Source organism: Anomaloglossus baeobatrachus, chromosome 5 (genome assembly GCF_048569485.1).
Source record: "Anomaloglossus baeobatrachus isolate aAnoBae1 chromosome 5, aAnoBae1.hap1, whole genome shotgun sequence".
NCBI lineage: Eukaryota > Metazoa > Chordata > Amphibia > Anura > Aromobatidae > Anomaloglossus > Anomaloglossus baeobatrachus.
This window is the reverse complement of record NC_134357.1, coordinates 501949118-502237475: the sequence shown is the minus strand read 5'-3', so window position 1 is coordinate 502237475 and position 288358 is coordinate 501949118. Positions and strand designations below refer to the sequence as shown.

Here is a 288358-nt window from a genome sequence, read left to right as displayed (position 1 = left end):
TTGCACCCTACTTCGTCTGAGCCAGGATCCAACTCACAAAGATTTTGGGCATCGGAGCAGATGTTTTCCTCCTCTTGAGTTTGGGAATCTTTGGAGCAGACCTCTGATGCCCATGGGATAGAATGTGTGAACAGTTCTTGAGACTCTCCCATGTGTGGTTCCCCACAGTAAGTTTGCCAGTTGGTGATTTGTGACACAGGCGCAAACAAGTGTAATTGGGGTGGCACCTCTGAGTAGTGAACTGTGTGTGATGTTGAGGTGCAGGGAGAGGAGAGGCCACTTGATGCAGCGCTTGCCATGAACTCCAGCACCTACTGTTTATCATCCTCATTTCAAAGTTGAAGTGATGTGCGGCTGCCAAAGAAATCTAGTGAAGTAGACTGACCAGTAATGGAAGTTGTTCTCATATCATGGGGATAGGATAAGCTGGTGTTTGCTCACTATTCCTTTGACTAAAAGAAATTCCCACACGTACCCCTCCAACACCTCACCTATTCCCCCTTCCACGACAACCTAGTCGTGATCTATCATTCAAGGTTAATGTACCCTTCCACTTTCAGAAAAATGTTTCCCAGCCCTAGGCCCACATCTGTCAGACACCTGACACAAAAGGTAAATTATTTCTTTCCTTCCTGATTTGCCAATATTGTGAAGGCACTAAAAAGTACCACTACTTACAAATGCGGTTCATTACGTAATTTGGAGCAGACGCAGTAAAGTACCAAGAAGAACTTTTAAGCTTGTTCAGTAGCAAATTTTCAGCAGGCACAACTAACAAATAATACCTACACATGTATTTCACTGCGTAGTTTTGTGCAGACAAACTCGCAATAAAACACTTTTTAGATACTTCCTTAGCACCTTTTTTAGGCCATGCACTAACAAGTACCAAAGCCTATAACTGTGTTTGAAGGTTTTTGGCCAAGCAAGTAAAATTGCTAAGAAACACTTATTTGATACTTCCCTAGCACTTTTTTAGGCTAGGCACTAACAAGTAAGAATACCTATAACTGTGTTTGCAGAATTTTGAGCAGGCAGTAATATGTAGCAATATTTATTTACATGCTTCACTGGCAACTCTTTAGCAGGCACTACAAGTACCAATCCCAATATATGGCACACACACACACACACACACACACACACACACACACCTTTCCCTATACTGCATGTCTGTATTGTAAACTATTGCTCTTCTATGTATCTCAACTGCCTAGCATTAAACCCCTAACTAAACTCACCTACACTGCACGTTCCTATTCTACACTATCGCTCTCCTACCGATCTCAAATACCTAAAGTTAAACCCCTAACTAAGCTCACTGTCTAGCAGGCCCGGCGGCAGCAGCTTCCCTAATATTTGACATTCACAAAATGTCTCCGATGCAACATAGCCGTGATTTATATGCACACGAACATGTGACCTAGGCAGCCAATCACAGACGTCCATCTGTCTAAACCTTGTGGATGTTTGCTGCACCGTGATTGGCTGCAGCAACATCCACAAATAAAATTAAGAAGAAAAAAAAGTGCCAAGCTCCAAAAGCCTTCTCGCATTCAAGACTCCCCGCCTCCTACACTGATTTTACACATGCCACATCAGACAACAGCGCAATACTACGTAAATGCTATTAAAAAAAAGCATTTTTGGAAACGTGGCCAGCATTCGGGGGCAGAAAACGTACAAAAACTAACATTACCGACTTTTAGGGAAAGTGCTCGGATTTGCGTAGCCTGAATGAACAAGCCCAAGCTCGTACCGAATTTGAAATTGGCGAACCTTTACCGAACAGGTTCGCTCATCTCTACATTTCATAGACTGAGTGGAGTTCTTTTGTTGAAAATCACATACTCTCCCATAATTATTGTTATTCCTGTTCTTTATTTGGCTCAGTGCTATTAGATTCTTAAGATTCTTATTATGTCTATATACCACCACAGGGGCTTCAGGCAAACATTTAGATAAAATGTGATCCCCTCCCAAAATGAACCAATATCTTTTTAGAATTTCTCTCACTTTTTATATGATTTGTTGAATGTAGTAATGAAAGTATACATTTGCTGTCAGTGGCCTTGGCTAGACATTCCTTCTGTTCTAGTGCTCTAGTTTTTTTAAAGGATCCTTGATCAATCTCTTAAGCGGGCTTTACACTCTGCGACATCGCTCAAGCGATCTTGTTGGGGTCACGGAATTTGTGACGTACATCCGGTCGCTTTAGCGATGCCGTTGCGTGTGACACCTATGAGCGATTTTGCATCGTCGCAAAAACGTGCAAAATCGCTCATCGGTGACATGGGGGTCCATTCTCAAATATTGTTACTGCAGCAGTAACGAATTTGTTCCTTGTTCCTGCGGCAGCACACATCGCTCCGTGTGACACCGCAGGAGCGGGGAAGCTCTCCTTACCTGCCTCCCGGCCGCAATGAGGAAGGAAGAAGGCGGGCGTGAAGTTCGCCCCGCTCATCTCCGCCCCTCCGCTTCGATTGGGCGGCGGTTCAGTGATGCTGCTGTAACGTCGCTGTGATGCTGAACGAACCCCCCCCTTAGAAAGGAGGCGGTTCGCCGGTCACAGCGACGTCGCAGGACAGGTAAGTAGTGTGACGGGTCTGGGCGATGTTGTGCGCCACGGGCAGCGATTTGCCCATGTCGCACAACTGATGGGGGCGGGTACCCACGCTAGCGATATCGGTCACGATATCGCAGTGTGTAAAGTGGCCTTTAGGTTACCCCTTTTCCAAAAACCTTTTCAAGATTTTGAATTCCTTGTAGAAGTCCGTTTCTTTTGTATAATTTTTCCAAATACGCCAAAATTATCCATATGGTATATATTTTTTTATCCACACAGGCAGATGTCCACTAGAATAATCAAGATAACTGTTGACATCTACCTGCTTAAAGTGCGTAGATGTTCTAATATTTCCTTCTTTCCCTACAGAACTAAGTAGATCAAGAAATTCAATGGAGGTGGTCGATATAGTCGATGTGAACCCCATATGTTCTTATTTAATTCTTAAACAAAATTATTTGCCTCCTCTACTGTACCACTCCATATAAAAAACAAGTCATGTATGTAGCGTTTGTAGAACAAGGTGCGACTCAATGACAGTAAGGACTGGGTGATGTGCACCGCCTGAAATGCATCCATAAAAATATTCACATAACTGCACACAAATCTCGTGCCCCATGCACAACCCCTCAACTGCCAATAGGTTGCACCTTTGAATATAAAAATATTATGATTCAATATGAATTCAATCCCATCTAAATTAAACTGCTTTTGATGTTCAGGAATGGACTTATCCCTAATCATATAATGGTTAACAGCCAATAGTCCCTTTTTATAATCTATATTAGAATAGAGTGAGTTTACGTCCAACGTAAATAGCAATGACCCTTTAGGAATATTTAGCTCCCCGAGTTCCACAATCAGTTGAGATAAATCCTTAACTCCCTTCACTATCTATGACATACTGGTACGTCATATTTTTTGGTTACTTAACAACCAATGATGTACCAGTATGTCATGCTGTACCCCATTGATTGCCACCAGATCGCCAGTTAATCTTATAGCCGGGACCTGGCTCTCACTGCCAAAAGCAATCCCCGCGACATTCCGGGCATATTAACCCTCTAAATACTGTGATCACTGCAATCACAGCATTCAGTAGGCAGGGAGAGGAATCACTTACCTTTCCCAGGCGATTGGGTCCCTGTAGTGCGATCACAGGGACCTGTTTACTGCCATGGCAACCGTGGGTCATCACCAAGACAACCCCAGGCTACCCAGCTACAGATCGCTTCACAGACCATGCTGTATGCATGGTGTGATAGGCAAAGTGTGAGATCAAGCACTGCAGTGGATTATATCAGTCATAAGATCATCCCATACATCCCATAAAGGAACTAAGTAAAAATAAAGTAAGAAAAAGTTAGTATTAAAAAAAAATTGTTGAATATAAAAAAAAAAAAAATTCCAATAAATGTGTATTTATGGAAATTAAAACCAAACTTAAAAAATAGACATATTTGGTATTGCCACATCCGTTGCAGCCCGAGCTATAAAACCGTCATGCTACTTAACCCCTTTAGTGAACACAGAAAAAAAATGTTGCAAAAACTGTCTATTCATCACAGCTGACAAAAAAACATGATCAAAAAGTCAGATATAGATAACAATAATACTGCTGAAAATGTCATCTTGTCCTGCAAAAAAGCCACCATAGAGCTCCATCAGCAGAAAAATAAAAAAAAGTTGTAGGTCTCAGAATACAGCAATGCAGAAACATTTTTTTTTTCTATAAAAACGTTTTTATGGTGTAAAAGTGGCAAAACATAAAAAAAAGCTATATAAATGTAGTATAGCTGTAATCGTACTGACCCAAAGAATAAAACTCTCTTATTACTTTTAAGGCGCAGTGAACAGCGTAAAAAAACAAACAACAAAAAACAACTATTCCTGAGTTGCTGTTTCTTTTTGATTCTGCCTAACAAAAAGTGGAATAGAAAGCGATCAAAAATTATTATTTGGCCAAAAATAGTACCAATAAAAATTCCAACTCATCCCGCCAAAAAACAAGCCCTCACATGACTGTCGGCAGAAAAATAAAAACACTATAGGCTTCAAAATTTGGTGATGTGTAAAAACCTTTATTTTGTAAAAAGTGTTTTTAGTGTGATAGTCACCAAACCTGAAAAAACTATATAAACCTGGTATCGCTGTAATCGTACTGACCAGAGGAATAAAGCGGCCAAATCACTAATTCCGCAAGATGAACGGCGTAAAAAATAAATAAAGCCAATTCTTCTCCGGCTGTTAATTTGTTCATTCTGCCTCCAAAAGATCGTGGTATGGTGTGTGTCATATTTATCCTGTGCTCTACGCTGAGCGCTTGCATCAGGATTATGTGTAAGGGTATGTGCCCTCAATGAGGAATAGCAGTTTTGGAAACCACTGCGTTGTGCAGTACAAGAACATTGGATGGATTTATGGAAATCCCATACCCACTGTGCTTATTTTCTCTGCAGCGTAAACTGACATGCGGAGCAGCTTCCCTAGATGCAGCATGTCAATTTATGCTGTGGAGACGTGAGTGTCCTCAGCTGGGAAAACAGAGAGAAAGTCCACAGCGCCCCAAACCATGATCGTGGGCACGGGCAGCTGCGGTATTCTGCGGAGAATATTTGCATCTCTGCAGGGGAAGACACACTGCGTCCAGGAAGCAGCGTGTGAGGATCGTGGGCACATATCCTAAGGCTATGTGCGCACATTGCGTTCTCTGCAGTGCGGAAAAGAACGCACCCTCTGGCAGACTGGACACTGCGTTTATAAAATAAAATGCATCCACAACGCATACATTTTGGATGCTTTTTCCATGCGTTTTGCATGCGTTTTGGATGCATTTTTGACAGTGCGTTCACCCCGGCAATTCTGCTCTGCTACATGCCGACTGACAGCAGACACAGACAGAGTCGCGCGATGAGAATGAACTCAGGTGAACTGCACCCGACTTCATTGTCATACCGCGGCTCTGTCTGTGTGTGGCGTCCTGATTATCATCTTCACCGCACACATCCCGACATTACCGCCTACATCCCCGCACACATCCCGACATTACCGCCGACATCACCGCACACACCCCGAAATTACCGCCTACATCCCGACATTACCGCCGGCATTACCGCCTACATCCCCGCACACATCCCGACATTATCGCCTACATCCCGACATCACCGCACACATCCCAACATTACCACCTACATCCCCGCACACATCCCGACATTACCGCCGACATCACCGCACACGTCCCGACATTACCGCCGACATCATCGCACACATCCCGACACTACAGCCTTCATCATCACCGCACACACACCGGCATTACCTCAGTGATGTCCCCGCTGACAGCGCGATTCACTTCAGTTGCTGCGTGGAGCTCACAGTAAGCGGTCGTGTTCTACTGCCGCTCCTGTCAGATTCATGTAGCAGAGCTGGATGTGTCGTGGGACCTCTGGATTATGCCAGACTTGGAGGGGTATTTGGGGATTTTAATAAAGTGGTGAAAGAGGGTGTTTTTTTGCCTTTTATTCCAAATAAAGGCTTTTTTCGGGTGTATGTGTTTATTTACTTTCACTTACAGGTTAATTATGGAAGGCATCTCCGGTAGACGCCTGTCATGATTAACCTAGGACTTAGTGGCAGCTATGGGCTGCTGCCATTAACCCCTTATTACCCCGATTGCCACCGCACCAGGGCAATTCGGGATGAGCCAGGTAAAGTCCCGGGACTGTCGCATCTAATGGATGCGGCAATTCCGGGCGGCTCCTGGCTGATATTGTTAGGCTGGGGGGCTCCCCATAACGTGGCACTCCCCATCCTGAGAATACCAGCCTTCAGCCGTGTGGCTTTATCTTGGCTGGTATCAAAATTGGGGGGGACCGAACGTCGTTTTTTTTTTAATTATTTATTTATTTTACTGCACGATATTGACCTGGCCACCTGCGGCTGTGATTGGTTGCAGTGAGACAGCTGTCAATCAGCGTGGGGGCGTGTCTGACTGCAAACAATCATTGGCGCCGGTGGGTGGGGAAAGCAGGGAATACGAGATTGAATAATGAGCGGCCAGCATTTTCAAAAGAGGAAAAGCCACCGGAGCAGTGTGAACACCGTGCAGCGCCGCGCCGATGATCGGGGATCAGTGAGTATGAGAGAGGGGGAGAGACTGACCGATGGACAGAGAGAGGGACAGACAGACAGAGAGACTGACCGACAGAGAGAGAGAGCGAGACAGACAGAGCGACCAACTGACAGAGAAAGAGACCGACCGACTGACAGAGGGAGATTCACCGACATCCACAGACAGAAATTGACCGACATTGACAGAGACTGAAAAGACCTGCGTTTTGCTTGTCAAAAAAGCATGCAGAACGCAATTTCTACTTAACTTCTACTTAATTTTCTACAATTTCCATTTTGGTTGCGTTCTGACCCACATCATTGATTTCAATGGGTGGAGAACGCAGCTACAACGCACAAAAGAAGTGACATGCTGCTTTTTTTTCCGCAGCAATTTTGGGCATCCAAAACGCTGCGTTTACAAACGCAGCGTGTGCATTGACTTTTTGGCTTTCTCATAGACTTTGCTGGTTAAGCTGAATGCATGCAGTTACGCTGCAGTTCAAAACGCAGCGTTTCCGCGGAAAAAAACGCAACGTGCGCACATAGCCTAAATCTCTGATAAACATGATTAAGACAAAATTCCCAACTGAATATGCACTGTAATGAGGCAGAGGGAGTAGTTTGGCCTGTGGTTTGGTGGTGTCCATCTTTTTACCCCTCTTTTTAGGCATGCACAAAAGTGCAGTCATCAACAGTTTTATTCACCTTTGAAAAGACGGACACTGCTGAACATAGGTCAGACGGATTCCGGAGTATCTCTGCTGCCTCATTAGTGAATTGATTTGTCGCAGATTTCACCTGAATCACGTATTTTGGAGATGTAGATGGAAACCTTGATGTAAATCCTCAGCATAGAGCCCAGGATAAATTTGAGGTGATCCAATGTGTTCTGTACGAAAATCGCCACCAAATAGCATTGAACTCAACCGACAAAAACACTCCCCACTCAGGTCAGTCATCAGTTAAAAGAAATATAGGGGGCTTCCCCATTACTGGCAGCACAAAGGCTTTTGAAACACGCTATGACTGCCCCTCTCAAAAAAGAAATCCAGCAAAATCTGCACTCCCAAATCCAAATGCCCCCCTCTTCTTCTGAGCACCACAATGTGCCTAAACCACTGTTAGGCCTTGTGCGCACTAGGCGTTTTTGCCGCGTTTTTAGCGGCGTTTTTTACCGCATTTTTGTGCTGAAAACGCAGTGACATTGCTTCCCCAGCAATGTCTATGGGTTTTCATAAGTGCTGTCCGCACACAGCGTTTTTTTGTAGCTGCGTTTTTGTGGTGACCACAAAAATGCAGCATGTCAATTATTTCTGCGTTTTTCACTGCGTTTTTCACCCATTGAGTTCAATGAGATGTTCAACAACGCAATGAAAAACGCATATAGCCGCGTTTCTATGACTAAAAACGCAGCTATAAACGCAAGGGGTGGGTACTACAGTGACGTGTACAGGAAGAGGATTCCTTTTGTTGGTAAACACAGAAGCATGAATCCTCCCGGTACCGTCACCGCTGCTTCCACCTCCCGTCCGATGCCATGTCAGCTCCGTGCGGCGCCATGTCTGGGCGGGAGGTGGAGGCAGCGGCGAAAACAAAAGTGAACAGTAGAAAAAAAAAAAAAATGTCATATATACTCACCTGTCTGCAGGGTCCCGGTGCCATGCCCGCTCCCAGCCCCTGTCTCGGTACCGCCGCTCTGGCTGTGTGCAGTCTCCCCGGGGCAGGACCTTGCTTGCAGGACCTGGCCATGGATCACCTGATGCAGTCACATGGGTGTTTCCCAGAGACTAATTTGTCACTACACCCATACAGTAGATGAATTCCCAGAGGTATGAAATTTCCAATATTTGGTCACTTGAGGGGGATTTCTTAAGTTCTAGCACCTAGAGGCTCTGCAAATTGAGTCTGCAAACTATTCTAGGAAAATCTGTGGTCCAAAACTTAAATGGCGCTCCTTCTCTCCAGAGCCCTGTGGTGCAGCTAAATAGTGCTGTACATTCACATGTGGGGTATTGTCACGTTCAAGAGAAATTGTGTAACATTATAAGGCCTTTTTTACCTGTTCCCCTTGGGAAAATTGGAAATCTTGGGTTAAAACAACAGTTTAGTGTTAAAATGAAATTATTTTTTGCTCACCGCCCAATAGTACAAAATTTTATGCCACAACTGTAGTGTCAATATGCTCACTGCACCCCTGGATGAATTCATTGAGGGGTGCAGTCTGAAAAATGGGGTCACTTGTGGAGGGTTTCTGCTGTTCTGGCACCTCAGGGGCTCTGCCAATGTGACATGGCACCCGCAAACCTTTCCAAGTAAATCTGCACTCCAATATTCCTTCCCTCCTTCACTTTGTACTGAGCCTCAAGAGTAGTTTTTGACCACATATAGGGTATTGACATACTTGGGAGAAATTGCACAACAAATTGTATGGTTCATTATCTCCTGTTACCCTAGTGATTTTGAAAGATTTAGCGTTAACGCAACATTTTTGGAGGTTAAAACTGTATTTTTTAATTTTCACAGCTCAATGTTATAAAATCTGTGAATCCCCCAGGGTTCCATGTGCTCACCAACCATCTCGATAAATTCCTTGAGGGGTCTAGTTTCCAAACTGGGGTCACTTGTGGCAGAGCTCCACTGTGTAGGCACCTCAGGGGGTCTCCAAATGCAATAGGATGTCCACTAATGATTCCACCTAATTTTGCTTTCAAAAATTCAAATGGCGCTCCTTCCCTTCCTGGTCCTGCCGTGCCCCCAAACAATTGATTTTCACAACATATTTGTTTTCAGCGTACTCAAAATAAATTGCACAATATTTTTTTTCCTGCTATTCTTGTGAAAATGCAAAATTTGAGGCTAAAGTAACATTTTTGTGGAAAAAAGTAAAATGTTCATTTTTTCCTTCTGCATTGCTTTGGTTCCTGTGAAGCACCTAAACGGTTAATAAACTTCGTGGATGTGGTTTTGAGCAGTGTGAGGGGTGCAGTTTTTAGAATGATGTCACTTTAGGGTATTTTCTGTCACTTAGGCCCCTCAAAGTCACTTTAAATGTGATATGGTCCCTAAAAAAAGTTTATTGGACAAATGAGAAATTGCTGATAAATTTTGAACTCTTCTAACTTCCTGACAAAAAAAAAATTATAAAAAAAGCCAGAATAGTGTTCCCCCGTGGTCCCCACATAGCTTTCTCATGAGCCAGATCAGACACCCCCATACTTTGCACTGACGAGGGGCAAGCACCCCGAAACACCGTGTCTGCAAATTGGGATTCTGATCTGGCTTATATATCCTGAGTCATATTGCAAAGGATTGTTGAAAATCCACTTGTGACTTTTAGGATCGCTACTTCCAATAGGTGGCGCTGTGCTAGAGTTTGTCTCCTTTACTGGAGAGACAATTTAAAAAAAGTCAAAGAGAAAAATTGTATGAAAAATACCCTGAGTAATAATGAATAAAATGCAGGTGCTTAATAACAGGGTACTTAGTATATACATTTTTACAAAAAGGTAAGAAGCCATCACACCTCGTCACGGTGTACCCATCTGGGACGGTCCCTAACAAACTAAAGTTAAAACCATTATACAGTTAGGTCCAGAAATATTTGGACAGTGACACAAGTTTTGTTATTTTAGCTGTTTAGAAAAACATGTTCAGAAATACAATTATATATATAATATGGGCTGAAAGTGCACACTCCCAGCTGCAATATGAGAGTTTTCACATCCAAATCGGAGAAAGGGTTTAGGAATCATAGCTCTGTAATGCATAGCCTCCTCTTTTTCAAGGGACCAAAAGTAATTGGACAAGGGACTCTAAGGGCTGCAATTAACTCTGAAGGCGTCTCCCTCGTTAACCTGTAATCAATGAAGTAGTTAAAAGGTCTGGGGTTGATTACAGGTGTGTGGTTTTGCATTTGGAAGCTGTTGTTGTGACCAGACAAAATGCGGTCTCAGGAACTCTCAATTGAGGTGAAGCAGAACATCCTGAGGCTGAAAAAAAAAAAAAATCCATCAGAGAGATAGCAGACATGCTTGGAGTAGCAAAATCAACAGTCGGGTACATTCTGAGAAAAAAGGAATTGACTGGTGAGCTTGGGAACTCAAAAAGGCCTGGGCGTCCACGGATGACAACAGTGGTGGATGATCGCCGCATACTTTCTTTTGTGAAGAAGAACCCGTTCACAACATCAACTGAAGTCCAGAACACTCTCAGTGAAGTAGGTGTATCTGTCTCTAAGTCAACAGTTAAGAGAAGACTCCATGAAAGTAAATACAAAGGGTTCACATCTAGATGCAAACCATTCATCATTCCAAAAATAGACAGGCCAGAGTTAAATTTGCTGAAAAACACCTCATGAAGCCAGCTCAGTTCTGGAAAAGTATTCTATGGACAGATGAGACCAAGATCAACCTGTACCAGAATGATGGGAAGAAAAAAGTTTGGAGAAGAAAGGGAACGGCACATGATCCAAGGCACACCGCATCCTCTGTGAAACATGGTGGAGGCAACGTGATGGCATGGGCATGCATGGCTTTCAATGGCACTGGGTCACTTGTGTTTATTGATGACATAACAGCAGACAAGAGTAGCCGGATGAATTCTGAAGTGTACCGGGATATACTTTCAGCCCAGATTCAGCCAAATACCGCAAAGTTGATCGGACGGCGCTTCATAGTACAGATGGACAATGACCCCAAGCATACAGCCAAAGCTACCCAGGAGTTCATGAGTGCAAAAAAGTGGAACATTCTGCAATGGCCAAGTCAATCACCAGATCTTAACCCAATTGAGCATGCATTTCACTTGCTCAAATCTAGACTTAAGACGGAAAGACCCACAAACAAGCAAGACCTGAAGGCTGCGGCTGTAAAGGCCTGGCAAAGCATTAAGAAGGAGGAAACCCAGCGTTTGGTGATGTCCATGGGTTCCAGACTTAAGGCAGTGATTGCCTCCAAAGGATTCGCAACAAAATATTGAAAATAAAAATTTTTTTTTGGGTTTGGTTTATTTGTCCAATTACTTTTGACCTCCTAAAATGTGGAGTGTTTGTAAAGAAATGTGTACAATTCCTACAATTTCTATCAGATATTTTTGTTCAAACCTTCAAATTAAACGTTACAATCTGCACTTGAATTCTGTTGTAGAGGTTTCATTTCAAATCCAATGTGGTGGCATGCAGAGCCCAACTCGCGAAAATTGTGTCACTGTCCAAATATTTCTGGACCTAACTGTATATACCTGACTTGTGTCTATCAAAACTCTAAAAAAGAAAAATTAGGTTTCAAAAATTTCGCTGATGTAGACATGTGGGAAATGTTATTTAGTAACTATTTTGTATGACATAACTCTTGGATTTCTGGGCTAAAATTTCGTTTGGAAATTGCAAAATTTTCAACATTTTTGCCAAGTTTCTAATATTTTCACAAATAAACACATAAAATATCGGCCTAAATTTACATCTGTCATATGTCACGAAAAAAACAGTCTCAGAATCATCAGGATCCGCTGAAGTGTTCCAGAGTTATAACCTCATAAAGTGACACTGGTCAGAATTGCAAAAAATGGCCTGGTCATTAAGGTGAAAACTGACTCGGGTGTAAAGGAGTTAATACAGCTAAAGTTGTAAAATGTTACTAAAGTGTGTCCTCGAAAATAAGCCCTAGCATGATTTTTCAGGATTTTTGGAGTATGTTTGAAATATAAGCTCTACTCCAAAAATAAGTCCTAGTTGCAGCCAGGGCCAGCATTAGGGGGAATCAAACTTTGCAGTTTCTCAGGTCTCCACTCTCTTATGGACCCCAGTAGTTTTATTCCGAGGTTCGGATTGTTTAAGAACCTTTGATGACTTCAGTCATGTGACCAAATGACTTTTAATTGCAGGAGTCTAAAAGAACTGGAGACAGGATTTGCATTAGTGGGATGGGAGAGCAAAATGGGATATTTCACAGGGCCCCCATTGTCCTAGGGGACCCATGGTTTATATCCTGATGGATAACATTGATTCAGTACCTTTGTAACTTCATGCCATGGGAACAAAGGTCAATGCAGGAATCTAAAGCTGAAGAGGAGACAGGCTGTTTTTTTATGTGCAGTGTGTGTGGATAGATGGATAGATAATACATACATGGTGTTATGCAGGGCCAGATTAAGGTTGGTGGGGGCCCCTGGGCAGAAAAACTGGTGGGGGCCCCATAACGTTAACATTTTTAGCCATAACACTAGAGCACGAACTGTAGCATTTAGCTATAAATCCAATGAGTATTTATCTTATCCTGTTCTGCCACATTCAGATTTACAGTACAAATACAGTCCAGGATAACTCACAGCTGTCACCTATACACACAGTACAATACAGATACAGTCCAGGATCACTCACAGCTGTCACTTATACACAGTACAATACAGATACAGTCCAGGATCACTCACAGCCGTCATTTATACACACAGTACAATACAGATACAGTCCAGGATCACTCACAGCCGTCACTTATACACACAGTACAATACAGACACACTCCAGGATAACTCACAGCCGTCACTTATACACACAGTACAATACAGACACAGTGCATGATAACTCACAGCCGTCACTTATACACAGTACAATACAGATACAGTCCAGGATAACTCACAGCCGTCACTTATACACACAGTACAATACAGACACAGTCCAGGATAACTCACAGCCATCACTTATAGACAGTACAATACAGATACAGTCCAGTATAACTCACAGCCGTCACTTATACACACAGTACAATACAGACACCAGACACAGTCCAGGATAACTCACAGTCGTCACTTATACACACAGTACAATACAGATACAATCCAGGATAACTCACAGCTGTCACCTATACACACAGTACAATACAGATACAGTCCAGGATAACTCACAGCCGTCACTTATACACACAGTACAATACAGACACCAGACACAGTCCAGGATAACTCACAGCCGTCACTTATACACACAGTACAATACAGATACAGTCCAGGATAACTCACAGCCGTCACTTATACACACAAAGTAGAGTTAGGGCTGCTTTACACGTTTCAATTACATATGCGATCTCGTATGCGATCGCACACGCTCCCATCGTATGTGCGGAACAGGTAATTTGTTGCCCGTGTCGCACAAACGATTAACCGCCGTCACACGTACTTACCTTCCAAACGACCTCGCTGTGGGCGGCGAACATCCACTTCCTGAAGTGGGAGGGACGTTCGGCGTCACAGCGATGTCACACAGCGGCCGGCCAATAGAAGCGGAGGGGCGGAGATGAGCGGGACGTAAACATCCCGCCCACCTCCTTCCTTCCACATTGCCGGCAGGACGCAGGTAAGCTGTGTTCATCGTTCCCGGGGTGTCACACGGTGCGACGTGTGCTGCTTCAAGAACGATGAACAACCAGACATTTAATTTTTAGAAATTGAACGACGTGTATGCGATCAACGTTTTACCACACAATTAGGGTCGCTCGTAGCGGTCACACACTACAATATCACTAACGATGCAGGATGTGCGCCACTCAAGACGTGACCCCGCCGACACATCGTTAGATATATTGTAGCGTGTAAAGCCCGCTTTAGTCACATATTTTTTATTGATCCCAATGTTAAGGCAGCCAAGGCCGGCTCCAGGTTTTTGTGGCCTCTGGGTGAAAGAGTCTCAGTGGACCCCATCCACACACAGACACGCACATACACATACAGGCATACGTACATATACATATTTGAAGACAAATTCAGAAAAATACATATAAAAAGACAAATATATACACGGTCATATACACTGACATACATGCAGACACAGACGCATTAGGGCTCGTGCGCACGTTGCGTAATTCCATGCATTTACGCTGCGTATAGCACTGCAGTGTAAATGCATGCGTCCTGCCTCCCCTGCACAATCTATGAAGATTGTTCATGAGACGTGCGCACATTGCTTTTATGAACGCAGCGATTTGGGTGCTAAAATGTTGAACCAAATCTGTGCGTTCATAAAAGGAGCATGTCAATTATTCCGTGCGCTATGGATGCAGCTCCCACTCTGTCTATGGTGGGGGCAGCAGCCATAGCGCATGAAATCGGCTTTTTTGTACAGAAAAACTGCATCCATTATGCAGTGTTTCTGCAGCGATTTGACGCGCACATGTGCTGTCAAATCGCTGCAGAATATTCAGCAGTTACGTGCGCATGAGCCCTTACAGGTATTAATATGGGGAAGTCGCCAGCAGCCTCACTCGCCTCTCCCGCTTGTTTCTGTCCAGTTCCTTCAGGACATGTGGCTGTGTTTCACGATGGCTGTCACTAACAGACATGACTGCACACTGACAGCACTGCTGTGTATACATCACAGGAGGGGCTGGGGGCTACAATATATACATTACAGGAGGGGCAGGGGGCATAGACGTTACTGGAGTGGCAAACAGCTCTGGTGGTGTACTCATTACTGGGATGGGTGAGATAGCGCTCTGGGGGACCCATATAGTTCTGGGGGTGGCCGAACAGACTGCTTTAATTCATATATACACACACACACACAGTACTGCTTCTTACACACACACAGCTCTGACACACACACACACACACACTACAATGCACCCCCTATCCCCCCACACGCACACACACACAATACAATGCACCCCCCATACACACACACACACACACACAATACAATGCACCCCCCATCACCCCCTACACACACACACACACACACACACACACACACACACAATGCACCCCACATCACCTCCTACACACACACACACACACAAAATGCACCCCACATCACCTCCTACACACACACACACACACACACACACACTATGCACCCCACATCACCTCCTATACACACACACACAATGCACCCCACATCACCTCCTACACACACACACACACACAATGCACCCCACATCACCTCCTACACACACATACACACACACACACAATGCACCCCACATCACCTCCTACACACACACACACACAATACAATGCACCCCCCATTACCCCTCCCCCACACACAATACAATGCACCCCCCATTACCCCTCCCCCCACACACAATAAATGCACCCCCCATTATCCCTCCCCACACACACAATACAATGCACCCTCCATTACCCCTCCCCCCACACACACAATACAATGCACCCCTCATTACCCCTCCCCACACACACAATACAATGCACCCCTCATTACCTCTCCCCCGACACACAATACACCCTCCATTACCCCTCCCCCCACACACAATACAGTGCACCCTCCATTACCCCTCCCCCCACACACAATACAATGCAACCTCCATTACCCCTCCCCCCACACACAATACAATGCACCCTCCATTACCCCTCCCCCCACACACAATACAACCCTCATCACCCCCTACACACACAAATTACACTGCCCCATCACTACACACTCCTGCCTCCCCCCCTCCCTCGGAATACAATACTCCCCCTCTGCCTGTCACAGAGCTGTGTTCCTTCACAAATGCTCCCCGTTATGTGTCCTCAGCCCCTCCCCACTCATCTCCATTAATTAAACCTGTCTCTTCAGCTCCTCCATGGAGCACTTACTGCTTCATGTCTCCTGTGTCCCGGCGCCCGCAGCACTGTGATGACGTCAGCAAGGTGCTGATCTCATCACGTTGCTGCACGTCGGGGGCGGGGCCCAGTCCCGGCGCACTGTTCAAATGTATTTACGTCTGAAAGACGCAAATACATTTGAATAGGAACGGAAAGAGGAAGCTGTGGTCATCGGCTCTGCTGCGCTCATCTGCACTGGGTGCATGCTGAGCACAGCACACAGCAGAGGCGGCACAGCGCGCTGCCTCCTGTTCCGGCTAGTGTGCCTGGCATGTACACAGTGTAGAGGAGCGCAGCGGGGACAGCAGATACAGCGGCCCACCACACCGTGCCCCTGCTTCTAGGGGGGGGGCAGCAGCTACCCCCCCCCGCACCTCGCTGGGTACGGCCGCAGCACATTGCAGGGAGCATTAGCACACCTCTGACCCCGGAAGTGCAAGCGGCCCCTGGTACTTCCGGGGTCAATCAGCGTCCTGTGCCCACAGTTTGTTTTTGCGTCTTAAAGATGCAGATGCAAATAAATAGCGGTGCTCCAACACCCCGCACCCCCCCCCCCCCCCGAAAACACAGCTGATTTATCAGACTGTCTTTACGAAGGGTGAGAGGGTATGAAGAAAAAAAAAATGCTGACAGGTGCCTAGTGCCAAGTATGGTGGGGGCCCCCTTAAAAGCTCTTTTGGTGGGGGCCACTGGGCTGGAGTCCCGCCTATAATCCGGCCCTGGTGTTATGTGATCACTGGTGATGTGCACGAGTGGACATATGTGTCGCTGAGACTACTGAAATCATTGATGTGAACCCGGATGTAGTACTCCAGCATATTAGGTGCTGAGAGGGTTAATTTGTATTACCTGGGCCGGGTTTGTTGTGGACAGCTAAAGAGATGGGTGGGACGGCTGTTTACCATATCTCTACCTCGGGGTGTGGTCCCAGAGGTAAAAGCCAGGCCTCTGGACACACTCGTTGTTCTGCTCTGTATTTTCCTGTGCTGAAGGAAGTAGTTCTGTCTTCCTGTGAATGGCTTGTGGTGTGCTGAAGGAAGTAGTTCTGTCTTCCTGTGAATGGCTTGTGGCTGAAGTTAATAAACCAGGTGAAAGTCGACTTGTGAGGTGTTCCTGCATCTATCTCCTACTGCATCTGAGAGAGTGACTCTACCACAAGTGGTGCAGACTGCGGGCAGGAATCCCAGGAAACGTTTATACCTGCTACAGAGGAGCTGGATGTCCTGGGTGAAGGCAGCAATGAGCCAGGGAACACGGTCAGACACCATGGAGGACCTGATCAAGCACCTGGTGCAGGACCAGCAGCAGCAGCGCAAGCCCAGCAGCAGCTAGCCCAGCAGGAGACGAACAAGTTGTTGATACAGCAGCTGCAGCAACAGCGGGAGCAACAGCAGCGGCAGATAGACGTCCTAGCACAGTGATGGCGAACCTATGGCACGCGTGCCACCAGGGGCACGCAGAGCCCAATCTGCTGGCAGGCGTGCTGTCGCCTAATCCTGACGCTTTGATCTGCTGGTGCAGTCGCGCCGGCAGATCTAAGCTGTGTTGGAGCGGAGGAGACATTTCTCCTCGCTCTGACACTCCTAGTCCCCCAGGCTGCAGTGCAGGTGTGTTGCCTAGGAGACGGAGGAGCGTCAGTGAGCAGCGCCGGCGTTATGAGGTCTTCTGGCCGCATGGGAACTGAGGACCCAGCGGCGCGCAGCGGGGGAGCGAGTGCAGGAAGGTAAGTTGTGTGTTGCTTTTTTTTTTATAACGTGTGCGGCTGTGCCAAGTGGAAATGGGGGGGCCAGTGCCAGTGCCAGCATGGGGTGGGGGAGAACACACATGCCAGCATGGGATGCGGGAGGGGGAACACACAGGCCAGCATGGGGTGGGGGAGAACACACATGCCAGCATGGGGTGGGGGTGGGGGAACGCACATGCCAGCATGGGGTGGGGGGGAGAACATATATGCCAGCATGGGGTGGGGGGAGAACACATATGCCAGCATGGGGTGGGGGTGGGGGTGGGGGAACGCACATGCCAGCATGGGGTGGGGGTGGGGGAACGCACATGCCAGCATGGGGTGGGGGGGAGAACATATATGCCAGCATGGGGTGGGGGGAGAACACATATGCCAGCATGGGGTGGGGGTGGGGGAACGCACATGCCAGCATGGGGTGGGGGAGGGGGAACGCACATGCCAGCATGGGGTGGGGGAGGGGGAACACACATGCCACATTGGGGTGGGGGAGGGGGAACACACATGCCACCATGGGGTGGGGGAACGCACATGCTAGCATGGGGTGGGGGAGGGGGAACACACATGCCACATTGGGGTGGGGGAGGGGGAACACACATGCCACCATGGGGTGGGGGAACGCACATGCCAGCATGGGGTGGGGGAGGGGGAACATATGCCAGCATAGGGTGGGGGAGGGGGAACACACATGCCAGCATGGGGGGGGACACATATGCCAGCATGGGGGGGGGAACACATATGCCAGCATGGAGGGGCGATGACATGCATGCCAGGATGGAGGAAACATGCTTGCCAGCATGGGGGGGGCATGCATGCCAGGATGGGGAACAATGCATGCCAGGATAGAGGAAAGATGCATGCCAGGATGGGGAAAACATACATGCCAGGATGTGGAAACATGCATGGCAGGATGGGGAAAACATGCATGGCAGGATGGGGAAAACATACATGCCAAGATGGAGGAGACATGCATGCCAGGATGGAGGAAACATGCATGCCAGGATGGAGGAAACATGCATGCCAGGATGGAGGAAACATGCATTTCAGGATGGGCAAACATGCATGCCAGGATGGGGAAACATGCATGCCAGGATGGAGGAAACATGCATTTCAGGATGGGGAAACATGCATTTCAGGATGGGGAAACATGCATGCCAGGATGGAGGAAACATGCATGCCAGGATGGAGGAAACATGCATGCCAGGATGGAGGAAACATGCATGCCAGGATGGGGAAACATGCATTTCAGGATGGGGAAACATGCATGCCAGGATGGAGGAAACATGCATGCCAGGATGGGGAAAACATGCATTTCAGGATGGGGAAAACATGCATTTCAGGATGGGGAAACATGCATTTCAGGATGGGGAAACATGCATGCCAGGATGGAGGAAACATGCATGCCAGGATGGAGGAAACATACATGCCAGGATGGAGGTAAACATACATGCCAGGATGGAGGAAACATGCATGCCAGGATGGAGGTAAACATACATGCCAGGATGGAGGAAACATGCATGCCAGGATGGAGGAAACATACATGCCAGGATGGAGGAAACATGCATGCCAGGATGGAGGAAACATGCATGCCAGGATGGAGGAAACATGCATGCCAGGATGGAGGAAACATGCATTTCAGGATGGGGAAACATGCATGCCAGGATGGAGGAAACATGCCACGATAGGGTACATTTACCAGGAAGGGGTACATGCTAGGAAGGGGGACATTTACCTGGATGGGGGGTACATTTACCTGGATGGGGGTAAATTACCCAGGATTGGGAACATTTACAAGGATGGAGGACATTTACCAGGAATGGGGTACATGCCGGCATGGGGGAACATTTACAAGGATGGGCAATATGTCAGGATGGGGTACATTTACCAGCATGGGGGCACATGCCAGAATAAGGTACATTTACCAGGATGGAGGACATTTACCAGGATGGAGGACATTTACCAGGATGAGGTATATTTACCAGGATGGGGCCATGATGGGGACAAATATACCAGAATGTAGAAAATATATATCAGGATGGGTGACATGTTTACCAAGAAGTGGCCCAGGAAGGGGGACATAACTACACAATGAAAGGGGAGGGGAGCAACTCGTACGTCTTTATGGGATTTCAAGATGTTCAGACTTTGAAATGTAGATGTGGATTACAGGGTGACATCTGATTGCATTCCATACTAAAATCGCTGTCTAATATGCTGCAATTTTTTCCAGAAAGATCAACTGCTGTGTCTGGAAAGGGCTCAGCTTCAATGTGTGGTAAGCACGAATGAGCGTGATACCCCCTGCTGAAGAGAAGAGAAGACAGCAAAGGTAAGGTTAAAATCAATTATTTACATAATAGGATTGGTTGGCACTTCGGAAAAAAAATTGGGTTTAGGGCTACAGTTTGGGCACTCGGCCTGTAAAAGGTTCGCCATGACTGTCCTAGCAGATGTAATCCGTGGCAGAGCGACCAGTCCAGGTGATGACATTAACGTCCGGAAGGCGGTAAGGTGAGCTATGCAAAAGATGACCCCGGGGGGTGATGTTGAGGCCTTCTTGACTGTGTTTGAGCGAGTTGCTGAACGAGAAAAACTCCCGCCGGAGCAGTGGGCGGAGGTATTGGCGCCATATTTAAGTGGAGAGCCACAAAAGGCCTATTATGATCTTTCTTTACAGGACGCTAAGGAGTATGACAAATTAAAGGCTGAAATTTTGGCACGCCTGGGTGTGACTTTGACTGTTAGGGCACAACAGGTCCACCAGTGGACATATCATGGCGACAAACCCCCTCGCTCGCAAATATTTGATTTACTGCATCTGGTACAAAAATGGTTGCAGCCAGAGTCCTCCACCCCAGGGCAGATGGTGGAGCGGGTCGTAATGGACAGGTTCATTCACTCCCTTCCGAAGCCAGTGCAGACTTGGGTTGCCCAGGGAAACCCCCCGAATACTGACGACCTGGTTGGATTGGTGGAGAGGTACCAGGTGGTAGAGAGTTTCCTGGGGAAGCCACGGGACTTACTATTTCCCTATTGGGGAGGTTTCTTCAGGGAGCGACACCCAAAAGAAGGGTACAAGAGCCACAGGAGGGGGGAATCCAAGGTCCCAAGTGGCAAGTGGAGGCATGCAAAAAACCCCAGTCAATAATATTATCTGTTGGAGGTGCCAGGGACCAGGTTACATTACTGCCCGTTGTCCCTTGACCACTGAGCCGATGGACTGTAGCATGGGTCGGCGCTCTTTGTATTATGCATACCCAGCCTGCAGTGTGGACAGTCAACCCAGTGAGGGGCCACAGGCACGTCCTGTAGAAATAAATGGTACCAGAATAGTGGGACTGTTAGACTCCGGGAGTTTGGTGACCTTCGTGAGGGACACACTTCCACACCAGCTAATTCCTGGGTAGAGGGTGGGCGTCCGCTGTATTCATGGGGGATGCCAAGGACTACCCTGTGGCCGCTGTGACTATAAAAACATCTTGTGGGTCGGAGTCTCATGAGGTTGGAGTGGTGAAAGATCTGTTGCACCCAGTAATAATAGGGCGAGACTTTACTTTGTTCTGGGAGTTGTGGAGTAAGGGGGGGAACCCTGTGTCTCAGATAAAGGACAGTTAGCCCTTAATGATAAGACTTAATTTCAGTCGGAGGCGGATGAATTCCCCCTATGTGTGTTGGTGGGTGATGAGGACGAGGCCGTGTCCCAGGAGGTTAACATTCCAGAGTTGGCCGTTTCAGAAGGGAACTTTGGGACTGTTCAAATGAGGGACCTGACACTAAAGGGGGCATTTGAAAATGTGACTGTCATAAATGGTGTTGCTCAAGAGCCGGGGGCTGACACCAGATTCCCTCACTTTGCAGTAAATGGGGAATTATTATATCGGGTAACCCAGTTGAGAGGTGAGATAATTGAGCAACTATTGGTACCAGGGCCTTATAGACGCCGGGTGTTAGATATGGCCCATTCTCATGTCCTGATTTGTCACCTGGGGGTAGATAAAACCCAGGAGCGGATTCTTCAGAGCTTCTACTGGCCGGGGTGTCATCGAGAGATTCTTAACTATTGTAGATCCTGTCCCACCTGCCAGCTAACTGCACCAGTTTCACATTTTCGAAGTCCCCTTGTGCCATTACCTATAATAGAGGTCCCGTTTGACCGTATTGCCATGGATCTTGTGGGCCCCCTGGTAAAATCCGCTAGAGGGCACCAGTATATCTTAGTGGTTCTGGACTATGCGACTCGATACCCTGAGGCGGTACCATTGAGAAATTCTTCTTCTAAGAATATAGCTAGGGAGATGGTTCATATCTTCTCTCGAACCGGACTGCCAAAGAAGATCCTGACAGACCAAGCGACCTGCTTTATGTCGAAAGTCATGAGGGAACCGTGTAAGGTGCTGCGGATTACACAACTGAAGACTTCAGTGTATCACCCGCAGGCCTTGTGGAGAGATTCAATAAGACCTTAAAGTCCATGCTTAAGAAGGTTGTGGAGAAGGATGGCCGAGATTGGGATTGCCTGCTTCCATACTGCTTCTTTTCTATCAGGGAAGTTCCACAAGCCTCTACCGGGTTCTCTCCCTTTTATATGGTTGACATCCTCAGGGTTTGCTTGACATAGCCAAAGAAACCTGGGAAGCAGAGGTTACCCCCCATAGGAGTGTCATTGAGTATGTGGCCCAGATCCAAGAGAGGATGGCTGAGGTGATACCCATCGTGAAATAGAGTCTTCTCCGGGCTCAAGAGGCACAGGCGAGAGTATATAATCGCTCTGCCAGGGTGAGACAGTTCAGCCCTGGCGATCGTGTGTTGGTGTTGATCCGTACTGTGGAAAGTAAATTTCTGGCCAAGTGGCAGGGACCCTATGAAGTGGTCGAGAAACTAGGAGAGGTGAATTATAAGATCCACCAACCGGGTAGAAGGAAGCCCTACCAGGTGTACCATATTAATCTAATTAAGCCATGGCAAGATAGGGAAGCAGTAGAAGCTCTGTGTCTAGCTGCCAAGGTGGAAGCTGATATCGAGGATGTCACAGTGGCAGAGACGCTGTCAAGGGCCCAAAAGCAGCTGTGTCGGGAGTTGCTTTATCAAAATCGAGATCTCTTTTCAGAATTGCCCAGGGTATACACAGGTTGTGGAACATGAAGTTCTGGCGGAACCGCACGTGAGAGTACATCTGAAGCCGTACCGGATACCCGAAGCCCACCGAGAAGTGATCTCAAAGGAGGTGAAGAGGATCCTGAGCCTCGGCATGATTGAGGAATCAAGAAGTGGCTGGTCTAGTCCTATCATCCTTGTGCAAAAGCCGGAATGGCGATTTTGCAATGACTACCGCAAGTTAAATGAAGTCTCAAAATTTGACTCTTATCCGATGCCTCGAGTCGATGAGCTCATTAAGAGGCTTGGGCCAGCCAGGTATATTACCACTCTTGACCTGAAAAAAGGGTACTGGCAAATACCCATGTCTCAAGCAGCCAAGGAAAAGACGGCTTTCTCTACACCTGACGGATGTTTCTAGTACACCAGGATGCCGGAAACAGCCCCAGCCACCTTCCACAGGGCCATGGACCGCATCCTAGCTTCTCATAAGAAGTACGCTGTAGCTTATCTGGACGATATTGTGATCTTCACCTCGGATTGGGGGAGTCATCTGCAGAGGGTCTAGGCGTTACTGGATGCATTAAGGAAGGCGGGGTTTACCATAAACCCAAGGAAGTGTGCCATAGGGAAGGAGGAGGCCAGGTACCTGGGCTATGTTGTCGGTAGGGGCCTAATCAAGCCACAAGTGAAGAAAGTGGAGGAGATTCAGAATTGGCCACGACCACTCTCTAAAAAGCAGGTTAGGGCATTTCTAGGAATCGTCAGATACTACCGCCGGTTCGTACCGAATTTTGCTGTGAGGGCCGCTCTGCTGACTGATCTCCTTAGGGCTTTGAAGCCATCGGTGACCCAGTGGACCTCTGAGGCGGAGGTGGCGTTCCAGGACTGGAAGTCTGCTCTGTGTAGGCAGCCAGTCCTGGTGGCACCTGTCTTTACAAAGGAGTTTGTGCTTCAGACTGATGCTTCGGAGGTCGGGTTGGGAGCCATGTTATCGCAGGACATAAATGGCGAGGAACAGCCAGTGCTTTACCTGAGTAGGAAACTCTCATCCTGTGAGAAAAATTATGCCATCGTAGAAAAGGAATGCCTGGTCATTAGATGGGCAGTGGACACTCTGAAATATCTGCTAGGCCGCAAATTCAGGCTAGTGTCTGATCATGCGCCACTGACATGGTTGAGAAATAGACAGGGAAAGAATGCCAGGGTGACCAGGTGGTTTCTAGCTCTCCAAGAATTTGTCTTCCATGTAGAGCACAGGCCTGGGAAGTTACATGGGAATGCAGATGCCCTGTCGCGGCTCCCCTGTTTAGTGGTTGATGATGCCAATGCCCCCGGCTTTGGGCAGAGGGGGGGATATGTGATGTGATCACTGGTGATGTGCACGAGGGGAGATATGTGTCGCTGAGACTACTGAAATCAGTGATGTGAACCCGGATGTAGTACTCCAGCATATTAGGTGCTGAGAGGGTTAATTTGTATTACCTGGGCCGGGTTTGTTGTGGACAGCTAAAGAGATGGGTGGGATGGCTGTTCACCATATCTCCACCTCGGGGTGTGGTCCCAGAGGTAAAAGCCAGGCCTCTGGACACACTCGTTGTTCTGCTCAGTATTTTCCTGTGCTGAAGGAAGTAGTTCTGTCTTCCTGTGAATGGCTTGTGGCTGAAGTTAATAAATCAGGTGAAAGTCGACTCGTGAGGTGTTCCTGCTTCTATCTCCTACTTGTATCTCCTACTGCAGCTGAGAGAGTGACTCTACCACAATGGATATTATGAATTCTCCCTGCGCTTTACCTTGTACTATTTTTATACTGGGTTTCCCTACTGGGACCCCATTATTTACATAATGTGTACAATTGTGGTCCACGGGACCTAGGTATTTATTCCCTAGATTTGTGCTTGTAATGTCCTATACTATTTCCTTACTATTTATTGACATACTTTAATAAATTTTCTATTTTTGCACTTTAAAAACTCCTTGTGCTCTTGTTTGTTTACACAATGGATATTAGATGGATAGATTGCTGGACAGATAGATAGATAGATAGATAGATAGAAGGATAGATAGATAGATAGCTAGATAAATAGATACACGTTACACATAGGGTTTGGAGAGTTAAATTGATGTTCCAGAATACAATATGACTATATCTGAATAAATATTGATTTTTTTTTTATCAAGAATAAATCTGGATTGTTGTAGATTTCTGACACATCGGCACACAATCTGCACCAACAAGCATTAAAAGCAATGAGAAAAACAAAAGCAAAAACGCAACATGTGAACATAGAAAAAAAATCCCCCCCTTTTACCCTTTTTTTTTTTTATTTTGTCTTATCTGCAAGTCATTATACTAGAAAGAATGTTTCTAGATATTTTTCCTGTAAAATGCAATTCAGATTGAGTTTTGGAGCTTGTAGTGTCACTCCGTAAAAGTGGCGTAATACTCTGACAATAATATTCCCAGAGACCAAATGTGAGTCAGAGATTCATCCAGGCATCTTCCACATGCTGTTTCCATTCAGTTTCAGCACTTCCCCATCCATTGCAGCATTTTTACAGCCCTCCCAGACAGACTTCCAAGATCCTCCTGAATAATATTCGAATTTGCCATTGACTTGCATTGGGTTCGTTATTCCGTCCGAATACACAAATATTAAAAATTATTCGGCTCAAATAATCCGAACCTGAATATTTGACTATTCGCTCATCTCTAGTAGTTTTCTGTTGTTTAGGCAAAAAATACCCATATAATTCAATGAATCGTAGATATATGATAGTATATTTGTCTTTTTGTATTTTGTGTCCTGGTCTGTAATAGGTTATAGTGAATTGAAGCATGATTTGACATTGTTGTTTTTAAATATTCCCATTATTTTGTGTGTTTAGACTTTGACTAAGGACACTTTGTTATAATATACATAAATATATATATTTAACACATCTCCAAAATCTTATCCCAATATGTAGTAGGTGTAGTAATAATGTTACCAAATACCTCCGATTAGAAATGTAGTACAGGTCTCCTGATTCGCTATATTTCCTACCTCACGTGAAGGACATTGCAGCTTGTTATCCATGGTAACGGCCAGCCATATAGTAAGTTAGTTTATCTTGGTCATAACCATGGATACCTAAGCTTGTTCCCTCTTCCGCAATGCCCTGCACATATCGCTTATATTATCTTAGATCTGGGAATACCCCTTTAAGAGATAGGCTAGGTGTTGGACAGCAAATGTCCTGATCATGTATAGCAGCATCTTCCCACTGCCAATGTTAAATTGAACGAAAGAGAGCGACATCAGACAACTTGTTTATGTAAATGTTAAAATATCTTACATGTACTGTATATATGGTTCATACATATTATATGGACACTATTTACTTTTTAAAAACAAATAAGCATTCAAAATTGAATACATTTGCTACCAATCATCTAATGCTCCAAATTATTTTCATTTTTTCTTGTAAATATATGACTTTATTATAACTTCCATTTTTTGTCTTACACGTTTTCAGAACATTATTTAAAAAAAACAAAAAACAAAAAAAACCCACTACTTCCTTGTGTGTGTCCTTTGATGTCTAACACAACTTTTTCTCTCTGTAAAACATTTCCCACATTCTAAACATGAAAATGGCTTCTCCCCTGTGTGAATTCTTTCATGTTTAGTAAGATCAGATTTCTGAGAAAAACATTTCCCACATTCTGAACATGAAAATGGCTTCTCCCCTGTGTGAGTTCTTTGATGTACAACAAGATGTGATTTTTTATTAAAATATTTCCCACATTCTGAACATGAAAATGGCTGCTCCCCTGTGTGAGTTCTTTGATGTACAACAAGATGCCATTTTTTATTAAAATATTTCCCACATTCTGAACATGAAAATTGTTTCTCCCCTAAGTGGATTCTCTGATGTCTCACAAAATCATATTTCTCATTAAAGCATTTCCCACACTCTGAACATAAAAATGGCTTCTCTCCTGGGTGAAGTCTCTGATGTTTAACAAGTCTATGTCTCTCATTAAAACATTTCCCACATTCTGAACATGAAAATGGCTTCTCTCCTGTGTGAGCTCTCTGATGTATCACAAGTCTGTATTTCTCATTAAAACATTTCCCACATTCTGAACATGCATATGGCTTCTCCCCTGTGTGAATTCTCTGATGTACAACAACCTGTTGTTTCTGTATGAAACATTTCCCACATTCTGAACATGAATATGGCATCTCTCCTGTGTGAATTCTCTGATGAATAACAAGATAGGAGTTCTGTTTAAAAGATTTCCCACATTCTGAACATACATATGGCTTCTCTCCTGTGTGAGTTCTTTGATGTCTAACAACATGTGATTTTTTATGAAAACATTTCCCACATTGTGAGCATGAAAATGGCTTCTCCTCTTTAAGAGTTTGCTCATATTCAACAGTTCTAGGATTTTTGGTTTGTATAACAGTCATTGACGATGCAGAAGAAAGGATCTGTTGAGCATGATCACATGAAAGTTTTTTTCTGAGCAGGTCTTTAGGTATATCTTGGATAATGGCATGTTCTCCATATGCATCTGGTGGAATACCATGATCATCTGCTACAAAATCTGAAAATATCAAAAGTCTCTCTGAGCTCCTGGTGCAGTCATCTGCCAAGAATAATTATTTTATTATTTTTCAATAACACTGTATGGAAATTATATCAATATTATATATTTTAAATATATTCATACAAGTTACAATACAAATAAATTTTCAATAGAAAAAGAAAATAGCGCACAAAGCAGTGACTACTAGATTATGATGTTAGGCTACCAGGTTGTACGGTTTCAATTATTCCCTTCTGTTGGGAGCTGTCTTTTCTATAGGCTCATGTTTTACTTTTTTGCTGTCACCAATCGTTACCAGTTCTATGATCAGTGGAGACTCAAAGTAGCCTCTAAGTCAGTGTTATTAGTTAGTGCCAGTCTCATACCTTCCCTGACAGATACATAAAGTCTAGCACAGAGCAGGGCAGGGGGGATTTATAAGAAGCCATGGATTTGGAGCAAGTGTAGGGTTTTTACTTTTTTTTTTAATGGAACTAAGCAGAGAATACAACAAAGGAGAACAAGTCCGTTCTATTATTTTATACATGGTGGCAGCAAATAGAAAGATTGACTTGCATCATCAATATATAAATATTGGACCACTGGTATCTGAAAAAGTCATGTTTGCCAGTCCCTGGTTTTTCGTTGCTCACCTAGCTTAAAGGCTATGAACACCATTGAGCAAAAAAAAAAAAACAACAAATCAGTAACCACGTGTGTGAATAAGTTTATGTAGACAATAAAGTTGCACTTGTGTTTTTGGCATTAAATTTTCCTTTCTCCTTCGTTTCATTGGGGGACACAGGACCGTGGTACCACTCCCGGGAGTGCATGTGGGGCAGATCCTACATGGGCACCCCTGATCCACCCTGCGGTATTACCCCAAAGGGTGCACAGGGACAAGCTACAGAGGTTGGACCCCCGCAGCGTTTCACCTTTCGGATGGGGCCCGCATCGCTGCCTACAATCACAGAGGAGCTCCCTCCCCCCACCCGGCGTCCACCTCTCTGCCTCTCCGGACGCCTCTCCCCGCGTCCCTGGAGCCCGCAGCCTTACCTTCAGGTGTGCGCTGCACACAGGCAGGTGCAGAGCCCTCTGCCTGCACACCAGACCATCCCTGACGCCACCTACGGTTCCAGTATGGTTACTGGGGCTGCAGGTCAGACCTCTGGGGTGATGGGTAGGCAGCCAGCTGTTTACGCTTCCCGTAGGTGAAGCAGGATCCCCAGGATAGTTTTAGCAGTCTCTACACAGTCTCAGACGCCGGTGTCCGGTAATCAGCGCTGTTCCTTGGGGATGAACCAATCTGGCTCCACCTCCCCGGTCTCTCCTCTTTTGCCTCACTCCTGATCCCTCAGGCGGTCACACAGTTACTCGTACGGGCTAAGCACAGCCCTCTCCATTTTGAAGTCTTCCCTGGCCTCCGGTCAAATTTCCTGGATATATACTCTATGACTGACAAGCAAAAAGTGTCTTTTGCTGGGGCAACTGACAGGTGCAGCAGAGCGAGAGGTTAAATCCTGGCTGAATACAGATAAAAGGACAATAACCCAGATATTTGCTAATCTAAAATCGGCTTTTGAAACTCGTACTGTAGCTGAGCTAAGAATGAGGTTTTACAACTGCAAACAAAGGCCGCAGGATAGCATACGGGATTATGCATTGAACCTATGCACTCCCGGGAGTGGTACCACGGTCCTGTGTCCCACGGTTCTGTGTCCCCCAATGAAGACTCAGAGAAAGAGAAAAAAAATCCTTCTTTTTATCCTTCATTGCTGTTTTTTCACCTCTTATGTTCATACATTTTCCCTCAGGGGAGCATTTCCCCAGCACTGGTCACAGGATATGCTTGGATTTATCAAGAACCAGCACAACATAAGCTGTGCTTCTCCCTCCTCTACTTTCTAAACCTTCCTTCATATGTCCATGTCTCCAGTACATGTGGTATCTGTTTGTTGTTTTTTTTTGTTTGTTTTTTTACACAGACACAACACATATGCATTATAAGCTATGGAGCTGCTCTCATATCCATGTTTTTACACTGACCCTGTGACATGTCCTCCTTTTTATGGCAGCACAGATGACTATGTCTATGGGTCAATTAAAAACACATACATCACACAAATGCAAATATGCAAAAAAAAATTTCGATCCATGGAATACATTGATGACTAGTGATGGGCGGACCTGAACTGTAAAAGTCCGGATCCGTGCGGTTTCAAAAGTATCCGGATGCTGGACCCGGGCCTGGAGTTCTCAGGAAACTCTGGCTAATGATCAGGGTCTGGCAACTCGGGAGATTAAAAGTAAAGTAAAGTAAAAATAAAGCAGTAAAGTAAAAATAAAGCAAGTGTGCTACACTTACCGAGTCTCCAGCGTGGGTGTAACTGCTCCCATGACAACTCACTCTTCTTCTAGGGCCACTTATTAGCCTCATACATATTCACTGCTTTCTCCGTCCTGGTGTCTGTGATTGGCTGCAGTCAGACGTGCCCCCAGCCTGTGTGACAGCGTCTGACTGCTGGCGACCATAGACCCTGACTGCGGGTCACTATTGCAGTATAAAAATAACTTGGCGTAGGGTCCCCGAATATTATGATCCCTACCCAGCACAGATAAAGTATACGGCTACAGGCTGCAGCCTCCAGCCATGCGCTTATCTTGGCTGTGTATCAAAATAAGAGGACTCGTATGTGGATTTTTTTTTAATTAAAAAAATTCATTTAAAAAAAACAGCATGCAGTCCTCCCCAAGTTTGATCCCCAGTCATGATAAAGCACGACAGCTGGGGGCTGGTATTCTCAGTAGAGGTGAACGAACCTGAGGTTCGAAGTTTGGGCTCGAACACAGACTACAAAAATAAAAAAAAACAAATCTTGGGTTCGAAGTTCGAGTGAGTTACGAGTGCAAACCACTCAAGCGAGCTGTGCATGGGTATGATTGATGCTCAGCCCTGTGCAAGCCATGTGCAGTGTTTGAACAGCTCGCACTGGGGACTAAGTCAGTAAGATCAGATGTAATGTGCATATAAAAGAAAAATCCCCCACCCCACAAGACACAAACTGCCCAATTACTGACTTCCATTGAGGTTCAGGTCAAGTCTGGGTCACAAACCGAACGTTATCTAAAGTTTGACTGTACCTTCTGAACCAAACTTCTAAAGGTTCACTCATCTCTAAGTCTCCGGCTGGGGAGATCCATGCTTATTGCCCCCCCCAGCCTAAAAATAGCAGCCTGCAGCTGCCCAGGTTTGCCGCATCCATGCCTGAGGCAGACAGGGTTATAGTATTAGAAATAACCCGGCTGATGAATCAACATTGCAGAGTTAAATAGCAGTATTGACTCTAACAGACTGCAAACTGTATAGGATTTTGGAGTGCTGCAAAATGAATGGTTAGTTATTGCATCTATGTTAAAATTTCATCTACATTTAAGGAAGGCTACACATAAGGAAATAGGCTACTGAGTACAAGCAGTTATAGTGTGTATATATGTGGCCTTCTCTGGTATAGGAATACAGTAATATCAGTCCATGTGGCTGCATGGGTATTATGGATGCAAATCTAACCAGAAAATAATGGCCATAGTGGTCAACCTCTAACTGTATAGGTGGGACTGTTTAAGCACTAGACACTTTGATGGGACTTTAAAGCAATAGTGACCCCAGTAACCTCTATGGAGAAAGAGGAATTGTTCTCTGCTAGTGCAATAACAACCAAATCTACCTTACCTTATTCTAAGTACCTATAGTTACCTCTAAAATAAAAAAAAATCGAGTTCTACCAGGGAATTCCAATTGATCAATATACTGATTCCCGCACCGTAGTTATCCCTAGACCTAATAGAGATTCACTACTGCCACAGTCATACCGCCCAATCTCACTCCTAAACCATGATTATAAACTCTTGGCGAAGATTTTAGCAAGCTGTTTACAACTGTTGCTGCAAAGGAATGGAGGGATGGGACTCAGCACCAATACTGTATAATAAAACTTGGAATCTTTATTTCATAGATTAAAAATGGTCACAGGTCATCCAGAAAAAACGCCATGTGGCTTGACCTGCCTGTCCAGGGGACTACGGGCATCCAATCCAGCCTGGAGGATATTATACGGGTGAGCTGAAATCTATACATATTTTTCTCTCTACAACTGTTGCTACCTGGCCTTATATGTGAGGTACAGATGGGCTTTACCCAAGGACGTAGCAGTGTGGCAAATATACGTCTAGCGGTCGCAGCTCCAATCTTCGCTCAAGAAGACACATCATGACCAAACGCAATGCTGATGAGTCTAGATGTTGAAAAGGCTTTTGATAAGGTGGCATGGCCCTCTTTGTACAAAGTTCTAGATAGACGTAGATTTGGCCCAAGATTCCAACAATATATTCAATACCTTCATGTGAACGCAACTACTTGCTACCTGTGTAGCGGTCAATGGATGTAACACACCACCAATAGATCTTTTTCGGGGGGCCAAACAGGGATGCCATCTGTCCCCCCTTTTCTTCAACCTCTCTATTGACTCCTTACTGCGTAATTTACTGCAGACTCCTACTTTTAAAAGGACTCAAGATGGGCTCTAGGGAGTTAAATGTTGCTACAGTTGTGGATGATATCTTGCTGACAGTGACTAACCCCAAACAATTCCTGCACTCTCTCATACAAAAACTGGAAGACGTAGTAGGCCTATTGGGTTATAATATTAATTGGGACAAAACAGAGGTCATGATGTTATGTGGCCCCTCCAAACCACTGTGGGTATTGGAGTTTCCCCGTCAATGGACGACTTGATCTTTGGAATATCTGGGAGTGTACGTGATGAGACATACGGCTAAATTGTATAAAACCAATATCAATCTATATATATGAAAAACTTAGAATCCACCTTAGTTAAATGGAAGGACTTTAGTCTATCATACCTAGGCAGCAGGGGCGGACTGGCCCTCCAGGAGGTCGGGAGAACCCCCGGTGGGCCCCTGCTATTGATGGCCATGCCCCCTAGGCCCCGCCCCCTACCCCCCTGGGCCCCCCTGGACGGTAATTTCACTGTGTGGGGCCCAGGGGAGCAAGCGGGGGCCAGGGGGTGGGGATTTGTGCGGGGGCCCAGGGGAGCGAGCAGGGGCCCTGGGGTGGGGTGGCGGGGGGGCTCTTTACCTTATCAGTCACCTGCCTGGGGCCAGGCCAGGGGTCCCCAGACAGTGCTCCAGGCGCCTCCACCATCCCATCTGTCCTGCTGCTGGGGGCCTGTAGTGCAGCTGCCCCCCAAGTATGGTGCCCTCAGGCAGCTCCCAGGCCACAGGGCATCACAGGCCTGAGTGGGCCCCGGCCCCCAGCCTTTCAATCGTAAACTTCAGTGATCGTACAAGTTCTGTACGATCACTGAAGTTTTCGCAGTTGCAGGACCTTTAGTGACATCACGTGTCATGTGACTCACCAAAGGTCCTAGCGGTGCACTGTGGGAGTCCCCAGGCCTGCACCGATGAGGTGTGCAGGACTTGGAGACCGTACCGGTATTCAGATGTATGCACGTCTTTCAGGCACGCATACATTTGTACAGTGCGGCCGGTGACAGGAGGCAGAGCAGCGCTGCTTAGCCCTGCACCGTCATCTCCGGGGCTGCAGAGGAGGGCGCCTCAGTCCTGCACCCATGGGCGTACCCAGTGAGGGGCAGGGGGGCAGCTGCCTCCCCCCTAGAAGCAGGGGCACGGTGTAGTGGGCCGGTGCCTGTAGTGGGCCGCTGTATCTGCAGCCACCGGCGCACTCCTCAGCAGTGTGTGCATGCCGGGCACACAAGCTGCAGCAGGAGGCAGCACGCTGTGCTGTGCCGACCCTGCTGTGTGACAGTGTGCCCGGCATGCACACACTGCTGAGGAACGCGCTGGGGGCGGTGCCGGTGACCGCAGCTTCCTCCTTCCTATTCAAATGTATTTGTGTCTTTCAGACGTAAATACATTTGAACAGCGCACCGGGATGGGGCCCCGCCCCCGACGTGCAGCAACGTGATGAGATCAGCACATTGCTGACGTCAGCACAGTGCTGCGGGCGCCGGGACACAGGAGACATCAGGAAGCAGTAAGGGCTCCATGGAGGAGCCAAAGAGACAGTTATAATTAATGGAGATGTGTGGGGAGGGGCTGAGGACACATAACAGAACATTTGTGAAGGAGACACAGCTTTGTGACAGACAGAGGAGGAGTACTGTATTCCGAGGGAGGGGGGTGAGGCAGGAGTGTGTAATGATGGGGTAGTGTAATTTGTGTGTGTAAGGGGTGATGGGGGGTGCATTGTATTATGTCTGGGAAGGGGGTAATGGAGGGTGCATCGTATTGTGTGTGAGGGGAGGGGTAATGGAGGGTGCATTGTATTGTGTGTGGGGGGAGGGGTAATGTAGGGTGCATTGTATTGTGTGTGGGGGTAGGGGTAATGGAGAGTGCATTGTATTGTGTGTGGGGGTAGGGGTAATGGAGAGTGCATTGTATTGTGTGTGGGGGTAGGGGTAATGGAGAGTGCATTGTATTGTGTGTGGGGGTAGGGGTAATGGAGGGTGCATTGTATTGTGTGTGGGGGTAGGGGTAATGGAGGGTGCATTGTATTGTGTGTGGGGGAGGGGTAATGGGGGGTGCATTGTAGTGTGTGTATAGGGTTGATTCGGGGTGCAATGTATTATGTCTGGGAAGGGGGTAATGGAGGGTGCATTGTATTGTGTGTGAGAGGAGGTGTAATGGAGGGTGCATTGTATTGTGTGTGGGGGAGGGGTAATGGGGGGGTGCATTGTAGTGTGTGTAGGGGGTGAGGGGGGTGCATTGTATTGTGTGTGTGGGGAGGGGGTAATGGGGGGTGTATTGTGTGTGTGTGGGGGGTGCATTGTATTTTGTGTGTGTGTGTAGGGGGTGATGGGGGGAGTGCATTGTATTGTGTGCGTGTGGGGAGCGGGTAATGGGGGTGTATTGTATTTGTGCGTGTGTGTGTGTGTGTGTGTGTAGTGGGTGATGGGGGGATGTATTGTATTGTGTGTGGGGGGAGGGGTAATGGAGCATGCATTGTATTGTGTGTGTGTGTGTGTGTGTGTGTAGGGGCGCGGAGTCATTAATCGAGCTATAATTACATTTAATTCTCAAATTTTCATTTCATTCACCTTTTCCATTCTAATATTTTACAACCTGAACGACCATGGCTTGCCCGCCCCCAGTTTTGATCCTGGGTACGCCCATGCCTGCACCAACATCATCATCACCGGGGCTGGAGCTGCAGGGATGAAGAGGAGGACGCGCAGGCACAGGTAAGCTCTCCAGAGGAGCCAAAGATGTACTTTTACATGAGGGACTGCGGGTAGGGGAGGAGCAGTGTTATTTTACAAGGGGCATTAAGAAGTGGTGGGGGACTTTATGGAGCATATTATGGGTCAGTGGAGGACATAATAGGGCAGTGGGGGACATAATAGGGCAGTGGGGACATTATAATGAAGTGGGGGACACTATAGGGCAGTGGGGACATTATAGGGCAGTGGGGACATTTTAGGGCAGTGGGAAACATAGGGCAGTGGGGACATATTAGGGCAGTGGGGGACATTATAGTGCAGAGGGGACATTATAATGCAGTGGGGACATTATAATGCAGTGGGGAACATAATAGGGCAGTGGGGACATTATAGGGCAGTGGGGGACATTATAAGGCAGTGGAAGGACATTATAATAATAATAATAATCTTTCTTTCTATAGCGCCAACATATTCCGCAGCGCTTTACAATTCAGGAGGATAATATACAAACAAGTAACAGTTACAGAAAATACAATATTTAGAGGGAAAAAAAGAAAAGATAAACAACCCTGCTCGTGAGAGCTTACATTCTACAATGAGATATGGGGGGGGGCAAGATACAAGTGCTTATTTACAATGACAATCCAGCCATCTCACGGAAATGTGGGATGGTTTCCTGGACCAGGTGGCCAGAGGCCTTATAGGGTAATGGGGGCCATTATGAAGCAAATTGGGACATTATAGGTCAGTGGGGGATGTTATGAAAGAAATTGGGACATTATAGGGCAATGGGGGACATTATGAGGCATCAAAGATTGTGGAAGGCAGCATAGTATAATGAGGATGGGGGGAATTTATACAGGGATGTAGTTGATGAGATATTATAGAAAGGGCAATTTTTTGGGGGATATTTTGGAAAGGGGCACTTTGTGGAGCTATTTTGGAGAGGAGCAGTATGTGGGGATATTTTGTGCAGGAAGCAATTAAGAACCCCTTCTCATTCCACTTGTTTCCCTGGACATTATTAAATAAAAGGGGCTAGGATGAGGGACATAATTACTATATGGGGCCAGAATGAGGGACATACATGATTGGTTTATGGTGGCACTTGGGGCATAATTACTGTAGGGGCAAATTAGGGGACATTATTACTGATGAAATATAAGTTAATTTTGAGGATACTGTCTCCAATGGGGGAACAAGAGTCTGACGTGGTGTAGAAATTGAGGAAATAGTGAGGAATGTGCTCTGGGAGTGATCGGCTATAGGTGACTGTTATTTTCTGCAGAGTCGCGTCATGGCAGGAAGAAGTGATGATGGTCAGCGCCGGATGAAGAGAAAAAGCGAAGATGAATAAAGTCAGCTAGAGACGTCACTGGTAAGTCAGTGTGTTACATGAACACACACACACTATACTGTACACTGTATACAGAGCTCCTGTGTATAATGTCACTGGTGAGCACTGTATTACCTATACACTATATACAGAGCTCATGTGCATTATGGCACTGATGATAATATTAGTGTTATTAGCATTGTAGTTTTTATTCATGATCATTATTATAGTATTATATGTCCTTGTGTGGTAGTAATATGTCGTCTGGTCATGTTGTACTGATATTTGTCTCGTGTGTGGTATTATTTGGTAATTATGTGGTGTGGTAATAGTGTCACGGTATTTCTCCCTTGTATGTGGTTGTATTCGGTCACTATGTGGTCTGATTATGGTGTGACGGTATTACTTTCTTGTATGTAGTTATAGTCGGTCATTATGTGGTGTGGTTATAGTGTTGCGGTATTTCTCCCTTGTTTGTGGTAATATTTGGTTACTGTGTGGTCTAATTATGATGTGGTGGTATTACTCTCTGGTATGTGGTTGCTTTTGATCACTATGTGTTGGTAGTATGTTATCTGGTCATAGTGTCGCGGTATTTCTCCCTTGTATGTGGTATTATTCGGTCACTTTGTGGTCTGGTCACGGTGTGGTGGTATTTCTCCCTTGTATGTGGCTGTATTTGGTCACTGATGGTAATATGTGGTCTGGTCATGGTGTGGTGGTATTTCTCCCTTGTATGTGGCTGTATTTGGTCACTGTTTGGTGGTAATATGTTGTCTGATCACTGTGTGGCGGTATTTATCCCTTGTATGGGTTGTATTCGGTCACTATGTGACTATGTTGTCTGGTCACGGTGTGGCAGTATTTCCCCCTTGTATATGGTATTATTGATTTTGGTATAGTGGATTGTGTTGTGTATGGAGGTCACTTTTTCTCTCTATAAGGGGGAGATTATTTCCAGTAGAAATTAAATACTTAAACATTTAACCCCTCCCTGTCCTGTGACTATTACACTGCAGTAAATATGCACTTACAGAGGTTCTCCAGTGAAAACAAGTAATCACCTTTACTAAGGCCACATTCACACACTGAGTATTCAGTGAGTTTTTTACCTCTGTATTTGAAGCCAAAACCAGGAGCGGTAAAATCAGAGAAAAAGTGTAATAGAAACACGGGCACCACTTCTGTATTTTTCACCCACTCCTGGATTTGGCTACAAATACTGATGTAAGATACTAACCAAATATTGAAAGTGTGAATGTGGCCTCTGGATAAGTGATAACATATTCATCAGTGGGGTCCGATTGCTCGGACCTGCACCGATCGTGCAACTTTTATCCCCCATTACACTGGAGCTCGTGTCCGACTCGACCCCTGGTCCATTCATTCCCTCAGTGGCTGCGAGCGCTGGGCTTGTTTTTATCTGGCTGCTCCACAGAGGATGGATGGAGCTGCGGTCACACGCCCCACCCCACAGAGGATGAATGGAGCTGCGGTCACACGCCCCACCTGCCTCTGCAAAAAGTTCCCCAATCTTCCGATCGGTGCGGTTTCCACTGGTCTGGTTCCACCGATCAATAAGTTATCGTCAACCTAACCTGTGGATCGGTGATAACTTGTTTTCACCAAAGACCCCATTACTGCAAACGACTATAATTGTACATCCCAGTTATGGTGCACAATATAGATGTGCAGGAGCCGCCTGTGTATACAGTCAAAGCAACACAATAACGGGGATAACACTAATGGGTGTTTATATTTATCTGTAGGGTGGGCCCCTGGAGTCAATTCCCCTGGTGGGCCCCAGACAGCCCAGTCTGCCCCTGCTAGACAGCAATAACCTAATGACAATAATGACAGAATTTCCACGTCTTGTCTACTAGGGGCTGCTGATAAGTCTTTGGCTTTGTGATCTTTTTTTCTGTTTCTATGGTAATGATTGTTACATCACATGAAAGCCTTGTGTGTCTAATATATGTTTTCAAAATTTTGTGTTTGTTGCCTATGGCAACAGTGTTCTACACACAGGGGAAAACAAAATGGTGGCGTTTAATGAAATATGCACAGCAACTGAGAGCAGAGGAGTGATAAAATTCTTGTTTCTGCAAGGAAAGTCCGCGATATGTTGCAGACATTGGGGGATCAATGTCCTTCATATTCCAAAGTTAAGAACTGGGTAGCCATATTTAAAACGGGCCACTTCAGCACCAATAATGAGGAATGTCCTGGACGACCGAGAATACTTGTTGTTCCGGAGATTGTCGATGCTGTGCACAACCTCATAATGGAGAATCAACGAATTTCAGCTAAAGCAATAGCAGACATCATGGGGATTTCCTGTGAACGTGTTTGTTGCCCGTGGCGCACAAAGTTGTTTACCCCGTCACATGTACTTACCTCCCGAACGACCTCGCTGTGGGCGGCGAACATCCTCTTCCTGAAGGGGGGATGGACGTTCGGCGTCACAGCGACGTCACACAGCGGCCGCCCAATAGAAGTGGAGGGGCGGAGATGAGCGGGACGCAACATCCCGCCCACCTCCTTTCTTCCGCATTGCCGGCGTGACGCAGGTAAGCTGTGTTCGTTGTTCCGGGGTGTCACACGGAGCGATCTGTGCTGCCTCGGGAACGACGAACAACTGGCGCGCAGAAGGAGGAACGACTTTATGGAAATGAACGACGTGTCAACGAGCAACGATAAGGTGAGTATTTTTGCTCGTTCACAGTCGTTCGTAGCTGTCACACGCTACGATATCTCTAACGATGCCGGATGTGCGGCACGGAATCCGTGACCCCGATGACATATCGCCCGATATATTGTAGCGCGTGACGCCGGCCTAAGAGCTATGTGACAAAGATACCAGCACATCTTCCGAAGCAGGAATGGAGTCCATATCTGCTTAGATGGCTCACTAAATCTAACTCCTTGTCTGGCCAAACAGCCAACTACAAATTTATCCATGTTTCTCTGAATTCTGAGCAATTTCAATTTCCACTAACAAAATGGTAATTCGATGATCCCGCCTTATCCTGCAGCGCTATTCTGAAAGCTGTGGATCAAGCCCACAAATTCCTTCCTTCAGCTCGTTTTCTAGAAATGAGATTAAAAATCTCTCATAGATCTTATCTAACCCCACAGAAGGATCACAGAATGGGGCTGTACACAACATCTGAGTGTTTTAAATGCTGCTTCCTGGAAGCCAATTTATTCCATTGCCTGTGGTCATGCCCAGCCATTCGGCCCTTCTGGACTAGAATGCGACAGTTCACTACGACACATCTGACAAACTTTGCTCCTGATGAACCTCTATGGGCCATCTTTGGATATTTAGAGCCAGATAAATACACATGCTCTACGGGAGCTTGTAAACTACTGTAATACAGCTGGTATTAAGGCCATTTTGCAGGTATGGATCCATGACGAAGCTCCTCCTTTTAAGATTTTTCTAGACAAATTGTCATTTTTGCTTCAAATGGATTGGGCTGAGGCCTCCCTACATAGAGAGGGAAAGGTGCAGGCCTTCTTTGCAACTTGGGAAAGTTTCATCTCGCTGCTTCAACAACGCATTTAGGATGACATTAGAACTTTTTTTCAACCTACAGTGTGGTTTCAAGAGCAACTACTACTGGGAGAAGTACCCATTTAGAACTACCCTTGGGAGAAACACTGTATAGAGTTACTTCTAGGTGTTGGAGGTCTATCCGGGTGTCAGTGGGTCCACACAACTCAAAAAGTGACTAGAGTTACGCATGCATGTTGGGTGATTTATATGCAAGAGAGGTACCTGTTTCAGACATGCTTTCTTCTTCCCTCCCCCTCCAAGTTTTTGGTTTATTCTTCTTTGAGTCAAAGTAACCCTATTTGGAATATATATTTTACTACTTATTATCTCATGGTAATACAGCCTGCATGTGATTGCAGGCTTTACCTAACCCTTGTCATATACCGTAATTTCCCAGTTTGTAAGACACACTTTTTTCCCCCCAAAACTGGGGGAAATAATGAGGGTGTGTCTTACAAACCGCATATGGCTTACCGGGGAGGCAGTGGTGGCACAGGGTCAGCGATACTGCGGGCTCCTGGGGTGTCGCAGCGGTGAACACCATGGATCTTCCGGCGGACTACTTTGAATATCCCGCAGTTGACGAGATCAACTTCAAGAAAATGGCCGCGGAGGCGGCGAGTGCGCAGATAGGACTACGTGTTCATTTTTTTTAAAGTAATAATAAATTGGAGATTTTTCATAAAGAGAAAAAGCTCACCAACCAGCGCTGAATAATAAGAATATTTGATATAAATAATTTTTTAATCGACAGTAAAACTGAAAAATATCACTACTACATAAGGCATAAACCAAAAACGAAAAAATACAGACAAGAGGAAATGACATAAACTACACTGTCGTGGGGCCCCGGCCGGTGGCACCACGTGTATTAATAAATGTGGATGAACTAGAGATCCGAACAAGGAAAAAGGATTTTTTCTAGAATATCCGAAAATAATGAATAGTTTTTCTGCCCAAGGGGGAGGCGGGGGGGGATAACACGTTCGTGCTAGCCCGTATGTGAGGGCAAAGATTCCTTCTGGCGAATGTTAGTGCACAGGTAGATCCTTCAAAATTACTTGAATAGTGCTGACATCCACGCTGCAAGTTTTCACGGTCCCTGAAATAGGATTAATTATGCCGCGCTCCGACCGCAGGCTCTGACAGGCAGAGGGATCAGTGCCCCAGAGACTCGTTACAAGTCTCGGTGTGGATTACCTGACACCCGCGCTGGCATGGGAACTCCGTGAAGTATGGTCCTTGCGTGGAATGACTCTTACACCGCTGAAGAGGAGGAAACAATGCCGGGTTTGGATTTTGAAAAACCCTTTGGTCCAAGCAGAATATTGGTTGAAAGTTGCTGAAAGTTTCACCGCCCTGTCCCCCCTCCATCACCACTCATCCACATCAGTCCCTCTCTCCTCCCTTCTCCTATGTACAGCTCCCAGGCTCTTTTCACCTATCTGAATACCCTCAATCCTTCATGCTCCAGGGTATCACACAAAAAGCCATGCCACAAGTCCAAAAACAATCTGATCTTTTTCCTTCTACTCCTACTTCTATCAGGTGATATCTCTCCTAATCCCGGTCCACCCCATGCTAACTTTACCCCCTCCCCCACCTCCCATAGAAACCCTGATAACCTTATTAACATTAGTTGTACACCCTCACTTCCCTCTTTTAATTGTGCTCTCTGGAATCCACGGTCCGTATGTAACAAGCTTCCTTATATCCACAACCTCTTTCTCAATAACTCTCTTAACCTACTAGCCCTCACTGAAACCTGGATTCAGGATTCTGACACTGCTTCCCCTGCTGCAATTTCTCATGCTGGTATACACTTTACCTATTCACCAAGACCTGGAAACATACATGGTGGTGGAGTCGGCTTACTCCTGTCTCCACAATGCACTTTCCAGGTCATCCCCCCAGCTCCAATAATCAAAAATTAGCTCGGGCACACAGTAAGAGTAAGAGTCTGAAAACAATGCTTTTTAGAATTTCAGTAGGCTTGTTTTATTGATGCAAAGGACCAAACAAATCTGACGTATCGGCCTTCACATATAGGCCTTCCTCAGAGATGGTCTATGTGATAATGGAAGAGATATGTATTCGAGTCACTACTCAAAGCGATACCGTCATGATATACACGAATGCCTTTGTGAAGATCTAAAGCTGCAGTAGGTTACACACCGGTAGTATATAGCTACTGACGGGGGTCAGTTTTTTTGGTACTAATAGAGGAGTATGAGGTAGCAGGACTGCCAGTCTAGCACGTGCTAGTACCCTTGTATGTGGTCTAGATATGTGAAAGTAGATAGAATCCACTAGTAATAACCTCATACGATAGGGAAATCATATAGCAAAAAAAGGTTACACATACCGCTCAATGAGACTACTCTGCAAAAAGATTTTCTCTGACTCTCACTAGAGATCGGGCCAATGCCCAAAGGTGCACAACGCTTAATGTTTATAATCTTAATCCTATTATGCAATGCAAGCAGTCAATCCTGAAGCAGGAAATGGGATTAAAGGAACGAGATAAGTTCCTGGTGGTGGAGAAACTCCTGTGTGAATGCCGGTATGAATCCTGCGGTATGTATAACCTTTTTTTGCTATATGATTTCCCTATCGTATGAGGTTATTACTAGTGGATTCTATCTACTTTCACATATCTAGACCACATACAAGGGTACTAGCACGTGCTAGACTGGCAGTCCTGCTACCTCATACTCCTCTATTAGTACCAAAAAAACTGACCCCCGTCAGTAGCTATATACTACCGGTGTGTAACCTACTGCAGCTTTAGATGTTCACAAAGGCATTTGTGTATATCATGACGGTATCGCTTTGAGTAGTGACTCGAATACATATCTCTTCCATTATCACATAGACCATCTCTGAGGAAGGCCTATATGTGAAGGCCGATACGTCAGATTTGTTTGGTCCTTTGCATCAATAAAACAAGCCTACTGAAATTCAAAAAAGCATTGTTTTCAGACTCTTACTCTTACTGTGTGCCCGAGCTAATTTTTGATTATAGTGTTTTTTTCTCGGAAGCACCAACTATATCTGAGTGAGCCAGACTCTATTTTGTATTGATCCCCCCAGCTCCATCACTCTCATTCCCCATCCTTTGAGGTCCACACCATCAGGCTCTTCCATCCCCTTCCCCTCAGAGTAGCTGTCATATACCATCCACCAGGCTCACCCACCCAGTTCCTTGACCACTTTTCAGCCTGGCTGCCACACTTCATGTCCTCTGAATTGCCAACCCTCATCCTAGGAAACTTCAACATCCCCATGAACAGCCCCTCCTCCCCATCTGCATCCCAGCTTCTATCGCTAACCATCTCCCTTGGCCTCTCACAGCTCTCATCCACTGAGACACATGAAGATGGTAACACCCTTGACCTGGTCTTTTTCCGCTTCTGCTCAATCTCTCACTTTGACAACTCACCTCTTCCCTTCTCTGACCACAACATCCTCTCCTTCAAGCTCACAAATCCTCGGCCGCCCAAGCACACTCCCACCTATCAAACATTCAGAAACCTACAGGCCATTGACTCTCAGACACTTACAGACTCTCTACACTTATCACTATCCCTAATCTCCTCACTTTCATGTCCTAATCTGGCTGTAAAGCACTACAATGACACACTCAGAAGCACCCTGGACCAAGTAGCACTCCTCACTCTCAGAACCTCCAAACACCGAGTAAAACAGCCTTGGCTCACATCACAAACTCGATTTCTCCAGGAGTGTCGAACGCCTATGGAGGAAATCCCGCACACCAGAAAACTTCATCCACTACAAGTTCATGTTAAGGACCTACAACTCTTCCCTTCACCTCGCCAAACAGACCTACTTCACCACCTTTATCTCCTCACTATCCAACAATCCAAAAAAGCTCTGTGACACCTTTCACTCCCTCCTCAGTCCCAAAGCACAGACCCCTATCACAGACCTTCATGCTGATGACCTGGCCTCGTATTTCACAGAGAAAATAGAAAACATCCGCCAAGAGATCAGCTCCCAGCCACCAAGCTTTGTGAATCCCATCCCTCCCCATATCCCATCCAGCTCACTTTCCACATTTGACCCAGTCACAGAGGAGGAAGTCTCCAGGCTCCTCTCTTCTTCTCGTCCTACCACTTGCCCTACTGATCCCTTCCCCTCACACCTACTCCAGACACTCTCTCCGGTTGTCACTACTCACCTAACTAAAATCTTCAATCTCTCTCTGTCTTCTGGTATCTTCCCTTCCTCCCTCAAACACTCTATCATTACTCCATTATTGAAAAAACCTTCCCTTGATCCGTCCTGCACAAGGAACTACAGACCAGTCTCCAATCTCTCCTTCATCTCTAAACTCTTGGAGCGCCTGGTCTATTCTCGTCTCACCCACTACCTTTCCACTCACTCTCTTCTAGATCCTTTACAGTCTGGCTTCCGCCCGTTACACTCAACAGAAACTGCCCTTGTCAAAGTGACCAATGACCTACTGACAGCAAAACGTAACGGTGACCACTCTTTGCTTATTCTTCTTGACCTTTCTGCCGCCTTCGACACTGTTGACCATCATCTCCTTGTCACTATGCTCCATTCTATCGGCCTAAAGGACACTGTGCTTTCCTGGTTGTCTTGCTATCTTTCTGGCCGCTCATTCAGCGTATCATTTGCTGGCTCCACATCTTCTCCTCTTCCTCTCACTGTTGGGGTCCCTCAACGTTCAGTCCTTGGCCCTCTTCTTTTCTCCCTTTACACTGCCCCAATTGGAATGACCATCAGCAGATTTGGCTTCCAGTACCATCTTTATACTGATGACACACAGCTATACACCTCATCCCCTGAGCTCACCCCAAGCTGTACTAATGAACACAAGTGACTGCCTGACTGCAGTTTGCATCGTCATGTCTGCTCTCTATCTGAAACTTAACCTTTCCAAAACTGAACTTCTGCTTTTCCCTCCATCTCCCAACCTTCCTAAACCTGATATCTCCCTCTCTGTGTGTGGCACAACGATAAGTCCTAGGCAGCAAGCCCGCTGCCTGGGGGTTATACTTGACACTGATCTCTCCTTCACCTCCCACATACAATCTCTTGCCTGCTCCTGCCGCTTGCACCTCAAGAACATCTCTAGAATCTGCCCCTTTCTCACAATGGAAATGACAAAAACCCTCACCGTGGCCCTGATCCACTCTCGCCTTGACTATTGTAACTCTCTATTAATTGGTCTACCCCTAACTAGACTCTCTCCTCTACAGTCCATCCTTAATGCAGCAGCCAGGGTCACCTATCTGGCTAACTGCTACTCGGATGCCTCTGCTCTGTGCCAGTTATTGCACTGGCTGCCCATATATCACAGGATCCAATTCAAACTGCTTGTTCTCACCCACAAAGCTCTCCACAGTGCGGCACCCCCCTACATCTCCACCATCCTTTCTGTCTATCATCCCACCCGTTCTCTACGCTCTGCAAATGACTTTTGACTAACATCCACACTAATTCGAACCTACCACTCCCGAATCCAAGACTTCTTCCGAGCTGCACCAAACCTCTGGAACGCTCTACCCCAAGAAGTTAGGACAAATCACAACTTACTCAGCTTCAGACGCTCCCTAAAAACGCATCTTTTTAGGGCGGCCTATCACACTCCCTAGACAAACTAATTTCACCTAATCCCTCTACAACTTCTCAGAACATAACCCCACGTCAAACTCCATGGCACCCAATTGCATCTCAAGGCTCTGGCCTATTGGTCCAGGAAGCCATTATCTATCCCCCATTTCCTTGAGATGGCTGGATTGTTATTGTAAATAAGCACTTGTACCTTGCCCCTCCCCCCATCTCATTGTAGATTGTAAGCTCTCACGAGCAGGGTTGCCTTTTTTCCCTTTAAATATTGTATCTTCTATAATTGTTACTTGTTTGTATATGTTTATGTATATGATATGTATATGAGCCTCCTGAATTGTAAAGCGCTGTGGAATATGTTGGCACTATAGAAATAAAGATTATTATTATTATTAACTTGAAGTTGACGTTACATCACCAGATCTCAGAGATCATGGAGCCCGGGGGAGGGGGGGGGTGTCACATCATGGGGATGAATGGACCGCAATGGCAGAATTGGATGAATGTACCACTCAGAGGCTGAACAAGGTACAGTCATATGAATAAGTTTGGGCACAACTATTAATGTTAACCTTTTTTCTTTATAACAATTTGGGGTTTTGCAACAGCTATTTCTGTTTCATATATCTAATAACTGATGGACTGAGTAATATTTCTGGATTGAAATGAGGTTTATTGTACTAACAGAAAATGTGCAATCCGCATTTAAACAAAATTTGACCGGTGCAAAAGTATGGGCACCTCAACATAAAAGTGACATTAATATTTTGTAGATCCTCCTTTTGCAAAAATAACAGCCTCTAGTCGCTTCCTGTAGCTTTTAATGAGTTCCTAGATCCCGGATGAAGGTATTTTTGACCATTCCTGTTTACAAAACAATTCTAGTTCAGTTAAGTTTGATGGTCGCCGAGCATGGACAGCACGCTTCAAATCATCCCACAGATTTTCAATGATATTCAGGTCTGGGGTCTGGGATGGCCATTCCAGAACATTGTAATTGTTCCTCTGCATCAATGCCTGAGTAGATTTGGAGCGGTGTTTTGGATCATTGTCTTGCTGAAATATCCATCCCCTGCGTAACTTCAACTTCGTCACTGATTCTTGCACATTATTGTCAAGAATCTGCTGATACTGAGTTGAATCCATGCGACCCTCAACTTTAACAAGATTCCCGGTGCCGGCATTGGCTACACAGCCCCAAAGCATGATGGAACCTCCACCAAAATTTACTGTGGGTAGCAAGTGCTTTTCTTGGAATGCCGTGTTTTTTTGCCTCCATGCATAACGCCTTTTTGCATGACCAAACAACTCAATCTTTGTTTCATCAGTCCACAGGACTTTCTTCCAAAATGTAACTGGCTTGTCCAAATGTGCTTTTGCATACCTCAGGCGACTCTGTTTGTGGCGTGCTTGCAGAAACGGCTTCTTTCGCATCACTCTCCCATACAGCTTCTCCTTGTGCAAAGTGCGCTGTATTGTTGACCGATGCACATTGACACCATCTGCAGCAAGATGAAGCTGCAGGTCTTTGGAGGTGGTCTGTGGATTGTCTCTGACTGTTCTCACCATTCTTCTTCTCTGCCTTTCTGATATTTTTTTTGGCCTGCCACTTCTGGGCTTAACAAGAACTGTACATGTGTTCTTCCATTTCCTTACTATGTTCCTCACAGTGGAAACTCACAGTTTAAATCTCTGAGACAACTTTTTGTATCCTTCCCCTGAACAACTATGTTGAATTATCTTTGTTTTCAGATAATTTGAGAGTTGTTTTGAGGAGCCCATGATGCCACTCTTCATAGGAGATTCAAATAGGAGAACAACTTTCAAGTGGCCACCTTAAATACCTTTTCTCATGATTGGATACACCTGCCTATGAAGTTCAAAGCTCAATGAGGTTACAAAACCAATTTAGTGCTTCAGTAAGTCAGTAAAAAGTAGTTAGGAGTGTTCAAATCAAGAAATTGATAAGGGTGGCCATACTTTTGCACCGGTCAAATTTTGTTTAAATGCGGATTGCACATTTTCTGTTAGTACAATAAACCTCATTTCAATCCAGAAATATTACTCAGTCCATCAGTTATTAGATATATGAAACTGAAATAGCTGTTGCAAAAACCCAAATTGTTATAAAGAAAAAAGGTTAACATTAATAGGGGTGCTTAAACTTTTTCATATGACTGTATTTAGAAAAATCCTCCCTTATCAATTTTACAGAGATGTGGCCACTGTTGTGGAGTAGTAAACCACCTCTTTAAGAATAGGAAACAAAGTTCTGCATAATGAGCTTTTTTTTACCATTTTAAAAATAATTGTGCCATTTATATACAGGAATATTATGCTAGTAAAGAAGAATGTTTCTGAGATTTTCAGGCTGAGAAGTATCTCTTCTGAAGTGGAGAGAAAACCAAGTGATTTTTTTTTCTTTGTTTAAACAGTAAATCTCTAGGTGTAAAAATCTACGTAAACACTAAAAAAACAAACCACCACATGACACCACATGACAGCCAATGAGTAAAATTTGTTACTATTCACCTGTACGGTTATCTGTAGGAATATCCTCTTTACACCGCTCTTCACCACTCACATATGTCCCTGTAATATCAATATGGGTCAGATCTTCACCCTGAAACAAAGATTGTAAAAACCACAAACAGATAGTAAATGAACATGGAGACCAAAAATGGCACCTTCGTATTTGGCATTCATCTTGCCCCAAGCATATAAAATGGTCAATCCCCCTACTGGTGAGTCAGACTAGAGGGTGCTTTACACGCTGCGATATCGCTACCGATATATCGTCGGGGTCACGTCGTTAGTGACACACATCTGGCGCCGGTAGCGACATCGCAGCGTGTGACAACAAGGAGCAACGATCGCAAAATCGTTAAAAAACGGTGATCGTTGACACGTCGCTCCTTTCCTTAATATCGCTGCTGCCACAGGTACGATGTTGTTCGTTGTTCCTGCGGCAGCACACATCGCTATGTGTGACACCGCAGGAACGACGAACATCTCCTTACCTGCGTCAACCGGCAATGCGGAAGGAAGGAGGTGGGCGGGATGTTACGTCCCGCTCATCTCCGCCCCTCCGCTTCTATTGGACGGCCGCTTAGTGACGCCGCAGTGATATCGCTATGACGCCGAACGCACCTCCCCCTTGAGGGAGGGATTGTTCGGCGGTCACAGCGACGTCGCTGAAAAGGTATGTACGTGTGACGCTGCCATAGCGATAATGTTCGCTACGGCAGCGAGCGCCAAATGTGGCACGAATGACGGGGGCAGGTGGTATCGCAGCGTGTAAAGCAAGTATTAGGCAAGTTGTATTTTAGAGGATTTTTTTTTTTATTGCTCAACAACTAAGTTCTGAATCAACCCAAAAGACTCATAAATATCAAAGCTTAATATTTTTGGAAGTTGGAGTGTTTTTTTTTTAGATTTGGCTATCTTAGGAGGATATCTGTTTTTGCAGGTAACTATTACTGTGCAGAATTATTAGGCGACTAAATAAAAACCAAATATATTCCCATCTAACGTGTTTATTTTCAACAGGTAAACCAATATAACTGCACAAAATTTAGAAATAACTATTTCTCACATGCAAAAACAAAACCCCCCAAAAATAGTGTATATATATATTAGTAAATATTAGTGACCAATATAGCCACCTTCCTTTATGATGACACTCAACAACCTACCATCCATAGATTCTGTCAGTTGCTTGATCTGTTTACGATCAACATTGCGTGCAGTAGCCACCACAGGCTCCCAGACATTGTTCCGAGAGGTGTACTGTTTTCCCTCCCTGTTGATCTCACATTTTATGAGGGACCACAGGTTCTCTATGGGGTTCAGATCACGTGAACAAGGGGCCATGTCATTATTTTTTCATCTTTTAGACCTTCACTGGCCAGCTATGCTGTGGAGTAGTTGGATGCATGTGATGGAGCATTATCCTGCATGAAAATCATGTTTTTCTTGAATGATACCAACTTCTTCCTGTACCACTGCTTGAAGAAGTTGTCTTCCAGAAACTGGCAGTAGGTCTGGGAGTTAAGGTTCACTCCATCCTCAACCCGAAAAGGTCCCACAAGTTCATCTTTGATGACACCAGTCCATACCAGTACCCCACCTCCACCTTGTTGGCGAAGAGTCGGAGCGGAGCTCTCTGCCCTTTACTGATCCAGCCTTTGGCCCATCCATCTGGCCCATCAAGAGTCACTCTCATTTCATCAGTCCATAAAACCTTTGAAAAATCAGTCTTAACATATTTCTTGGCCCAGTCTTGACATTTTATCTTATGATTCTTGTTCAAAGGTGGTCGCTTTTTTCAGCCTTCCTTACCTTGGCCATGTCCCCGAGTATGGCACACCTTGTACTTTGTGATACTCCAGTAACGTTGCAGCTCTGAAATATGGCCAAACTGGTGGCAAATGGCATCTTGGCAGCTTCACGCTTTATTTTCCTCAATTCATCGGCAGTTATTTTGCGCCTCTTTTGCCCAACACGCTTCTTGCGACCCTGTTGGCTATTTGCGATAAAACGCTTGATTGTTCGGTGATTACACTTCAAAAGTTCGGCAATTTCAAGACTGCTGCATCCCTCTACAAGACATCTCACAATTTTAGACTTTTCAGAGCCCGTCAAATCTCTCTTCTGACCAATTTCTCCAGGGTGTGCTAAAATTACATTCTTACATTATTATAGAGGTTGGCCTCTACTTTTACATTGATGGCCTATCCTGTCTAATTGCCTGGGATCCCACACCTGGCACCCCCACTGATCAGCTGTTCTCGGTCCCGGGGACAGCAGCTGGAAATGCTCAGATCTGGAGCTTCCCTGTCAACTGATAGTGGCCGCAACTGGGTACTGCACATCCACCTCCAATTCAAATCAATGAGATGGATGTGCAGTACCCGGCCGCTATCATAAGACGGCGCAGCTCCAGAACTGTGCATTTCCGGCCACAGGCTGCTGTCAACGGCAATGAGAATAGCTAATTGGTGAGAGTGCAGGGTGTTGGACCCCAGCCGATCAGACAGTGATGACCTATCCTAAAGATAGGAGATCAATGTAAAAGTAGTAGACAACCTCTTTAATCCACCTCCACCAGCCTGAAGGGCTGATGTTGGATGTTCTTATTTGATCACAACAGTCTCACTATAGCCTTGACACTATTGCAAGGAAAACCAACATCGAGGATGATGGTTTTCAAAAGAAAGATCCTGGCTAATACTGATTGCCTTGTTTAAAATCGATGAAATCATTAATTCTTCCAATTTTAGAGTGGATTTTTGATGAATTGATCACTTGATTTTATACTGCACTCCAGGGCCACAAGGTCTCACTTCATACATCCAAGCTCCAATCAGGAAAACACAGGTGTCTCTAATAAATTAACCCTTCAGTGTATAATCCTGGTGGATAAAGCAATACTGAATACAAGTTTTCTACACATTATTGGGAGATTTCATGACACGTTCTCTCCATCTACCTGATCATCCTGAGGAACACCTGGACTTTCTTGTTTATAGTCCTGTGGAATAAGAGGACGGGGACATCTCTCTGGTGTTGTCCTCTCACTGGATAGAACTGGAGGAGACACATACAGGGACTGTATTCATTCTTTACATACAGATAATTATAGGCCGTGTGTATATAGTCCTGTCTATTACCTGGTGATGTGAGGGGCTGGGGAACCTCCATCATGACGTCCTTGTACAGATCTCTGTGTCCTTCTAAATACTCCCACTCCTCCATGGAGAAATAGACGGCGACATCCTGACACCTTATAGGAACCTGACACACACAATGATACCGTCATCCCCCGATCCCTTCATAGCGTTACTGTATAATGTCCCAGCATTCCCAGCAGTGTCACCTCTCCAGTCAGCAGCTCAATCATCTTGTAGGTGAGTTCTAGGATCTTCTGGTCATTGATGTCCTCATGTATCAGGGGGTGAGGTGGAGGCCCCGTGATTGGGCTCAGGGGTCTTCCCCATTCCTCAGACACAGGGTCCTGACCGCGCTCACTAGAGGTCTTCTTCACTACTGTGTAATCCTGGTTATGGAGAGACACATTAATAAATCTCACTACAGACATTTTCAGAGTCCTCACCTCTCCAGTTCTGTCCATCTGTTATTCCCATAGATAAGAATGATGTAATGTGATGTCATCAGAATCTCTCACCTCTCCAGTAAGCCGGAAGAGGATCTCTAGGGTGAGGTGTAATATCCTCTCCGCCATCTTGTCCCTGTCTTTATCCATCCTTGATGGGTCAATCAGGAAATTTTTCTTATATAGAAGATCTGAGAGGATCCGATATTGTAGGGACCTGAATGGGGAGAAGAAGATGATGTAACATCAGAAAGATCCCATGTAAGAAATCTCCGGAGCTGTTACCGGCTTCACATGATCACTACATCCAGTCCTGGCCCCGTCCTGCCCCCGGTATAACACACAATCCAACTATAGTCACACACAGAGATTTGTCACAGAATATCTCCAATCCAGCACCAAAGACATAGAAGAAATCTCAAAGAGAAAATCTAAAATGTCATGAAAAGAAGACATAAAGTTATAAAGTTTCGGGAACCTCCACAGAGATGGGGAAGGGCAGAATCGGGGCCGTCAGTAACAGATAATGATAGAACATTAATATCTCCTGATAGTGACAACATGAAGCGGGCGACGGCCATAATGGAGACTTTATGATACGCCCGCATTGGGGCCTGGTGTGACTCATTACTGGGCCCCGTTTCTTTTTCTGGGACGCCACGGTGGTGAGGCTCGGTTCCGTGACCCCAGCAGTGTCGTTTAAATATGAAGGGGATGATGACAATTATTCGTGACGCCACTTGTGGTATGCGGCAAGTTAGGTGCCGCCGCTGCGGGATGGGGACCTCTGGGGCAGATGGTGGTGACGCAGCTGAGTTGGTATAGCTCTCCACAAGAAGAGCTGGGCCTCAGGGTGGAAGGGGGTAGTAGTAAGTGATGGCAGAGGCGCAGGCAAATAGCGGAGCGACACAGGAATGCAATCTCAAGGTTTTTACTCACTGTAGCTGGTTCCAAGGTCAACCGCCTTTGGAGTGCTGGGTTACACTGTGATTGGCTCCAGCTGATCCTGGGTAGTTCGGAGGTCAAGTCCGATGCACCTTTCTTATGTACTTTCCCTGGTCGTCTTCCTGCGCTGATTTCTCTAATGCCTGTCCCGTGCCTACGCACACAGTGCCCTGAGCCGGTGTCCATGGGCCCTCTTGGGTGGCATGAAGCTCTATCCCGTGGCCCTATGTGGTCACCTTCCAGCGGATTCGTGTGCGAGTTTGGCTTTGGTACTAGATGGTCCTCAGCCTCTGGTTTTACTAGCGGAGCACGTCGGTTCTTCCAGTCCCTGATCTGCGGCCAAGTCCTTCCACTCCAATGTTGTAAGTGGAACGAGGCCACGGGAGTATTGCGCACTTCCCGTGGGCTCTAGGAACCGGTCTTGTGCCCGGGCCGAGCTACAAGAGCTCCAGGCCACAGGTCTTCACTCCACTACTCCTTCTCGACTCTCTTGACACTACAGTGTCCCTTCACTAACTAGCTCCACCCCCAGGCCCTGTTGGATTAGGGTAAGGGAGATACCATCAACAGTGGTGGCTAATCATAGCATTAATGGAACCAAGCCCTAACCCTGACCCAGTGGAGTGCTTCTAATTTAGGTGTTGTGTGTTTTGTGTGCATACCGGTGGATGACCTCCTCCGTACCCTGGATGGGATACCACACCTCTGGCTGAGGTGCAGTACCTCTGTGGCGACTGAAGCCTCAAGGGCGCTACATGTACAGTAACAGAGCAGCGAGCAGCGTCAGGAGGGAAGTGACCCAATCTAATCCCATACAGACAGATCTCCTGATAGAGCCGCACAGACGGGAACACGTTCTGTCTCCTGGAGTGTGAGCGCAGCACTGAGGGGGTTAATGTAATGGGGAATCTCCACATACCTCCTCCTGCAGAGCCGCACACTGGATATATGGTAATGGATAAATCCCAGTGGCCAGAGGGACCTCTGCTGATGTCATGCCCATGTGATCAGAAAGGGCGAAGCCTCCGCCAACATAGCAGATGCCAGGAAGAAACTCCACATGGTCATGGAGGGTAGATTCTAAAAAGTATGGGCTCCTTCCAGGCCTCGCCCTCCTGCACCCCCCCAGCCTCCTGTGGTCTCACCCCTCTATTATAAACAACTCTATGCCCACATGGACTTAGAAAAAGAATGTTTATTCCATCTGGAAAACATTGGGCTGCATTTTGAACACGCTCCCCTATTATGTGACAAATTACATCATACCTGAAAGGAGCTCTGGATATATGGCTGCTCTGTGCTTACAGGACCTGTGATGATGTCACATGGAGGGGAGGAGTCAGGGGTCACATGATCAGCTCCTCAGTGTGTGCAGGACTCTGCTGTGCTGGATGAGGGGAAGTTTATGTGTGGGGTCAGGAGGGATTTAGGCTACGTGCGCACGCTTCTTGATTTGACAAAAAAAATGCACCCCCTGGCAGACTTTGACAACTGTAAACACTGCGTTTGACAAAAAACGTGGTGAAAATGCATGTTTTTAAAGAAGTAAAATAGGATAGGATAATTGATAAATAGCTAGAATAGATAGAAAGAACATATAGAATAGATAAGAAAGAACAGGTAGAATAGACAGAAAGAAATAACAGAATAGCTCGATAGAGGTAGCTAGCTTGGCCAGCTGGTTTTTACATTTTTTTGGGGTGAAAAAATTATGTGGGGTCCCCCCACTTTTTCATATGCAGCACATGAACAGCACTATAGTGTCCCAATTTGCTTCATAATGTCCCCCACTGCCCTATAATGTCCCCCACTGCCTTGTAATGTCCCCCACTGCCCCACAATGTTCCCCAACGTCCTATACTGACCCCCACTGCCCTATAGTGTCCCCCACTGCCCTGTAATGTCCCCGACTGCCCTATAATGTCCCCCACTGACCTATAATGTCCCCCACTGCCCTATAATGTCCCCCACTGCCCTATGATGTCCCCCCACTGCCCTATAATGTCCCCCCACTGCCCTATAATGTCCTCTACTGCCCTATAGTGTCCCCCACTGCCCTATAGTGTCCCCCACTGCCCTATAATGTCCCCCACTGCCCTATAATGTCCACCACTGACCTATAATGCCCACCACTGACCTATAATGTCCCCCACTGCCCTATAGTGTCCCCCACAGATCCCGCGTGTGTTTGTACTTACCATTCCTGCAGCCTTTTCCGGGTGTTCACTCGCCGGCTTCAGACGCGCTCTGTGCATGATAATAATAATAATAATTTTATTCATTTATATAGCGCTATTAATTCCACAGCGCTTTACATACATTGGCATCAGACTCTTCTAGCCATCTGCAGCCAGTGAGTGAACACCCGGAAAAGGCTGCGGGAATGGTAAGTGCAAACACACGTGGGATCAGAAAGAGCGACGGGGGACGTCGCCAGGGCCGTATTTGCCACTAGGCACCCGTGGTCCCGTGCCTGGGGCGGCACGTTGCGGGGGGCGGCACTTTCTGGCAGCAAAAAAAAAAATAAAATTATATATATATTTTTTTTACATCCCCGCCCCTCCCTTTGTTACACAGTTTAGTGAATCCGCTGTGTTCTCGGGAAGGGGGGTGAGAGGGAGGAGAGGCGCACTTCTGTCTACTCAAATACACGGCGGGCGCCAGGCATAGTGAGCTGATTGACCCCGGAAGTTCCAGCGCCTGAACTTCCGGGGTCAAAGGCGCGCGGGCGCGCCAATCAGCTCACTGCCCTTTGCTGCAGCGTCCAATGCTGCAGACGACACACGCCGCGGAGGAGGACGCGACTGAAGCTGGAGCCAGCCAGAAGATGATAATCACCAGAGCAGTGCAGCGGGCACCAGAGCAGGTATGCGCTAAGGCAGAGCCTAGAATGTATGGGCACCTTACAGGTTAGTTGGTGATCGTTGTGATGCCTCTTTTTGTCCACTATAATCATGCAAGGGGAGGCTGGAGGCTGGAGGCCAGAGGCTGAGGCTGGGAAAAGGGAGGCTGGGAAAAGAGAGGGTCTGGGGGGAGGCTGGGAAGAGAGAGAGGCTGGGGGGAGAGAGAGGCTGAGGCTGGGGAGAGGCTGGGAAGAGAGAGAGGCTGAGGCTGGGGGAGGCTGGGAAGAGAGAGAGAGGCTGAGGCTGGGGGAGGCTGGGAAGAGAGAGAGTGGTTGAGGCTGGGGGAGGCTGGGAAGAGAGAGAGGCTGAGGCTGGGGAAGGCTGGGAAGAGATAAAGGCTGAGGCTGGGGGGAGGCTGGGAAGAGAGAGAGGCTGAGGCTGGGGGGAGGCTGGGAAGAGAGAGAGGCTGAGGCTGGGGAGAGGCTGGGAAGAGAGAGAGGCTGAGGCTGGGGGGAGGCTGGGAAGAGAGAGAGGCTGAGGCTGGGGGGTGGCTGGGAAGAGAGAGAGGCTGAGGCTGGGGGAAGGCTGGGGGGAGAGAGAGGCTGAGGCTGGGAGGAGAGGCTGAAGCTGGGGGAAGACAGAGGCGGAGGCTTGGGGGAGGCTGGGGGGGAGAGAGGCTGAAGCTAGGGGGAGGCAATCCAGGTAATCCAATTGATGCGTGGGAGAGGTATCCCCTTTTGTTCAGTAGGTTTCCTGTTTTTGAAGGGCGGATCCCCTCTATCCGTGGTGCTATCATGGGTTCCGAAAAAACACATTACCGGTAAGTAATTACATATTTCCCATAAAGTTGCAGAATTAGTTTTCAATAAACTTTTATTTATAATATTGTGTACATTATTAGCTACCATAAAGATTTTTCTTCCATTTGCAAAGCCACAATTTTAAGAAGGAAAAAAAACTGGCACTATTCCCTGTTGTGAGTCCAATAGAATACAGCAGCACTGCTGCTATTATCAAGACCCGCTTTCTGGTAACGCAGTGTCACACTGAACAAACAGGCTGCCAAAGTGGATCCGCTCTGTGTGGTGCACTGCAAAGATCCAGAACATGTGAACTTCAAAAATGCAAGAAAAGCAGGCAACTCACCGGTCAGTGGAAAACATTCAGTGGACTTTTAATCTTGAGGCATGTCACATGCCTGAAGAGTAAAAGTCCACTGAATGTTTTCCACTGACCGGTGAGTTGCCTGCTTTTCTTGCATTTTTGAAATAAAGATTTTTCTTGTTCATCTCACTGATACGTAATTTCACATGCATTTTGTACAAATCGATATATGATGGTTAAAAATAAGTGTTTTTTTTTTTTTTTTAAATCAGAGCATAAAAAAATAAAATAATCAGCCATTGGATATGAAAAAAATATCATAAACCCAAATTTTGCATAACTGTGTGATTTTTAGGGCTCTTCTTTTAACCATAGCTATGGAAGTCTATTTTGCTTCGTCTTTGTCTTACTGGCTTCAGTAATAATAGTCTTTATTAGTGATCGGGGAATAGTAACTATTCGTGTTTGGATTATTCGTAACAAATCCCAAGTGCTATTCCAGTGTTAATCACAAATAACAAACCTAATGCAAGTCAATGGGGAACCTGAGCATTTTTCTTGTGGTGATGAATACTGGACTAGTACTCGTATACAATAAGCATGATTCGAACACGAATAGTTGCTATTCACCCATCACTAGTCTATCTATTTGTGTCTATAATTACTCAGGCTTTCTGGCATTCATGTCCAATTATGTAAATCAGTTGTGTAGACTGTTCCAAAAAAAACTTTAGGTATGTTTGTCAAATTAAAGTTGGAAATGGCCGAGGGGGGCGTGGCCAGCAGGCAGCATGAGCGGTCGCATCTGAGAGCAGCTCCGCAGTCCGACGCTGATATATACTATTAATCCTGCCGAAATTGGTGCCTAAATACACCTCTGGATTACCTGTGGTGCGGTGAGCATTCGGATCGGTACCATGAGTAGAGGTCGCAGCACAGCGGCGGCTGAGAAGCTGAAGAAGTTTGCTCGGGACTCCCAGCAAGATGGCGTCGGCAAGCAGGCAGAGCGGGAATCCAGTGAGGCGGAGGAGGAGGAGAGCATGGAGGCCGGATCCAAGGAATCGCAGGAGCTAACCTTACAGCAGGTTACGTCGCAGTTACTTGCAGCGATCCAGGATTCAAAAGTGTCGCTGACGGGTAAAATCGAGGAGGTTAAGATTGATGTGGGTCTCCTCCGGCTGGACTTGCAAAACCTGAGAGAGCGGGTAAAGGAGACCGAGCAGCGGATCTCCACGCTGGAAGACGACGCAAGAGCGACGCCGGACAGACTGTCCTCTCTGGAAAGCGCGGCAAACAACTGGGCGCAGAGGGCTGATGACCTGGAAAATCGCCTGCGTCGCAATAATTTAAGAATTCTTGGGATGCCGGAGAGGGCAGAAGGGAGCGACCCATGTAAGTTCATGGAAAAGTGGCTCTCCGAAACTTTCCCTGATGCGACGCTGTCAGCGGCATTCGCTATAGAAAGAGCTCACCGGGTACCGGCCAGACCTCCTCCTCCGGGAGCGCAGCCTAGACCTCTCCTGGCCCGACTGTTGAGCAGCAGCAGAGATAGAGATGCGATCCTTGGTGGGGCGCGGCGCAAGGGCCCGATTTTACACAACAAAGCCACCATATTGATCTTCCCTGATCTCTCTGCGTCGCTCCAGAAAACGAGGGCATCCTTCATTCAGGTGAAAAAACGCCTCAGAGAGCATCAAATTGCTTACTCCATGATCTTCCCAGCCCGTCTTAGAGTGGTTCATCAAGAGCGATCCCTGTTCTTTACTTCTCCTGCGGAAGCGGATGACTGGATCACGATCATGGGCGCTGCCTGGAGGGTCGCGGTTGTGATGGCGTCGCGGTTCTGATTCACTTATCTCATCCTCTTTGGAGCAAGGTCGGTGATGCGACTTCAATCCTTGGGACGTTGTGTTTGAAATTACTGTTGAGATCACTTCAGGATCATCCTATGCAGGTACTAGGCGTCCCTCGATTCTGAAGGCGCGAAAGATTCTTGTTTGTTTCATCCCTCCTGGCATGTGAGTGAAGCAGGACCGCAATTGCGTTCGCGTCCTGATCTTATGGTCCCTGTTAGTTGAGAAGTTGATGATCTCATCTGGAGACGCTGGTGCGCCTGTGGCCTTCTCGGAGGCATGAGAGTTTCCGGATGTGTCTCTTATTGGTTTTCCATTGATCCAGCCTCCGGGTTTGGCCCTCGTCGTAGGCGGGTGGCTTGGGGCCGCGCCTGCGTTTGGGATGGCTGCTGCGTTCTCCGGGATCATTGCTTAGCCCAGTCTGCGCTCCGGATTACTCGTCGCTGATGGGGCCGGACCGAGATGACACCAAACGGGACATGGGTCAGACCGCTGTTGCGATGCCCTGAACTCCTTCATGCGATCTTGTTTTATCCTATACTTTTTTGGATCCAAATTGGAACTCTACTTTGGGCTCGCAGTATTGGCAACACACTTCAGTTCATAATGTTGAATTTTGCTCTTTTAGTGCGATATTAAGTTTCTAAGGTTACCAGATGTCATAATATCCTACAGTCTAAGATTACCTGCCAATCCTTCTTCTATCTCCTTCACACTCCCACCTCTTCCCCCCCTCTAACCCCCTATCAGCTTAATTCCTCATCCCCCTTCACTTCTCCCCCCTACTTCCTCATTGTTCTTTCTCTTTCCCCTCAGTCTCCCCACTTTTTCTCCATCTCATATCTCTATATTCCTTCTCTTGCCCCCGCTTTATCTCCTATTCTAATTTCTCCCCTTTTCTCTTTCTCTCTTCTACCCTATTTCTCTTTCTTCCTCCTTACCTCCCTCTTCTCCCCCTTTTTTTTTTTTTTTTTTTCTTCTCTCCTCTTTTTCTCTCTCTTTATCCTCTTCTCTCTCTCTCTCTCTTACTTCTCTCCCATCTACTCTTGGTCCCTTCACTTGTGCACGATTAAAGGCTATGCTGCAGGGTAATACATTTATTGCACTGCAGGAGAAGCTCAAGTCCTTGTTTGAGGACACCCCCATACCAAGTACACCATCTAGCCACGTTGGTTCACCCTAGTCGTTGCTAGGGAAAATCTTTCCTGGTCGCACTAGTGGACCAGTTCTTGTCGGTTGTGTGTGCGCAACCGATAATTTGTATTTAAGGGTACGTTTACCCAAGTTCTACTGTAGGTTAAGTTTTTGACATTTTTCTAGCAATTCAGCAAGTGGCATCTTTCAATGGCTTTAAGCTTGATGACATGGAATGTTCGGGGACTGGGCACATCCAGGAAACGGGCGGCAGTATTTGCTCATATCAAAAGATCCAAAGCTCAGATTGTGTGTTTACTAGAGACCCATTTATTGTTGGACACCACTAGAGTGCTTCAAAAACCTTGGGTTCAATGGTCAGCTCACTCTGTTCATTCCACATATTCTAGGGGAGTATCGGTACTAGTCCACAAAGCACTGCGGTGGGACCCGGGTAAGATTTTAAAGGATACTGATGGGAGGTATGTGTTTAACCAGGCTCACATCAATGGGGTTATGATAGTGATCCTGGCCATATACATCCCCCCGGCGATGGGAATCTCGATTCTGTATGAGGCGGCCAAGTTTGCCTCACAATTCCCACAAGCCTTGGTGCTCTGCATGGGGGACTTCAATTTGATTAATAACACGGGACTGGCTAAATCTAAATGGGAGGAGGAAGTTGGGCCGATAACGGAGGAGGTGTGGGAGAGTATCCTGGAGTATGTCCCTAAACTTTCCATGAGCGAACCAGCCAGACTGTCTCACCTATACGTGATTCACCGGGTATATAGGTCTCCCTTACTGATGTTTAAAATGGGGTTGAAAAGGAATTCAGAGTGTCCAAGGTGTCAGGGATCTGACGCAGGTATTTTTCATATGATGTGGTCTTGTCCGAGACTGGTCTCCTTTTGGACTAAGGTTATCCACAAGATAGGAAGAACATATGGGTGTGTTCTCCCCAGGGAACCAGTGCTATGCCTATTGGGATATGTTGAGGAGCTTGGGGTGGAAAATACTATGAAAATTGTCATTGCTAGGCTGCTGTATGCGGCAAGAAAGCTAATCGCCAGGTCCTGGATTAAAAAAGACCCCCCGACCAGGGGAGAGTACATTAAAAGGGTGGAATGTATTCTTCAGCTGGAACGGGGAGTGTATGAAAGAAGGGGGAATGTTAAAATGTTTGAGAAGCTGTGGTCTCCTTGGCTGCAATGCGGATAGGACGAGTGATGGACCAGTAAACTGATATGGGACGGGGATAGCCGTCTGAGACCTCTGATGTGTATGTTTTGTTTCATTTGTGTTACTAGTTGTTCCTCCTGCACAACGGGATGGTTGCTATACTACAGTTGAAGGGTATTATAAGTGTGTACTATATGGGATGTAGTATCGGGGAGAAGTGTTGCTGCCGGGGTGGGGGAAGGGGCGGGAGGGGGAGTTAAAGGGGTAATAGATGTGATAAATTTAATTTGGATGCCGATATGTTATTCTGTTGTATGTACTCTGTTTTAATAAAAAAGTATCTGATTTAAAAAAAAAAAATAACACGGGACTGGACAGATTCAACACCCGACAGGTCCCGATCTCCCCCACGATACAAACTAGATTGAGTATATTCTTACAGGAAGTGGGATGGCACGATATGTGGCGGTTTTTTAACCCAGCACTGAGAGAATATACATGTTATACTCCAGGGAAAAACTCATTATCTTGAATTGATTACATCTGTGGAAATGAAAGAGTCTGTGCCCATATACAATCGGTCTGTCATTTGCCCAGATCAGTGTCAGATCACTCTCCGGTATTTGTAGGCATTAAATGGGAAGGATGTAAATCTCATAAATTGTCAAGGAAAATTAACCCTTGGTGGCTGTCAATCTTTGGTGCCAATGACAGGATTCCTGATCAGCTTAGGGCATACACGGAAATGAACTCCGTGGAAGAGAATCACTCGGCCTATTGGGACGCGTTTAAGGCGTATCTGAGGGGATGCTGTCACTCCTCTATCTCCTATCACAAGAAACAGGCGGCCAGAGAGGAGGAGGAACTGGCCACCCAAAATAGAGTGCTTGAACATAGATTCACCTCAGACCCCTCTGAGGAAAACAGATCTCAGTGGCTTCAGGCTGGGAGGAAATATCTGTTGTATTTGCAAGATAAGGCTAAGAGACATGTATTCTTCACGAGCCAGAGGTATTTTGAGCAAGGGAACCAATCCAGTAGCTTACTAGCGTTCTTGGTGCATCAATCCAATAGCCCACCTGCGGTTCTTAAGATCAGAGACCCTCGTGGCGAATCAATTACTTCCGTCAATGGTATATTGGAGGTATTTTTGGACTTCTATAGGAACCTGTATGAGTCCAGGCTGACCGTGTCAAGGGAGGAGATTGTTGAGTACTTACGAGATCTGGAGTTTCCCAGGTTGACTTTGGCTCAGAGATCGGACTTGGATGAGCCCATTAGTATGGAGGAGATGGTGGAGGCGATGAAGACCCTCAATAAGGGTAAGGCGTCTGGGCCAGACGGACTCCCGATTGAGATCTTTGACAAATATCGGGGGGAGCTGGCCCCAGCCCTCCTGGAAACGGTTGAGGCTTCGTTCCGCAAGGGACGGTTGCCTGATTCCTTTTATGAGGCAACCATTGTCCTGCTATTGAACCCAGATAAGGACCCATTGGATTGTGGCTCGTACAGACCGATCTCTTTGTTAAACTCTGATTATAAAATTGTTACCAAAATTCTAGCAACTAGACTCAATAAAGTGATCTCCTCTATAGTACATGAGGATCAGTCGGGATTCATCCCGGGTAGGAGTACCTCGGATAATCTGAGGAGAGCGCAGGTGGTCTTACAGATGGGCACCAAGTTAGAGGAGGATTGGGCTCTGGTCTCCCTGAATGCGACCAAAGCCTTCGATTCTATAGAATGGCCATACCTGCTGGAGGTGCTTATTAATAAAAAAGGTCCTTTTTCTGGCCCGGAAGGGCATTATACTAAATTGGATGAGCACTCATCCCCCAACTAGAGCCTCTTGGATCGCATTGGTAAATGCTATAATCCCGTCTGAACAATTTGTTTATAAGACAAGAGGCTCTTCAATTAAATTTGACAAAATTTGGGGTAGATGGATGAGGTCGCCCTTGACTGACGGATCTCATGGATCTCTTGCTGATAACCTACAATCGGTATTATCGCAATAATAGCCAGTAGTGCCCCGGTAGGCAGAGAGGAGACACATATGATTCATTATACACTATATCAGGGATACCACAAGTTCCCCGAAACTTGAGTTGCACTCTCCTTGATAATATGGGTTTCTTGCCTTGAGATGGATGTGTCCCGCGAGCTAACACCTTTGCTATGCTTGATGCTTTATGGATATGCTGACAGTAATGGACGCTGATTTGATTGTTGTTGCTTTATTCTCCTGATGACCAACCAGTTTACATGTACTCTGTTTTACTGTACAATTTGCTGATTTATTCTTCAATGTAATGTTTTACTTAACTTTCAATAAAACGAGTTTAAAAAAAAAAAAAAAGTTGGAAATGGCCTGTTGTCTAGTCTGTTTGAGCAGCTTGACTCTAATCTTTGATGTTAAAAGTTCATGATCCGCTCCACAGTCAGTTTATGGCCTTGTTTTCATGGTAATGATCGATGATCTCCATCTTTGGAGAAAACATATGTAGTCCTGATTCTTATACGCCCTATTCCGTGATGTCCAAATGTAGAGTCTCTGTTTGTGATTTTGGAAGCTGTTCATAATGGACAGTTGATTTGCCTTACAAAAGTCAATGAATCTTTCTCTAGCCTAGTTTCCTTCACCAAGGCCAAAGTTTCTAACAACGGTTCCATGTTTGCTATGGTCCAATTTGGCATTCAAGTATCCCATGATAACGAGCAAGTCTTGTTTTGGCCTCCTTTCAATTTACTCTTGAAACTGATCTTAGAATAGTTCACCTAGTAAAACAAGAGCTGGCAAAAGATACACTGAATGAGCAGTCAGAGAAGCAGAAGGAGAACCAGGACTGAGTGGTGACCTTGAGGCCAATAAAGCAGAGCATAGTGAGGAGGTGCTGGTGATCCACAGTGGGTAATGCTGTAGAGAAATCCAGGAGAATCAGCAGGGAGTACTGACCATATAACTCGATCCCTGGCTGCTTTTAAACTATACTCTTTTGTGAAAGACTGCAGCATTGTAGAGTTAAATATTTATGGCTAAATCATGCAGCCCGTTACTGGTACAAGCTATTCGTGGATAGGGTAGCATGTATTAGCCGTTAGGTTGCCTTTAAGAATGGGCCATAAAAGAAAAAAAAACCCACCAGAAACTAGATGAAAAAAAGGCAAATATACAATTATGAATTGCGCCTATATCTTTTATTATCACAATTAAGATATAAGTGAAGAAATGGAGAGAAATCAGGCCAAAAACTGAGGCCTTAATACGGGTGATGAAATAAGATTAACTTACACCTGTCGGAATGAGGCTTGAACCACAGTGAAACGTAAATGTGAGAAACATCAAAAAAATGTTCTTATACAAGAGAGACAATATACATGCACCGATCAGCCATTACATTTAACTACATACCTAGTGTTATATAGGTCCCCATGTTGAAAATTAATTAACTCATATCAAATTATTAATTTACTATATGAGTACAGTGCTTCACTTGTAGTAGGAGATATATCAGATATATTCATTTTATTTAATTATTATTTATTTTGTCACCTAGGAGCCAGCACCTACTTGCCGTCTGTTGATCCAGTGTATATTCCACTAAATTCGAACATGAAGCCTACATATGGCCAGGCAAGTGTGACAACGTATTTTATATTGGTCACTCTGTCTGAGGCTAATCAAACAGTAGCGTGGTAGTACTGATTTAGTTTTTATTTCTTTTTCTTGACAGATCTTGACACAGTTTCTGTCCGCTACCAGCGGCTACCCCCCTAATATTTTTATGAAATAAATATAATTTTGTTATAGCATAGTGCTAGTGGTTTTTATTTAACTTGTTTATGTAACTGTTACAAAGGTGGTCTGAATAGAAACTAACATTTCATCTAAATCGCTATCTATTTAGGGCCATAACCTAAGCTATTTTTTAATATACTTGTATTAAAAATTCCTTACTGTTCCCTAACTACACTATCTGCAGCTATTCTTTTTTTTCCTATTTCCCCACTGATGATGCTTTGTTTGAGAATCCCATGCTGGGATACTCAACGCATCAGCAGCGCAGGGGGCAGGGTTGCAATCATTGTCAGAGCCTCTGCCCCTCCCTGAAACGAAGCAGCATTGTTTCAGGGGTTGTGATCGTCCTGGCTGTGTCTCTGCGTCTCTCCTTGCTTGCTGTGCACTGTGTGATTTGTATAGTAAACGCAACCTTTCTGTTGTTAGCTCAGCTCAGTAATACTCTGCTGGCAACAAAGCAGTGTCAATACCCAGCATGCATGAGACCAGTGCCTCCCCCAATTTTTATGTCACTGGTCTCCTGCATGATAGGTATTGACACGGTGGCTCAGTGGTTAGCACTGCTGTCTTGCAGCGCTGGGGTCCTGGGTTCAAATCCCACCAAGGACACCATCTGCAAGGAGTTTGTATGTTCTCCCTATGTTTGCGTGGGTTTCCACTGGGTACTCCGGTTTCCTCCCACACTCCAAAGATAGGGACTTTAGATTGTGAGCCCCAATGGGGACAGTGTTCTTGATGTATGTATAGCGCTGCAGAATTTGTTAGCGCTATATAAAAATAAAGATTTTTTTGTTTTTGACACAATGGATTCTATGACTATACAGATCGCACAGTGCACAGCGAGCAAGGAGGGATGCAGGCACACAGCAGGGACAAGCACATCCCCTAAAACGAAGTGACAGTAGCCTCTGCCCACTGCTCTGATGATGCTTTGTTTAAGTATCCCAGCATGCACTGGGTTTCTCAAACATAGCGTCATCAGACAAGATATGGGAAAAAATATATAACAAAAGTTAGAAAGGGTAGTTAGGGAACAGAAGCAAATTTTAAATGTAAGTACATTAGAAAATAGATTACAGCAGTAAATAGATAGGGATTAAGGCTAGTTTCACACTTGCGTTGAACGGTATCCGTTGCATTGCGTTGTGTGACGGATGCAACGGATGTGTTGCATATAGTGGCACAACAGATGCAACGAATGCTGCAAAACAACAGAATCCGTTTTGATTTTTTTTTTTTTACAGTTTTACCGGCGGCAGACTATTGTGAACGATCAGCTGATCACTCCCAGTAGCCGGCCGCCGGGTGATCAGCTGATCGCTCCCAGTAACCGGCCGCTGGGTGATCAGCTGATCGCTCCCTTCAGCCGGCCGCCGGGTGATCAGCTGATCGCTCCCAGTAACCGGCCGCCAGGTGATCAGCTGATCGCTCCCAGTAACCGGCCGCCGGGTGATCAGCTGATCGCTCCCTGCAGCCGGCCGCCGGGTGATCAGCTGATCGCTCCCTGCAGCCGGCCGCCGGGTGATCAGCTGATCGCTCCCTTCAGCCGGCGGCCGGGTGATCAGCTGATCGCTCCCTGCAGCCGGCCGCCAGGTGATCAGCTGATCGCTCCCAGTAACCGGCCGCCGGGTGATCAGCTGATCGCTCCCTGCAGCCGGCCGCCGGGTGATCAGCTGATCGCTCCCAGTAACCGGCCGCCAGGTGATCAGCTGATCGCTCCCAGTAACCGGCCGCCGGGTGATCAGCTGATCGCTAGCTGCAGCCGGCCACCGGGTGATCAGCTGATCGCTCCCAGTAGCCGGCCGCCGGGTGATCAGCTGATTGCTCGGCCGCCGAGAATGTGTGCGGGGGCGGAGTGCGGGGTGGGTGGAGCGGAGCGGGGCCATGGCGCTGAGGACAGGTGAGTGTGTGTATACATGTGGAGTGGAGTGCGGGAGGGGGCGGAGCCAAGTGGGGAAGTGTCGGGCTCCCTGCACACGTACCTAGGGTAAATATTGGGTATAACTAGGCAAAGCACTTTGCTTGGTTACCCGATATTTACCCTGGTTACGGGTGCAGGGAGCCAGAGAGAGCATGCGCAGTGAAATCCTGAGGATTCCGCTGCTCAAAAAAACGTTACATGCTGCGTTCCTCCCGCTGGGCGGAAGCAACGGAGCGTCGCCCAGAGGAAGCAACGCAGGTCCTTTTGGCACAATCCGTCATCCTTAAAAGTCTATGGGAAACAGCGGAATCCGTTAACGGATTCAGCTGTTTTCCAAAAGGGCGGATTGTGACGGAAGGAAAACAACACAAGTGTGAAAGTACCCTTAGATGGAAATTTAGTTTGACTTTGGACCACCCCTTTTAATATTTTATATGTACTGTATTTATGGTTCATACATAGGTGTATTATAGATGCTAATTGTTTTTCAATAACAAATAATAATTTGTAATTATATACATTTTATAATAATCATCTAATGCCCCAAATTGATTTATTTTCTTGCAGATGTGACTTAAATAAAACTTGCAATTTTTTTTCCTACACTCTATCAATAAAAGGAAAAAAAAATAATCACTATTTCCCTGTGTGTATCCTTTGATGCCTAACAAGATTTGTTTTCTCTGTAAAACATTTCCCACATTCTGAACATGAAAATGGTTTCTCCCCTGTGTGAATTTTCTTATGTCTAACGAGATCTGATTTCCCATTAAAACATTTCCCACATTGTGTACATGAATATGGTTTCTCCTCCGTGTGAGTTCTCTGATGTACAACAAGATGTGATTTCTCTATAAAACATTTCCCACATTCTGAACATAAAAATGGCTTCTCCCCTGTGTGAATTCTCTGATGTATAACAAGTTTTGATTTCTCGCTATAACGTTTCCCACATTCTGAGCATGGATATCCCTTCTCCCCTGTGTGAATTCTCTGATGTGTAATAAGATGTGATTTCTGATTAAAACATTTTCCACATTCTGAACATGAATATGGCTTCTCCCCTGTGTGAGTTCTCTGATGTGTAACAAGATGTGATTTCTGATTAAAACATTTCCCACATTCCGAACATGAAAATGGCTTCTCCCCTGTGTGACTTCTCTGATGTGTAACAACATAATTTTTCTCTGTAAAACATTTCCCACATTCTGAACATGAAAATGGTTTCTCCTCATTAACAGTAATTTCATGTCCAACAGTCCTTGTATGACATATGTTTTGCATATTGGTGTTTGATGAACTAGATGAAAGGACCTGATGAAAATGATCACATGACAGATTTTTTCTGAGAAGGGCTTGAGGTATATCTGAAATATCGGCATGTTCTTCATATGTATCTGGTGGAATACCATGATTATCTGCTGAAAAATCTGAAAATATCCGATGTCCCTCTGAGTTCCTGATATATCCATCTGCCAAGAATAAAGTGATTTGATTATTTTTCATTAACACCGCATTGAAATCATATCAATATTTTATATTTTGTACATTTTCATACAAATTATAATACAACATTAAGTATCAATTGACTAAGAAAGTAGAGCACAAAGCAGGGACTTTTACATTATGATGTTAGGCCACCATATTGTGCTGTTTCAATTTTTCACTTCCCTGTTGAAGTCATCTTTTCTATAGATTCATGTTTCACTTTGCTCGTCACTAGTCCTTTCCAGTTAAATGTTGAATGGTGATGGAAAAAGGATCAGTGCTATTAGGTGGTGTCCATCTCATACCCTTCCTGACAGCTATATTCAATCTAGCACACAGAAGGACAGAGCGAAGGATTTATAAGAAATCATGATTTTGGAGCAAGTGTAGGGTTTGTTTGTGTATTTTTAATGGAAGTAATTAGTGGATATAAAGGCCTTCTTATTTTTTTTATATGGCAGCCAATGGAAACAACACCAGAATTACTAGATTTTACAGTCTCACAGAAACCGAAATAAAAAGTTACCAAAAAGTTGTTTGCGCCCAGTAATGGCAGCAGTGAAAACTACTTATACTTAAAACTGCTTAAGCTTATCCCTCTGAAATAAGAATTTTAGAATTGCTGTTTTTTGTAAATTTTACTTCCCAAAAAATTGTAATACAATGTGATTAAAATGTCATATGTACCAGAAAATGGCACCATGCCATCTAGTGTTTGAATGGCTCGCACTTGGAGTAACACCAGCATGATCAAATTGTAGATTGCACGAAAAAAAAAAAAAGGAAAAAAACCTCACATATCCACCCCCGGAAGTGATCTGTTTATAGCTAGCTGCCTGTTGGTGGAGACCTGAGCTACCAATCTGTGACTTCAAATGAAGTTCAGGTCAACTCCAGGTCCCAAACTGAATTTTATCAAAAGTCCGGCTGAGCCTTCTAAACTAAACTTCCACAGGTTTGCGCATCTCTAATGATGACACTAAAATTAAAGAACCATAACTCCTGGAATTGGACACTAAAAAACTAAATAAAATTACTTTGTTCTAAAGATCCCAAATGCACACATTTAGTAGAAGTTAATGGACATGTCACAAGAGCATTTGCATACTATTAGATGTAACCCTCAGACAGTGTGCCCAGAGCACAGCACTTTAGAATGTGAATGTGGCCTTACGGCTCAATCAGACATGTGTTTAGTTTTTTCATTTATATGTTTAAAAAGTATTTTTTTTTTCAATGTGCTGGACCCATGTTTGGCCCTTGAATTCCTTTTTACAATACGAGTGTCATACAGGACTTTTGTTAGTTAAAGACTCTCATATCAACTGCACAGTGAAGAATAGATAGCACTCAGATGATAAGATGGATCTCCCGGATTTGTGCATTCCTTAACCAAGAATTAGTAAAAACACTACTGCATGTCCTCATTATCTCCTCCCAGACTACTGCAACCTCCTACTCTGTGGCCTCCCTTCTAACACTTTTGCACCCATCCAATCTATCCTAAACTCTGCGGCCAGATTATTCCACCTCTCCCTTCGCTATTCCAAAGCCTCTCCTCTCTGCTAATCCCTTCACTGGCTTCCCATTGCCCAAAGACTCTGGTTCAAAACACGAACCATGACATACAAAGCCATCCATAACCTGTCTTCTCCATACATCTGTGATCTAGTCTCCCAGTACCTACCTGCATGCAACCTCAAATCCTCACAAGACCTCCTTCTCTACTACCCTCTTAGCGCCTCTTCCCACAATTGCTTACAAGATTTCTCCCGCGCCTGCTACATACTCAAGAACGCTCTACCCCAGCATCTCAGACTCTCACCTACTATAGAAACCTTCAAAAGGAACCTGAAGACCCACCTCTTCCAACAAGCCTACAACCTACAACAACCCTCAGACCAGTACACCACTACGCTCCCAGCTCTGTCCTCACCTATTGTACCCTCACCCATCCCGTGTAGACTTTGAGCCCTCGCAGGTAGGGTCCTCTCACCTCCTGGACCAGTCTGTTTTTGTATTGTTCATGATTGTTGTATTTGTTTTTATGTAGAAGAAAATGAATGAGTTCAGCTCACCTCTCTTCACCCTAGGGTCCACCACCGATGCACGGAACGCCCTGGCGGAAAGACACGTGCATAGAAAAAAAGAGGTTTCCAGCATTGGAGAAATGGAGAGATGTATTAAGACTTCAAACGTTTATTTAGTCCATTAAAAGCAGGATATCACACACGAGGGCATTGAGGCACACAGTGAGAGACGCGAGGATGGTCCTTGTCCTACGCGTTTCAACCTTACGGTCTTAATCATGATCTTAACCATGATTAAGACCGCAAGGTTGAAACGCGTAGGACAAGGACCATCCCCGCGTCTCTCACTGTGTGCCCCAATGCCCTCGTGTGTGATATCCTGCTTTTAATGGACTAAATAAACGTTTGAAGTCTTAATACATCTCTCCGTTTCTCCGATGCTGGAAACCTCTTTTTTCTATTTGTTTTTATGTATACCCTTTTCACTTGTAAAGCGCAATGGAATTAATGGGGCTATAATCTAATATATAAAGCTCAGTGTATGTATGTGTATATGTGTGTGTATGTCCTCTAAAGGAATCCGCACCGTCACATTTACAATCACGAAATTTTGCACAGACACTCCACGTGACTCAGGGAACGTCATAGACTATGTTTGTGCGGGAAAATTTAACCCCGCTCTTTCCAGTTACTCTACAGAATCCTGCAGCCATTAAACTGAATGGAGCTGGGAGCTGCAGGCTATAAATAGCAACTATCCGTGGTTGCTATAGGAACAAAATGAACTGTTAGTATAAGAAGCTTATGTGTGAGGTAAAAAGATGTCGGTGGTGAGACGGATAAAGAGAGACAGACGGAGACACAGACAGAGAGACAGACCTGGAAAGAGACAGCCGGGCAAAGAGACAGAGGGAAAGAGTGAGGGAAAGAGACAGAGCGGGAAAGAGACAGATGGGCAAAGAGACAGACAGGCAAAGAGACACCCGGGCAAAAAGACAGCCGACAAAGAGACAGACGGGCAAAGAGAGAGAGAGAATCAGACAGATACGGAGATTGAGACAGACTGATGCAAATACAGACAGAGAGATAGAAACAGACAGACAAGGAAAGAGACAGACAGAGACTGGGACAGAGACAGAGAGACAGTTACTATCCCGGGCAACGCCCGGGTACTACAGCTAGTAATAAATAATAATAATGGATCTGAGTGTTACTAGTTTTTTTAATACACCCATTCACTTGAACAGGAAGTTTGATTTGCAAAAAACTGACTTGTCTCCTTTTTTGGGCGAACAGCCTTAGGCCTCCTTTACTCATCCATGTCTCCGGTACTTGTGAAGTTTGATTTCACCCACACCAGAGACACGGACTCATGTACATCCATTAAAATCAATGGAGGCTTGGCCACACATCAGTGTTTTCACACGGACCTTGTGCACGCATGTCTGTGTGCTCCACATGGTGACATGTCCGTTTTCTGTCATCAATATGAATGTCACATGGACCGGACACTGATGTGATCTGTGTGACACGTCTCGGTGAAAACACAGGTGACAAAAAAAATATATATTTTATACTTTCCTGTCTCCGGCGCTGCTGTCTCTGCTTCTGTTGTGGCTTCCGGGTCCTACACATTGCATATTCACTGCACTGACTGCAGACCCGGAAGTAACAGCAGCGTTGAAGACAGCAGCGCTGGAGAGAGGTGAGTATACAAGTACATGCTGTCCGTGTGCTATCTGGATGTCACATGGATAGCAGTGACAGCACACGGAATACACACACATATGCACCTTCACCATGGACCCTGCAAAACGTTCGTTCATGTTTCGCACAGATGTGTGAAGGAGGCCTTAGGTTGTGTTAACACTTTTGTTTGTCTGTTTCACTTTAGGAACAGGCAAACAAAATTCATGTCCAAAACTAATCTATTGTACAACCAATGCAAACAGGAGCTGAGTAGTCCCATTTATTATAGGGTCATTGTGGATTCTGATGTGTGTCCTTTTTAAGAATGAAAAGCAAAGTTCTGCATGATGAGCCTTTTTGCAGTTCTAAAAGTGTAAATTTATATACTAGAGTATTATGTTTAGAAAAAGGACTGTTACTGAGGTTTCCAGGCTGAGAAATGTATTCTGTACATACCAGTGCAGCCTGTGGCTCACTAGTAATGTTTCTAACTTCCATCTCAAGGGTTCTGAGCATGAATCCCCGGCACTGACAAGTTTCAAAAGTCTATTTAGTGCCATCCACTGTGCACAGTAGCTGGTATTAGACGGGACGGTGAATAGAGAAGTATCTCTTTTGAAGTGGGAGAAAACAATGTGATTTTTTTTCTTTCATTGCTAAATTTTAGGTGTAAACAATCCAAATAAAAAAAAACTTAGTCTAATATACTGTACACTAAAAACAATTTCCACATAATTGTACTGGTGGGTGATGGAGTAAAATCTGTGACTTCTCTGCATTTAGTGATCACTACTCACCTGTGCGGTTATCTGTAGGAATCTCCTCTTTACACCACTCATCACCCAACACATATGTCCCTGTAGTATTGATATGAATCAGATCTTCACCCTGAAACAAAATTGTAAAAGTCAACATCGCATTAAATGATTTAATGAAATAGAAAGGATAATGAATGAACATGGCAACTAACAACAGCACCTCCGTATTTGGCATTCATCCTTCCCTAAGCACCTGAAGTGATCATGCCTCTTCTGGTAAATCAGACTGAGGGTTTGTGCACACGTCCTCAGGACCTGGTTCTCCATTGATCTGCCCAGAAATAAAGGGCCTAAAACATTTATAAAAAGCTCTCAAAATTGTAGCTTCTCTCTAATGTGTATTTACACTGGCCGATACTTGAAAATCGAATATCAGTCTTTTTAAACCAGTCACCAGATGCACAAAAAAAGTTTCCCTCATAAACTTGTTTAAATATCATTGTTCTGAAAAATGCTACTCTATGTGGACATATTGATCATATTAAAAAGTGTTCTGTGCACATACACGTGCGATCGGCCTGTCTACAGGTTATTATACAACTGCTGATCAGCTTAATATAGCTGGTCAATGGTTGTTTTACGGTCGTGATTCTCCTACACCTTTATACCCAGGTCACTTTTAGGTGACATCTACTCAGATTGGAGTTGTTCTCATTCATTACTTAGTCATCTGGTCCTGACAACATGATGAAATTTCACATCCATAGCTTGTCTCTGTAGACCTTCCTCTTACTTTGCTCCCATTATGTTCCTCTAATGGTAAATGGATTCCACATTAGACTCTGATATAAAAAAAAATCCCACCACACCTCCCCGTTTATATACAATGACTACAACACTGACTTCTTATAAACTACAACTGCGACTCTGTCCTCCCTTATGAATTACACCAACCACACCTTCCTCACTAATGAACTATGATCTCCACACTACCTATGCCTCACACGGCCGCCCCTTCAGACTATCCCCCCTCACACAGTCCCTACTCCATTTTGAGCCACCTCTTTACACTGTCTTTACACTGTCCTCTTTACATCATGCTGCACCCATGCTATTTAACTCTTGTAAAGCCTACCATAGGGTAAACAGCTGCCATGAAGGGATGAATTTGGTTGGCCACGATACTTATGTAAGTATGTAAGTATGCCCTTGTGTCCAAACATCCATCTAAAGATATCAGAGGACCCAGGATGTGCCAAGAAAAATTCCCACATTATTAATCCACCTCCACAGCCTGAAGTGTTAATGTTGGATGTTTTTCCTTGATCACAACATTCTCAGTATAGCCATGATACCATTGCAAGGACAATCCCCTCACACAATGTGGGACGATGCTGAAGTTAGTTTCTTATTCGGCAGTTTCTTATTCGGCTATTATTTATTTTCTGTTTTTTACAGGTTTCTCAACAAAAATAAAACATCCCAAGTATATAATACCACGCAGTCATCTGCCCTGTATACAACACCATGCAGTCATGTGCCCTGTATATAATACCATGCAGTCATGTGCCCTGTATATAATACCATGCAGTCATAAGCCCTGTATATAATACCATGCAGTCATGTGCCCTGTATACAATACCATGCAGTCATGTGCCCTGTATATAATACCATGCAGTCATGTGCCCTGTATATAATACCATGCAGTCATCTGCCCTGTATACAATACCATGCAGTCATGTGCCCTGTATATAATACCATGCAGTCATGTGCCCTGTATATAATACCATGCAGTCATGTGCCCTGTATATAATACCATGCAGTCATGTGTCCTGTATATAATACCATGCAGTCATGTGCCCTGTATATAATACCATGCAGTCATCTGCCCTGTATACAACACCATGCAGTCATGTGCCCTGTATATAATACCATGCAGTCATGTGCCCTGTATATAATACCAGGCAGTCATAAGCCCTGTTGTGAATACACTTAAAAACACCTAAAAAAATTATAAGACTGCACAAAAATGGGCATCAAAGTGGGCACTGAGGTATGTTATTGAAGGGGCCAAATGGCTTTGGGCCACTGATCTCACACTAGTAGTTACATACCTAGTGATGCCCCACATCCAATTCATGCTACTCCAACCAGGCCCAAATAGGTTCTGGGCATCAGAACTGGCATCAAAGTGGGCAGAATCCCAATTTTCATAGATTTGAATCAGTAACAGGTGTTTTTAAGGGGTTAAATGTCTTTGGGCCACTGATATCTTACCATAAATACATACCTAGTGATGCCCCTCATCAAAGTCAAGTCACTTCAGCCTGGCCCAAATAGGTATAATGTAATTTGAGATATCAGTGGCCCAAAGCCATTTAACCCCTTAAAAACAAGGGGTTACTGATTCAAATCTGTGAAAATTGGCGATTTTCCCACTTTGATGCGAGTTCTGATGCCACGAACTCATTTGGGCCAAGCTGAAGTGACATGAATTTGATGAGGGGCATCACTAGGTATGTATTTTTGGTGAGATATCAGTGGCCCAAAGCCATTTAACCCCTTAAATACACCTGATACTTATTCAAATCTGTGAAAATTGGGCTTCTGCCCACTTTGATGCCAGTTCTGATGCCCAGAACTCATTTGGACCAAACTGTAGTAGCATGAATTAGATGTGGGGCATCACTAGGTATATAAATGTAGTGTGAGATCAGTGGCCCAAAGCCATTTAACTTAGTCAATAACAATAAGGCCGGCGTCACATGTGCCGATATATCGTGCGATCGCATAAGCGATCACACCCGCCCCCATCGTTTGTGCGTCAGGGGCAATCAGTTGCCCGTGGCGCACAACGTCGTTTAAACCCCGTCACACGTACTTACCTCCCTCACGACATCTCTGTGGGCGGCGAACATCCTTTTCCTGTAGGGGGAGAGACGTCCAGCGTCACAGCGACATCACACAGCGGCCGCCCAATAGAAGCGGAGGGGCGGAGATGAGCGGGACGTAATATCCCGCCCACCTCCTTCCCTCCTCATTGCCGGCGGGACGCAGATAAGCTGTGTTCGTCGTTCCCGGGGTGTTACACCTAGCGATGTGGGCTGCCACGGGAACGACGAACAACCGACGCGCAGAAGGAGGAACGACATTATGAAAATGAACGACGTGTCAACGAGCAACGATTAGGTGAGTATTTTTGCTCGTTAACAGTCATTCGGAGGTGTCACACGGTACGACATCTCTAACGATGCCGGATGTGCGTCACGGAATCCGTGACCCCGACGACATATCGCACGATATATCGTACCGTGTGACGCCGCCTTAAGACACCAACTTCAGCATCGTCAATGTGGGTAGGTTTTGGAATAATGATCCTGGCTAATACAGCACTGATGAACCTGTTTGAAATCACTCTGATCACTCAATCGTCCTATGTTAATGTGGCTGATAACTGATCACTTTATTTCTACTACACTCTGGGGTCACAGGTCTCACTCCATACATTGAAGCTACAATCAGGAAAGGGCCGATGCCTCTAATGATTAAGCTGTTCAGTATAATACAAGACTGAACACAAGACCTTCACAGCCGTCTACACATCATAGGGAGATTTCATGACACCTTCTCTCCATTTACCTGATCATCCTGAGGAACATTGGGATTTTCTTCTTTACAGTCCTGTGGAAGAAGAGGACAGGGACATCTCTCTGGTGTTGTCCTCTCACTGGATAGAACTGTAGGAAACACACACAGGGTCTGAATTTATTCTTTACATACAGATAATTATAGGCCGTGTGTATTTAGTCCTGTCTATTACCTGGTGATGTGAAGGGCTGGGGAACCTCCATCATGACGTCCTTGTACAGATCTTTGTGTCCTTCTAAATACTCCCACTCCTCCATGGAGAAATAGACGGTGACGTCCTGACATCTTATAGGAACCTGACACATACAATGATACCGTCATCCCCCGATCCCTTCATAGCGTTACTGTATAATGTCCCAGCATTCCCAGCAGTGTCACCTCTCCAGTCAGCAGCTCAATCATCTTGTAGGTGAGTTCTAGGATCTTCTGGTCATTGATGTCCTCATGTATCAGGGGGTGAGGTGGAGGCCCCGTGATTGGGCTCAGGGGTCTTCCCCATCCCTCAGACACAGGGGCCTGACAGCGCTCACTAGAGGTCTTCTTCACTACTGTGTAATCCTGGTTAAGGAGAGACACATTAATAAATCTCACTACAGACATTTCCAGAGTCCTCACCTCTCCAGTTCTGTCCATCTGTTATTCCCATAGATAAGAATGATGTAATGTGACATCATCAGAATCTCTCACCTCTCCAGTAAGCCGGAAGAGGATCTCTAGGGTGAGGTGTAATATCCTCTCCGCCATCTTGTCCCTGTCCCTATCCATCCTTGACGGGTCAATCAGGAGAATTCTCTTATATAGCAGATCTGAGAGGATCCGATATTGTAGGGACCTGAATGGACAGAAGCCTATTGGACAGAAGCAGCACAAAAACACCTAGACAGGCTCAGTACTGAGGAGGTTAATGCTAATGTTAATTAATGTTAATGTTAATGTGGAATCTCCACATACCTCCACCTGCAGAGCCGCACACTGGATATATGGTCCTGTCTAGAATGTATTTGATCCTGTGAGGTGATGATGTCAGAGGAAGGGGCGGGGCTTCCTCCAGCAGAGCTGATACCAGTGAGCAGTGTTGTGCTTCTTCGGCTTCTGGAGATGATGATGCTGCAGACATTACACTGAGAGGACTGAGGTGCTGTATAATGGAGTGATGTTCTTTACACAAAGGGTTTAGTGAGAGTTATGTTAGGCGGTGTTTTAGGGGCACAGATAAATGTATGTTCGTACATGGGGGGCTGCATATGGAAGTAGATGATTTTAAGTGCATGGGGATGCATGGGAAAAGGAGTGATGTTACTTACGTGGGTCTGCATGCAGGAAGGGGTGCTGTGACATGCATGGAGCTGCGTGCTGGGGATCTGCATAGGGAAAGGGTGATTTTGATTGTGTGGGGGCTGTGCAGGAATTTGGGTGATGATACTCGCATGGGGCTTTCGAGCTGATGTTACAAGTGTGGAGAAGGGTGATAAGAAAAAAGTTTTGGTACCGTGTTAGCCAGTTGAAAAATGATTGATTGCTCTCAGTGAGATAAAATTAAAATCTTGTAGTTGTGATACATTTAATGGCTAACAAAAATAAAATAAGATGATGTTACAAAGCAAGCTTTCGAGACTTCCCAGGTCCCTTCATCAGGTATGGTATGACAAATTATCTGAAGAAACACAAATTTATACACAAACAGCAGAGGGATGCATAATAAAAGGACATTTAAATAAACAAACACTGAGCTTAGAGAGTGAATCCTTAAATTGATAATTGATGCTACTCCTCTTGCCAAAAATAAGCCAATAAGCCCCAGTTTAGGGTTCAAGTAATTATTAGGGTTGACCCCTGTCATCAGGAGGAATGTGAATTCTTGGTATTAGAGAACTTACATGATAGTCTGGTTTTAGGATTTCCATGGAGGTACATAATCCTGTATTAGATTGGAAATCTTTGTCCATCGTTACCTGGGGTTGTCAGTGTGTGTATATTGACCTCTCTTCTTTGTCTGCGCCTTATAAAGTGGATGAAGTACCTGAATTTGTCTGATTTCATTGATGTGTTTAACAATACTAAATTTGATTATTTACTTCCCCATAGGGAATAAGATGATTGTGCGATTGAATTATTGCCTGGATCCAAATTTTCTAAAGGAAGGATTTTCAATTTGTTGGTGCCTGAACATGAGGCAATGAGGAATTACAATAAGGAGTCATTGGAGAAAGATCATATTAGACCGTCATCTTTGCCCCAAGGTGTGGGCTTTTTCTTTGTGGCCAAGAAAGATGGATATTTAAGATCTTGCATTGATTATCAGTTTGGTTACTTAATAAAATCACTGTGAGATATCAGTATCCATTGCCTCTGATATCAGACTTATTTTCTAGAGTGAAGGGTGCCAAATGGTTTACCAAACTTTGTTGGGGGAGACCTCTGGGTCTCTCAGGGTCTCAGAGGAGGATTTCAAATCAGATCTGCACAGATGTATGTGAATCAGGAAAATGGCGACACAGAGATGTATCTCTATTTGGGAGAAGCACAGTTGTGTTCTTTTGACCCTTGTATTCAAAAGGATAACATTTTATACAGCTTTTTGGACAGTCTTTCCTGTACAGCAACATTTCATAGTAAGTCATTCAGGTGTGTCTGGGCGTGGACGAAAGTCTACTCAAGAATGTTACTTATTCATGAGTCTAACCGGTTTTCAAAGTATCTGTTCTATTTAGCCCTAAAACATAGTTTGTTTGCTTATACATTCCTTCAACATTTCAGTCAGGTATACGTGGAAACCAATACACAGATCATCTTATTATTATACTGGACAAATGATTCATAACCTAGGCCTTCACAGTCCCCCCTTAATAAGATTATCTGTCTTCTTTCTCCATGAGGTCTACCCAGACACTACAGTGTCCCACAGCTATGGTATATAGGTGCGTGCTAATCACGCCCTCGGGTCTTTCCTAACATCTTCACCTCAGTTCCTACAGAGGTGATCCGAGCCCCGTGGCCCCCTTCTATAGCAACCTCTTAAGTTTGACTTTTGGTCGTTGAGCTTTGATGGTAACCATTGTGTCAGATTTGGAGGGGCTACTGTTGTATATAATACTGAAGGGAAGGTTGCCATGGCTATAGCCTCGTTTGTCCCCTTATTACAAATCTTCTTACAGCAAGGCAAAATTCAGTAAACAATAATTATAACAAAACCAACACTAGAAAGGTTATAATCCCTATCTGAATTAGTATCCCTTTTAAAGAAGTCATCCAACTAAACCAGTCACCCCAAGAATTGGTTACCCCTGAATTTTCTTTAAAATCTTTAGATAGGGAATTTACTTGTTTCAGGGCCTGGGTGATCTTACCATTTGGGCCTGTTTCATCTGGCACATAAGTACAACAGGCCTCTCCTATCATTGCACAAACACCTCCTTTTTCTGCTAATAACATATCCAAAGCCATCCGATTCTGGTTGGACAGCAGAGTAGTCTGACCCAACTGAGTAGCTAACCCAGTTAAGGGATTTCCCGAGTAATTAACAAATCTCTGTTGATTATAATAGAGATAATTGATCCATACAACATTCTTATTCACAGTAATAATGGAAGTAAAGACTCAAATCCTGCTGCAACTTCATCTCTGGCCTTACACTTGTCTGAAACCCCCCTTGGGACTCCGATTACATCCATATATACATGGGGGTCTTCCAATAGGTCATTGTTTGACACAGCTCTACAGGCTCTGGCTCTACCTTTGGTTACCTATTTTATCTGTTCAAGGGTAACTACATGATTTACAGGGGCTATTAGGATCAGCATTAACACTTTCATTAGGGCACATTGTCCTGACCAAGGAAGATTAAGTCTAGATCTTATCTTGAGGTCAGCACATATTCCAAAAATCATCTGCTACAGATTGTCTGTGGTTCTTTTTCAGATGTTAAATGAGAAGGAGGATACTTGCACCGTCCATCCAGGGCCAACTCGTGAACCTTGGTGATCTGCTCTTGATAAAGAGCCAAAGCGTGATGAGGCTTCATGGGAACAGTTTGAGGCGCTGACTCAGAGAAGCCTTCTAAGATAATGGGTGGAATGGCAGCCGCTCTCTGCTCCAGTTGTTTCAGGTCCATTGGTTTCTGAAGCGAGACGTTAACTCGCGTGTCACTGCCAGTGCTCAGCAGACTAGGCTGGGGAGACATCAGCCTGGTGGGATGGGCTCTCCCAAAACGTTTCCCGGAATTAGAGGGTTTACAGCTGGCATTTTATATTAGGGAAAATCACTGAATATATTTATATACTGTATGTGTTAGTAGAAAACAAAAGCATTCATAAATATTTATGTTAGGCTACATCAACTAAACTACGTATCTGGGTCTGTGAAATGGCTGAATTAAGTATTTCAGGGTACTTAATTCATACCCTCAACAGTCCCCTCTATAGACTTATTTCTGCCATTTCCGAATACTAAGGGTACTGTGTTCCATTAGGAAGAGAGATCTGTTGGGAAAACCTGCCTGACTGAACGTTGAGGCATGGGCGGAGAGGGGGTAGGATTTTCTTCACCAGTTTGAGACCAAGGACTCCTAGACGAGTCCTCACCCTTTGTAGTTGGACTTTCCCATGTCTCAAGGATCTCTAAGTCCTCTCTTCTACCTGTTTTGGCAATGGTGGCTTGAGACTGTACAGGTCTTTTGAAAAGGATAAATACAAGCAAGAATCTCAGTGCAGCTCTGGTGGGTCGACACTTCTGCAATACGAGGCGTGAATCCATGTTGCCCTGCCATCGAGCTTCATCAAAATTACTGTGGTTGGGAGAAGCTGGATCAGCTCATCTAGTCTTGACTCATGGCTCTTTCTCACTTGTCCTTTTAGGATCAATCAGTCCCCTGATTGAAGACCATATGCAACTAGCTCTGATTTAAGATCTGGAATTGGCGAATACACCTGTTTATCACACTATTTAGTCAATCATATAAAATATTGTACATGCCTGTGCTAAACCAAAAAATGTCTTACGAATAGACCTGTTTATTACGAAAAGAAAACAAAACATTCATTTGGTTCACGACTTGCCAGTTTCCATAAAATATACAAGGTTTATACAGTTTTCTACCTTGTATTAACCACAGGTCTTATAAGACTTGGTGTGTCTGGCCACCTGGGTACTGAGCACTGGTGCCACCCATACCTTGTCCACCACCACACTTATAATAGTCTTTGTCACATGCGTTCATAGGTTACCTGGGCCATTATTGAGTAGAGCACTCATGGAAGAGAAAGCTTACCACCCTTTATCCACAGACCTTCCTCAGTCAGCTGGCTCCCTGCGTCTGACACTCCATTCCCTGCTGAATTGCTTGTTCCTGTAATGATTTAAGAACACGATGAGTGACAAATGTCACGGAAGTGACAGGTGCCACCGAGGTATGGTACTGGTCTGCATTGGTAAAGGACTAAACTCTAGGCCTGTTCACTGCTTCTTTGTTGTCTGCTCCTGTGCAAGCATCTCCTCTGGCTCCATCAGTCACCGGCTCCTTTGATAACAGGAGTGCCTCCATCTGGGCTTATACACACTCTACTGTATTTATAGGTTTATCACATAACACTAGAAAAGATCTGCTGCCTATATCCACATTTGACTACCTTACCCCTTTCCGCTCTACGAACAACAGCTATCGCAAATCTTTATCACGTTCTCCTATTCCAATGGGTAAGGAGAGAGTGGTTCGATTTTTATTACCTCATGTTGTGTAACCTCAGCATATCCAGTGTAGAATCAACCAACATCTTAGTATCTGAATCCATCTACGAAAAAACTTTAAATCTGCATTAGCAATGGGCTCATCTGAGACATGTTCAAAACCTGACAATTCATGTTACAGCAGAGCAATCATGAGATATATGTATGTCTGCTGAATCTTCCATTACAGATAAAAATATAAAGAAAACTTAATAGAAAAACTCAATTGATGAACGAATTAAAAACTTAAAAATAGGTGTGACTTTTCATATCTTCCCCCCCCCCCTTTTTGAATCCATTATCCAAAGCATAATTAGGTTCAAAAAGTGTGTGGCACCAGAATTCTAATAAAAGTCACATTGTATAGATTGTACCTAATTGGAAACACCATAAATATGTTATGTGTAGCCTTATAATGGAAAACCATTTCAATGGCTTTTTAACCTTGGCCTAAACCACAGAAACCTGCATTGCAATCTTTCTTTCTACAAAAGGAAACAGATGATTTAAGACATAAATGTCATAAAAAAAACCAGAATGCCATAAATCATCCACATGCCTTGAACTAAAAATTATCATAATTATTAATAAATTAGATTATTAATAAATATTATTATTATTATTATTATTATTATTATTATTACTACTAACGCAACACAACCTTTGGATATAGAGATGTTCATATTTCAAAATTGAGGACATTATCAGCGAATCGTCTTTCATTGCTTACTAATTAATAAGACATTTCCCCTATGACTGTCCTGACTCAATCTAACCAGAAGACTGTATTTCTCTTAAGTGTCTTCCACAGCCATATTCAATCTTTTAGTACTATAAACCTTTACTAACACTTTAGATGTTATTCAGTGAGAGCAATTTTGTCTACTTCACTGAGGGCTCCACACAGATTTATTAACAAAATGGCCACTGCCACAATAGCACATGGCTTCTTTGTCTAAGGGTGGTTGAAGCATGTGTGATTTTACTTCTGCTAAACTTACAAGTTTAAACAATTATTCTTCCTGCCTATATTCTATACTTTATACATACACACATATATATTATATATCCATGATCTTAGTATATATTATAGATAAAAACACTTCTTTTTCTGTCTAAGTATGTAGTAGTCCACCCAGTCTGTCGTTCAAACATTCCCACAGCACATAGTCTTCCGGTTATGATTAAGGGCGTTAAGCCAGAAACGCGTTAACCACGACCATGCCATGTCTGTATTGCACTAAATAAATCACCTGGTCACTCAGCTGGATCGCTTTCCTTCATTTCTCACACATCCCCCCCACTCATTCCTGTCTTTGTCGCTGGTCACCATCTTGGGTGTGAATACAAACACATGCACTGTCTTAAAATGGCTGCCACCAGGAATAGCACATGGTTTATCACAGTATTGCGGCCTAGAGTCCCCACATCCACAACAAAGTTTACCGTCATCCGGATTTTTCCGACCACAACTAGAACAGGCCCTTACCACACCATCGCCATTATATGGTGGTGATCGCTCACAAGGTACATTTTTGTAATATACATAACTCAAAACTCAGACTTTCTTTTTCCTTTCCCCTTCTACCCAATTCTCTCTATATAGCCCCTATATAAACTTTCAGAAACCCTTTCCCCATGCACAAGCAGCAGATAACAATCCATTGTCTTCCAAAATAAAACAATTTCTTCCACACTGTAACCTCCCCCCTCCTGCTATTCCACATTACTTCATGAGCTTACTTTTCTCTTAATGAGTCTCAACTGATGTACATGGGTCTAATTTGCCATCTGAATTTGGTCTACTGCCAATACGACACAACTGCATCAATTTCTCCATCTTCTCCCCAAATAAACACCAAAAAAAACAAAAAGACAGGGGAGATGACTAACAACTGAAATACTAAACAAAACTTTTAGTTTGCAGCACACACTTCCAAATCCTCACTCAGTATATCTGAGCTGGGCACTTAATAGGGCTCTGCACTCAGAACAGTATATCTGAGCTGGGCAGTTCATTTGGCTCTGCACTCAGATTTAGGCAACATATAATAAAACACAGCATCTCCTCCTGCACCTTCTTCTTCTATTTCAACATATCCTTCTAACTGCAACATCTGCACTACTTTACCAAACACCTGTGCATCTTCCCACAATTCTTTATCTTTCAACTTTTCTTTCTTTCCCTACAGCGCCGCATTCCATTGTGACGGCTGTAGCCGTCCGCTCCTGGGCAAACCTAACACCTTAAAAATCTCTGAGGCATTAATTCTATAACATTCTGCGAACCTTCTGGCTTCTCAACTTTCTTCTTTCTCCACTTAAACATCGTTGTTGTCTCAGCGGCAGTTGGATTACACTAATTCAAGACTATATGGTGCACGCTACAGTCCGGCTGGCACTGGAGCGTTCCACCCTTACTCTAGCTACCTCAGCTAAGTAAAAACAATTATGTCCTGTGAAAGGAGGAGGACGCACAAAAATGTCACATGCAAGAATGACCCAAATACAAAATGGATACAGCCGCACACTAAATGCCATCAATGTATAAGGGAACTCTGGTACTGCATTACTGCTATATGAAAAAATGAGATTTTTAGTTTATGAATTGGCCAATGCATGTAAGCCCGTAAACCAAACGGCAAGGTAAATCTCAATATTCCGGGTCCCTAACTAAAATGCCACTATCTAGGTTAAAAACATCCTTGTCTGGGCAGCTAGACTAAAATTCTAACTTGAAATGCCACTATCTGGACTAACCTCCATGTCTGGGCAGCTAGGACTCCTGGTATAAGGATTGTGAACACAGCCTGGTTTATAGGGCGGAGTGCCCAGTCAGAAAAAAAACTCACTGCAAATATTTCAAAAGACTGACCTGCTCATCCTACAAGTGTGTATAGGTGCCAGCTGAAAAAACCTAGCAAATACAAAATGGATACAGCCGCACACTAAATGCCATCAATGTATAAGGGAACTTTGGTACTGCATTACTGCTATATGAAAAAATGAGATTTTTAGTTTATGAATTGGCCAATGCATGTAAGCCCGGAAACCAAACGGCAAGGTAAATCTCAATATTCCGGGTCCCTAACTAAAATGCCACTATCTAGGTTAAAAACATCCTTGTCTGGGCAGCTAGACTAAAAATCTAACTTAAAATGCCACTATCTGGACTAACCTCCATGTCTGGGCAGCTAGGACTCCTGGTATAAGGATTGTGAATCAAGTTAGATTTTTAGTCTAGCTGCCCAGACAAGGATGTTTTGAACCTAGATAGTGGCATTTTAGTTAGGGACCCGGAATATTGAGATTTACCTTGCCGTTTGGTTACATGCCAATTCATAAACTAAAAATCTCATTTTTTCATATAGCAGTAATGCAGTACCAGAGTTCCCTTATACATTGATGGCATTTAGTGTGCGGCTGTATCCATTTTGTATTTGCTAGGTTTTTTCAGCTGGCACCTATACACACTTGTAGGATGTGCAGGTCAGTCTTTTGAAATATATACAAGAATGTCCCGTCCTCCGGACTTGGTCAGCTGTACCAATTTATTGTCCTAATCCCTATCTTTGATCACGGATATCCCCCCCGCATCCTCAAACTACGGATCGGGTCAGTCTAACCAGCTATATCCAACTGCTGCCGTCTTACCCCCTACTATCCATCCTCTGAATCCCTTGTGACAATTGAAATCCACACCACAGGGTAGGATTTGAGCTATTGGGCCCCCAACGGGCACCACCACCAAGTCACTATCGGGTACCTTTAACTCCGATGGGGACACAAGGCCTGTCACCCCCTCCTCTCGAAGAACAACCTTGTTGGCAGTGAATACACAGGATGTATCACTTACCAGGGTTGTAGGTTGATCAGGCCTGTTGGAGCGGAGGGAGGTCCAAGGTATCGGGGTGTCCGAGTTTTCGGTGTGCTCCTTATGGGAGCCCCACGTTGGGCGCCAGACTGTTGGGGGAGACCTCTGGGTCTCTCAGGGTCTCAGAGGAGGAATTTAAATCAGATCTGCACAGATGTATATGTGTCGCCCTGGGCAAGCCAGGGGACACAGGTCACAACACCACCACACCCCACACTCCAGGTAGGCACATCTGCTAACCAGAAATCCTTGTTGCCCTGCTCCAGGAGTCTGTTGATGCACACCAGGGGGTGGGCCAGGCGGTTGGCTCCGCCCACCAAGGAGCTCACAACTCTGGAGGCAGGAAGTAACCAGGCAGATAGCTCAGGGACGAGCTTGAGTGCAGTCTAGACAGGGAGGAGGAAGTGGAAGGAGTGAGGAGTAGCCCAGGCAGGGGCTAGAGTCAACAACCAAGAAGTGAAAGTGAAGGAAAGAAAAGGAGTAAAGGAGGAAAGCAAGAAGTGGAGACGGCACAGAGAGTGTGCAAAGCCTGAGAGCCCAGCTTTGTGTAGGGCTAGAACAGCAAGGTCAGCGACGGCGGTGACTGTCCGGAGTGGGACAGTTCGGAAGTTCCTGGAAAGACCCCGTTGGCTGTGTGCCCGGTGGTCTGGAGCAGTGTTCCGAAGGACAGTCAGCACCAGGGCAGGGGCCTCTCGGACCCCGGCAAGGCTAGGAGTCGCCCAATTTGCCGAATCCGTCAGTGACGGGGACGCAGATCCCCCAACAACCAAAGTCCCGATTGACGGCAACAGCCCGACCATTACCGGGGAGACACCGCCACCGCCAAGGCACCAGTTTCCCCAGGGCCAGCGCCTGCGGGCAAAGTGTAGAGCTCCTCCGGCCCAGATTGCAGCCGGGGAGCGGGTAACCGGAGGGAATCCACCGATACCATCAGATCACACAGGTGCAAGGAAGAGAGAAGTCACCGTCACCTACCGGGAGTGCAGGTGCAGCCGTCTGTGGGACCGTCCTACCAGCCGTTGGTTTACCGTACAAACTGTGTCCGTGTCAGGCTGAGTGAGTACCATAGTGCCGCAAGGCACAGCGCTGCCCCCGCGCCCCTGCGCCCTCCAGGCCCTACACTTCACATCCCATCACCGGGCCCCGGGATCACCAACCCCTACCCACGGAGGGGCAACACAACACCTGGCTGCTCCCATCACCAACCCCGGGACCTCCACACTGAGCAGCGGTGGTGCAATCACCACAACCGTGGGTGGCGTCACGAACTATAACCCCAACAAACACCCCCCTTTTCACTCACGGGCGAGGAGTGTCGCTCGAGACACCCTGGGATCCGGCCCACGGCTCGAGCCACCAGGAGCAACTGCCGGACCCGAGCAGAAGGGGTGAGCGCGGTGTGCTGACACCCTCCTCCCCGCCCGCGACATATATGAATCAGAAAAATGACCACACAGAGATGTATTTCTATTTGGGAGAAGCACAGTTGTGTTCTTCTGACCCTTGTATTCAAAAGGATAACATTTTATACAGCTTTTTGGACAGTCTTTCCTGTACAGCAACATTTCATAGTAAGTCATTCAGGTGTGTCTGGGCGTGGACAAAAGTCTACTCAAGAATGTTACTTATTCATGAGTCTAACTGGTTTTCAAAGTATTTGTTCTATTTAGCCCTAAAACATAGTTTGTTTCCTTATACATACTTTCAACATTTCAGTCAGGTATACGTGGAAACCAATACACAGATCATCTTATTATTATACTGGACAAACGATTTATAGCCTAGGCCTTCACAACTTGACCTTCGGAGGGCATATAATCTTACCCGAATTAAGGAAGGTGATGAATGGAAGAAAGCTATTAACGCCCCAAAGGGGCATTTTGAGTACCTAGTGATGCCTTTTGGGCCCACTAATGCCCCCTCCGTTTTCCAGTCATTCATGAATGATCTCTTGCTAGAGTTTATTGGTAAATTTCTAGTGGTATATTTGGATGATATATTGATCATCTCTAATGATTGGGTATCTCATGTTAGACAGGTTTGTACTGTCTTTCAGGTACTCATGGAAAATGCATTGTATGTTAAGGTGTCTAAATGTCTCTTTGACATACAAATCATTTCATTTTTGGGATATATTTCGTCACCATCCTCGATTGGGATAGATCCGGTCAAGGTTCAGACTTTCCATGACTGGGTTCAGTCCACATCTCTGAATTCCCTTCAAAATTTTTTGGGCATTTCTAATTTCTAGTGAAGATATATAGAGAATTTCTCCAGTATTGTCAAACCTCTGACTGACTTGACTAAGAAGGGAGTGAATGTTGAGTATTGGATTCCTGAGGCCATTAAGGCTTTTCAGGAGCTTAAGGAGTAGTTTACCTTTGCTCCAGTCCTGAGGCAACCCGATATCTCACTTCCATTTCAGGTGGAGGTGGAGGTGGATGCCTCAGAGATTTCAGCAGGAGCTGTGTTGTCTCAGAGAGTCCCTGTAACTACTAAAATGAAGCCTTGTGCTTTCGTTTCTCGGAAATTCTCTCCATCCGAATGAAATTATGATGTAGGTAATCGGAAATTGTTGGCTATGAAGTAGGCTTTTGAAGAATGAAGACACTGGTTGGAGGGGGCTAGACATCAAATTACTGTACTAACCAATCATACAAATTTGACCTATCTCGAATCTGCTAAAAGATTGAATCCCAGGCAGGATAGATGGGCTTTATTTTTTTACTCATTTTAATTTTGTGGTGTCCTTTCTTTCAGACACCAAGAATGTTAAAGCTGATGCCCTATCAAGAAGCTTGTTGGCTGATTCACCTGAGGCGGGTGAACCATCTGACATCTTGAATGATGGTGCGATATCACCAGATTTAAAGTTAGAACTTGAAAAGTTCCAGAATGAGAAACTGGAAAGATGTCCTGTAGGAAAATTGTATGTCCCTGATCAGTGGAGAAGTAGAGTAATGTCTGAGCTTCATTGCTCGGTCCTGGCTGGTCATCAGGGGATTTTTAGTACCAGACATTTGGTGGGCAGGTCTCTTTGGTGGCCTTCTTTATCTAAGGATGTCAGGGGTTTTGTGCAGTCTTGTAAGATTTACCCAAGGTTCAAGTCTTTTTGTCCCTGCTGTAGTGGTTGTTGTCACCATTACCGGTACCCAAGAGACCTTGGACTCATATATCTATGGATTTTATTTCTGATCTCCCGGTTTCTCAGAGGATGATGGTCATTTAGGTTATTTGTGATAGCTTCTCTAAGATGGTCCATTTGGTACCATTACTTAAATTGTCATCTTCTTTGGATCTTGTTCCCTTGTTCTTTAAGCATGTGGTTCGTCTTCACGGGATCCCTGAGAATATTGTATCGGATAGAGGGGTTCAGTTGGTGTCTAGGTTTTGAAGAGCGTTTTGCTCTAAATTGGGAATTAAGTTGTCCTTTTCTTCTACCTTTCATCCTGAGACCAATGGTCAGACTGAGAGAACAATCCAGATGTTGGAAACTTATCTGAGGTGTTTTTTTTTTTATCTGTGGATCAGGATGACTGGGTTTCTTTTTTGTCATTGGCAGAATTTGCTCTTAATAGTAGGGCTCATCCCAGGTTCTCTTCCGGGCAGGTTGAGGCTTCGGCCTGTCCAGGAGTAGACATGGTGGTTAACAGACTGAAGCAAATCTGGGATCAAGTAATGGACAAATTGTTTTTGTCCCAGGAGAATACCCAAAGGTTCGCCAACCATCGAAGGGCTATTGGTCCTTGGTTTAAAGTGGGGGACTTGGTTTGGCTTTCCTCTAAGAATATTCCTATCCTGAGAAGCCTTGTGTCCCTGGTGAGGGTTTGGTGACCCCTCCTTAGTGAGGGTAATGTTATGGATGGTGTTTATATTGGCTTGGCTGTTGCCGGTTGTAAAGAGGTTAAGAGTCTTCATGAGGATGTTTATGGGCTCCCTCTAGTAACCAGTGCTTGAAGTGTGTCAGGTTCTTTGCTTGTGACTAAGACAGGGCCTGGCTCTTTTCCCAGTGGGCCAATCATTAAAGGAAGGGATTCTGCCTCAAACTGACACTGGTGATATTGTTTCCTGTGTCAATCTAGCTCCAGTGAACATGTCTTGAACACCAGGTCCTCCTGTCATGTCGGCCATGTGCCTTTGACCCGCTGGACATTTCTCCAGTGTGCTTCAGCTTGGTTTTTTTTTCCCTTGGAGAGCTCCAGTGCTGTCTGCTGCAGTTTGTCTGCTTTTTGGATGTAATTGTAGTCTTTTTTTCCTAGTCATCTTGATTTCGCTTTTTGGAACCTGGGATAAGTACTTTGTTTTCTTTCCTGTGACTGAATAGTTTTCATGCATTTTTCTCTTGAATGCAATGTTTATTTTATTCTGTTTCAATTCGTTTTGAAGTGCTGTGGAAGCTGTTCATTCTCAGTGAAAAAATGCATAGTGGAGTTTTTTTCTCTCTGTCTGAACATTGTTCATCTTTGTTTCTCTCAAATATGCGTTTAAGTTCCATTGTGTTCACACTGATGATTTTCAACAAAAGGACATTGCTGAGAATCCAGTGAAGGCTTTTTTTCCACCATTTTTTGCATATTTACTTTTTGTTGTATTTAATATACCACTTCTATGTACTGCTCATTAATAGTCTTGTTGGATATTGAATATTTTTCTACCTATGGCAGTAGCTACTAAGCCATTCTAGTGACAACCTCTTTGGATGCTAATCCTGCCTGGTGCCCTGCACAAGAGTTCCCCGATGTAGTGGGTGGAAGATCGTGCGGTCCTAAGGGAATTTTGATGATCAGGAGTTGGCATATATTAGGGTTTTTGCTGGCTGCACCCAGTGATTTATCCTATCTTTTTGTGTCTAAGTTAGAAGGGCCTCTCTTTGCTCAGGTTTATTCCTAACCAACTACGTATTGTTTGTTTCTTATATCATCATCAATACTTGTTAGGGGCTTTAACTATCTCTTTGGGGCTGCTCTGAGGCAAGTTAGGGTTCCTTTCTTCATCTTTGAGGCTAGCTAGTTTCTTAGGCGGTAACGAGGAGTCTAGGTAGAGTAGGCACGCTCCACCGCTATTTCTAGTTGTGTATATATAGTCAGGGAATTGCTGCTAGTTAGTTTCCAACCACTCTTGTGCTCTATTTTTGGGGTTGACTTGTTTTTTTCCTCCTGGACTCTTGGGGTAGTAGTTCATAGTTCTTGGGTTGCCTCTATCCCTGGATAGGGAAGGAGTTTACCCATTTACCCTCAAATGGGATATTTATGGGAATATCAGCGGTCTTCTTACCATAACAGGTGAGGATGTTAATTTTATTAGCCATTCAAACCCATTTGTGTCAACTTCTGTGCATGTTATCAGGCCAAAATCACCAGGGTATGTGAACTTTTCATCAGGGTCATTTGGATGTTTTTGGTTCTCATTATGAATCAAAAAGAGAAAATACAGTAGTTTGACAATAAATGGCTTCACCCAACCATTAACCATAAGTGGGAAAAAAAAGATTTTGTGTTATCCTTCATATTCTCTGAAACCAGGCCAAGAAAGCAAAAAATCTGCCGGGGTATGTAAACTTTTGAGCACAACTGTGTATATATCTATATCTATATATTGTGAGATGGCAACCGGCTACATTGCTAATGGCCAGTATGTGCCACAGAAGTGGTGGAAGCCTGAAGGTCTGATGTGAAACTTGTAGGGCCACTTGTTTGTATTATAGTTAATTTGGTCTGGCCACCTACATACCCCGCCCATTGGTGTGTTTGACATGTGTCTGAGAGGCCGCATGGTTTTTTAATGGTGTCTGTTGGGCATATGGCAGACGATCTAAAGATATAGAGATCTAAAGATCTCTTAATCTATGCTAGTGTATACAGGGACGGTTAGGCAAGAAATAGCAATATGCACCTAGAACTGCACGTGGCTCTGGGTGCATATTGGACCTGACAGGTTCCCTTTCAAGAAAAAATAACAGGTCTGTGAGAGCCAGGATTCTTGCCGATTGGAAGTTGATAAAATACTTATTTGGTGCAATAAAATGCAAATTAATTTAAAAATCAAACAATAAGTTGTTTTTTTTGTTTTTTTAATCTGTCACAGTTGAAGTGTACCGACGATAAAAATTACAGACCTCTCCATTGTTTGTAGGTGGGAAAACCTGTAAAATCGGCAGAGGATCAAATACTTATTATCCCTACTGTATGGCTGCAATCGCACACCTGTCTCCACTCTGTACACAGAATCCCTCCTGACCCCCACACATAAACCAGTCCTGCATACACAGAGGAGCTGATCATGTGACTCCTGACTCCTCCCCTCCATGTGACATCATCACAGGTCCTGTAAGCACAGAGCAGCCATATATCCAGTGTGCGGCTCTGCAGGAGGAGGTATGTGGAGATTCCCCATTACTGGGCAGAGGAGCACTCTTTGAGTGCTGAGTCTATTTACTAGTTTTGTTTTGCTGCATTCAAAGGTGCAGTTTCTGGTTTGGTTTCTTATACTTAGTCATGTGGGAAGGCTTATTAAACTGTCAATATTGACTTTTAAGGGTGGCGCTAGAGTTTCAGTTCTCTACCCCTGTGAGGAGCCTATTTCTATATTTAAATTCCCAGAGGAGCATGGCCTATAAGTCTCCTTACACTGATAAGGCACTCTACGCAAGGAGAAACTTTCTCCCTAGACCAGAATAACAAGAGACGTATCTAAACTTTCCTTTTATATTTCTTCAATTATTTTGGTGCTGGATTGTAGATATTCTGTGATAAATCTCTGTGTGTGACTATACCGTGTGCAGAATTATTAGGCAAGTTGTGTTTTAGAGGATTTTTTTTTTATTATTGATCAACAACTATGTTCTCAATCAACCCAAAAGCTCATAAATATCAAAGCTTAATATTTTTTATTTTTTTTTTAAAATCAGGTTCATTTTTATTTAACAGCAAAATTATACAGTACATAAAATAAATTCCCCCCCCCCAAAAAAAATATATCACAGAAAGGAGAAAAACCTTTAGTCAGTAAGAAAAACCACACAAATAACATAATAAACAATGCACCCGTAGTCCACGTCTCATTTCAATATGGGTCACAAAGTGCATATTTCCCAATATATTCTCCATAGTATAGCTTACCCAGCATCTTTATGACATTATATATACACATATATATACATACATATACATATACACATACACACACATGCACACACATATACATACACATATATTCCAGCAGTACGCATATCACCCTATTTGAGTAAATTTGTTAACCAGTTAGAAGGAGAAGGACCTGGTCGCCCGCACTGTCCTGCAGTAACGCCGAGGAGGGAAGGCCTGGGGTATCCAACCATGCCCCCCAGATCTTATAGAACTTCTTCAATGCATTTCTTTTAAGGTATACTCCTCTCTCCAGTCGAAGTATAGCGTTTACTCTTTCCCTAAGATCCCCGATGACCAGAGGCGCCGGGTCCAACCAGTGGTAGGCCAACAGTTTCCTAGCCTGGTACAAGAGACGTGTAAGACCGACCATTACCGGCGAACTCAAATCCACCCCCCCTTCCAGTAGACCCAGGATACATATAATAGGTCTTGGCTGTAGACGGATATTGAAAACTTGTCTAACCAATTCTAGTACTGCCCTCCAGTAATCTTCAATATTCCCACTGGACCACATCATATGCATCAGATTAGCACCCTCCTGCCCGCATCTAGGACACAGATCCTCCACAATCCTCCCGCTGTCCCTCACCTCCTCTCCAGTGTCAAGTTTCAATTTGGTGATATAGGTCAATCCCTACTGTGCCCTAGCAACTGAAGCCAAGAGATGTCCCACACTCTCCCCCTCCGTAAAGTACCGCTGCTTAAGGAAAAAGCGTTTGTTAGTGGCCAAGAAAGTCATATGGTCTCTCAGAGCTCTCTGTGCCCTCTCTAAGTCTCTCTTGGCATCATCTGTAGGGTTAGATATAAGATGTAATTCTGTATCACCTAAAGTGTCCGTCAGATACTTAGTGTGCTCCCTTGTTTTCGCCTTTCGGGTGCAAATTTCACTAATATATGTCCCACGAACATACGCCTTCATTGCGTCCCACACTATATGTTTAGATGCCGTACCGTCATTTGTCACAAAATATTCCCGTATAGTGTCAGTCAGAGTGCCCCCTATCAGTTGTATCCAAAAAGGTTGAGCCGCCACGGTATCCCCGCCAGCCGGTCTGGGTCCCCAAGCCTTAGACGGACCTGTAGTGGGGAGTGGTCTGACACCCTCCTGGCCAGGTACGTGACTGAAGCTACACAAGGCAGCAGCTGAGCAAAGCTTAATATTTGTGGAAGTTGGAGTGTTTTTTTAGATTTGGCTATCTTAGGAGGATATCTGTTTGTGCAGGTAACTATTACTGTGCAGAATTATTAGGAAACTTAATAAAAAACAAATATATTCCCATCTCACTTGTTTATTTTCACAAGGTAAACCAATATAATTGCACAAAATTTAGAAATAAACATTTCTGGCATGCAAAAACAAAACCCCAAAAAATTAGTGACCAATATAGCCACCTTTCTTTATGATGACGCTCAACAGCCTACCATCCATAGATTCTGTCAGTTGCTTGATCTGTTTACAATCAACATTGCATGCAGCAGCCACCACAGCCTCCCAGACACTGTTCCGAGAGGTGTACTGTTTTCCCTCCCTGTAGATCTCACGTTTTATGAGGGACTACAGGTTCTCTATGGGGATCAGATCAGGTGAACAAGGGGGCCATGTCATTATTTTTTTCATCTTTTAGACCTTTACTGGCCAGTCACGCTGTGGAGTAGTTGGATGCATGTGATGGAGCATTGTCCTGCATGAAAATCATGTTTTTCTTGAACAATACCGACTTCTTCCTGTACCACTGCTTGAAGAAGTTGTCTTCCAGAAACTGGCAGTAGGTCTGGGAGTTGAGCTTCACTCCATCCTCAACCCAAAAAGTTCATCTTTGATGATACCAGCCCATACCAGTACCCCACCTCCACCTTGCTGGCGTCTGAGTCAGAGTGGAGCTCTCTGCCCTTTACTGATCCAGCCTCTGGCCCATCCATCTGGCCCATCAAGAGTCAGTCTCATTTCATCAGTCCATAAAACCTTTTAAAAATCAGTCAAGATATTTCTTGGCCCAGTCTTGATATTTTATATTATGTTTCTTGTTCAAAGGTGGTCGTTTTTCATCCTTCCTTACCTTGGCCATGTCCCCGAGTATGGCACACCTTGTGCTTTTTGATACTCCAGTAACATTGCAGCTCTGAAATATGGCCAAACTGGTGGCAAATGGCATCTTGGCAGCTTCACGCTTGATTTTCCTCAATTCATCGGCAGTTATTTTGCACCTTTTTTTCCCCAACACACTTCTTGCGACCCTGTTGGCTATTTGCCATGAAACGCTTGATTGTTCGGTGATCATGTTTCAATAGTTTGGCAATTTCAAGACTGCTGCATCCCTCTGCAAGACATCTCACAATTATGGACTTTTCAGAGCCCGTCAAATCTCTCTTCTGACCCATTTTGCCAAAGGAAAGGAAGTTGCCTAATAATTAGGCACACCTTATATAGGGTGTTGATGTCATTACACCACATCCCTCTTCATTACAGAGATGCACATCACCTGCTTTACGTAATTGGTAGTTGGCTCTCAAGTCTATACAGCTTGGAGTAGGATAACATGTATAAAAAGTATCATGTGATCAAAATACTAATTTGCCTAAGAATTCTGCACACAGTGTATAGTTGGATTGTGTGTTATACCGGGGGCAGGACGGGGCCAGGACTGGATGTAGTGATCATATGAAGCCGGTAACAGCTCCGGAGATTTCTCACATGGGATCTTTCTGATGTTACATCATCATCTTCTCCCTATTCAGGTCCCTACAATATTAGATCCTCTCAGATCTTCTATATAAGAGAATTTTCCTAATTGACCCATCAAGGATGGATAGGGACAGGGACAAGATGGCGCAGCGGATAATACACCTCACCCTAGAGATCCTCTTTCGGCTTACTGGAGAGGTGAGAGATTCTGATGATGTCACATTACATCATTCTTATCTATGGGAATAACAGATGGACAGAACTGGAGAGGTGAGGACTCTGGAAATGTCTGTAGTGAAATTTATTAATGTGTCTCTCCATATCCAGGATTACACAGTAGTGAAGACCTCTAGTGAGCGCTGTCAGGACCCTGTATCTGAGGAATGGGGAAGACCCCTGAGCCCAATCACGGGGCCTCCACCTCACCCCTTGATACATGAGGACATCAATGAGCAGAAGATCCTAGAACTCACCTACAAGATGATTAAGCTGCTGACTGGAGAGGTGACACTGCTGGGAATGCTGGGACATTATACAGTAACGCTATGAAGGGATCGGGGGATGACGGTATCATTGTATGTGTCAGGTTCCTATAAGGTGTCAGGATGTCACCGTCTATTTCTCCATGGAGGAGTGGGAGTATTTAGAAGGACACAAAGATCTGTACAAGGACATCATGATGGAAGTTCCCCAACCCCTCAAATCACCAGGTAATAGACAGGACTAAATACACATGGCCTATAATTATCTGTATGTAAAGAATGAATTCAGTCGCTGTATGTATTTCCTCCAGTTATATCCAGTGAGAGGACAACACCAGAGAGATGTCCCCATCCTCTTCTTCCACAGGACTGTAAACAAGAAAATCCCATTGTTCCTCAGGATGATCAGGTAGATGGAGAGATGTTATGAAATCTCAACTATGATGTGTTGACGGCTATGCAGGTCTTGTTGACATCTTATTGATCTGCTATTTTACTTCCCTGGCTCTCATCTGGTAGTCTGCACACCTAACTCTGGACTCATCTTTAAATGACCACTTCACACAATGTCATCTTTCTCCATCTTTAGCCCTCATTCGCATATCAGTATTTATGCATTAGTGTTGTATGCCAAACCAAGGAGTCCAACTAACAGAGAAAAACTATAATTGAAAGATTGACACCTGTTCTGACTTTTGGAGACACTCTTAGTTTTGGCATCCAAATACTGATGAAATAGTGATCAAAAATATTGATGTGAGAATGAGGCCTTACTCTGCTCTGGTGCTGGCAAAATCTTTATTCATTCAGTGCAAATCTATTTTTACTTATACTGCTCTAGACCCCAAGGTCGGGTGAAAATAATAAACCTGCTCTACTGTCTGAAGTTTTGAAGGCCAAAGGTCATCCAATACACTACTAGATGAGTGTCTCATAAGGTGGCCATTCAGTCTGTTTTATACTTCATGGAGATGACAGGATAAAGCTGATCATAGACATTAGATGTGGTTTGGATCTTCCCACAATTTTCCAGTTATGGAGACTGTTGATAAGATTTAGGAGACGACAGTTTGGCTGTATACAGGACACCTGCAGAAAGATATGTGATAACTATGTCTGTCATGTCATTTTTGGTCTTCATGTTGATTATTTTTTTCTAGTCTTTAAAAATATTTTACATGATTTCTCCAACTGTCACTATTACAACATTATGTTTCAGGGCAAAGATCTGACCCATATTAATGCTACAGGGACATATGTGAGGGGTGATGAGTGGTGTACAGAGGAGGCTCCTGCAGATAACTGCACAGGTGAGTAGTGACTACTAAATGCAGAGAAGTCACAGGTTCTATTCAGCCACTGGCTGGTATAATTATGTGCTGTATATTTTGGGGTTTGTAACAGTTTTTGTCAAGATTTTACTGGAACAAAAATCCAATTTAAAAACCATGTAAGGAAAACATAGCTCTTTTATTGCAGCAATACACTGGCCCTGTATATCCTGGCCTTATAGTGAACCCGACTAGTCAAATGTGCACACCAAACTGCATGGCTGACTAATTGAAAAGGCCGGGCCCTCTCCCCACTTTTTCCCATTGAGTGACAGGTCTCTCCTTGCATGATTGAGTGTTAAGAGAGAGACCTGTCAGTCATTGGTAGTGATTTTACAGCTAACACAATACCACAATATAATTTTTCATTTTACATCACTGAGATTCAGGAAAAGGCTTTTATAAGAGTTCATGTTCTGTGTACAAGTGGAGTATACCGCCACAAAGGTCCTAGCCTCTCAAGATACAAAAAATGTTAAGATATAAAAATTCAACATATTACTCACACCCAGATGTCAGCCAACATGAGGAAAGGTCCCCTGGATGTCCCCTTTCCTCAGTTCTGTTCCATGACATGACATCTTTCCAAGAGGAATATGACAGATGTGGCCTTGAGCCATTGATAGAATGACTGAAGGTGATGGTAAATTGAGGCTCAATAGTAGTCAGTAGGCTGGAAAGAAAAAGATAATATGTCATCCACTTTCACAAGGAAAAACTGAAAGGAGGATAAATAAAGGACCAGCAAACCTGTTAAAGTTTTCAAGCATTGAGTAGATGTGTCTAGATAAGACACCAGATGACAGGACCCCTGCGCTTCTCCCAAGCCAGTATTACACCAAGCAGATCAGTTAGCAATGCTGGAATTCTTCTCAGTGAAGTTAAAGATGATAGAGTAGCATCCACAGACTTTTCTTTATATTTCATTTAGACAAAATAGCCCACACAAACAGAAGTGTTCTCTTCCATGTAGAAAAACATCAAAAGATTAGGCAAATGGAAAACCAAGGCAGAGATTAAGGCCCTTGGTAACTCTAGAAAGGCTGCTTCAGCCTGAGGTGTCTAAGTTCTTTAAGTTGACACTTTGGTGGTCTCCATCTCTACAGTCATCAAACAGAGACAAAAAAATTGAAGATAAATTGAAAACAATATATTGCAAGATATTTACAATGAAACCTCTTTTTTTAAATGGTCAGCACTGAAAGAACTCAGGTTTTCTCTATCGTTTCATTGGGGGACACAGGACCATGGGTTATGCTGCTGTCACTAGGAGGCTGACACTAAGTAAACATAAAAAAGTTAGCTCCTCCCTAGCAGCATACACCCCGAGCCGGAGGCGGGCTCAGATCAGTTTTTAGCTTAGTGTCGTAGGAGGCTGATGTGGGCCGTCTCGGCCCCCCTCAGCCATGTATGTTTTTGCGCTTTTTTATTTTATTTCGGCGCCGCTCATCGCTCTCATACCTGTCGTCTTCTTCTCTGCAGGTATTCGCTTCACTCATTCTCCGCAGCCCCGTGGGTACCGCTCCCCAGGGTCGCAGGGGCTTGAGACTTCGGGGCCCTCTCCCCCGCCCGTCCCCGTGGTACCACTCCCGGGGGTGCGCGTGTGGGCAGGTTGTTTTGTGGGCACCCCTGATTCGCCCTGAGGTATCACCCCAAAGGGCGTACAGGGGAATACAGCAGGGATGGAACCTCAGCAGCGTTTGTGATAGATGGGGCCCTGTCACGCTGCCTTCTCCTGATAGGGGGCTGTCTACCCCCATCATGATGCCTACTACCCTGCCTTCAGCACGCTCTCCCCCGGAGCCTTCCTGGACGAGCAGCGCTGTTCACAGGCAGGGCCAGGGAGCTCTGCCTGCACCGCATCCATCGCTGAGCCGGCGCCGCCGATTGCAGGTAGGATCCGACTTCCCTGCTCTTTCCCCCGGCCCCCTCCATAAATTTAGTCCCCGGCTTCGGCCTAGTCGCTCCTGCGTCCTAGCCACGCCCCTGCTGCATCGCTATTGGCCGCCGGTCGTCTCCCTCTGTACCTCCCACTGCTCTGCCTCCTGGCAGATGGTGGGGGCTGTGAATCCTCCAGACTTTTCGCGCCGGAATCCTGCTCCTCCCCCAGCCTCCTCCAGCGTCCCCTCTCCATTTTAGCCTGCCTCTGGTCCCCTGAGGCTGCAGCACGCCGGCGTTCTGAGTTTTCTGGCCAGCTCATTCCTGGACTCCACTTCTGGACTGGTGGGCAGCACGCAGGACCTGGGTAAGCTCTGCTCCTAAGGAGTAGCCCTCACTAGGTAGCATTCTCTGAGTTTAGGGACGAGTTAACCCTCTCCTGTCTCCTTCCTAGCAGCCACCAGGGAGAGTACCTGTGTGCACCATGCCTAAGGCTAAGCCCACCCAATCCAAGCAGGCCCCCTTTGCACTATTTTTTGCATGCTCCTCCTGCAGCTCCAAATTTTCCCAGGGTCAGGACGCCCCACTATGCTCCGTCTGTTCTACAGACGCGCAGCCTCCGCAGGACTCCGCGGCCGACGCTTCTGATACCGCAGACGCCACAGCGCCATATGCTGCAGGGCCCTGCGTCCCGCCCCCCCCCGACTGGCTAGCGTCCCTGTCCCAGTCCGTAGATTCCCTCTCTGAGGCTTCTCGGACCATCGCGCAAGCTCTACGCCTGCTGCCGACGCTCGCCCAGATTCCCGCAGACCCGGCGCAATTGCCCCCGGAGCAGGTGAGCCCCGTTGCAGGGTCCTCCTCTGCTGCTCAGAAACGGACCCGCCGGGTCTCGTCCTCAGACTCTTCCCAGGTTTCACCTTCATCCCCAGGTCCAGACCGTCAGTCCTCCAGGGAGGCTTCTGACTGCTCCGAGGATGATTCCGATGCGGTACCCCTACAGGACTCAGAGCAGGCGGCCGATATTCGGCACATGGTAAATAGCCTGATAGAAGCAGTAAACCAGACCTTGAAGGTACAGGTGGACCCAGTCTCCTCCCAGAGCACCCAGGTGTCCTTTAAGCGGGTGAAGCGGGCCCAGAACACATTCAGCGGACATCCAGAATTCGCTGAGTTACTGCGCAGCCACAGGCAACAGCCGGACAGGGTATTTACCAGCGGTAAGTCCATCGATTTGCATTATCCCTTTCCTGAGGGTCTTCGAAAGGATTGGGCAGGTTCCCCTGTGGTTGACCCCCCAGTCTCCCGCCTGTCTTCTCACACAGTCCTTCCACTCACTAACGGTACGTCTCTCAAAGATCCTACGGACCGTACTATTGACAGGTTGGCCCGTTCCGCCTTCGAGGCAGCGGGCTCATCCCTCTCTCCGGCCTTCGCCTCGGTTTGGGTGGCGAAGGCCCTGATGTCCTGGGCGGACACGCTACGCGGCGGTCTCCGCGCCATTCCTACCAATCCGGACCTGGTTCCCATCGCCTCGCAGATTTCCCTCGCGGGTGAGTACTTGCTCAATGCAGCCCTGGCGTCTGCAAGTTGCGCGACCCAGGCCGCCAGCAACAATGTGGCCATCCGTCGAGCCCTTTGGCTCCGCTCCTGGAACGCGGATGCGGCCTCTAAGAAGTCACTAACTTCCCTGCCCTTCCTAGGGGAGCGTCTCTTCGGAGATAGGCTGGACCAGCTGATCTCCGATGCAACGGGAGGAAAGAGTACATCTCTCCCCCAATTGCGCCCCAAGCGCTTCCAGAATCGGCGCTCCACCGCTCGTTTCCGGTCCTTTCGCAGCTTCAGCTCCAATCCCCAGCCGCGGAAAAGCCGCTCTCCTCCGAGAGACAGGAAGACCCCGTCATTCAAGACCAATCCCGCCTGGCGTTCACGCCCCCGCCAGTCCACGAGATCCTCTTCTGGTTACCGCCGTCGTTCCTCCAAGTGACTCGCGGTCGGCGCGCAACAGCGCCAGACTTGTGGGAGGGCGCCTGTCTCGTTTTCAGCATGTGTGGATCCCCCTGACCGCCGATGCCTGGGTCAGAGAGATCATCACATCAGGCTACAAAATAGAATTCGAGGCAAAGCCACCGAGACGTTTTTTCCTATCTCGCCCTCCCGAGTCTACCGCGCGGGCTCGCGCGTTCTTTCACTCCATAGACTCCCTCCTCCGAACCGGAGTCGTGGTACCAGTCCCTCCCGCAGAGCGTTTCAAGGGGTTCTATTCCAACCTTTTCGTGGTCCCCAAAAAGGACGGCTCTGTCCGTCCCGTCCTCGACCTAAAGCTTCTGAACAGGTCGGTGAGACCTCGGCCGTTTCGAATGGAGTCACTCCGGTCCGTCATCGCGTCCATGGAGGTAGGCGAATTCCTGGCATCGCTGGATATTCAAGACGCCTATCTTCGCGTCCCGATAGCCACCTCTCACCAACAGTTCCTCCGTTTTGCGATAGCGGAAGATCACTTCCAGTTCACAGCTCTTCCCTTCGGCCTCGCATCCGCACCCAGGGTCTTTACGAAGATCATGGCTGCTGCCATGTCCGTCCTGCATGCCAGGGGTGTCATGGTCATCCCGTACTTGGACGATATGTTGATAAAGGGCTCTTCTTTCGAGGACTGTCGTCTCGGGGTTCAGGTCACGATCGACACCCTTTCACGGTTAGGGTGGCTGATAAATCGGAAGAAGTCCTCTCTGATCCCGGCCCGTCGGATCACCTTTTTAGGCATGGTATTCGATACCATCCAAGGGCGAGTTTTCCTCACACAGGAGAAGATCTCCTCCCTACAACGAGGACTCCGCGCTCTTCGGCGTCAGCGCCAAGTGTCCATCAGGTTCGGCATGCGAGTCCTCGGTCGTATGGTGGCGGCGATGGAAGCGGTACCCTTTGCACAGTTCCATCTCCGGCCACTCCAGCTGGCCTTGCTGAAGAAGTGGGACAGATCTCCCTTTTCTCTGGACCGCAGGTTTCATCTTTCGCCGGAGACCCGCAACTCCCTCCGTTGGTGGCTCAATCAGCGCAACCTCGCATCAGGGAGGTCTTTCCTCCCGCTCCACTGGAAGATAGTGACCACCGACGCCAGTCTCCAGGGCTGGGGAGCAGTGTTTCGACATCACACAGCGCAGGGCCGATGGTCACCGAGAGAGAGTTGTCTCCAGATCAACATTTTGGAGATAAGAGCCATCCGGCTAGCCTTGCAGCAGTTTCGGCACCTAGTACAGGGTTGCCCGGTCAGGATCCAGTCGGACAATGCGACGGCGGTGGCGTACATCAACCACCAAGGCGGCACAAGAAGTGTCGGGGCGATGCGAGAAGTCAAGAAGATATTGCACTGGGCCGAGTGTCATCACTCCCTGATCTCAGCGGTACACATCCCAGGCGTGGACAATTGGGCGGCGGACTTCCTCAGCAGGGAAGGCCTCGCCTCCGGAGAATGGTCCCTCAACCGGGAAGTCTTCAACCAGATCTGCGACAGATGGGGAGTTCCGGACGTGGACCTAATGGCCTCCCGGTTCAACCGTCAAGTTCCGCACTTTGTAGCGCGGTGCCGCGACCGCTTGGCTTTAGGAGTCGACGCCCTCACCCTGTCATGGAGCCAGTTCAGTCTCCCGTACATCTTCCCTCCGCTCCCTCTAATTCCGAGGGTCCTCAAGAAGATCAAGGCGGAAGGGATACCGGTCATCCTAGTGGCTCCGGACTGGCCCAGGCGAGCATGGTTCGCGGAACTAACTCAGCTCCTCGCAGACGCTCCGTGGCGCCTTCCAGACCGTCCAGATCTCCTGCAGCAGGGGCCTCTCTTCCATCAGAACTCACAGGTCCTAAATTTGACGGCCTGGCCATTGAATCCTGGGTTCTAGCTAAGGCTGGTTTTTCCTCAAGAGTGATTCAGACAATGATTAGGGCCAGGAAGCCATCTTCATCAAAGATTTACCACCGCACGTGGAAAGTTTTCTTCAGGTGGTGTGAAGAGCAGAATATTTCTTCTCCTCTCGCATTCTCCCTTCCTTCCCTGTTGGCATTCTTGCAGTCAGGCCTAGATGCGGGTCTCTCGCTCGCAACACTAAAGGGCCAGATATCGGCGTTATCAATCCTGTTTCAGAAGCCACTGGCCGCTCGTTCACAGGTTAAGACCTTCATCCAGGGAGTAGCCCACCTGGCACCGCCGTACCGTCGGCCTCTAGAACCGTGGGACCTTAATCTAGTCCTAGGGTCACTTCAGGGCTCCCCATTCGAGCCCTTGCGAGAATCTTCCCTGTCTCACCTGTCTTGGAAGGTGGTGTTTCTTGTTGCCATCACTTCTATTCGCAGGACGTCAGAGCTGGCAGCTCTCTCTTGTCGTTCCCCCTTTTTGATTTTTCACCAGGACAAAGCGGTTCTCCGGCCAGATCCCGCTTTTCTCCCAAAGGTGGTCTCCCCGTTCCATCTTAACGAGGAAATCATCCTTCCATCCTTCTGTCCTGGCCCCTCTCACAGCTTGGAGAGGTCCTTGCACACCCTGGACCTAGTGCGTGCACTTAGAATTTATGTCTCCAGGACCGCGCCGTTCCGTAAGTCAGATGGTCTGTTTGTTCTCCCTTCTGGTCCCAAGAAGGGTGAATCGGCATCCAAGGCCACAATTGCCAGATGGATCCGTTCCGCCATATCAGAGGCCTACCGGATTCGGGACAAGTCTCCGCCGCGGGGGGTAAAGGCGCACTCTACCCGCGCAGTGGGCGCCTCTTGGGCGATTAGGCATCAGGCGTCGGCCGACCAGGTCTGCAAGGCCGCCACCTGGTCTAGCCTGCACACCTTTACTAGGTTCTACCACGTTCACACCCAAGCATCGGCAGATGCTATTTTTGGGAGAAAGGTCTTGCAGGCAGCAGTTGCGCACCTGTAATAGGGTGGCAGCATTCAATTATAGTGCAAGCCCGCCGAGGGAGGTTGTTGTTGTCTGCCTCTGCGGGTTTTTCGGTATTCCCACCCAGGGACTGCTTTTGGACGTCCCATGGTCCTGTGTCCCCCAATGAAACGATAGAGAAAGTAGGATTTTTGTGTACTCACCGTAAAATCTCTTTCTCTGAGTCTTCATTGGGGGACACAGCACCCACCCTGCTTGGTTTTTTTTTTGGTTGATTCAATTGCATTTGCCTGCTATTTTTTCAGTGGTCTTATGTTCATAGACCTCTTGTTTGCACGGCTGCATTGTTTTAGTTACAACTTGTGTTTATGTATGGTGATTCTGGTACTCCTCCTACTGCTTGTGCACCAACTGATCTGAGCCCGCCTCCGGCTCGGGGTGTATGCTGCTAGGGAGGAGCTAACTTTTTTATGTTTACTTAGTGTCAGCCTCCTAGTGACAGCAGCATAACCCATGGTCCTGTGTCCCCCAATGAAGACTCAGAGAAAGAGATTTTACGGTGAGTACACAAAAATCCTACTTTTTCCTATGGTCCACAAGCTTTCCAGTTAATAAAATTCTGTAGGGAACCTCTGATCCTTCTAGAATCAGTAATCTGTTAAGTTTCAAATTTCATATTTATGGAAGAAGAGAAGCTTTAGCTGGATGTTGAAAATAAGTGAGGAAGAATTGAAAGCCAAAAAAAAACACCCTTCAGGAAGAGGTTAAGCAGTTGATCATTTAATATTATTACAGTTTGTAAATAAATGTTTATATAGAAATGTTCTAAAATATGTGTTGTATATTATCATTAATAATATGCTTGTAAGGCATTGTTATGGAAAAAAATAATAAAATCACTTTTATTCTTGGCAGATGACTTTACCAGGAGCTCAGAGGGACATCTGATATTTCCAGATTATAAAGCAGATGATCATAGTATTCCACCAGAAACATATGAAGATTATGCCATTATCTCAGATATAGTTCCAGCCCTCCAGAGTAAAAATCTATTGTATAATCCTTTTCAGCAAGTTTTATCTTCCGATTCATCAAATATTGCTGTGCAAAATATGAATTATAGACTATTTATTGAACATCAAAGCACTTATGCAAAGGAAAAGCCATATTCATGTTTGGAATGTGGGAAATCTTTTAATAAGAAATCTAATCTTGTCACACATGAAAAAATTCACACAGGGGAGAAGCCATATTCATGTTTAGAATGTGGGAAATGTTTTAATAAGAAATCAAATCTTATTGCACATCAGAGAAGTCACACGGGGGAAAAGACATTTCTGTGTTCAGAGTGTTGGAAATGCTTTAAAGAGAAATCATCTCTTGCTAGACATCAGAGAATTCACACAGGGGAAAAACCATATTCATGTTTAGAATGTGGGAAATGTTTTAACCAGAAAACACATCTTGTTAGACATCACAGAAGTCACACAGGGGAGAGGCCATATTCATGTTTAGAATGTGAGAAATGTTTTATAGAGAAAGCACACCTTGTTGCACATCAGAGAAATCACCCAGGGATGTAGCCTTATATATTTATTTTATCCTTTGTGTGGTAGGGCTTAATAGTACGACCTATGTGTTAAACAGCTGGCATCTGGCTTTACAAACAGTGACCGGAGCTAGGTCCGATTGCTATTTAACCAATTACACTGAACAAAACTATAAATGTAACATTTATCATATATGCTGATCCAGAGCATCTCAAACATGCTCAATGGATGACGTATCTTGTGAGTGAGTATGCTGCCATGCAAGAACTGGGATGTTTTCGGCCTTCAGGAATTGTTTACAGATCTTTTCAACATGGGTCCATGCATTATGATGCTGCAACATGAGGTGATGGTCATGAACGAATGGAATAATGGGTCTCAGGATCTTGTCACAGTATCTGTGCATTCAAAATGGCATCAATAAAATGCACCTGTGTTCGTTAACCATAACATATACCTACCCATACAATAACCCTACTGCCACTATGACCCACTCAATTCATAATGGTGACATCAGTAAAGCACTCACTCACAAAATGCCATACATGCAGTCTAACATCTGCCTTAGGCCGGTTTCAGACGTCCGTGTTTAATCAGGTACCAGTCACACGCATGGTTATGGTCACACGTGTGTCAAATGTGTGTCATACGTGTGTCTGACGTGTGGCACACGTGTGACATCCGTGTTTGCATGCGTGTGACAGGTACCAGAGAAAACACGGGTCTGTGAAATAAAAAGATTTTTCATATTTACCTGCTGTCTCCGACTCTGCTGCCTCCCGCTCATGACCGCCGCTCATTATATTCATCGATTATTCACCGCACTCAGCAAGCCGGAGCATCACGGGTACAGCACCACCGAGGACAGCACTGCGGGGACAGCACTGCGGGGACAGGTGAGTATTCACAAAGCACAGTGACATCCAGGAGGTCATCGGAGTTCCCAATGAACTGTGATGACATCCTGATGACCCCCACGACACCCGCGCTACAGCTTCACGGGTTCATCAGAGTTCATTGGCAACTGTGATGAGTCCCCGATCCTGTCCCCGCAGTGTTCCGGCTTCCAGGTTCTCAACACACACACACTCACCCAGCGATGCGGCCCCTGGCACTGAAGTCCCCAGCGCTATCCCCGCTTCCAGCTCCACAGGGCACTGAATATTCAGTGAGTATAATGAGCGGCGATAAGGAACAAGAGGCAGCAGAGCCGGAGACAGCATCGCTGGCGATAGGTAAATATAGAAAATCTTTTTTTTTAAAAAAAAAAGACCCATATTTTCTCCGGTATGTTTTCCACTGATGTCACACAGATCACATCAGTGTGCGATCCGTTTGACATCCGTGCTGCCGGAGATGCCTGCGTGTGTGCGTGCGGGATCATGAAAGGTCACACGGTCCGTGTGCAAACACAGACGTGTGAGGCACATCATAGAATAACGGGTACATGTGACATCCGTGTTAAAAACAGATGTAACACATACCTAAAACACGGACGTCTGAAACCAGCCTTATACAGGGAAAACTGGTATTAATTGGTTACGATAACAATCTGTAGTCAGGTGGAGACCCTGATGAGATCAACGAGCAACAGATGACCTTCCCTGAGACAATTTGACAGTTTGTTCAGAAATTCTTTGGTTATGCACAGATTGTTGCAGCAGCTGTCCGGGTGGCCAGTCTCAGATAATCTTGCAGGTGAAGATGCTGGATGTTGAGGTACCGGGCTGTTGTGGTTACACATGCTCTGCAGCTGTGAGGCCGGTTGAATGTACTGCCAAATTCTCTGAGTCGCCTTTGGAGACGGTTTATGGTAGAGAAATGAACATTCAATTCACGGGCAACAACTCTGATGGACATTCCTGCAGTCAGCATGCTAATTGCACGCTCCTTTAAAACTTTATCTGTGGCATTGTGCTGAGTGATAAAACTGCACATTTTAGAGTGACCTTTCATTGTGGCCAGTCAAAGGAACACCTGTGCATTAATCATGCTGTCAGATATGCTAGGTGGATGGGTTATCTCGGCAAAGAAGTGTTCACTAATACAGATTTAGACAAATTTGTGAACAACACTTCAAAGAAAAAGGCTTTCTGTGTACATAAAAAAAGTCATAGATCTTTGAGTTCAGCTCATGAAAAATGGGAGCAAAAACAAAAGTATTGCATTTCTAGTTTTGTTCAGTGTAATTGATTGAATGATTGAATAGCATCATAGATTTTTGAGTTCAGCTCAAGAAATATGGGAGCAAAAACAATAGCATTTTTCAATCGCGAGGTGCTGGTGAGTTGTCTTGGCAGCCAAGGACTTGCTGAAGCCCCCCATCAATGCCATCTTGTTGTTGATATGAAGCCTAGCTTATTGCTGAGCTACATAGTAGAGCATCAATTATACTGCAAGTTTTTAGAACAAGAGAAAAAAAATGATCACAGGTTCAAGTCACCTAAAAGGACAAAAAAAAGTTATTAGATTAAAAAACAAAATCAAGTTCCTTTTGTATTTTTCTTGATTTAAGAATAAAAAAATGAGGCATAGTTAATATCAATGCATTATAAATGTCTTTGAAAAAATATAGAATTAAATCACCCATACAGTTAATACCATAAAAAGTGTTTCAAATGCTAGAATTGCATTTTTTTTGCACTTTCGTAAAACAATGCAATTAAAAGGAATGAAAACATTGTATGTACTCTTAAATCAGTATCAATAAATTATTGTTCTCAGCAAATGGTAACACAAACCAATTTTTTTTCAACAAATGCCCAATTTATATTTTCACCACTTAAAAAAACAAAAAAAAACCCCAACAAATATATATACAAGTTTGATACAACTGAAATCATGTTGTCAGGTCATTTTTCTGTTCTTTAACAAGGAGCTTAATGGCAAAATTCACAACAGGTGTTTGATCCATGAATCACCCAATAAATTTAAGTGGGTTCAGTTAGAATTGATATTAAACAGTCCTCTTCATCACGCTGTTCACATTTTGACATCACAAGACTATGACGACACCTAACAATTGATCAACAGTACCTCACCATTGCGAGGCTTCAAGCAAGATGTTCACAGACAGAAGTGGCCACTAAACTTAGAGTATCATAGAGTGTCATCATCATGATTGCAACAGAAATAGAAAGAGACTGGAAGTCACAGAACGGCATAGAATTGGATGTCTTCTGGCCACATCCCACACTGATGACAGCTTCATTGTGAATAATGCCCTTTCGAACCGGATGATAAATGCCACACAACTCCAAACACATTTAAGGAAGGTAAGAGGCACAAAGCGTCATGTCATACCATTCAAAACTGTTTACTTTAGCATAGCCAGGGAACATCTACGCTGGACGGTTGACCAGTGTGCCTTTGTGCTGTTCACTGATAAATGTCGATTCACGCTAATCAGAAATTGTTTAGCTTTAACCAGTTTAACCAATGCTGTTGAAGACATCAAGGAGAGAGCTATGCATCTGCCATTGTTTCACCAGATAGCCTTTCGTGGTGGTGTTTTAATGTGGGCAAGTGTGTTTAGTCAGTACAGTGCCCTACACTTTGTGAATGGTACAGTGACAAGCCCCTACTACACAGGCCTAATTTCACTACTTTCATCTTCATGGATTACAATACTCCAGCTCATGGAGGTCACATCATTAATTTTGCTATTGCTATTGATGGTCTGATCAATGGTGGTTTAATTGGAGGACTTATCATAAGACATCTCCACCGTCAGTATTACTGACACTGATTGTGGCTCCTTTAAGTTAATTCTATGGAGCATTGATGGTGTATTAGTTAGTGTGTATTTACTACTGAAGTCCTGGTGAACAGGATATGAATTCTCATTCCGTTTTTGTTTTCTGCACGGAATGATGAGCACCTATGTTAACTAAGACACTATTGTGTAGGAATTTTTTTAAAGTTTGAATATTAAAAGTTATGTTTTATATTCTAAATGCCTTGTTTTCTGCTAGTCTGAGTATAGCCAATGGTAGGAGAGACTCAAATGGACAAGGATGGGGACACAAAATCAACCACATCTTGATGCAACCTTGGCTATCAAAATTTGACAAGAAAGAAGGTCTAAGGTTGCTTTACTACCTGAATGACCCGCAAAAACTGAGTTATGATGCTCCCCTAAAATATTGAAGGGTAAATGTAAAGGTGCAAATAGTTTCCGTGAAGGAGAAGCAGCAGGGGTATCCCCTGAGCCTTCAACACATCACCGTCAAGATCAGAGCACATTGTGGAGACGGCAGATAGAAGAGTGTTCATACAGTTATTCTTACTGAAATCACTCCACCTAATAATCTCACTCGACTGCCAATCAAACAGCGTATTGTGCCTAACCAGCCAGTGGAGCACAGTACTATAGGGACAGGGTGGCCTTCAAGAACAGGACACAAAATAAGTTTTGTATAGGACCCCTATGTGAAGGTTCACATTATGCACAACTTGTGTCAAACTCCCTTGTCCTAGAGACACAGAGTTGATAGCAAATATGGGGATAGGTTTCGCCATAATAATACAAGAGAGACCACGTGTGTGGGCAAACCAAACAGCCATCATCTTAGAGCCCACCTCATTATCCAAAAGAACAGAAATATTTTCAGTTTTCCTACCAATAACAACCTTGCAGGTAGAACAAACTGAGATGCACATGTGGAGGAAATATACTCCCATGCTGTAATTCTCAACACAGCTTGGGGTTGGAAGTTGTACAGATGAATTTTCTCTAGTTTAAGTACCGAAGGACAGGCACCAACAAAATAACCCTACTGACCACAAAAGAAACAAATCCCCAACTTGCGGTGTACTGCATGAGGCGCAGACCTAAGAGAGGCCCCCCTAACTGCTTGGGTTCATCCGGAATCATGGGAGAGCTTTCACCCCAAGGAAAATCTATAAACAAAGGGGTCAACACAAGTGTATCCTTTGGGCAGCTATCAATCCGGAAGGCCATAGCGGTCTCTAAAGACTCAGGCACTTCGCAAATAGCTAAATTAGCCTTTCCGACAGACCCTGACAAAAATGGCTTCTAAGGGCAGGGTCATTCCTTCTGCAGAATTCTGAACAAAATTTCTCTGCTGACCGCCTAACTGCCGAAGCCTATGTAACTTAGACTTAGCAAAGGATACTCAGTCCCAGTCATCATAAATGAGGTGCAGGGTCACAAAAAACTCATCCACCAACTGAAAGTACTGAGAATTGGTCAAAAGGTAGAAGGCCCTGGCCCTTGCAGGAATGAGACAACAATCCAAACCCGCTATTCCTCACTCCCTGAGGAGCGAAGGCGAAGCTTGAAATATACTCTACAACATTTTCTGAAAATCATAAATGTATTCCTCTCCCCAGAAAACCTGTCTGTGAGGGCTATCTTGGGTTTTGATTGAGTCTGGCTGTGAGTCATAACCAGCATAGAAATATTTGGTTTTGCACTCTGTGATAGACGAAGTGCACGTGAAATGGGTATGTCCCAGAATCACAGTCTCAAAAATAATTCACGGCACTCTCGCATGTACGGAATGCAGACAAGAGTTTATTTTTGTGACAAAAAATTAAAGTAGGTGATTTGACACAATAGATGTTTTGACCCTCCCAGGTCTTTTTTCAAATAGTCTCTGGAGGTGAGGTACAGCATGGTGTAGGCATAGAAACGCACATGTGGCCCATGTGTTACATACAGTTAGGTCCAGAAATATTTGGACAGTGACACAAGTGTTGTTATTTTAGCTGTTTACAAAAACATGTTCAGAAATACAATTATATATATAATATGGGCTGAAAGTGCACACTCCCAGCTGCAATATGAGAGTTTTCACATCTAAATCGGAGAAAGGGTTTAGGAATCATAGCTCTGTAATGCATAGCCTCCTCTTTTTCAAGGGACCAAAAGTAATTGGACAAGGGACTCTAAAGGCTGCAATTAAGTCTGAAGGCATCTTCCTCGTTAACCTGTAATCAATGAAGTAGTTAAAAGGTCTGGGGTTGATTACAGGTGTGTGGTTTTGCATTTGGAAGCTGTTGCTGTGACCAGACAACATGCGGTCTAAGGAACTCTCAATTGAGGTGAAGCAGAACATCTTGAGGCTGAAAAAAAAGGAAAAAATCCATCAGAGAGATAGCAGACATGCTTGGAGTAGCAAAATCAACAGTCAGGTATATTCTGAGAAAAAAGGAATTGACTGGTGAGCTTGGGAACTCAAAAAGGCCTGGGCGTCCACGGATGACAACAGTGGTGGATGATCGCCGCATACTTTCTTTGGTGAAGAAGAACCCGTTCACAACATCACCTGAAGTCCAGAACACTCTCAGTGAAGTAGGTGTATCTGTCTCTAAGTCAACAGTAAAGAGAAGACTCCATGAAAGTAAATACAAAGGGTTCACATCTAGATGCCAACCATTCATCAATTCCAAAAATAGACAGGCCAGAGTTAAATTTGCTGAAAAACACCTCATGAAGCCAGCTCAGTTCTGAAAAAGTATTCTATGGACAGATGAGACAAAGATCAACCTGTACCAGAATGATGGGAAGAAAAAAGTTTGGAGAAGAAAGGGAACGGCACATGATCCAAGGCACACCACATCCTCTGTAAAACATGGAGGAGGCAACGTGATGGCATGGGCATGCATGGCTTTCAATGGCACTGGGTCACTTGTGTTTATTGATGACATAACAGCAGACAAGAGTAGCCGGATGAATTCTGAAGTGTACCGGGATATACTTTCAGCCCAGATTCAGCCAAATGCCGCAAAGTTGATCGGACGGCGCTTCATAGTACAGATGGACAATGACCCCAAGCATACAGCCAAAGCTACCCAGGAGTTCATGAGTGCTAAAAAGTGGAACATTCTGCAATGGCCAAGTCAATCACCAGATCTTAACCCAATTGAGCATGCATTTCACTTGCTCAAATCCAGACTTAAGACGGAAAGACCCACAAACAAGCAAGACCTGACGGCTGCGGCTGTAAAGGCCTGGCAAAGCATTAAGAAGGAGGAAACCCAGCGTTTGGTGATGTCCATGGGTTCCAGACTTAAGGCAGTGATTGCCTCCAAAGGATTCGCAACAAAATATTGAAAATAAAAATATTTTGTTTGGGTTTGGTTTATTTGTCCAATTACTTTTGACCTCCTAAAATGTGGAGTGTTTGTAAAGAAATGTGTACAATTCCTACAATTTCTATCAGATATTTTTGTTCAAACCTTCAAATTAAACGTTACAATCTGCACTTGAATTCTGTTGTAGAGGTTTCATTTCAAATCCAATGTGGTGGCATGCAGAGCCCAACTCGCGAAAATTGTGTCACTGTCCAAATATTTCTGGACCTAACTGTAACTCCAAAAAGTGAAGTATGCATGTCCATGGTGCTAGATTCCCTTGCTTTCATTATAATGAAAATTTCACTAATTCTACCGTATTTTTCGGATTATAAGATTTTGGGAGAAAATTTGGGAGAAACATGAGGGGTGCGTCTTAAAATTTGAATGTAATTACCAGGGGTGGTGGAGAGGGGTTCACAGGAGACAGGACAATGCTGTGCTGCTCTGTACTGCCCTGCTCTGTACAGCTGTGTGCGGCGGGGCCATTCTGAAGATGTCGGTGGTAAGGGCTTTCAAACATTGGCGCCCAGAGTCGGCGCGTGTGCAGATGGAGCTCTTGGCTCAAACTCTCAAATGCGCACGCGCCGACTTTGGCCGCTTTTTCTTTGAAGCCCTCACCGCCGTCATCTTCAGAATGGCCAGTGCCTCACCGCCCGCAGTGAGCACCCGTACATAGCAGCGCCGCAGCCCACAGTGAGTATCTGGGCCCTCCTCTGCACCACCCACAGCATCGCCGTACTCTTGCCCCACCACTGCCTTCTGTGACCCCAGCTCCACGACTGATGCCTCCCCGGTAAGACACCACCGAATTACAAAACGGACCCCATTTTTTTTTTACCTTTTTTTATCTCTAACTTTGGGGTGCGTCTTAAAATCTGGTGCATCTTTTATAAAACGAAAAATACAGTACTTCTTACTAGGGTATCTTTAACAGTGGAAATGTCACCATTGGTAAAAGATCAAATTATAAATTTTGATGAATAATTATAGAAAAAATCTGTAGATTAAGAGATAATGTGCTGCATAGTTGCCAATATCAGATAACAAATGTGAGGAATTCGCCTTTAATCAATGAAGAAGCTTATGGGCTCCAATGCTGAAGCTCCAACATGGCCCCCAGTTATTGCAAATCTTTTAACAGCATTAGTCTTTCTATAGGCTAAAGGGGCTTTTGGGGCCCCTGGCCTCCAGGGCCCAGGTGTGATTGCAACTCCTTCACTTATTGTATTACGTCAATGGTGACAAGAATGTTTAGTGTGGCGCCCTGGACAAGCCAGGATGTCACAGGTACTGCAGCAACACACCCCACACACCGGTTATGCACATCAGCCGCACACACAAAATCCTTGTTGCCTCCCTCCAGGGAGTGATGTGCACACCAGGTGGGGTGGAGCCAGGCGGTTGGCTCCTCCCACCAAGGAGTTCACAGTCCTGGAGGCGGGAAAAGGGTTCAGTTCAGTTTGGAGTGGAGTTGAGGAAGTAGTAGTGGAGGAGCTGACTGACTGTGTCCGGGTACATGGCCCGGGCACAGAAACAGCAAGGTTGGCAGACAGTGGTGACCGTCTGCAGACAAGGCCGATTGACGCACAACTGTAAGGATCGGGGACGGGCGGTGGCCCGCCGGTACTGGACCGGGGAGCGAAGAGAGGCCAGCACCATTCGGCAGGGCCTGCGGACCCCGACCAGGCTTGGAGTCGCCGTTAAACCGGTCAAATCCGTCAGCGACGGGAACCTCCGGGGTTTCCCAGCAGTAAAGACCCGACTAAAGGCAACCGCTCAACCGTGAAGGGAAATACAGCTACCGCCATAGCTAGAGTTCCCAGGGCCAGCGCCTGCGGGCAAAAGGGGCTCCTCCGGCAAATATACCGCTGGGGAGCGGGTTACCGGTGGGAAGCCATCGGGGCCGAGAACACAACACCGGTGCAGGGAGAGACAGTTATCGCCAACCTACCGGGAGTGACCGCCGCAGCCGTCTGTGGGACTCGTCCATCCAGCCGTTTGTTTTACCAGAGACTCCGTGTACGTTACTGGCTGAGTAAGTACCACCGTGCCGTCTGGCACTGCGCTGCCCCCGCGACCCTGCACCCGGCCAAGCCCCGCAATCCACCTTACAGTCAACAACTCTGGGCTCCGGGACTACCAAAATCCCCCTACCCACAGAGGGGAGAGAAACATCCCAGCTGCTCCCTGTCATCGCTCCCGGGATCCCCGTACAGAGCAGCGGTGGTGCCCCAACCTCACCACACACCGTGGGTGGTGTCACAAACCGACATCCCAAACCCCAACAGACCACCCCTTTCACTCACGGGCGAGGAGTGCCGCTCGAGTCCCTGGATCCGGCCCACCGCTCGAGCCACCGAGCAGCAGCCGGACCCGAGCCGCAAGCGCGGTCGAGCAGCGCACCCCCCGCCCGCGACATTAGTACTTACTAAAGCATCTTTGACTGTTACGACCTGCTACAAATGCATGATGCTCCATGATCCATATGCCCCTAAAATAAACTTCCCCCATGTCTGGGATTTCAGACATGTTGATACTTAATGGTGCCTCATTTATCAGAAATGTCTAAGAGGAAAACGACAGAAAAAAAAAAAAATCACAATTCAGTTTTAATTTTACCAAGCAACCAAACAAAGCTCAACTTTCATTTTACCTCAGCAGTGTAAACAATGAACGAGGCCTATCGTCTCCTTCTTGTCGGTTGTGGTTGTATGAGGAGAACAAGACCATAGTGTTGTGTGCGAGTGAAACATGGCGCGTTGTGATGGTGGAGGCCGATGTACACACAGAATCATTCACAGAAACACCCGACTGTCTTGCTTGATAATTTAAATATTGTCCCTTTTCGGTAATACGGTATATAGTACAGTGATACCTCGGTTTTCGCTGACATCGGTTATCGTTGGTTTCCGTTTTCGCTGATTCTTTCCACTACAAATGTGCCTCGGTTTTCGTTGTTTTTGTCTTTCATTTTCATATGACTACACTGCTAATTTTGTGACAACAAAGGATGATCCGTACATTCTCCGGCTCTGTGTGACATTTTGTGAGTGTCACCACACTCATCAGTTTCAAAATGTATGTAAGAAATGTAAGATAAAATGTATTTATTCTTTACTTTAGTATTTTATATTCATTTCTTATTGTTTTTAGCATTAAACACTGTCTTTATTCTCTATAAAATGTGTTTTTAGTATGTATTTAAGGGTATGTGCGCACGTTGCTTTTACCTGCTTTTTTGCTGCTTTTTCTTCTGCGCTGTTTAATGCCAAAATGGATGTGTTCTTCTATTCAAGCAAAGTCTATGGGAATTTGGGTTTCTTGTTCACACTATGTTGTTCAAAATGCTGCCTTTTTGTGGAATAACTTTGGTCAAAAACTCAGCTTTTCAAAGAAGCAACATGTCAATTGTTTTTGCCATTTAGGTTTTGCACTGCAAAGCTGAGTTTTTGACCAAAGTTCTGCCACAAAAAGGCAGCATTTTGAACAACATAGTGTGAACAAGAAACCCAAATTCCCATAGACTTTGCTTGAATAGAAGAACACATCCATTTTGGCATTAAACAGCGCAGAAGAAAAAGCAGCAAAAAAGCAACGTGCGCACATACCCTTAGAGTGTCTAAAAGAAATTAATTGGATTTACATTGATTCCTATAGAAAAATTGCCTCGTGTTTCATTGGTTTCGGTTTTCAGTGATTGTATTCAGACGGATTATCGACGAAAACCGAGGTATCACTGTATATGTGGTTTGGCGTGACCAATGAATATAAACCTCGTCAAGAGAGGATTATAAGAAGATGGAGGTAACCGATGTGTAAAAACCTCAGAACAACTGGTGGCCGTATACTGAAATCTTCTCACCTCAAGCTACCAAGTGTCAGCAGTGAAAGGGTTAAAGACAAGGTAGAAACAGAAGTGTACGTTGTATGGTATGGCTACAGAGTATCATGGTAGACGGGGATGTGGACCCATTGACATAAGACGGCACAACCACATATATACCATGTGTAATCAATACAGTTACATACAGAGCTCCGAACACCTCGTACACACATGGCTCCGCTCTGTACACATACGGCTCTGCTGCGCACACATTGTACACACACAGCTCCGCTCCGTACACCTCGTATACACATGGCTCCACTCCGTACACCTCGTACACACACGGCTACGCTCACCTTGCACACACATGGCTCCGCTCCGTACACCTCGTACACACACGGCTCCGCTCCATACACCTTGCACACACATGGCTCCGCTCTGAACACCTCGTACACACACGGCTCCTCTCCGTACACATACGGCTCTGCTGTGTACACATTGTACACACACAGCTCCATTCCGTACACCTCGTGTACACACGCAGGGCCGTATTTACCATTAGGCACCCGTGGTCCAGTGCCTAGGGCGGCAGATTGTGAGGGGCGGCACCTTCTGGCAGCAAAAAAAAAAAAAAAATTTTTTTTTTTTTTTTTTTTTACATTTTTTTTTTTTTGTGGCCGCCGAGCACAGGGAGCTGATTGACCCCGGAACTGCCGGCGCCTGCACTTCCGGGGTCACAGGCGCGCGCCAATCAGCTCCTTCCTCTGTGCTGCGTCCACTGCTGTGTGGACGTCACATGCAGAGCTCACAGCAGGACGCCGCGGAGGACGCCGTGATGGAAGCCGGTGTCAGAAGAGGATACTCACGTGAGCCAGGAAGATGGCGGCGGGCACTGAGGCAGGTAAGTGGATTCATAAGGAGCGTGGGAGTGTCTCTAATGCAGACCGGAGATCTGCGCATGCGGGGGGGGGAGGCGGCAAAGGCAGATACTGGAGGGAGGCAGAGGCTGAGGACTGGGGGGGAGGCTGGAGGGAGGCAGAGGCTGAGACTGGGGGGAGGCTGGAGGGAGGCAGAGGCTGAGACTGTGGGAGGCTGGAGGGAGGCAGTGGCTGAGACTGGAGGGAGGCAGTGGCTGAGACTGGGGGGAGGCTGGAGGGAGGCAGAGGCTGAGACTGGAGAGAGGCAGAGGCTGAGACTGGGGGGAGGCTGGAGGGGAGGCAGAGGCTGAGACTGGAGGGAGGCAGAGGCTGAGACTGTGGGGAGGCTGGAGGGAGGCAGAGGCTGAGACTGGGGGAGGCTGGAGGGAGGCAGAGGCAGAGACTGGGGGGAAGCTGGAGGGAGGCAGAGGCTGAGACTGGGGGGAGGCTGGAGGGAGGCAGAGGCTGAGACGGGGGGGAGACTGGAGGGAGGCAGAGGCAGAGACTGTGGGGAGGCTGGAGGGAGGCAGAGGCAGAGACTGGGGGGAGGCTGGAGGGAGGCAGAGGCTGAGACTGGGGGGAGGCTGGAGGGAGGCAGAGGCTGAGACTGGGGGGAGGCTGGAGGGAGGCAGAGGCTGAGACTGGGGGGAGGCTGGAGGGAGGCAGAGGCAGAGACTGGAGGGAGGCAGAGGCAGAGACTGGAGGGAGGCAGAGGCTGAGACTGGAGGGAGGCAGAGGCTGAGACTGGAGTGAGGCAGAGGCTGAGACTGGAGGGAGGCAGAGGCTGAGACTGGAGGGAGGCAGAGGCTGAGACTGGGGGGAGGCTGGAGGGAGGCAGAGGCTGAGACTGGAGAGAGGCAGAGGCTGAGACTGGGGGAGGTTGGAGGGGAGGCAGAGGCTGAGACTGGAAGGAGGCAGAGGCTGAGACTGTGGGGAGGCTGGAGGAGGCAGAGGCAGAGACTGGGGGGGAGGCTGGAGGGAGGCAGAGGCAGAGACTGGGGGGAGGCTGGAGGAGGCAGAGGCTGAGACTGGAAGGAGGCAGAGGCTGAGACTGTGGGGAGGCTGGAGGGAGGCAGAGGCAGAGACTGGGGGGAGGCTGGAGGGAGGCAGAGGCAGAGACTGGGGGGAGGCTGGAGGGAGGCAGAGGCTGAGACTGGGGGGGAGGCTGGAGGGAGGCAGAGACTAGGGGGGAGGCTGGAGAGAGGCAGAGACTGGGGGGAGGCTGGGGGGAGGCAGAGGCTGAGACTGGGGGGGAGGCTGGAGAGAGGCAGAGGCTGAGACTGGGGGGAGGCTGGAGGGAGGCAGAGGCAGAGACTGGGGGGGGAGGCTGGAGGGAGGCAGAGGCAGAGACTGGGGGGAGGCTGGAGGGAGGCAGAGGCTGAGACTGGGGGAGGCTGGAGGGAGGCAGAGGCAGAGACTGGGGGAGGCTGGAGGGAGGCAGAGGCAGAGACTGGGGGGAGGCTGGAGGGAGGCAGAGGCAGAGACTGGGGGGAGGCTGGAGGGAGGCAGAGGCAGAGACTGGGGGGAGGCTGGAGGGAGGCAGAGGCTGAGACTGGGGGGAGGCTGGAGGGAGGCAGAGGCTGAGACTGGGGGGAGGCTGGAGAGGCAGAGGCTGAGACTGGGGGGAGGCTGGAGGGAGGCAGAGGCAGAGACTGGGGGGAGGCTGGAGGGAGGCAGAGGCTGAGACTGGGGGGGAGGCTGGAGGGAGGCAGAGGCTGAGACTGGGGGGAGGCTGGAGGGAGGCTGAGGCTGAGACTGGGGGGGAGGCTGGAGGGAGGCTGAGGCGGAGACTGGGGGGAGGCTGGAGGGAGGCAGAGGCAGAGACTGGGGCAGGCTGAGGCTGGGGGGAGGCAAAGGCTGAGACTGGGGAAGAGAGGCTGATGCTGAGGGAAGATAGAGGCTGATGCTGGGGGAGAGAGGCTGATGCTGGGGGAGTGGGAGAGAGGGGCTAATGCTAGAGACAGAGGACAAGGGATGAGGGATAGTGCAATGACAAAATCGATTGGGTGGGGGGAGTGTAAGGACTCAGAATAAGAGGGGGCAGCATTGGGAGCTCATTGTGAAGAAGGGGCAGCATGTGTGGGATCAGTATGGAGTGGAGCAATGTAAGGGAGTCAATATCAAGAGTGGGGTAGTGTGTGTGGGGGGGGGTCTCAGCATAAGCGTTAGTGTGGTGGTCTTAGCATGAGTGGGGCAACATGAAGGTCTCATTATGGAAAAGAGGAAGGCAGCATTAGGAGCTCATGCAGAGGGACAGCATGCATGGGACATTGTGAGAAGCGGGCAGCATGCATGGGACACTGAGGAGGGGGCAGCATGCATGAGACATTGTGAGGAGGGGGCAGCATGCATGGGACATTGTGAGAAGCGGGCAGCATGCATGGGACACTGAGGAGGGGGCAGCATGCATGAGACATTGTGAGGAGGGGGCAGCATGCATGGGACATTGTGAGAAGGGGACAGCATGCATGGGACACTGAGGAGGGAGCAGCATGCATGGGACATTGTGAGGAAGGAGCAGCATGCATGGGACATTGTGAGGAGGGAGCATCAAGCATGAGACATTGTGCGGAGGGAGCAGCATGCATGGGACATTGTGAGGAGGGAGCAGCATGCATGGGACATTGTGAGGCGGGAGCAGCATACATGAGACATTGTGAGGAGGGGGCAGCATGCATGGGACATTGTGAGGAGGGGCAGCATGCATGGGACATTGTGAGGAGGGAGCAGCATGCATGGGACATTGTGAGGAGGGAGCAGCATGCATGAGACATTGTGAGGAGGGAGCAGCATTCATGGGACATTGTGAGGAGGGGGCAGCATGCATGGGACATTGTGAGGAGGGGCAGCATGCATGGGACATTGTGAGGAGGGAGCAGCATGCATGGGACATTGTGAGGAGGGAGCAGCATGCATGGCACATTGTGAAGAGGGGGCAGCATGCATGGGACATTGTGAGGAGGGGGCAGCAAGCATGGGACATTGTGAGGAGGGGGCAGCAAGCATGGGACATTGTGAGGAGGGGGCAGCAAGCATGGGACATTGTGAGGAGGGGGCAGCATGCATGGGACATTGTGAGGAGGGGGCAGCATGCATGGGACATTGTGAGGAGGGGGCAGCATGCATGGGACATTGTGAGGAGGGGGCAGCATGCATGGGACATTGTCCTCACATCATGCTGCTCCCTCCTCACAATGTACAGATTATATTTCATAATTGAGGAAGGTGTGGTGCATATACAGTAGTTTATAAGGGAGGGCAGTGTGGTGTGTATTAGGGGCAGTGTCACAGTCACAGTATATAAGTGGGGACGGTGTGGTGGGAATATTTTATACTCATGCTATGTTTTGATGTGCCTGTGGTGATTCCCATTGGGGGGGGGGGGGTTCGTTTCTTATTGATACTTTTTAAAGTGTGCTACAGAGTAGATCTGCCTTAAACAGATGTCGTGTGCGAAAACTCAGTTTTACGTTGTCACTAAGGGGCGCAACCACTTAAAGTGCCTAGGGCAGCACGAAGGCAAAATACAGCCCTGTACACACGGCTCTGCTCTGTAAACATCGTACACACACGGCTCCGCTCCGTACACTTCGTACACACACGGCTCCGCTTTGCACACTTTAGGCTGGTTTCACACTACGTCTTTTTAACATCCGTCAAAAACGTTTTTTTAACGGAAGTACGGATCCTGTGCAAATCCGTTTTCATGTCAATGCATTTTCTCTCTCTCTCTCTCTCTCTCTCTCTCTCTCTCTCTCTCTCTCTCTCTCTCTCCACACATCAAATACAAATATAATAGTAATAATAATATTAATAAATACTGAAATTGCACAGTAGACAGACACAGCTCATATGTGTGTATGAGAGAGTTTTTCTGTGTGTGGTTCATGCCCCTCACCTGTCTGTGTGATAGGATCAGCCTCCTGTAGCCTAGATCAGTCTTGCTAAAATCTTTACCATTGGCTCCTGTTCTGTTCTCAAAATGGTGGCTGCTGAACTGCTTCTCAGCTCCCTCATACACATTCATTATGGGTCAGTACTCTACACTACCACAGGGGGCGCTGCTGGGCTCAGTGAGATGCATCAGACTGAACTAGACTGTCCTGATTCATTCTCAGTAGAACATTCAGTTCAGCAGCTCATATAGTTCATTTAGTTCACAGGTCACATGATGCATTTCCTATCAGCTCCTCAGGATAGAGTGGAGAGAAATACTGAACTAGATGAACTAAATGAGCTAATCTTTTGAACTAATCTTTTCAGTGAACTAGTTCATTGCACACACTGAGGAGCTGATCATGTGACCCCTGACTCCTCCCCTCCATGTGACATCATCACAGGTCCTGTAAGCACAGAGCAGCCATATATCCAGTGTGCGGCTCTGCAGGAGGAGGTATGTGGAGATGGTTAAAGGGAACCTGTCACCTGCGATGTAGTCCAATACAGTATGGTCCAATGGGTGTTGCTGATCTCAGGTCCAGCACTTTCTGTATCTTTGCGATCGCTGTCCTCCTTCTTGCGCCTGACGGTTGCGTCTAATTCAGAGTTGATTTTTTGTGGTCCTCTGATCTAGCTGCTTCAGTAGTGAGCCGGCTATATCGGAGTTGATTTTTTGAGGCCTCATTTTTTCCACTCTGATCTAGCCGGTCACTACTGAAGTGTCTAGATCAGAGTGGGTTTTTTGTGGTCCTCATTTTTTCCACTCTGATCTAGCCGGCTCACTGCTGAAGTGACTAGATCAGAGTTGATTTCTTGAGGCCTCGCTGCAGTCACATGTTTTTGGTCACCTCATTTTCTCCACTCCGTTCTAGCTGCTTCACTAGTGAGGTGGCTAGATCAGAGTTGATTTTTTGATGATCTCTGTGATCTTTTCTCCATACAACACAGTTCAGTTTCTACAGCAGGGGCTGGAATCAGATTTATAATTGGAATGATTTCATGTTTTTATTTATTAGATGCTCACATTGTTATATTTATTATTTTTTTCCAAAGGGTAAATTTTTATTTTCATTATTATTATAACACATTTTATTATTATTTTTTACAATATAAATAATTCCACACAGCGCTGATTATTCAGTTTTGCTGGAATTTTAATTTTATCGTATTTCCACAAGTCGTGGCCGCAGGACTGACATTGAAAGAGTGGGCGGAGCCTCACAAGGAAAAACGGAACCGCGCAGCTGACAGTCTTCATAACGTACAATATTGGATCAGAGTGGATTTTTTGAGGATCTCTCTGTAGCCTTCATTATGTACATTTGGTACTGAGGTGACTGAAATTCAGTTTTTTGAAGAGTGGGAGGAGCCTCACGGCGAAAACCGTAACAGAGCGCAGCTGAAAGTCCTCATAATATCCACATTGTGTCGTAGTGGATTTTTTGAGGACCTCATTTTAGCCACTCCGTTCTAGCTGCTTCAGTAGTGAGCCGTCTATATCAGAGTGGATTTTTTGAGGACCTCATTTTAGCCACTACATTATGTATATTTGGTACTGAGGTGACTGGAATGGATTTTTTCGAAGAGTGGGAGGAGCCTCAAAGCAAAAACCGTAACAGAGCGCAGCTGAAAGTCCTCATAATATCCACATTGTGTCGTAGTGGATTTTTTGAGGACCTCATTTTAGCCACTACATTATGTACATTTGGTACTGAGGTGACTGGAATGGATTTTTTCGAAGAGTGGGAGGAGCCTCAGACCAAAAAACGTAACAGAGCGCAGCCGAAAATGCTCATAATATACACATTGTATCTGAGTGGATTTTTTGAGGATCTCATCATAGCCTCCACTATAGACAGGTCGGAGCTGAAGTGACTAGAATGGATGTTTTTCTGAAGATTGGGCAGAGCCTTACAGGGAGAAGCGTAACAAAGCGCAGCAGAGCCGTCACAATCTACAATATTGGATTGTAGTTGCTTTTTGAGAACCTCATTTTAGCAACTCCATTCTAGATGATTCACTAGTGAGCTGTCTAGATTGGAGTGGATTTTTTGATGATCTCCCTGTAGCCTCCACCAGGGTCATACCACCAATAGAGGAAGGCCACTTCACCGCTATAAGGCTCGATGCCAGCGCTGGCATCGACTTCCCCCCCCCCCTCCCGCGGGCCCCCTGACGAGGATCACACTTTCATTTATATCGGCATCACAGATGCCAATACAGTTGAAAGGAATGATGAGAGGAGTAGAACAGTCCCTTTCTCATCATTCTCCCGCTGTGCATCTGTGATACTCTGATGTGTCAGCACTAGAGATGAGCGATGTTCGAGGTTCGCCAATTTCATGTTCGAGTGATTTTGGGGGATGTTCGAGTCGTTCGACGAACTCGAACGATTTGCTAAAAGTTTGGCATTTCGAGTTATGTTCGATAACGGTTCGATCACCACAAACGTGGCTTTTCACAGTAAGGCAATGTGCGCACGTTGCTATCTGCATGCGTCCTACGTCCCCAGTACAATCCCTCTCTCTTTCCTACTCACCGATCACGGGCACCTCGCTGCACGGCTGTCACAATTCTCCAGCGGCATTTCCTCATTTGAATATGGCTACCGCTTCATTATTCAATTAGTTATTCCGTAATTTCCCCGCCCACCGGCGCCCATGATTGGTTGCAGTTAGACACGACCCCACGATGAGTGACAGCTGTCTCACTGCAACCAATCACAGGCGCCGGCGTGCGGGTCTATATCCTGCAGTAAAATAAATAAGTAAATAATGAAGAAAAAAAAAATGCGGTTCCCCCCATATTTGATACCAGCCTGGATAAAGCCACAAGGCTGGAGGCTGGTATTGTCAGGATGGAGAGTACCACATTATGGGGAGCCCACCACCCTAACAATATCACACAGCAGCCACCCAGAATTGCTGCATCCATTAGATGCGGCAGTCCCGGGACTCTACCCAGCTCATCCCGAAATGCCCTGGTGCGGTGGCAATCGGGGTAATAATTAGTTAATTATGGCAGGCGTCTCCCCGAGACACCTTCCATGATTAACCTGTAAGTGAAAGTAAAGAAACACACACAACGAAAAATCCTTTATTTGGAATAAAAGACAAAAAAAAACTAATTTACCTCTTTATTAATCCCCAACCAACAATCCAGGTCCGAAGTAATCCACATGACACTGTCAGCTCTGCTACATGAAGATCACAGGGAGCACCGTAGAACACGATCGCTGTGTCCTCTCCACGTAGCACCTGAAGTGAATCGCGCTGTCACTGGAGACTTCAGTCTGCAATGCAGACATCAAGATTACCAAATCTGCCTGTGTTTCTCATGAGAGCCAGTGGCTCAATGGTTAGAGCGCTCGCCTAAGAAGCATTTGTTTATGAGTTAAAGTCCAAGCTGTCCCGGTAAAAATTTTTATTTATTTTAAATTACAATTATTATTTATTTATAATTATAATTTAATTTAATTATGCCTTGAGGGGAGGTTGATGTAGGTTGTAGTGTCTGCGGTGATGATGGTGGTTGTAGTGCCTGCGGTGATGAGTGCGGTACTGCCGGTGTTTGCCCGCCCATCTGTCCATCCATCCGCCCATCCATCCGTCCATCCATCCGCCCATCCATCCATCAATCCATCCGCCCGTCCATCCATCAATCCATCCGCCCGTCCATCCATCAATCCATCCGCCCGCCCATCCATCAATCCATCCGCCCGCCCATCCATCAATCCATCCGCCCGCCCATCCATCAATCCATCCGCCCGTCCATCCATCAATCCATCCGCCCGCCCATCCATCAATCCATCCGCCCGCCCATCCATCAATCCATCCGCCCGCCCATCCATCAATCCATCCGCCCGCCCATCCATCAATCCATCCGCCCGCCCATCCATCAATCCGCCCGCCCGCCCGCCCATCCATCAATCCATCCGCCCGCCCATCCATCAATCCATCCGCCCGCCCATCCATCAATCCATCCGCCCGCCCATCAATCCATCCGCCCGCCCATCCATCAATCCATCCGCCCATCCATCCGCCCGCCCGCCCATCCGCCCATCCATCCATCCATCCATCCATCCATCCTTGCAGCTGAACAATCTGCTTCTAGATTCTCCACTGCAGTATAGAGCTAAAGATTACCAAATCATCCCATGTTTCTCATTAGAGCCAGTGGCTCAATGGTTAGAGCTCTCGCCTGAGAAGCATTGGTTCACAAATTCAAATCCCGGCCGTCCCGGTAAAGAATTTTATTTAAATTATAATTAATATTTATTTATAATTATAATTTAATTTAATTATGCACTGAGGGGAGGAGCCGGACATCAGCTGTGAGCCGCGGGACACACCTCTAAAATAGGAGCAGTTCACGGAATGAGGCTGCATTGCTCTCTCCTCTCTCTCTCGCTCTCTCTCCCTCTCTTTCTTTCTCTCTCTCTTTCTCACCCTCTCTCCTCGCTCTTTTTCTCTATTTCTCTCTCTTTTTTTCAGTCTCTCTTTTTCCCTCTCTCTCTCTCCTCTCTTTTTCTCTCTTTCTCTCTCTATTTTTCTCTCTCTTTCTTTTTCTCAGTCTCTCTTTTTCTCTTTTTCCCTCTCTCTCTTCTCAAATTCAAATTCAAATATGCTTTATTGGCAGGACCAAAATACAATTAGTGTTGCCAAAGCAAGAGAAATACAGTAAGTGGGGTGGGAGGGGATCAGGGTTATGGGGAGTTGGGGGCACAATTTGGGCTCTGAAAGTCCATTTAGGGGCCTTATGTTCCCCTCAGCTTATGACATGTGGTGACATATTGGGCGGCGATCTCCACCATTGATTCCTTTTCCCCCAGTAGGATGCAGAGTTTCATCTCCTCGTCCATGGATGGAAAGTCCGGGGTATGGGTGGTAAGTTTCTGGAAGTGGGAGGCCCTTGCTGCTGAGTATTTGTCGCAGTGCAGCAGGAAGTGTGTCTCGTCCTCCAGAGCCCCCTGCTGGCAGTGCTGGCACAGTCTGTTCTCCCGCGGCTTGTATGTCTGTCGGTGCCGCCCTGTTTCCACCTCTAGGTTGTGGGCACTCAGTCTGTACAAGCTCAGGGTCTGCCTGTCTTTGGGGTGGCGTAACCTTTCCAAATATGGGGCCAGAGTGTAGTCCCTCTGTAGTGACCGGTAGATGGTAAGTTTCTGGGAGTTCTCTAATTCACTCTTCAAGTCCTCTATGTATTGCATCTTGCGACTCTCTGAGATCTCTTTTATTTTGGCTTTTGTCTGGGTGTGTTGCTGACTTTGGTTGTACTGGTGTCACGCTCCCCAGCTCCCGTGCCACGCTCCCCGGCTCCCGTGCCACGCTCCCCGGCTACGCTTCCCCGCTCCCGTGCCACTCTCCCCGGTCCCCCGCTCCACAGCCTTCATGATCCCTCACCTGCGTCCTCCAGGCGACCCGGTCCCCGCTCCCGGCGCCCGTCGGCGACGCTGAGCCAGCCCGGCACTCCTGCCTCCTGTGCACCGCTTCCTGCTCTGGTTTCTGGCACCCAGGCCTCGCGCATGCGCATTAGGGCGCGCGCGCGGTCATTGACCCTCTCTTAAAGGGCCAGCATCCTCCAACAGGATATTGAAGACTCAGGTACAGGGTATATAGGGGGTTCCTTTCCAAGTGGGCGGGGCCTGTTCTTCGTGTTTGCTAAGCTAGGAGTCAGGTCCCCCTGTGCCTAGTCCCGTACTCACCTATCTCTCTTGTAGAGCCGCTCCTGTCTCGCCAACCGGTCCTGACGGTTCCAGAACTCCGAACGGTGACTGTCCGCCATCTCGTCAGTCCCTACCGTCTCTGATCCCTGGATCCGTGTGGTGACCGACCTCCTCGCTCAGCTGGTTCCGGACTCTGCCTGACATCATCCCGGCCTCCGAACCTGAGCTCCGTCACCCGGACTACCTTCAGAGACTCTGTGGTCCCAGGGACTTCTTCACTCCACTCCTCTGAATGGACTGTCCTGCTACCCGTAGTGCTCCGGCTACCGGGCACCTTGCCCTCGGTGGGGTGCTCAGTCCAGTGGATCCACCTCCTGGGCCTACCCGTCATCCTGGTTCTAACAACTGGCTGCCGGGGTTCCTGGCTTGCTCTGGGCTCTGGCTCAGCAGGGTTTTATGATGGTAGGAGCTGGGGTTGCTGTTCTGTATGTGCGCCTGGTGTGATAGCGCCCTCTTGTATATACTGAGCCATAAGCGGAATCGGCCCAGCTCTGCCTTACAGGCTATGTTTGAGGTGCTGCGATTGACTTGGAGGAGATATATACAGAACTCCATGTGGAAGACTTCGGTTGGGCTGGAATCCCACTTTGTGTGGTCTGGGTAGGTCACTGGGCCCCATACCTCGCTGCCATACAGCAGTATAGGGGTGATGACGCTGTCAAATATCTTGAGCCAGACTCTCACAGGTGGTTTGAGGTGGTACAGTTGTCTGCTGATGGCGTAGAAGGTTCTGCACGCTTTTCCTTTCAGGGCTTCTGCTGCTTGCTTGAGGTTCCTGTTATTGCTTAGCTCCAGACCGAGGTAGGTATAGCTGCTGGTTTTCTCCAGAATGGAGCCATTTAATGTGAAGGAGGGAGTGTTTATTTTATTCTGGTTCCTCTTCTGAAACACCATGACTTTGGTCTTCTTTTGGTTGATGGGAAGCGCCCATGTGGTGCTGAATGTTTCCAGTACTGCCAGGCTATCTTGGAGGCCTCTTTCAGTTGGGGAGAGTAGCAGGAGGTCATCTGCGTACAGCAGGATCTTCACCTCTCGGTCATGCAGACTGAGACCTGGAGTGGGGGAGGGCTCTAGAGCTGCTGCTAGTCTATTTATATAGATGTTGAATATGGTTGTGCTCAGGCCTCAGCCCTGTGTGCTCAGGCCTCAGCCCTGTCTGACCCCATGGCCCTGTCGGAAGAAGGCCGTCCTCTTCCTATTCACCTTCACGCTGCACCGGTTCTCAGTGTATGAGCTCTTGATCTTGTCGTAGGTTCTGCCACCAGACGTTTCAGGAACAGGCCTGGATGCCACACTGAGTCAAATGCCTTTTTGAAGTCCACGAAACATGCAAATATTTTCCCCTGTTTTTTGCCGTGGACGTGGGGCTTGATGAGGCATTGCAGGGTGTAGATGTGATCGGTGGTGCGGTGGTTTGCCATGAACCCAGCTTGTCTTCTGCTGATGATGTCACCCTGGGTGAGGAAGGCGATAATCCTTTTATTAATGATGCTGTTAAACAGTTTTCCCAGAATGCTGTTGACACAGATCCCTCTGTAGTTTGCTGGGTCATATCGGTCTCCATTCTTGTAGATGGGCGTTATCAGAGCTTGATTCCAGCTTTGAGGGAAGTAGCCAGCACTCAGGACGTGGGTGAATAGTTTTGCCACTGCTGCATGAATGTCTGGGGAACTGTATTTGATCATCTCAGGCAGGATGCCGTCACTGCCTGCGGCCTTTTTACATTTTAGCAGTTTGATTCTGTCTTTTATTTCCAGCACACTGATTGGTATGTCCAGAGAATTTTGAAAGTCCTTGATTGTCTCCTCCATGTCCCTCAATTTAGTCATTAGATGCTCTTGTTCTGGGGTTAGGTCTTCTTCTGGGATATTCTTGTAGAGGCCCTTGAAGTAGCTGTGCCAGATGTTGCCATTTTGAATGTGGAGGTTGCTTTGCTTGGGATTTGTACCGATATGGCTCCATGTCTCCCAGAATGAGTCGTCCTGGAGGGAGTCTTCAAGCTGCTGCAGTTTGTGGGAGATGTGCTTTTGTTTTTTCTCCTTGAGGGTTCGCTTGTATTGCCTCTGTAGGGTGTCATGGACCGCTCTTAGCTCCTTGTTGTCGGGGTCTCTGTGTTTTTGATTTGAGGCTACCCTTAGGGAGTTGCGCAGTGCCTTGCATTCTTTGTCAAACCATTTTTGGCCTTGTTTATTTGTAGGTCTCTTGGAGTTGGTCCTTCTGAGGTCTGCTAGCTCTGCCATGGTATATAGGCCTCTTCTCTCTCTCCTCTCTCTCGTCTCTCTCTCTCCCTCCCTCTCTTCTCTTTTTTTCTCTCTTTTTTCTCTTCTTTCTCTCTCTCAGACCTGGCGATGATCAACTGATGCGGTCACCTGACAGCATCAGCTGACACTATAAGTCGAGCAGTGAGGCCGGCTTTTTACCGCCCGGCCGGCTAAACTATCAGATGATGCTGTTGGACAGGAGTCTGCACTGAAGTGTGTAGTTTTTAGGGTTTTTTTGCACTGATGCATCAGCTGATTGTATAAAAGCCGTTTATACAATCAGCTGCTGTGTCATGTGATTCAGGCACTTGAACCTGACACATCATCTGATTGCTTTGCTTTCCAGCAAACTGATAAGATGATATTGGATCCAGATTGGACGGCGCGGGACCCTTGACCCAGGATTACTGCGGAGGGAGGTTCTTTTTTTCAATAAAGATGGAGTCACTAATTGTATTGTGTTTTATTTCTAATAAAAATATTTGTCTGTGTGTTGTTTTTTTTATCTGTACTAGAAATGCATGGTGGCCATATCTAATATTGTCGTGATACCATGAATTTCGGGCTTAGGGCCAGTTGATAATATAAAGCTAGCACTAACCCCATTATTACCCAGCGAGCCACCCATCACCAGGGCAGCTGGAAGAGTTGGATACAGCGCTAGAAGATGGCGCTTCTATGAAAGCGCCATTTTCTGGGATGGCTGCGGACTACAATTCGCAGCAGGGATGCCCAGAAAGCTTTGGCACCCTGAGCTGCGGATTTCAATCACCAGCTGCCTAGCTGTATCTAGCTTGACACAAAAATTGGGCGAAGCCCACGTCTTTTTTTTTTTTATTTGTTTCATGAAATTCAAAAAAAAAAGGGCTTCCCTATATTTTTGATTCCCAGCCGGGTACAAATAGGCAGCTGGGGGTTGGGGGCAGCCCATAGCTGCCTGCTGTACCTGGCTAGCATACAAAAACATAGCGAAGCCCACGTAATTTTTTTGGAGGGCAAAAAACTCATGCATACAGTCCTGGATGGAGTATGCTGAGCCTTGTAATTCTGCAGCTGCTGTCTGCTGCCTGTATGGAGGGGAGCAAACAGCAGCTGCAGAACTACAAGGCTCAGCATGCTCCATTCTCTAATGTATGCAGGAGAGCAGACAGCAGCTGCAGAACTACAAGGCTCAGCATACTCCATCCAGGACTGTATGCAGGAGTTTTTTGCCCACCAAAAAAATGACATTGGCTTCGCCATATTTTTTGTATGGTAGCCAGGCTGCCCCCAACCCCCAGCTGTTTTTTGTACCCGGCTGGGAACACGAATTTCATGAAATAATTAAAAAAAATTGACATAAGCTTCGCCCCATTTTTGTATCCAGCCAGGTACAACTAGGCAGCTGGGGATTGGAATCCGCAGCACAGGTTGGCCCGAGCTTTCTGGGCCCCTCTGCTGTGAATTGCAGTCGGCAGCCGCCCCAGAAAATGGCGCTTTCATAGAAGCGCCATCATCTGGCGCTGTATCCAACTCTTCCAGCAGCCCTGAAGCCGGGTGGCTTGCTGGGTAATAATGGGTTAATACTACCTTTGTTTTACTAGCTAGTATTAAGCCATTCTTAATGTCAGGCAAGTTTGACCCGGCCATTAAAAATCTCCAATAAAGGGTTAAAAAAAAAAGACACCACACAGAGAAAAAATACTTTAATAGAAATAAATACACAGACACACTTAGAGACTCCATGTTTATTACTCCCTCTCACCCCTCCACGATCCTGCTCTTCTGTCTTCTTTCTCCTTCAATCCATGCAGCTCTGCTACATCAGACAGCACAGCATGGGAGGAAGACGCTGCTGCTCTCCCGTGCAGTCTATTCACTCAGTGAGTGAGCAGAAGCTGTGTGCTGTAAGCGGTGATGTCACCGCTGACAGGCAGGTTGATATAGCAACGGTGATCTCCGTTATTCACCGGCTGTGGCAGCCAGTCCTTGAATGTGGGCTGACCCTGTAAAGAGCGCCCACATGCAGGAACGGGGAAGCCAACCATGTGGCAGAGCATTTCGCCGGTACACGGAGATGCTGGAACGATCACCGCGTACCGTAGAGATGCACTGACAGGACCTAGCATGACGTCTAGCCATGTGACCAGTCTGTAGCCAATGAGATAATGGACACGCGACTGGTCACATGCTTTTTTTTACGTCACGGAAGGTCCTATCATCAGTGCTGGTTACCGGGAGGACGCAGTGATTATCGGAAGCAAAAGCGGCGGGAGACAGAGTGCAGGACGCATCGCGGGGACCTTTAAGAGTTATGGCAATGTTTATTAACTGTATGTATACATGAATAATGTGTTTTTATGTGTTTGTGGTTGCCTGCCATTGTTTTCAATCGGGTTTGAGAGGTTCGTCGAACGTTCGTCGAACGGAGCCTCCATTCGACAAACCGAACCGAACTCGAGCCTTAAGAGATTCGCTCATCTCTAGTCAGCACAGAGCAGTGCGGTGACGTCACTACTGCGTGCCACTTTGCTAAAATGTCGGAGTGGCAGAACAGTGGACACACGCTGAGGAGACTGGGGCAGTGAGGGAATGAAGAGAAGTGAGTATATTTGTGTATTTAAAAAGGACGGCCTGAGGACTATGGGAAAGCATACTACTATATGGGGGTTGCAAAATAGTATATGGGGGCTGCATATAACTATATGTTGGCGCACAATATTATATTGGGGCACCCAATATGGTGGTGCACTTTATGGGGGCTGCATACTAGTATATGGCGGAATATAAAGGGTGCATACTGTTATATGGAGGAATATAAGGGGTGTATACTACTATATGGAGGAATATAAGGGGTGTATTATACTATATGGAGGAATATTAGGGGTGCATAATACTATATGAAGGATCCCTTTTACATGGACTATAGGGGTGCATTATAAATGGAGGACTATGGGGCTGCATAATCCAATATGAAGGACTATGGAGTGCATTATAATACATATATGACTATGGGGGTTGCATTATATGGAGGACTAATGGAGTTACCTTATACATGGACTATAGGGGTGCATTATACAGTATATGGAGGATTATAGGGCTGCAAAATACAATATGAAGGACACCTTATACATGGAATGCGAGGGTGCATTATACATGGAGAACTATGGGGCTGCATAATACAATATGAAGAACTATGGGGCTGCGTTATAATACATATTGGACTATGGGGGCTGCAGTATATGAGGACTAATGGCGTTACCTTATACATGGACCATAGGGCTGCATTAGAATACATGAAAGACTATGGGGTGAATAATACAATATGAAGGACTATGGGGACTGCATTATAATACATATGGGACTATGGAGGTGCAGTATATTATACAGAGGACTATGGGATGCAGTCTAATATACGGAGGACTATGGGGTGCAGTATAATATACGGAGGACTATGGGGTGCAGTCTAATACATGGAGGACTATGGGGTGCAGTATAATATACGGAGGACTATGGGGTGCAGTATAATACATGGAGGACTATTGAGTGCAGTATAATATATAGAGTACTATGGGGTGAATTATACATAGATGACTATGGGGTTCAGTATAATATATGGAGGACTTTGGAGGCTGCATTATAATACATGGAGTACTATGGGAGTTCATTATATAGTAATACATGGACTACTATGGGGGCTGAATTATAATATATGCAGGATTATGGGGGCTGCATTGTTATACATGGAGGCCTATGGGGTCTGCATTATAATACATGGTGAGCTGTGGGGTGCATTATAATACATGCATGACTATGGGGGCTGCATTACAATATACTGTATGAAGGCCTATTAGGGCTACCTTATCCATGGACTACGGGGGTGCATTATAAAACATGACGGACTATGGCGGTGCATTATAATACATGCAGGACTATGGTGGCTGCATTTTAATATATGGAGGACTATGGGGTGCAGTATAATATATGGACGACTATGGGAGTTTTATTATAATAATTGGAGGGCTATGAGAGCTACCTTATACATAGAGGACTATGATTGGAGGGCTATGAGAGCTACCTTATACATGGAGGAACTATGGGAAATGCATTATAATACAATGGGGCACATTCTAATAAAATGAAGGGTTACGTGGGACCCAATATACTATATGGAAGGCTATGTGGGAGTCATTATAGTATTTGGAGAACTATATATACGAGGGGCACAAAGACACAAGCTTGGGATGGGAAAGTTTTGTGCTGATGGAAAGAGGCTCTTTCCCGCAGCACCCAGCTTTCCGATACTCTGATATGGGAAAGCTGGGTGCTGAGGGAAAGATGAATATCAGAGCATAGGGATGCTGGGTCCTGAGGACAAGATGGATATTAGAACATAGTAAAGCTGGGTGATGATAGAAAGAAGGATTTCAGATCATGGGAAACCTGGGTGCTGAGGGAAAGAGCCAAGCGTTAACATCATTATCCTGTACCCAAAAGACTATATTACTTACCGGTAATGGGATTTTCCTGAGTCCACGACAGCACCCACGAGAGAGGGATCCTCCCCCTTCAGGACAGGAAACCTACAGATAAAAAAGGGGCGGTCCCCCTCCCTCATCAGTTGGTTGCAGAGAAACGGGAGAGGAACCGCCAATGAATTAATATACAAAACAGACAAATCCCAGGACACCGAATGGTGAAAAAACAAACAAGAAAGGGCAGGGGTGTAAAGGGTGCTGTCGTGGACTCAGGAAAATCCCATTACCGGTAAGTAATATAGTCTTTTCCTTTCGCCACGACAGCACCCACGAGAGACTTAGAGAGAATACGCTCAGAGGGTGGGATAACCGCGTGAAGGGCCAAGCCTCCAACGGAAGACAGTGGAAGAACAAAGGCCAGCCGGCAGAGCCCGGAAAAGGCGGACGGAGAGGACCAGGGCGCAGCCGTACAAATACCGTCGATGGAGACACCGGCCACAGCCACCCAAAGGGGAGGCCACCGCCCAGGAGAAGGATCCGTCACCGAGGAGGCCAGAGGAACCTGCATCACCACAGAGGAGACGGAAACAGCATCCCACAGCCATCGGGACAAGGGACGCCACGCCACGCGAGGACCACAGCCGGAATCCTGAAAGACAAGAACAAAGACCAACCCCGCCGCCAAGGGGCCGACCGAGCGACATAGGCTAGGATAGAGCCCCCCCCCACGATCAGGCAGCGAAACGAAGGAATGGAGAAAGCACCCAGCGCGGGAAAAAACCCGGACGCCACCCCGGGCAAGACACCCTGCTCGGCAGAAGAACAACCGGAACCGGAACACCCCAAGGAAGGGAGGACCAACGGACAGGGCCGGACGGGCGCGAACACGCCCGGCAGAAGCAAGGGCAACCAAGAGACAGAGGAACAGGGACAGCACCGCACCGGACGAGGAGGAGAAGAGAGGGCATCGTGACCACAGCAGGGGAGGAATCAGGAAGGGAGGCAAGGAAAAGCATCCACAGCCGACCAAAGGGCAAGTGTGGAGGGGCCGTCAACTATGCAGCAAGGACGGGATGGCAGGAAAGCCCGTCAAAAAGGCACGCCGGCAAACGGGACCCGTGACGCGGCGAGGAAGGAAAGACACAGGGACAGGAGGGCCGGCCGGGACAGAAGACCCCAGGGGCCCAGGACAGGCACGCGATGCAGGAGGGAGAACCAGGGATGCCCGGGCTCGAAGGGAGCAGGAAGGAACACCGGAGCCAGGCCCTCCCGCTGCCCCGAGAGAGGGATCCGCCCCGGGAGGACAGGAACCCAGTCTGAAGAAAAAGGCGGCACAACACCCCCCCCCCCCCATGCCTGGACGCAAGACCAGACACTCAGAGGTGAAGCAGGAAGCCCGAGGCGCCAGGCCAGGAGGAAGGCCAGGGAGGCGCAAGGCGTCAGAGACGCAAGGCAGGAGAGCCGCAAGGAGCAAGCATAAAAGCGCAAGGCCTAGAGACGCAGGACTAGAAACACAGGCCCACACGTCCAGGAGGCCCCGAGGCACAGAGGCCAAGAGGCACAGAGGCCAAGAGGCACAGAGGCCAAGAGGCACAGAGGCCAAGAGGCACAGAGGCCAAGAGGCACAGAGGCACAAGGGCCAAGAGGCACAGAGGTCAAGAGGCACAGAGGTCAAGAGGCACAGAGGCCAAGAGTCATAGAGGCCAAGAGGCACAGAGGCCAAGAGGCACAAGGGCCAAGAGGCACAGAGGCACAAGGGCCAAGAGGCACAAAGGCCAAGAGGCACAGAGGCACAGAGGCCGGAGCCAGAAGGCACAGAGACACGGGGCCAGGAGGTCCAAGCCAGGAGGCATAGAGGCCAGGAGGGCACAGAGGCCAGGAAGCCCCAGAGGCCAGGAGGCCCGGAAGCCAGGAGGCCCGGAAGCCAGGAGGCCAGGAGGCCACAAAGGCCAGGAGGCCAGAAGCCACAGAGGCCAGGAAGCCACAGAGGCCACAGCGGCCAGGAGGCCCAGAGACCAGGAAGCCCTGAGGCCAGGAAGGTACAGAGGCCAGGAAGCACAGAGACCAAGAAGCATAGAGGCCAGGAAGCATAGAGGCCAGGAAGCACAGAGGCAGGAGGCACGAGGCCAGGAGGCAACCGAGGCACGCGGCCAGGAAGCACAAGGCACAGAGGCAGGACACACAGAGGCCCGAAGGCAGGAGGTACCGAGGCCAGGAGGCGCAGAGGCTCGAGGCCAGGAGGGACAGAGGCTCGAGGCCAGGAGGCAAAAAACGCACGAGGCCAGGAGGCACAAAGGCCCGAGGCCAAGAGGCACAAAGGCCCGAGGCCAGAAGGCACAGAGGCCCGAGGCCAGAAGGCACAGAGGCCCGAGGCCAGGAGGCACCGAGGACCAAGGCCAGGAGGCACAGAGGACCGAGGCCAGGCAGCACAGAGGAACAGAGGCACAAAGCCAGGAAGCACGAGGCCCGGAAGCACGAGGCGAGGAAGCACGAGGCCAAGAGACACAGAGGCCCGAGGCCAGGAGGCCCGGGGGCCAGGAGGCACAGGGACCAGGAGGTCAGGAGACTCAGAGACCCAAAACCAGGAGGCGCAAAGGCCAGGAGGCCCAGAAGCCAGGAGGGCCAGAGGTCACAGAGGCCACAGAGGCCAGGAGGCCCAGAGGCCACAGAGGCCAGGAGGCCCAGAGGCCACAGAGGCCCAGAGGCTACAGAGGCCAGGAGGTCCAGAGTCCACAGAAGCCAAGAGGCCCAGAGGCCGCAGAGGCCGCAGAGGCCGCAGAGGCCAAGAGGCCAAGAGGCGCAGAGGCGCAGAGGCGCAGAGGCGCAGAGGCGCAGAGGCGCAGAGGCCGCAGAGGCCCAGAGGCCGCAGAGGCCCAGAGGCCTCAGAGGCCGCAGAGGCCGCAGAGGCCGCAGAGGCCGCAGAGGCCAAGAGGCTCAGAGGCCGCAGAGGCCAGGAGGCTCAGAGGCCGCAGAGGCCAGGAGGCTCAGAGGCCGCAGAGGCCAGGAGGCTCAGAGGCCGCAGAGGCCCAGAGGCCCAGAGGCCGCAGAGGCCCAGAGGCCCAGAGGCCGCAGAGGCCCAGAGGCCGCAGAGGCCAAGAGGCTCAGAGGCCGCAGAGGCCAGGAGGCTCAGAGGCCGCAGAGGCCAGGAGGCTCAGAGGCCGCAGAGGCCAGGAGGCTCAGAGGCCGCAGAGGCCAGAAGGCTCAGAGGCCGCAGAGGCCAGAAGGCTCAGAGGCCGCAGAGGCCAGAAGGCTCAGAGGCCGCAGAGGCCAGAAGGCTCAGAGGCCGCAGAGGCCAGAAGGCTCAGAGGCCGCAGAGGCCAGAAGGCTCAGAGGCCGCAGAGGCCAGAAGGCTCAGAGGCCGCAGAGGCCAGAAGGCTCAGAGGCCGCAGAGGCCAGAAGGCTCAGAGGCCGCAGAGGCCAGAAGGCTCAGAGGCCGCAGAGGCCAGAAGGCTCAGAGGCCGCAGAGGCCAGAAGGCTCAGAGGCCGCAGAGGCCAGAAGGCTCAGAGGCCGCAGAGGCCAGAAGGCTCAGAGGCCGCAGAGGCCAGAAGGCTCAGAGGCCGCAGAGGCCAGAAGGCTCAGAGGCCGCAGAGGCCAGAAGGCTCAGAGGCCGCAGAGGCCAGAAGGCTCAGAGGCCGCAGAGGCCAGAAGGCTCAGAGGCCGCAGAGGCCAGAAGGCTCAGAGGCCGCAGAGGCCAGAAGGCTCAGAGGCCGCAGAGGCCAGAAGGCTCAGAGGCCGCAGAGGCCAGAAGGCTCAGAGGCCGCAGAGGCCAGAAGGCTCAGAGGCCGCAGAGGCCAGAAGGCTCAGAGGCCGCAGAGGCCAGAAGGCTCAGAGGCCGCAGAGGCCAGAAGGCTCAGAGGCCGCAGAGGCCAGAAGGCTCAGAGGCCGCAGAGGCCAGAAGGCTCAGAGGCCGCAGAGGCCAGAAGGCTCAGAGGCCGCAGAGGCCAGAAGGCTCAGAGGCCGCAGAGGCCAGAAGGCTCAGAGGCCGCAGAGGCCAGAAGGCTCAGAGGCCGCAGAGGCCAGAAGGCTCAGAGGCCCGGAGGACACACACAGGCCACAGAGGCCAGGAGGACACACACAGGCCACAGGGGCCAGGATACACAGAGGCCCGGAGGCCACAGGGACCCGGAGCCCACAGAGGCCACAGGGGCCCGGAGCCCACAGAGGCCACAGGGGCCCGGAGCCCACAGAGGCCACAGGGGCCCGGAGCCCACAGAGGCCACAGGGGCCCGGAGCCCACAGAGGCCACAGGGGCCAGGAGCCCACAGAGGCCACAGGGGCCAGGAGTCCACAGAGGCCAGGAGTCCACAGAGGCCACAGGGGCCAGGAGTCCACAGAGGCCACAGGGGCCAGGAGTCCACAGCGGCCACAGGGGCCAGGAGTCCACTGAGGCCACAGGGGCCCGGAGTCCACAGAGGCCACAGGGGCCAGGAGTCCACAGGGGCCAGGAGTCCACAGAGGCCACAGGGGCCAGGAGTCCACAGCGGCCACAGGGGCTAGGAGTCCACTGAGGCCACAGGGGCCCGGAGTCCACAGGGGCCCGGAGTCCACAGAGGCAGGGCCACAGAGGCCAGAAAGGCCCAGAGGCCAGGAGACCACAGGGGCCACAGGGGCCAGGAGGCCCAGCCGCTGTCCATGCGGCAGAATCCAGCTCCAAAGGCCCGCACCCGGGCCTGAAGCAACGCACCGACCCCGGACGGGCGGCAGGGGGAAGGGCAGGCAGAGACCCTGTGATGATCCTCCGTGCACTGCCGGGCACCGCCGAGGAGACAGAGCGCGGACGCGGCCCCGGACACATCGCACACGCCGTGCAGCCGGAAGGCGCAGCCCGCGACACAGGGAGAGGTGCCGGCCTCCGTGCACTGCCGGCGACAGACAGCAACTTACCGACCATGCTGCGTCCGGCTCAGGAAGGAGAGGTCCACGGGCTTCACCAGGAACCTTCCCGGTCCACTCCCCCGGAAGCGCTCCTGTGCACTTCCGGGTCACGGCAGCAGAGAGCGTGCGCTGACGCGGCAGGGCCCCCCCTGCCGCGTACGAGCAGAGCAACCCGGAAGAAGCAGGCACGCGCATGTGCAGGCGTCATTTTCCTGGAGGCAAAGCCGGACCAAAGGAAAGAGGACGAGGTGCACCGGAGGACGGAGTCCACGAGGGGAGCTCCACCGACCGTGCTTCTGGACCCTGAGCTCCGCCGTTCCCTCGGAGACCGCACGGACTCAACCGGACCCAGGTACTGTAGGTTCCTCTCCATGCAGGACAGGAAACCAACTGATGAGGGAGGGGGACCGCCCCTTTTTTATCTGTAGGTTTCCTGTCCTGAAGGGGGCGGATCCCTCTCTCGTGGGTGCTGTCGTGACGAAAGGAAAATGTTGGTGTCATTATCCCATACCCCGAGTGTCGGTGCATTATTCCGTACCCCGTGTGTCTGTGTTGGGGGGGGCGGGGGCGGGGGCAGGTCCAAACTTTGCAGTGTGGCCCATCAAACTCTAGTTACAGCACTGCTCAGTACAGAGATGACTAGATCGCAGTTGTTGCACTGAGGTTCATGATTTCTGGGCACTGTATTGTCTATAAGGCCAGAGTCACACTGGCGTACGACTTGACAAAATCTCGCATTGCACTCGGCTTCATGTTAGACAATGATGCAGCTCAGATTTGCGATCTTTTCTTTAGGCCTAAAACACACTTCCGCAAAAAAAAACGTCCATGTGACACGGTCCGTTTTTCGGGTCCGTGTTCCGTTTTTTGGGGGCGTTTCTCCGGTACGTATGGCATCCATGTGATGGCGTATGCAAGCCGTGTGTGCGTGTGGAATGTCCGTATTGACATAAAATACATACGTGTGCTGTCCGTTTTTAAAGGCCCGCATTCTTACCCAATTAACGTTGTTAATCATTCATCATGAGATCCTGGTGTTTTTGTTTGCCATCAATTGACCTGATAGATTGGTAACAAGTGTTTCAGATTTTGTGATTAAAAACGGACACGGACGATACGTGCTGAACACGGACATACTCCGTGTGCAGTACGTGCAGGCACAGACCCATAGACTACAGCGAGTCCGTGCCTGCGGCTGCCGGCCAAAAACGGACATGTTGTCCGTGTAGAAAAGCGCACACACGTACTTACCACACGGACACACATTCCGTGTGATTTTACGTGTGTGCGCCATCTACCATTGAATAACATTGGTCTCCGTGTCTCCGGTACGTGCAAATACGTACCGCACACGTACAAAAAAAACGGATGTGTGTTGCGGGTCTTAGTCACAATCGGACTGAGGAAAAATGGCAGCATATTGCGATTGCAGGGAGTCTGGACTCACTTGCACTCATGCAAGTCTATGGGTGCGTGTGAAACATCGCACTGCCCTCGGATGACATCTGGATACACGCAGAGACAACTAATGGAGAAGATGGAGATTAATCCCTCCCTCTCCCCTACACCTGTGATCCAATCACTGTATAATGACACTCGACTCACACTCACAGCAGAACCTGATCCAAGTGCCATTAGCATACCTCATCCGATGCCTTATGCTAGTGTGACTCTGGCCTAAGGAAAACCCTCTGAACAGTAACTCCATTCTATCTCACTACAGAGGTGAGTAGATCGCAGTTGTTGCACTAAGGTCCATGATTTCTGAGCTCACAGTACTGTCTATAAGGACGGCCTCACCCAGTCCATGCATTGTGTTCCTAGATTGTACTGACATTCATAGATGTTTGAACAAGCCCTTATACAGATTACATGAAGGCTCCCATACACAGGGCTATCTGACTTACCTTGAGAATGGATGTAAAGGGAGGGAAGGAATCAGCGTGTTTGAATTCCACTTGTTGATGCTTTTGATCTCTTGAAAGATAATCCACCCCCAGAGGAGGCGACATCAGCTCTCAGAGAGAGAACACAAGAACATTTGGCCGAGCACTCCTGTATGTGATAGGAGAGAGCTGTCGGCCAAATGATTGTAGGGATTGTTTACAGGCCTTAAAGGGATTGTTTAGTGAAAACAAGTTATCACCTCTCCATGGGCAAGGTGATCACCTGCTGATCAGTGTCCGATCACTGGAACCCGCACTGATTAGAAAACAGGGAATTTTTATCCATACGGTTCAGGTATGTGTGACATCCATTTTTAACACGGATGCCACACGTACTCATGTTATTCTATGGTGTTCCTCACACATGCATGTTTTTACATGGACCGTGTGGCCCCACATTTCCCTGCACGCAGACATGTCAGTTTTTTCTCCAGCAGCATGGGTGTCACACACTGATGTGATCCGTATGACCCGTACAGGAGAAAATACGTGTCTATGAAATAAAATTATTTTTTTATGCTCCCTTGTCTCCAGCCCTGCTGTCACTTGCTTCTGATCCCCGCTCATTATACTCAATGAATATGCACTGCACAGAGGACCTGGAAGCAGCACCACCAGAGACACTAGTGCCAGGGACAGCATCGCTGGGGACATGTGAGTATCCAAGGAACTCTGATGATATCCTCACGACACCCACGCTAATGTGGGTGTAGTGACAGTGACTTCACGGGTTCATCAAAGTTCATTGGGTACTCAGATGAACCCATGACGTTACTGCCGTGACACCCACAACACCGCGGATGTCACAGGGGTATCATCAGGATGTCATTCGAGTTCATTGTGAACTCCGATTAACCCGTGACATCACTGCCACACCCGCACACATACTGCTGAAGTCGTCCCTGCAGTGACCTGAGCTCACCTTATGAGATGCAGGTCACCGAACGGAAGCATACACAGCAGTGTGTGTGCGCTCCCACAATCAATGAGGAACGATCGGTTCTCCATTGAATGTGACAGCAGTATAGGATCGACATGGCCGCCCCAATTGGATTTCGGCAGACCAGGATTAGGGCTTTGCTAGAGAAATAAATTGGAAAAGAGGGTGTCTCGTCTTTATTTATTGAATGATTCTTTTTATGTCTTTTGAGGTTTGTTTTTGGGGAATGTCATGGGACCTCACCATGGATTACGGCGGAATTTTCTTTTATAAAAATCAAATAAATTGGTGAATGAGGGCCGAGTCAGAGTTTGTTTGTTCAAATAAAAACTTTGTTATTCTTATTTCAACTACTGGATTACTAATGGCAGTGTCTGCTAGATGCCACCCATTACTAATACCAAGGCTTGATACCAGCTGGAGCTGGCATCAACCCTACATATATTACCCCATTTGCTATCACACCAGCGCAACGGGAAGAGCAGAGTCCAGCACCAGAATTAGCGCCTCTAATGGATGTTCCACTTTTCAGGCGTCTGTGGGCTGCTATTGTAAGGGCTCATGCGCACGTAACTGCTGAATATTCTGCAGTGATTTGACAGCACATGTGCGCTTCAAATCGCTGCAGAAACACTGCATAATGTACGCCATTTTTTTGTTAAAAAAAGCCGATTTCATGCGCTCGGGATGCTGCCCCCACCATAGACAGAGCGGGAGCTGCATCCATAGCACACGGAATAATTGACATGCTGCTTTTATGAACGCACGGATTTGGGTCAAAATTTTAGCATCCAAATCGCTGTGTTCAAAAAAAAGCAATGTGCGCACGTCTCATGCCCAATCTACATAGATTGGGCAGTGAACACAGGACGCATGCAATTACGATGCAGTGCTAAACACAGCGTAAATGCATGTAAGTACGCAACGTGCGCATGAGCCCTAAGGCTGGAAAGGGCCAAATAACCATGGCCCTTTCCACCCTAATAATATCCCCCAGTTGTCTGCTGTACCATGGCTGTTTTTTAGTAAAATGGAGGGGACCCCACATTTTTTTTTTAAATCTAAAAATTTGAAAAATAAGCATGGGATCCACACTATTTTTCATAACCAGCCAAGGTACAGCAGACAACTGCGGGATGCCTGTAGCTGCTGCTGTTCCTGTGCTCTAGACATGAAAATTGGGGGGACCCCGCGTCATTTATTTTTTTAAATTACAAAATAAAAATAGTGTAAAACAGCTGGTCAAGCTAACTATCTCTATATCACTATTCTATCTGTTCTATTTAATCTTTATAAATGTATTTATAATTTTTCAGGCTTTACAAAAAAAACAAACAAAACCCCATTAATTTCAGTGTCTTACTTTTTTTACCGATACAACACGGACGACCATACCGGCACGTGTGACTTGCAACTGTTTAAACATGGACATCTGAAAGGGGCCTTATGGATACCCATCTACTGTATGTACTATTGTTTTGTGTTGTTTCAAATTATGATTTTCTCCTCAGAGGCTAAAAATACTTCTCAAACTTTCTAAGGCATATTGTTACTCCTCTGTAAAATATGTAGTGTGACCTCTGCCAGAGCCTGTCCTATGGAACAGCGGTGGCACCAGCTTCAGACCCTCAGCGACTTACATCCCTTTAAATAAAAAAAAAAGAAGGTTTCGCCCCAAACGACCTGAATCAGGCGGTGTGAGCCTCATGGAGTTATGCTGCCACAAAAAGAGGGAAACACCGAGAAACAGGACTGGGGCCTAATATATGTGGGGCATAAGAGGATCAGGGGCTGCTAAAGACAGAAAATACATTGTCAGCGAGATCTGAACAATTTACTGTGGGTCAATATGCGAGGACTGGAAATTACCTACAGCAATGTGTGACCACAGCCCGATACAGATCCAACTGGCAGTGACTGATCACTAATGTCACACCGAGCTTTATCATTATAGAAATGAACATTCAGCCCATACGTCTAGAACAGTTTTATTAAAACAAGTATCAATAATTCTAACAAAAAGGAGAAATATTTATACAGTTTTATTTTTATAGAGAACATTCATTCCATGCTGTACATGGGAACGGGTAACACACAAAATAGATATAAATTACAGTGAATAAACCAATCCTGACAGACGGGTACAGAGGGGAGCGGACCCTGCCCTCAGGGGCTTACAGTCTACAGGGTAATGGGGAGGAGACAGAAGGTCGGGGATACAAATATATAACACTTACAGACTGGTACAGAGGGGCGCAGACCCTGCTCTCAGGGGCTTACAGTCTACAGGGTAATTAGGGAGGGGGAGACAGTAGGTCGGGGATACAAATATACACTGTAACAATCAACTTTACAAATCAATACGTAGAATAAAGCCATGTTGGACATCGGCAACAATGAAAGAAAAAAAATCTTTTGTATCCGAGTCCCGTGCGTTTTAGATGTAAAAATTATATTTCTCCATTTACCATAAAAATCCTCTTGTTGAATACATTGGAGGACACAGGAGGAGGATGTGCATTAGACCACACTGTTCTCTCAGTCTCTAAGGTGGGACGACGGGGGGCAATTACACCCAGATGCCAGTAGTCACAAACTGTATTTGAAAAACAAAGGGAAAAGATTAATAACACAGTTCCCTGTGCGAGCCCTCCTCCCCAACATGCAACACGGCCCCCTGCTCAGCACGCCCTGCAAGCCCCCCCCCCCGACGTGCAGCCTCTCCCCCGGCGACACGCCCCCCCGACGTGCAGCCTCTCCCCCGGCGACCCCGACCCCCCCCCCCCCGACGTGCAGCCTCTCCCCCTGCGACCCCCCCCGACGTGCAGCCTCTCCCCCTGCGACCCCCCCCGACGTGCAGCCTCTCCCCCTGCGACCCCCCCCCCGACGTGCAGCCTCTCTCCCTGTGACCCTCCCCCCGACGTGCAGCCTCTCTCCCTGTGACCCTCCCCCCGACGTGCAGTCTCTCTCCCTGTGACCCTCCCCCCGACGTGCAGTCTCTCTCCCTGTGACCCTCCCCCCGACGTGCAGTCTCTCTCCCTGTGAGACCCCCCCCGACGTGCAGTCTCTCTCCCTGCGAGCCCCCCCGACGTGCAGTCTCTCTCCCTGCGAGCCCCCCCCCCGCAACGTGCAACACTGCCCCATGCCCAGCTCGAGCACCCCCAACGTGCAACACAGCCCCCTGCCCAGCACCCCCAACGTGCAACACAGCCCCCTGCCCAGCACGAGCCCCCCCCAACGTGCAACGTTGCCCCCTACCTAGTGCACCCTGCAAGCCACCAAAAGTTCGGCGTCACACGCTACCTAGTGCGAGCCCCACTAAAATGTGCATCCTCTCCCTGCGAGCCCCACCAAACATGGAGCGTTGCCCCCTGCGAGCCTCCCAAACGTGCATCGCCCCCTGCAAGCCCCCCCAAATGTGCAGTATAGCCCCCTGTCCAGTGCGAACCTCCCAAACGCGCTTCCCCACGAGCCCCCCCCAACGCGCCGCCCCCCGCTGCCCAGCGAGCCTCCCCCGCCACGCAAGAGCCCCCGCATCGCGCCCCCCCCCCTGCCCAGCGAGAGCCCCCGGGGGCACTCGCTGGGCAGCAGGGGGTGGAGCGTTGGGGGGGGGGGGGGGGGCTCGCACTGGACAGGGGGCTGCACATTTGGGGGGGCTTGCAGGGGGTGATGCACGTTTGGGAAGCTCGAACTGGGCAGGGGGCGACGCTGCACGTCTGGGGGGGCTCGCTCTGGGCAGGGGGCAGTGTTGCACTTTGGGGGGGCTTGCAGGGTGCACTAAGCAGGGGGCAACGTTGCATGTTGGGGGGGCTCGCAGGGAGAGGCTGCACGTCGGGGAGGGGCTGTTCAGATCTTGCTGACAGTTTATTTTCTGTTTTTAGCAGCCCCTGATCCTCTTATGCAAGGGCTCTCGCTGGGCAGCGGGGGGCTCTCGCTGGGCAGCGGGGGGCTCTCGCTGGGCAGCGGGGGGCTCTCGCTGGGCAGCGGGGGGCGCTGCGGGGGGCGCTGCGGGGGCTCTCGCTGGGCAGCGAGAGCCCCCGCAACACGCCCCGCTGCCCCGCGAGAGCCCCCGCAACACGCACCGCTGCCCCGCGAGAGCCCCCGCAACACGCACCGCTGCCCCGCGAGAGCCCCCGCAACACGCACCGCTGCCCCGCGAGAGCCCCCGCAACACGCACCGCTGCCCCGCGAGAGCCCCCGCAACACGCACCGCTGCCCCGCGAGAGCCCCCGCAACACGCACCGCTGCCCCGCGAGAGCCCCCGCAACACGCACCGCTGCCCCGCGAGAGCCCCCGCAACACGCACCGCTGCCCCGCGAGAGCCCCCGCAACACGCACCGCTGCCCCGCGAGAGCCCCCGCAACACGCACCGCTGCCCCGCGAGAGCCCCCGCAACACGCACCGCTGCCCCGCGAGAGCCCCCGCAACACGCACCGCTGCCCCGCGAGAGCCCCCGCAACACGCACCGCTGCCCCGCGAGAGCCCCCGCAACACGCACCGCTGCCCCGCGAGAGCCCCCGCAACACGCACCGCTGCCCCGCGAGAGCCCCCGCAACACGCACCGCTGCCCCGCGAGAGCCCCCGCAACACGCACCGCTGCCCCGCGAGAGCCCCCGCAACACGCACCGCTGCCCCGCGAGAGCCCCCGCAACACGCACCGCTGCCCCGCGAGAGCCCCCGCAACACGCACCGCTGCCCCGCGAGAGCCCCCGCAACACGCACCGCTGCCCCGCGAGAGCCCCCGCAACACGCACCGCTGCCCCGCGAGAGCCCCCGCAACACGCACCGCTGCCCCGCGAGAGCCCCCGCAACACGCACCGCTGCACCGCGAGAGCCCCCGCAACACGCACCGCTGCCCCGCGAGAGCCCCCGCAACACGCACCGCTGCCCCGCGAGAGCCCCCCACAACACGCACCGCTGCCCCGCGAGAGCCCCCCCACAACACACACCGCTGCCCCGCGAGAGCCCCCCCAAACGTGCAGCGTCGCCCTCCGCGAGCCCCCCCCGACGTGCAGCCTCTCCCCCTGCAAAACCCCCCCCCCGACGTGCTGCCTCTCCCCCTGCAACCCCCCCCGACGTGCTGCCTCTCCCCCTGCAACCCCCCCCACGTGCTGCCTCTCCCCCTGCGACCCCCCCCCCGACGTGCAGCCTCCCCCCCTGCGACCCCCCCCCGACGTGCAGCCTCTCCCCCTGCGACCCCCCCCCCGACGTGCAGCCTCCCCCCCTGCGACCCCCCCCGACGTGCAGCCTCTCCCCCTGTGACCCTCCCCCCGACGTGCAGCCTCTCCCCCTGTGACCCTCCCCCCGACGTGCAGCCTCTCCCCCTGTGACCCTCCCCCCGACGTGCAGCCTCTCCCCCTGTGACCCTCCCCCCGACGTGCAGCCTCTCCCCCTGTGACCCTCCCCCCGACGTGCAGACTCTCTCCCTGTGAGCCCCCCCCCCGACGTGCAGACTCTCTCCCTGTGAGCCCCCCCCCCCGACGTGCAGACTCTCTCCCTGTGAGCCCCCCCCCCCGACGTGCAGACTCTCTCCCTGTGAGCCCCCCCCCGACGTGCAGTCTCTCTCCCTGTGAGTCCCCCCCCGACGTGCAGTCTCTCTCCCTGTGAGTCCCCCCCCGACGTGCAGTCTCTCTCCCTGCGAGCCCCCCCCCCCCCGCAACGTGCAACACTGCCCCATGCCCAGCTCGAGCACCACCAACGTGCAACACAGCCCCCTGCCCAGCACCCCCAACGTGCAACACAGCCCCCTGCCCAGCACGAGCCCCCCCCCCAACGTGCAACGTTGCCCCCTACCTAGCGCACCCTGCAAGCCACCAAAAGTTCGGCGTCACACCCTACCTAGTGCGAGCCCCACTAAAATGTGCATCCTCTCCCTGCGAGCCCCACCAAACATGGAGCGTCGCCCCCTGCGAGCCTCCCAAACGTGCATCGCCCCCTGCAAGCCCCCCCAAATGTGCAGTATAGCCCCCTGTCCAGTGCGAACCTCCCAAACGCGCTTCCCCACGAGCCCCCCCCCAACACGCCGCCCCCCGCTGCCCAGCGAGCCTCCCCCGCCACGCAAGAGCCCCCGCATCGCGCCCCCCGGGGGCACTCGCTGGGCAGCAGGGGGTGGAGCGTTGGGGGGGGCTCGCACTGGACAGGGGGCTGCACATTTGGGGGGGCTTGCAGGGGGCGATGCACTGGGCAGGGGGCGACGCTGCACGTCTGGGGGGGCTCGCTCTGGGCAGGGGGCAGAGTTGCACTTTGGGGGGGCTTGCAGGGTGCACTAAGCAGGGGGCAACGTTGCATGTTGGGGGGGCTCGCAGGGAGAGGCTGCACGTCGGGGAGGGGCTGTTCAGATCTTGCTGACAGTTTATTTTCTGTTTTTAGCAGCCCCTGATCCTCTTATGCAAGGGCTCTCGCTGGCCAGCGGGGGGCTCTCGCTGGGCAGTGAGAGCCCCCGCAACGCGCCCCGCTGCCCAGCGAGAGCCCCCCGCACCGCTGCCCCGCGAGAGCCCCCGCACCGCTGCCCCGCGAGAGCCCCCGCAACACGCACCGCTGCCCAGCGAGAGACCCCGCAACACGCACCGCTGCCCAGCGAGAGACCCCGCAACACGCACCGCTGCCCAGCGAGAGACCCCGCAACACGCACCGCTGCCCCGCGAGAGCCCCCGCAACACGCACCGCTGCCCCGCGAGAGCCCCCGCAACACGCACCGCTGCCCCGCAACACGCACCGCTGCCCCGCAACACGCACCGCTGCCCCGCAACACTGCCCCGCAACACGCACCGCTGCCCCGAGAGAAGCGTCGCCCTCCACAGACGTGCAGCGTCGCCCTTCGCGAGCCCCCCCCGCACAGACGTGCAGCGTCGCCCTTCGCGAGCCCCCCCCGCACAGACGTGCAGCGTCGCCCTTCGCGAGCCCCCCCCCCGCACAGACGTGCAGCGTCGCCCTCCGCGAGCCCCCCCACAGACGTGCAGCGTCGCCCTCCGCGAGCCCCCCCCCACAGACGTGCAGCGTCGCCCTCCGCGAGCCCCCCCACAGACGTGCAGCGTCGCCCTCCGCGAGCCCCCCCACAGACGTGCAGCGTCGCCCTCCGCGAGCCCCCCCCCACAGACGTGCAGCGTCGCCCTCCGCGAGCCCCCCCCACAGACGTGCAGCGTCGCCCTCCGCGAGCCCCCCCCACAGACGTGCAGCGTCGCCCTCCGCGAGCCCCCCCCACAGACGTGCAGCGTCGCCCTCCGCGAGCCCCCCCACAGACGTGCACCGCCGCCCCCTGCTCAGTGCGAGCCCCCCAAACATGCAGCGTCGCCCCCTGGCCAGTGCGAGCCCCCCAAACATGCAGCGTCGCCCCCTGGCCAGTGCGAGCCCCCCAAACATGCAGCGTCGCCCCCTGGCCAGTGCGAGCCCCCCAAACATGCAGCGTCGCCCCCTGGCCAGTGCGAGCCCCCCAAACATGCAGCGTCGCCCCCTGGCCAGTGCGAGCCCCCCAAACATGCAGCGTCGCCCCCTGGCCAGTGCGAGCCCCCCAAACATGCAGCGTCACCCCCTGGCCAGTGCGAGCCCCCCAAACATGCAGCGTCACCCCCTGGCCAGTGCGAGCCCCCCAAACATGCAGCGTCACCCCCTGGCCAGTGCGAGCCCCCCAAGCATGCAGCGTCACCCCCCTGGCCAGTGCGAGCCCCCCAAGCATGCAGCGTCACCCCCTGGCCAGTGCGAGCCCCCCAAGCATGCAGCGTCACCCCCTGGCCAGTGCGAGCCCCCCAAGCATGCAGCGTCACCCCCTGGCCAGTGCGAGCCCCCCAAGCATGCAGCGTCACCCCCTGGCCAGTGCGAGCCCCCCAAGCATGCAGCGTCACCCCCTGGCCAGTGCGAGCCCCCCAAGCATGCAGCGTCACCCCCTGGCCAGTGCGAGCCCCCCAAGCATGCAGCGTCACCCCCTGGCCAGTGCGAGCCCCCCAAGCATGCAGCGTCACCCCCTGGCCAGTGCGAGCCCCCCAAGCATGCAGCGTCACCCCCCTGGCCAGTGCGAGCCCCCCAAGCATGCAGCGTCACCCCCTGGCCAGTGCGAGCCCCCCCAAGCATGCAGCGTCACCCCCCTGGCCAGTGCGAGCCCCCCAAGCATGCAGCGTCACCCCCCTGGCCAGTGCGAGCCCCCCAAGCATGCAGCGTCACCCCCCTGGCCAGTGCGAGCCCCCCAAGCATGCAGCGTCACCCCCCTGGCCAGTGCGAGCCCCCCAAGCATGCAGCGTCACCCCCCTGGCCAGTGCGAGCCCCCCAAGCATGCAGCGTCACCCCCCTGGCCAGTGCGAGCCCCCCAAGCATGCAGCGTCACCCCCTGGCCAGTGCGAGCCCCCCAAGCATGCAGCGTCACCCCCTGGCCAGTGCGAGCCCCCCAAGCATGCAGCGTCACCCCCCTGGCCAGTGCGAGCCCCCCAAGCATGCAGCGTCACCCCCTGGCCAGTGCGAGCCCCCCAAGCATGCAGCGTCACCCCCTGGCCAGTGCGAGCCCCCCAAGCATGCAGCGTCACCCCCCTGGCCAGTGCGAGCCCCCCAAGCATGCAGCGTCACCCCCTGGCCAGTGCGAGCCCCCCAAGCATGCAGCGTCACCCCCTGGCCAGTGCGAGCCCCCCAAGCATGCAGCGTCACCCCCCTGGCCAGTGCGAGCCCCCCCAAGCATGCAGCGTCACCCCCTGGCCAGTGCGAGCCCCCCAAGCATGCAGCGTCACCCCCTGGCCAGTGCGAGCCCCCCAAGCATGCAGCGTCACCCCCTGGCCAGTGCGAGCCCCCCAAGCATGCAGCGTCACCCCCTGGCCAGTGCGAGCCCCCCAAGCATGCAGCGTCACCCCCTGGCCAGTGCGAGCCCCCCAAGCATGCAGCGTCACCCCCTGGCCAGTGCGAGCCCCCCAAGCATGCAGCGTCACCCCCTGGCCAGTGCGAGCCCCCCAAGCATGCAGCGTCACCCCCCTGGCCAGTGCGAGCCCCCCAAGCATGCAGCGTCACCCCCCTGGCCAGTGCGAGCCCCCCAAGCATGCAGCGTCACCCCCCTGGCCAGTGCGAGCCCCCCAAGCATGCAGCGTCACCCCCTGGCCAGTGCGAGCCCCCCAAGCATGCAGCGTCACCCCCTGGCCAGTGCGAGCCCCCCAAGCATGCAGCGTCACCCCCTGGCCAGTGCGAGCCCCCCAAGCATGCAGCGTCACCCCCTGGCCAGTGCGAGCCCCCCAAGCATGCAGCGTCACCCCCTGGCCAGTGCGAGCCCCCCAAGCATGCAGCGTCACCCCCTGGCCAGTGCGAGCCCCCCAAGCATGCAGCGTCACCCCCTGGCCAGTGCGAGCCCCCCAAGCATGCAGCGTCACCCCCTGGCCAGTGCGAGCCCCCCAAGCATGCAGCGTCACCCCCTGGCCAGTGCGAGCCCCCCAAGCATGCAGCGTCACCCCCTGGCCAGTGCGAGCCCCCCCAAGCATGCAGCGTCACCCCCCTGGCCAGTGCGAGCCCCCCAAGCATGCAGCGTCACCCCCTGGCCAGTGCGAGCCCCCCAAGCATGCAGCGTCACCCCCCTGGCCAGTGCGAGCCCCCCAAGCATGCAGCGTCACCCCCTGGCCAGTGCGAGCCCCCCAAGCATGCAGCGTCACCCCCTGGCCAGTGCGAGCCCCCCAAGCATGCAGCGTCACCCCCTGGCCAGTGCGAGCCCCCCAAGCATGCAGCGTCACCCCCCTGGCCAGTGCGAGCCCCCCAAGCATGCAGCGTCACCCCCTGGCCAGTGCGAGCCCCCCAAGCATGCAGCGTCACCCCCTGGCCAGTGCGAGCCCCCCAAGCATGCAGCGTCACCCCCTGGCCAGTGCGAGCCCCCCAAGCATGCAGCGTCACCCCCTGGCCAGTGCGAGCCCCCCAAACATGCAGCGTCACCCCCCTGGCCAGTGCGAGCCCCCCAAACATGCAGCGTCACCCCCTGGCCAGTGCGAGCCCCCCAAACATGCAGCGTCACCCCCTGGCCAGTGCGAGCCCCCCAAACATGCAGCGTCACCCCCTGGCCAGTGCGAGCCCCCCAAACATGCAGCGTCACCCCCTGGCCAGTGCGAGCCCCCCAAACATGCAGCGTCACCCCCTGGCCAGTGCGAGCCCCCCAAACATGCAGCGTCACCCCCTGGCCAGTGCGAGCCCCCCAAACATGCAGCGTCACCCCCTGGCCAGTGCGAGCCCCCCAAACATGCAGCGTCACCCCCTGGCCAGTGCGAGCCCCCCAAACATGCAGCGTCACCCCCTGGCCAGTGCGAGCCCCCCAAACATGCAGCGTCACCCCCTGGCCAGTGCGAGCCCCCCAAACATGCAGCGTCACCCCCTGGCCAGTGCGAGCCCCCCAAACATGCAGCGTCACCCCCTGGCCAGTGCGAGCCCCCCAAACATGCAGCGTCACCCCCTGGCCAGTGCGAGCCCCCCAAACATGCAGCGTCACCCCCTGGCCAGTGCGAGCCCCCCAAACATGCAGCGTCACCCCCTGGCCAGTGCGAGCCCCGCAAACATGCAGCGTCACCCCCTGGCCAGTGCGAGCCCCGCAAACATGCTTCACCCCCTGCAAGCCCTCCAAACATGCAGCGTCACCCCCTGGCCACTGCGAGCCCCCCAAACATGCAGCGTCACCCCCTGGCCACTGCGAGCCCCCCAAACATGCAGCGTCACCCCCTGGCCACTGCGAGCCCCCCAAACATGCAGCGTCACCCCCTGGCCACTGCGAGCCCCCCCAAACATGCAGCGTCACCCCCTGGCCACTGCGAGCCCCCCCAAACATGCAGCGTCACCCCCTGGCCACTGCGAGCCCCCCCAAACATGCAGCGTCACCCCCTGGCCACTGCGAGCCCCCCAAACATGCGTCACCCCCTGCAAGCCCCCCAAACATGCAGCGTCACCTCCTGGCCAGTGCGAGCCCCCCCAAACATGCAGCGTCACCCCCTTGCCAGTGCGAGCCCCGCAAACATGCAGCGTCACCCCCTTGCCAGTGCGAGCTCCGCAAACATGCAGCGTCACCCCCTGGCCACTGCGAGCCCCCCAAACGTGCAGCGTCACCCCCTGGAGAGTGCGAGCCCCGCAAACGTGCAACGTCGCCCCCCGGCCAGTGCGAGCCCCCCCAAACGTTTAGCGTCGCTCACTGCCCAGTGTCAGCCCCCCCCCCCAAACGTGCAGCGTCACTCACTGCCCAGTGCCAGCCCCCCCCCCCCCCCCCCAAACGTGCAGCGTCGCTCACTGCCCAGTGCCAGCCCCCAAACGTGCAGCGTCGCTCACTGCCCAGTGCCAGCCCCCAAACGTGCAGCGTCGCTCACTGCCCAGTGCCAGCCCCCCCAAACGTGCAGCGTCGCTCACTGCCCAGTGCCAGCCCCCCCAAACGTGCAGCTTCACCCCCTGTCCAGTGCGAGTCCACCCCAAACATGCAGTCGCTCCGTGGCAAGTGCGAGCTGCCCTAAATGTTCCACATTGCCTCCTGCAAGCCCCCCCAAACATGCAGCGTCGCCTCCTGCCTAGAGTAACCCCCACATTCCTTATGAAACCTCCACAGCATCACCCCCTGCTCCGTGTAACCCCCCATAAGACACTTACCTTATTGAAGCCTCCACAGCCCCGTGCTGCAGCCTCAGTACATTCCCTGAGATATACACGAGCTGCAGCCCCCAGTAGTGACAGGAGACACTGCTCTGTGCCCCCAACATCCAGGCTGAGACCCCAGAGCTATAACTAATGAGGGAAAGCTGAATCTTCTCCACCTCAGGGTCAGGATCCTCCGCTCTGCACAGAGGAGCCCAAGCACTGCTGCTTCCCGCCCACAGATCTGCACGGCACTGATGAGGCCCCGCCCCTTCCGGTGACATCATGATTTCATGAAATCACTCCCCCCCCTCAAAAAATCAACTCCGATCTAGCCTCTACCGCGCCTGACACATCCTATGTCATCCACACAGTGCCCTCCATTGCCCTGCTGAGGACCAGATTCAAGTTAGTCTGCAGTCAGACTTTAGCTATTAGATTTTCATTCATCTATGGTGACCAACTGTTCCAAAACCAACTGATCATACATAATTTTTATTTGGATCAAGGTGCCCTGGTCCACAAGTGCTCAAAATGAATGTCTCAAGGTTCTGTATGAATTTGAAATTTTGTGCTATATAATGCTATATGCGCATAATCAAATGTACTTAATCGTACATAAATTTAATTTGAAAAGAGGTACCCTGGACCACAAGTACTCAAAATGAACATCGCAGTATCCTGAATATTTGCCAAAAAAAATCAACTATTTGTAGTTCAGAAGTTATTCACATAAATCTGTGTTATATTATGCTATACGCGCATAATCAAATGTACTCAACTAGCGCAACAAGGGAGATAGGGCTTTCCAATCCATGCAGCCTGCAAAAATCCCAAGCGTGAGCCCCTGAGAGCACAGCTCCACTACCAACAAGTAAGGAGCGGGACCCGGACAGCTTTAAGCCAACGGGCTGCACGGAGGCAGGCTCCGGATCATTCGGCAGTACCAGAAGAGACAGACACCTGAACGAGCTCCCCCAAGAGGGCAGCGGCACCCAGAGACTTGGTTTACCTTTGAGTCAGAGTCTGCTTTGCGGTCGCATCACCACCAGCACCGCTTGAATATGCGGTCCTCTCCTGCTTCCAATCTGCACCACGCTCCTCTACACCACCACCATCATCCAGAGTCCCGGGGCCTCCCCTACCCATGCAGGGAACGTCAGCTGGCTGCCCCACTCCATCCCCTTACCGCGCGAACAACAGGTGGCGTCACAAACTCTTATCCCCTGTAAATACCCCCTTTACATTTGAAGTGGCCGTGAGACCCCAGCAGCAACCCCCAGATCCGAGCGGTTCGACCGCTGCAGGGGCGACACATTAGCGTTTCGGTGTACCTTTGGCACTACACCGATCACGTGTGCAGGGAACACGTCAGGTCGGGTGGTGCCCAGGTAGCATTGACCGGAAGACCGCCGCTAAGCGCCCTGTCGGCCACGTGTGTAGGACACGTGAGACTGAGCGGTCCCCCCGATTAGCGTTTCTGGACACTGGGGCTCTTAACTGGCCACGTATGTACAGGACACGTCAGGCCATGTGTTCACACTTTGCCAAAAATCTCAAATTTTTATAAGTACAGTTTGGAATGTTTAGTGCTGTAGTGCACATTTAGTGCTGGCTTTTTTGTTTTTTCTTCATTGAATTAGTCGGTGACTGACCCCCACCTTGCTATGTACCCTAATTTGGGATATATTTCACCTGTCTAGATTTTGGCGGTTGGTGACTGTTCACATTCAGTCATCAGGCCCTGTCCACAGGCTGTTTACTTTACATGCAGCATTTTCTTGGGCCTGTCCCGCCCACAGCCATGATTCAGTCATGGGTACGGGATTGAAAAAGACCAAGTAAGTGCTGCTAAGAGCAGTTCTACTATTTCATATGTGAGGCTGTCTGGCACATTTTATAAAAATATTTTAGTGTAGGACTGCCCCAAAGAGATTTGCCGTAACGTGGCAGGGTATCTCAAGAAACTGCAATTTTTTTGCCAAAAATCTCAAATTTTTATAATAAGTACAGTTTGGAATTTTAGTGCAAATGGAGGGTCTGCACTCCTAGAAAATGGGGGATACGTTCCCTGAACGTGCCCCCATATTCTAGAAGGTCCAGAGCCGACGTGGGACGTCCAAATGGATTTCTGCGGACCCATTTTTTTTCAAATTTTTTGATTAAATTGGTGAACGAGGGAATGATTTGGGGAGTGTTTTTTCTAATAAAAAATGTTTTGTCTTTTTTTTTGCTTTTGTTTACTGTCAATTAGTTATGTCTGGTATCTGATAGACGCCGTGACATCACTAATTGCTGGGCTTGATGCCAGGTGACATTACACATCTGGTATCAACCCCATTTATTACCCCGTTTGCCAACGCACCAGGGCGCGGGATGAGTTGGGGCGAAGCGCCAGGATTGGCGCATCTAATGGTTGCACCACTTCTGGGTCGGCTGTGGCCTGCTATTTTTAGGCTGGGAAGAGTCCAATAACCATGGCTCTTCCCACCCTGAGAATACCAGACCCCAGCTGTCAGCTTCACCTTGGCTGGTGATCTAATTTGGGGGGACCCCACGTTATTTTTTTTTTTTAATTCTTTATTTATAAATTAAAAAAAAAGCCTGGGGAGCCCTCCAAATTGATCACCAGACAAGATGAAGCTGCCAGCTGTGGTTTGCAGGCTACAGCTGTCTGCTTTACCCTGACTGGTTATCAAAAATAGGGGGACCCCACGCCATTTTTTTCATTTTTTTTTTGGATAAATACTAAGCTAGGCACCCTTTAGTGCCACATGAAAGGTACTAAAGGTGCCAGCTTAGAATATGCAGGCGGGGGTGGGACGTTATATATATTTGACATCCATTCATCCATTGACGCTTTTTTGGCTGTGTGCCCACAATCAGGTTTTGCAGTGGTTTGGGCGCTGAGTGTTTTCCCTGCGTCCATAACGCTGCGTTGTGCAGTAGAAGCACAGTGGAAGGATTTTTGGAGATCCCATGCCCACTGTGCTTCTTTTCTCCGCAGCATAAACTGACCGGTGGCGTAGCTTCCCGAGCCTCAGCATGTCAATTTATGCTGTGGAGACGAGAGTGCTCTCTGCAGGTAGAATAGAGCTAAAGTCCACAGCAGCCTGAACCCAAATCGTGGGCATGGGCAGCTGCATTCTCCCGTGGACAACACTCACATCTCTGCAGGAAGGCTGACACTGTGTACTAGACGCCGTGTTGCTGGATCACGGCCACATAGCCTAAAAGTGAGAATATTGTTGCTACAGCAACATTTTGGGTGAAGTAGCTGTGGATTCAAAATGCTTAATATACTCCTGAATAAAATCCTTGAGGGGTGCAGATTCCAAAATGGGGTCACTTGTGGGGGTTTTCTGACGTATAGGTACCCAAGGGGCCCTGCTAATGTGACATGGTGCGCGAAGTTTATTTCAACTTTTCCAAAATTCAAATGGTGCTCCTTCCATTCCAAGCCCTCCCATTTATCCAAACAGAATGTGGAGAAGAAGGAAATTACATCACAGGTTTTTTTTTCCAAAGGTCTGTGTTCAACCAACTTTATTAACACTGACAAGTCTTAAAAAACGCACCTAAAAAAACGCATGGAAAACGCATGCGTTTTCGATGCGTTTTTCTCAAAAAGCATTGTTTACAATTCTCCCCTCTGCCAGAGGGTGCGTTTTTTTTCCCGCGCTGAAAAAAAAGCAACGTGTGCACATAGCCTTAATGCTTTGTCGCATTTACACAGCCCTGGCATGCTTAAACAGCAGAAACCTCTGAAAGAATTCAACTTGCCTTTTAGAATGCAGATTCGTTTGACTAGACTGTGGGCTCCATTAGCCGAGCCCTTGAGGTACCAGATCAGCAGAAACCTCACAAGTGCCCTATATTGGAAACTTCACTGCGTAAGGAATTCATCTAGGGGTGTAATGAGTATTTTCAACCCACAGGTGCCTCACAGAATTCTATAAAGTGGGACATGGAAGTATAGCAATTTAGTGGTAAAATTTATTTATATTTTTTTTTTTAATTACTGTATTTTTCAGATTATAAGATGCACTTTTCCTTCCAAAGATTTGGGAAAGTGAGGGGTGCGTCTTATAATCTGAATGTAGCTTACGGCATTAACCCCTTCAGTGCTGCGCTCACATTCAAGGAGACAGAACGTGTTCCCGTCTGTGCGGCTCTATCAGGAGATCTGTCTGTATGGGATTAGATTGGGTCACTTCCCTCCTGACGCCGCTCGCTGCTCTGTTACTGTACAGTTTCCATTATGGCCGTCACCCGCTCCATGTTGTCACTATCAGGAGATATTAATGTTCTATCATTATCTGTTACTGACAGCCCCGGTTCTGGCGTACCCATCTCTGTGGATGTTCCCGAAACTTTATGACTTTGTCTTTTTTATTTTATGAAATATTTCATTAATATTCAGATATTTTAAATTTTTCCTTTTTAGATTTGTTCTGTGATTTTGGTGCTGGATTGTAGATATTCTGTGATAAATCTCTGTGAAGCCGGTAACAGCTCCGGAGATTTCTTACATGGGATCTTTCTGATGTTACATCGTCATCTTCTCCCCATTCAGGTCCCTACAATATCGGATCCTCTCAGATCTTCTATAGAAGAGAATTTTCCTGATTGACCCACCAAGGATGGATAGAGACAGGGGCAAGATGGCGGAGAGGATATTACACCTCACCCTAGAGATCCTCTTCCGGCTTACTGGAGAGGTGAGAGATTCTGATGACGTTACATTACATCATTCTTATCTATGGGAATTACAGATGGACAGAACTGGAGAGGTGAGGACTCTGGAAATGTCTGTAGTGAGATTTATTAATGTGTCTCTCCATATCCAGGATTACACAGTAGTGAAGAAGACCTGTAGTGATCGCTGTCAGGACCCTGTGTCTGAGGGATGGGGAAGACCCCTGAGCCCAATCACGGGGTCTCCACCTCACCCCCTGATACATGAGGACATCAATGACCAGAAGATCCTAGAACTCACCTACAAGATGATTGAGCTGCTGACTGGAGAGGTGACACTGCTGGGAATGCTGGGACATTATACAGTAACGCTATGAAGGGATCGGGGGATGACGGTATCATTGTATGTGTCAGGTTCCTATAAGGTGTCAGGATGTCACCGTCTATTTCTCCATGGAGGAATGGGAGTATTTAGAAGGACACAAAGATCTGTACAAGGACGTCATGATGGAGGTTCCCCAGCCCCTCACATCACCAGGTAATAGACAGGACTAAATACACACGGCCTATAATTATATGTATGTAAAGAATGAATTCAGTACCTGTATGTGTTTCCTCCAGTTCTATCCAGTGAGAGGACAACACCAGAGAGATGTCCCCGTCCTCTGCTTTCACAGGACTATAAAGGAGAAAATCCCATTGCTCCTCAGGATCATCAGGTAGATGGAGAGAAGGTGCCATGAAATCATCCCTATGATGTGTAGATGGCTGTGATAGTCTTGTTTCGTCTTGTCTTATCCACCAGTATTATGCACTGAATGGCCAATTTGTTAGCGACACCAAACCTTTCTTGATCAGAGTGTGCCTGTATGGAAATTAGACCGCAGAGATCGCTAAGTGCAGCATAAAAAAGTGATCCCATTTTTGTGTGATTCCATATTAGGATAGGACTATTGAACGACTCTGAACATGGTACAGTTATCAGTGCTAGGTCCAGGTCCAGTATTTGAAAAACTGCCATCCTCATGTTCTTATGGACAATCATTTGAGGAGCGGGTGGTGTATAGTCATGTAACCTGCAGTTGAATACAGCACTTGTGTCCAACTAATGTGTTCAAATGCACAGTTGGGCTAAAGCAGCATATGACCATTTCTAATGCCCTTATTGTCTAATTGAAAAAGTAAAAGTTTCAGTGACCACAGCCCGGGTCCTCTAATATTTGTGGATGAATATCTGGACAGTAGAGCTTACCTAAGCATTGAGTTGGAACAAGTTAATTTATTTATATCAGACATTTATCGTATGGTAGAAGGTCAATGTACCAAGTCACAATGGTTGTATAGTCATGGATTGCTTACAGTATCATGACAGCACGTTTTTTTTTTTATATCTTCTGGCCTTCAGAAACCCCAAATCTTAATCATATAGAGCATTTCTGACACAAGATAGAACAGATTGTTAAGAGGATGTGAGTACCTCCATTTAATTAGCAAAAATTGTAAGAAGCTAATCTGTTCTCATGGACCAATATTTATGCAGAACTATTTTATCACTAAGTGGAATCTATTCTGTGATGAATTACTGAAGTTCTGAAGGCCAAAAGAGGTCCATCCCAATATTTTCTACATGAGTGTCATGTGGCCATTCAGTCTATGGTTTATACTTTATGGAGATGACAGGATGAAGCTGATCACAGACATTAGATGTCTGGATCTTCTCACATTTTTCTGGTTATCGAGGCTGCTACTTTGAAAATGGAACCAATAGATTGGATTTGAACAGGAGACCTTCAGCTATGTGATACCTACTGCTGTCAATTTTGGTCACCATGTTAATTTATGAACTTTTCTGTTCTTCTAAATCATCTTCATCTGTCTGTGACTTTTACAATCTTTTTCAGGGTGAAGATCTGACCTACATTAATACTACAGAGACATATGTGAGCGGTGATGAGTGGTGTACCAAGGAGATTCCTTCAGATAACTGCACAGGTGAGTAGTGACCACTAAATGCAAAGAAGTCATCGATTCTACTCAGTCACTGGCTCACCGCTCGTGAGACATTCCACATGAAAGGCACTAAATGGTGCAATTGGATAATATGTAGGTGTGTGGGATATTACTTTGCTTTGGTAAATTTCCTATTTGTTCTGATTCCTGTCTTTACACCAACTTTATTAAGTCAAAAAATGCATGCAGTAAAAACGCAAGTGAGCTGAAGTTCAAAATGTATGCGACACTTCAGCTGTGTTAAAACCTGAACAAACACTGATCGTTGTAGTGTACCCTTAGGGCTTTGAATTCAAAGACTCTTGATGTGTACAGTGGTGACATTGCTGGTGATCCACAGGCTGCACATTTCGGTACAAGAAAATTTTCTCCGCTAAATCTCAGTAGCTTTCTACTTTACAAGCAGGTTTGAATTAACATAAAATTTCCAAAAATTGCCAAACATCTGCCCTCCTACGAAAGGCATTGAGTTTGACGTTAATGGCTGTGTCAAAAATCGGAGCAGTTTTCTAATTACAAACTTTTTAGCTCCTTTTCATGTTGCAGGTGATGGCCTCTATACATTATCATGTTCCATTATGTGGACCAGAATAGTGTATGTTGCCATTATTTTTTCCTTGTGAACCATCAGATAACATTTTCTTTATGGTGCAGAACTTCACAATGTTAATATGTGAACAGCTGATCACCGTTTGTGCGGGGAGGGAGAGGATAATGGACAGATTCTTTACCGGCCAAGCAATATGTGGGTGAGGTTATAATGAACAATTTTAGAAAATGGAAAAGGGAAGAGGGGGCTAAGCTTGTGCTGTGCTTATTCGTGGCAAATCGTAAAGTATCATGTGACCAGTGCTAGAGACATTGGGATACCGCTGTCCGTTCTTTTGAGATTCCCCCCCCCCCCCCATTCCTAAATTCTGATAGAAGCCAATGTTTCTGTTGGCTTCAATCATGCATAAAATAAAAAGGACTTTTTTTCCTTACTTGTATTGTCTGCTTAGTTTAATTAAAAATATATAAAAAGCCTTATGCTTATTTCAAAGCCATGACTTATTAGTACATAATCATACCCCTTTTCACATGTGTTCTCTTCTGAGCATATATAGCGTGCAGGGAGGTTAGGAAATGTATTGTATATTACCTAAAAGCACTGACTTATTGGCAGTCTTTGCGTCCCCACTGAACATATACCTGGTAACGATTTTTGGCAGGCGATGTGAAACATGAACCTATGGAGAAGATTGCTTCAAGAGAGAAGTAAAAAATTGAAAGTGCACAATCTAGGTCCTAACATCCTAATATGTTAGTCCCTGCTTTGTGGTCTAATGTCTTAGGCTATGTGCCCATGTTGCGTTGTGTCCCTGCCGAAATTTCTGCAGGGATTTGAACAGCACATGTGCGCTTCAAATCGCTGCAGAAACACTGCGTAATGAATGCAGTGGAAAGCCGATTTCATGCGCTCTGGATGCAGCCCCCACCATAGACAGAGCGGGACCTACATCCAAAGCGCACGGAATAAGTGACATGTTGCTTCTTAGAACGCAGCGATTTGGCAGCATGCAAATCTCTGCGTTCTAAAACGCAACGTGCGCATGGATTATGCACAATCTTCATAGATTGTGCTGGGGACGCAGGACGCATGCAGTTACGCTGCGGTGCAGAACGCAGCGTAACTGCATGTAATACGCACACGTGGGCACAGAACCTTAGTTCATAACTGCATTACAAATTCTAGGGTGATGTTCTGAATTATTTAATATGTTATTGAAAAATAATAAAATCAGTTTTGTTTTTCTCAGATGACTGTAGCAGGAGTTCAGAGGGACTTCTCATATTACCTGATTTTGAAGTAGAACGTCATGAAATCAGACGAGATTTATGTGAAGAACGTGCTGTTGTCTCAGAAATGCCTCCAACTCCAACACCTCTCAGAATAAATCTATCATCTGACTTTTTTCAACCAATCTTATCTTCAACCACATCAAGAACCAATATTCAAAACAAAGGTCAAGCAAGACCTGTTCAACATAAGATCAATCCAATGGGGGACAAACCTTTGTTAGCGTCAGAATTTGGGAGATCTAACCGTATGAAATCAAGACTTGATACACATCAGAAAAGTCACATATGGGACAAGGAATTTTTATGTTCAGATTGTGGTAAATTGTTTACAGAGAAATCAAATCTAGTTACACATCAAAGAATTCACACAGGGGAGAAGCCATTTTCATGCTCACAGTGTGGAAAATGTTTTTATCAGAAATCAGATCTCGCTAAACATCAGAAAACTCACACGGGGGAGAAGCCATATTCATGTTCAGTTTGTGGGAAATGTTTCAATGAGACATCAAATCTTGGTAGACATCAGAGAACTCACACAGGGGAGAAGCCGTTTTCATGCTCAGAATGTGGGAAATGTTTTACAGAGAAAACAAATCTTGTTAGACATCAGAGAATTCATACAGGAGAAAAGCCATTTTCATGTTCAGAGTGTGGAAAATGTTTTAATGAGAAAGCACGTCTTATTATACATCATAGAACTCATACAGGGAAGTAGTTGGTTTTTTTTTTAGTATATACAAGAAAAGAATTTTGAATAAAGTCACAAGTTGAAAAAAGAAAAGGAAAACAATTTAAAAATCTCTATTGAGAATCTGATGTAGGGAGGGGGCGTGGCCTGCATGCTGATGGCGACGGCTGCTTGAAGGAGAGCTCTGTGCTGAAGCAGGATAAACCGGCTCTTATCAGCTCACAGATAACAGGATTACCAGCTACAGGAGGTGTGAGTAACCCCAGCCCCCAGCTATGCCTAAGGGGAGACCTAAAAAGACTGGCACTCCAGCCAAACTGACAGACTTCTACCCCCTGGATAGGGATCTCTGCTCACCAAGCAAGATGGCTTCACACTCAGCTTCTTCCCACTCCTCACAGGGAGGAACAGGCTGTTTAAGAGGCTGCACAGCCATTCCTTTGACAGAGGAAACAATGCAAGCTCTGCTGAAAACGCTGAGGGCTTCCTTGCAGGCTGATCTCAGAGAAATAGTAAGAGAGCTGAAGGAAGAGATCAGGTCTCTAGGGGTTCGCACAGAGCATGTAGAAACTAAGATGGCTGAGTTTGCAACATCACATAACAATCTGATAGATGCTAACACAGCTTTGGAAAAGGAGGTGGAGGCACTAAAGCTTAAAATCAGTGATATAGAGGACAGATCCCGAAGAAATAACCTAAAAATCAGAGGGATTCCCTCATCAGTAGCAGATAAAGACCTCCAGGAATACTTCCACAAGTTTCTGCAGCTTATACTCCCTGGATGGGACACCAGAGACCTGATAGTGGACAGGATTCATAGAGTCCCGAAAGCCAAAGGCATAGATCCAGCTCTGCCTAAAGATGTCCTGGCTAGACTTCATTTCTATAAAACAAAAGAAGCTGTGCTTCACACACTGAGGGGAAATCCAGCCCTGCCAGACACTTTCATGGGACTAAAAATCTTCCCAGATCTTTCTGCTGCAACTCTTAATAAAAGAAGAGAATTTGCCCACCTTTCTAAACTCCTTAGAGATCAAGACATCAAGTACAAGTGGGGTTTTCCGGTGAAGATGATAATTTTCAAAGATGGAGGCACTCACATATGTCATACTCCTTCTCAGCTGGGCAAATTGCTGGATGACTGGGGAATAGCCCACCCACCAAACCCTGGTGGGCAGGAGAATCATAGAGGCCCTCCAGACAGGATTAACCCTGAATGGTCAGTAGCTTAGCTTGGACTCCTTCCTGCTTATGGCACCTGCTGTCCCTGCTCCTGTGACACGGGATGTCACGTAGCCCCCCTGATGTTCTCGCCTATGGCGAGCGGTTATACACCGGGCACCCTATTCGGGGCAAACCGGTGTTGTTGGAATTTTTTTGTTTTTGTTCCTCTTCTCACAAATGTTCCTTAATTTTTTCTGGAAATTTCTCTCAATTCCTTGCTGGTCTAGCCCCTCTCATCCCTGATGGCGTTCCTGGGAATTCAACCCCCCCTGCGGCTCCAATATGAGAATTAAGCGGCTCCAATATGAGAATTAAGATATTGTCTATTAATGTGAACGGGCTCAACTCCCCAGCAAAAAGGTCAATGATGTGGAGAGAGGTAAAGGCATCTAACTGTGATATAGCGTGCATTCAGGAGACCCACCTTCTTTCCACAGATAATAAACGGCTACTTCATCCAAGCTTCCAACACACCTTTTTTGCTAATGACTCAAAAAAAAGAGGAGGAGTGGCCATTTTAATAAAGAACTCAGTGGCCTTTAAATTGATAAATGTCAGTTATGGAGCGGATGGAAGATATATTATTTTGTCTTGTTATATCAACAGCGTCCCTTATACCTTGGCAACGGTCTACTCCCCAAATTCATCACAATTGAACTTTGCTAGGAAATTTTTCCAAGCATTCAAAGATACTGCCACAGGGTCGGAAATCATCTGTGGAGACTTTAATATACCTGTAATACGCTCCATGGATTGCTCCAACACCAGCATCCCACATGCTAAGGAACTTAAGCATCTCATCAATGAATTCCATTTTCATGACATCTGGAGATATTTGCACGCATCAGAAAGAGACTATACGTTCTTCTCTTCCAGGCACCGCTCATACAGTAGAATTGATTTTTTTTTGGTCGACAGCAAATCTATAAGTAATTGTGTGGCAGCTGATATTGGTTTAATTACTTGGACAGATCATGCGCCGATCTCTTTGTCTGTTCAGGGTAGCTTTAATGTTCAAAATTCCCCTAGGTGGAGACTGAATACCAGCTTGCTTGGTAGGCAGAAGGTACATGATGAAGTAGAGTCAGTGTTAACAGAATATTTTAAACTTAATAATAATGGGGAAATTTCTGACGAGACCCTGTGGGCTGCTCATAAAGCCGTAGTCAGAGGGCAGCTCATAAAAATAGCCTCCATCCAAAAACGGAAAAAAGACGCAGATATTAAATATATATTAACCCGTATTCATCACCTTGAATCCCTGAATAAAGCCAAAGCATCCCCTAACTTGACTAAAGAAATTGTAACCCATAGATTCCAACTAAGATCCCTACTCCTGCAAAAATACGAACATAATCTTAAAAAAAATAGATCGACATTTTATGCTATGGGGGATAGAGCGGGGTCCTTATTGGCAAGAAGGACGAAAAAACGTGAGATCCAATCTAAAATAGAATTCCTGAGGGACCCGAACGGAACAATCACTAGACATCCCATTGAAATAGCAGAAGCATTTGCGAAATACTATGAGGCCCTGTATAATCTAAAATATGATTCCAATACGTCACAGCCGACTCAAGTGGATATACAGGGTTTCCTAGACACCCTGGATCTTCCCCGGGTCTCAGATGAGCAATTAGAGGAACTTAATCTTCCCTTTACTACACATGAAATCCTAGGTGCCATCAAAATGACTAAGTCTAACTCTGCCCCGGGCCCCGATGGGCTGCCATACGAATATTACAAACAATTTACATCCACTCTGTCCCCCTTTATGTCAAAAACCTTCAATTTTTGGCAAAATAAAGGGTCAATTTCTCCAGACAACTTAGAAGCGATAATTATCACGCTACCAAAGCCAGGGAAACCTGCAGACACCCCGGGTAATTTTAGGCCCATCTCACTCCTAAATTGTGATGTTAAAATTTATGCCAAACTAGTGGCAGATAGACTTCACAAAGTGATCCCGACCTTAGTGGCTCCAGATCAAGTTGGGTTTGTGACAGGGAGGCAATCTAAGGATGGCACCAGACGGATGCTTGACTTGATTGGACTGGTGGAGATATCGGGTGAACCCAGTGCATTCCTGTCTCTTGATGCTGAAAAAGCCTTTGACAGGGTGCACTGGGGATACCTGGAGAGAGTTCTAACAAAATTCGGGTTCTTGGGGAACATCAAGTCATCCATTCTAGCCCTCTACTCTTACCCAAATGCGTCAGTGTTGGCATCGGGGTTTCTGTCATCTAAATTTCAAATAAGTAATGGCACCCGCCAGGGGTGTCCATTGTCTCCCGCTATTTTTGCTTTAGTGGTAGAACCTCTGGCGGAAGCTATACGAAAAAACATAGCCATTTCTGGTATAAGAGTTGGGGAATTTGAACATAAACTTGGTTTATACGCAGACGATGTGATAATTTCCTGTTCTAACCTTGCAGTGTCGATTCCAGCAGTGGTGAACACATTATCAAACTTTTCTAAAGTGTCGTATTATAAGCTTAATGCGGCAAAGTCTTTGATACTGCCATTTAATGTACCGGCGGAGGCCAGGAGTGCGCTGGAGGGGGCCTTTCAATTCAAATGGTGCGACAGGGGGATACCTTATTTGGGTATTAAGCTGACACCATCGCAGATGTTAATTAAAGAAAATTTGGAACCTCTGATCCAAAATTTAGAAAAGGAATTGGGAAGATATGAAAAAATATCATTGTCCTGGATGGCCAGGATACAGTCCTTTAAAATGGTTTTCTTACCCAAAATATTGTATGTGCTCAGATGCCTTCCCATCAAAATTTCTCACAAAACCCTGATGAAACTTCAATCGTTGACTAACAAATTTGTCTGGGGTAATAAAAGGGCTAGGGTCGCAGGTAAAGTGTTATACCCCCCATATGACTTAGGGGGATTGGGCACCCCAAACATAACGGCATATTATAAAGCCTTACTAATTGAATCACTAAAGGAATGGTGGCGTCCAGGTAATTCACATAGATGGGCTCAGATTGAAAATTTCCTGTCCCGCCAGGGCTCGGTCAGAAGAATGATGGAAGCAGAATATTTGAGCCGTTCACGGTTCTCCCCGTGTGTTCCCACCATGTCAGCCTCCCTGGAGGTCTGGCGAAATGACTTGATTCATAAGATTCAGATTCCTCTTTCAGAGATTTCCCTCAAGTCGTTGGAATCTCAAATCCCCTTTTTGAATCTGGCCAGGTGGGAGGGATCGGGCATTACAGTGCTGGCGGATCTATACTCTGATTTGGGTGTTAACCCCTTTAATGAAATAGTACGGGAACACCCCTCTTTAAAGGGCTGTTTCTATCAACACATCCAAATTAGTCATTTTCTGGCCTCTAAATTTCCTCCAAAGTCAAAGCCTCTGTTACCTACAACAAAAGCTTTGGTATTTAAAAAGATAATTAAATCCAAAGGTATCTCCTCGACATACAAATGGCTCAATAACCCCCCTGAAGAGCAAAAATCTCCTTATATGAATAAATGGGACGTGGAGTTGAGTGTCTCTACCTCACCTTCAAACTGGCACTCGGCATCAGCAAATATCCAAAAATATTCCAAGTGTATAAATCATCTGGAGCAACTGAAAAAAGTACACCTGGGATGGTATCGGTCCCCAGCCAACTTAGCACAGTTCCTCCCAAATTATTCGCCACATTGCTGGAAGGGCTGCCTCCAAAGGGGTACTCTTGGTCACTGCTGGTGGGCTTGTCCCAAGGTTTTCTCGTTCTGGTTGGAGGTGTTTGGCCTGATGGGTGAGCTGACAGGCAATCGTATTAATCCGAATCCGGCTCTGGCAGTGCTAAACGTGGGTATAGAGGAGTTCTCTTGGGAATCCAGGGGTTTATTAGTTCACATTCTAGTAGCTGCCAGATATTGCATAAGTTTGCACTGGAAATCCCCAAAGACGCCTACATTAGTTGAACTATATAACCGAATTAATCTCCAATGCCAATACGAGTTCTGTCTGGCTCACTCCATCCGCGCCAAAAACAAAATACTTCAGATTTGGGACACGTGGTTAAACTCTGTATATGCATCCCCTGTCAGGCATCTGTTTCCAGGGCAAACTGTTGATAATTAAAAACGGGTCAAATAGGCTCAAAGTGTGTGTTACGCAGGGTGTTCACCCATACCACATGTCAATAGTCAAGGTGTTTAAATCTCTGTTGTTGTTACTGCTCGGGCTACCCCGAAACGCCATCCAATTCCCTCCCTCCCCCCTCCCCCTCCCTGGTTGCCTCCTTGCAACCATCCATGGTTCTCCCCCTCTCCCCCACCTCTCTCTCTCCCCTCCCTTTTCTTATCTTCCTTTCTTACTCTCTGGTTCTGGTTGTTTGGATCCCTCAATTTGAGGATTAAAGAGTAAATTGGTAGGTTGATTCTATACGTATTGGGTATTGATTAACCTAAAAAAGTTGCAACTTGCATCAGACATGATTGGTGGTGGTGTGACAGGAAATGTGAATCATAATCAAAGGTGACACTACCACATGTTACAGCGTTGTTTTCTTTGTGTATTATTGCCAATGATACCTGAATTTCTCCTTTTTTTTGTAATGTAACTTCCTACAATAAAAATTGATTGGATTAAAAAAAAAAAAAAGAGAATCTGATGTAGGTGGGACATCTCTCTCAGCTCTGCTGAATGGCTAAATCTAACAATTCTGATTGTGTCAGAACGGCTGCACCACGTAATCTAAGTGTTACATCGTTGGATTCAGGATCTCTTTGCCTACATTATGTTATGTTACTCAGATGAGTTATCAACAACCTTTTGACAAATTCCCTTTAAAAGGGATGTTTGGTGACACTTTCTTCCATCCTATTCAACATCCGTCAAGGAGAGACTCAACGATACATGATCAGGGCAGTTCACCAGGCAACCATTCAAATCCCAGCTTGTTTCATCTAATTAAAAGTATTATCTGATAAATAGTTGAGACTAGTAATGTAGTTATGAGGTCCCAAAACAAAAGTCTGAATTAGCAACACTCTGAATCACTTCCCAAAGCACAGAAATAAACAATTATTTGACACTATCATGGAAGAGCATAGTTCCCAAATTCCTGCTTTGAGCAGTGGGTTGGAGCAGATGGCCTTTCCAACTTTACCATTTTATGATTCTGTGAAGCTAACTTTTAAAGACATGGAAGAAGGAAATGTATTGTGGTACGGCTCTTAGTGTCCTATCTGCTACAATACCCCTTCCATAATATCCACAATGTTACTCCAGATAGTATGACAACCCCAGAGATACCCCCTTAACAATATGATGTCCTGTCATTTGCCCACACACATTTTGCCTCTACTGTACCCCACAAGCACAGTGTGAATTCTCTCACACTAGAATTAAGCACACTCGGTTCCCCCTACACAGTATGTTTCCTGTACAGTGCCCTTATTACAGTATAAAGCCACCAAAGTGCCCCAATTCAGTATTGTTACATCTGTTTGAACCCTCTACTATGACCTCTGTTAGTAGGCAGCACGTCACTTGCACTGCAGAGAGTACTGGGAAATGCAGGCACAGTCTTGTTTAAAATCACCGTGGGTTGGTACTTGTGTTGCCGCCCATCCAGGAAATCCATTTCATACTGCAGAGTGTTGATTATCAGTTCTATTCAGTTCTCTGTTCTGAGCTCTCTGTCTCAGGACTCTGTCCCTAATTTTGACTTTCTGGTTTTTCCCTAGCATCATCACAATTCTCTACCCGCTCGCTCCACCGGCCAGCAGCCACTCAGTGGACATAAACTAGAGGGTCCTTTTTAAGTCCAGATCCATGCATTAGTGGTTAAACAGCAAAGGGTAGGATTCCCCTGGAGTCTGCTAAGCAGAGTGGATTGTGCAACACTATAATTGGCCATAAGATTTTTAAATACAGTGTGCTATTTCAAGTATGAATCGGTCATTATTCCCATTATACTGTATAATGCCCCCACAGTGCACACTACTTCAGTATGAGGCCACCATAAGGCTCCCTAGTGCAGTGTAATATGCCCACATTGTGTGAGGCTGCTACTCCTTCCCAATGCAGTTTTGTATACCAATGCACTGACACAAAAGTTAATACTCAACCCCATTTCCATAATGTTCTGCTTTGGTTTGTGCTGTATATACGAAGGCTCCAAGCAGCAGACACAATCTAGTGGCATCATCCTGCCTACCACACTAGAACTGAGACACAATGGCTGAATGGTGAACCAACAAGTTGACCGCTCTCTATTTCACCATTGTATCCAATTTTGTCTGCGTAAAGTTAGGGAATTAGAACATATTCTGACATTTTAAATTCAAGAAGTTACATTTGATATAAAGCAATAATTTGTAACTCGTGTCCTCCAGAATATGTACTTAATGTAAACCATTTCTCCCACAGTGGTGTGCACCTGACTATATTAACAACATATTATATTTATTGATGGGATCATTTCTCTTATATGTTATCAGATATACAATATTTTATATTCAGCTGTTCACCATACTATGTTTCATCATTATCGTGGTTAAATATTTATTCATTGCAAATATGTGTTTTTGTATTAGTACATTTTTTGCAGTTCCCCTGCTCCTCTGCCCTGCTATTCAGCATTTTCATCATGTCCAGTGTGTTTATATATGTGGATTTAATATCGGAATAATCAACTGATCTGATATTGATATTTATTATAAGTCAGGATTTGGGATGAGTGGACCTGTGATTGTTCTGGTTCGGCCGTATTTCATTTAAAAGTTTGGTTCAGTACCCGGACTTGACCCTTGATCCCGAACGCTGCAAGGGGCTGCAAAAGTAAGCAAAATTGGAGTAAGAACAGATAGGGAGCATAGATTGTGAGCTCCAATGGGGACAGTGATTATCTCGTCTGTAAAGTTCTGTGCAATTAATAGCATGGCATACTTTCATTATTAGGTACTGGAAGTGAGAGGGCGAAAACGGAAATAGTGGGCTTGACCGCCCAGACTTAGCAGCCGGAGGTAGTGGGCTGGAGCAACCAGAGTTAGTGGGCGTAACTAGCGTGTGGGCGGGCTATTGTGTTTTCATCTGCTGTACATTTCTGTCATTGTTTTTTTCATGCTAAATGATATACAGTACAGACCAAAAATTTTTACACACCTTTTCATTCAAGGAGTTTTCTTTCTTTTCATGACTGAAAATTGTAGATTCACATTGAAGGCATCAAAACTATGAATTAACACATGTGGAATGAAATACTTAACAAAAAGGTGTGAAACAACTGAAAATATGTCTTATATTCTAGATTCTTCAAAGTTGCCACATTTTGCTTTGATTACTGCATTGCACACTCTTGGCATTCTCCTAATGAGCTTAGAGAGGTAGTCACCGGAAATGGTTTTCACTTCACAGGTGTGCCCTGTCAGGTTTAATAAGTGGGATTTCTTGCCTTTTAAATGGAGTTTGGACCATCAGTTGTGTTGTGCAGAAGTCTGGTGGATACACAGCTGATAATCCTACTGAATAGACTGTTAGCTGCTTTTTTCTTGCCATAATACAAATTCTAAGTAAAGAAAAATGAGTGGCCATCATTACTTTAAGAAATGAAGGTCAGTCAGTCCGAAAATTTGGGAAAACTTTGAAAGTGTCCCCAAGTGCACTGGCAAAAACCATCAAACGCTACAAAGAAACTGGCTCACATGAGGACCGCCCCAAGAAAGGAAGACCAAGAGTCACCTCTGCTGCGGAGCATAAGTTTATCCGAGTCACCAGCCTCAGAAATCGCAGGTTAACAGCAGCTCAGATTAGAGACCAGGTCAATGCCACACAGAGTTCTAGCAGCAGACACATCTGTAGAACAACTGTTAAGAAGAGACTTTGTGCAGCAGGCCTTCATGGTAAAATAGCTGCTATGAAACCACTGCTAAGGACAGGCAACAAACAGAAGAGACTTGTTTGGGCTAAAGAACACAAGGAATGGACATTAGACCAGTGGAAATCTGTGCTTTAGTCTCATTAGTCCAAATTGGAGATCTTTGGATCCAACCACCATATCTTTGTGCGACACAGAAAAGGTGAACGGATGGACTCTACATGCCTGGTTCCCACCGTGAAGCATGGAGGAGGAGGTGTGATGGTGTGGGGGTGCTTTGCTGGTGACACTGTTGGGGATTTATTCAAAATTGAAGGCATACTGAACCAGCATGGCTACCACAGCATCTTGCAGCGGCATGCTATTCCATCCGGTTTGCGTTTAGTTGAACCATCATTTATTTTTCAACAGGACAATCATAGTATCATAGTATCATAGTTTTTAAGGTTGAAGGGAGACTCTAAGTCCATCTAGTTCAACCCGTAGCCTAACATGTTGATCCAGAGGAAGGCAAAAAAAAAAAAAAAAACCCAATGTGACAAACAAGTTCCAATGGGGAAAAAATTTCCTTCCTGACTCCACATCCGGCAATCAGACTAGTTCCCTGGATCAACACCCTGTCATAAAATCTGATATACATAACTGGTAATATTAAATTTTTCAAGAAAGGCATCCAGGCTCTGCTTAAATGTTAGTAGTGAATCACTCATTACAACATCATGCGGCAGAGAGTTCCATAGTCTCACTGCTCGTACAGTAAAGAATCCTCGTCTGTGATTATGATTAAACCTTCTTTCCTCAAGACGTAGCGGATGCCCCCGTGTTCCAGTCGCGGGCCTAGGTGTAAAAAGATCTTTGGAAAGGTCTCTGTACTGTCCCCTCATATATTTATGCATTGTGATTAGATCCCCCCTAAGCCTTCGTTTTTCCAGACTAAATAACCCCAAGTTTAATAACCTGTCTTGGTATTGCAGCCCACCCATTCCTCTAATAATAATCTTGGTCGCTCTTCTCTGCACCCTCTCCAGTTCAGCTATGTCCTTCTTATATACAATGAACCCAAACACACCTCCATACTGTGTAAGGGCTATTTGACTAAGGAGGAGAGTGATGGGGTGCTACACCAGATGACCTGGTCTCCACATTCACCAGACCTGAACCCAATCGAGATGGTTTGGGGTGAGCTGGACCGTGAAAGCAAAAGGGCCAACAAGTGCTAAGCATCTCTGGGAACTCCTTCAAGACTGTTGGAAAACCATGTCTGGTGACTTCCTCTTGAAGCTCATCAAGAAAATGCCAAGAGTGTGCAAAGCAGTAATCAAAGCAAAAGGTGGCTACTTTGAAGAACCTAGAATGTAAGACATATTTTCAGTTGTTTCACACTTTTTTGTTAAGTATTTCATTCCACATGTGTTAATTCATAGTTTTGATGTTCTCAATGTGAATCTATAATTTTCAGTCATGAAAATAAAGAAAACTCTGTGCATGAGAAGGTGTGTCCAAACTTTTGGTCTGTACTGTACCTGTAAGGATAATTTAAGTATCATTACATACCTGCAACAAAAAAAATATTTACTCAAAAGTTCATTGTTCTCCATGTCAGCGACCATTTTCTTTGGATAAAGAAAGCAGCAAATTGAGTGGTTATACAGTATGTAGAGATGTGCTGGATACAGTTGCAGCAGTTAGTTCTAAAACATAGTTTTATTGAAGGTGCTAAAATTTCACCAAGTAAGTTTTTGCAATTGAGCGCTTAATGAGCAACTGAGACACCTTTGCAAAACAACTATTCAGCGTCTTAATATAGCAACTCATACTGGAGTCAATTACTATTAGTTTTTCTGTGACTCGTGCTCCTGGAAATTACTCCAAAATCCGATTCAACTAGGTGGTGCTTTGAAAACCGTGCAGATAGACGAGTCACTCTTGGTCAAGCCAAAATATTTCCGTGGTAGAAATTTACTAAAGCAGAATCCGCAGATTTTTGGCATGTATGACAATATAGAAATGCAAGGTTATTACATTTGTGAAAAAGTGTAACACTGCTACCTTGCTCCCTATCATTGAGCAAGTGGTTGTCCCAGGATCCCTGATCATTTCGGACCTATGGCCTGCTTACACCAACATGGTAAACTCACCCGATGGTTACTCGTACCAAACTGTCAACTGCAGTCAAAATTTTGTTGATCCCAACACTGAAGCCTACATAAATAATGTTGAAAATTATTGAAAATTGGCGAAGTCAATGGTTAAATGCATGAATGGGACTGTAAAAGATATGACAGTTCATGGCGAGAACACTAGGGAAACGCCTAGCTGCATCATAAGGGGTGCACGCGTATGTGGGGTGCATGTGTAGTAACCCAGAAGGTGCCATTACAAAGGTTTCTGCATTCAGAGGAGTCTGTAGAATAATTTATAATTTGACGTATTGCCTGGTGTCATTGTCAAATTAAATGTAAGTTGTTGCCCTGTAATACCACTGAAGACCAGCAGGTGGTGGTATTTGTTGGCAAGGGACTGTATTGGAGGATGTTTAATCAATATTCTCTATAGCCTGGTCACTATGGTAACAAGGGAGAGTTGGCAGTTGGGACAAGCCGGGTTTAAGGTGATGAGCAGGATGACAAGGGTTACTAATGTCCTGTACCTTGCCAGACAGTCTTTTTGGAGCCCATCGCAGTACGGCCCAACCACATTTATGGATTTTCTATATCAGAGCATCAATCCAGTTGCCAACCAATCAAAGCCTGTATGGAGATCCAGTTTCGCAGCTACATGCTCCAGAAGATGTGAATCATTAGTGTTATCCAATAAAGTGTTTGAACAGTTCATACTGAGGTGCGTTCTGCCTTATTCCTATCTATCTATGTTATACACATGTACCATGGGAACTGGTTTAAAGTGCCAGGAAGTAAGTAGGAGCACCGTGACACCCCAAATTGCACAACTCCGCAGAAAAGCCACACCACCGCTTACCACCTACGTCTGGGCCTAATAGTGCCTCCTGCACCTACCACCCAGGTGTGATGTATGTTACACATACACGTGTCCTCTTACGCAAAATGGCCTCTTCGCGAAGTGTTTGGCAGTTAATTCAATGGCAGTTAGTCAGGAATCCATACTTATGAACTTTATTTCTATGTCCATCTTCCTATGTACTTTGTCATCCCCTTTCACCGCCCCATTCCCCTTTCATCCCCACTCGTTCACATCAGCCCCTCTTCCACGTACAGCTCCTATGCTCTCTTCACCTTCCTGAATAATCTGTCCATCATGTCCCAGGGTATTACATTGTAAGCTATGTCACAAGTCCAAAAACTATCTACTCTCTCTTTAATGTTGCTGCTTTTAGGCAATATGTCTCCTAATGCCGGTCCACCCTCTGCCACCTTCAACCCTTCCCTAACCTCACATAGAAACCCTGCTAACCTCATTAGCATTAGTTGTACACCCTCACTTTCCTCTTTTAATTGTGCTCTCTGGATTCCACGGTGTGTATGTAACAAACTTCCTTACATCCACAACTTTTTTCTCAATAACTCTCTTAATCTGCTAGCCCTCACTGAAACCTGGATTCAGGATTCTGACACTACTTCCTATGCTGCCATTTTTTGTGACAGCTTAAAATCTTCCCATTCCCTGAGACATGCAAACAGACATGGTGGTGGAGTCGGTTTACTCCTGCCCCCACAATGCACTTTCCAGGTCATCCCCCCAGCTTCATCACTCTCCCTTCTTTTGAGGTCCACACCATTAGGCTCTTCCATCCCCTCTCCCTCAGAGTAGCGGTTGTATAATGTCCCCCAAGCTCACTCAGTTCCTTGACCAAAATTCTGCCTGGCTAGCACACTTTGTGTCCTCAGAATTACCAACCCTTATCCTGGGAGACTTCAAAATCCCCATAATCATCCCTTCCTCCCCATCTGCATCCAAGCTACTATATTTAACCACCTCTCTTGACCTCTCATAGCTCTTATCTTCTGAGACACACAAATAGTAACACCCTTGACCTGGTCTTTGTCGCCTCTGCTAAATCTCTCACTTTGATAATTAACCTCTTCCCCTCTGTGACCACAACATCCTGTCCTTCACGCTCATAAATCCTCTCCCATCCCAGTACACTCCTATTGCACAGAGAAAATAGAAAATATCCACAGGAAGTCAACTACCGTCCACCAAGCATTGGGATTCCCATCCCTCCCGACATGCCGTCCCACTCACTCTCCACATTTGATCCACTCACAGAAGTCTCCAGGCTCCTCTTCTTGTCCTACCACTTGCAGTACTGACCCCATTACCTCACACCTACTCCAGTCTCTTGCTCCAGTCATCCCTACTCATCTAATTAAATTCTTCAATCTTCCTTCTGGTATCTTCTCCTCCTCCTTCAAACACTCTATCATTACTCCATTCTTAAAAAAAATATTCTATTGTCCTATCCTGCACAAATACTGTATTTTTCGGATTATAAGACACACTTTTCCTCTCCCAAATATTTGGGAGGAAAATGAGGGGTGCGTCTTAAAATCTGAATGTAGCATACCGGGGGGTGATTGAGAGGGGTCACAGGAGGCAGGGGCTCTGTGCAGGGGCTGTGTGCGGCGGCGGCCAGCGGAACTGCTTTGTACTGCAGCGGCCGGAGCAGATGCTGTGGTCAGCAGCGGCCAGCGGAGCTGCTTTGTGTGGTGGCGGCAGGAGCAGATGCTGTGGTCAGTGGCGGCCAGCGGAGCTGCTTTGTGCGGCGGTGACAGGAGCAGATGCTGTGGTCAGCGGCGGCCAGTGGAGCTGGAGCAGATGCTGTGGTCAGCGGCGGCTGGCAGAGCTACTTTGTGCGCCGGCGGATCTGCTGTGATCGGCGGCGGCCGGCGGAGCTGATGTGTGCGGCGGTGGCCAGTGGAGCTACTGTGGTGGGCGGCAGCCGGCGGAGCTGCTGTGGTGGGCGGCGGCAGCGGCCGACGAAGTACAAGCAATTCTGATGATGTCAGTGGTAAAGACTTCAAATAATAACACCCAGAATACGTGTGTGCGCAGATGGAGCTCTTGGCTCAAAAGCTCCATCTGCGTACGCGCTGCCTCCGGGCGCCATTAGTTTGAAGCACATCTTCAGAATAACCCTTGCCTCGCCGCCCCCCTCACAGAACAGAGCCAGCAAGGGGCAGAGCCTGCAGAAAGCAAAACCAGCACTGGGCAAAGCAGAGCCAGCACGGGGCAAAGCAGAGCCAGTATGGGGCACATCAGAACCAGCATGGAGCAGAGCCAGGACAGAACAGAGCAGGACAGAACAGAGCAGCACAGAGCAGAGCAGCGCGGAGCAGAGCCTGCAGCCCCAGCACAGCGGTAAGTCATCACCGGATTATAAAACAGACCCCATATATTTATTTTTTTTTACCTATTTTTTCCTCTGAATTTGGGGTGCGTCTTATAATCCGGTGCGTCTTATAAAACGAAAAATACGGTAACTACCGAACAGTCTCCCCTTCATCTCTAAATTCTTGGAGCGCCTAGTCTACTCCCGCCTCACCAATTACCTCTACGCTCTCTCTCTTTTAGATCTATTACAGTCAGGCTTCTGCCCCCTACATTCTACAGAAACTGCCCTCATCAAAGTGACCAATGACCTTTTGACAGCAAAATTTAACCCCTTCACCCCCGGCCACTAAAACACCCTAATGACCGGGCCATTTTTTGCAATTCTGACCAGTGTCACTTTGACAGGTTATAACTCTGGAACGCTTCAACGGATCCTGGCGATTCTGAGATTGTTTTGTCATGACATATTGTACTTCACGACAGTGGTAAATTTAGGCCGATATTTTTTGCGTTTTTTTGTGAAAATTTAGAAAATTTTGCAAAAATTTTGAAAATTTCGCAATTTTCAAACTTTGAAAATTTATGCCTATAAATCTGAGAAATATGTCACACAAAATAGTTACTAAATAACATTTCCCACATGTCTACTTTACATCAGCGCAATTTTCGAAACAAATTTTTTTTTCGTTAGAAAGTTAGAAGGGGTCAAAGTTAATCAGCAATTTCTCATTTTTCCAACAACATTTACAAAATAATTTTTTTAGGGACCACATCACATTTGAGGTGACTTTGAGAGGCCGAGGTGACAGAAAATACCCAAAAGTGACCCCATTCTAAAATCTGCACCCCTCACTCTGCTCAAAACCACATCCAAGAAGTTTATTAACCCTTTAGGTGCTTCACAGCAACCAAAGCAATGTGGAAGGAAAAAATGAAAATTTTACTTTTTAACACAAAAATGTTACTTTAGCCATAAAATTTTAATTTTCACAAGGGAGAAAAGGGAAAGTGCACTCTACAATTTATTGTGCATTTTCTCCTGAGTCCGCTGATACCCCATATGTGGTAAAAATCAATTGTTTGGGCGCACGGCAGAGTTCGAAAGGGAAGGAGCGCCATTTGAATTTTTGAACACAAAATTAGCTGCACTCATTAGCAGACGCCATGTCGGGTTTGAAGACCCCCTGAGGTGCCTAAACAATTGAGCTACCCCACAAGTGACCCCATTTTGGAAACTAGAGCCCTCAGATAATTTTTCTAGATGTTTGGTGAGCACTTTGAACCTCTGGGGGCTTCACAGAAGTTTATAACGTTGAGCCGTGAAAAGAAAAAATTTTTTTTTACCACAAAACTGTTGCTTCAACTAGGTAGCTTTTTTTTTCACAAGGGTAATAGGAAAAAATGCACCATAAAATGTATTGTGCATTTTCTCCTGAGTACGCAGATACCCCATATTTGGTGGAAATCAAATGTTTGAGCACACGGCAGGGCTCGGAAGGCAAGGAGCGCCATTTGAATTTTTGACTGCAAAATTAGCTGCACTCATTTGCGGACGCCATGTCGGGTTTGAAGACCCCCTGAGGTGCCTAAACAATTGAGCTACCCCACAAGTGACCCCATTTTGGAAACTAGAGCCCTCAAATAATTTTTCTAGATGTTTGGTGAGCACTTTGAACCTCTGGGGGCTTCACAGAAGTTTATAACGTTGAGCCGTGAAAAGAAAAAATTTTTTTTTACCACAAAACTGTTGCTTCAACTAGGTAGCTTTTTTTTTCACAAGGGTAATAGGAAAAAATGCACCATAAAATGTATTGTGCATTTTCTCCTGAGTACGCAGATACCCCATATTTGGTGGAAATCAAATGTTTGAGCACACGGCAGGGCTCGGAAGGCAAGGAGCGCCATTTGAATTTTTGACTGCAAAATTAGCTGCACTCATTTGCGGACGCCATGTCGGGTTTGAAGACCCCCTGAGGTGCCTAAACAATGGAGCTATCCCACAATGACCCCATTTTGGAAACTAGAGCCCTCAAATAATTTTTCTAGATGTTTGGTGAGCACGTTTTCTAGTCTTGAGGCTGCAATTCACATGCTTGTAATGTTGCATGTTTATTGAACCTTTGTTACAGCTCAGTTTTTTTTGTGTTTTTTGTCTGTTATCTTGCTCTAATGCAAGTTGGGGGTGCAGCCCTCCTGATACTGAGGCTGAACAATTACCTGCGTCTCACTTTTTGCTGTGTATTTAATCTGGGACCCAGCTGACCACTTTACCATTCATATTGAAGTTTTGGACATGACACAAGTCAGGTACAGAATATGTTTTTAACTTTAGTAGGTTAGGGACTGTCTCAGATGGGTACACCGTGACGAGGTGAGACAGCTTCTTACCTTTTTGCAAAAATGTATATACTAAGTACCCTGTTATTAAGCACTTGCAATTTATTTATTTATAGTCAGGGTATTTTTCCTACAATTTTTCTCCTTGGTTTTTTTCTAGTCTTGAGGCTGCAATTCACATGCTTGTAATGTTGCATGTTTATTGAACCTTTGTTACAGCTCAGTTTTTTTTGTGTTTTTTGTCTGTTATCTTGCTCTAATGCAAGTTGGGGGTGCAGCCCTCCTGATACTGAGGCTGAACAATTACCTGCGTCTCACTTTTTGCTGTGTATTTAATCTGGGACCCAGCTGACCACTTTACCATTCATATTGAAGTTTTGGACATGACACAAGTCAGGTACAGAATATGTTTTTAACTTTAGTAGGTTAGGGACTGTCTCAGATGGGTACACCGTGACGAGGTGAGACAGCTTCTTACCTTTTTGCAAAAATGTATATACTAAGTACCCTGTTATTAAGCACTTGCAATTTATTTATTTATAGTCAGGGTATTTTTCCTACAATTTTTCTCCTTGGTTTTTTTCTAGTCTTGAGGCTGCAATTCACATGCTTGTAATGTTGCATGTTTATTGAACCTTTGTTACAGCTCAGTTTTTTTTTGTGTTTTTTTGTCTGTTATCTTGCTCTAATGCAAGTTGGGGGTGCAGCCCTCCTGATACTGAGGCTGAACAATTACCTGCGTCTCACTTTTTGCTGTGTATTTAATCTGGGACCCAGCTGACCACTTTACCATTCATATTGAAGTTTTGGACATGACACAAGTCAGGTACAGAATATGTTTTTAACTTTAGTAGGTTAGGGACTGTCTCAGATGGGTACACCGTGACGAGGTGAGACAGCTTCTTACCTTTTTGCAAAAATGTATATACTAAGTACCCTGTTATTAAGCACTTGCAATTTATTTATTTATAGTCAGGGTATTTTTCCTACAATTTTTCTCCTTGGTTTTTTTTTTGTTGCTTCAACTAGGTAGCTTTTTTTTCACAAGGGTATCAGGAAAAAATGCACCATAAAATGTATTGTGCATTTTCTCCTGAGTACGCAGATACGCCATATTTGGTGGAAATCAAATGTTTGAGCACACGGCAGGGCTCGGAAGGCAAGGAGCGCCATTTGAATTTTTGACTGCAAAATTAGCTGCACTCATTTGCGGACGCCATGTCGGGTTTGAAGACCCCCTGAGGTGCCTAAACAATGGAGCTATCCCACAATGACCCCATTTTGGAAACTAGAGCCCTCAAATAATTTTTCTAGATGTTTGGTGAGCACTTTGAACCCCTGGGGGCTTCACAGAAGTTTATAACGTTGAGCCGTGAAAATAAAAAAAATTTTTTTTACCACAAAACTGTTGCTTCAACTAGTTAGCTTTTTTTTTCACAAGGGTATCAGTAAAAAATGCACCATAAAATGTATTGTGCATTTTCTCCTAAGTACGCAGATACCTCATATGTGGTGGAAAGTAATTGTTTGTGCGTATGGCGGGGCTCAGAAGAGAAAGAGCACCATTTGACAGCAAAATTGGTTGGAATCATTAGCTGACGTAATGTTGCATTTGGAGACCCCCTGAGGTGCCTAAACAATGGAGCTCCCCCACAAGTGACCCCATTTTGGAAACTAGACGCCTCAAGGAATTTATCTAGATGTTTAGCGAGCCCCAAGGGGCTCCACACAAGTTGATAATGTTGAGCCATGAATACAATTTTTTTTTTCACCACAAAACTGTTACTTGAACCACGTAGCTTTTTTTTCACAAGGGTATCGGGAAAAAGTGTACCATAAAACGTATTGTGCAATTTCTCCTGAGTACGACGATACCTCATATGTGGTGGAAAGTAATTGTTTGGGCGCATGGCAGGGCTCAGAAGAGAAAGCGCACCATTTGACAGCAAAATTGGTTGGAATTATTAGCGGACGCCATGTCATGTTTGGAGACCCCTTATGATGCCTAAACAGTGGAGCTCCCTCACAAGTGACCCCATCCCCTCAAGGAAATTATCTAGATGTTTGGTGAGCCCCTTGCACCCCCAGGGGCTCCACAGAAGTTGATAACATTGAACCGTGAAATTTTTTTTTTTATTTTTTTTTACCACAAAATTTTTGCATCAACCAGGTAGCTTTTTTTTTTTTTACAACAGTATCAGGAAAAACTACATCATAAAACGTATTGTGCAATTTTTCCTGAGTACGCATATACCTCATATGTGGTGGAAATAAATTGTTTGGGCGCATGGTGGGGCTCAGAAGAGAACGAACGCCATTTGACTTTTCAAACGCACAGACGCGGTGCACTGATCGACCGCTGCAGGACGCACATTCGGATGAGATACAAAAAGCGTCGGTGATACGGAAAAAAAGAAAAAGTCACGCCAAAAATTGAGCAGGGATGCCGATCTGTTATGTGCATCCCTGATCAGCGCTCGGCGGGACGCACGGACAGATGCGATACAAAAAGCGTCGCGGATACGGAAAAAAATCATGCCAAAAATTGAGCAGGGATGCCGATCCGTTATCTGCATCCCTGATCAGCGCTTGGCGGGACGCACGAATGGATGCGATACAAAAAGCGTCGGGGATACGGAAAAAAGTCACGCCAAAAATTGAGCATGGATGCAGATCCGTTATCTGCATCCCTGATCAGCGATTGGCGGGACGCACGGACAGATGCGATACAAAACGCGTTGGGGATACGGAAAAAAAAGTCACGCCTAAAATTGACCACGGATGCAGATCCGTTATCTGCATCCGTGATCAGTGCTCGGCGGGACGCACGGACAGATGAGGTGTAAAAATGGACAGGATACAGGGAAAAAAAAAAAAAGTTGTACTCACAGTATCCAGAGGAGTAGCAGGAGAAACAGAAGGCAAGCGAGATAGACAGCTGTACAGGAGCCGCAGGCAGGACGTTGGACAGATCAGCAGAAGACCCAGGAAGAAGGACCCAGAGATGGAGGCAGATGTGATCGGGCCAGTGAAGAAATCGGACGACCCGGTGAAGGCAGGTAAGAGGACGTCAAGGGGAGAGGGGAGGGGGAGAGCAGAGGGGGGCGCGGGAGAGCAGAGGGGGATACCGGAGAAGCAAAGAAGGAAGGAAGGAAGGAAGCAGAATAGAGATGACAGAGGAGGCAGGCAGATCGCAGGGGGAGCAGATCGGGATGTTGGGGGGCAGATCGGGGCGTGGGGGGGCAGACCGCGGGGGGCACGGGCAGGGGCCATCACGGGAGCGCGCAGGGGCCATAACGCGTCATAGCACGATCGCTCCAATCAGTGCTGCAGGGGCTGGGGGCGGCATGTTTGAGATCCACCTATGATCTGCTGTAGCTGCTACGGCATCTCATAGCAGGTTCTCATAGTATTGCACTAATTCGGGCATTATTTTTGCCGAAATCAGTGCGAATGATGTGGTTGGCGGTTCAGATTTGAACAGCCAATCACATCGATCGTCAATGGGGTTGGCGATGCCACCCCCCCTGGGGTCAAGCAGAGGTCCCCTGCTGTAAGAAAGAGCAGGGGACATAATTTGAAAGCCGTTGCTATGGCCACAGCAATCAAATGAAGTTTAGGCCGTAAAATTACGTCCCTGGTCGTTAAGTCACGTTAAAATAGGACGTAATTTTACTGCCCGTGGTCGTGAAGGGGTTAATGGATACTACTCTCTGTGAGCTTCAGATGAGAAGGAATGGCGGCAACTCACTGGTGGATATTAACAGCAAATTTATTGCACAATCTGCGGCATTGTTACAGCATAACCGGGGAGGGGGGGGTGCAGGGGCGAGAGATACTACTCTCTGCTTATTCACCGTCATCTTGACTTCTCTGCAGGTTTTGACACTGTTGACCACGATCTCCTACTCACTATGCTCTACTGAATCGGCATATATAGAAAAACAACAAAAAGAAGACTAAATATCCTCCACAATTTAAGATACTCACAGCAGGATAAAGCAGTGGTGAACTGCTCAGGCCAAAAAACTAATGCACTACCAGGATGCAACCAGACCCCCAATAGATGGAGACATCACAGGTGCAAGAAGAGCAAATCACTCACACAACTCCCAAGCATGGAGAGGTGATCACTAGATGATAAAATTGCACACTAGTGGCTTGCATAGGGCGCCATTCACACTTAGGGCGGCTTTGTACGTTGCGACATCGCAAGCCGATGCTGCGATGTCGCACGCGATAGTCCCCGCCCCCGTTGCAGGTACGATATCGTGTGATAGCTGGCGTAGCGAAAATTATCGCTACGCCAGCTTCACATGCACTCACCTGCCCTGCGACCGTCGCTCTGGCCGGCGACCCGCCTCCTTTCTAAGGGGGCGGGTCGTGCGGCGTCATAGCGACGTCACACGGCAGGCGGCCAATAGAAGCGGAGGGGCGGAGATGAGCAGGATGTAAACATCCCGCCCACCTCCTTCCTTCCGCATATCCTACGGTGACGCCGGTAGGAGATGTTCCTCGCTCCTGCGACTTCACACACAGCGATGTGTGCTGCCGCAGGAGCGAGGAACAACATCGGACCGTCGCGTCAGCGTAATTATGGATTACGCCGACGCTGCACCGATGATACGATTACGACGATTTTGCGCTCGTTAATCGTATCATCTAGGCTTTACACACTACGATGTCGCATGCGATGCCGGATGTGCGGCACTTTCAATTTGACCCCACCGACATCGCACCTGCGATGTCGTAGTGTGCAAAGCCCGCCTTACACGTGCATAGTATCCTAGTCAGCAGCCTATTACACGCCCAAAGTATTCGACCAGGCGGGCTGCCTGGTACTTGTGTGCACCATATAGGGATGGGGACTTGCACCTGTGATGTCGCCATCTATTGGGGGTCTGGTTGCATTCTGGTAGTGCATTAGTTTTTTGGCCTGAGCAGTTCACCACTGTTTTATCCTGCTGTGAGTTTTTTAAATTGTGGAGGATATTTAGTCCTTTTTGTTGTTTTTCTATATAGAATGATTAGTGTAGGGACCTACAAGTATGAGGAACCGTGACGTGGTTTGTAGGCTACCATTATTTTGGCTATAATATCGACTAATACCGCAGATATTTTGTATATATTTTTCTGTTCGTAACATTTTATACAGGGTGCAGCCAGGCCCCTTTATGTTTGGTACTTGCATATTGGAGTCCCCGTCCCTATAAGGTGCACATAGGTACCGGGCAGCCCGCCTGGTCGAATAGTATGGCCGTGTAATAGACTGCTGACTAGGATACTATGCACCTTTAAGTGTGAACAGCGCCCTATGCAAGCCACTAGTGTGCAATTTTATCATCTAGCGATCACCCCCACCATGTTTGGGAGTTGTGTGAGTGATTTGCTCCTCTTGCACCTGTGATGTCTCCATCTATTGGGGGTCTGGTTGCATCCTGGTAGTGCATTAGTTTTTTGGCCTGAGCAGTTCACCACTGCTTTATCCTGCTGTGAGTATCTACTCAATCGGCCTAAGGCGGGCTTTGCACGTTGCAACATCGGTAACAATGTGTTACCAATGCTGCAGCGATAGTCCTGCCCCCGTCGCACGTTCGATATATAGTGAAAGCTGCCGTAGCGATAATTATCGCTACGGCAGCTTTACACGCACATACCTGCCGTGCGACGTCCCTCTGGCCGGCGACCCGCCTCCTTCCTTAGGGGGCGGGTCGTGCGGCGTCACAGTGACGTCACACGGCAGGCGGCCAATTGAAGTGGAGGGGCGGAGATGAGCAGGATGTAAACATCCCGCCCACCTCCGTCCTTCTCATTGCAGCCGGGAGGCAGGTAAGGTGATGATCCTTGCTCCTGCGGCTTCATACACAGCGATGTGCGCTGCCGCAGGAGCGAGGAACAACATCGCACCTGTCGCTCCCCCGGCATTATGGAAATGTCGGAGGCTGCAGCGATGATACGATAACGACGCTTTTGCGCTCGTTCATCGTATCATCTAGGATTTACACACTACGACATCGCAAGTGACGCCGGATGTGCGTCACTTTCGATTTGACCCCACCGACATCGCACCTGCGATGTCGTAGTGTGCAAAGCCGCCCTAAGGCTAATTTCACACATCAGTTTTTTTCCATCAGGCACAATCCGGAAAAAAACGGGTAAAACGGATCCGGATCCGTTTTATCCCCATTGATTTGTATTAGGGCCGGATTGTGCCTGATGGCCTTGCGTTGCATCCGGTTTTTACCAGATCCGTCATAATTGCCTAAAGCGGCGGCCGGAGGGAACGTATCTTGTAACGTTTTTTTGTCCGGCGCGATACGGCGTGTTTTACAATGGAAGCCAATGGACGCCGGATCCGGCATAATGCGGTAAAATACGGATATCGTCGCCGGATCCATTTTTGTAAACTGAGTATGCTCTAATGTATTGAAAAAAACGGATCCAGCAAAAAAAAAAACGGACGAAAAGGATGCAAAAACTGATGCGCCGGATCCGTTTTTTGACGGATCAGGTATATTGGAACTGTCAAAAAAAAGGATCAGGTACATCAGTTTTTGCATATTCTGCTCCGGATCCGTTGCATAAGGCACACGCCGGATTGTGCCTGATGCAAAAAAATGATGTGTGAAATTAGCCTAAAGGACACCACTCTCCTGGTTTTCTTTCTGTCTTTCTGACCGCTCTTTCAGTGTATCATTTGCTGACTCCACTTCTCTTCTCACTGTTGGGTTCCCTCAGGGTTCAGCTTCTGGTGCTCTTCTCTTCTCTCTCTACAGTGCCCATATTGGACAGACCATCAGCAAATTTGGCTTCCAGTACCATCTTTATGCTGATGATACACAACTATACTTAAGCCCCTGACCTTATTCCCGCTTTACTACAGAACACCAGTGGCTGTCCGCAGTTTCCAGCATCATGTCTGCTCACTATCTGAAACTTAACCTTTCCAACACTGAACTTCTTCTACTCCCTCCGTCTACTAGCCTACCTAAATCTGACATCTCCCTCTCCGTGTGCGGCACCAAAATAACGCCTAGGCCGCAGGCTCACTGCCTGGATGTTACGTTTGATGCCGATCTTTCCTTCACCTTATATACACTATCTTGCCGCTTGCACCTGAAGAACATCTCTAGAGTCTGCACCTTTCTCACCATGGAATCAACAAAAAACATCTCTGTGGCCCTGATCCACTCCCGCCTTGATTACTGTAATTCTCTATTAATTGGCCTCCCCCCTCACTAGACTTTCCCCGCTTCAGTCCATCCTAAATGTTGCAGCCAGGGTCATCTATGTGGCTAATCGTCACTCAGATGCTTCCGCTTTGTGTTAGTCATTACATTGGCTGCTCATATATCATAGGATCCAATTTAAATTATTTGATCTCCCCCACAAAGCTCTTCACAGCGCAGCACTCTCCTACATCTCCACCTTCATCTCTGTCTATAAGCCTACCCATTCTCTACTCTTTGCAAGCAAATTTGGACTAACACACTAATCCGAACCTCCCACTCCCGCCTCCAAGACTTCTCCCGAGCTGCACCAATCCACTAACTCCAGGCTGTCACCCCCACTATCTTTGCTCCCACCCACTAACTTCAGGTGGTCATGCCCACTAGCTCCACTCCCGCACACCAACTACGGGTCATTACGCCCACTAACTTTAAGCAGTCACACTCACTATCTACAGGTTTTCACGCCCACTATAACTGCTCCAACCCACTAACTCTGGGCAGTCACCCCCACTACCTTTGCTCCCACCCACTAACTCCAGGTGCTCCCGCCCACTAACAACAGGTGGTCACTCTCACTATCTGTTGCCACCCACTAACTCCAGCCAGTTACCCCCACTACCTCTTCTCTCACCCACTACCTCTTCTACCGCCCACTAACTCCAGGTAGTCACCCCCACTATCTTCATTTCCACCCACTAACTCCAGGCAGTCACGTCCACCATCTCCGCTCCCACCCATTAACTCCGAGCGGTGACGCCCACTCCCTTTCGGTTCCCGATACTGCCAGTATGCAAATAGCGCTAATAAAGTAAATCATAAAAGATTTTAGATTTATTCCACAAATGGAACATAACCTCAATGTAACATTATCTAAAAATACAACTAATTTATAGGGGGTTACAGGTACAGGTTTTCCTATTCTTGATAAAGAATCTCTATGCAATAAATTTGAAGAAGCTAGTCACAATTGTTCTAAAATCTTTCTGTAGCTTTAAATACAGGACATATTTACATAGACTGAAAAATAGTCATAGGTCCATCAAAGCTCAACCTTTCTCCACCTGTTATACACTCTATTCCTATATCAGATATAACCTACAACAGGGTCGGACTGTGGTGTCTGGGGCCCACCAGGGGAAATAACTCTAGGGGCCCTCCCTACAGCTACATGCAAATATCTATTAGCCACTATCCCCATTATTGTGGAGCGCTGACTGTAAAGCACAGGCGGCTCCTTCACATCTCCTGTGCACACACAATAACTAATGTACAATTACAGTAGTTTGCATTAAGGGGGATCTTTGGTGAGAAGTTATCACCGATCCACAGGTTTGGTAGGTGATAACTTATTGATCAGTGGAACCAGACCAGTGGAAACCGCACTGATCGGAAGAATCAGAAACTTTTATCCCTGACAGGGCACTTATATGCCCATTCTACAATGCAGCGGCGGCAGGTAGGATGTGTGACCGCAGCTCCATTCATCCAAATGGGGCGGTCAGATAAAAACAAGCACAGCACTCACAGACACTGAGGGAATGAATGGATCAGGGGTCGAGTCGGACACGAGTTCCAGTGTAATGGGGGATAGAAGTTGCACATTTTGCCGATCAGTTCGGGTCCCAGCAATCAGACCCCACTGATCAATAAGTTATCATATGCTTAGGCCACGTTCACACTGTCAGTACTTGGTCAGTATCTTACATCAGTATTTGTAGCCAAAATCAGTAGTGGGTGAAAAATGCAGAAGTGGTGCCCGTCTTTCTATTATACTTTTCCTCTCATTTTACTGATTTTACAATTCCTGGTTTTGGCTTCAAATACTGAGGTAAAAAGCCTCACCAAATACTATGTGCACGTGGCCTTAGTAAAGGAGATTACTTGTTTTCACTGGAGAACCTCTGTAAGTGCATATTTGCTGCATTGCAATAGTCACAGGACAGCTAGGGGTTAAACATTCAAATATTTAAACTATTGGAAATAAAGAATTTTCCCCATATTGATAGAGAAAAAGTGACCTCCAGACACAACACAATCCACTATACCAAGACCAATAATACCACATACAAGGGGGAAATACCACCACACTGTGACCAGACAACATATTACCATCACATAGTGACCAAATACAACCACATACAAGGGATAAATACCTCCACATCATGACCAGACAACATATTACCACCACATAGTGACCGAATACAATCACATACAAGAGAGAAATACCGCCACACCATGACCAGATAACATATTACCAATACATAGTGATCAAACACAACCACATACAAGAGAGTAATACCGCCACACCATAATTAGACCACATAGTAAACAAATATTACCACATACAAGGGAGAAATACCACAACACTATGACCAGACTACCAAATAATACTACATACAAGAGACAAATACCACCAAACCATGACAAGACCACATATTACTACTACACAGTGACGACTACTACAAGAAATGATCATGAATAAAAACCACAATACTAATAACATTAATATTACAATCAGTGCCATTATACACTGGAGCTCTGTATATAGTGTCAGTGTACAGGTAATACAGTGATCACTAGTGACATTATACACAGGAGCTCTGTATATAGTATACAGTGTGTGTATACATGTAACACACTGACTTACCAGTGATGTCTCTAGCTGAGGTTATTCATCTTCACTTTTCCTCTTTATCCAGCACTGACCGTCATCACTTCTTCCAGCCAGAACATGCTTCTGCAGAAAATAACACACGGTCACCTATAGCCGATCACTCCCAGGGCACATTTCACACTGTTTCCCCAATTTCTACACTACATCAGAATTTTGTTCCCCCATTGGAGACAGTATCCTCAAAATTAACCTGTATTTCATCAGTAATAATGCCCCCTAATTTGCCCCTACAGTAATTATGCCCCACGTGCCACCATAAACCAATAATGTATGTCCCTCATCCTGGCCCCTTTTATTTAATAATATCTGGGGGAACAAGTTCAGAAGGGTTGTTAATTGCTTTCTGCACAAAATATCCCCCCACACACTGCTCCTCTCCAAAATAGGGCCACAATATGCCCCTTTCCATAGTGTACCCCCAAAACTTGCCCTTTCTATAATATCTCTCTGCATAAATTTCCCCCGCTCCTCAGTATATGAGGATGCCATCATGGCTTTACTGCAGTTAAATGCTTTGCGGCGCCGTAAAGCATTTAACTGCAGTAAAGCCATGAAGTCACAGCGACGGCTCCGTGCAGAGGACGGGATCACCGAGGGGTCTGTGTCCTGTGGTCTTGATGAAGTAGCTGGAGGTACCGCGGGAACGAGCAGGAGAGGTGAGAATATATAGATTTTTTTTCTTCGGCTCCTCCTGAGCGCTTACCTGCAGCCCTGCGCGTCCTCTTCTCTGCTGCTCCGGCGGCAGTGTGATGACGGCTGCTGTGTCGGTGTGGGGGCTGAGCAGCTCCTCCGCCTCCTGTCACCGGCCGCACTGTTCAGATGTACACGCGTCTGAAAGATGCGCATACATTTGAATAGCGGTGCGGTCTCCAGGACAGGTCTGGGACTTCCACAGTACAGGACCTACGGTGATATCACATGACTGTGATGTCACCACAGGTCCTTCTGCAGCCGCGCAAACTGCAGCGATAGTACGGAACTTGTGCTATCGCTGCATTTTGTGATTGAAAGGCTGGGGGGCCCCCACGGCACTATACACTGCCCCGCACTATATAAGGCACAGGGGCCCACTGAGGCCCGGGGCCTACCGGGGGATTCCCCGCTACCCTGCCGGGCCAGACCGACTCTGACCTACAATGCCATTGATTGTGAGAAAAGCATCCAGCCCCTTTTTTATAAGCTTACAGTATTTGACATTACGTCTTCTTACTGTAGGGCATTCTTTTGTCTGACTGCTGTAACTGTACAGAACCAGTTCCTATATAGCTGTCTTTCTTCCTCTATTTAGAAGGAATAAATTATGTACCAATCCTTTGTATTGACCAAACATGTATTTATACATGTAAATTAGGTCTATAAGGTATCTGTATTCTCACCTAAACAAGCATATTTTTACCCCTTCATTGTAAAGGTCCAGTCACACTAAGCAACTTACCAGCGATCCCAACAACGATAGGGATCGCTGGTAAGTTGCTAGGAGGTTGCTGGTGAGCTGTCACACTGCGACGCTCCAGCGATCCCACCAGCAACCTGACCTGGCAGGGATCGCTGGAGCGTGGCTACACGAGTTGCTGGTGAGCTCACCAGCAACCAGTGACCAGCCCCCAGTCTCCTAGTTACAGCACACATCAGGTTAATTAACCCGATGTGTGCTGCAGCTAAATGTGCACAGAGCAGGGAGCAGCGCACACTGAGCGCTGGCTCCTTGCTCTCCTAGTTACAGCACACATCGGGTTAATTGCCTGATGTGTGCTGCAGCTATCTGTGCACAGAGCAGGAGCCGGCAGCACAGGCAGTGAGAGCGGAGGAGGCTGGTATCAAAGGTAAATATCGGGTAACCAAGGACAGGGCTTCTTGGTTACCCGATGTTTACATTAGTTACCAGCCTCAGCAGAAGCCAGCTCCCTGCTCACTGCACATTAGTTGTTGCTGTCTCGCTGTCACACACAGCGATCTGTGCTTCACAGCAGGACAGCAACAACTAAAAAATGGCCCAGGACATTCAGCAACAACCAACGACCTCACAGCAGGGGCCAGGTTGTTGCTGGATGTCACACACAGCAACATCGCTAGCAACGTCACAAAAGTTGTTCGTTACCAGCGATGTTGCTAGCGATGTTGCTTAGTGTGACGGGGCCTTAAGAGAGGCCCTATTTTCTCATTTAACATCTAGTTACCCTCCTTTGAGCAGTCCCTAATTTTCCAATATCCTTTGTGACAAGGCGACTGGCCTGATTGTGAATGGTCGGTATGTACCACGGAAGTGGTGTGATTCTGGAACTCCATGCTGGTACCTGTAGTGCCACAGGTTCTTATCATGGTGTTCACAGGGCCCAGGATCATGGACGGCCGGAGAGATGGGTGGGTCTGGCCATTGTTAAAAATATATACCTTAAATATATTTTTCTTTAAATACGTGATAAGACGCATGAGAAATAGACTTCAAAAATGTAAAAATAAATAATGTATTTTATATTGAGTAAAAAATGATTGAAAAAATAGAACAGTTCATTAGTTCGATTACAGAAATGAAAAATAGTATTCTTCAGTAGCTTACGTGAGGAGTTCAATAATAGTCCATTTCTTTACTAGGTCAGTAGAAGTCTTATCTTCATTCATCTTTCCCTGGATCCTGAATGGGTGACATGCTGGAGACCAGCATGTGTTGCTTCAGCAGTGAAGCTCTTCGGAAGGAGTGATCCCCATTTCCAAACTCTCTCCGTACGCATCTGACATGTTGCAGCTTGGCTGTCCAGAGAAATTGACCCCCTCCCCACCATGTTTCATGGTATATATGCCCAATGCAGCTGCTCAGAAGGCAATTTAAGGTGTTCTTCTATACCCATGAGGTAACCACTAGAAGTTTCAAGATTGAATATATATATATATATATATATATATATATATATATATATATATATATATATATATATACACAAGGCTATGTCAGCATCTATCTATATTCAATACAGACTCAATATTAATTTCTATGAGTACTGATATCATCAGTAATTCAGTATAGAGACGAAGCGGCATCTCACTCGGATAGTCGGCAATGATTTTTTATTTGTCTGGACTCGTCAAAGCGCTACCCACAGCGCGAAACGGCTATTGTCCGTCTGCCGTCCCGTGCCGCACTCCCCCCCCCTCTGCCCGTTATTTTTGTAACTATGTCTGCAACATAGCAGAATAAAAAATCATTGCCGACTACCCGAGTGAGCTGCCGCTTCTTCTCTATATTGGAATTCTGGAATCTTGACCACGTTGTCAGCAGAGCACCACCTGGCATGGCTGATTGCTGTCAACTGTGAGTACGGCTCCACTATACAGCTTCACGCTGCAGTGCCCGACTGCCTGTTTTATGTTACTGATATCAGTAAATTCTGCCCTCTATAGATCTATTATATGGAGGTATTATATTATAAATTATTTGATAAATGTGAACTTTTTACAGCCATCCACATACCCCGCCCATGGGTGTGTTGGAGGTGTCACTGCTGACTTCTAAAATGGAGTCTAATGTTTGGCACATGGCAGAGAGTGTGTATGTCTAAAATGGAGTCTAATGTTTGGCACATGGCAGAGAGTGTGTATGTCTAAAATGGAGTCTAATGTTTAGCACATGGCAGAGAGTGTGTATGTCTGAGAAACAGCCAGTGTGGAGAGGCTGCTCATCTGCCGACAGAGGTATTGAAGCCTCTCTGAAGGAAACGCCCCGAGAGAGAGGGTTTGCTACAGCTGACTGGGGGTCAGTGGGAACCTCTTGTGAGAAGCCTTGATACTAGTCTGACCCTGTAGTGCCGTATTGGGAAATGTGAATGTTGCTTTCCTGCACTGAACTGGTGTTTGTTTCCTGTACCTGTGGCATGCTTTATGAGGTGTGAATAAAGCAACCTGGACGTTTTTTTTTATACAACCGTGCTCTTGTGTGCTACCGTGGAGACCAACAAAGCGAGTGAGTAACCCCCTGATGATGCCATGTGTGAACTGTGTGCAACGTCACACCTTTTTAAACCATGGAGCCCAAAACTGGATCCCATATTCAACGTATGATTTACAAGTAATTTATAGAGGGGTAACAATAAATTGGGTTAAATTAGTTTCTCTTCTTTTATACACCATAAAGTCGTATTTGCTTTTGCAGCTGCTGCTTGACATTGAGTACTAATATAATTCCTAGTATATTTCCATGTAATGTACAGTACAGACCAAAAGTTTGGACACACCTTCTCATTCAAAGAGTTTTCTTTATTGTCATGACTCTGAAAATTGTAGATTCACATTGAAGGCATCAAAACTATGAATTAACACATGTGGAATGAAATACTTAACAAAAACGTGTGAAACAACTTGAAAATATGTCTTATATTCTAGGTTCTTCAAAGTAGCCACCTTTTGCTTTGATTACTGCTTTGCACACTCTTGGAATTCTCTTGATGAGCTTCAAGAGGTAGTCACCGAAAATGGTTTTCACTTCACAGGTGTACCCTCTCAGGTTTAATAAGTGGGATTTCTTGCCTTATAAATGGGGTTGGGACCATCAGTTGTTTTGTGCAGAAGTCTGGTGGATACACAGCTGAATAGACTGTTAGAATGTGTATTATGGCAAGAAAAAAGCAGCTAAGTAAAGAAAAACGAGTAGCCATCATTATTTTAAGAAATGAAGGTCAGTCAGTGCGAAAAATTGGGAAAACTTTGAAAGTGTCCCCAAGTGCAGTGGCAAAAGCCATCAAACGCTACAAAGAAACTGGCTCACATGAGGACCGCCCCAGGAAAGGAAGAACAAGAGTCACCTCTGCTGCGGAGGATGTTTATCCGAGTCACGAGCCTCAGAAATCGCAGATTAACAGCAGCTCTGATTAGAGACCAGGTCAATGCCACACAGAGTTCTAGCAGCAGACATATCTCTAGAACAACTGTTAAGAGGAGACTTTGTGCAGCAGGCCTTCATGGTAAAATAGCTGCTAGGAAACCACTGCTAAGGACAGGCAACAAGCAGAAGAGACTTGTTTGGGCTAAAGAACACAAGGAATGGACATTAGACCAGTGGAAATCTGTGCTTTGGTCTAATGAGTCAAAATTTGAGATCTCTGGATCCAACCACGGTGCCTTTGTGCAACGCAGAAAAGGTGAACAGATGGACTCTACGTGCCTGTTTCCCACCGTGAAGCATGGAGGCGGAGGTGTGATGGTGTGGGGGTGCTTTGCTGGTGGCACTGTTGGGTATTTATTCAAAGTTGAAGGCATACTGAACCAGCATGGCTACCACAGCATCTTGCAGTGGCATGCTATTCCATCCGGTTTGCGTTTAGATGGACCATCATTTATTTTTCAACAGGACAATGACCCCAAACACACCTCCAGGCTATGTAAGGGCTATTTGACTAAGAAGGAGAGTGATGGGGTGCTACGCCAGATGTCCTGGCCTCCACAGTCACCAGACCTGAACTCAATCGAGATGGTTTGGGGTGAGCTGGACCGCAGAGTGAAGGCAAAAGGGCCAACAAGTGCTAAGCATCTCTGGGAACTCCTTCAAGACTGTTGGAAGGCCATTTCCGGTGACTACCTCTTGAAGCTCATCAAGAGAATGCCAAGAGTGTGCAAAGCAGTAATCAAAGCTAAAGGTGGCTACTTTGAAGAACCTAGAATATAAGACATATTTTCAGTTGTTTCACACTTTTTTGTTAAGTATTTCATTCCCCATGTGTTAATTCATAGTTTTGATGCCTACAATGTGAATCTACAATTTTCATGAAAATAATGAAAACTCTTGAATGAGAAGGTGTGTCCTAACTTTTTGTCTGTACTGTATAAGCAGTATTACTACCACCACGGTGCATTACTTACAAGTTGTAAGGAGCTGTGCCACGTGGATGCTAAATATGTATGAATCAAAGTTGTCTGACAGCTATGACTTTGTAATGTGTATGTAGCAGAGCTATTATTATTATTATTTATTATTATAGCGCCATTTATTCCATGGCGCTTTACAAGTGAGAGAGGGTATATGTACAACAATCATTAACAGTACAAGACAGACTGGTATAGGAGGAGAGAGGACCCTGCCCGCGAGGGCTCACAGTCTACAGGGAATGGGTGATGGTACAATAGGTGAGGACAGAGCTGGTTGCACAGTGGTCTACTGGACTGAGGGCTATTGTAGGTTGTAGGCTTGTTGGAAGATGTGGGTCTTGAGGTTCCTCTTGAAGCTTTCCACGGTAGTGGAGAGTCTGATGTTCTGAGGTAGAGCGTTCCAGAGTATGGGGGATGCACGGGAGAAATCTTGTACGCGATTGTGGGAAGAGGAGATAAGAGAGGAGCAGAGAAGGAGATCTTGTGAGGATCTGAGGTTGCGTGCAGGTAGGTACCGGGAGACTAGGTCACAGATGTAGGGAGGAGACAGGTTGTGCATGGCTTTGTATGTCATGGTTAATGTTTTGAACTGGAGTCGTTGGGCGATGGGAAGCCAGTGAAGGGATTGGCAGAGTGGCGAGGCTGGGGAGTAGTGAGGGGAGAGGTGGATTAAGCAGGCCGCAGAGTTTAGGATAGATTGGAGGGGTGCAAGAGTGTTGGAAGGGAGGCCAGAGAGCAGGAGGTTGCAGTAGTCGAGGCGGGAGATGATGAGGGCATGCACTAATGTTTTTGCTGATTCTTGGTTAAGGAAAGCACGGATCCGGGAGATGTTTTTGAGTTGTAATCGGCATGAGGTGAAGAGGGCTTGGATGTGTGGCTTGAAGGATAGAGTAGAGTCGAGGGTTACTCCAAGGCAACGAGCTTGTGAGACTGGGGCGAGTGAGCAACCATCAAGTTTGATGTAAAGGCTTGTTGGAGGAGATGAGTGAGGAGGAGGAAAGACAATGAACTCTGTTTTGTCCATGTTAAGCTTTAGGAATCGCGCAGAGAAGAAGGATGAAATAGCAGACAGACATTGTGCAATTTTGGTTAGTAGAGAGGTAATGCCAGGTCCAGAGAGGTAGATCTGTGTGTCATCGTCATAGAGATGATACTGGAAGCTGTGGGACTCTATGAGCTGTCCCAGGCCGAAGGTGTAGATGGAGAACAGCAGGGGTCCAAGAACTGAGCCTTGGGGGACACCGACAGATAGGGGGCGAGATGAGGAAGTGCTGTGAGAATGGGAGATGCTGAAAGTTCGGTCGGTTAGGTATGAGGAGATCCAAGATAGGGCCAAGTCTGTGATGCCCAGAGATTAGAGAATCTGTAGTAGGAGGGAATGGTCTACTGTGTCGAAGGCAGAGGACAGGTCCAGGAGGAGGAGGATAGAGTAGTGTCGCTTGGCTTTGGCGGTTAGTAGATCATTAGTGACTTTAGTTAGGGCAGTTTCAGTGGAATGATGCGGTCGGAAGCCAGATTGTAGCTGGTCAAAGAGGGAGCAATGTGTAACTTATAAAAGGTTGGTCACAATAAACAGCCCTTGTTTAGTTTGTACAGAATAACGTAATATGTTCTGAGGAATACCCACAAGTTATATTAAACACAATTGCATCAATAATCGAGTAGTGAGACCTTGAGAGTCAATAAACATATAGAACATATCACTATATCCTTTGTGTTTTACAAGATAGAGATGAGTGAATGAATTTGAGTGGAACTGAATTCTTCAGCTTCTTATCCCATGTCATATGTCAAGGCTCATTAAAGAGTCAATATTGACGTTTAGGATTGCTACCACCAATAGGCGCACTCTGAAACTACTAACGCATGCAAACATTGAATATAGAAATTTGGACATGCATTACTGCTAGGGAAATAAATTTAAAATGAGACACTTAGCACATCATAAAGGCCAGTTTTATGTGATTCAAGCAGCCATCGACAAGGCATTTTTCTTTTTGCTTGGTCCCTACCTAAATGCGGGCTGAAAAAGCCTAGAATTTTATGGGTGTGAAGGAATCTGCAGATAGGAAATTAAAAAAAGGAAGGTGGGAAAGAACATTCAGAAGACATGACCATATAATCTAAAATGAAAAGTGAGGCATGCAAACATTCAATACAGGACTTTTAACATGCATTACTGCTAAGGAAATAAATTTAAAAATGTAAACAGTGCATAAAAAAGGCCAGTTTTATGTGAGTCCAGCAGCCAGCGTCAAGGTGTACCCTGTTTCCCCGAAAATAACACACTGTCTTACATTTTTTTTTTGCCCTGAAAAAAGCACTAGGTCTTATTTTCGGGGGGTGTCTTATTCTCGAGGAGACATGGTTGGGGGTAAGTTTACCCCCCACAAAAAGCAGGCCCCCCCATCCCAGGATCGTCATACTTACCAGCCCCGGGCGTCTGTATGGCTCCCAGATCCTCCTGTGATCTCCCAGTAGGTACGCTGCATGCCTTCCCTGCGTCTGGCTGATATCAGATCACACACACACACACACACACACACACACAAACACACACAACCCCACATCAGTTCTCCCTATGATCTCCCTGCAGCTGTGCTCCCCTGCGTCTGGATGACATTAGATCACACACACACCACATCAGTTCTCCTGTGATCTCCCTGCAGCTGTGCTCCCCTGCGTCTGGCTGACATCAGATCTCTCTCACACACACACACAGATACACACATCAGTTCTCCCTATAATCTCCCTGCAGCTGTACTCCCCTGCGTCTGGCCGACACTCGCACATAAGAACACAGTCACACATCAGACAGCATACACACACACACACACATCACTTCTCCCTGTGCTCTCCGGTGGGCGATCCCAGCAGCTGTGCTGCACGCTGTCCTCCTCTGCCAACACTCACAGATCCGATCGCATACATTCACACACACACACACACACTCACACATCAGACAGCATACACGCACACATCCGATTGCATACATTCACACACACACTACATCAGTTCTCCCTATAATCTCCCTGCAGCTGTGCTCCCCTGCGTCTGGCCGACACTCGCACATAAGAACACAGTCACACATCAAACAGCATACACACACACACACACACACACACACATCACTTCTCCCTGTGCTGTCCGGTGGGCGGTCCCAGCAGCTGTGCTGCATGCTGTCCTCCTCTGCCGACACTCACAGATCCGATCGCATACATTCACTCACACACACACACACTCACACATCAGACAGCATACACGCACACATCCGATCGCATACATTCACACACACACTCACAATATCGCACATATGCGCGCACACACTCACAACAGCCTGAGATACCACATGCTTCCGGCCATGTGATCCTTGGCAGGTCCTGGAAGATCACTGCACGCACAGTGCACAGTATCGCCGCCGAGAAGCAAGCGATATTGCTGGATGTGCTGAGTGTCTGGATGCGATCTGTAGTGTGTGTGATCTGATGTGTGTGTGCTTGTGTGTTCCGCTGCAGGACCTTGCTGCGCTCACCTGCTCCGGCCTCTGGTGAGTATGATCAGGGGTCTTCTGTTTTCTCTCTTCTGGGGGTGCCCACTGCCTATAATGAAGTGTCCTGCAGTGTCTTTAACTTTTTCACCGCTGCATGACACTTCATTATTGACCGCGGCTAGGTCTTATTTTCAGGGGATGTCTTATATTAAAGCCTCCCTGAAAACTCCTGGGAGGTCTTATTTTCGGGGAAACATGGCATCAGAGTGCAGCTGTCTTTTGACTGAGCAGTCCTTTCCCACAAGCTTCACACAATTTTTAATGTCCTATTAACAGGCTCCTGCCCTTCTATAAAATTGTAGGCTTCTTCAGCCCATTTAGATAGGGACCCAGCAAAAAGAGATACTCCTTGATGCTGGCTGCTGGGCTCACATAAAACTGGCCTTTTTTATGCCCTACGTGTCTCAATTTTTTAATTTATTTCCTTAGCAGTGATGCATGTCCAAATTCCTTTATTCAATGTCTGCATGCCTAAGGGCCGTTTCACACATCCGGCATTTCGCCGGATTACTGGATCCGGCACACTCCAGTACAGCGTAATACAATACAATGGTATCATGGCAACTTGCGGTCACATGCTGTCCTGTGACCGGAGCTTGCCGCGATGCCATTGTACAGTTTTAACACTGTACTGGAGTGTGCTGGATCCGGTAAAACGGTGAAATGCCGGATGTGTGAAACGACCCTTAGCGTATCAGAGTGCAGCTGTTTATTTGTTAGAGTATGTTCTATGTTCAGTATGCACCTGTTCACATATGTTTGTTATGGTAGAAAAGATTTTCGGTCTTAATGAGCGCTAATGATAGATTGACAGGCTCCGTCAGTAGATAAAAGAAGGGAATTTTGTTTACTTACCGTAAATTCCTTTTCTTCTAGCTCCAATTGGGAGACCCAGACAATTGGGTGTATAGCTACTGCCTCCGGAGGCCACACAAAGTATTACACTTAAAAGTGTAAGGCCCCTCCCCTTCTGGCTATACACCCTCCCGTGGGATCACGGGCTCCTCAGTTTTAGTGCAAAAGCAAGAAGGAGGAAAGCCAATAACAGGTTTAAAGACAAATTCAATCCGAAGAAACATCGGAGAACTGAAACCATTCAACATGACAACATGTGTACTCGAAAAAACCAAAAATCCCTAAGAAAACAGGGCGGGTGCTGGGTCTCCCAATTGGAGCTAGAAGAAAAGGAATTTACGGTAAGTAAACAAAATTCCCTTCTTCTTTATCGCTCCTAATTGGGAGACCCAGACAATTGGGACGTCCAAAAGCAGTCCCTGGGTGGGTAAAAGAATACCTCGTGATAGGGCCGTCAAACAGCCCTGTCCTACAGGTGGGCAACCGCCGCCTGAAGGACTTGTCTACCTAGGCTGGCGTCCGCCGAAGCGTAGGTATGCACCTGATAATGCTTGGTAAAGGTGTGCAGACTCGACCAGGTAGCCGCCTGGCACACCTGCTGAGCCGTAGCCTGGTGCCGTAATGCCCAGGACGCACCCACGGCTCTGGTAGAATGGGCCTTCAGCCCTGAAGGAACCGGAAGCCCCGCAGAACGGTAGGTTTCAAGAATTGGTTCCTTGATCCACCGAGCCAGGGTGGATTTGGAAGCTTGCGACCCTTTACGCTGACCAGCGACAAGGACAAAGAGTGCATCCGAGCGACGTAAGGGCGCCGTGCGGGAAATGTAGATCCTGAGTGCTCTGACCAGATCCAACAAATGCAAACCTTTCTCAAATTGATGAACTGGATGAGGACACAAGGAAGGTAATGTGACATCCTGATTGAGATGAAAGGGGGATACCACCTTAGGGAGAAACTCAGGAACCGGACGTAGAACCACCTTGTCCTGGTGAAACACCAGGAAGGGAGATTTGCATGAGAGCGCCGCTAGCTCGGACACTCTCCGAAGAGACGTGACCGCCACTAGAAAAGCCACTTTCTGTGAAAGACGAGAAAGGGAAACATCCTTCATAGGCTCGAAAGGCGGCTTCTGGAGAGCAATTAGAACCTTGTTTAGATCCCAGGGCTCTAACGGCCGCTTGTAAGGAGGGACGATATGACCAACTCCTTGCAGAAACGTGCGCACCTGAGTAAGTCGTGCTAGGCGTTTCTGAAAAAATACAGATAGCGCTGAGACCTGTCCTTTAAGGGAGCTGAGCGACAAACCTTTTTCCAACCCGGATTGCAGGAAGGAAAGAAAAGTAGGCAATGCAAAAGGCCAGGGAGGAACTCCCTGAGCCGCGCACCAAGATAAGAATATCTTCCACGTCCTGTGGTAGATCTTGGCGGAGGATGGTTTTCTAGCCTGTCTCATGGTGGTAATAACATTTCCAGATAATCCTGAAGACGCTAGGATCCAGGACTCAATGGCCACACAGTCAGGTTCAGGGCCGCAGAATTCAGGTGGAAAAACGGCCCTTGAGATAGCAAGTCTGGTCGTTCTGGTAGTGCCCATGGTTGGCCTACCGTGAGGTGCCACAGATCTGGGTACCACGATCTCCTCGGCCAGTCTGGAGCGACGAGAATGGCGCGACGGCAGTCGGCCCTGATCTTGCGCAGCACTCTGGGTAACAATGCCAGAGGTGGGAACACATAAGGTAGTCGGAATTGCGACCAATCTTGAACTAAGGCGTCTGCCGCCAGAGCTCGGTGATCGTGAGACCGTGCCATGAAAGCCGGGACCTTGTTGTTGTACCGTGACGCCATCAGGTCGACGTCCGGCATCCCCCAGCGGCGACAGATCTCCTGAAACACGTCCGGGTGAAGGGACCATTCCCCTGCGTCCATACCCTGGCGACTGAGGAAGTCTGCTTCCCAGTTTTCTACGCCTGGGATGTGAACTGCGGAAATGGTGGAAGCCGTGTCTTCCACCCACGTTAGAATCCGTCGGACTTCCTGAAAGGCTTGCCGACTGCGTGTGCCACCTTGGTGGTTGATGTATGCTACCGCTGTGGAGTTGTCCGACTGAATTCGGATCTGCTTGCCTTCCAGCCACTGCTGGAAGGCTTGTAGGGCAAGATACACTGCTCTGATTTCTAGAACATTGATCTGAAGGGTGGACTCTTGCTGAGTCCACGTACCCTGAGCCCTGTGGTGGAGAAAAACCGCTCCCCACCCTGACAGGCTCGCGTCCGTCGTAACCACCGCCCAGGATGGGGGTAGGAAGGACTTTCCCTTTGACAATGAGGTGGGAAGAAGCCACCACAGAAGAGATTCCTTGGCCGCCTGAGAAAGGGAGACGTTCCTGTCGAGGGACGTCGACTTCCCGTCCCATTGACGGAGAATGTCCCATTGTAGTGGACGCAGATGAAACTGCGCGAAAGGGACTGCCTCTATTGCTGCAACCATCTTCCCTAGGAAGTGCATGAGGCGTCTCAAGGGGTGTGACTGGCCTTGAAGGAGAGATTGCACCCCTGTCTGTAGTGAACGCTGTTTGTCCAGCGGAAGCATCACTATCGCTGAGAGAGTATGAAACTCCATGCCAAGGTATGTTATCGATTGGGTCGGGGTGAGATTTGACTTTGAAAAGTTGATGATCCACCCGAAACTCTGGAGAGTCTCCAGCGCAACGTTCAGGCTGTTTTGGCATGCCTCTTGAGAGGGTGCCTTGACAAGTAGATCGTCCAAATAAGGGATCACCGAGTGACCCTGAGAGTGCAGGACTGCTACTACTGCTGCCATGACCTTGGTGAAGACCCTTGGAGCTGTCGCCAAACCGAAAGGCAGGGCTACGAACTGAAGGTGTTCGTCTCCTATAACGAAGCGTAGAAAACGCTGGTGCTCTGGAGCAATCGGCACGTGGAGATAAGCATCTTTGATGTCTATTGATGCTAGGAAATCTCCTTGAGACATTGAGGCGATGACGGAACGGAGGGATTCCATCCGGAACCGCCTGGTTTTCACATGCTTGTTGAGCAGTTTTAGGTCCAGAACAGGACGGAAAGACCCGTCCTTTTTTGGCACCACAAACAAATTGGAGTAAAAACCGTGACCTTGTTCCAGAAGAGGAACGGGGGTCACCACTCCTTCCGCTTTTAGAGTGGACACCGCTAGCCGCAGAGCATCGGCTCGGTCGGGAGGTGGAGAAGTCCTGAAGAAGCGAGTTGGAGGACGAGAGCTGAACTCTATCCTGTACCCGTGAGACAGAATGTCTCTCACCCAACGGTCTGTGACCTGTGGCAGCCAAATGTCGCCAAAGCGGGAGAGCCTGCCACCGACCGAGGATGCGGAGAGAGGAGGCCGAAAGTCATGAGGAAGCCGCCTTGGTAGCGGGTCTTCCGGCTGTCTTCTTTGGCCGTGACTGAGTTCGCCAAGAATCTGAGCTCCTCTGATCCTTTTGAGTCCTTTTGGACGAGGAGAATTGGGACCTGCCTGAGCCTCGAAAGGACCGAAACCCCGACTGTCCTCTCCTCTGTTGGGGTTTATTTTGTCTGGGCTGAGGTAAAGATGAATCTTTACCCTTGTAATGATTTCATCTAAGCGCTCCCCAAACAGTCGGTCACGAGAAAATGGCAAACTGGTTAAACACTTTTTGGAAGCAGAATCTGCCTTCCATTCTCTTAACCACAAGGCTCTGCGTAAAACTACGGAGTTGGCGGACGCCACTGCCGTACGGCTCGTAGAGTCTAGGACAGCATTGATCGCGTAAGACGCAAATGCAGACATTTGAGATGTTAAGGGTGCCACCTGCGGAGCAGATGTACGTGTGACCGTGTCCATCTGTGTAAGACCAGCTGAAATAGCTTGGAGTGCCCATACGGCTGCGAATGCTGGAGCAAACGACGCGCCGATAGCTTCATAGATGGATTTCAACCAGAGCTCCATCTGCCTGTCAGTGGCATCTTTAAGTGCCGCCCCATCTTCCACTGCAACTAAGGATCTAGCTGCAAGCCTGGAGATTGGAGGATCCACCTTGGGACACTGGGTCCAGCCCTTGACCACGTCTGGGGGAAAAGGATAACGTGTATCCTTAAGCCGCTTGGAAAAACGCTTATCCGGATAAGCGTGGTGTTTCTGGATTGCTTCTCTAAAGTCAGAGTGGGCCAGAAAAACACTTAATTTACGCTTGGGATACCTGAAATGGAATTTCTCCTGCTGTGAAGCTGTCTCCTCCACAGGAGGAGCAGGGGGAGAAATGTCCAACATTTTATTGATGGACGCTATAAGATCATTCACTATGGCGTCACCATCTGGTGTATCCAAATTGAGAGCGGTCTCAGGATCAGAATCCTGATCAGCCATCTCCACCTCATCATACAGAGAGTCCTCCTGCTGGGACCCTGACCAGTGTGATGAAGTCGAGGGCCGCTCATAGCGAGCTCGTTTAGGCTGTCTGGGACTGTCGTCCGTGTCAGAGCCATCACCCTGGGATGCAAGAGACACCCCCGGATCCCGGAGCTGTTCCGACTGAGGGGGACCAGGGAGCAATGAGTTAACAGTGTCCATGGCCTGAGGTACTGGTCTAGACTGCAATGTTTCAAGAATTTTAGTCATAGTCACAGACAATCTGTCAGCAAAGACTGCAAACTCCGTCCCTGTCACCTGGACAGTATTTACAGGAGGTTCTGCCTGGGTCACCTCTAGCAGAGGCCCCGGCCGAGCAAGTGCCACAGGGGCCGAGCACTGCACACAGTGGGGGTCAGTGGAACCTGCCGGTAGAACAGCCCCACAAGCGGTACAAGCAGCATAGAAAGCCTGTGCCTTGGCACCTTTGCTTTTTGCGGTCGACATGCTGTTGTGTCCTCTGAGAAATCTAGGAGGGTATATAGCAGAGGATCCCCAGCGACCGTACAGTGCAATGTAAAGCTGCAAGCATAAAATACAATATACACTTCGGCACCAGTGGGGTCAGCCCTTGAGGGCAGCTTACCGCCCGCTGAAAAGCGGGTGTGTGGGCACCAGAATCCCGTGTCTGGGTCTCCCAGTCTCCTCTCTCCAGCTCAGACTGCACACAGGAATGGCTGCCGGCGTCCTGTGAAGAGAGGGATCGTGGGCGTGCCTCAAACAAAGTGCGGGAAACTGGCGTCCCACTGTGCCCAGTGTGAGGGCTGGAGTATGCAAAGCAGACTCCAGCCCTCTGCGCTGACATTCTATACAGCGTCCCGCCCCTCCCCTGACTGGCAGGCCTGGGGGCGGGAACGAAACGAAACTAGGCCGCAGAAAGCCGGGGACTCGAGTAATAAGCGCGGCCGTGATATATGCACGGCCAGCGCGGAAGTCCCCGGCGCACCACAAGTCCCAGCCGCGCCGCAGCGCTGACAACAGTGGCCGCGCGGCAGTTTCAAATACATGTCCCCTCTCAGCAAGCTGTAGATAGGAATGGCACCAGCGCGCAGCGCTGTTGTCCCCGGCGCACTAACACACCCAGCAATGCTGCAGTGTGCGCGCGGACTGTACGGGGACACAGAGTACCTTGTCGTAGCAGGGCCCTGTCCCTGACGATACTCCGCTCCATATCCAGCAGATTCCCCAGGGGCTGTGGACGGAGCACGGTCTCTGTGCCTGGAGACCGGTAAATCCCACTTCACCCAGAGCCCTAAGGGGGATGGGGAAGGATGCAGCATGTGGGCTCCAGCCTCTGTACCCGCAATGGGTACCTCAACCTTAACAAACACCGCCGACAAAAGTGGGGTGAGAAGGGAGCATGCTGGGGGCCCCATATGGGCCCTCTTTTCTTCCATCCGACATAGTCAGCAGCTGCTGCTGACTAAACAGTGGAGCTATGCGTGTATGTGTGCCTCCTTCGCACAAAGCATGAAAACTGAGGAGCCCGTGATCCCACGGAAGGGTGTATAGCCAGAAGGGGAGGGGCCTTACACTTTTAAGTGTAATACTTTGTGTGGCCTCCGGAGGCAGTAGCTATACACCCAATTGTCTGGGTCTCCCAATTAGGAGCGATAAAGAAAAATATATATATAGTTATTAATAAAAAATAGCAATATATAAAAAATAGCCATGTGGCACTCAATATGTGGGTCGGACGATACAAGAAATGCACTCTAGGCTTAATAAACATCGACACAATATTAAAATTGGCTATACATTACATAGTATTTCAAAACACTATAGTACCCAGCACAATAGGGATCACGAAAAAATGACACTTACGATCATAGATTCCATCAACAGCAAAGATCCACAAGCACTAACTAAATTAATCAGGAAAGAAAGTTACTGGATCTTTAAGCTGGGCACTTTGGCTCCAGGACACAACCTAACACTGGACAATGTAGCCAAATAATGTAAAGATCTCTATTCGTTTGATATTCCATTTGTACTATTTTTTAATCTTTTAGTGGTTTTATGACAAACTTTTCTCTCTGTTTTTTTAAAAAAATTTTTTTTTTTTGAACAAATTAATTTTAAAGCACAAAGATTTTATAGTATGCACACAAAAGAGTATAAATACATTGATTATATTTCTAAATTTGACAGCAATTGATATGGCTAATATGAACTTCCCTCTATTACTGTTTTTATATACTGCTATTTTTTATATATGGCTATTTTTTATATATTGCTATTTTTTATTAATAACTATATATATATTTTTTTATTATAAACTATATATATTATTTTATAGTCAATATTGTCCCCCATGGGCTCCAAAATAAGTGTTTTATTATGTATACCTTGATTCATTATAAGTAAAAAAATACCATTAGGGCCAAATGAACCAATGATTTAATTGTACGGCACACCCACAGATTCCACCTGTGGGGCCCTTATAAATTTATCGTATGCCAACTACTCCTGTTATACCTGAGGAAAGCAACAGACTATTTGCTGAAACGCGTTGTATGTAACCAACAGGAGCTCTCTAATATTTTATTAATAAAATGTATCTACTGACGGAGCCTGTCAATCTATCATTAGCGCTCATTAAGACCGAAAATCTTTTCTACCATATGCCCACTCCCTCTAAGGGAATTCGGTCAGAGCTGCTGAAAGACACAGGAATCCTCAATCAACGTGGAATCTCCAGCTGGAGGACGGCGGATCGCATTCAGCCCTCCAGGATCCACAGTGCCGGTGAATCCTAGGAGCAACGAGCGGTACCTAACCCGGGCGCCTCCAATAAAGCAACGATCCATCAGCGGTGACACCAGGAACCCCCCAACCCGGAGGATTCTTCTAAACTAACACCGGGGTTGTGCAAGGGCGCACAACCTCATCAGGTGAGCAAAACAAATCTTTAAACCTACTCCTATACCCACGGGTACTTCTCATATGCGCTGCTCTATTTTTTCAGTACACATATGTATGTTAGGAAGTCCAGTCAGTTTTTTCATTTTACATCCAATAGGTGGCGCAAGAGATCAAGTCCTCTTCCTTCTATAGAGGTTATTTGCATATTTAAATTTCCAGAGCAGCATTGCATGATGTATAAGTTTTTTTTTACACCGGCTTGGCACGGTGCACCCTTATACCTTGAATGAGGTTATTAATGGTTGTCTGGAATCCATAGTGTAATGCTTCCTTCACTATTTATATACACAATGCAGACCAGCTTTCCCTTAACTCCATAGTAACAACTTAACATCGAAAGAATAAAGAAAAATATGACAAACCCAATTATAAAAATTTTAAAAGTAAATGTTTATTAATGATTGGTAACAAGTTTAAAAGGGGTTGTCCAAATTCTTCTCTTTACTACCTGATCTGACATTGGTCATGGGTAGACACTGCTATATCCAATCTGGACAGTTATTGGGGTAAACATCTGATGCCTAGCTGGTCTCATCTAATTAATAGGTCATTGTTACAGTTTGATAGTTAACGTGATTGTATAGCAGTGTTTCTCCTTGACTGATGTCAGAACAGATGAAGGAGAGGGACAGTGGACAACCTGTAAGATGCAACTATACTATAAAATATTCAGTGTATAAAATTTGCTCCAGGACTTGTTTGTGAGCCATTTAGGGCACACAAACAATGATTCTAGTAAGCAATCTTCCAGTTTTTCCAGAAATTGTGAGAAGCTACCCTGTTCGCATGGACCAATATTCCTACAGAACGACTTTAACATCTAGTGAAATCTGTTACGACAAATTGCTGTAGTTCTGAAGGCCATAGGTGGTCCAATATTCTCTTCTGTAGAGTGGCTGTAATAGGTGTGGTTTGGTGTTCCATAAAAGTGTTTACTGATAATTGCATACATTTCTTAATCATCATTTAGTTTGGCTTTCCTTTTCTATCATTTGAGATGTTACTTAGCGTTGACAGTAATTGCTCAACTGCTTTTTATGATGTCACAAAAAATAAAATCTACTTCCCTGTGTGATTTTTCTGATGATTAATAAGATGTGATTTGTAGGTAAAACGTTTACCACACTCTGAACATGAAAATTTTTTTTCTGCATGAGCTCTTTGATGTCCAATTAGAGATGAGTTTTCAACAAAACACTTTCCACATATTGTACATGAAAATGGCATCTCTTCAATGTGAAGTCTCTGATGTCTAACTAAAGCCGATTTCTGATTAAAACATCTCCCACAATCTGAACATGAAAATGGCTTCTCCCCTGTGTGAATTCTCTGATGTCTAATAAAATCAGATTTCTTAGGATAACATTTCCCACAATCTGAGCATGAAAATGGCTTCTTCTCTGTATTAATTACCCGACGTCTGACATGACCTGAATTCTTGCTATAATCTTTCCCAGATTCTGAATATGACAATGACTTTTGCCTTGTGTGAATTCTCTTATGTCTAGCAAAATCTGATGCCCGGAAAAATCGTTTCCTACATACTAAACATGAATATGGTTTCTCCCCTGTATGGGTTCTCAGATGAGCAACAAGCTCTGATGTCTCTTTAAAAGATTTTCCACATTCTGAACATAAATATGGCTTCTCCCCTGTGTGAATTCTCTCATGTTTAGCAAGATCAGATTTCTGAGAAAAACTTTTCCCACATTCAGCACATGCAAATGGCTTCTCTCCTGTATGAATTCTTTGATGTGTAACAAGTTTTGATTTCACAATAAAACATTTCCCACATTCTGAACATAGAAATGGCTTCTCCCCTGTGTGAATTTTATGATGCCTAAATAAACCTGATTTATAGCCAAAACATTTCCCACATTCTGAACATGAAAATGGCTTCTTTCCTTTGTGAACTCTTTTATGTGCATCAAGATAACATTTCGCTGTAAAACATTTGCCACATTCTGAACATAAAAATCGCTCCTCTGTTGTGTGAGTTTTTGGATGTTCAGTGTCCCTTCTGGTATCTTTATTTTGCATAACAGTCTGAGAGCAGTCAGAAGATAGGACCTGTTCCAAAGAATCCGATGGTGAAGTTTTGATGTGAAGGGTTGGAGGCATATCTGGGATAATGGTAAGCTCTTCATATATGTCTGATTCGACAACATGATCTTCTTCTTTGAAATTTGCAAGTATGAACTGTTCTTCTGAGCTGGTCCAGTCGTCTGCCCACAAGAAAACAGATTTTAATTAATTTCAATCCCTAACCTTCTAATAATAATAATAATAATAATAATAATAATAATAATAATAATAATAATAATAATAATAATAATAATAGTATATTACATTTTATAACAGTTCTATACTTATTGCAGTACTGTTCAGTTGTCAACTGCAACTAAAACTATAATTTTAGGCCACAAGGTTTTGCTTTTTCAATTTTCCATTTCTTTATATTTTGGTTACTAATGTTTTCTAATAAGTCTATTAGATGCTGTCTGTTTCATTCCCTCCCTGACAGCTGTCAATCATAGAGGCATAGCTTCAGTCTCCGCTCAGTACATAGTGAGTGGCAGCTGTAAACACGCTCTCTCACTAACTGACAGCTGGCTCAGCACTGATATACTATATAGCCGGTTGTCACTCAGTGCCGGAGCGTCTTTACAGCTGCCGCTATATATTGAGGGGTGACTGTAGCCAATATATCCAAATCTCTATGAAAGCTGGAGGCTGCTGGGATGATTAAAGTTAATTTCCTCATGGGGCAGTTGTCACGGACATCTCGGGGATCCTAAAAGTACTAGAAACATTCTACTCTGATCTATACTCAGTCAAGGTGCACCCGGAGGCGGGGGAGGTGGATGAATTTCTAGGCAGAGCTCAGGTGCCAGTCCTCTCAAGGGAATCTAGAGAGTTACTAGATGAGCCATTTGACTTAGAGGACTTAGAGCTAGCTCTGAGTGATATGGCGAATGATAAGGCGCCGGGGATAGATGGGTTTCCGGCTGAAGTATATAAGCAACATAGGGAGGTTTTACTGCCGGTGCTGCTTAAGGTATATACCGTATTTTTCGCTTAATAAGACGCACCTGATTATAAGACGCACCCCCAAATTTGGTGAAGGAATAGAGAATTTTTTAATAAATGGGGTCCATCTTATAATGCCAGTGTACGTCTAACAAATAATATAAGGTATATGTCCCTCATAGCCCCCTCATCCTAAAATTAGCCCCCTTAATCTGGATATGGCCACCTTATATTGAACACGTCCCCCAGTGATGCCACATTTCCCCTATGGCTGGCACACATCCTCTATGGCTGGTACACGGCCCCTGTGGCTGGCACACAGGCCCACTCTGGCTGGCACACAGGCCCACTCTGGCTGGCACACGACCCACTAATGCTGCACACGGCCCCCTGTGGCTGGCACACAGGCCCCCTATTGCTGCACATGGCCCCCTGTGGCTGGCACACGGCCCACTGTGGCTGGCAGACAGGCCCACTGTGGCAGGCAGACAGGCCCACTGTGGCTGGCAGACAGGCCCACTGTGGCAGGCAGACAGGCCCACTGTGGCAGGCAGACAGGCCCACTGTGGCAGGCAGACAGGCCCACTGTGGCAGGCACACAGGCCCACTGTGGCAGGCACACAGGCCCACTGTGGCAGGCACACATCACCCTCTGTTAGATATCGCCCCCATGTTGCTGCTTTTAGTAAAATAAACTCTTTCCTTACCTTCTGCAGCACTGTCCTGTCTCGTGTCTCCCTCCTCGGGGTTGAGCTCCTCCTGTCTTCTGCACTTCCTACTTCCTGGTTCTAGTGCCGGTCATGTGATCGGGACAGCAGAGAGATATCCCTGCGTGCACAGCAGCAGGAGGGAGACCGGGCAGACACGCAGGAGGAGGCGAGTAAAGAGTTTATTATTTTACTATGGGCAGCAGCATGGGGGCCATAGCTAACACAGGGGTGCATGTGCGATCAAAGGTAAGCACAGGCATATAATATGCCCCGCTGCCCCAGCCCATCAGCGCGATGCAGTTTCAGCACCACGCTGGTGGACAGCGGCTGTGCATATTATATGAGCGGGAGAAAGTGATCTAACGCTGCCGCTCGCAGCTTCACCTGCCCCCACCAGCCCCCAGCACCGCTCAGAGCTGCCCGCACCTCCACTGGACTCTGTATATATATATACACCCCCCTCCCGTATATTCGGATTATAAGACGCAACCCCTACTTTCCCCCAAAATTTGGGGGAACAAAAGTGCGTCTTATAAAGCGAAAAATACGGTAATTCATGTCTGGAAAGAGGAGAGCTTATGCCGTCTATGCAGGAGGCAATAATTGTGGTACTCCCTAAAGAAGGCAAAGACCCGGGTTTGCCAGCCTCTTACAGACCGATTTCACTATTGACGGTAGATGTAAAGCTCCTGGCCAAGATGCTTGCAAATAGGCTCACCAAAGTCATTACATCCCTAATACACCCAGATCAAGCAGGGTTTATGCCCAACAAATCCACGGCAACTAACCTTAGGAGACTGTACCTGAATATGCAGATACCGGCGGAAAATAAGGGGAGGCAGGTTATTCTCTCCCTAGACGCGGCCAAAGCTTTTGACAGCGTAGAGTGGGGGTACCTATGGGCTACGATGCGATCAATGGGGTTTGGGGAAGTGTATATTAGGTGGGTGCAGCTGTTGTACTCTGCTCCTACGGCAAGAATTAGGTCAAATGGCAGCATGTCAGATAGATTCTCTCTCTATAGGGGCACAAGGCAGGGGTGCCCACTGTCCCCCCTGTTGTTTACTATCGCTATCGAACCACTGGCGGCGGTGATGCGGCAGGATCCTGGTGTAGTGGGTTACCGATATGGGAGTGTGGAGGAGAAAGTGGCCTTATATGCGGACGATTTATTATTGTTTCTGGCAGATGCAGGGAGTTCCTTGGAGGCGGTAATGAGGGTCATATCTAACTTTGGAAGGATATCAGGGCTCACGATAAATTGGGACAAATCGGTTTTGATGCCACTAGATGAAACGCCTTCCAATGTAGTGGTGACTTGTGCTCCGGTTCAGGTGGTGTCAGAGTTTAAATATCTGGGAATTATGATATCCAATAAACTGACTGACTATGAACCTCTTAATCTCACCCCCTTTTTACTTAAGTTCAAACAAAAGATTCTGGCCTGGTCCAAACTGTACCTTTCGGTGGTGGGGAGAGTCAACTTAGCTAAAATGATACTAATGCCCCAACTGCTCTATGTGCTCCATAACGCCCCGGTATGGCTACCACAAAATAGGTTTTATAAAATAAATTCTATTTTCCGAGGCTTAATCTGGGGAAGGAAGCGCCCACGGATGAGGTTAGAATATTTACAGAGACCAAAAGACGAAGGGGGACTGGCCCCACCTAATCCTTGGTGCTAGTACTTAGCTGCCCAGAGTCAACACATGGAGGGGTGGGGTGTGACAGGTTTGGAGACCTCGGCGGGGAAAATATTACAGTATGTGATCGGAAAAGGTCCTCTGCTGGCAAGTCTGGAGGCGGGAAAGTTTCGTCCACACTCTGCATTATATCCGACTATTCCTACTATACAGTTGATAGATAAAGTATGGGGTAAGATCAAACAGATGAGACAGGTAACCGGGTTCACTAGATATACCCCCATGTGGGACAACCCCAACATTCCGGAATTTTTATCCCTTAAAGAATTTGGGCAATAGAGGAGAATTGGTATCTGGTACCTCTCCCAAGTGATGGATGGAAACATATTTAAGACTTTTGAAGTACTGCTAAAAGACTTCCCACTGGGACATAGTATGTTTTATAAATACCTGCAGCTACGTCACGCATTTGAATCGCAGAACAGAATAACACCAATTGTTATACAATCAGATAATGTAATTAATATATTAGGGACACAGAGAGTGACGGCAGGATGTATATCGATGGTCTACGGGGGACTTCTCTCCATGTCGGTTGGGAGGCAACAAATTGGGGCATATGCAAGGTGGGTGGAAGATTTGGGAGAAATTGGGGAGGAGAAATGGGAGTCTATTTTGCAATATGTCATCAAAATATCTTTGAGCGAGGCAAAACGGCTATCGCAATTATATGTTATATACAGAGTATATAGAACCCCCGTGTGGATGAAGAAAGTGGGAGTGAGAACAGATTCCAAGTGTCCAAAATGTACTGTGGAGGAAGCAGGGATCATGCACATGTTGTGGGAATGCCCGTGTTTACAAGGGTTCTGGATCACAGTGTTAAATTTAATTCAATTAGTGATGCAAGTGGACCTACCCAGAAACCCGCTGGTGTGTGTGCTGGGCTATGTGGATGAAGTGGGGGCGGATGAACAAGAGAAACTGGCAGTGGCACGATTGTTGTATGCAGCAAGGAAACTAATTGCCTTGTAAGGCTATCTGAAAAAGCACCGACACGTAAGGAATTTGTTGAAAAAGTGAATTATATTATTTATGAATAATCTGTTTTTATTGATTTTTCACACATTAAACAACAAGCAACAATATTTTAGAAAGAAAGAAAGCAAGATTAGATAGTTCGTGAGAGTGATCTCTCTTCAGGTCCAACAATCTTGTACATAACACTACATAGGATAATTAAGATGTAACACTTGCTCTTCACATTTACTCTATATTAACATTTCTTCTTAATAAGCTAATTGCAAACTACTTCAGCTCCCGTTTCCTTTCTTTTTCGGATGTACTTCAAATACATTGTCTTGCTTCAGTTTATCTCCATTTTCGGTTTATCGAACAACCATAACTATGCTATTTTCCTGTCTGAGGGGGAATCCTGAGCGTAGCCCCCTAAATGACATAATATCTTACTTCCGGCCCGGGCCGGAGTGGGCCCCTACCAGCGTTATGTGTCTAAGTAGAGCGCAAGCTGTACCCCCAATTACATCTCGCTGAATTTCCAAATGTTTATGTCTGCATAGAAAGTGAATGTAGATCGCAATGAGGGAGGACCATTTTTTAGTATACTTGGAGAGAGCGCTTGAACAGAGAAGGTATTGGAGAGAGAGACCAGAGATGATAGTTTAGAAGAAAGAGCGAAGGATGATGAGAAAATACATGGGGACAAGAAAAAAGAGAAGAGGAGGAGAAAAAAAACAAAACAAAAGGAAGGGTGGAGGGGATTTGTAATTTTGAGAAGGATGTATTATGGGGGAAGGATTAAAGGGAGGGGAGGTAAGGAGTTGGGGGTGGAGGGAAGGGGAATGGGGTATTTATGACACACAGGCCCTCTGGACCACCTCTTTACTCAGCCAGTATCCTCGAGAAATCCTGGGTTTCTTTAAACATAATCCATGGTTGCCAAATCCGGGTGTGGGTGTCATTAGTGTCATTTGCTATAGCTGATAATTCTTCCATCAGGGCTATATGTGAGAACTCCTTAAACCACTCCCCAACAGGTGGCGTCTCCGTCCTCCGCAAGTATCTGGGGATTACTGATCTAGCTGCAATCAGGCAAAACCTGAGCAGATCTCTTTTTTGTGTCCCAATGGATCCTGGCAACATAGAAAGGATCGCCACCTGAGGGGTAGGACTGACCTTGTTACCTGTGATCCTTGTGTAAGCCCCGAAAACCGCGTCCCAGAAGGGTTTCATTTTTTCACATTCCCACCATATGTGGGTCATTGTCCCCTTTTCAGTGCCGCATCGCCAGCACCTATCTGGGGCCGAAGGGAAAAGTTTATGAATTTTGGTTGGGCATAGGTACCACCGAGCCAGAATCTTGTAATTCTTTTCCTGAGCAAACCCCGGCACCGACATTTTGTGTGTAAAGAGGAAGGCTTTTTGCCTATCCGCCTTCAAGAACAAGGTGTCCAGTTCCTTTTCCCATGCCCGAACATAGTCCGGACCTGATTGATAAGACCGTCCGTTAAGGTGTTTATATATCACCGAGACCAGGTGGGGTGGGGGGGCGAGTCCCCTAGGAACAAGCCCTCAAACGGTGTGGGTGACACCGGGAGAGGGCACTGTCCCTCCACACCCCATTTCCCCAAAAAGGACCACAGCTGACCGTACTGCAACCATGAAAGTTTCATGGGAGGGTCTCTTTCCTCCAGCTGTTCCCGTGTGGGGAAACGTGTGTCCTGTAATAGGTGAGCCACTCGGATGTCCGCACTTTGATGCCATCGTAAGAACCTCTCCCCCCATCGCTGGAGGGAACTCCGGGTTGTTGAATATAGGAGTTAATGGGCTAGGAGTCTTAGTCAGTCCGCTGTTTTCTCTCAGCCTATCCCATAACTTCAGTGTAGCCTTCACCAATATCCCCTCAGGTTTAATGTGTATCTTGTCTCTCTGTCCCACCCATGGCAGGTTCTTGACAGGTGTCAGGGTGCATCCTTACTCCAGCTCTACCCACTGCTTTACATTTGCTTGGAACTGCCAATCAAATAATCTGACCAACATCGATGCTTGGTGATAAAGTTGTAGATTTGGTAATCCCCCCCCTCCCCCCCCCTCTTGCTTGTGTCTAGTGAGGGTTAAGAACTTTATTCTGGGTTTTGCTTGTTTCCATATGAATTTTATAAGGGCGGTTTTCATGGACTTGAAGAAACTCATTGGGGGGTTTATGGGGACGGCCTGGAATACATACAAGAATCTGGGGAGAATGTCCATTTTAAAGGAATTAATCCTTCCAAACCAACTCAGAGGTTTTTTATTGTATATGTTAAAGTTCCCAATGGTCTTATCTAGTAAGGTTTGATAATTTAATGTGTATAGTTTGTTTAGATCGGCCGGTATCTGAATTCCCAGGTACTTTATTGAGTGTGCCTGCCACCGGAATGGAAAATTGTTTTGGGATCTCTGAACTTCTGATGCCGGCAATGAAATGTTTAGGGCTTCCGTCTTTTTGTAATTAACTTTGAAATTGCTAAGATTTCCATAACGTTCAAATTCCTTCAGGAGAGAGGGGAATGATATGTGGGGTTCTGAAACATAAAGCAATAAGTCGTCTGCATAGAGGGCAGTTTTGTACTGTCTCCCGTCCAAGCTCAGACCTCGCACACTGGGGTTCTTCCTGATAGCCACTGCCAAATGCTCCATAACAATGGCGTAGATTAATGGGGATAGCGGGCATCCCTGTCTAGTACCATTGTAGATCCGAAAAGGGGTTGAGAGGGAGCCGTTAGCTTTAATCCGTGCTGTAGGGCCGGAATAAAGGGCCAGTATTTTAGCTAAAAAACCTCCCCTCAGTCTAATCTGTTTGAGGGCCGCCTCCATAAAACCCCAATGTACGCGGTCAAAAGCCTTTTCGGCGTCGATTGACAGCAGGCCCATTCCCCCCGGGCTCACCCCTGCCCTAGCAATTAGCGATATGGTCTTGCATACGTTGTCCCTCGCCTCCCGTCCCTGTACGAAACCCACCTGGTCCGAGTGTATTATTTCTGGGAGTAGTGGTGTCAATCGAAAAAGTGAATTATATTATTTATATGGAGAAAAATGTTTATATTAAAAGGGGAAGGAGAACTCAATATGAGAAGATCTGGAGCAAGTGGCTGGACTTTCCAGGATTAGCGTCATTTGATCTACTGAAAGATAGGATATTTAGACTATAGGTAGGAAAGGAAAGATCGCAGTGGCTGAGAAATAAGGAGGGCAGGTCATTATAGTGGAGGGGTGAGACTGTCGACCGGAAGAGGGTGGGGGGAGGGGGAGGGGAGGGAGGGTTGCGGGTATGTGTGAGGACTACCCTCACAATTTGTTGTTATGTTTATGAAAGTTTTAAAATGCAATAAAAATTTATCTGATTTAAAAAAAAAAAGTTAATTTCCTCCCGATAGCCATGCTCTTAGTGTGCTGGCTGCTCATCAGATTGACAGTATTTAGGCGCATGGCAGGCTCCCTTTAATTCCTCTTATTTCACAGCACAGCACTTCATATTAAAGCCCCCTTCTCACCCCACATATCAAAAGATACCTTTTCTTGGTCTCCTGCACCATATGCTAATTTGCGCAGTGTGGTCCGATGGGTGTTGCTGGTCTTTGCCCTGTGCCTCCTCTATCCCAGAAATTGTACTGAATGTGGATGATGCATTCTATGTTATCTCAGACCTATGCAGTTAAGCAGAGACCTAGGCAAGTGCACTTTGATCTACTCCTACTGGCGCATGCGCATTACAGGACTCAGTATCACAGAGCACCTTGTGCTTGCACAGTCCTGTGCTTCCACTAGACCAAACAGCATCAATTAGCATATGGCAGACGAAATATAAAAGGTATTATATGGATATGGGAATATAGGGGCATATAAAGTATACAGATAGCTGGGCTGTTGTTACACGAAGAGTTAATTGTCGTAGATTTACTTTATATTGGGAAAACCTGTGGACAGCTTCCCTTTAAAGAGGATACATTTTTTATAACAGTGCTTCTTTACATCTTCATTCTTCTATCTAAGTTTTAATCTTTTGTTCAAAAAAAGATTCAAATTCTTTTTTATATCCTTAATTATAGAGTTGGGGCTTGCTAACTATAAAGTTAAATAAACTAATCCAAAATCCAAAAATAGCATATTTAGTGCACACAGAGGGGAAAAAAAAAATCAGACGCTAGAATGATTGTGGACCAATTTCAATTTTATTATGAATCAATATTTAACCTGCTTTGTGACCCCCAGATGTATCAACTTACTCATCAATATATCAATCACAACTAGCCTCTAAAACTACCCCAACATCAGATCAGAACATCTTGTAAGGCCTCTTTCACACGTCCTTGTCTCCGGTACGTGTTTGGTCCTTTTCCTCAAGTACTGGCGACACGGGTACACGTAGACCCATTAAAATCAATGGGTCTGCGCTCACGTGCGTGTTCTGCCATGGACAGTGTGTAAGTGTGGAGCATACGTGTGTCCGTGTGCTCCACACGTCAACATGTCCGTTTTCTCCGGCATCACAGGTGTCACACGGAACGCAAACGGACCACACGGAGGTGTTCCGTGTGACACGTGCCGGAGAAAACACACGTGTTTGAGAAAATAAAAAAAAAAAACTTTACTCACCTTCTTCTGCTCTCCTGTCTCTGCCGCTGCTGTCACTTGCTTCCGACCGCCGCTGATTATGCTCATTGCATGTTCACTTCACTGAGGCCGAAAGCTGCAGCAGTGGAGAGTCGGCAGGACCGGAGACCGAAAATCAGCACCACGGACAGCGACGCCAGGGACTGGTAAGCAGAAAGTTCCTGTTCTCCGTGCGTTTTCACGGATAACATACAGAGAACACATATAGGCCATAAACACGGCTCACGGAGGGCAAAACGCACCTTTGACACGTCTGTGAAAAACGTGCGTGGTTTTTCACAGACGTGTGAAAGAGGTCTAAGAACGTCCTTCAGCATAGTTGTTCCTAAAATCACCGAAGCTATCAAATCATTTAAAACGTGCAAATCTCCCCGACCGGACGGGTTTATAAACATCTACTATGTGAAATATGCAAATGTTAATGAAGTGGCCCCCCCCCCCAAACCTGGGAAGGATCCCGTTTTTTCATTTGTACGCTTGGCCAGAAAAGATATAGATATGTGTACTGCATTTGTACTGCATTACTGCTGCGAGTGCAGCACTGACATGTTATTCACTGCAGTGATCAAGCATTGCAGTGGATTATATAAGTAATCAGGGGAATAAAAGGTAATGTCCCATAAAGGTACTAAGTAAAAAAGTTAAATAAAAAAATTGGTAGAAATATATATATGAGAAAAAAAAACCAATACTGAAAAAAATTGATTCAATAAATATGTAAATTTATGTAAAAAAAAAGTACACTTATCTATAAAAATGTCACACTAGTTAACCCCTTCAATAAAAAAAAAATATATAGCAAAACCTCAAAAATAAATTAAAATCATACAGCTGAAAACATCATCTTGTCCCGCAAAAAAAACAACCTGCTGTACAACTCCGTCAGGAAAAAATTTAAAAAAGCTACAACTCAGAATACAGCAATGCATAAAATTTTTATTTTTTCTATAAAATTGTTTTTATGGTGTAAAAGCAATAAAACATACAAAAGTATATAAATGTGGTATCACTGTAACTGTACAAACACAAAGAATAAACCTGTCTGATCACTTTTATGACAAAGTGAACGGTGTAAAAACTAAAACTAATAAAAAAAAATTCTTCTTGATTGTGCCTCATAAAAAGCAGAATAGAAAGTGAATAAAAATATTATGTGGCCCAAAATGGTACTAATAAAATCTCACAAAAAACAAGCCCTCACGTGACTCTGTTGGCAGAACAAAAAAAAACAAAAAAAACTATAACCCTCAAAATGCAGTGATGCAAAAAAACATTATTTTGTAAAAAAAAAAGCGTTTTTTTAGTGTGATAATAGCCAAACCTAAAAAAACTATATAAATCTGGTATCAACAATAAACAACAGGAGGACAAGAGTAAAGTGCAAAACATACGTAATTTTTTATTAAATACACAACAAGGAAAAAGTTGTAATTAAAATGGTACACTACCAATAATTCCTAGGGATACCAACATATTGGACCTAAACAAGTTTAAATAGCCTATCCAGTTGATCACAAGATTAACTAGTAGATATCTATATTGATGGCGGCTAAAAACCTGGAAAGGTCCGAATGGTTGGTGTAATACCTCACAAGAGGGAGGGGGGCTGCTTTGAAAGATATAAAGCATGAGTCAGATCAAACCATGATTTCCCACCATGTATTGGTAGGAAATCATGGCGATCCCGCTGGCAACACTGTTACTAAGTACTGATGCACAGATTAGAAGATAAAATGAAGTAACCATATAACACAAGTGTGCAGGATGAGAAAATTCTCTTACCTAAAGTGCTAAAGTGCAATACAAGCAGGTACAAGGCAGCCAGCCACAAAGCAGTCCCAATGAGAGTAAGAAAGTGTCCCTAAGAACAGCCAAAGGGATGGAGACCTTTGGCTGTTCTTAGGGACACTTTCTTACTCTCATTGGGACTGCTTTGTGGCTGGCTGCCTTGTACCTGCTTGTATTGCACTTTAGCACTTTAGGTAAGAGAATTTTCTCATCCTGCACACTTGTGTTATATGGTTACTTCATTTTATCTTCTAATCTGCTGTGCATCAGTACTTAGTAACAGTGTTGCCAGCGGGATCGCCATGATTTCCTACCAATACATGGTGGGAAATCATGGTTTGATCTGACTCATGCTTTATATCTTTCAAAGCAGCCCCCCTCCCTCTTGTGAGGTATTACACCAACCATTCGGACCTTTCCAGGTTTTTAGCCGCCATCAATATAGATATCTACTAGTTAATCTTGTGATCAACTGGATAGGCTATTTAAACTTTTAGGTCCAATATGTTGGTATCCCTAGGAATTATTGGTAGTGTACCATTTTAATTACAACTTTTTCCTTGTTGTGTATTTAATAAAAAATTACGTATGTTTTGCACTTTACTCTTGTCCTCCTGTTGTTTATTCTCATGATGAGTAGTGCTGGCACCTTCTCTGCCTCATTCCGGTAGGCCTGGTGCCCACAAATTAATGGCTCTTTTTGTGAGTTATGTGTTGATAAATCTGGTATCGCTGTAATTGCACTGACCTGAGAAATAAAGCCGCCTAATCCCTTATACCACATGGTGTACGGCGCACATAAATAAATAAATAAATAAAGCTAATTCTTCAACTGCTGTTGATTTGGTTTATTCTGCCTCCCAAAGATTGTAGCACAGCTCATATTTATCAAGCACTCTACACTGAGTGCTTACACCGGAGATTACGTGTAAATCTCAGAAAAACGTGATTCAGAAAGAAATCCGAATGGAAAATTCACTGTAATGAATCATAGGGAGTTACTTTGATGGTATCCATCTTTTAAAACATGCAAAAGAGTGCGGTCATCAACAGTTTTGTTCACCTTTGAAAAGATGGAAACCACAGAACAGAGGACAAACGCAGTCTGGATTAACTTTGGTGCCTCATTAGTGAATGAATCGCGTATTTCGAAGATGTAGATGGCAACCCTGATGGAAGTGCTCAGCATAGAGCACATGATAAACGTGAACTGATCCAAAATGTTCTGTACTGAAATCGCCACCAAATAGCATTCAACTGTACCCACAAAAACATAAGTCCCCAATCAGGTTCTTCATCTGTTAATGGAAATATAGAGGGCTTCCATGTGCAAAATCTGCACTTCCAAATCCTAGTGCACCACCTCCATTCTGAGCCCGACAATGTTCCTAAACCACAGTTAGTGATCACATGTTCGGCACTATTGTAGTGAGGAGAGCCCGCTTGATTTATGGGATGCAGGTTTCCAGAAACACGAGCTAGGCACAATGTACGAGCACTAAAATGTACTGGGCACAACAAGGACTTATTTGCAATTTTTAATTCTGCAACATTCACTGCATTTGACACCATGTTTTTTTTCCCCAAGACTAAATCATCACTACAACTATAGATGAATTCTAAGAGGGACGTAATTTACATAATTTGGTCACATGAGGGGGTTTCTGTTGTTCTGGCCCTTTGGGGTTCTGCAAATGGAGTTCACAAACTATTTTTGGAAAATCTGTGCTCCAAAAATCAAATGTGCTCCTTCCTTCCCAAGCCCTGTGGTGCGGCCAAACAGTACTGTACAGTTACATGTGGGGTATTGCCACGTTCAGGAGAAATTGTGTAACACAATATGGGGCCTTTTTACATAGTCCCCTTGTGAAAATTGGAAATCTGGGGTTAAAACAACATTTTAGTGGTAAAAAAATGCAACTATTTTTTCTTCATCGCCTAATAGTATCAACGTTTGTGACACACATGTGGTGTCAATATACTCACTGCACCCCTAGATGAATTCATTGAGGTTTGCAGTTTTGTAAAATGGGGTCAATTGTGGGGAAAGTCCCAACAAAATTTTTTAGTAAATTTTGTTGGAAAAAATGACATTTTTGTGTACTCACCATAAAATTTCTTCCTTGGAGCCTTTCATTGGGGGAAAAAGTGTTAGCTCCTCCCCCCACAGCATATACCCTAGCTAGGCAGGAAACTAGCTCAGTTTGGTGTAAAAGCAGTAGGAGAAGGACAACCAAAACCACAAGGGTGGGAGCTGTGTCCCCCAATGAAAGGCTCCAAGGAAGACATTTTACGGTGAGTACACAAAAATGTCATCTCCTTTCTCGCCTTTTCATTGGGGGACACAGACAGTGGGACGTCCAAAAGCAGTCCCTGGGTGGGAACTGAACTATTAACAGTGTATAACATCAGACTAAGAGCTGACTAATGACTGCAACTGCAGTGAACATATATCAAAACACTGTAAAAAAACCGAGCAGTGGCCACTTATAAATGGGCCACTGCCGCCTGAAGGACTTGTCTTCCAAGAGCAGCATCCGCGGAAGCATGCGTATGCACTCTGTAGAATTTTGTAAACGTGTGCACACTGGACCAGGTAGTGGCCTTGCAAAGTTGGGCCGCGAAGCCTGATGGCGGATAGCCCAGGAAGCACCCACTGCTCGCGTAGAGTGGGCCCGCACAGATTGAGGAGGAACAAAACCTCGTGCTTTGTAAGGCTCACAGATGGGAGTCCTGATCCATCGAGAAATCGTGGATTTAGAAGCCTGGTTGCCCTTTTTGTGTCCTTCTGAGAGGACGAAGAGGGCATCGGACTTGCGCAATGGCGCTGTTCTGGAGATGTAGATCCGCAGAGCCCTGACGAGATCTAGAGTGTGAAGGGCTTTTTCAAAGGAGTGAACCGGGGCCGGGCAGAATGACGGCAACACAATGTCCTTGTTTAAGTGGAAAGAAGATACGACCTTCGGAAGAAAGGCGGGGGAAGGTCAAAGGACCACCTTATCATGATGGAATATCAGGTAAGGTGAACGACAGGAAAGGGCCGCAAGTTCGGACACTCGCCTGATAGAGGTAATGGCAACTAAAAAGGCAACCTTCCAAGACAGTCGTTGAAGAGAGATTTCTCTTAGAGGTTCGAAAGGAGGAAGCTGAAGAGCTCCGAGAACCAGATTCAGATCCCAGGGATCTAAGGGGTGGCGATAAGGAGGGACCAAATGCGCTACCCCTTGAAGAAAGGTACGGACCTGAGGACGAGAAGCCAGCTGCTTCTGGAAAAATATTGACAAGGCAGAAACTTGTCCCTTAAGGGTACTGAGAGCCAGTCCCGATTCCAGACCGTCTTGCAGAAAGGCGAGAACGTTAGGGATTGAAAAGGCAAGGGGCGACCGATTATGACGGTCACACCAGGAAAGATAGGTCTTCCAGGTCCTGTGATAGATACTGGCGGAGGAGGGCTTCCGAGCATTAAGCATGGTATGAACCACCTTAGACGAAAGACCTGACTTGGCTAGAATCAAGGATTCAAGTGCCACGCCGTTAAATGCAGCTGTGCTGTATTCTGTATTCTGGTGGAACATTGGACCTTGCGACAGAAGATCCGGGCTGTCGGGGAGACGCCAGGGAGTGTCGCCGAGAAGTTGGAGAAGCTCTGGGTACCAGGCTCTCCTGGGCCAATCCGGGGCCACGAGGATCACCGGGATTCCCTCCGCTTTGATTTTCTTGATTACTCTCGGAATGAGAGGAAACAGAGGGAAGATGTAGAGTAGGTGAAACTGCGCCCACGGAAAGACTAGAGCGTCAGAGCCGATCGCTAGCGGGTCTCTCGACCGGGATATGAAGGGATGTATTTTGGCGTTCATCCGAGACGCCATGAGGTCCACATCTGGGAGTCCCCAACGAAGAGTGATCTGATGGAACACTTCGTCGTGGAGGGACCATTCCCCTGCCGCTAGACCTTGCCTGCTGAGAAAGTCTGCGGCCCAGTTGTCTACCCCCGGAATATGGACAGCTGAAATAACGGGGATGTGCATCTCTGCCCAAAGAAGAATCCTGGATACTTTTTTCATCGCTGCCTTGCTGCGAGTTCCTCCCTGACGGTTGATGTAAGCCACAGCCGTGGCATTGTCTGACTGGATCCGAACAGGGAGGCCCAATAGTAAGGGCTGAAAGTTCTGAAGGGCCAAAAATATGGCTCTGATCTCTAGAACGTTGATGTGCAGGGAGCGCTCAGAAGGAGACCAGCGTCCGTGAACAGTGTAGTGGAGAAACACTGCCCCCCAGCCTATCAGGCTGGCATCCGTCGTGACTACTTGCCAGTGGACAGGGCAGAAGGACTTCCCTTGAGATAGGGATGAGACTTGAGTCCACCAGACGAGGGAGCTGTGCACAGTCCAAGAAAGGCGGACTGACCGGTCTAGAGAAGCTGGATTCTTGTCCCAGGAGGATAGACGATCCAGTTGTAGAGGGCGCAGATGGAATTGGGCGAAGGACACGGCTTCCATGACTGCCACCATCTTGCCTAACACTCTCATGCCATTCCGAAGGCATGTGTAATGGCGAGAACGGAGGGATTGGGCGGCCCGGATCAGAGAAGACCTCTTGTCTTCTGGAAGAAAAACCCGGGACTGAGCCGTGTCTATCAGCATACCTAAAAAGGTGATGCGCTGATGAGGAATGAGGGATGACTTGTTGAAGTTGATAAGCCACCCTAGCCTTGACAGCATGTCTAGACAAATCTGCACGTTTTCTGAGCAAACTGGAAGAGAGCTCCCTTTGACAAGAAGGTCGTCCAAATAGGGAACGACCAGGACGCCTCTTGGGTGTAAAATGGACATGACGGCCGCCATGACCTTTGTGAAGACCCGAGGCACGGTGGCCAGCCCAAAGGGGAGGGCCCTGAATTGGAAATGACGGTGTCCTACGGCAAAACGAAGGAACCGTTGATGAGATACACATATGGGAATGTGTAAATAAGCATCTTGAACGTCTATGGAAGCTAGGAATTCTCCCGGTTCCATGGCGGCTAGCACTGCTCTCAATGATTCCATTCAGAAGGTCCGAATCCGTACGAATCTGTTCAGCCTTTTGAGGTCCAAGATAGGGCGGACAGAGACATCTTTTTTGGGAAGGACAAAAAGGTTTGAATAGAAACCTTTGCCGCGCTTTTCCAGGGGCACTGGAATGATAACGTTTGCCTTCTGTAAAGAGGCTATGGCCTGAAATAAGGCCTGACTTTGCGTTTTGGACTTTGGAAGACGAGAACGCAGAAACCTGTTGGCCGGCAGGGAATGGAAATCGATCTTGTAACCTGAGGTGACGATTTCTCGAACCCAAGCATCGTGAGTGTGGTCTAGCCAGATATCCCGAAAAAGCAGAATCCGCCCTCCAACAGGAGTCGGATCTGAGGGATACCTGGCGTCATGCTGAAGGGGCCTGTGCAGGGTGAGGTCCTTTGGGTTTAGGTTGCTTGGAGTGGAAACGCCAGAAAGAGCCCCTTGAGGGACCGGATCCTCGATCTGAGCGTTGGGACGATCCTTGGGCTGATGGTTTTTGGGGAGCAGGCCAAAAGGACTGCCTGCGCCAAGAAGATTTTTTAAAATTCCTGGATATAGGCCGCTTTTGTGGTAGAATGGTACTTTTACCACCTGTCGTCTCAGATATGAGTTTATCTAAGGATTCTCCAAACAGACGAAGGCCATGGAAGGGGAGTGTGGACAGGGATTTCTTGGAGGCACTGTCCGCATTCCATATCTTTAGCCAAAGGACTCTGCGGGCAAAGACAGCATTGGCTGCCGTTAGGGCTGACAAACTAGCTGCATCTAGGGAGCCATGAAGAAAATAATTAGAGGCTAGAGAGAACAAATCAAGGATCTCAAAAGCCTCCGGAGGAATATTACAAGAGCGAAGCATCCTGCGCAGGTTCTTACTCTACACACCCATAGCTCTCGCGACCCATGTCAAGGCAAACATGGGGCGAAGAGAGGAGCCTGAAGCCTGGAAAATAGATTTGACCGCAGCATCAACTGCGCGGTCGGACGAGTCCTTGAAAGACGCGTTGTCTGAAACAGACATGACCGTGTGTTTAGCCAGTCTGGATACTGACGGATCCACAACGGAGTGTACTGACCAGGTCTTAACCATTTCAGATGGAAAGGAATAAGCGAATGAAGTGAAGGGTTTTTTATTAAACCTTCTATCAGGATGATCCCACCGTTTAGATATAATTTGACGAAAAACCGGATCCTGGGCAAAGAACTTAGGAGGCTTCTTGGCCCGCTTGATTGCCGACTGAGAAGTCGGGTCCGGAGGCTGATCAGAAATCGACAGGGAGTGAGTGACAGCCGAAATTAATGTGTCTTCTATATGCCTAGACTCAGAAAGGACATCTGAATCAGAGTCAGAGTCTTGAGAATCGTGACTACTAAGAGTCACGGAATCTCGGTCAGACTGACCATCGTCCGAGTCGGATGAGGCGTAGAGGTCGGAATGGCGCCTTTTGGAAACAGCCTTTTTACGTTCTGGGGAAGAAGGACCAGACGAAGCAGGCGGGCTCCTCTGAGGGAGCTGAGCCGGGTAAAGGCTGTGGAAGGCTGGGATATCTGAGCGGCAAGGTCCTCTATCCTTTTAGACATTAGAAGAGCCCATGCAGGCATTACGATATCAGACGGGGGTGCTGCCTGACCGTTGGCCGGAGCAGAATCCAAAGGCTGCACGGCATCCTGGTCCGGCAGCGGGGTCTGTTGTGACACGGTAGTAGGGGCATCGCAGCCCCAGCATAGTGGATAGCTTCGGCCATTAGAAAATGAACGTCCACAGGTGGTACAGGCATAGTACAGGTCCGTAGAGGACGCCTGGGAAGGTTTATCACCCTTGCGGTTACGCATGTCAGCAACAGAGTCCTACAGCCCTATAGGGATAGGGTTATGCCGCTGTTATATGAGTGAGGAGCCACTAGCAGTATTATAAAGTGACTGCTATGCACAGCCGGTATATACCGATAGCAAAATGGCATATACTGTCAAACAGTCGGCATATACCTGCAGGCAGAGCCAGTATACACCGCTAACATCTGATATACACCGCTAGCCAGCAGGCACACACCGCTAGAGAGACAGCGATATACCGCTGAGCAGAGCGGTATATAGCGCTGCAGACGTGCAGAGCCAAGGAGGCGATCTCACCTGTGTCTGCTCCCCACGTGGAAAATGGTGTCCAGCGTTCCTGGCAGCATGGAGGAGAGAGATGGCCCCCGAAGGCTGATTGGTCCCAGGGCTGGGACTAAACGTGACAGCCAATCAGAGGAGAGCCGCTGCGACTGAGGGAGCGGCTTCCAGAGCAGTGAGAGGGGGCGTTGCTAGAATGCAGGCCGACGCCGGGGCTAAATTAATGAGGCTCCCCGGGATCACAGCCTGCATCGCCCCACCGGCGCCTTTTCAGGCAGCGGTTTGGATCCAGGGGACAGAGAACTCGTCGTCTCCCTACCTGCTCCTGGCTCCGTCTGAAGACGCGTCGGTGCGGGGATCTCAGGGACGCATCTTCAGGTCAAGGCTGAAGCAGGTCCTCGGCTCTGCTTAGCCCCCTGGAGCTACCTTGGTGTGAGGTGCTTCCAGGGAGCCTGGAGGGGTATGCAGACCCGACCACTTGGGCGCGAGGGAAGACTGACGGCTTGTGCACGCCAGGTTTCCTCTGCCCGTAAGCGGGGGGAACGAGGGTGGCAGGCACCCTGGTATTGCCCCATAATCAAAAATAGAATGAATAAGAAAAAAACAAAATAAAAAATAAAAACAAATAAGCTGGCCTAAGGCACCTGGTAGGGCTCAGGCCAGACATGTCAGCCTCCCTGCTGACACTAGAAAAAAACTGAGCTAGTTTCCTGCCTAGCTAGGGAATATGCTGTGGGGGGAGGAGCTAACACTTTTTCAAATCTAGTGTCACGCCTCCCTGGAGACATCATAATACCCACTGTCTGTGTCCCCCAATGAAAAGGCGAGAAAGGAATTAGAAATTGCTGATGAACTTTGAACTCTTCTACTTTCCTACCAAAAAAAAATTTATGTTTCAAAAATTGCACTGATGTAAAGTAGACATGTAGGAAATTTTATTTAGTAAATATTGTGTAACATAACTTTCAGGTTTAAAGAAATAAAAATTAAAAGTTTGAAAATTGCGAAATTTTCACTAAATTTCCGATATTTTCACGACTAAAAGCAAAATATATCATTTTAAATTTCCCTCTAATATGAAGTACAATATGTCATGAAAAATCAATGTCAGAATCAACGGGATCCGTTGAAGTGTTCCAGAGTTAAGTGACACTGGTCAGAATTGGAAATAAATGGCCCGGTCATGAAGGTGAAAAACAAGCGTAGGGGTAAAGAGGTTACAAAGTAAAATCCTGCTGGTAGGATGTTTTTATGTGGATACCTTTTCCGATTTTTTTGACAATAAAATCAAAGTAAAAAACTAAGTAATATAGCCTAAAAGATTCAACACCTAGTTATACTAAGAAGTGATTTTGTGGTTACTACTCACCTGGATAACCATCTGTAGGAATCTCCACTTTACACCAGTCATCATCACTCTCATCCGTTTCTGTAGTATTAATATAGATCACATCCTGAAATAAAAATTGTAAAAGTCACAGACAGATGTAGAAGTCATATGAAATTATTTCAAAGAAGGGAAAAAGGTCATAAATTGATATGACGATCACAAATGACAGCAGTAAGTATCATGTATCTGCTGATCTCCTGTATAATCCAACCTGTTGGCTCCCAATTTTAACCAGCAGTCTCCATAACCAGAAAATTGTGAGAAGATCCAGACAAGATCTAATGTCTATAATCAGCTTTATCCTGTCATCTCCACCAAGTATAAAATATAAATTAAATGACCACAGTATTTGAGACGCCCATGTAGTAGCTTGTAAGCCCTCCTTTGTCCTTCTTGAACAAGGTTTACAGTCTTTGAAATACTTGCCTGGCTGCTCTAGCATCGATGACCTTGTTTGTGGATTCATACTTTGTTAACTCACACTGAAAATGACTCTCGAAAAATGTAGTCAAATAATTTTATGCTGCACACTGGAGTCACTGGGCTAATTCCAGACACTAAAGCTCCAATTGTGAAAGGGCCTGTGTTTCTAATAAATTGTCCATTCAGTATATAATATTGGTGGATAAAACAAGACTGAACTTGTCGTCTACACATCATATGGGAAATTTCACGACTCCTTCTCTCCATCTACCTGATCATCCTCAGGAACATCGGGATCTTCTTGTTTACAGTCCTGTGGAAGAAGAGGACTGGGACTCTCTGGTGTTGCCCTCTCACTGGATAGATCTGGAGGAAACACATACAAGGACTGAATTCATTCTTTACATACAGATAATTATAGTCCGTGTGTATTTAGTCCTGTCTATTACCTGGTGATGTGAGGGGCTGGGGATCCTCCATCATGACGTCCTTGTACAGATCTTTGTGTCCTTCTAAATACTCCCACTCCTCCATGGAGAAATAGACGGTGACATCCTGACACCTTATAGGAACCTGACACATACAATGATACCGTCATCCCCCGATCCCTTCATAGCGTTACTGTATAATGTCCCAGCATTCCCAGCAGTGTCACCTCTCCAGTCAGCAGCTCAATCATCTTGTAGGTGAGTTCTAGGATCTTCTGGTCAGTGATGTCCTCATGTATCAGGGGGTGAGGTGGAGGCCCCGGGATTGGGCTCAGGGGTCTTCCCCATCCCTCAGACACAGGGGCCTGACAGCGATCACTAGAGGTCTTCTTCACTACTGTGTAATCCTGGTTATGAAGAGACACATTAATAAATCTCACTACAGACATTTCCAGAGTCCTCAACTCTCCAGTTCTGTCCATCTGTTATTCCCATAGATAAGAATGATGTGTTGAGAAGTTGTCATGAGTGTATCTCATGATGTTATTAAATACCAGCAGATCCACTGCTGTTATTTAATAACATCTCCTTCCTTCTGGTACTGTAAAGGGGGCTTTACACGCAGCGATATCGCTGGTGAAAGCAGCCGCCCCCGTCGTTTGTGCGTCACGGGCAAATCCTTGCCCATGGCGCACAATATCGTTAGGAGCCGTCACACGAACTTACCTGCCTAGCGACGTCGCTGTCTCCGGCGAACCACCTCCTTTCTAAGGGGGCGGTTCGTGCAGCGTCACTAAGCCGCCGCCCAATAGAAGCGGAGGGGCAGAGATGAGCGTCCGTAACATCACACATAGCGATGTGTGCTGCCTCAGGAACGACGAACAACCTGCATCCTCAACAATCAACGATTTTTTGAAAATGAACGATGTGTCAACGATGGACGATTTGGTGAGTATTTTCCATCGTTAACGGCCGCTCATTGGTGTCATACGCAACTACGTTGCTAACGATGTCGGATGTGCGTCACGGAATCCGTGACCCCGGCGATATATCGTTAGATGCGTCGTTGCGTATAACGGAGCCTTAAGAATTGCGGCTGCGGGCTGTAGCTGTCAATCTCAGATGTGGCTCTTTGAGATCATTCCCCTTCTTTATTTAAGTCATGTGATCTTTTTCACATGATGCCCGAGATAGAAACTGAATCCTCATTTCTATGTGGTCCACTTTGGAAGGAGCCTGCTCTTGAAGAAGACTGTCTTGTGTGCAGCGGTAGTGTTTTGTGCACTGAAGACACCTGAAGTGTTTTTCATTGTATGTCTATGCCCCGTTTATATTCCTTCCCTGGTGTTTCTGTAATGTAGTGGCGAGTCCAGTGAACTCGTCGGCCTACTCACTAGGCAGGGTGAGTTTAGGGCCAGCTGAGAGTTCGAGGTATCCTGCTCGCTGACATGTTGAAAGAACCTGTATAGAGACGCTAGAGAGCTCAAACGTCAGCGTGAGGTGAGTTCAGGAGGTGCCCCCTCACCCTTTTCCCTAGCGGCAGGGACTTTAATTGTATTGTGCCCCCTGAGTCCCCTGTGTGTTGTAACATCTTCTGGGGGTTTACCAGGTACTAGATAAACCCAGCTAGTCACGTGCATGACAGACGTCATCAGAATCTCTCACCTCTCCAGTAATCTGGAAGAGGATCTCTAGGGTGAGGTGTAATATCCTCTCCGCCATCTTGTCCTTGTCCCTATCCATCCTTGACGGGTCAGTCAGGAAAATTCTCTTAGAAGATCTGCGCTGAGAGGATTTGATAATGTAGGGACCTGAAAGAAGATGGAATATCCAATGTAATAATACAATTAAGAGAAGATATAACGTGTAGATGTTGTATTCTATTTCTCTTTATATGGATTCAAACATTTAATATCTTATGAAAACAGCTCCTCCATGTTTGAGGTCAAAGGGACATCACACTTTCAGATGAACATTACTGCTAATCACTGGTGGCGGTGTTGATAGTATCATGGGGGGCATATGATCTTTGTAAACACTCAGAGAGCAGAAGAATCACATCACAAACACATTGGTATCACCATGGTAACCAATATCGTTATTGCATCGAGGTAAACAGAGACTGCATGAGACCACGGTGGCATCAGCTAGATCTATTATATCAGGGGGTATAACACGTCCAGTTGATGTTTGTTCTCTAGCTGGACAATCATTGGTTTATCAGGTATCTGTATTGCATGGAGGTTGTGTTATCGTGAGTTAGTCACATTTTGGGACAGGAATCCTTCTTATATGTCACTGATACCAGAAGCCGAGGACGGTGGAGACGCTGAGAGAGGGATATGTGCCATATAGATGGAGCGCGGCCTGAACCCAATCTGCTTTATGTCCGTCCCCCAGAATTTGCCGTCTACACGGACAGTGGTGGAGATTATCACCACAGGAGCTGCTCAGGTCAAAGGGACTCCAGAAATATGGAGGAGACCGGAAGAAACACAAATAGAGATGACACTAGGAGGATCCCGGGGAGCGGCCATGAGAGGGATTTACAGGAGTCATTAATTATAACAGCCGCAATTATAAATATTGCCTGAAGAAACTGCGACAGACACAAGTCCGGTATATACAACCGCAGAGAGGTTTCCCCCGGAGACGTGTGCGCTTCTCTCTACTCATCATCTATGGGACGGCGGAGAATCGAGCGCGGCTCTAATGGGAGACAATGGAGGAGGATACTTATAAGGAGAAGAAGAAACCTCATTAATAATTTATATGTTACCAGAACCTTCTATTAAATACGACCCAGAAATACCCCACATACGGCGACATCAGCGGGAAATAACAGGAGCTCCAGAGAAAGAGAAGAGACGTCCATCAGTGAGAAGAGAAATGTCACCAACACTGAGGGAGTTATTGGCCCTTGTGCCAAGTAATGGGGAATCTTCACATACCTCCTCCTGCAGAGCCGCACACTGGATATATGGTAGATGCTAGAGGACCTGTGATGATGTCATGAACATTTGCCCACGCTTGTGTTTGGGAGGAGCCATTGCAGGAAGTGTGGTGTAGCATGTGACCCCCTGACTCCTCCCCTCCATGTGACATCATCACAGGTCCTGTAAGCACAAAGCAGCCACATATCTAGTGTGCGGCTCTGCAGGAGGACGCTGGTTTTAGACAAATTAGGGCTCTGTGTGAGGTTCAGAGTGGGGCCCAAGCCTGAAATATCCCTCTAACAACACAAAGGGAAGGTTCACATGAACGTATAAAGAAATCGCCAGAGAAGTGGCTCCTCACCAGTCATTTTAGACCATTGTAGTTATTAATCCCCTCACCCCAGAGCAATTTTCCATTTTTTGTTTTTGTTTTTTCCTTCCCATCTTCCAAGAGCCGTATCTTTTTTTATTTTCCAGTCAATATAGCCATATGAAGGCTTGTTCTTTTGCGGTACGAGTTGTACTTTTTTTTTATAACTGAATGTTTTATTGAATTTTTCAAAACAAAGAGAAAATACTTGGATATGGCCCGCAAACATGTGAGCAGTAATTTTAAACTATAAATCAGGACCCACATCATATTATCCATTGATATATGAAAAACAAAGAATGTGACAAGACAGACAATACAATACTAGACAAGGAGACATAGGGAAGGAGGGGACAGAATAGGGAGGATGAGTATATCAAACTTCCATCAGGACCACTCTCAAAATTATCCACCATGTTATTTAACATGCCGGATAGATACTCCATCCTCCTCACATCTTGGATCCTAGAATGGAGATCATTAAGTGAGGGCGGATGGGCTAACCTCCAGTTACGGACACCTGGCTGCTGTGGTTATATGTAACAGTAACCGCTTCACTCTCCTCCCCAACTGGACAGGTGGAATATTCAATAGATAGAATTTAGGATCTAAGGGTATCTTAAGATCAGCTACTTTGTAAATAAGAGATTGTACCAACTTCCAGAAGCATTGGATATTTGGGCATACCCAGAATATGTGCGGTATATCTCCCCCTGTAGTACCACATCTCCAGCAGTTATCAGATATAGCCGGATTTAGTTTATGTAGTAGTGCTGGGGTGTGATACCAATACATGAGTAATTTATACTGGTTCTCCTTATAGACATAGCACGAGGATGTTTTTGAGGCAGTATCCCAAATCCGTTTCCACATACATAAAGGAATGGTCTCACCAAGGAAATCCTCCCATTTACTCATATATGTATGATTTGGCTTGTCTTCTGGGTAGGGAGTAATTAAAATGCAATATATGTCCGAAATAAGACCCTTGGTGGAGACCGCAGCTCTGCATAATCTTTCAAAGAGTGTAGGTGTAGAGACTTCTAGGGAGGAAAAAAGGGAGCGCATCAGGTGTCTAACTTGTAGGTACAGATATTGGGAGTTGCCAGGGAGATTAAAATTAGTTGATATGGTGGCGTAAGGGAGAAGGACTCTAGAGTGTGCGTCTACTATGTCAGCAAAACAAAAGAGCTTCCTGTCGAACCATGTCTTAGTCACAGCACCTTGCATACCATCTGGCATCTTGGGGTTAAAAAGAAAAGAAGTCAAAGGAGAGCGTTCAGATTTAAGTGGAAATTTTTTAACACAGCAATCCCAGATCTTCTTAGTGAAGGCTATAGGGCCCAGGGTATGTGGGTCAGGCTTATTAGATGAGGTACCCCAGAGATAAGAGTTGGGATGCGTTGGGGCTAGCCATAGCTTCTCTATTTCCATCCATCTAGAGAAGGCACAGCGATTAGACCATGCAGGGATGTGACGTAAGTGTACTGCCCAGTAATATTTAGTTATATCAGGGACCCCCAGTCCTCCCCTCAGTCTACTGTCAAGCAAAGTCATTTTTTTTAATTCTATGTCTTTTATGGGCCCAAACGAATTGAAGTATAGTGGACTGTATATTGCGTAACTCTTTGTATGGTACACACACCGGAAGGGTCTCAAATAAATAAAGAAGCTTTGGCACGACAGACATTTTGACAGCGGAGATTCTTCCAAATAAAGACAGTGGGAGCTTGTTCCAATTGAGTAGGAGTCTTTTTAGTTCAGTAAATAATCTAGGATAGTTATGTTGATATAAGAGCTTATACTTAGATGTTAGTTGTATCCCCAAGTAAGTCAAGGATGTATCTTTCCATTTATAGTTGTAATTTTCTTGCAAGGAGGACACCCGCGCCTGCAGAATATTAAGGGGTAGAGCCTCCGTTTTGCTCTGGTTAACCTTATACCCTGACAACCTTCCAAATTGTAATAATAGAGTATGCAAATTCAGAACGGTGATATGTGGATGGGACAATATCAATAAAACATCATCTGCATATAAAGATAACTTAAACTCTTTGTTTCGCACCAATACCCCACGGATATTAGGGTCCATGCGAATAGCAGCAGCCAATGGCTCAATGCACATAACAAAGAGAAGGGGGGACAACGGACATCCCTGACGAGTGCCGTTGTGTATCTGAAACGGTTGGGATGTGGCATAAGGAAGCTTGACCAAAGCTGAGGGGCATGAATATAGACTTTTCAGTAATACATGCACCCGAAAATCTAAAATGACGCAACGTCTCAAACATGAATGGCCACCCTAGACGGTCAAACGCCTTCTCTGCATCCAAACTGAGGAGTGCCTCATTCTCCGTCTTATTAACAACCTCCACTAAGTTAATAATCTTCCTGGTGTTGTCCCCTCCCTGTCTACATGGGACAAAACCCACCTGGTCTTTATGTATTAGGTGAGGGAGTAGGACCGAAAGGCGTAGGGCCAATAATTTAGTAAAAAATTTTAAATCAGCATTAAGTAGTGCTATAGGCCTGTAACTGGTACATTCCATAGCATCCCTGGTTTGGGTATAAGTGTAATATATAAATGCAATATACTTGTGGGTATAGGGGAACCCGTGAGAAAACCATTAAATAGTTTAACTAAATAGGGGGTGAGTCGATCCGCAAATGCCTTGTAATAGAAGTACGTCAGACCGTCTGGACCCGGCGACCTCCCATTAGGAAGTAATTTAAGCACCTCTCCTACCTCTTCACCCGTGATTTCTTTGTTCAGTGTATCTATAGCACTCTTAGTAAGAGTAGGTAGCTTACACTGCTCGAGAAAAGAGTGAATCAAGTCCCTCTGTTTCCTGGGTCTGCGGGAAGGGAGCTAGGCAAGGAATACAGTTTAGACAGATAATCCTGGAAGATCTTTGCAACTTTAGTAGGGTCATAGAGGATATTACCACCCACATCTCTTAAGGCATAAACGGATGAGTTCCCTCTATCCTCTCTAAGTTGGCGAGCTAAAAGGGAATGAGATTTATTTCCTTTGTCATAGTATTTATGCTTGCTATAGAGCAGTAATTTTTCTGTTGTATTGACCACTAGGTCCTTCAGTTGGGCACGTGTCTTTACTATATCTCTGAGGGTACGTATTGATGGGTTAAGGGTCATCCTATTTTCTAATTCTCGGAGACTTCGGAGGAGCTGGTCTCTCTGATAAAGTCTATCTTTTTTAATGCGGGAGCTTAATGCTATACATTGCCCTCTAAAGACGGCCTTATGGGCTTCCCAGACAGTAGAAAAATTAGGCACTGACCCCTCGTTATTCTCGAAGTATTCTATCAGCCCCGCTTCCAATTTATCTCTGTAGGGTGCTCTCTTGAGGAGGGACTCATTGAGCCTCCAGTGGCAGACTTGTACGTGAGGTTGTCTGATCTAGGGTGAGAGTCATTGGCGCGTGGTCTGAGCACGTTATTGCACCAATATCCACATTACTCGTCAGTCTAAGGGCCTGAATGTTGCCAAAGAAAAAAATCGATCCTGGTGTGTGTACCATGAGGGGGAGAGTAGAAGGTAAAGGTTTTTTCTGAGGGATGCTTAATACGCCACAAGTCAAATAAGGCGAACCTGCGGATTAGTCTTCGAAAGGCGGCAGTCAATTTACGCTGAGACGGACCCAACAGTTGATTGTTGATGGATAACCTGTCTAAGGAGTCAGAAAATATAGTGTTAAAATCTCCTCCCACAATCCACGCTGAAGAAGAAAGATGTGTTAGTTTAAGGAATACCCGATTTAAAAACAGGATCTGAGAGGTATTAGGGGCATAGACGTTACACAGCGTGATCGGAACATCCTTATATGTCCCTTGTAAGATAAGGTACCTACCCTGTGGGTCAGCCAAGGAAGTAGTAATGGGGCAAGTCCTTGATATCAAAATTGCCACCCCGGCTTTTTTCCTTACTTGGGAAGCAAGGAAAATTGTAGGGTATAGGTGTTTAGCAAAGTTGCAATTCCCATTGAGATTAAGGTGCGTTTCCTGCAAGAAAACCACATCAGCTCGCTGGGTCCGCATCTCACCAAGCGCCATACGCCTCTTAATGTTTGAATTAAACCCCTTAACGTTTAAAGTTAAAATTTTAACCATATTTTAAGTTATAGTAGTAGAAATCATAAGTAGCGTTACATACAAAAGCTAACCGAGTATTATCCGACTCAAAATTGCCCAAAGGCCTGTGATGGGCCCACATGGATCTCAATAGAGTACAGAAGATTTTCTCACCATATCCAGGGTAGACACAGAAGGTATGAGGGAAGACAATGACAAAACACATAACAAATAAGATATGACATTTACATGTCTCAGATGTTACCGGAAAAGAGCGAGGCCCCAGGCAAAAGCCTTCACCCCCGCCCTCCCCGGCCAGGGCTAAAGAAGAAAACATTTGCATAATATAAAGCTTTAGCAATATCTTAATCCCTAACCTCCTTTACCGACTCTTCTATAGGAGGAACCAGGGTAACTCTAACCCTATAAGGGGGTTGGCAGCTATGGACACTTTGCGACCACAGCTAGTGCCAGAAACTAAATTCAAAATAACAGAGATGGGAGTAGTCATTTCCCACCGTCCTAACAGCGAATCAATGCAAATATTATGAGGAATCATAAACAAGATATACTAATAACGAGAATGTGAACAGCTACTTATAAAAAAAGAGGGCAATTCAGAGACCCGAGAATGAACAAGGGAGGGCATGGAGCACACTTCCCACTACTCCCAAAGGGGCTGCAGTTCAAAACCAACGTTTCAGACAGAGGGCTCCATTGCCTAGAGAACAGTTGTCTCAACTTGGAATCGGTCTTGCCTTAGACCGGGATGAGGGGGATCCCACCCTGGAATCCACCTGTTGCCAGACCGGACGGGGTGGGTTGGTTGGTAGCTCTAAAGGGTACTTTACACGCTGCGACATCGCTAGCGATCTCATTAGCGATGTGAAATTCTAGATCGCAAGTGCGATCTTTCGAGGTCGCACATGCGTAAAATGACCTATGTGCGATCTCGAAAGATCGCCCTTGCGATCTAGAATTTCACATCGCTAATGAGATCGCTAGCGATGTTGCAGCGTGTAAAGTACCCTTAAGTCCCAGTCTGCCAGGGAAGTAGGAGAGATTCCCAGGTCGGTGCAGAAGGTCGGAAGATCCTGGGTAGAACGCAGCACAGCAGTATGACAATCTTTGGAAGCTATGAGAGCAAACGGAAACCCTCATCGATACCGGATGCCTCTGTCCTTTAAAGAAGGAAGAAGAGGCTGAAGGTGTTTCCTTTTCTGTAGGGTAATCCAAGATAGGTCAGGAAATAATTGGATCCGAGTCCCGGACGAGTTGTACTTTTGAACGACACCATTTATTCTGCCCCATATTGTACTGGAAAATGGGAAAAATTCCAGTAGAGTTAAATTGCAAAAACAGTGCAATTCCGTGATTGTTTTTTTACTTACCATGTTCACTACGTGGTAAAAATGACCAGACATTATGATTCCTCAGGTCACTACGAGTTCATAGACACCAAACATGTATAGTTTTATTATTTAAGTGCTTAAAAAAAAAACAAAACAGAAAATTGTTAAAAAAAAAAGAGTTGCGCTTTTGTCGTCATTTTCAGAGACCAATAGCATTCTCATTTTTCAAGATCTGGGGCTCAGTGATGTCTTATTTTTTGCGTCTTGAGCTAATGTTTTTAATTACCATACACTATTTTGGGTTAGATACAATGTTTTAATCGCCTTTTATTGCAATGTTGCAGTGACCAAAAAAGTAATTTTGGGTTTGGAATTTGTTTTTTGTTACAGTTTGCTGCTCAGATTAATTTATTTTATATTTTGATAGTTTGGACATTTCAGAATGCAGCGATACCAAATAAGTGTAATTTTTTGATTATTATTTTTTTAATTTATTTTAGATGTATGTATCTTTTTTTTCTAGTCCCCTCAGGGCACTTTGCAGCTTATACTGGCCGATCTCTTGTGTTGTTCAGAACGATGCTTCAGCATCCCCCTCAATAGCAGTAGCTGATCTCCTGTGCTTAACTGGCATTCACAGGAACTTCAGCATGACAGCGACAGGGGTCATCAGCTGACCCCCACTGTGAGACAGCCCATTGGCACCCTGTGATCACGCCACGGGGCCGACAATGGTGGCAGAGAATAGCGTGCTCCCCGCCGGAGCATGTTAGATTGTGCTGTCAGAGTTTGAGAGCGCAATCTAACTAGTTAACAGGCGCAGGTGGATCTCCGATCCACCTGTGTCTGTTAGCTGCACATGTTGGCTGATCACATCAGCTGACATGCAGGGAAAGATGCAAGCTCAGCTTATGAGTTTGCATCAAAATCAGAGACATGACCAAGGACGTCCCGGTACGTCCTAGGTCGTGAAGGGGTTAAAATCTCAGTTTGTGTTTATTCTTCTGAAAATGTCTGCTTTTCAGTGCTTGTTGAAACAGATGCACAATAAAAAAAAATAAATTCACATATGGACTTCATTTATACTCCATTCCTGTTATTGCAGTCTACAGCTCCATAGGGGATTCAGGCAGAACCCATTGGATACACTGCAGAAACTTAGTGTGAACAGGTCCTAATGTAAAATGCATACATTAGACAAACTTTCCTTACAGCTGATAACTATTGTGTTGACAAAAAAATAATAAAGTAATAAAAATGAGATAAAATAAGAAAAATAAAAATAAAGTTACGCAAGATGCAGGACAGCTGGTTTAGTGAGAAGGCTGACGAAATCCAGGGCTGTGCAGACAGCCACGACCTGAAGTGCTTCTATGATGCGCTAAAGGCTGTATATGGTCCTCAATCATCCAACTCCTCATCTTTCCTTGGCGGTGATGGAACTAAGCTGCTGACAGAAAAGGTGCTGAATGTGGGACAGCAGATATATGTTCAACTTCAGGATAACTGACAGGAGCAATACAGCAACCTTTTCGCTTCCTTTGTCGACTTGACAAGGCTTTTGATACAGTCAGCAGAGATGGCTTATGTAAAATCATGGGAAAGTTTTTTCACAATCATTCAGCAGTTCCATGACAGTATGATGGTGAAAGTTCTGCCATGCTGACAGATGCCTTTAGAAACTTCAAAAGTGGAATCCATGTCAGATACAGGACTGATTGCAAACGATTCAACCATAGACGCCTGAAGGCTGGTGCAAAGGTGTACAAAAGTGATATCCGTGACTTTTCGTTTTCTGATGACAATGCACTTAACACCATCACAGATGCAGCGTGAAATCGACTGTTTTTCACTAGTCTCATTATCAATACTAGAAAGACCTAAGTTATAAATCAACCTGTATCAGGAAAACCATACTAGGAACCACGCATTTCAGTGAAGGAGTACAATCTCAAAGCAGACAACAACTTCATCTACCTGGGTAGCTGTCTCGATGGTAACATAGTAACTGGGAATATGGGCTCCTAAACTGGCCCTCATACTAGGGAGCCCTAACTGTTCCTTATCCCAGAGGTACTTCTGAAGGTGAAGAGGTCTGGACCACCAGCATAGCCCTGACTCCTGATCAACCCTAGGTATAATACCCCTCACCCCCAACCTAGGAGAGAACCAGGACTGGAGTGGTAAATCCCACACAGAAGGACAGACTGGGGAAAAACAAACACTCAAACTCCCAGTAAACACTCACAGAGGTACAGACAAAACGTGCTCAGGAGGAAATAAAGAAAGGGAAGAAAACAAAATCAAATGGCAAGAATATTTCCGCAACACACCAGTCTAGAATACAGCAGTTCACCAGACGCCGGATCACTATGCACATAGACTGGATTCGCATAAAGCTATTATTGGCATTGAGAAGCACCATGTTTTAAAGGCGAATGAGGTTGTGATAGGTCTCCAGAAACCAGGACCCTAGAGTTCACAGGCCAGCAGAAATTAACTCCTGCTAGCTAATCACTAGTGAAGCCCACAACAGGTCGACGCTCAGCTCTAACGAACTCTAAAGCACCAGGTGATGTGTCAGTCTCTGCAGTGTGAACAGGGCCAGAAGGCGCTATGACACTTGGTGAGTTTAGAGCTGAGCGCCGTGTAACTGTAGCATACTCTCCTCTTGCGTAGTCACCATAGACACTGAGGTCAAAACCAGAATTGCTAAAAACAGCGCCCGGATTTGGGAGACTACATAAGAACGTGTGGAAGCGGAGGGGAATCAGCCTTACAACCAAGCTGAAGGTCAACTGTCGTCCATATCACACTTTTCTATGCCAACGAGACCTGGACTGTCAACAGCTGGCATGCCAAACAGTTCAATCACTGTTATCGGAGTTGTCCCTGAAGACTTCTCTGCATCAGGTTGCAAGACCTGGAACAAACTGGGCTCTACTGCATCTATACTCTGTTGCTGAAAGCCCAAGCCAGGTGTGCTGGATATGTCGTCATGCCAGACAACCGACAACCTAAACAACTGGTGTATGGAGAGCTGTGTCAGAGAAAGCAAAAAATTGCAGGGATATGGAAATTGTGGGGCGAGGGGGGGGGATGCAGAAGAAACATTTAAAGACTGCCTTAAAGCATCCTCCAAAACCCTGGTCGTTGACATCAATGATTGGGAGAAACTTGCTTTGCACTGTCTAACTTCCCGAGGCGAGATTACCTCAGGAACATTTGCAGCTGAAGACAGGAGAATCTTTGATGCAAAACGAAAGCAAGCTGAGCACAAGGCGCAAGCACTATCTACTGTCCTGACTATGTGGCGCACCTGACCCGGTCAGACACCACTGAGTACTGCACCCATGCTGGGACAGTACTTTCAGGTAATCCTAAGGGCCAGAACGAGGTGTGTATGCACAGACACATAGCAACCAGGTCTCCCACACCTTTAGAGGGGACCCTTATGTAGTCTAAAGAGGGGGCTAGCTTTCAAATATTTTCAAGAGGTGGAGCGGAGGGGCTGGGAGCTAAAGTGCAGAGGTTGTCAGGAAGGGAGGAGAGCCAGTCTGGTAGTGGAGCGTGGCGGTCGCGACGTGATACGCGCGCGGCCACTAGTCAGACCGTGTGCGGTGTAGTGACAGTTGGCGGGGGAGAACGGTCACCTAGTCAGTCAGAGTAAAGAGGTTCTCCTGGTGACTGGGCACGTACGGGGACAGGTCCCTAGAGCAGATTCCAGTTTAACTATCTGCTAAACCTGCCGGTGAGGGGAACTACAAGTACCTCACCAACCACACAGAGTCCGAGCCTCAGCAGCAACGCAGGGACCCATAAGGAGACAGAGCTTGAAGCCATCTCACCTGGTCCACGCTGCCGGCACATGGGCCAAACACAGGGGAGAAAAGGCAATTGCGACTCCCTGGATAGACCCCCATGGTACTTCAAATCAGGGGGTTATCCGAACACAGAAGTGCTAGGAAGGCGCGCTAACTGGTCTCTTGTGAGGTACACCGCTTGGTCTCCACTGGTACTTTTTTAACCATGGAAATAAAGATTTTTGATGTTTTTATAGTATAATCGTGCCGGATCCTTTCTTCCGTTACTCCTTACACTCGTATTACCGGCTGGGACCTCCCGGTGGATGCCGTGCATTTGTGGACTTCAACACTCAGACAGCAGGTGAGCTGAAAAATCTCCTTTCTCTGCGCTAACTGGTTACCCTCAGACTGGCCCGAAGGAGCTCCTGGTCCTACCTGGTTCATCACAGCAACGCCCGGGCCAGCTCACAACAACATCTAAGTGAGTTAAATGCAGTTGAAAGACTTCTGGACTCAGCCTGTGTTATTCCTGGACCCGCTTGTCTGCTCACCCAAGCCCCTGGGGCCTGCCTCACTCACGGGAGGCTACATCACCTGGCTGCAGACTCCATCAGCCCCAGACACTCATAAAACCTGCAGCCGCGGTCATCTACATCCCTGACCGCAAGCCGTGAGTGGCGTCACGACACATAAAATAAAACTGACATTACCTATTGCCATACCAAATAAGCTCTGTGGCGTCCCTGAAGAGGCTCAGCATCCCTGGGGCGACACAACTATACACTTACGTCCTCTATGTGGGCGAGCCTTCAGGGCCCAATTTAACCTAATCAGACATCTCTAGAACCACAACCTTTCATCTTCTTCTAAACCTTGGAGGCATGTTCATCTTAAACCACGAAAGACAACATATTGGTGACACAACAATTACAGTACTATATATGCAGAAAAAAAACAAATTATACATGCACACACATATTTTGTATATACTTTATACATAAAAATACACTATAAACTGTATATACACACATATAAAAAAAAATATTTATTTTTATATAGCGCTAACATATTCCACAGCGCTTTACACACATCAGGGACACTGTCCCCATTGGGGCTCACAATCTAAAGTACCTATCAGTATGTCTTTGGAGTGTGGGAGGAAACTGGAGAACCCGGAGGAAACCCACGCAAACACGGGGAGAACATACAAACTCCTTGCAGATGGTGTCCATAGTGGGATTCGAACTCAGGACCCCAGACTGCAGTGCTAACCACTGAGCCACCGTGCCGCCCATATATAAAGTATATACACCCCAGACCACGTAAGATTGACCGTCATCTTGTGTTTCTTCCATTTTCTAATAATTGTGCCAACAGTTGTTGGCTTCTCACCAAGCTGCTTGCCTATCGTCCTGTAGCCCATCCCAGCCTTGAGCAAGTCTACAATTTTGTCACTAGTATCCTTAGACAGCTCTTTAGTCTTAGTCATGGTGGAGAGGTTGGAGTGTGATTGAATGTGTGGACTGGAGTGCAGAGTAGGAGGGCTTCCGAAAGAACAAATAACAGGTCTGTGAGAGACAGAATTCTTGCTGGTCGATAGGTGATCAAATACTTATTTCATGCTATAAAAAAATGCAAATTAATTATTTATAAATCATACACTGCTATTTTCTGGATTTTTTTTTGTATTCTGTTGGTCACAGTTGAAGTGTACCTACGATAAAAATTACAGACCTCTCTATTCTTTGTAGGTGGGAAAACGTGGAAAATTGAGAGTGTATAAAATACTTATTTTCCTCACTGTATACACTAACTCATATACACTAACTACTAAGGCTAGTTTCACACTTGCGTTAATTACCTTCTGTCGCAATCCGCCCTTTTGGAAAACAACGGATCGTTCACAATAGTCTGCTACCGGTAAAACTGTAAAGAAAAAATGAGCAGATTCCGTTGTTTTGTACGATCTGTTGCATCCGTTGTGCCACTATATGCAACACATAACGCAATGCAACGGATGCCGTTCAACTCAAGTGTGAAACTAGCCTAACACTGACCTACAAGGCTACTCATGCAGTTTATGGATACGTTATACACAATATACTGCATACATGCACACATATAGTATATAGAGTGGTGTGATTGGTGCTCATTTACAAGAGCCAAAGAAAAATTATGTGGACAGAACGACCGTTAAAGGGATTGTCTGCTCTAGAATGATATGTCTGCAGTCACTCTATGTGATTGCAGTTTTATGAACCCTCCAAGTGAGGACACACCAACTAGTCTGGTTCTGGCCAGGAACATGCATAGCGCATAATTGCTGTCATGTCACTGCCGTTCTCGGCTCAGAAACCAGTGACTCCCTGCAGCGCACACTGTGTGTGCTGGCAGGATTCATACGTCTGCAGTCACATACAGAGATTGCAGACTTATCACTTTAGACAGGACAACCCCTTTAATATGATGATTCTGTTCCATACACCAGGTGATGTGTTGCTGCCAATGATTTTTAGGCTATATGCGCACGCTGCTTCTTTTTCTGAGTGCATCTTGTTATCCTGTGGTCACAGAAATGCAGCCTGTGGCCCTATACACGCATGACGTTTTGCAGTGTTTTTTAAAGGAGAAACAAAATATGATAGGATAATTGATAGATAGAAAAAATAGATCGAAAGGATAGATACATAGATAGAAAGAACATATAAAATAGAAAGAAATAACAGAATAGCTTGAAAAGGTAGAGGGATAGCTAGCTTGGCCAGCTGTTTTTGAAATTATTTTTTTGTTAAAGAATGACGTGGGGTCCTCCCCATATCTAGCAGAGGAACAGCAGCAGATGCAGGCTGTAACCCTCAGCTGTCTGCTGTCCCTTGGCTGGTTCTGAAAAATAGAGGGGATCCACCCCTTTTTTGTTTTTATTAATTATTTGATTTATTTTAAAAACAATGACGTGGGGTCCCCTTATCTTTCTAAAACCAGCCAAGGTACAGCAGACAACTGGGGGCTGATATTATTAAGGTGGGAAGGGCCACGGTTATTTGGCCTTTTCCAGCCTAACAATAGCAGCCCGCAGCCACCCCAGGAATGTCGCATCCATAAGAAGCGCTAATTCTCGCGCTGGACCCAATTTTTCCACACTTGGATTTTTTTTTGCCGTTTTCCCGTACACTATACGGTAAAAGTCATGGTTTCATTTAAAAGTAAAACTCATCCTGCAAAAAAACCAAGTCCTCGTATGGCAAGATTGACAGAAAAATAAAAACGTTACGGCTCTCAGACGAAGGGGTGGAAAAAACGTAAAATCAACCTGGGGGTGAAGGGGTTAAGCATCTACAAGATGCTGTTTCACATGCTTGAGAGTGTATATTATATCTATGCAGTCTATATTATGCAGTCTCCCCGGCTATATAACACTATAATTTTTTATTGTTTTTATTTTTTTAATGGGGTATCCCAGTGCCGCTAACATTAAGATCCCACATTCAATTACTATCAGCAGATTTGTGGGGTCCTACTGTCATCTGCACACCTCACCTCAGAAATTCCTTTTTTAAACAGGTTGTCTATTACTGTTTGATACTCCCCTCTCTATGTTGGTGTCCCTTAAGGCACTGTCCTAGGACCTCTACTCTTTTCAATCTATAACTTCAGCCTAGGACACCTCATAAAGTCACATGTCTTCCAGTACCATCTTTACGCTGACGACAGTCACATCTACCTCTCTGGCCCAGTCATCAGCTCTCTGCTGTCTAGAAGTCCAAAGTACCGATCAGCCATATCCTTCTCTTGCTTCCTAAAACTTAATGTGGACAAAACAAAACTGATCATTTTTCCTCAATCTCACTCAACTCCCCTATCTTATACATCCATCAGAATAAATGACCTTACGCTTTCTCCTGTACCGGACGTCTGCTGACTCGTAGTAACCATCAAACCTGCCGTTTCTTTCAAACCACACATCCAAGCTGTCACACCCCTACTGCAACTCAAAAATATTTCCAGAATCCGTCCTTTCCTCAACCCTGAACCAACTAAAATGCTAGTCTCGCCCTCATCATCTCCCGCCTTGACTACTGCAACATTTTCCTCTGTGGCCTCCCTGCTAACACTCTAGCACATCTCATGTCCATCCTTAAAGGGGTTGTTCCAGAAACAAAGTTCATTTTAATCAATAGATCATGGAATAATATTTTACACAATTAGATGTGTTAAAAAAAATGTTGGTGTGCTGAGGAAGTAAAAAAGAATGCAAATATTACAGGTCGGGATCGCAAAAGATCTCTTTCTTTGAAATAAAACGTCTTTTTAAAACAGGTTGGGAAATATTTTACCTCACAAAAAGAATCAGCTATGATCTCATGATATCCTGTGTGTATACTCTTTTACTTCCTCCCCGGCACCAGGAGATGTAGTATGATAAGACCATGTGCCTGTACAGTCAGTCACAGATATTACACAGTACATAGCAGGGACACATATATACAGTGTGTCCACCTATATCCTGTCCACCGCCATTAACTTGAGAACGGCGGCAGCTATAAGAATAGAAGTGGTGTCTAGGTATAGTAAAGTAGCCATGCGCTACGCAATGAAACCACCTATAGCGCCACCTGGTGGAAAACAACGGAGTTAGCATTTTTATCTTGAAAATGGAACGAGATAGAGAAATAAGTGAATTACAAAGTTGTAGGACATCATCAAGTCAATACGAATCGATACTTTGCATACAGAAATGCTATGATTAGAATGTGTAAAACTCCCATGGCTGCAGACGTGAAGCGATACCTCATGGAGACCTTCCTACAAGTCATTGGGTATGGTGGCTGCATGGAGTGGCCTCCACACTCACCTGACCTGACCCCATTGGACTTCTTTCTGTGAGGTCACATCATACAGCAGGTGTACGCGACCCCTCCACCAACATTGCATTACCTACGAGAACGTATTACAGATGCTTGTGCAAACGTGTCACCTGCCATATTGCACAACGTGCAGCAAGATACAATAGGCTGTGCAGAGTCCAGACGTGCATTGCAGCTGACGGTGGCGACTTTGAGCATCAAAGTTAAATGAGCGCCATATGCGTGACCAGCATTCAATGTTTTGTGGGGTCATGGGTTTCATATCATAGCATTTCTGTATGCAAGGTGACGATTCATATTGAATTGATGATGCCCTACAATTTTGTATTTAACTTTTTTTCTCTATCTCATTCCGTTTTCGAGGTGAAAATGCTAACTCCGTTGTTTTCCACCAGGTGGCGCTATAGGTGGTTTCATTACGTAGTGCATGTCTACTTTACTATACCTATAGCTGCCACCGTTCTCAAGTTAATGACGGTGGACAGGATATGGTTTGGCACACTGTATATAAGATTATCTCAGCACAGGAATATTTTTTTCAATCACATCCAATTGTGGAAATTATTATTATTCCAATATCTACTGATTAAAATCAACTTTAAAATTAAATGAAATTAATTAAAATTAAATAAAAGTAAATGCCTTTTACCCCTTCACCCTTGAGCGATTTTCCATTTTCTTTTTTTCCTTCTCTTCTTCCAAGAGCCGTACCTTTTTTATTTTTCCATCAATCTTGCAATATGAGGGCTTGTTTTTTGCGGGACAAGCTGTACTTTTGAAAGAAAGCATTAGTTTTACCATATAAATTACCAGAAAATGGGAAAAAAATTCCAAATGCACTGAGACTGCATAAAAAAGTGCAATAGAACGATTGTTTTGGGGATATTTTATTGCCCGTGTTCACTATATGGTAAAACCAATGTGTTGGTGTGATGTCTCAGGTCAGTACGACTTCTTAGATACCAAACATGTTTAGGTTTACTTTTATCTAAGGGGTTAAAAAAAAGTTCTAAAGTTTGTCCAAAAGAAGAATTACGCTTTTGTCGCCGTCTTCTGAGACCCGTAGCGTTCTCATTTTTCGGGATCTGAGGCTGAGAGATGGCTTAAGTTGACGTTTTTATTATAACATTTTTGTGCAGATGCCAAGTTTTGATTGCCTGTTATTGCATATTTAAAACATTTTGCGGAGACCAAAAAACCTTAATTTTGGTGTTTGGGATTTTTTTCTTGCCACACAGTGTACCGATCAGATTGATTTTATATTTTGATAGATCGGACATTTCTGAATGCGCGAAACCAAATATGTGTATTTTTTTTAACTCTTTTATTTTCAGGGGGGCGAATGGGGGTGATTTGAACTTTGAGGTTTTTTTTATTTTTTTTTTTAAAAATAACTTTTTTTCTATATTTTACTGGTCTCCCTAGGGGACTTTATCACTGCACAGTCCGATTGCTTCTTTAGCATGAGAGTTGGTACTCTGTAGGCTCTGACAGGAAATACGTCAAGGGTCATCAGTAGACCCATCGCTACCATGGCAACCATTGGCTCCCCGTGATCGCGTCACAGGGCCTCCCATGGTGGCGAGGAACAGTATGTAATCGCGCTGTCACATTTTGACAGCACAATCTAAGGGGTTAACAGTCGCCGGTGGATCGCGGATCCACCTGTGCCTGTAAGCCACACATGTCTGCTGTTCATATTAGCAGACATGTGCAGGGATCACCGCCGGCTCACCGCAGCAGCTGGAGGTAATTACCTCGAAATGACCAAGGACATACTGGTACGTCCTTCGTTGTAAAAACCTAACAATGGGCTATAATGCTGCCCATAATTGTCTCCTCCATAAATCTCCAAACTAATCTCCTGATATCTTCCCACATGTAATTTTGAGTCCTCTCACGACCTCATCTCCTCAACATTTGTACGTTCCTCACCCAATCACTTCCAATACTTCTCTTGAGTATCCCCCATCCTCTGGGATTCTGTGCCCCAACACATCTGCTAATCCTCCACATTTGCATCTTTAAGACAGAACTTAAAAACTTCTCTCTTCAAGAAAGCATACAGCTTGCAATGACCCCGCTGCTGTAACCCCCCCAATTTACTGTCTCCATCCCTGTTATCCAGTAGAATGTAAGCCCAAAAGGGAAGGGCCTGTTCCCTTCTGTACCAGTTTGCCATTTTTATTCATTGTATTTTATATGTAAACCCTATTTACATGTACAGTACCATCTAATAAATGGTGCTTTATAAATAAATAATAATACTGCTTCATTCCTTCTTAATAGCCCCACAGAGCAGCATAAATAAGCTGTATACTCACCTCCCAGATCCTCTCCATTCCTCTGATCTCAATGTCATGTGACCCCTAGTGATGAGTGGGCACTACCATGCTTGGGCACCAACATGTTCAAATACTCGTAACGAGCAGTTTGATGCTTGGATGGCTCATGTACCAAGTATAAGGCTATGTGCCCACGGGAGATTGTACCTGCGGGCTTTTCTGCAAGTATTTCCGCAGGATCACGTAGCAACTCCACGGAATTCGCAGCGATCCATTGCTGTGGTATTTCTGCGGAATTGTATGGCAGGCAGTGCCTGCTCATCACTAGACGTTAAGAGCACTGGAGCATAGTAGTGCCTGCTTATCACTAGTGGTTACGAGCACTGGAGCATGGTAATGCCCACTTATCACTAGTCGTTAAGAGCACTAGAGCATAGTAGTGCCCGCTCATCACTAGTGGTTACGAGCACCGGAGCATGGTAGTGCCCGCTCATCACTAGTCGTTACGAGCACCGGAGCATGGTAGTGCCCAATCATCACTAGTCGTTAAGAGCACTAGAGCATAGTAGTGCCCGCTCATCACTAGTCGTTAAGAGCACTAGAGCATAGTAGTGCCCGCTCATCACTAGTCGTTACGAGCACCGGAGCATGGTAGTGCCCGCTCATCACTAGTCGTTACGAGCACCGGAGCATGGTAGTGCCCGCTTATCACTAGTCGTTACGAGCACCGGAGCATGGTAGTGCCCGCTCATCACTAGTCGTTACGAGCACCGGAGCATGGTAGTGCCCGCTTATCACTAGTCGTTACGAGCACCGGAGCATGGTAGTGCCCGCTCATCACTAGTCGTTACGAGCACCGGAGCATGGTAGTGCCCGCTCATCACTAGTCGTTACGAGCACCGGAGCATGGTAGTGCCCGCTCATCACTAGTCGTTACGCGCACCGGAGCATGGTAGTGCCCAATCATCACTAGTGACCACCACTCTGTCTGCAGCAAATCAGTCGCCATGAGACATTGTTTATTAGTGACTGGGGAGCTAAGTGCAGTTATTTTGTGTTGTACCCTGAGGATATTACAAAATCGTCATTCAGTAGTGGACAAAACCTTGAAAATATTAATATGAACCGTCTCGTTTTTTTTCCTGCAGTGCAGCTCATTGTACAGATAACACTAACGTCTCCCATACACATAAGACTAAAGTCTGCAAGATCAGCCGACAGCGGGAAATCTCCACATACCTCCACCTGCAGAGCCGCACACTGGGGTGGAGCCTACAATGTATGGGCTCCTTCCAGGTTAGTGGGCGTGTCCAGCTCGAGATATATGGCTGTTCTGTGCTTACAGGACCTGGGATGATGTCACAGTCATGTGATCTCGCTCTCGTGTGGGAGGAGCCATACTAGAGTTTCAGGTAAATAACTGATTTTCTAGGCAACAAGCTGCGATTGGGGTCTATATCCAGAGTGGGCTCTACAGGAGGAGGTATGTGGAGATTCCCCATTACGTTTTCCTCCCTCAGTAATGATTATCTCATTGTGTTCTTACATGGGATCTTTCTGATGTTACATCGTCATCTTCTCCCCATTCAGGTCCCTACAATATCGGATCCTCTCAGATCTTCTATAGAAGAGAATTCTCCTGATTGACCCGTGAAGGATGGATAGGGACAGGGACAAGATGGCGGAGAGGATATTACACCTCACCCTAGAGATCCTCTTCCGGCTTACTGGAGAGGTGAGAGATTCTGATGACGTCACATTACACCATTCTTATCTATGGGAATAACAGATGGACAGAACTGGAGAGGTGAGGACTCTGGAAATGTCTGTAGTGAGGTTTATTAATGTGTCTCTCCATATCCAGGATTACACAGTAGTGAAGAAGACCTCTAGTGATCGCTGTCAGGACCCTGTGTCTGAGGGATGGGGAAGACCCCTGAGCCCAATCACGGGGCCTCCACCGCACCCCCTGATACATGAGGACATCAATGACCAGAAGATCCTAGAACTCACCTATAAGATGATTGAGCTGCTGACTGGAGAGGTGACACTGCTGGGAATGCTGGGACATTATACAGTAACGCTATGAAGGGATCGGGGGATGACGGTATCATTGTATGTGTCAGGTTCCTATAAGGTGTCAGGATGTCACCGTCTATTTCTCCATGGAGGAGTGGGAGTATTTAGAAGGACACAAAGATATGTACAAGGACGTCATGATGGAGGATCCCCAGCCCCTCACATCACCAGGTAATAGACAGGACTAAATACACACGGCCTATAATTATCTGTATGTAAAGAATGAATTCAGTCCCTGTATGTGTTTCCTCCAGATCTATCCAGTGGGAGGACAACACCAGAGAGATGTCCCCGTCCTCTTCTTCCACAGGACTCTTCAGAAGAAAATTCTGATGTTCCTCCGGATGATCAGGTAGATGGAGAGAAGGTGTCATGAAATCTCCCTGTGATGTGTAGACGGCGGTGAAGGTCTTGTGTTCAGTCTTGTTATATCCACCAGTGTATGGCTAATACTTGGTGGAGGTGACAGGATAAAGCTGATCATAGACATTAGGTGTCTGGATCTTCTCACAATTTTCTGGTTATGGAGACTCTTGGTTAAAATTAAAAGCTGACAGTTTAGATTTATACAGGAACTATATAAAAACTACTGCTGTTATGTCATAATTCTATATCATGTTTATGATGTTTTCTGTTTTCTAAATCCTCTTACATGACTTCTCCATCTGTCTGTGACTTTTACAATTTTTGCTTTAGGATAAAGATCTGACCTATATGAATACTATAGAGACATATGTGAGGGGTGATGAGCAGTGTAAAGAGGAGATTCATACAGATAACCGCACAGGTGAGCAAAAAACACTATAATCTACAGTGCGGATAATAAGTATTTGATACACGGCCCATTTTGCAAGTTTTCCCACCTAGAAAGAATGGAGAGGTCTTTAACTTTTATCGTAGGTACACGTCAACTGTAACAGACAGAATCCCCCACAAATCAAGAAAATCCCATTGAATGATTTATAAATAATACATTTGCATTATATTGCATGAAATAAGTATTTGATACAATAGAAAAACTGATCTTAATATTCGGTACAGAAACCTTTGTTTGCAATTACAGGAGTCAGATGTTTCCTGTAGTTCTTGACCAGGTTTGCACACTGCAGCAGGGATTTTGGCCCACTCCTCCATACAGATGTTCTCCACATTTCTCAGGTTTGGGGCCTCTCACTGGGCAACATTGAGTTTCAGCTCCTTCCAAAGATTTTCTATTAGGTTCAGGTCTAGAGACCAGCTAGGCCACACAGGGACCTTGAAATGCTTCTTACAGAGCCACTTCTTAGATGCCGTGGCTGAGTGTTTTGGATCATTGTCATGCTGGAAGACCCAGCCCCGACCCATCTTCACTGCTTTTTTTTTCTTTGTTTAATTGTGACTGTCATGATTATAGACCTCTCAAGTCTTTGTAGGTAGGAAAACTTGCAAAATTGGCAGTGTATCAAATACTTAGTTACTCCACTGCACTTATTCTTTCACTGACTGAGATTTTTTCCTGAGTTGGTCTACGCCTGTGTGCCCCGCCTACGTTAGATGGGGATGCTAAGCAATTCCGTAACTTCATTAATCAGTGTACTATGCACTATGAGTTGCTGTCACATTAGTGTCCTTCAGATCTGTTCAAAGTAGCGTTTTTAATGTCCCACCAAGGTGGAGAGGCACTAGCATAGCTCAACCCCTTGTGGGACAAAGGAGATCCAATGACATGAATCTGCAGCTCTTTTTAGAAGCATTCAGCAAGGTCTTTGATGAGCCGGGTTGAGTCACTTCAACCATTTCCTCACCTCTCAGACTGCGACAGGGTAGTTTGACGGTGGGGGTGGGTCAATATTTAGTTCAGTTCCTTACACTATCCTCCGAACTGGGATTGAACAACAAGGAGTTGATAGCCGTCTTCTGGGAGGGTCTTTCTGGTAGCATTAAGTACGAGATGGCAGGTCATGATATCCTTATTACCCTGGACAAGTTAGTCTCCCCATCTATCCGGATTGATCTGAGGTTCCAAGAATGATCCAGAAAAGTGACACAAGACAAAAGATCCTTGCGTGTAGCTCCGTCCTTCTAGAGATCACTCATTCCTCATCATTCAGCGTCTGCTGTCTCTCCAGAATCAATGTAGACTACGTGACTGCTTTAAGATATCTGAGTACCGGCAGGAACACTGCAAATCCAAAGGTTGTAGAGGTAACCCTTGGCGACAAAAATTCCTCTTAGCCTTTGACTCTCTCTGTGGCTGTATCATCTGGAGACATTCGGTTCACAGAGGTGGCGTATCTGGATTCTGGATCTGCAGGAAACTTTATGCAACAAGTCTTGGTGGATCGCTATCGTATTCCTCTTCTATGCCTACAGAGTCCTTTGTTAATATCGTTGGTCAAAGGAAGAGCTTTTTCCGAGGCCATCCATTTCATTACAGAGCAGTTAGAGCTTCGAGTAGGAGCCCTGCATATGAGAAAGATCGCCTTCTATGTGCTGCCTAACCTGTCTCATCCACTTCTCCTAGGCCTGCCTTGGCTTCAAATTCACTAACGCTTCTTGGACTGGCAGTCTGGTGAGGTGCTTTGTTGGGGACTCGCCTGACGTGAGAGGTGTCTCATCTCTGTACGTCCTGCAAGTGCCTCTTTGTCACCATCCAGTTTGCTGGGTCTGCCGCCCACTTATTTTTTGTAAGCGGACACATTTGACCAGAAAAAAGCAGAGACATTACCTCCTCATAGGCCATATGACTGTCCTATAGATTTGCTTCAGTGATCCGTCCCTCCTCAAGGTCATATCTATCCTCAATCTCTGGCGGAAACTCGGGCCAAGTTAGACTACGTGTAGGAGAACCTGGCAAGAGGGTTTATCTAGAAGTCCTCTTCGCTAGCAGAGCTGGATTCTTCATCGTCAAGAAAAAAGATAATAATAAATAAAAAATACATTTTATTTTTACAGCGTCAACATAGTCTACAGCACTTTCCAATTAAGGATGGGGCTTTCTGGCCATGTAATAACTGTACAGGCCTCAATCAGATCACAATTAAGAATAAATGACTGTTGCCTCTCATATTGGAATAATTGGATCGTCTGAGAGGTGCCAGGATCTTACCAAGCTTGATCTGTGAGGAGCATACAATCTGCGCCACTTACAACAGGGGGACAAAATTTGTTGGCACCCTCAAATTAATTACTGCAATCAATCACTTCCTATAACCATTAACAAGTGTTTTACACCAGTTGTCTTTTGCAAACTGCTCCACGTCTCTCATATTTGAAGGGTGCCTTCTCTCATCAGCAATTTTAAGATCTGTTCACAGGTGTTCAATGGGATTTAGGGGTAATTTGCACGTTGCGACATCGCTACTGCGATATCGTCGGGGTCAAATCGAAAGTGACGCACATCCGGCGCCGGTAACGACGTTGCAACGTGTAAAGCCTAGATGCGCCGATAAACGATCGCAAAAGCGTCATAAATCGGTGATCTGTGTAGCGTCGGACATTTTCATAATGTCGCACCAATATGAGATACGATGTTGTTCCTTGTTCCTACGGCAGCACACATCACTGTGTGTGAAGCCGCAGGAGCGAGGAACATCTCCTTACCTGCCTCCACCGGCTATGTTGAAAGAAGGAGGTGGGCGGGATGTTTACGTCCCGCTCATCTCCGCCCCTCCGCTTCTATTGGCCGCCTGCCGTGTGACGTCGCTGTGATGCCACATGACCCGCCCCCTTTGGGTCGCCGGCCAGAGCGACATCGCAGGGCAGGTAAGTGCGTGTGAAGCTGCCGTAGCGATAATGTTCGCTACGGCAGCTATCACAAGATATCGCATGTGTGACGGGGGCGGGGACTATCGCGCTCGCAAGCATCGGCTAGCGATGTTGCAGCGTGCAAAGTACCCCTAAGTTCCGGACTCATTGCTGCCACTTCAGAACCCTACAGCGCTTTGTTCCATCCATTGCTGGGTGTCTTGTCTTGAATTACATTTATAATCAATGTCCTACTGGAAGATCTATGATTTAGGACGGAAACCCAGTATTCTGATACTGGACATTACATTGCGACTCAAAATTCAGGTTCTCCGGGAGTGCGTCTATGGCATGTGCGTGCACACAGCTGTCCTTATCTTAAAAGTGCTATTTCCTGGAAGTGCCTCTCAGCCTATCGCAGAGAGGCACGGGGTATTTAAGGCTATGTGCCCACGTGTGTGCGCTCTGCACCGCACCGTTTTGTCAATGCATGTCTGCTTCAGAGTGCAGCTGAAAAGCTCCGTTCTGAAACTTTGGTGACTGCAGAATTCGTGCGCTCTGGATGCTGCCTCTCCCTATAGACAGAATGGAGACAGCATGCAAAGCGCATGAAAAAAGTGACATGTTGCTTTTTAGAACACAGCGATTTGGCAGCATGCAAATCGCTGCATTCTAAAATGCAACATGGGCATGGATTATGCACAATCTTCATAGATTGTGCAGGGGACGCAGGACGCATGCAGTTACGCTGCAGTGCAGAACGCAGCGTAACTGCATGCAATACGCACACGTGGGCACATAGCCTAAGGCACTCTCCCACTAGGGAGAGCAGTGTGGTTAGTTTGTGGTCTGTTCCCTAGCTATCTATTTGTCAGGTCACCTTGTCCATGTCCATGCCAGTGTACAATGTCCTATTCCTGTTCCCCTGCCCTGTAGGTACTCCAGTACCTGTCCGTCCTGGTCGTGCCATCTGCCTCAGCCATCCTGGTAGTCTCTGTCTACATTAGTGACTGTGCCCAACTGTCCTGGCCGTACTATCTGAATCAGCCATCCCGATAGTCCTTGTCTACATCAGAGACTCTGCTAGTCTGCATCTGTGTCCGTCTCTGTTCTGGGAGTGGTACCTGGCAGGTGCTTAGTCACACCCTTCCCACTAAAGGGTAACCTTGGACTCCCCCTGTGGTCAACCTCTGCTTGCCGCTTTGCCATCACCAGTGGCAAGCGTAACAGTTTGCTCAGTTGCTGAATCCAGTTTTCTGCCTCTGTCTGAACTGTACTGTGAGTTGTCGCAGGTGTGGGATCAACAAAATCAACTTCCGGCTCACCTTCGGTCAGTGAATGTCCGCCTGAACGCTCCAGCCCTGGTGCCGTCTGAATCCAGACCCTCTCTGGCTGCTCCACCCCACTTTTATGGTGATCCCAAAGAATGTTGAGGTTTCATCAACCAGTGCACCCTGCACTTTAAGCTGTTGGCCCATCAGTTTTCTTTAGACCGTTCCAAAGTTACATTCCTGATGTCGCACCTTGGTGGAGAGGCTCTATCTTGGGTCAATCCACTTTGGGAAATAAATTACTCTATTACCTCTAACGTGTAGGAATTTCTGCAAGCCGTCTGTAAAGTTTTTGAGGAACCGCGGCTCAGGTTATCTTGACTGCATCTTCTCTTCTGCACTTGTGTCAAGGAGTTCTGACTGTGGGACAATATGCGGTTCAGTTCTGCACCCTCGATTCTTAATTTAAGATGGAATTATCAGGAACTTGCGTCTGCCTTTTGGGAAGTTTTATCCGGGAGAATCAAGTACTAACTGGCTGGTCGTGATATAACCACTACCCTGTGTGATCTTAAATTCTAGGAACGTTACAAGAAAGTCTTCTGTGTGAAGAAACCTATTCACCTGGCTCCATCCTTCTAGAGGCCATTTGCTTCCCAGATTCCAGTTTCCTCTCCTGTTCCTGAGCCTATACAAGTAAATAGTATCAAAATGTCTGATCAACAATGTGAAAATTGCCAAGCCAAGAGTGTATATGGAGGAGCACCCCGCCCAAAATCTGCCCTTTTAAAGCTGGAACCCTCTGCCTTTGCCATGGTAGGAGGGATCAACCTTAGCAAGAGCAGTCCCTCTTCTTTGCTGGTCCAGTCCATGTCCGCATTGTATGGAGGAGTTCAGTTCTCTTAGACAGCTCATCTGGACTCCGGTTCCATTGGGAAGTTCGGTCAGCGAGTTGTGATGGACCATTACCAGATCCCCATCCGATGCCTTCTGAAGCCCTTGTTGGTCCGTCGATGAAATGCTTCATTCCAAACCCATACGCTTCGTTTCTGAACCTGTGGAACTGCTCGTGAGAGATACGCATTCAGAGAAGATCTACTTCCTTGTTCTTACAAACTTGTTTTGTTCGTTTCTTCTAGGCCTGCCTTGACTCCGTGCTCTTGAGCCTGTTCTGGACTTGAAATTCAATGAGGTGTTCCACTGGGGACTGAAATGCCATGAGAAATTCTTGGTTAGTGCCCTTCCGTACTGATCTTCAGTGGTACCTTCTTGACAACTGGTCCTGCTTTCTGCCTGTCAGCCAACTACCATTAACTTTGATAAGAAGAGTGAGGAGTACCTAAGTGTCCTTGAATCTTCTGAGATATCTACCTTGGTTATTGGTTCTGTGTTTCATAAAAAGCCTTCCTAGCAATGACCATTCAGTCCTTCCTTTCCATTAGCCATTTCTTCTCCCATCAACTCCATGGTCATCTTTCTGGAGAAAAGACTTCCTTCAGGTCTAAGGAAGAGGAGGCATAAGAGGGGCGGGGACTGTAGCGCCGGCGTCCCTACACCACTCCACCTCCTCCCAGCAGTGACACCGTCTCACTCACCGATGCGGCCAGCCTGCACTTCCTTGCCTGACTTTCCTGCAGTCCTCCACATGGGCCTTCACTGCTTCCTCCTCCTGGGGCCTGTGCGTGCCGCACAGGTCGTCCAGGAGTGCGCCTAGGGCATGCGCGCTCGAAGCTGCCCTTCTCTTAAAGGGCCAACATGCCATTTCTTTGAAGTGCCTCTTAACCTATGGCTGAGAGGCACTGGGTACTTAAGGCACTCTCGCACTAGGAGAGGTGCCTGAGCAATGTGGTTAGTTAGTGGTCTGCTCCCTAGCTAGCTAGTTGTCAGATCCCCTTGTCCACTGTATGTGTCCGTGCCAGTGTATTGTCCTATTTCTGTTCCCCTGTCCTGTCAGTACCTCGGTGCTTTTCCGTCCTGGCCATGCAATCTGCCTCTGCTATCTGGGAGGTCCCTGTGTATACCAGTGACTCTGCCTGTCCATCCTAACCATGCTATCCACCTCAGCAACCCCAGTGGTCCCTTTCTACACTAGAGACTCTGCACGTCTGCACCTGTGTCTGTCCTTGCCCTGGGGGTTAGGTGCCACAGTCCTGGTCTCTGCCCTGGGAGTGGCACATGGCGTCCGTCTCACAATGGGTGCTTAGTCAAGCCACTCCCACTAAAGGGTAAGCCTGGGCTCCCCGCATGGTCAGTGAGTCTACTTCTGTTTGCCACTTTACCCTCACCAGTGGTGAGTGTTACAATGCCTTGAACACAGTCAATTTGAAAAAATTAGTGTGCACGCAGCCTAGTTTTACTTAGAGGTGCTAGTGAGCGGACCGTGGTCCACAACATCTATATTGAAAAAACACTGCACTCTCTCTCTCTAATTAACAAGACAGAATAACGTATTTGCAAAAACTCAGTGGAAATTTTTTTTTGGACAACTAATGTAGGAGACGTTTCGGCCTCGCATGGCCTTTTTCATGTCCAGTCGCTCCTGAATAGACAAAAGCAGATTCCTGAAATGTGATGAGTGAAAGAAAAAGTATCTATCCAGTATACTGTGTAGGGAATCCCAAAAATCGTTCTGATAGCTTGTCTGACGGTCACTGGACCATTAGGGGTTAATGTCAGTGCCAGATTCTCGATAGGGACACCTTTTTCGCCTCCTTCCACGACACATGGCCATATCCTGGGAAGGAGGCGAAAACGGTGTCCCTATCTAGAATCTGGCACTGACATTAACCCCTAATGGTCCAGTGACCGTCAAACAAGCTATCAGAACGATTTTTGGGATTCCTTACACAGTATACTGGATAGATACTTTTTCTTTCACGCATCAAATTTCAGGAATCTTCTTTGCACACAGTCAAGGCACCAACTCATAAGCGGGCTTTACACGCTACGATATCGTTAATGAATTATTGTCGGGGTCACGATGATTTTGACGCACATCCGGCGTCATTAACGAGATCGCAGCGTGTAACACTTATGTGCGACCTTAAACGATCGCAAAGGCGGCCAAAATCGTTTGCCGCGGAGAGGTCGTCCTAAAACAAAATATTGTTTTCCTCTCATTAGCGATGCTGTTTATCGTTCCTGCAGCACCACACATCGCTGTGTGTGACACCGCAGGAGCAATGAACATCTCCTTACCTGCCTCCACCAGCTATGCGGAAGGAAGGAGGTGGGCAGGATGTTACATCCCGCTCATCTCCGCCCCTCCGCTTCTATTGGCCACTTGCCGTGTGACGTCGCTGTGACACCGCATGACCCGTCCCCTTACCAAGGAGGCAGATCGCAGGGCAGGTAAGTGCGTGTGATGGTGGTAAGCGAGGTTGTGCGACACGGGCAGCGATATGCCCGTGTCGCACAACCGACGGGGGCGGGTACGATCGCTTGCGATCTTGGTAGCGAGATCGCAGCGTGTAAAGCCCACTATAGTAGCAGCAAAACTACTCCAAAACATCTTTGAAATTCCGTCATATCTGACTGTAGATTCTGTGTTTTTTTTTTTTTTTTTTGTAGGTCTTTCCGTTTTTGTTAAATGCTTTATCAATATGCTCTCTCTTGGTTTCATATCTCCGTAAGACTTTTTCCCAGAAGGATTCTGGCTTACGTAAATTTTGGCAAACTGCAGTCTAGCTTTTTTGTCTCTGTGTAAGCAGTAGGGTACTGCTGGGTCTCCTGCAAAAGCCTTTAATTTCATTCAAATATTCGCTCTGACACTGATGCACACTGAGCCTGCAGGACAGCTTTATGTTATTTGGAACTTGATTGGGGCTGCGTATACACCATCCAGATTATCCTGCATTGCAACAGTTCATCAATTTTTCTGTGCAGTCCACGTCCAGGGAGATTAGCCATGGATTGTAAACTTCTTGATTATGTTGTGCACCGTAGACATCAAGATCTCTGGAGATGGAATTGCAACCTTGAGATTATTGATATAATTTTTTTTTTCAACAATTTTGTTTCTCAAGTCCTCTTAGACAGTTCTCTTCTCCTCCTTTATGTTCTCCAGATAGAGTCAAATTCTCCTCTTTTTATCTGGTTTCAGGAGTGATTTTCATATTGCCCACATCTTTTACTTGCCACTGGTGAATTTGTACAAGCATCACATGCTTGAAAAAAAGTTGTTTACCCACAATTTTGGAAAGTGTGCCAACAATTTTGTTTGGCCCATTTATGGAGTTTTGTGTGAAATTATGTCCAACCTTTTTTTCTATGTTTTTAGTGCTGTTTCAATACATACAAAGGAAATAAACACGTGTATAACAAAACATGTGTAGCTGCAATATTTTTTATAGGAGAAATACTTCATTTTCTGAAACAATTTTAAGGTTGCCAACACTTTTGGCCATGATTGTATTGCCATGGGTAGAGTTCTCGTACAATAATTTAAGCAAGGCATCGGCAAATTCGCTTTTCTTTATCGTTTATGGACAACAGCCCAACATTCACCTTCCAGTGTCAGTCACTTCGGGCATCCCTGTGGCTAATGTCTTCTCTAAGGACTTCTCCAGGATCTGGAGGGGCACCAAGGCCAACTTAGAAAAGTGTTCTGACTGGATGATGAGACATGTGGACAAGAGACGGACATTTGGATCCCCAATGTTTTTGCCCAGGAAATAAAGTGTGGCTCTCCTCATGGTACATCCGTCTCAAGTTGCCTACTTATAAGCTGGGTCCTTGCTTCATTGATCCCTTTTGAGGTAATCAAATCTATCAATGCTCTCGCCTACAAACTAAAGCTTCCTGCCTAGCGTCATGTGCCCAACTCCTTCCGCATGTCTCTCTTTAAACCTGTGGTTCTGAAATGCTTCTTCAAGGACCCTTGTGCCAGACCTTCGCTAGTTAGCATGAAAGATGTCTTTGAAGTAAAAAAAACATTTTGGCCATGAAGCAGGTCAGAGGAAGGACTCTATTCCAAGTGGATTAGCCAGGTTTTGGTCCTGAGGAAAGATCGTGGGAGCCCAAGGGGAACATCCACGCTACACTTCTGAAGAGATTCATGTTTAATCTGGTTAGGAGAGGGCTTAAGTAGGGGGTACTGTAATGCCAGCGGAGGTGCATCTGTACTTCCCCACGTCCTCCCTCCCCCCCCCCCACCAGAGAGATGCCACCATTTTTTTTTCTGTGGAGGTGTCTTCCTCTGATCTCGCAACTGTTTCCTGGTCCTCGCACACTTGCAAGTATCTCCTGCCTCTTGAAGGAGTAAGGTGCTCATTTAGAAAATGCCTCCAGCCTATGGCTGAGAGACATTAAGTATTTAAGGCATCCTCCCACTTTGAGAGGTGCCTTTACAACAAGGTTCCTGGCATGTTAGAGTTCCTCTGCACATCAGACTGTATCCAGTGCCCGTATCCTGTTCCAGAAACCTGACCTGTAACCTATGCCTGTACCCATCCAGTATCCTACTATATACAAATTTAAAACATAACCTCAATAATCGAGGCTAAAAAACACACCCCTCTCTCCAAGAAGGCTCAGTGTATAAACCAGTAAAAACAGAAAATTATTATTACATAGTGATTGGTCAACTTATTGTGGGTGTCTGTCAAGAGTTAAGGCCAAATATTTTACACCACCTTCCTATCTTTATAGGACCACGGGGGAACACTATTCTCCTTAAGGAGACTTTGCAAGCCAGTCTGGCTGCCAAGTAAGGGGACTTATAGCTGCCACGCCCCTCTAAGAAATATTCAAATTGTCTCTCCAGTAAAGGAGACAAACTCTAGCACAGCGCCACCTATTGGAAGTAGCGATCCTAAAAGTCACAAGTGGATTTTTAACAATCCTTTGCAATATGACTCAGGATATATAAGCCAGATCAGAATCACAATTTGCAGACACGGTGTTTCGGGGTGCTTGCCCCTCGTCAGTGCAAAGTATGGGGGTGTCTGATCTGGCTCATGAGAAAGCTATGTGGGGACCACAGGGGAACACTATTCTCCTTAAGGAGACTTTGCAAGCCAGTCTTGCTGCCAAGTAAGGGGATTATCTTTATAGGATAAGCTAAATGTCTCAAGACCTACCAAAACACCCACATCACCACAAAGAAGCAAATGATCAAGTCAGGTCAAGTTCAAAATGTATCCATAACTGACCAGTAATTGCCACTGATAGTGTCCAATATTCCAGCTTAAAGTGCACAAGTGCAAAAAAGCATACACCATACAGAAATTGTGACAATTTAACACACAGTATAAAAATATACTGTATATATGGATTGATCTGACCCACTCTCGATGAGTTATATGCCATGTCCCCTCCTGCACTATTCAGAACAGTGGGTCCTCCTCACGTAACACCAGGCGCTGTTATGCTGGGGTTCCTCCACTTAAAAAAATATGTTTTTATTCTACGGACGCATTCACTTTGCTCAATTCATAAGGGGAGTCTTCATACAGCAGCTATCCATGCTGCTGGGCCAGCGAAGATGCGTCGCTTCCTCTATCAGCGTGTTTCCTCTCTATGCCGCACAGGATCGCTCTACCACTGTGCTAATTTAAATGGCCCAGTCAAACCACGGCGCCTACGTCACATCCGGGAGACCAGTCTCTGCATCACATCTGGAGTCTCCAAGACCGCGTCATATTCGGGATCAACGCACCTGACATCATCGCAGGGAATCTCAACACTTCTTACAATGGACCACATGACTCACAGTGACATGCAAATATGTATCACCGCGGCATCTGTTAAGTCACACCGGGAGGTCAGTGGAGAGCATCACCACCAGGATCCACAGCAGTCTCCCTATAGAATCACAATTATATACACAGGAGCCATGTCACCTATAGTTTACATTATACAAAGGTGTCCATCCCCTTCCCTATCTGACAGTATCACTGTCATTAGAAATAACCCTTAATGTTACACATGTACAAGTCTCCCAAAACAGAGGGGAAGAGCCATGGTATCACCACAGACACATATATTCTACCATTCTAATCCTGCACAACAATATTTATGTTCCAGTGTACACCACTACAAATCACTATATTATCCTACAATACCACTAGAAAGGAATATATAATATTTTTCTAATTCACTCCTATATTCATATATTCATGATGGAATGATATTTACTTTGGCTTGTATCACCAATAAATGATTATAAAGCACTTGTTCTCCTTTCCTGAATCCACTTGCTCTAAAGCCATGGTTTATTTGAACATGACCAAACTGCTCTTTCCCTGTACCCTTCTTGTAGGGAGGGTATGAGACAGACACCACCTAATGGCACTGACTTAAGGCCGCTTTACATGCTGCGACATCGCTAGCCGATGCTAGCGACATCGAGCGTGATAGCACCTGCCCCCATCGTACGGCCGATATGTGGTGATCGCTGCCGTAGCGAACATTATCACTACGGCAGCGTCACACGCACATACCTGCTGTGCGACGTTGCTGTGACCGACGAACCGCCTCTTTTCTAAGGGGGCGGTTCGTTCAGCGTCACAGCGACATCACAGCAGCGTCACCGAACCGCCGCCCAATAGAAGTGGAGTGGCGGAGATGAGTGGGACGTAACATCCCGCCCACCTCCTTCCTTCCTCATTGCGGCCGGCCGCAGGTAAGGTGAGGTTCCTCGTTCCTGCGGTGTCACACATAGCGATGTGTGCTGCCGCAGGAACGACGAACTACTTCGTACACCGAGCAGCAGCGATATTCGAGAATAGGGGGGCATGTCACCGATGAGCGATTTTGACCATTTTTGCGACGATTCAAAATCGCTCATAGGTGTCACACGCAAAGACATCGCTAAAGCGACCGGATGTGCGTCACAAATTCCGTGACCCCAACAAGATCGCTTGAGCGATGTCGCAGCGTGTAAAGCGGCCTTTACAGTCATCTTTATAAGTCTCCAATGAACATATAACTGGTAATAATTGGTGACAAGCAAAGTGAAACATATGCCTTTGGGGAAGACAGCAGAAGATTGAAAACCTGAGCACAGTTTGGTGGCCAAACATTATAATCTGTTAGTCCCTACTTTGATATATATTGTTCTAGCCAGTTGATAATTTAATTATTACAATTTGTCTGGAAATGTTACAAACTATCAATATTAAAATATAATTTCAAGGCGATCTTATTGACAAATAATACATCAGGTTTTTTTTTCTTGGCAGATGACTGTACCAGAAGCTCAGAGAGACTTGTGATATTTTCAGATTTTGCGGTAGATGATCATGGTATTACACCAGATATATGTGAAGAATATACCGTTATCCCAGATAAACCTCCAACCATTTACAGTGAAACTCTACCAACTGATCCTTTACAACAGATCCTTTCTCCTGCTTCATCAAGGAGCAATAAGCAAAACAAAAATCACAGAAGCGTTATTGAAACTCAAATACACATCGAGGAGAAACCATTTTCATGTTCAGAATGTGGGAAATATTTTACAAGGAAAGCACATCTTGAGAGACATCAGAGAATTCACAGAAGGGAGAAGCCATTTTCATGTTCTGAATGTGGGAAATGTTTTAAAGAGAAATCCGTTTTAGTTGTACATCAAAGAATTCACACAGGTGTGAAGCCATATTTATGCTCAGAATGTGGGAAATATTTTAGACATAAATCATATCTTGTTACACATCAAAGAATTCACACAGGGGAAAAGCCTTTTGAATGTTTAGAATGTGGGAAATTTTTTAGAAATAAATCATATCTTTTTACACATAAGAGAATACACACAGGGGAAAAACCATATGCATGTTCAGAATGTGGGAAATGTTTTATGGATAAATCCTATCTTGCTGCACATCAGAGAATTCACACAGGGTTGAAGCCATATTCATGTTCAGAATGTGGAAATTGTTTTAAACAAAAATCATGTCTTGTTACACATCAGAGAATTCATTCAGGGGAGAAGCCTTTTTCATGTTCACAATGTGGAAAATGTTTTACTGACAAATCAGATTTTTTTAGACATCAGAGAACTCACACAGGGGAGAAGCCATTTTTATGTTCAAATTGTGGAAAATGTTTTCATAGGAAAACACATCTTGTTGCACATCAAATAATTCACACAGGGGAGAAGAAATTTTCATGTTCACAATGTGAGAAACGATTTACAAACAAATCAAATCTAGTTAAACATCAAACAAAGCACACAGGAAAGTAGCTATTTCTATAATCCATTTTATATGCATGTACAAGAGATAATATAAGTCATCGTCAAAGTAACAAATCAAAAGAAAGGAAAAGCAATTTAGAAAACCAAATAAATAGAAAATGTATACAATTACTAGCAATAACCATATATTGGTTTTGGAGAGACTGCTCTAAATTATTAGGACAGTTGCAAGCCAATCATATAGCTGGACTCCTCTAATTAATGGGCTGTCTGATTAATTAGAGAAGACCAGTTGAGAAACTAGAAGTTCCGATCAGATACAATTTTGTCTTTCCACACTTGATGTTAGAGCAAGTGATAGTTGGGCAACTTCCTTTCAAACTTGTTACAAATCCTTATTAAACATCTGCATTTAAAGCGTACATCTTTGTGTTTGGGTATATATTTCTTTTTTTAAACTTCTTTTTATAATAACCATAGTTAAACCATTAATATATCAGAATAAGCCAAACAGTCCCCACCACCACCCCCCCTCTCTGCATGCGCCCTCTAACTTATAGCGTCTATTAATATGGGATTGGGTTGTGTCCACTTATAATTTGTAACAGGTACCACGATGTGTGTTCAAACTGAGATCTAAACCTGGTTCAATGACACCTGGTAATGTGGGTATGAATGGGGACCATATTTCAAAGAACCTCTTTGCCAACTTTTCTTTGTCCGAAAGAGCATCCAGCTAGTCCATTTTAAATATGACCATAACCTTTGTTTGAATGAGTGGTAATGTTGGGGGTTTCCGGGCTGAGCCACTTATGTAGTATACTTTTCCTACTGGCCGAGGCCCATATAATGAGAGCTGCTTTAGTATGTCTTGGTATTTTTTTAGTTGATCCTCCTCAAGAATGTTGAAGATGGCCGTTGTGGCGTCAATGGGAATTTAATGTTATATGTGGTTTGTACAACTGAATGGATGCTCCTTTAAAACCCCCGAATCCTTGCTTACTCCCAAAGGTGATGAAATAAATGTCTTCTCCATGTCACATTTAGAGCATATATAGTTTGTTCCTGGATTTATTTTTGATTGACTATAGGGGGTGACGTAGGCCCTATAAAAAATCATTCATGCCGTGTCGGTGTAACTGCTAGCTGATAAAAATTTCCTTTGAATCAATGTAGCTTTTAAGAAATCCTCAGTTTTATATTCTGGCATAACCTTCCCCACTGGAAAGGCCCACGTCAACTCCTGTCTCCCACAACCAATGCGATCTTAATCTTGCATATATATGACTAGTTGAGAAAATCTGCATCCTAGCTTGTCTCAGAAATGTATCTAGATCTGTCCTTCGCTCAAGTAGTGGTTAATTAGCAATACATTTCTGTGCAAAAGTGCGTGCTTGGAAGAACAAAAAAAGGTTTCCAACAAGAGCTTGAAAGCGCTGTGACAATGTCTCATATGAGTGTATTAAATACCCAGGGTCTTCATAGTTACAAAGGTTGAAAAAAGACCTAGGTCCATGTAGTTCAACCTTCCTCCACCAATTCTACATTTTGTCCCTAAAGGCCACTTTACACGCTACGATATCGGTACCGATATCGCTAGCGTGGGTACCCGCCCCCCATCGATTGTGCGACATGGGCAAATCGCTGCCCGTGGCGCACAACATCGCCCAGACCCGTCACACTACTTACATGCCTAGCGACGTCGCTGTGACCGGCGAAACACCTCCTTTCTAAGGGGGCGGTTCGTTCGGCGTCACAGCTGCATCACTGAACCGCCGCCCAATAGAAGCGGAGGGGCGGAGATGAGCGGGACGAACATCCCGCCCACCTTCTTCCTTCCGCATTGCGGGCGGGAGGCAGGTAAGGAGAGCTTCCTCGTTCCTGCGGTGTCACACGGAGCGATGTGTGCTGCCGCAGGCACGAGGAACAACATCGTAACTGCAGCAGCAGCGATATTTGAGAATGGACCCCCATGTCACCGATGAGTGATTTTGCACGTTTTTACAACGATTCAAAATCGCTCATAGGTGTCACACGCAACGGCATCGCTACAGCGGCCGGATGTGCATCACAAATTCCGTGACCCCAATGAGATGGCTTGAGCGATGTCGCAGCGTGTAAAGTGGCCTTTAGTCACTTATAACCAACAATGTTTTGTGTACTGAGGAAATCATCCCGCCCTTTTTTAAAAGCTGTTATAGTGTCTGCCATCACTACCTCTTGTGGTAGGGCATTCCACAGTCTGACTGCTGTAACTGTTTAGTAAGTCTGCTACAAAAACACATCCTTGCCATGCCAATGTATCATATTGTAACGCCGTCCTGCCGTTGAGGAACCTCGGGTTCCTTACAAAAGGCTGGTATGGTGAGTCCCAGGCACTTGCTCCACACAATTGCCATATCTTTTTCCATGTTTGAATTGTGCGCCATATTGTTGGATGCTCTCTAATCTCATTCGGAATTTCATCACCCTTCAAATGCATCAAAGCTGTTAATGCACTGTGTGGATACAGTTGTTGTTCCAATTGAACATTAGCAAAGAGAGATTTCCCCCTAATCCAGTCCAAAATGTAACGGAAATTTGCTGCAAGGTTTGTGACGCCCTGGACTAGCCAGGTAGTCACAGACATAACACCACACACACCCCTTCCCCGGATAGGTGACAACAGTCAAACAGAAACCCTTGATGCCACCCTCCAGGGTCTGATGTCCACACCAGGTGGGGCGGAGCCAGGTGGTTGGCCCCGCCCACCGAGGAGTTCACAGGCCTGGAGGCGGGAAAAACACAGACAGTAGTGAGTTGACAGTAGTGAGTGGAGAGTGGAGGAGAGAGGAGGAGAAGTAAAGGGCAGACCTGGGACCAGGCCTGCCACGGACTGTTTAGGTGTCTGGATCGGAGCCCAGGCACCTCCAGCAAGGTCGGCAGACGGTGGTGGCCATCTGCAGGAGTTGGTGAACGGTTGTGGAACCGTAGGATCGGGGTCAGGCGGTGGCCCGCCGGTACCGAACTGGGGAGCCAAGCACCAGGCAGGGTACTCAGACCCCAACTAGGCTAGAAGCCGCCCTGATAGTCGAATTTACTGATTGCGGTCTGGACCTCAGGGGTTCATTCGCACCCAAGTCCCGATTGACGGCAACAGTCCAACCATCCCGGATAAGTGCCACCGCCAGAGGCCAGAGATCCAACGGGTCAGCGCCTGCGGGCAAAAAGGCTCCTACGACACTTACAAGCCGGGGAGCGGACTACCGGTGCCCAGGCACGGGAGTCAAAACTACATAACACAGGTGCAGGAAAACGACAGCCATCACCAGCCTGTCCAGGGAGAACACCGCAGCTGGCTGTGGGCCCCGTCCATTCTACCGTTTGGTTTACTAGAGACTCCGCTATCTTGTGTCAGAGTGAGTACACCAGTGCAGTCAGGCACTGCACCGCGACCCTGCGCCCTGCACCCCGGCCCTCACCTTTCCGCGGGCCCCCGGGACCATCGCCCCTGCCCACGGAGGGGTTAACACCAAGCTGCATAACACCGTCCCCGGGAGGCCTAGTCAACGGCAGTGGTGGTGTCCACCATACAATCACCACAACCCATGGGTGGAGTCACGAACTTTGTTAAATCCACCAAACAACCACCCAAAACCCCTGCGTGCACCGCCACTACCCCTTGCAGAGCGACGTGACCCCGGGACCTTGAGAGGCTCGAGCCACCACCCGCAGTACGAACACGGACCCGAGCGACTCGGCGGTCGCAGCCGAGGCCGCGGGGCGGTACACATCGACCTCTTCTGGCGTCACGAACAGGATCGATCCAGTCTACTTACCAGTAGAAGTGCGCCTTGTGGTTCCCATAAGCGCCGTCCCGCTGAAAAATCTGAAGATCCGCCATTTTGGGCGCGAAAGTTTCCCGCTCGAGTCGTCTTCTCCGAGCAGTGAGGGCGCGAAAGTGAAGCCCCGCCCCCACAGAGAGAAGTGCTGCAGAAAGACCAAGGGGGGGCGGGTGAAGATCTGGCCCCATGTAACCACGGGCATAAGAAGTAGGGATGCCAGGACTCTGCATCCATCTTGTTCCTGGAACCCGAGCACTCTGCAAGATGTCCAACTCGTCCGGCAACCCTGAAATTCCGAAGCGCCTGCCTGGATCAGCGACGTGGATGAAAGCCCGGACCGCGGCAATATGCTACTGCAATCAGGCCCAGGTGCTTCTCCTGATGGAGCGATGGACAGCCGAGGTGGAGGAGCTGGCTGCGGCCGCACGGGCGTACGAGGTAAAGGCAGCCTTAGAGGAGTGGATGGGCGACCCACGCCCCTGTGTCCCCGAGGGACCTGCCGCTGCGGCCGAGGGACCCGGTCTGCCCCGACCCCCTATACTGCCTCCCCCGTTGTCGGGGTCGATCGCCGCTACTCCCCCGCCCGGTCTGCTGCCACCAGCACCGGTAGCGGGGTCTGCCTTACCGGCCCGCGGAGATCCGCCTGCAGGGAAAACCACTAGCGGGAAAGGAGAAGCTACAGTTCCCGCGTGGGTTGTGGGAGCGGCGCCCGCCCAAGACGCTGAAGCTGAGGCGGCATGGGGCCAGTTGCCGCCAGGAACAGCGACGTGGCTGGAAAGAAAGTTGGCGCAATTCTGTATCCAAGTACGGGTCGAGTCAATGCAGCAAGCTCTGGGCTGGAAGCAGGAGATACGAGAGATGGTAGCCGTGGTGAGGGCAAATGAGAGGCCCGCCTCGGGGAAAGCACCTCGGCAGGATCAGACCCTTCCAGACCCGCCGACCCGTTCACGGTGAGGCCCGTGAATCCCAGATGTCCCAAATCTCCGTGCAAGCCTTGGGTGAAAGGACGGCGTGCAAGGGTGCTCAGCTACACGCCCGCCTCTCCCCGCCACCCTCTCCCTATATTGAGGGGGAGTAAGGCATTCACCTTATTCAAAAGATTTAGTCCCCGTTGGGACCCTACAGCAAGTCCCCGTTGGGACCTACATTGTTTGATGGTAGCAGGACCCGGCTACTGAAGCGCTCGTCCCCGTTGGGACTGATGTTGTCCCTATCCCCCAAAGACAAGGCTGAGAACTAGCAAGCCACCCAATAACTATTCGGCTTGTAAATAATGCCCCAATTGACCTTCCAGCGACTGCCAGTCTCCGGAGAGGCTGGTTGGAGGAGGGACCCGCAGCTGAGCAGGCTGGGGTCCGGTCACCATCAGAACCGGTGACCATCCTCCGGGTCAGGGGTCCCCTTGGACGTGGGGCCTCTGAATGACTGCCGGGTGCGAAGTACCGTACCCGTTCTCGCTTGGGTAGCCTGGCCAGGTTCCTGTTTCCGGACTGGGGAAAAGGGGTGCTGCCCATTTCTTAGGGGCAGCATCAAGGTGCAGGTTGCTTGGGTGGGAAAGCGGAAGGACATGGACCCGTTCCTGTTATAAATAAAAATGTTCCCGTTGTAATGGTTCAAGTAATGTGCCTCCCGTAAGGGAAGAAATGAAAAGTGCTTGTTTGAATGTTTTTCAATTGTTTATATCTTTTTCAGAAAAATAAAACCGGTGATGGATGGGCACCCCGTGGATGGTCTGCGTTAAACCAAGGGGGAATGTGTGACGCCCTGGACTAGCTAGGTAGTCACAGACCTAACACCACACACACCCCTTCCCCGGACAGGTGACAACAGTCAAACAGAAACCCTTGTTGCCACGTTGCCACCCTCCAGGGTCTGATGTCCACACCAGGTGGGGCGGAGCCAGGCGGTTGGCCCCGCCCACCGAGGAGTTCACAGGCCTGGAGGCGGGAAAAACACAGACAGCAGTGAGTTGACAGTAGTGAGTGGAGAGTGGAGGAGAGAGGAGAAGTGAAGGGCAGACCTGGGACCAGGCCTGCCACGGACTGTTTAGGTGTTTGGGTCGGAGCCCAGGCACCTCCAGCAAGGTCGGCAGACGGTGGTGGCCATCTGCAGGAGTTGGTGAACGGTCGGTGGAACCGTAGGATCGGGGTCGGGCGGTGGCCCGCCGGTACCGAACTTGGGAGCCGATTGGAGCCAAGCACCAGGCAGGGTACTCAGACCCCGACTAGGCTAGTGTAAAAACATTGAAATGAATACATCAAGTTATCAAATATTTCATAGTAAGACATATACGTTCATAGTTCTGTTTATGTTGGAGGGCATAGGTTATTAATAAAGTTTATAAGGGATAAATATTAAAATGCCCATATTGAATATACTTGAGTGCTGAGCATGGAGGGATATATTTGAATCCTTCCCGAAGCTTCCCGAAGTTTCCAGAAGGTTCCGTAATATGGAACTATATTCAACTGTGTTACACTAGAATGCCCTATATGGTCTGAACAGCTGGTATATAATGCACGATCGAGGGGGCTACTGCTCGCTCCCCACATTGCCTGCTGTGAGAAGACTCGAGGCTGCAAAGATGAAGACACGCTAAGAGATGACATCCCCTGCATTGCCGTTCAGGAACCAAAGAAAGATGGGTAAAGACTTCCCATTGATCATTATGGACTAAATGAACTCTTTGCGTAGGCTATCAAAGTATATTATTTTTCCTTTCTGTAACTGAACCCTGGCAACCATTTTTAAATAGATAACAAACATTTATTTTTACATTTTTGAGGTCTTTTCATTCATGCGCCTTTACGTATTTGAAGAAAAATATATTTAAGAGTATATTTTTTAACAGCTAGAAGCCGCCCTGATAGTCGAATTTACTGATTGCGGTCTGGACCTCAGGGGTTCATTCCCACCCAAGTCCCGATTGACGGCAACAGCCCAACCATCCCGGATAAGTGCCACCGCCAGAGGCCAGAGATCCAATGGGCCAGCGCCTGCGGGCAAACGGGCTCCTACGACACTTACAAGCCGGGGAGCGGACTACCGGTGCCCAGGCATGGGAGTCAAAACTACATAACACAGGTGCAGGGAAATGTCAGCCATCACAAGCCTGTCCAGGGTGAACACCGCAGCCGGCTGTGGGCCCTGTCCATTCTACCATTTGGTTTACTAGAGACTCCGCTATCTTGTGTCAGAGTGAGTACACCAGTGCCGTCAGGCACCGCCCTGCTCTGCACCGCGACCCTGCGCCCTGCACCCCGGCCCTCACCTTTCCGCAGGCCCCCGGGACCATCGCCCCTGCCCACGGAGGGGTTAACACCAAGCTGCATAACACCGTCCCCGGGAGGCCTAGTCAACGGCAGCGGTGGTGTCCACCATACAATCACCACAACCCGTGGGTGGAGTCACGAACTTTGCTAAATCCACCAAACAACCACCCAAAACCCCTGCGTGCACCGCGACTACCCCTTGCAGAGCGACGTGACCCCGGGTCCTTGAGAGGCTCGAGCCACCACCTGCAGTACGAGCACGGACCCGAGCGGCTCGACGGTCGCAGCCGAGGCCGCGGGGCGGTACAGGTTGTATCTGCCCAAATCCGGCATGTTGATGCCCCCCTCCTCCCTAGGTAATTGTAACTTTGTCAGGTTTATACTTGTACGCCCCTTATGCCCCCAAATGAATTTGAGAAATGCAGTGTTTAATAATTTAACATCTGTTTTATGCAGCAGAAGGGGTAATGTTTGAAATAGGTATAATATTTTAGGAAAAGCTACCATTTTACCATGGCATCTACCTGAGAATGAAATAGCTAAATGTTTCCAGGATTGGATTAGCTGTATCAAGGATGTAATCAGGGGTTTTTAGTTGATCTTATATAGCGTTGAGGGATCGTCCGGTAGCTGAATGCCTAGGTATCTTATTGAGTTTGCCCTCCATTTGAACGGGAATGAAGAACTATCACTCCTTCCAGATTTAAAAAGTGCCAGCGCCTCTGATTTACTGTAGTTGAGTTTAAACCCAGTGGTCTCTCCAAAGTCTTTTAACGTGTTCATTATCACCGGCATTGCCTGCATAAAATTAGCTATAAATAATAAGATATCATCTGCAAAGGCCAGGAGTGTTATTGATGTTGAGCCTACCTTTGCTCCATGGAATGATGGTAGATTTTGCAAAGCCCTCAATAAGGGGTCCAGAGCTAGGTTGAAGAGCAGGGGCGACAACGGACACCCCTACATTGTCCCTTTTGAATCTCAAAAAGCTTTGAAGGTGTATCATTTATTGACAGTTTAGACTGAGGCTTTTTATATATCATTCTGATTGCTTTACAGAACCAGGGTCCAAACTGTCTAAAATCCAGAAGACCATGCGGGTAATCCCATGAGACTCTGTCAAAAGCCTTGTCTGCATCCAGGCTTACTATTAACTGTTTGGTGTGTTTATGTTGTCTACCGTATGATATTACTCCTATCAGTGTTCTGATATTATAAGTGACAGATTTGCCATGTAAAAACCCTGTCTGACAGGGAAGTATGAGGTCCGAGATTATCTGCTGTAACCTTGTTGCTAGGCTTTTGGTAAAAATTTTGAAATCCAAATTTAGTAGAGATATACTGTAGGTCTGTAGCCCTCTACCTGTAGGGGATCCTTGCCTGGCTTGGGTAAAACAATAATACTTGCTTGATTAAATCCATTTGGGATTGTTTTGGTTTGGACTATATTATTAAATAATGCACATAGATGTGGATTAATTGAGGGACCCAAAATCTTATAATATTCATTACTGAATCCATCTGTCCCCGGCGCTTTAGCTAATTTAAGAGTGGCAATGGCTTGTATAATTTCCGATATATGTATGAGTTTGTTAAGTACAGTTTTTTGATCTGTTGTTAATGACGGGGCCAATGGTTCTTGCAAGAAATTTGACTAAAAAACAAACCTACTACAAAAATAAACCTCTTAAATTTTTTTTATTAAATATCAGATAGACACAACATATTTCCAGAGTGTAAATTTAAAGTGTTAAAGTGCAAGTTAATATTAAATCTATATGGGATATAGAAATGGAGCAATCTCTCACTTATCAATACTCTATTCTTACCCTTCCTTACAACGGAGGGTGTCCTACTTTTTTGGACAACCCCCGCTCCACGATGACTTGCCCTAATAGGCCCTGGACACTATCTTTAGCACCCACCACCAAAGTTCTCCAACATGCTTCATTTTGTGACATTAAACAGGACAGACATGACATAAAGACTGGTGTGAAACTGTTTTGAAATAGACTGCAATCCTAGTAAGAATATTTATGAAAAGAAATTCAAGTCTTTGTCATCAATTCCATATAATATTGGACTGATCTTTTCTTATCTCTTACTGTAGTAAGTTTCAATAGGTCATAATAAGGGGACGTTATATCTCGAACATCACCCTGATAGTACGGTAAATTCCAACGCGTTTCACCCCTTCCTGAACTTGTAGGTAGCAGTAGGGGATCATCAGGGTTTTTTTTTTTTTATTATGAGGCAAAAAGATCAATTGTTTGATACCTGAAAAAAACACATAAAAAAGCAAAATTTTAGTCCATATCCAACCGTTCCGAAACAACTTATAAGGCTGTGTGCACACGATGCGTTTTTTACCGCGGAAACGCTGCGTTTTGAACCGCAGCGTTTCAGTGGCAAATTGCATGCGTTCAGCTTTCCCAGCAAAGTGTATGGGAAAGCTGAAAAATCAGTGCACATGCTGCGTTTCTTTCCGCAGCGTTTTGGATGCCAAAAATCGGTGCGGAAAGAAAAGCAGCATGTCACTTCTTTTGTGCGTTGTGGCTGCGTTCTCTCCCCCATTAAATCAATGATGCGGGGTCAGAACGCAGCTACACCGCATGGAGCTGCTTTTTTGTTGCGGTCCGCGGCCTTTGTCGGCACGCCAGAACGCAGGCATTTACCTGGAAGTGAGGTCAAGAGGCTTCCTGTTGACCTCACTTCCTGGCAAAGCCCCCGGTGTCGCCAAAGTGCCCGCCCCGACCCCCGAGTCCCCGAGCCCCCTCCCGAAAATCCAACATGGCCGCGCGCACAGTAGCGCACCGGCCGCCCTGCTCCTATGATTTCTGTCGCATGTGCAATAACACATGCGACAGAAAACTGTTCCCCAGGCCCTGCCCGTTCACCCCAATTCCCCCCGGTGTCATACATACCTGTCCGGTCGCAGCGCTGATCCCCCGCGGCCCCCTCCTCCTTCACAGCAGACGCCGGCCGGTCACATGAGCAGAGCAGCTGACAGCCAGCACAGTGTTCAGTGTGAGCTGTGCTGGCTGCTCGCACTCTGCAGCTGTGACCCGGGGAGAGTGGGTGCAGATTTTTGCACCCACTCTCCTCAAATGGAGGGTCTGCCCTCCTAGAAAATGGGGGATACGTAGCTGCGGCCTGCTATTTTTAGGCTGGGAAGAGTCCAATAACCATGGCTCTTCCCACCCTGAGAATACCAGACCCCAGCTGTCAGCTTCACCTTGGCTGGTGATCTAATTTGGGGGGACCCCACGTTATTTTTTTTTTTATTCTTTATTTATAAATAAAAAAAAAAACATGGGGAGCCCTCCAAATTGATCACCAGCCAAGATGAAGCTGCCAGCTGTGGTTTGCAGGCTACAGCTGTCTGCTTTACCCTGACTGGCTATCAAAAATAGGGGGGACCCCACGCCATTTTTTTAATTTTTTTTTTTTTTATTGGATAAATACTAAGCTAGGCACCCTTTAGTGCCACATGAAAGGTACTAAAGGTGCCAGCTTAGAATATGCAGGCGGGGGTAGGACGTTCTATATATTTGACATCCCTTCATCCATTGACGCTTTTTAGGCTGTGTGTCCACAATCAGGGTTTGCAGCGTTATGGGCGCTGAGTGTTTTCCCTGCGTCCATAACGCTGCGTTGTGCAGTAGAAGCACAGTGGAAGGATTTTTGGAGATCCCATGCCCACTGTGCTTCTTTTCTCCGCAGCATAAACTGACCGGTAGCGTGGCTTCCCGAGCCTCAGCATGTCAATTTATGCTGCGGAGACGAGTGTTCTCTGCAGGTAGCATAGAGCTCCACAGCAGCCTGAACCCAAATCGTGGGCATGGGCAGCTGCAGGAAGGCTGGCACTGTGTACTAGACGCCGTGTCGCTGGATCATGGCCACATAGCCTTAGGCCCCTTTCACACGTCAGTGATTCTGGGACGTTTGTGCTTTTTTTTAAACGTACCAGAATCACTGACATACGCAGACCCATTATAATGAATGGGTCTGCTCACACGTCAGTGATTTTTCACTGCACGTGTCTCCATGCGGCGTACCCGCGTGTGCGTGATTGCCGCACGGAGACATGTCCATTTTTTTCTGGCATCACTGATGTCCCACGGACCACGCAGTGGTGTGATCCGTGAAACACGTGCCAGAAAAAAACGTGCTTTTAAAATAAAAAACATTTTAACTCACCCGGCTCCAGCGATGTCCTCTGCAGCCCGTCCTCCCTGTTCCTTCTGTGCCGGCTGATTATTGTCGCGCATATTCATGATGCACGACACAGCCAACCCGGAAGCAGCTGCTGCGGGGGTCAGCGCCGGCTGGATGCTGCACCGCGGGAGCGATCAGCACCATGGAGAGCGGGAGCGGGTGCAGGTGAGTTAATCTCTAAGTGCAATCACGGGCCACGGAGAACGGAGCCCGGATTGCACTTAGACAACCCACGTGTGCCGTGATTCACGGCACACGGAGGGACATGTGCGTGTTTTACACGCCAGTGAAAAACGTCAGTGTTTTTCACTGACATGTGAAGCGGGCCTAAAAGTGAGAATATTGTTGCTACAGCAACATTTTGGGTGAAGTAGCTGTGGATTCAAAATGCTTAATATACTCCTGAATAAAATCCTTGATGGGTGCAGATTCCAAAATGGGGTCACTTGTGGGGGTTTTCTGACGTATAGGTACCTAAGGGGCTTGGTGCGCGAAGTTTATTTCAACTTTTCCAAAATTCAAATGGTGCTCCTTCCATTCCAAGCCCTCCCATTTATCCAAACAGAATGTGGAGAAGGAAATGACATCACAGGTTTTTTTTTCCAAAGGTCTGTGTTCAACCAACTTTATTATCACTGACAAGTCTTAAAAAACGCACCTAAAAAAACGCATGAAAAACGCATGAAAAACGCATGAAAAACGCATGCGTTTTCGATGCGTTGTTTCTCAAAAAGCATTGTTTACAATTCTCCCCTCTGCCAGAGGGTGCGTTTTTTTCCGCGCGGAAAAAAAACCAACGTGTGCACATACCCTAATTGTAGGTATCAGCTATATACGGAATACAGCAATCAAGACTTCAATGATCTATAGTTAGAAAAGAGCAATTATTCCTTAGATATCTCAAAACAAATTTAGTCCATATCCTATAGTAGAAATAAAATCTATCTCTTATTTTGCGTAACCCAGATACGTCACACCAAATATATTAATTGTATAGGCCTCGGAACACAGAGAATAATTAATTGGATAACACCAATAACAATAATTTAGTTCTTTAACGACCTAACAAACCATAGAAAAAAGTTCTAAATCCCTTCATTGATAATCAAACATATAGCAATTCCCTCTCTGCAGTTCCTCAGAGCAAGAAAGAAATTTGACTCCGCAATCCTCTCTCCCGATTGTGCTCTATACAGAGAGCTAAAGGCTGCTTTACACACAAGGATATCGCTAGCGTGTAACACGCCCAGATCGTTGTTACGATTTGCCGAGAGTGCTCATAGGTCGTTTTGTAGCGGTCACACACACACACACATCTTACAAATGACGCTACATCATTCAGCGATATATTGTTTGACCAAGGCGGTCGTGTGGATGTTGTTTGTCGTTGGCAGGGTGTCAAGCAAAGCAATATTCTGCTGCGCTCCAAATGACAAACAATATTTTGAAACTGAACGACGTGTCAACGATCAACGATTTTCAACCTATTTGCGATCGTTCGGAGTCGTACGTAAGTGTCACACGCAACGACGTCGCTAACGATGACGGAAGTGCGTCACGAAAACCATGACCCCGACGACATATCGTCAGATAAATCGTAGCGTGTAAAGCGGCCTTAACGCAATCTCTGAACTCTTCCAATATCTCCCCATCCTTTGACACTATTGTGTCATCCTTCTTTTTTATTCTATGAATTCTATTCTAAAGGGTTTTGTATGGGATGCTAATAACCTGCCCAGTTTATTACCCCATCTGAAGTATCTGTGTTTTTGGTAGTCTAAATTATATAGTGCATTTTCATGAGCCAGCGTGTCTGCTGCTTATTTTGCTTCTAGAAATTTTTGTTTGGTTCAGGGGTTGTTGTTGAGTTTAAACTGTTTGTATGCTTGTGTAAGTAATTTTTGGGCCGATAATGTTCGTTTCAATAATTTTTTGCGTTTATGGCTAACATAGGAAATTATATGACCTTGTACCACCACCTTGGAAGCTGCCCAGAACAGGTTTGTGTTTTCTCTGTGCTCGCTGTTGTCATTCTCGTAGAAACTCCAATAATTCTGTACAGACTTTTTAAAATCCTCTCAATGGTATAAATATAATGGGAACCTCCACTTTCTTTCCCGTACTATCGCTTTTGTAAGTGAGGTTTTAAAAGTAATTGGCGCATGATCCGATATATGTATGTCCAAAAAATTGGAAGACATCACCTGTGACACCAGCGAGGTACTTATCAACCAATAATCTATTCTAGCATAGGCATTGTGAACATGTGAATAGTGTGAGTAATCTTTATCTATTGGGTGTTGCAATCTCCATGCATGTACTAACTCAACATGGTCCATAATATATTGTAAGCAATTGTGCATTGTGGATAAACAAACTGACTGAACATTTGATTTATCCAAGATTGCATCATGAACCTCATTAAAATCTCCTCCTATAATTAGATTAGGTGTCTCCCAGCTCGCTATGTAGTCCAACAATCTGGTTCGAAATCGGGGGTCAGGAACATTGGATACGTATACATTCACTAGACCAGACTTGGGCAAGGGGCGGCCCGCGGGCCACATCCGGCCCGCCTACTCTCTGTGACCGGCCCGCCTGGCTCAGGGCGTCCTTGCTGGCCGATCAGTGATGAGGGCAATATGACCTGTTGTCCAGAGCTCCAGGCTCCGGGAGGCCCGTGGTCACATTGCCCTCATCACACGCTGCGTGCCAGGCAGGGAGCGATCCTGCAGGGCCGCACAGTGTAGGCAGCGGAACGCAGGAATCTGTCCTCTGTTCCCTGCCCGGCACCTTTCTCTGTGACACACACGCGTGCACTGATGTCGTCAGTATGGCGCGCGCATGTGTGTCATTTGAAAAGTTCCCGCCCAGCAGAAGAAGCTGCAACAGCCGGGGCCTGTACGGAGAGAAGCAGCGGCGGGGACCCCTACAAGAACAGCAGCGGCGCAGCCAGGGCCTGTACAAGAGAAGAAGCAGCTGAGCGGGGGGCCCGTACGGAGGTGCCTGAGGATGGGAGAGGTGAGTGGTGACTAGTAACCAGAGGGGACAATGTGGGGAGGGGGGGGGGGGTAACTAGTGACTAATATTTGGGTGTAGTGATGTAGTATATGGGAATGTAGTTTTACAGGTGTAGTATATAGGGGTCTAGTGATGTATATGGGGATGTAGTGATGTATATTACAGGTGTAGTATATAAGGGGTGTAGTGATGTAGTATATAGGGATTGTTTGTGTATATATGTAGTGCGTGTGTGTGTGTATACGTATGTATATGTATATGTATGTGTATATATATATTTATAATGTACACAGTATATATGTGTGTATTTGTGTGTGTATGTATGTATGTGTGTGTGTCTATATACCGTGTTTTTCCAAAAATAAGACACTGTCTTATATTTTTTTTGCCCCCCAAAAAAGTACTAGGGCTTATTTTTGGAGGAGGTCTTATTCTTGGAGAAACACGGTTGGGGGTAAGTTTACCCCCCAAAAAAGCAGATCCCCCACTTCCCAGGAGACTCATACTCACCAGACCAGGACGTCTGCCTGGTTCCCAGGTCCTCCTGTGATCTCCGGTTGGTGCTGCATGCCGTCCTACCCTGCTGCTAGCTGACACGCTGACACACACAGCAGATCCCAGACACACACAGCAGATCACACACAGCAGATCACACAGACAGCAGATCTCACACACACACACACACAGCAGATCACAGATATACACAGCAGATCACACACAGCAGATCGCAGGCACACACAGCCGATCACAGATACACACAGCCGATCACAGATACACACATCCTATCACAGGCACACACAGCCGATATGATACACACATCCTATCACAGGCACACACAGCCGATCACAGATACACACATCCGATCACAGGCGCACACAGCCGATCACAGATACACACATCCGATCACAGGCACACACAGCCGATAAGATACACACATCCTATCACAGGCACACACAGCCGATCACAGATACACACATCCGATCACAGGCACACACAGCTGATCACAGATACACACATCCGATCACAGACACACACAGCCGATCACAGATACACACATCCGATCACAGGCACACACAGCCGATCACAGATACACACATCCAATCACAGACACACACAGCCGATCACAGATACACACATCCGAAAGCAGACACACACAGCCGATCGCAGAAAAACACAGCCAATCGCAGACACACACACAGCCGATTGCAGACACACACAGCCGATCGCAGAAAAACACAGCCAATCGCAGACACACACACAGCCGATTGCAGACACACACAGCAGATCAGACACACACACACACACACACATCACATCACATCCAGCACTTACGGCAGCAGGGAATGAGAGCAAGTCACGTGTCCGGCCACAGGTCCTGTTCGTCGCGCTGCACCGCACTGCCTCTCAGGATTCTCCCGGCGAGAAGAGATCGGTGTCACTGGATGAGGTGAGTGTGTGTGCGATCCAATGTTTGTGTGTGTGTGTGATTTGATGTTTGCGTGTGCGATCGGATTATGTGTGCGATCTACTGTGTGTGCGATCCGATGTTTGTGTGTGAGATCTGGTGTGCATGTGTGTGTGTGTGTGTGTGATCTGATTGTGTGTTTTTGTGTGTGTGTGTGTGTGTGAGCTGATGTGTGCGGGTGTGCGATCACTGCAGGTCCTGCTGCTCAGTGTCGGGTGAGTGTAATTGCCGGGTGCCGCTGTGTATAATGAAGTGTCCTGCAGTATCTGTAACTTTTTTAGCTGCACGGACACTTCATTATTGATCCGGGACTAGGGCTTATTTTCGGGGGAGGGCTTATATTTAAGCCTTTCTCCGAAAATGCTGAAAATCCCTGCTAGGGCTTATTTTTGGGGGAGGTCTTATTTTTGGAAAAACACGGTATATATATATGTATATATATATATATATATATATATATATATATAAAATGTGTGTGTGTATTTATACTATATGCAGCTTTGTCGCCATACAAGTGGGGGCCAGATACAATTTTTTGCACAGGGGCCCCAAGCTGTCAGTTTCCACCCCTGCTGCTGAGAGCAGACACTTGATTGTGGAGCTCCCGGCATTGGCTCTGTGTGGAGCTCAAACATAACTAGAGCGGGTCTGGTACCTAGAATCAGCGCAGAAAAAAGCCCGTAACTGCGAGTGGTACTGGAGTTACATCGGGTACCACGCGCTCCCTCCCCGCCCCCTGCAGCTGCATGCCACCATTACAGGGCATGATTGCGTTTCTCCGGTACCAGTTTGCATACGTGTGACAGGTACCGGAGAAAACACGAATCTGTGAAATAAAAAGATTTTCCATATTTACCTGCTTTCTTCAGCTCTGCTGCCTCCCGCTCCTGACCCCCGCTCATTCATCGATTATTCACCACACTCAGGACCTGGAAGCCGTAGCATCGTGGTGACAGCGCCAGGCACAGCACCGTTGAGGACATCACCACAGGGACAGGTGAGTATTCTGCAAGCACAGTGACCTCCAGGAGGTCATCGGAGTTTCAAATGAACTCTGATGACCCCCCCTGTGACACCCACGCTACAGCTTCACGGGTTCATCACAGTTCATTGGGAACTGTAGTGAGTCCCCGAGATGCTCCGGCTTCCAGGTTCTCAACACACACACCTGTATACTCACCCAGCTATGCGGTCCCCAGCGCTGTCACTGCTTCCAGCTGCTCACTGCAGTGAATATTGAGTGAGTATAATTACTGGCGATAAGGAGAGGAAGGCAGCAGAGCCAGAGACAGCAGCGCTGGAGAGAGGTAAATATAGAAAATCTTTTTATTAAAAAGACCCGTGTTTTCTCTGGTACTTGTCACACTGATGTCACACAGATCATATCAGTGTGCGATCCGTGTGACACCCGTGCTGCCGGAGAAAAAACGTGTGTGCATGCAGGGCCACGAGGGGTCACACAGTCCGTAACTTACTGTTTGTTTATGAAGGGATAGTATCTATACTTTATACAGTATTTGGTAGAACTGAGGTAATTATATTAGTCCGGCTCTCTAAAACCATCCCAATTTCTCATGCAGCCCCATGGGAAAATTAATTGCCCACCCCTGCACTAGACTATAGATGGTACCTTCTATGGTAAGCTTAACCAAAAGAAATCTCCCCATAGGGTCTTTCATCATATCAATTACTTCCTGACTAACATGTTTGTTAATTAATATAGCTACCCCTCTTTGTTTCTTGGTGTACGAAGCTTCTGCGCATGTGACATATTTCTTATTGCGAAGGAGCGGGTGGTTACCCCTAATCTAATGTGTCTCCTGTAGAAAGATAATATGAAAGTTTAAGCAATGCAAATAGTTTAAGACTTTTTTCTTTTTACCGGGGAGTTTAGACCATTGTCATTCCACGAACACCAGTGTAACGACTGTAACGTGAACACGTTTGTGACCCCTGAGTCTGCCATTATCCTATTCCCAGTTTGGGTAAAGACCTGATAATTTTAAAAATCCAAATTGTGATTCCCCACCCATTCCAGCGAGTGGGCACGGTAATCCTCCTAATGATGTACCCCAGGACTTTGGGGTACTCTGTTCCGGGCTGTATATTACTAGGATAGTTCACTGGCCGATGCCTGGCTCCGTGACCCTGGGGGTCGTTTAAAAGGGGATTTTGTACAAGGGATAAATAAAAATAAAGTGTTATTTCGTGACGCCACTTGCGGTATGCGGCTATATGGGAAAAGCCGCTGCTTCAAAGTCTCGCTCACTGCTGGGGCTGGTGGTATTAAGCAGCTTGGATGTAACTCTGCAAGTAGAGCTAGGCCCCAGGGGAGGATGATGGAGGTTGTAGTATATAGATGCAGAGGTGTAGGAAGAATTCAGACAACACAGGGGCTGCAGTTTAACTCACCGATTTGGAGTTACTGCTACCCGGTTTGTGCTGGTCTGTACCAATCCGGTATTCCTTTGTTCCAGTGCCGGTATAGTGAACTGGTGAGCTTTACTTTCATGCACCCGTCTGTAGTTGATGGGTCCCCGTGGCCTGGAGCGTTTTAAGGTCCCCTCCTGTTGTCTCTGTACTGGACCGTATGGCAGGCAGCTTGAACCTCTCTTGGGTCAGACCTCTGTCCTCGCTCCCAGGTTCCGTCTCTGCTGCTATGCCCCGGACACTAACATCAGTAAGGTCCTTGATAGTCCCCTCACCGGACAGATTGTTATCAGGTGAGTCTGAAGCCTCTCCCTGGCAACTGTACTCCCCTTTTACTCAGTAGTCACTTTACACTTTCTGTCAGCACGTTAACTTCTGACTGACCATCTGTCTGACTTTTTACTATCTGACAAGATGTCTGTCTTCCGTCCACTCCACTGACTAGCCCCTCCTCCTCCCAGGTTTCTGACTAGTGGATTAGATGCGTCCCAGCCAATATTTGACCACCCATCAGGTCCATCTCTAGCCTGTTACCCAGTCTGGGGAAAAGGGCGTGGATTGTGTGTGTGCTGTGGTGTTTACCAGCACTGGTCTTCCATTAATCCGGGGTTAGATGTAGTACCCTGTGGCACCTGACACTCAGGGGCGCCACACTAACAAATATCTCATAGGTACGCACACAGAGTCCCCTTTACCCCTTGAACTGTATCCCAAATCTATTGAATTCATTGCAATTCTTTACCCTACAGGAAAGTACTGCAATAATAACAAACCAAAACATGTGAATACTCATAACAAGAAGATTATGATGTCACATATTACTATCCAGGTTGACGGCTTATGATGCTCCATCTGTTGCTTGTAGCTTTTGGACGGCAAGAACAGGATCCTCGAACGCCCACGATTTCCCCTCCATAGTGAACTGAAGGATAGCTGGATACTGGAGAGTGAATCTAATGTTCTTTTCCAGCAGGGCTTTACATGCAGGACCAAAGGCTCTGCGTTTTGCCACCAGAGCTGCTGAGAAGTCCTGGAATAGAAGAAGCTTGTTGTTGTCATATGTTAGGGTCCGGTTCCTCCTGAAGGCCGCCAGCAGCCTTGTCTTGTCTTGGAAGTCGAGGACTTTGAATATGACCGGTCGGGGTCTGTTGTCGCTTTCTCTATTGGGTGGTCCCACTTGGTGTTGCTCTTTCAACAGCTATTTTGCCTGACTGTACATCCAGGTTCAGGGCCTTAGGCAGCCATTCTGATGTGATATTCATAAATTCAGATTGCTGGATTGATTCAGGGAGACTCACCAGTCGGTGATTATTGTGTCGAGACCTATTTTCTAGGTCATCAACTTTATTTAAAGGGAGCAGCAAACCAAAAAATATCCCAGTGGTCAAAAACACCAATAAATGAGATGAGAGGAAGACCACTGGTAAAAGAAGAGACCAAGGACAAGTACTTAGTGAAATACAAAATCCATTTTAATGAGGTGCACATGACATAAGGACAGACCGTAGTGACGAATAGATCTAAAAATCGTCAGACACACAGAGTTGCACAAACACCACCAGCAGGTATATTATATTATATATATTATACCTGCTGGTATAATGAGGCTGCTAGAAACAAGGGGTTAATATCAGAAACCGGATAGCCAGACAAGTAGGGAAACCATGTAATTGAGAGTAAACTAATTATAGTCACCAGTGTGTTTCTCTCCCTATGTAACCGCTAAGATAACATGTCAATTAAATGTATAGTTAAGGGAAATTACCTTGAGACATGTTGGAAGGTGCTAGCAGACAGGCTGGTGGCGGTGGGCGGGGCCTCGACGCGCGTTTCACCGGGCGTGGCTTCGTCAGGAAGGGAACCTGTCACCAGTTTTTTCACTATGAAACCAAAAGTGTCACCTTCTGAAGCTCCTTGGCTGCATTCTATGAAGGTGTACCTTGTGCCCTAACTCCCCTTGCAGACCCTGAATATATCTTTATAAAACCTGACCAATAGGTATGCTAATGACCTGTGGGGCTCAGATGGGCTTGCTCATTTTTGTCTCCTGTCCCTCCTTGTGGCCTTCTTCGCCATCCTCTTTTCATGATTGACGTGATGACGCTGCCGTCATCATGCACGCTGCTCGGCCAAATCTCATGTCTGTGTCTCGTGTCGGTGCAGTTTGCCATCGCGCAAACTTGTGCGGTGTTTGTGTCGCGGGCGGGGAGGAGGGTGTCAGCACACTACGCTCACCCCCACTGCTCGGGTCCGGCTGCTGCTGCTCAGTGGTGGCTCGAGCGGTGGGCCGGATCCCGGGGGTTTCTCGAGCGGCACTCCTCGCCCGTGAGTGAAAAGGGGGTTGTTTGGGTGTTTTGGGGATTTATTGTCCGTGACGCCACCCACGGTTGTGGTGATTGAGTGTACACCACCGCTGCTCTATATGGGGGTCCCGGGGATGCTGAGGCGGAGCAGCCAGTTGTTGTGTTGTCCCTCCGTGGGTAGGGGTTGGTGATCCCGGGGCCCAGTGAGGTGCAGGGGCGCAGGGGCAGCGCTGTGCCTTGCGGCACTGAGGTACTCACTCAGCCAGTAAACACGACACAGTTCTCGGTAAACAAACGGCTGGTTGGACGGGTCCCTCGGACGGTTCACGGTGCTGCGGTTCCCTGCAGTTAGCGGTGACGGTCTCTTCCCTGCACCTTTGAAATGTCTGTTTGGTAGCGATGGATCCCCACCGGTTACCCGCTCCCCGGCTACAATCTGGACCGGAGGAGCCACTCTCTTGCCGCAGGCGCCGGCCCTGGGAAACTGGTGCCTTGGCGGTGGCGGTGTTTCCCCGTTGTGGTTGGACCTTTGCCGTCAATCAAGACTTGCTTGTTGGGAGACAGACGTCCCCTTCACTAACGGATTTGGCAATTTACGGCGACTCCAAGCCTTGCCGGGATCCGAAAGGCCCCTGCCCTGGTGCTGACTGCCCTTCGTATACTGCTCCAGACCCCCGAGCACACAGCCTCCGTGGTCCTTCCAGCAACCTCCAGACAGTCCCACTGCAGACCTTCACCGCCGTCTGCTGACCTTGCTGACTCCGTCCGGGCACACAGCCACAGACCAACTTCAGGCTTTCTGTCACTTCCACTGATGTTTCACTTCACTCTAGCTCCCTCCTGAGCTACACTCTGTAGTTACTCCTCCACTTAGCTCCTCACTCAAGCTCCCCCTGAGCTAATCTTCACTCGAGCCCCGCCTGGGCTAATCTCATCTGCCTGGTACTTCCTGCCTCCAGAGCTGTGAACTCCTTGGTGGGCGGACACCAACCGCCTGGCTCCACCCCCTGGTGTGAACACCAGCCCCTGGAGGAAGGCAACAAGGATTTTTAGGTTAGCTGGTGTACCTGCAGGGAATGTGGGGTGCGTGTGGTGTTGTGACCTGTGACCCCTGGCTTGCCCAGGGCGTCACATTCCCCCTTAGCAAAACGCAGACCGTCCTCGGGCTGCCCGTCCAACACCGGTTTTATTTTCCTTTTTCTTTTTTCTGTAAAGCATAAAATTGTATAACATGGTAAACGGTAAAACATTTACATTTTTAATAATAACTCTTCCCAAAACGGGAGGCACATTTCTTTAACGTTGCATAACGGTTTACGGTTACGGTTTCCGCTCTCTCCCACCCAAGCAACCTGGCCCTGATGCTGCCCCTAAAACCCAGGCAGCACCCCTTGACCCACAGTCCAGCACACGGTACCCGAGCGGGATCTGTCCTTCCCCTCCAGAGGGTAGCCACCGGTTCCTTTGGTGGCTGAGCCCCAGCCTGCTCTGCTGAGGGCCCTCCCTCCAACCTGCCTCTCCGGAGGCGGCATTGCGGAAACGGTAACGGCAAACAACTTATTTACAAGCCACTTAACGTTTGTGGGTGTCCTGCAAGTTCACGGGCTTGTCCATGGATAGTTCCCATGCAAAATAACTTTTTAAACGGTCCCCACGGGGACAACGGTGCCGGCTCCGGCCGGTTGCAAATCACAAAGATAATCTGGTGACTTTCACGGTATCATCATTTTTCATCATCTTTTAAACTTTTAAACATGGATTCACACAAACTTCAGTGGTAGTCCCAACGGGGACTGCTGCAGCGGGCATCCGCTGCCGTACTGGGTATTTTCGTCCTCCTCACCCGGCTCGGGGTGGAAGGACACGGGCACCAGCCCCTCCAGTGCGTAGCAAGCACGGCGTGGAAGGGCCGCCCGATACCCGTTGCCCCCGGTTCGGGGAACATAAGTGGCCTCCATGCCAGGCAGGGCAACGACCCCCTCCTCTTCTTCTGACACAGGCTCAGTGTCAGGCCCGGAGTCGCTATCTTCTGCCCCCGCCGCAGTCACAGAGGGGTGCACATCCGACGGGCCAGGTGCGGTGCAACGCGCGAGCGAATAGGACGGAGGTAACACAGGAGCCAGGGGCAGACCGGGTCCCTCAGCCGCAGCGACCGGTCCCTCGGGGACACAGGGGCGTGGGTCATTCTCCAGCTCCTCCATCACGGCCTCCACTCCATACACTCGCGCCACAGCAACTAGGGCTTCCACCTCCGCGGCCCACTGCTCCATCAGCCCGCGGATCTGACTCTGGTAGTGACGGCAGATCCCCGCCGCCCGGGCCCTCAACCATGCCGCTGTTCCAGACACCCGCTCGGTAGTCTCTGCAGAACTAGGTGGGGCGGACATCTCGGCAGTCGTGCTTTCCAGGAACCCAGTATCGCTGCAGAGTCCTGGCGTCCCTGCTTTTATAGCTGCTTTCACATGCAGCCAGCCGCCATCGCGTCCCCCTTAGCTTCTTTCCGGCCACACCCCTCTCGGGGCGGGGTTTCGGCCTTCGCGCCTCTGCTACTCGAGAAGACGCTCGAGCGGGAACTTTTCGCGCCAAAGATGGCGGCTTCTGAAATTTTCCTGCCGGATATCTCCGGCGGTAACAAGGCGCACCTCTACCAAACGGCAGAGCGGTAAGATCCTGTTCGTGATGCCAAGTTGTCGCGGGCGGGGAGGAGGGTGTCAGCACACTACGCTCACCCCCACTGCTCGGGTCCCACCGGTTACCCGCTCCCCGGCTACAATCTGGACCGGAGGAGCCACTCTCTTGCCCGCAGGCGCCGGCCCTGGGAAACTGGTGCCTTGGCGGTGGCGGTGTTTCCCCGTTGTGGTTGGACCTTTGCCGTCAATCAGGTCTTGCTTGTTGGGAGACAGACGTCCCCTTCACTAACGGATTTGGCAATTTACGGCGACTCCAAGCCTTGCCGGGATCCGAAAGGCCCCTGCCCTGGTGCTGACTGCCCTTCGTATACTCCTCCAGACCCCCGGGCACACAGCCTCCGTGGTCCTTCCAGCAACCTCCAGACAGTCCCACTGCAGACCTTCACCGCCGTCTGCTGACCTTGCTGACTCCGTCCGGGCACACAGCCACAGACCAACTTCAGGCTTTCTGTCACTTCCACTGATGTTTCACTT

The 288358-nt window shown here is 47.0% G+C and overlaps 3 protein-coding genes and 1 long non-coding RNA gene across 4 annotated transcripts; 1 reads left to right on the top strand and 3 right to left on the bottom strand.

Moving 5' to 3' along the window:
* Positions 1-26464: 26464 nt before the first annotated feature.
* LOC142311959 (uncharacterized) lies at positions 26465-76850 on the bottom strand. Its single transcript, XM_075350826.1, has 7 exons — positions 76654-76850; positions 76345-76524; positions 76139-76262; positions 75958-76055; positions 72358-72448; positions 67018-67825; positions 26465-27440 (listed from the first exon to the last, which is right to left on the bottom strand). The coding sequence occupies exons 1-7, from the start codon at positions 76729-76731 to the stop codon at positions 26657-26659; spliced, it is 2163 nt and encodes a 720-aa protein (XP_075206941.1). The 5' UTR covers positions 76732-76850; the 3' UTR covers positions 26465-26656.
* A 14847-nt stretch (positions 76851-91697) lies between these two features.
* On the top strand, positions 91698-265042 carry LOC142312837 (uncharacterized). The gene is made up of 13 exons (XM_075351821.1): positions 91698-91935; positions 95443-95587; positions 95717-95893; positions 95976-96099; positions 96183-96280; positions 97091-97181; positions 104869-105532; positions 156778-156934; positions 158381-158458; positions 159641-159731; positions 161549-162250; positions 252743-252757; positions 263997-265042. The coding sequence occupies exons 2-13, from the start codon at positions 95510-95512 to the stop codon at positions 264707-264709; spliced, it is 2988 nt and encodes a 995-aa protein (XP_075207936.1). The 5' UTR covers positions 91698-91935; positions 95443-95509; the 3' UTR covers positions 264710-265042.
* On the bottom strand, positions 143518-153276 carry LOC142311961 (uncharacterized). Its single transcript, XR_012754315.1, has 2 exons — positions 153057-153276; positions 143518-144084 (listed from the first exon to the last, which is right to left on the bottom strand). It is a non-coding gene; the product is annotated as an uncharacterized LOC142311961 (long non-coding RNA).
* On the bottom strand, positions 206898-231774 carry LOC142311930 (uncharacterized). The gene is made up of 7 exons (XM_075350798.1): positions 231696-231774; positions 230410-230555; positions 228972-229151; positions 228766-228889; positions 228588-228682; positions 227873-227957; positions 206898-208724 (listed from the first exon to the last, which is right to left on the bottom strand). Exons 2-7 carry the CDS (start codon positions 230485-230487, stop codon positions 207559-207561), a joined length of 1728 nt encoding a protein of 575 aa, XP_075206913.1. The 5' UTR covers positions 230488-230555; positions 231696-231774; the 3' UTR covers positions 206898-207558.
* Positions 265043-288358: the final 23316 nt, after the last annotated feature.

Bases quoted from the DNA above. Each gene is read 5' to 3' on its own strand.
- LOC142311930 (XM_075350798.1), bottom strand. From the start codon at position 230,487: ATGGATAGGGACAAGGACAAGATGGCGGAGAGGATATTACACCTCACC. The intron at 229,152-230,409 runs GTGAGAGATTCT...CTTCATAACCAG, and splicing joins TCTTCCAGATTACTGGAGAG to GATTACACAGTAGTGAAGAA. The intron at 228,683-228,765 runs GTAATAGACAGG...TGTTTCCTCCAG, and splicing joins CCAGCCCCTCACATCACCAG to ATCTATCCAGTGAGAGGGCA.
- LOC142312837 (XM_075351821.1), top strand. From the start codon at position 95,510: ATGGATAGGGACAGGGACAAGATGGCGCAGCGGATAATACACCTCACC. The intron at 96,100-96,182 runs GTAATAGACAGG...TATTTCCTCCAG, and splicing joins CCAACCCCTCAAATCACCAG to TTATATCCAGTGAGAGGACA. The intron at 97,182-104,868 runs GTGAGTAGTGAC...TATTCTTGGCAG, and splicing joins TCCTGCAGATAACTGCACAG to ATGACTTTACCAGGAGCTCA.
- LOC142311959 (XM_075350826.1), bottom strand. From the start codon at position 76,731: ATGGATAGGGACAGGGACAAGATGGCGGAGAGGATATTACACCTCACC. The intron at 76,525-76,653 runs GTGAGAGATTCT...CTCCTTAACCAG, and splicing joins TCTTCCGGCTTACTGGAGAG to GATTACACAGTAGTGAAGAA. The intron at 72,449-75,957 runs GTAAATGGAGAG...ATTTTGTTTCAG, and splicing joins ATGTTCCTCAGGATGATCAG to GGTGAAGATCTGATTCATAT.